This window comes from Zootoca vivipara, chromosome 11 (genome assembly GCF_963506605.1).
Source record: "Zootoca vivipara chromosome 11, rZooViv1.1, whole genome shotgun sequence".
Classification (NCBI taxonomy): Eukaryota; Metazoa; Chordata; class Lepidosauria; order Squamata; family Lacertidae; genus Zootoca; species Zootoca vivipara.
In genome coordinates, this window is record NC_083286.1 from 38,390,773 (window position 1) to 38,643,403 (window position 252,631).

General features: G+C 41.6%; 3 protein-coding genes across 5 annotated transcripts; 1 reads left to right on the plus strand and 2 right to left on the minus strand.

Annotated features, from left to right (window-relative positions):
- Nucleotides 1-18,929: 18,929 nt before the first annotated feature.
- Nucleotides 18,930-139,882, minus strand: CWC27 (CWC27 spliceosome associated cyclophilin). Of its 2 annotated transcripts, none has more exons than XM_035100352.2 (14): nucleotides 139,705-139,882; nucleotides 135,697-135,793; nucleotides 133,496-133,608; nucleotides 132,397-132,540; nucleotides 131,542-131,640; nucleotides 129,700-129,803; nucleotides 129,376-129,445; nucleotides 127,828-127,907; nucleotides 127,483-127,516; nucleotides 125,725-125,879; nucleotides 59,247-59,350; nucleotides 49,008-49,117; nucleotides 47,205-47,308; nucleotides 18,930-19,325 (listed from the first exon to the last, which is right to left on the minus strand). In XM_035100352.2, exons 1-14 carry the CDS (start codon nucleotides 139,744-139,746, stop codon nucleotides 19,163-19,165), a joined length of 1,419 nt encoding a protein of 472 aa, XP_034956243.2. In that variant the 5' UTR covers nucleotides 139,747-139,882; the 3' UTR covers nucleotides 18,930-19,162. The 2 variants fall into 2 exon arrangements, with proteins under 2 accessions (XP_034956243.2, XP_060136250.1); XM_060280267.1 differs by lacking the exon at nucleotides 139,705-139,882 and adding an exon at nucleotides 136,215-139,656.
- Nucleotides 139,883-140,162: 280 nt separating this feature from the next.
- Nucleotides 140,163-150,610, plus strand: SREK1IP1 (SREK1 interacting protein 1). Its single transcript, XM_035100354.2, has 5 exons — nucleotides 140,163-140,664; nucleotides 145,588-145,635; nucleotides 147,390-147,530; nucleotides 148,384-148,462; nucleotides 150,290-150,610. The coding sequence occupies exons 1-5, from the start codon at nucleotides 140,652-140,654 to the stop codon at nucleotides 150,477-150,479; spliced, it is 471 nt and encodes a 156-aa protein (XP_034956245.2). The 5' UTR covers nucleotides 140,163-140,651; the 3' UTR covers nucleotides 150,480-150,610.
- A 6,983-nt stretch (nucleotides 150,611-157,593) lies between these two features.
- On the minus strand, nucleotides 157,594-210,057 carry RGS7BP (regulator of G protein signaling 7 binding protein). 2 transcript variants are annotated; one of them, XM_035100795.2, is made up of 6 exons: nucleotides 209,218-210,057; nucleotides 205,748-205,914; nucleotides 171,637-171,767; nucleotides 164,141-164,288; nucleotides 163,655-163,725; nucleotides 157,594-159,154 (listed from the first exon to the last, which is right to left on the minus strand). In XM_035100795.2, the coding sequence occupies exons 1-6, from the start codon at nucleotides 209,377-209,379 to the stop codon at nucleotides 159,057-159,059; spliced, it is 777 nt and encodes a 258-aa protein (XP_034956686.1). In that variant the 5' UTR covers nucleotides 209,380-210,057; the 3' UTR covers nucleotides 157,594-159,056. The 2 variants fall into 2 exon arrangements, with proteins under 2 accessions (XP_034956686.1, XP_034956687.1); XM_035100796.2 differs by lacking the exons at nucleotides 205,748-205,914; nucleotides 209,218-210,057 and adding an exon at nucleotides 171,891-175,809.
- Between the last annotated feature and the right edge of the window lie 42,574 nt (nucleotides 210,058-252,631).

Sequence of the window (252,631 nt, forward strand, 5' to 3'; positions counted from 1 at the left end):
TTGGAAGGGACCACGAGGGTCATCTACGGTAGTTCAACCCCCAGCAATGCAGGAATCTTTTGCCCAATACATGGCTGGAACCCATGATTTGAGATTAAGAGACCCATGCTCCACTGACTGAGCTATCCCAGGATTAACAGGGATCAGTCTGGGAACTGAAACCTTCTTCATTTGGATTGTAGGTGCAATATAGGGTTGATCTGAAATGACCCTCCTCACTTAATTACTTCATTCACAGACTATTAGCAACCCTTTTTAAAGGCAATATTCGGAGGTGGTGGCTACGAATAAGGTGAAGTGTTCAGCCCACTCACTATAGCAGTGCTCATGCTCCTTTGTGTGCCATTTTTTTAAAAAAATAATAATAATTGAAAGCCGTAGTGAAGTTAGGCAGCATTGCCATCACTCTTGGCTTCATGGTGAGATTTTGCTATGTGGTAATATCTGAGGGAGCTAAAACAGAGCAAGGACAAAGTTTTTAAAGGTTTGAAGATGACGCCCAGCAGTCGTGGGGAGAGCAATCACTGCTGTCATCAAAATCACAAACAAGTAGTCAAAGGCAATGAAAAAGCTGTGCTGTGGTACATGTTGCAAAGACCTTTTGCCCCTCATAATAGCACCTGCCCTCGAACTGAAAAATTTTACTAGTGAACTTTCATCTCAGCCATCTGTCACTCTGCTCATAATTATGCTATAATTATAGGATTGCTATGAGTGACAGATGTATTAAATCAGTGACTGTGAGCAAAAGCTATCCCAGGGATGCACCTTTATTCTTTTGGTTGATCAGTTCACAGAGAAGAAGCATCTTCATCTTTAAAACCCTTTCAGCGTTTTAAGATTGTTGTTGTTTAGTTGTGTCTGACTCTTCGTGACCCCATGGACCAGAGCACGCCTGGCACTCCTGTCTTCCACTGCCTCCCACAGTTTGGCCAAACTCAGTTTTAGGATCAGAGAGCACCTATTCAGCACCACCATGTTGAGCAGGAAGAAATCAAACTTTTCAAAGTGAAAACTGCGAACTTAAACTGGAGGCCAGGGCAGGATGAAGCTTTTCAGAAGTTTTTCATATATGTAATGTTTTAGCTATTTGGTTGATTGCGATTTCTGTCTGAACTGAGGTTTTTCCAGATTCTTTAAGGACATAATGCTGCTCATTCTTTTATGTACTAAATACTTTCATTTAATGACTAATGCTTTGAAAAAGCAACCCTATTAGGTGATTTGTGAATGTATCTTTGATGGCTGTGAAGAACACATCTGCAGTGTTTCTCCGAAAATAAGACACCGTCTTATATTTATTTTTTCCTTCCAAAAACACACTATGGCTCATTTTCGGGGGATGTCTTATTTTTTTCCTCCTACTCCTGCTGCAGCCGGCATTGCTGCTGCGCCTATCACGATGTCTTATTTTTGGGGTATGGCTTATATTCCTTGAATGCTTAAAAATCCTGCTATGGCTTATTTTATGACTTCGTCTTAAAATAGGGGAAACAGGGGTAGCTGGTACCATTTCAGCAAGGCACATGTCCCTGTTTTCATTAGGGAAAACAGCACTGACTTCTTTTAACAGTATATTTATGTTCACTTCATTTGTGTCAGCTTAGATAGGGGCAGAAAATAAAGAATGCAGATCTGTTTTCTGTACAGATCTCAAGAGAACTCTGTGGCTTAGACGAGGGTCACAATAATAGGAAAACAGGAAGTTGATTTCTGCTGAGTCAGACCAGTGAGCCATCTAGATCTGTATCGTGGATGCAGATCCACCCTGGACATACCAAGGATTGAACTCTGGGCTATTTGCTTGTAAAGCATGTACTCCACAATTGAGCTGTAGCTCTTCCCAATTCATTGGGAAGTTCTTCTGCATAAGGTCCCGTTGAATCATACAAATGGGGCCTGCAGCAAAATGTATGGAGAGCTTCTGCTCAGGATTCTTGCCATTTCATTCCATCTTCTCTCTGCCCTGGTTTTCTGCCCCCACCCCAAAGTCAGCAAGCATTGCCGCTTACTGAGCAGACCCTGACCTTATTGACCAACCCTATTCTACCCTAAAGATCTGTTGTTCTTCTGTAAGTCTTGGGATGCCCCTAAGCCTGATGGCACTGCTGTCTTGTAGATGGGTGGTAATGTTTTGACCCCATAAGCAAAAGCACTTAGCACATGAGCATGAAAAATAGAGGGACGCATGTCCAGCTTTCCTACTAGGTTACATTTTAGATTGTTTATAACCTCTCAGAGGTTTCAATTACAATTAGGTAGTACAGTGGTACCTCGGTTTATGAACACAATTGGTTCCGGAAGTCTATTCATAAACTGAAGCGTTCATAAACTGAAGCGAACTTTCCCATTGAAAGTAATGGAAAGTGGATTAATCCGTTCCAGACGGTCCACGGAGTACTTAAACTGAAGCGTTCATAAACTGAAGCGAACTTTCCCATTGATAGTAATGGAAAGTGGATTAATCCGTTCCAGACGGGTCCGCGGAGTACTCAACCTGAAGCGTACTTAACCCGAAGCATGGGTGTAATTGGTTCCGGAAGTCTGTTCATAAACAGAAGCGTTCATAAACTAAAGCAAACTTTCCCATTGAAAGTAATGGAAAGTGAATTAATCCGTTCCAGATGGGTCTGCAGCGTTCGTAAACCGAAAATTCGTAAACCGAGGTGTTCATAAACCGAGGTTCCACTGTATATGAATTTTGTTAAATAAATGATTGTATTGATTGATTGTAATTCCTAGCTGCCTGGCAAATTCCAGTGTACATTTTCTAACATCTGCATTGGATTGCTCATCAATGTTTTTGCTTCATTGTGTATTACTGATTGATAGGTCATTCTCTTGATTTTAGAATTCCTTGCATATTATTAAGTCAGTTTTTGATTAGTGGGTTTGGCAAGATCCATTCTATTTTTTTTTGAAGAACGAAATGATATATTTCCATGAAAAGCTGCATTTGTGAATAGAAAGAGTAGACGTACTTGTTCCAGTCCAGCAAGAGAGATTCAGATGCTCTTGCTTCAGATGCTCAGCTTCCTACAAATGTTCTCAACAGAGCTGCGCACCTGAATGCACTGCAAGCCTCATCTGAGCTTTGTTGACCTGCTTGAATGAGAAGATGTTGTGAATGGGGATGTGCGCCTCCAATGTGCAGTCCTTGGTTGCTGTGCATAACTAATAAACTGTGAATAAAGGTGGGCTGAGTATTAGGGTTGGCTCTTTTACATTTGCCCCTTTTCTTCACCTATGCTTCCTTATAGACAGTGGAGTATTAAGGGAAGTGACTATATTAAACCTAGCTAGGCACAGGGAATAAAAATGATTCGGTTCACATTTAAAGACAAACTTTAAAAAATTGCACTTTATGAAGCAACATGTGAATTGAAACACAGCAATTCCAAAACTCGCACTTCTCTGAAGTTTGCAGTGCAGTTCCTCAGCCAAATAATGCGTACACAAGTGCATGTAGTAAGGTAAAGTGTGCATAAAAAATTATATATTAGTGAACATTAAAATGCATTATAATTGGGGGGGGGCTTGCAAAAATGTGTATATTAGTCAACACTCTATACAGAAAATTGTTTATTATGAGACATTTGCATGAAAATGTTGATGAATTTCATGAGTACTTCAAAAATAAATTGCAAGTTGAATTTAAGATTGGAAAAATTAGAAGGTTGGAGGGCTGAAATTGACAGTTGAATATTTGTTATTATTATTTCTATTTATTAAATTTGTATAGCCACAGGTCTCAGGGAGGTTACAACATAAAATCACAATATAAAAACACAAAATACGTAATCAAAATAAAAACAAAAACAAAAACAACTCAGTAACCCTCCCCCTCCAACACATTTTTAAAAGGCATTGGATGTCAATCAGCCAAAGGCCTGCTTAAAGAGGGATGTTTTTGCCTGGTGCCTAAATGTGTATAATGGAGGCTCCAGACAAAAACCTGAGCTTCACAGTCATAGACTGAGCTTCAAAGTCATTCTCCAAGTCACAGACTTCTCCCTATTTCACCCAATTAAATAGTACGTACTATTTCACAATCCAAGAAAATGGCCTACTCCTTGACTAACAGGCAATCTTATATGTGCCAATGCAAAAATAAGCCCCATTCTATGGTCACTTAGCTGACTGTAAGACCCATTGAATAGGGCATACTTATGAGCAGACATGTACAGGAGAACTCAGTCAAGGAGTAGAGCCTTTTCTGGGATTGTGAAATGGTACATTTACAGGAGTGAGCCAGCGGACTGTCTCTCCAGAGTGGTGCATGCTCTGGTTATCTCTTGCTTGGATTAATGCAATGTGCTCTATGTGGGGCTACCTTTGAAGGTGACCCGGAAACTACAACTAATCCAGAATGCGGCAGCTAGACTGGTGACTGGGAGCGGCCGCTGAGACCACATAACACCAGTCTTGAAAGAGCTACATTGGCTCCCAGTACGTTTCCGAGCACAATTCAAAGTGTTGGTGCTGACCTTTAAAGCCCTAAACGGCCACGGTCCAGTATACCTGAAGGAGCATCTCCACCCCCATTGTTCTGCCCGGACACTGAGGTCCAGCGCCGAGGGCCTTCTGGCGGTTCCCTCACTGTGAGAAGCAAAGCTACAGGAAACCAGGCAGAGGGCCTTCTCGGTAGTGGCACCCGCCCTGTGGAACGTCCTCCCATCAGAGGTCAGAGAGATAAACAACTACCTGAAATTTAGGAAATACCTAAAGGCAGCCCTGTTTAGGGAAGTTTTTAATCTGTGATATTTGATGTATTTTAATGTTTGTTGGAAGCCGCCCAGAGTGGCAGGGGAAGCCCAGCCAGATGGGCGGAGTATAAATAATTTATTATTATTATTATTTATTTATTTATTTATTTATTTATTTATTTTATTTTATTATAATATAGCAGTCATTCACACCAAGCAACCTGAAGTTAACTCTTCATTAGCAAAACAGGATCATTTGTATAGGAGTGTCAGGCCAAATGAGCACAGCAACTCAGGTTGAAGCAGTTGCCAAGACTGGAGGTTCCTACCTCTGATTCTCGACTCTCTCTGCCACAGGCTTTCCCTGCTCCCTAAGCCCTGTTACCTCTTCAGCTTCCTCCTCCTCCTCCTCCTCCTCCTCCTCCTCCTCCTCCTCCTCCTCCTCCTCCTCCTCCTCCTCCTCCCAGTCTTCTCCCTCTGACCACTTCCTGTTGTCCCACCACCAATCTCTGGATTCTGAGCCATCTTCCCTTGGGGGTTCCCCAGCTGGGTCCTCTAACCATTTCTGTATTCCATGGCATACATGCTATATATATATTTAAAAGGGTGACAGAAGAGAAAAACAAAACTTATGGCCAAATGTAGTGGAATCCCATACATTTTTCTTGTTCCCACTGTTCGAGTGGCAGGTATGGCCGTCCCTGCAAAACATTCCCATGTCATTTCATTTTTTTTTCTTTCCCAGAAAAAAAGTTTAGTCAGTGGCACCTCATTTAAGATATACATATGCCAGTTATATAGTTCTGTGTTGTAAATTTAAAATGAAGCAGTCTGCAGATGTTCCTGGTTAGTTTAACTTTCTACACAGTGATAAGAAAGTTAAAGAAGCATTAAAAAAAACAACCCATAGGCTCAGGTCAGGGAACATGGTCTTTGGTTTGAAGGGACTTTTTCTGTGCTGTAACATTTCCCCAGCAAGGGAGTATATAAATAAACTGACACTGGATAGCCAGTTTATCCCTTTCAGTCACGTAAAGGTAAAGGTAAAGGGACCCCTGACCATTAGGTCCAGTCGTGACCGACTCTGGGGTTGCGCGCTCATCTCGCATTATTGGCCGAGGGAGCCGGCCTATAGCTTCCAGGTCATGTGGCCAGCATGACAAAGCCGCTTCTGGCAAACCAGAGCAGCACATGGAAACGCCGTTTACCTTCCCGCTGTAGCGGTTCCTATTTATCTACTTGCATTTTGACGTGCTTTCGAACTGCTAGGTGGGCAGGAGCTGGGACCGAGCAACGGGAGCTCACCCCGTCACAGGGATTCGAACCGCCGACCTTCTGATCAGCAAGCCCTAGGCTCAGTGGTTTAACCACAGCGCCACCTGGGTACAACAATGCATTTTTGACTGCTGAATACTACGTGTGTTTATGTATGTGCAGGAATATACACACGTAGGCATGGAGGAAGAAACTAGGCCAAGGGTAGCCAATTTGTTGCCCTCCACATGTTGTCTCATTAGCCCCAGCAAACACAGTCAATAATCAGGAATGATGGGACTTGGAGTCCAACAACACCTGCAGGGCACCACTAGGTGTCTGCATTCCCTTATGCCTTCTGGTATGTTCTGAAGGTACCTGCCACTTTGGTGAAGCTAAACTAGTCTGGATCTGGTCAGTGTCATCCGACTGGCTTGGAATTACATGGGTGTGCATTGTATGTTGCATGAAGGAAAAACAATCAACTTAAAAGGGCAGAAACTACTGGACTCTTGCATATTGTGAACACCTGAAGACCTCTAAGCCAACTCAATTTATCCACACACTAACACTTTTATATCAATTGCACCCTGATGCAAAAAATAAATAAATCTCAAGATGGTAGGATAACAAAGATTTGTGGCACACTCAGTCTTCCCCAACCTGGTGCCTTCCAGATGTTTTCTACTATAACTCCATCAGCCCCATTGAGTACGTTAACCCTTCCAGGATTTGGACTGTGTACAAGAAGTCGAGTGATTCCATGCCAGGCCTTCATCCCATTTTCTGGAACTCAATCCTATCCTTACCCTGGGAAATATGAACCTTGAGCATCACATTCTTCAGATTGCATGTGTGTAAGTGAATACCAGTGGTGTGTGGTGAAATTTTTCATAGGGGGAATAGTTAGGGCCCGAGGCACCAGCTTGCAAGGGCAATGGGGGGGGGCGACGTTGGTGTGTGAGCTTCACGTCTTCCCCTTAAGCCGGGCAGAAGCTTACCTTCCTGAGCTTTGGAAAGGCAGCACCAAGGGAACATTTAGGAGACTTACCTAGTCCTCCTAGTCAACTGACAGCACGCTACTGATGAATATGTATGTATACCATTTGGAATGTATGTCTAGATTAGCCTTCATCAACCTGGTGACTAGACTATAGCTCCCTTTATCGCTGTTGGCAACGCTGGCTAGGGCTGATGGGCCCTGGAGTCCATCAGTACTCAGAGGGCAGCCGCACCTTTGAACAGAGAATATTTCAAAGACACAAGAGTATGACAGAAAGAGTGATGGCTGTTACACTAGTCTCCTAAGAAACAACTGTCTGGAAAGTTGAGGCAAGATAGATAGTGATTCTGGCTATAAAGATGATTTCCTTTTCAAATTGCTTATCACGGAGGTCCCTCAGTAAAGCAAACCATGACTTTCACATTATTCTTTATTCATTTGGTGCCAAATTGTCTGGAGCTTCTACTTTTTATTTTCTCCCTCAAAAACCTGCAGTATATTAAGATAATGAGAACTTTTACTACAGGATTGTCAGACTCGTTTCAAAGGTCACAAATATTCTAGCATGCTGCCAAAATCCAGGGCCATTGAGCAGAGGAGAAACAATGGGCAATCATTTTTATCACTTAAGTCTTGGGGCGTGCAACTCTCCTGCCAGACTATAACATATTTCTGGTGATTCAGACAGTAGTAAGTAGCACCAATATACATTATGAATGGTAAAAGGAAGCAAAAATTTAAAAGTCTTGCTCTTCCTCCCTCCCGTTCCAGAACAGCAGTGGATTGCCAAGCTGTCTGGAAAAACATCTTTCTTTCTATAAACGTACCGAGAATTTAGCCCACAAACTTCTCTATTTTATTTTTTCATCTTGTACCGAACTATTCTGGCCATAATTACAGACCACATTTTAGGCTTCTAGTGTGATCCTAAAACTGATGCAGTAAATGTACATTATACCCGAAGTCCCAATAAACAATATTTATTTGTCAGATGTAATAGAAGAATCCCTTTAACTGTGCTTCTGTTAGACTGCTTTTTGGAATAGCTCATTCCACACTTAGTAAGGAATCGGGCAGGACGCCAGGTCCCTTGAGCTGTGCTTCTCTGGAACGTTAAAGATTTTGGTGCTGAGTGCCACCATCTGAAATTCTGTATGTGTATTTGATAGTCTGAACAAGGTAATCTTCATAGGATGCAGTTTTCCAGTGAATATAAGGAACCACTTTACTAGGGTTGCCATATTTCAAAAAATGAAAATCCAGACACACAAGTTGTAGGGTTTTTAGTTTTGCCCAAAGTTGTTGAGTTTGAGCTATTTTTTTATATGAAATTCACCAAAATCTACACTTCTGACATGGGCTGACATACACCCAGATTTTCCAGGACATTTGACCAATTTTCACCCTGATGCTGTTTACAAGGGCCAAATACCGGCTATGTCTGGAAAATTCCAGACGTATGGCAACGCTACCTTACCCTGCCATGCATCTGTCCACTCTCACAGGGACCATCTCTCCAGGATCTTAAGCAAACATGTTTCTCAGTCCTGTTACCAGCTATACTTTAATCAGAAATTCCACAGGCCACACACAGTGTGTTCTGTATGTAAACCCATGTGTATGTGAGCCCCTTTACTTTATCCAAGTGAACAACAAGGGATGGCTTCGCTTTTATGACCCAGTTGCAAACTCCCCATGTGTGGCGATCACACAGGGTCCCCGGACGTTTTAACGGTCAATTGATCCCTGTGGCACCACAGTACTCGCTGCCACCAACAGGTACTCCCTGACTCCCTGGACTGAGTCCAGTCAGGGTTTAGAATGTGAACACAAAACTCCAATTTACTTCTCACAGATTACAAGCTTATGGTTACTCAGGTGTATTCTGTCAATATCTTATCTTTAGTTCCTATACCTTCCTATACCATCCTATACCTTCCACCCTCAAGTTCACAATCCAACCAACCTCCTCCCAGTTTCCAACCAAACTGTCTAGGTTCTCATCTGATTCTCTCAGACTCTGACTATCTCTGACTCAGACTCACTTTCTCTCTCACGGACTAAACCAACCCACACTCCCCTCTTAGAACTCCCGACTCTCAACCCTCCACTCTCAGCTCTCAACTCAACTAACAACAACTAAAACTCCCCCAGTGCTTTTATTATACCCTAGCTGACTCCGCCCCCAGGTTCTCATTGGGCAGACATTTAACTTTTTCACTCTCATACTGGGATTACATCACTAGCATCATAGGGCAAATGCCACACCATGGTATCCAGCTGAAAAGAGGACAGTGGATTAAACTAGGAAGTTTGTGTTCTTATAACATGGTTCCCACAGACTACTCACCAAAATCTAGTTACAGCTTCACTTCCTGTTCGTTTGGGCAGGCGGGCTGCAAGCATGAAGCTTCTGTCGTCTCCCCAAATTGGCTTGTGACATTGTGAAGTTGTCAGCTCTGATTGGTTATATAGTGAAGTCAGGTTTACGTGTTCCCTAAACGGCTGCGATCAGTCAAGGGGAAGGAAGGCATCTGGCGCAGATTGGGGACACTAGCATTGTGACAAATAGGAGGAGGGGAGAAACTTGAGAAAGGAAAATCAAGTATTTGGGAAACATTTTGGGCTCTACAAACCTACCCTCACTTTTTATCTTGAAAAATTCCATTGGTAAATATTTGGCCCAACTCTCATGGGTGAACTGGCATCTTCATTTTACCACACTCATCTGCTGATACATGCTACTGTTTCTTAGCATCCCACGTGATGATGAGTTTGGCTTCAGTAACACATAGTTGAATGCTCAGTTGGTTAGAGCATGGTGATGACAGCATCGAGGTTGCAGGTTTGATCCCCGTAAGGGACAGCTGCATATTCCTGTGTTATGAGAATTATAAGGTCTAAGATATAAAATAAATGTTCATAAATGAACCAGGCAAACAGTCCTGAAACCATTTTGACCCTCCCAAATTGATCTCAAATGTTTCTCTGCAAGGAGGAAGGAAATGGGAAACACCCCCCTCCATTGTCTCTTTGCTCACAAATCCTGTCTTAAGGGTGTATGTGTGTATGACTAGCCTGTGACCTGGACTCAGGAATTAAGTATTTATCGTCACAAAAGAATGGCCGGGCTCTCTAGGTATGCCCATTAACAGGTTTCCTGCCAGACAGAAAATCTTCTGTAGACCACCCCTTCTGTGATCTATGATGCATTGGGGGGTGGTCTTGAGCTACAGGGTGGCAATTTCAAAAGTCTATATAAGGGCTTGCACACCTTAGTTCTGCGTTCCTCCTCTCTCGTACGTGGGGGTGTGAGCAACCTGTTGCAACAGTTAAATAAAGATCAGGCTTACGGTACTAGCTGCTTTGCTTCTCAGTATTCTCTGCTGACCTGTTATTTTCTCCTACCGATAGAGAACCAACATATGGGATTTGGGTACCCCATAAGGGAAAAGGAGCAGTTTTTTCCTTATAACACCTGCATTGCAGGCAGTTGGACTAGATGATCCTTGGGGTGGTGTCCCTCCACCTCTCTGATTCTATGAGACATGTCCATTCTGGGCTTATTAACTCTCAGCATTGCTTCCTCACATAAGAAGTTGGTCCAGGTCACAATCAAGAATTAAGTGTCCTCATTTCAAATAAAAAGTCAATGTACTATGCCCACAATAAACTTTAAGGTACTACACTTCAGCTACTTTTATCAAATTTCCCAGAATGATGAGGCGACAGTGAAATTCATCTTGTGGATAGACATGATCTGTGAACTTTCCTTGCTTTAATGTTTCAAGGCATGGTCCAGAACAAGGTTGCAACCATTTTCAAATATTATTTATTTATTTTAAGCATTTACATACAATTTTTTTAAATACAAGTTCCAAGCAGTGTTCAGTAACAGGAGAGAGAATTAAACAAAAAAACGTATAAATTTAATCAGGAAACACAAGGCAAAATAATAAAAACAAAAAGTATGAGTCAGTCAGTCAACATAATAAACCATCTAAAAAGAGACACCCCCAAGCCATATGGAAAAAAAGAGGAATGATTTACAATCCTTCTGCAATAAAGACGAACAATTGTTCATCTTCAAAGGGAAAGAATTTCAGTCTTGGTGCAGGCATACATATAGCACGGGGGCAGCTTTAACTAACAAAAATGGCAGGAGGTTTGGTGGGCTGATAAAATTAAAGACTCTGGAAAAATAAATAAATTTTAAAAAGTCTCACAAAACACATATAACAAATAACCCTCATATACTCTGCACCCCCAAGAAACATTCCATGCATATACAATATAAATGCTGCAAACATTAGTACAATAGTTTAGTTTATTATAACAGTTAAGGATCTTCTACTCCACGGGTGTCAAACACAAGGCCCGGGGGCCAAATCCGGCCCGCCAGACCTCGTCATGTGGCCCGCCGAGCGCCCCAGCCAGCGGGACCCAGCAGCGGGACCTTGCTGCTGAAGCGCCGCGCCGACAAACAGCTGGAGCCGGGGGGGGGGGTAGAAAGGCGGCCGGAGCAGCGCTGCATGGAGCGCCCCGAGCCACAGCAGGAGGAGGAGGAGGCAGCTTGCCGGGTCAGCGCCCGGCAGCGCCGCACGGAGAGTCCCAAGCCTCTGCGACACAGCAGTGCTCTGTAGCACTTTGAATCCTCCTCCTCCTGCCACGGCTCGGTGCCTGGAAACGGCTGCTGCTGCTACTGAAGCACAGACAAAGCACCCAGCAGCGCCGCGTGGAGGAGGAGGAGGAGGATTCAAAGTGCTACAGAGCACTGCTGCGTCCCAGAGGCTCGGGACTCTCCGCCACCTCCTCCTCCTCTTGCCTCACCTCCTCCTCCTCCTCCTGCCGCGGCTCAGCCTCATGAACGTGAGCTCAGCAGCGGCTCAGCCTCACGAACGTGCAACTCTGAGGCTTTACGCACTTCTCCTAAAACGGACACCCGCTGCCTCACGCTGCACGGGAAATGCTTTTTGCCCCTGGGTCCCTTCGCGCTCTTTTCTGGCGCTGAATCAAGGCGGCGACCCCCCCTTCCCTTTCTTTCTTCCTCTCTCTCATTCTTATTCTTTCTTTCCCTCTCCTTCCTTCCTTCTTTATCTCTGTCTTCTCTCCCTCTTTCTTTTTCTTTCCTTCTTTATTCCTTCTTTCCTACTCTTCTTTCTCTCACCTCTTTCTTTCCTTCCTCTCTCCCTCCTGCTCCCTCTTTTCTTTCTTTCTTTCTTTCTTTCTTTCTTTCTTTCTTTCTTTCTTTCTTTCTTTCTTTCTTTCTTCCTTCCGTCCTTCCGTCCTTCCCATCTTTCTTCCTCTCCCTCATTCTTATTCTTTCTTTCCCTCTGATTCCTTCCTTCTTTCTCCCTTTCCGTCTTCACTCCCTCTTTCTTTTTCTTTCCTTCTTTATTCCCTTCCTTATTTCCTACTCTTCTCTCTCTCCCCTAATTCCTTACTTCCTCTCTCCCTCCCACTCTCTCTCCCTCTCCTCAGAAACATAGGATGCTGCTTTATACTTCTGGCCCTAAACCCTGGAACCAGGAGAGCAGCTCCAGTGAGTCAACCTCAGCCAGTCCCTTTGGTGAAGGGTGGTGGCTCACTGGTAGAACATCTGTCCTGCATGCAGAAGGACCCCAGCATCTCCAGGTACTAGTAGCTCTACAAAGGTCCTGCATGAAACCCTAGCGAGCCTCCACCACCCAGTGCAGTTACCAAAAATCATTTTTCAATAAATTGTACAATAATTGTACATTTGAATATCTACTTGCCATTATTCTATGTTTCTGCTTTCAGAGCTAGTTATTACTTACATTATTACAAAAAAGCAGTAATAATTGAATGCAGTGACAATAATTTATGATAATAAAGAGTGGACACATAGTCCTTCAGATACAACCAGCCCTTTGATGGTGACCAAACTGCTGATGCGGCCCCCGATGAATTTGAGTTTGACACCCCTGTTCTACTCTGTCTTAACAGATTGTCCCAAGGGAGCCATGGGTAGTTGGTGGTGAGGGGAAAAACATTGTACTTTTGGGTGTACTGAATAAACCTTCCTTGGAGGTTTTTAAGCAGAGGTTGGATGGCCATCTGTCATGGATGCTTTGGCTGAGATTCCTGCATTGCAGGGGGTTGGACTAAATGACCCTTGGCGTCCCTTCAAACTCTTCAATTCTATGATTCTACGTACCATACAGTTTCAAAATTGTCTTTGATCTTTGTGTTCCTAAGCACTCTAAGATGCTTTGTTAGTTTATCCATAGGGGCTTTATTCCATATTCTATCCTTAACTGAAGTTAAGTTGTTGTTTTCCAGTATTGTGTAATTGTATTTTTAGTTTATATTTATTTTAAATGATTCATGTTAACTGATTAAATAATAATCTGTGATTGTAACCTTTATCAGAAGGCGGAGTGCAAGTTTCCACACACTCTGAAATGAATATACAATAATTGGCATGGTTCCAGTTAGCTTAATCAAGATAAATAAACAAAACCAAAACCCAAGATAAACTAACTGAATGGGCAAGCCCCATTGAAAGCAGTGAGGTCTGTGCAAGAGCACAGCAGCAGAACTTTTCACTGGATTGGGACCCTGATCAGTAGGAAGCATGAGGAAGAACACCTGTTCTGTATAATGCTTGTTTAGTGCAGCCTTTCCCAGGCTGGTGCCCGCCAGATGTTTTGGACTGCACTTCCCATCATCCTGGGAGTTTTGTATAGTCACTATACAAAAACACATCAATCACTAAACAGACTCTATTCAAGTGATTTCTTTGGTTCACAGGTTGCAGTTTCCCATTTGGCGGGGAGGATGTTATAGGAGGAAAAAGTAGTGCTTTAATCCCGATATGCCCAAGGTCAACGAAGTTAGGAGCAAGAGACTTTGCAAAAGCATTGCAAAAGCAGGATGCACGGCAACTTCCTTGAAGAGTAAAACTTGAAAGTTTGTTCCAGCTTAATTAGCTGTGAAGGCTGAGCTATACAGTTCAGAGGTGCAGCTAATGTAATTACTTCCTTTATCTTTCCTTTTTTCCCTGGGGGAGGGGGGGGAAATGGATGTAAGAGGGAGAAAGTCAAATTGAAGGGGATTAAGATATAATCTCGACTTTTAAGAACATCAAAAATCCAAGACACCCAGTCATACCTGTAGTATAATAGAAATGCAGGGTGTTGCATTTTTTAAAAAAAGGTTTTAAAAGGCAATTAGTTATATAGACTTGGATCCTGGGAAGTGTTGGTGGAGTTGACTTACCCACCTTCTCCTTTCCATGAGAGCCTCTCAAAAAGCCTCAGGGGACTGAATGGGGGCAGACTCTGACATTGGGGCGCTGAAATGGATACCTGTGCCCACATAATTTAGGAGAGTCTCCTAACCATTTGGAGCAGCTTTTCCTGCAAAGTGGGGGTGGGGAGAAAATCACCTTTTGGCGAACCCTCTGCCACAGATGCTTCTCATAATTCAAACAATTATATTCAGGCACTTTCACAGATTCCTTATATTCAGACATAGATGTTCTCCTGAATATAGAAATTACCCTTCCAATAAGTGAAAATATACAAAATTATGCTACAGGCTTTTTCATCTGCTGTTCTGCTGTTCAGGCAACAGTTGTTTCCATTTTGGGCTGTGTGTTGCCCATGAAGATCTTGGTTCTGATAAATGTGACATTTACTAGACTTCTTTATAGACCAGCACGGTCAATTTATGAACTTCTTCCTTTCCTTCAGGGTGACTCTCTACTCAGTGCACATGGTTTTAGTAAAGGCTGGTCGATGTCAACTAGGGCTGTCCATGTTTTTTATAAGTGGGTCTGCTGCTGAAATGGGTCTTCCTCCTTCTACTCCTTGCAAGATGTGAAGTTGTCTGCAGTAGTTACAAGTCCTGGTATGACAGTTGACAAAGCGGTATGTCCCGCAGAGGACCCTAAGGTCCATGAATAAAGGTCCCGGGCCCTAAGGAAGCCTATCCTCCACCAGGTCCAGGGCTGTTTCAGTGATGGCTCTGACCTGGTGGAATGCTCTGTCCCACGAGACTACAGCCCTGCAGGACTTGATCTCCTTCCGCAGGGCCTGTAAGACAGAGCTAGTCTGCCTGGCCTTCAATTTGAATTAGCCTGATCCTCTATTCCCCTTTCCCTTTCCTCTTCTATGAAGAAACCCTTTCTGGGACCCCACATTTAAATTCTTCCCTGGTCTCCTTGCTGGCCCTAGGACCAACTTGGACAGTTAGCCCTGGTGATCATTTGATGTCTACTGACCAGACCCGCCCCCCCCCAAAAAATGACCCCTGAATTTTTGAATTTTATTGATATTGATGCTGCATTTTATGTTGTATTTTATGCTGTTTTTAAGTCACATTTTAATTAATGTTTTATATTTGCTGTTAGCCGCCCTGAGCCCGGTTTTTAAACCGGGAAGGGTGGGGTATAAATAATGATGATGATTGATGATAATAATAATAATAATAATAATAATAATAATAATAATAATAATCTCATGAGGTTTTTTTGGCCCAGTGGAGCCTTTAAAAGCTTCCAACAGTTCTTAGTTTAAACACACACTTTTAGGAGGGGTGTGTGTGACTGTTTCCCTGGTAACATAGGAGCCAACTCCTAGGGGCTGAGGTCCCTTTGGCCCCCTCAGTAAAATATTTGAGGGGTCAAGCCCTCCCAAAGTCAATGGGCATTGCCATTCAAATGGTGCGTGTGTTGCATCTTGTGAGCAATGATCCCCATATTTTATCAAGTCAGCACACCTGCCTGGTAGTAAGCAGAACTCAAGTGCCCTGCAGACATACCGGTACCTGGAATACCTGCAAGACCCCACCCTATTCAGTTTTTTTAAAAAAACAAACAAACTATAATAGTGAATTTTATATTTGCTGGTGAATGACAATGTAATGATGATGACAGTGTCAGGGAAGGGCTGTAACTTAGTGGTTGCACATCTGCTTTGGTGCAGAAGCTCCCAGGTTCAATCCCTGATGCCTCTGGGTAGGGCTGGGAAAACTCCCTACCTGAAACCCTGGAGAGACGCATCCAGCTAGTGCAGCATCCTATGTCATCGGACTGCCACATCATTCACTGTTACTTGTAAATAATTGTTTCTGGCCATAGCTCATAAATACAGCAATGGCTAGTATTGAGGTCTTCTTCAGGATAATTGGTGAAATTTTCTATCTACAAAGAGGAAAATACACAAGAAGGGTGCCAGTCTGTGGAGGGAAAGTTGTTGTCAACTGTTAGTTCTAAACACTAAATTAGAACATTAGTTTTAACTAATTGCATAATAATAATAATAATAATAATAATAATAATAATAATAATAGAAGAATGCATCTTCTGTTAACTCCACACATGAAATGGGGACAGTGACAAGCTCTTACAAGGACTCTCTTCACACCTCCATTTCTCTTTCTTGTTATCTTAGAGAGATTACATAGCACATTTAAACAATATTCGGCACTAAACTGAACCACACCACTTGGAACCCTATTAACACGATGAGACAGTTTTATGTATATCACACGTCAGACCCTATCAAGAAACGTAGTTATCGTGGCTTGATAAAAGATACTATACCTTGTTGAATTCATTCTAAAAACACCACCAGTGAAGTTGTACTTCAGCTTTTAAAATGACCTTGACTGATGCATCTTAATAAAGACCATTGGACTTCATGCATGCGTGCTTTATGTTGGGCTCAATCCACCAAATTACTTTCTTGTAAAAGCCCCATTAAAAACGAAGAGGGGAAAGAAAGCACAAGCGCTCTTGTAACATACTAGTTATTGTTGTGTTGCACCTCACTGTATATCCTCTGATGCGGAGTATTACGCATAGAAATATTTTGCTTAGTGCAGGCATGGCCAAATTTGGCCCTCCAGATGTTTTGGGACTACAACTCCCATCATCTCTAGCTAACAGGCCCAGTGGTCAGGGATTATGGGAATTGTAGCCCCAAAACTTCTGGAGGGCCAAGTTTGGCCATGCCTGGCTTAGTGCAAGGTACTGTTGGTTTCTAGGCATGTAAACATATCTGAAACAGGAGTAGGGCATAGTGCCTAATGATATTGGGAGTGTTTAATCCCTAAAGCAGGAGAAAGTGATAATATCCCTCTGTGCTGTTTGAAGAAGAGGGCCTTGTGGGGTGGCTCTCTGCTAGATGAAGGGTTAATGCTGGCTGAGTGATGGGAGTTGTAGACCAAAACATCTGCAGGGCAGCAGGTTGGTGAAAGCTGGGTTAAAGGTTTGCCAAGCACAGTCCTGCCAGAACTGACAAACTATTTCAGAAGAACATTAACAGGCAAATGTATAGGGCACTCTTGTCAGTGTGATTAAGAACACAGGATGGCGGACCTGAAAAGTCTTCAAGAACAAAAATAAATCAAGATTGTAACAAGCATTCTTGAAAGCAGAATGTGGAAACCTAATGGTAAAACAACACAAACATTTTTTTTTTGAGAAAAATAGATCATGCTATTATGAGCTTGGCTATGATGAGAAAAACTGGGATAAAGAGGGGAGACAAAACATTCTGCAAAAAGTATGAAAATGAATTTGGCTACATATTCCACAATGGACTATGTGCACAAATCTAAAAGGAAGGCAATATAATTTAATATTTTGCTGGTATTTAACACCTGCATGCATTTGTCACATATTGTGGTGCAGCTAATATATGTACGGAAATGTGGAACATGGAATGCTTCATAATTTTTGGTCCTGCTCCAAAATAATGACATTTTGGTGGACTATAATAAATGAGATCAAACTTATGACATGGTATAGTTTTCCGATAAGCTCATTAATTATACTATTTAGATATGTCAAGGATCTAGTTTTCCTAGTGGACATGAAATTGGTAACAAATTTGCGAACGGCCAGATGCTCATGTAGCAATATGGTATTACTGGAGAAAATATGTTTAGACTTACAATTGAAAACTGGACGGTAACAATATGGAAAGTTGTATCTATAGTAAAATTCACTAATATTGTGTGAGGGAAGGCAGACAACTTGATCATCGGTCCCAGCTCCTGCCCACCTAGCAGTTCGAAAGCATGTCAAAGTACAAGTAGATAAATAGGTACCGCTCTGGCAGGAAGGTAAGCGGCGTTTCTGTGTGCTGCTCTGGTTCGCCATAAGCGGCTTAGTCATGCTGGCCATGTGACCTGGAAGCTGTACGCTGGCTCCCTTGGCCTATACAGCGAGATGAGCACGCTACCCCAGAGTCGTCTGCGACTAGACCTAACGGTCAGGGGTACCTTTACCTTTACCGCAGCTTTGTCATGTATTGGTATAATAAGTCAAGAGAATATTTGACCATAAGTATTATTGGAAACTATTTAAATAATAAATGGTACATTTATTGTTTTGTGTGTGTGTGAATGCTGCTAATTCTGTTTCTTATGTATTTTTATGTGGTGAAAATATTTTTCTCAAAGATTTAAACATTATAAATATTAAAAGTGTTTGATAAAATGTTGCCTTCTATTCCAAACAGGAATGCTTCCGTTCCAGGTTCCAGCCAACCATGCCCCTATTCCAAATACTGTAGAAGCCAAGAGAAGCTGAAGTCAGTCAAGTAAGTCACTCCCTCTCTTTGTCTTTTACAACTGAGTGTCAACCATCTGCAGCTGCAGAGCATGGTCAATTCTCAATGGACTTTTTCTGGGGCTGAGCGTAGATTATGGTTTGCACATTTTTATTTAAATATTTGTTGTATTTCTTCAAACTTCAGTTCCCCTCAGCATTCCATTGCCCCCTCCCTTTTCTCAGTGGCCCTGTTTTGGCTCTGATTCTGTTGGCACTCACCACCTAAGTTTGCTATTAGAGGGAGCGATAACAACATTATCCCCATTTAGTACTGGCAAAACCTTTCGTTCCATATTCTGAAAAGATACTTTTCAGTATTCTAGAGAGATTGCAAATGCAGAACCCTCTACTTTAAGAATGCAACTACATAAACAGAAACTGAGAATGGAAAAGGAATTATTTATTCACAATAATTGCTAAGAATGATTTCAGGGAGCTTTTTTTTTTTACATAAGAATTCACAAAACAAAGCAGATAGCACTGTTTCCAAATTAGACACCAGATTCCTTTTCACACCTTGTAAGTGATATATTTTGGGACACCAGCTACTACAGAGCCAGAACAGTTGTGCAGTCATTTTCCAAGCTGGCTCTGGCAAACTTTACATTCATTTCATCTCCTTGCCTTTTTCTCTCTCAGAATCTTTTTGCTTTCTTCCCTTCGTCTCTTATTAACTGGGTTCCGAGGATCATAAATTTCAAAAGTATCTTCATCTTGCACACTTGCGTCTTTCACCTTTCTGGTTTTATCTTCAAAATGGAGCACATGTGACATCCTGTTAAGAAAAAAAGATACGCATTCATTTTGTTGGCCAGGCTAAACTTAAATGTTTTGTAACCTGCTTTTTGATAGAATAAACAAACATAGGAAAAATCTTATAATAAGAAGCAGTAAACAATTTGCACATTTTTACCTTAGATATAATGAAACTGTTAATTCCACGTGTAAAAACAGCATGATTTTACAAATAAGTGGGCTTGTAGGGGGGATGGACATTCCTAGCAATGACAAAGATAATTGGCTAATGTTAACAAGCATTAGCAGAGATGTTGCCTTAGAGATACTCAATTTAATTTTTTTTTGTGCCCCAGGGAAGTTTCCATCAAAATAATAAGCTGGGTATTTTATCATTTTATACTTTTTATTTTGATACTTTCTCCTGTATTTTGCCCAATAAGCAGCCATAGTACAAAACAAAACCCATTTTTATTGTTGCATATTAACATAGTAGATGATAAAAGAAATTCACATTGAAGTCATGACTAACCTAATTGATTTGCAATGTGTCTATTTTAAGCATGACTAAGTCTGGGATGCGGGTGGTGTTGTGGTCTAAACCACTGAACCTCTTGGGCTTGCCAATCAGAAGGTCGGCGGTTCGAATCCCCACAACAGGGTGAGCTCCCGTTGCTCTGTCCCAGCTCCTGCCAACCTAGCAGTTTGAAAGCACGCAAAAAAAGATAAATATGGACCGCTCTGGTGGAAAGGTTAAAGGCGTTTCCGTGCGCTGCTCTGGTTTCAGTATTCCATTGCACCAGAAGCGGATTAGAAAAACTGTCTGTGGACAAACACCAGCTCCCTCGGCCTGAAAAGCGAGATGAGCGCCGCAACCCCAGAGTCATCTGTGACTGGACTTAACTCTCAGGGGTCCTTTACCTTTTTTTTTTAGAAAGCAAAGCAAAAATATCAAGAATAGTGACATCCTTTTTATCAGCTTGGAATGTATCAACTTTCCTATTAATCACATTGTACTTTCCTAAGAATTATGTGTTCGGTATGGGTGGTGCAATAAAAAAGGATGAACTCTAGGAGCCTTTTATAATCAGGCTGACTGCATAAGCCAAGTTTGTTCCAAAAATGCATTTCATTCTATGATTAAGCACCAACATTGTTTCTTCAGACAATTCTTTCTTTCTTGCATTATTTACCTGTCTTTACCAAGTTTGTATTAACTCCAGTTAATTAAATTTCCAATGATAATGGAGACTATCAACATGGGTGGGAGTCTTAACTATCGTGTTTGGCTCCAAATGGCAGGACAGTCTGGAATGGCTCAACCTATCAACTCTGAACTTGTTAGTAGGTGAAACTCCCATGTTGAGCAGAATGTTCCATTCTGTTACCCCACTGAAGAGGATACTCCTCCCCATCCACTTTCTTGCTAATGACAGATTTAAGAATGGTAGGGTTCCCCTCACACCTATTGAGAAATCAAAGACTTTCCCACATCACAACATGTTGAACTGAATGTAGCTTTGTTGTTGTTGTTTAGTCGTTTAGTCATGTCCAACTCTTTGTGACCCCATGGACCATAGCACACCAGGCACTCCTGTCTTGCACTGCCTCCCGCAGTTTGGTCAAACTCATGTTCATAGCTTCGAGAATGTAGCTTTACTTAATGCCTTTTTGGCTTAGCGTTTTAGTGTTTCCCCACTGTGTTTTTTGTTTGTTTGGAATGCTGTGGAAAAGCAGGGTACAAATGCTTGAAATAAATAAAATTAAAACCCTGTAGATCCTTAGGACTAGAATTTTACAAACAGACTGATGTCAACTAGCCCAGCCTTTCCCCCAAACTACAACTCCTATCACCCCAGTCAGTACATTAGCCTTTCCAGGATTTGGACTCTTCTAGTGGACAAGAAGTTGAGTGGCACCTAACCTAGAGGGCACCAGCTTGGAGAAGGCTTCACTAGAATATGCTTTTGACTGAGAAATAATTTGTGATGCTGAAGGGGGTGTGTGAAGCCTCTTGCCCCCCAGCTGAGGGAGCACGGATGTGAGCCAGTGGCGGGTTGGAGGCTCCATAAAAGGCAAGGGTAGCTGCATGCCCCTCAGCCAAGCAGTTTAAAAAAGAGGAGGGAGGAACAAGCTGTTTCTCCATCTGTGCTAGTATGAGGGCAGAATGGGATGGCGGCTTCACTCAGCGGTATATCGTTGGTGGAACTGCTGCCACTCCAGAATCCCTCTGCTACCAGAGCCCACCGGAGGGAGTCAAGCGGTGGCAGTTTCACCCGCAATATAGCGCCGCGTGAAGCCGCCATCGCGGTCTGCCCCTCATACTGGTCCTGGGCTCTACATTACAGAGGCCTATCGGATAGCAATGCTTCCTCCTGCATTCTTAACCAAAAATAACGGAACCATCAGCTACAATAATAGGTGAAACATCCAAATACACGTCACACAAAATCTGATCCCCTTCCCTGATTTGTTGCTCTAACTTCTGTAGTCTACTCACCTGCTGCCTCTATATGATTTTCTAATGACTATTAATGACTGTTTTTAATGCTTTTAGTATTCTGTTGTAAGCCACTCTGAGTGCCTTTTTTTAGGCAGGAAAAAAGCCTACAGATTTGGACACTTTTTCCTTCCTAAAAAGGAAGGGGAAATGTTTGTGCGTCTTATGAAGCAAAGCTTGCAAGAGGAGGCTTGGTAGCCGCCGTTGGGAGAGGTGCAGCACAGCACAGCACCTCTCCCAACCACGGCTACCAGGCATTCCCCTGCCAGAGCCGGCGGCAGCATCGGCGCTCCTTTTGGGGCTCTGATGCTACCGCCGGCTCTCCTAAAAGCGGGGGGCAGCCGTGCTTGCCCCTGCCAGGACTGGCAGCAGCAGCAGCAGCTCTGATGCTACCGCCGGCTCTCCTAATATTGGGGGGCAGCCGCCGTTGCCCCTGCCAGAGCCCGCGGCAGCATCAGCGTGCTCCTTTCGGGGTGCTGATGCTGCCGCCGGCTCTCCTAAGAGCGGGAGGCAGCTGTAGTTGCCCGCGGCAGCTCTCTCTCTCTCTCTCACACACCCCCCCCTTCCTGCCTTCTCTCTCTCTCTTTCCCTCTCTCACCCCTTCCTTCTGAGCCAGTGAAGCTCACTAGAAAAGAATCCCCCCCCCTGTTTTCCTACTCTAAAAACTAGGTGTGCCTGGTCAGGTGCACCTTATGGAGCAAAAAATACGGTAATTTTCAAAGACATATTCAGAGCTTTGCAGTCAGCGGAAAGTCCTTCTTTGAGCAATGAGACTTTCTCCCAAGCAGCCTATGTGTTAGTAGATAAGGCAATAAGGAGGAACATGCAATAGGTAATGGAACAATTAACATATATGACAGCTCTGTGATCACATGCATCTCTTGTTTTATCTGAAAAGAAGGGTTTTTTGCACCAAGAACTCTGGCCAGCAATTTCAATGTTAGGAATAAATCCTACTCACGAGTTAGTCTTACCAGAATACATACCTTATTTGACTAACAGTCTTGAACAGAACAAATGAATACAAACAAGAAATGAGCTTCAGGTTCACTAGAGTATATATAGTTTAAAGTGTTACAACTTAGACAATAATAGTACAGTCATACCTCGACATCCGAACGCTTAGACTTCCGAAGGTTTCGACTTCCGAAGTCGACAACCCCGGAAGTCTTTTCGCTGCGTGTGCCCGGTGTGTGCGTTCTGCGCAGAGCAGCGCACATGGGCCGAAGCAGTGCTTCGACATCCGAAAACCTCGACTTACGAAGACGGCTGCGGAATGGATCGTCTTCGTAAGTCGAGGTACCACTGTACATCAAAAATATCAAATAATAACAAATAATACATAGATTACATAAAAATTCTCAATTGGCATGGCTTAAGTTTTATAGTATCACATAGCATTATATAGCATTTGGTTCCTTACATTTAATAATTAACAACTTTTATTTAGACTTAAAACATGCATTTTTGTTATTTTCAGACACTATATTTGAAAAACAGAATTCTATTTCACAAGTCAACACGACCTCATAAATTAGGTAAGGAACTGCTATATAATGCTATGTGATACTATAAAACGTAAGCCATGCCAATTGAGAATTTTTGATATTTTTGATATTACCAGCTGACGAAGACGTCCATATCGAAACAGGGCCCCGTCCTGGGTTCTTTTACTGATTCGACTCGACAATCCGGCTCTAAAACGACCCTTTTGATCACTTTTGGAATTGGACTGATATTTCGGTGTATCTACACTCCAATTTATTTATTGTTTTATCTGAAAGCAAAAGTACACTACAAATGATTACAAAAAATAGTTCCATCTGTTTTCCTTACATCCTTCTTGAAAGGAAGGAGCGGGAAGGGATTTGAGCAACTGACCAGTTGTGATTCCCAGCACAAATTCCTGCGCCGTGTGCCTCCATAAATCACTAATTGTAGTGAACTGAAAGCATGCTGAAATTTTACAATCTCCTATGAGAATACATATCCAGACTTGTTATAGAGTTGTTTCCAGTATATAATGCCCTGATATTTTAAAATATTGATTGTTGTTGGAGGAACAATTTTAGCACTATGTGTTGATTTATTGCTTCTAGCTATTTTAGGCAACTTTGCATTTTTAACTTGTAACTTAAAGATACTTTGATGTTGTAAAAACTGATAAGTTAAACAAATAAATGAATGAACAAACATACCAGTATCCTAAGCATTTGTTTCATCAATCAATCACATCCAGCATTCAGCACTATTTCTTTTCTTACACTGTGTTTGGTCTAGTGTAGCTATCACATAACAAAAACACTGGTTGTCAAATACGTTTCTGGTCCCAGGGGGTGCAATGTCACAAGGAACAAAATTATTTAACTGAGGGAGGACTTGGCTACCTCTCTCGCCTTTGGTTATAATATGGGGGAAAGTTCCACATTCTGCCTCCTAACCTAATCCTGGGGCCTCCACAACAAATCCAGGGGCTAGAGAGATGGAAATGTACATACCTTCTGTAGCAGATGCCTGGGCTTCATGTTTTGGGATTCTTGCCTTAAATTAAACTGATCTAATACATTCTGAAAGCAGGCTTCTAAAACTGATTTAATTATCTGTGACCACATGGGGGAAGATAAGATGCCATCATTAGACTACTTTAAGTTTTTTAAATGGACTATTTAAAGTAAAAACAGTCATAAAAGCCTTTCTGAATAATAAAAAAAATGTTTTCACCACCCACTGAAAAGTAGGTTTGCAGACCTTCCTAGGTGCCACCAGTGAAAAGGCTATGCTCTTTGCAACTGCCAACTGGATAGTTGCTAATGACAGGTCAGGGAGCAGTGCCCCTTATATCAGTCCTAAGACATGTGGTCTTAAGATAGTGCTGGACCATTTAGGCTCCAAATGCTTATGAAGGAGAACTGAAACAGGTAGTTTACCTGACAGTTAAAAAGATCGATCAGAATCACAGAGGCAGAAGGAGCAGACAATGGGAGGGAGCAGACATAATAGGGAAGGAAAGCAACACTTTCTTCCAGTGGTTCAGAGAAATCAGCATAAGTGATGAAACCCCATGCTGTCTACATTGACTGGAGGTGGATGGTTCTCAACTTACTATCCAAAACACAATGAGAGCAGACAGGATGTGCATACCTTAATGGTTGTCAATTAATTTTGTAACCAATTCTGCCTTATACTTTGAGAATGACTGTTGTAAACTATCCCTTCCTTTTGCTTATTACAATAGAGACTGGTTGTTGAAGGCTTCAGAGGAATTGGTGATGGATATAACTACCAAATGCTTTCGCTCTGGTCACCCTCAGCATATTCATGACCTCAGCTTGCACTCTCATGCTAATTTTCTTCTGGGCTCTGGCTGAACATTAAACATACATGGATGACAGTACAGAATCCAGTGCAGTCTTGCATATCCGAGGCCTTGCAGCAGACCTGACCTTTTTAAGGGGCGTTAATTAGATGCCCTCCATCCTCCAATTTTGAAATACTTTAGAAAAGACATCAACAAAGCCCTGAAATTTCAGAAGAACCCTGTTTCCAGTCACCCAGACAAGCTAGTCTGAGCATTTGAGAGAAATGGGTGCTAACACAATCATATTGCCAGGAGGAGGCAGAACCTTAGCCAACAGATTGCTCTAATGAAACTACAAAGGGTGTCTACAACTGAAGAACAAAAGTTTTGACCATTCTATTTTGTATGTCCCCAAAGTGTATTGAAGTTGAAGGCACAACCACAAGTGTTGCCTTAACAAACGGATGCATGCACAAAGCAAAGGCTGGTTAGAAATATACCCCTTGTACAATGCCAGGATAAACATCATAGGCTGAAGAGATAGTGAAGAAAACCTACAAATCACTTCCATATTTAAAATCAAATTAGTTTAGAATGATTAATCATATTGCAAAGCACACCAAAGACATGACTGTTGTAAATAATCACCACTGTATTTTATATGGTATGTCGGGTTCACCCTTTTAGTATAGCTGAAAGAGGAAACAGCTGGCTTTTTAAACTTTCTGACAGCTGTTGCAGTGACTTCCAAAAATACATTAAAAGAATTTCCAAGCTTTGACTTTCAAAGCTTTATTTGTAAGGTAGAGCTTAACTATGTCACAGAGACCTTTATTTGTTTCGCTGCTAATGTTCCATCTCTACAATGTGTATTGTTAAGTAATGCGTTACTTTCATTAAAAACTCCGAACATTACACCCCAATTCTACACATCTTGGAACCAAGTCCCCGTGATTTCAAAGAAATCTGTTTCCCAGCTTGCAAAGGGTGGCTATCTAGAACCCTAAGTCTAGGAAGGGAACTTATTACAAACGATACATAAATTGAAGTGTGTCTGTTTCCTATGCCCAAGACAGTTTTAAAAACCTGGATGAATTTAAAGCTGGTTGGCATATCTGCTGCATGTGATATGCATTATGAACCAGGCAACATTCCTTCCTGCAGCACTAGCAGGGCTAACTGGTCAGCGGAGGGAACTTCAGACCAGCCTTTCCCAGCTTGGTGCTCTTCAGATGTTTTGAACTACAAATCCCAGCAGCCCCAGTCAGTATGGCCAATGGGCAGGAATGATGGGAAATGTTAGTCCAAAACTTCTGCAGGACACCAGGTTGGGGAAGGTTGCTCCATGCGCTTGCCCTCCCTTGACCAAGTCATTGTGTTTGGCATTGTGGCATGTGTGAGGGAGCAACAGAAATGTGCTCTTTGCTTTATAGTGCTCTCAATCTGCCATCTCAAAAGGGGCAATAAAAGCCCGAAAAGTATGCCTTTAAACCTTAGAACATTCCAGAAAAGGCTGTGAATCACTGTATTTGAAAAGTCAGGACCGCAAAAACCGACAGAGAGAAAATGTTGCAACACTTCTCCCCCATTTGCCCTAGAACTGCAGTGCACAAAGCAGGCAGGCAGACAAAACAGATGAGTGAATCCGCCGATCAAAGCAACAAAGGTCTCCTTCCCCAGGAAAAGAAGTGTTAGCTGTTCTGGAAGAATGAACTCACTGGCACTCTTTTCATTTCCAGCAGAGTAGCGGGTGGCACAGGAAGAGGAGAGACAGATGAGAAACAGAGGAGACCAAGAAGACAAATAAATTGCAGAAGAAGTATAAAGAAAGCTCTGCAATACAGGACTTGGTGGATTGCAACTGTAATCTCCAAGTGCAAGCCCTGCAAATCTTAAAGTGTACTTTAAAAGCCTAGTGGGAGTATTTAATCAATCACAAGAGAGGGAGACTTTGGTACGAAACCAAAACTGTGATAAAACGGCTAATTAGTAGATGCAATGGAAGAAAGATGGATGTACTGTCTCTAAATTCCAAACAATAAAACTAATTACTGGAGAGAATGCATAAACAATCTCTCAGGGTCTAAATGAGGTCCCCCCACAAGGTAACAAATCTCCTTAACTCTGAAGCAATGGAAGTGGATAAAAACAATGGAAGTGGATAAAAACAAATGTACTCAAATACTGCATTGTATACTAAACTGCCAACCTAGCAGTTCAAAAGCACATCAAAGTGCAAGTAGATAAATAGGTGCTGCTACAGTGGGAAGGTAAACAGCGTTTCCGTGTGCTGCTCTGGTTCACAAGAAGCGGCTTTTTCATGCTGGCCACATGACCTGGAAGCTGTACGCCGGCTCCCTCGGCCAATAACGCGAGATGAGTGCCGCAACCCCAGAGTCGTCCGCGGCTGGACCTAATGGTCAGGGGTCCCTTTACCTTTACCTTTGTGCTAAAATTGTTAGTTTTAAAGTACTATTTATCAATTGTGCCTGATATCCTATATAATAATGTCCATGTTGTCCCTGCGTCCAGATGTCCCGTGTGTCCCTGGGTCACTGCGCATGTGCCCCAGGGATACAGGGATTGGACAGCAGAGACTGCGCGCGCGCACTCTCCCCCCACTCTGCCTCCTCCAACCGCCGCTCCCGCCGGGGTGGAGGCCGGCGAAGGCCTCCTCACAACCCTCCCTGGCCGTGAGGAGCGGCGGTTGGAGGAGGCGGGGGGGGGGAGAGTGCGCGCGTCCTTCCTGTCGGCGGCTGGGGGAGAGGAAGGAAGGAGGAGAAAGCGCCGCTTTCTCCTCCTCCGTTCCTGTCCCCCTGCCGCCGACAGTAAGGACGGGTCCCAGGGTTCGGAGAAGCGCTGCGCAAGCGCTTCTCCGAACCCCGGGATGTCTGCTTCCTGTCGGCGGCTGGGAGAGAGGAACGGAGGAGGAGAAAGCAGCGCTTTCTCCTCCTCCGTTCCTGTCCCCCTGCCGCCGACAGTAAGGACGGGTCCCAGGGTTCGGAGAAGCGCTGCGCAAGCGCTTCTCCGAACCCCGGGATGTCTGCTTCCTGTCGGCGGCTGGGAGAGAGGAACGGAGGAGGAGAAAGCAGCGCTTTCTCCTCCTCCGTTCCTGTCCAAGGGCGTACCCACCACGGGGCAAGTTAGGGCAGCTGCCCTACTCTAGAAGCCAGCTGCCCCCCCCCCCCAAGCTAAAAAGAAAGAAGAAATCTCAATGCAAAAAGCGGGGCGCGCGGCCCCAGCCAGAAAGAAACAGACCAGCCCTCCCCCCTTTCCCCTTTCCATAACCCATCACACTTTCTCCTCTCCCCCTCCCACTATCGAGCTGCAAAAGCGGTGGGGTGTAAACGTAAGAGACTATGCAGAGCAGCTGCAGGGGCAGCTCAGCCAGGGACAGTGGCTGCGGAGCCAGCCCAGGAGGCACAGTGGGGAGCCGGGTGGGAAGCAGAGGAAGAGGAGGCTGAGCCGTCTGCGCTCGGGGCAGAAACAGCGCACCCGGGGGATGGGGCGAGCTGCCCAGAGGGGCGACCAGTGCTGTGGGCAGGGGGGCAGGAGGGGGCAATTGCCCCCCCTAGAAGCAAAAGGCTAAGGGGCGCAGCGTGGCAACCCCAGGCTCCGGCTCCCAGCGCAAAGCTCCAGAGGCGCGAGGGGAGCGTAAGCGGAGGAGCGCTAAGCGGGAGCGGGGAGTGTAAGTGGAGGAGGCAGCCCCAGGCTTGCGTTCCCCGTGCGCCTCTGGAGCTTCGCGCCGGGAACAAGAGCCTGGGGCTGCCTCCTCAGAAGAGCTGGGAGGACGCAAGCCACGTAGCCCCGCCCACATTCCCACTGTGGCCCCTCCCCTCCCGCCCCTTGCCCCCGCCCCTTGCCCCCCCTAATTTTGATCCTGGGTACGCCCCTGCTCCTGTCCCCCTGCCGCCGACAGTAAGGACAGGTCCCAGGGTTCGGAGAAGCGCTGCGCAAGCGCTTCTCCAAACCCCAGGATGTCTCCTTGCTGTCGGCGGCTGGGAGAGAGGAACGGAGGAGGAGAAAGCAGCGCTTTCTCCTCCTCCGTTCCTGTCCCCCTGCCGCCGACAGCAAGGACAGGTCCCAGGGTTCGGAGAAGCGCTGCACAAGCGCTTCTCCAAACCCCAGGATGTCTCCTTGCTGTCGGCGGCTGGGAGAGAGGAACGGAGGAGGAGAAAGCAGCGCTTTCTCCTCCTCCGTTCCTGTCCCCCTGCCGCCGACAGTAAGGACAGGTCCCAGGGTTCGGAGAAGCGCTGCGCAAGCGCTTCTCCAAACCCCAGGATGTCTCCTTGCTGTCGGCGGCTGGGAGAGAGGAACGGAGGAGGAGAAAGCAGCGCTTTCTCCTCCTCCGTTCCTGTCCCCCTGCCGCCGACAGCAAGGACAGGTCCCAGGGTTCGGAGAAGCGCTGCGCAAGCGCTTCTCCGAACCCCGGGATGTCTGCTTCCTGTCGGCGGCTGGGAGAGAGGAACGGAGGAGGAGAAAGCAGCGCTTTCTCCTCCTCCGTTCCTGTCCCCCTGCCGCCGACAGTAAGGACAGGTCCCAGGGTTCGGAGAAGCGCTGCGCAAGCGCTTCTCCAAACCCCAGGATGTCTCCTTGCTGTCGGCGGCTGGGAGAGAGGAACGGAGGAGGAGAAAGCAGCGCTTTCTCCTCCTCCGTTCCTGTCCCCCTGCCGCCGACAGCAAGGACAGGTCCCAGGGTTCGGAGAAGCGCTGCACAAGCGCTTCTCCAAACCCCAGGATGTCTCCTTGCTGTCGGCGGCTGGGAGAGAGGAACGGAGGAGGAGAAAGCAGCGCTTTCTCCTCCTCCGTTCCTGTCCCCCTGCCGCCGACAGTAAGGACAGGTCCCAGGGTTCGGAGAAGCGCTGCGCAAGCGCTTCTCCAAACCCCAGGATGTCTCCTTGCTGTCGGCGGCTGGGAGAGAGGAACGGAGGAGGAGAAAGCAGCGCTTTCTCCTCCTCCGTTCCTGTCCCCCTGCCGCCGACAGCAAGGACAGGTCCCAGGGTTCGGAGAAGCGCTGCACAAGCGCTTCTCCAAACCCCAGGATGTCTCCTTGCTGTCGGCGGCTGGGAGAGAGGAACGGAGGAGGAGAAAGCAGCGCTTTCTCCTCCTCCGTTCCTGTCCCCCTGCCGCCGACAGTAAGGACAGGTCCCAGGGTTCGGAGAAGCGCTGCGCAAGCGCTTCTCCAAACCCCAGGATGTTCTAGCGCCCGTTATTGAACGGGCTGAAATACACTAGTACTAAATATTGTCCCTTTACCTTTATTGCCTGATATACTAAATATTGTCCCTGTATCACAGCCTCTGGACAGAACAACCTCTTCATTGTCACCTGGCAGACGACATCAAAGGAGATGCAAGATTTCATTGCTGGAAGGAAGAACTACCAGTAACAACTCACCACTGGTTCTTGTTTGGTGGTTTGTTTAGCTAGGTTCTAGAGCACTCTTGTCACTCTTGTTATTTTAATAGATTTCTTACATGTCACAATGTAAAAAAATGCAGTATTACAGTAAGTTTTAAATTTAAGAATTCACCACTGGAAAAATAGGGTGGGTCCTAATGTCTGTCTGTCTGTTTGTCAATTTCAGGTGTCAAAGGCCCAGGTAAAGTGACATGTCTATACAATGAAGATTCCAGATACCCCTTCTGTGGGAAGGGAATTCCACAGCTTATAGGGCTGCCACTGGGAAGGAGGAAGGAAGTATTTCACAAATCTGTGCCTAAAACGCTTAAAATATAAACACTAATGTGAACACCCTGAACTCGGTGGGCTAGGAAATGAACCAGCAACTAGTGTAGCTGTTATAAAGTAGGAGTTATGTAAGTTAAAAATGGAAGCCCAGCCAGGAGTCAGCATGTAAGCTGAGTGTGGGGAAATTCAAGCTTGCCTGGAAGGTTTCCGCATCCTTAAAAAAGTGTCTCACATAAGCCAGCACCAGTAAGCAAGGATTGCCAGCTGACCTTTCCTGAAGAGCACCAGAGGATCATCTTTAGAGTGTTAATGCGAGAGGGGAAGCAAATCAACAAAGGTTGCCAACCAAGTAGAGTGACCACACTGGGTGCTTAACATGAGGCTCAACACAAACAACCAGGTATTTTGCACACTTACATTGCCCAGTTAACTAGTGACCACTTGGTCACTTATTCCCTTTGAGCAAACATTTCAAGCCTCTGGAACACGGAACAGAAGTTCAGTGGTTACACTTTCCTGCCTTCTTCCTGTTTGGCCAGGGCACCCAAGTTAATAATAATAATAATCTTATTATTTATGCGCCACCCATCTGGTTGGGTTTCCAGTAACACACACACACACACACACACACACACACACACACACACACACAGAATTCTACAGATAAGGGCCAAAGTGTAGTGTTCCTGCTTTCAGATCTGCTCTCATTATTATATGGGATCTTTACGTTTAATTCTAGTAGGTTAGTTTCTATAGGAAACTAAAAGTAACACATACATAAAAGGTAAAGTTACTCCTGACCGTTAGGTCCAGTCGTGGACGACTCTGGGGTTGTGGCGCTCATCTCGCTCTATAGGCCGAGGGAGCCGGCGTTTGTCTGCAGACAACTTCCAGGTCTTGTGGCCAGCATGATTAAGCCGCTTCTGGCGAACCAGAGCAGCGCACGGAAACGCCGTTTACCCTCCCGCCAGAGGGTATTTACTGTATCTACTTTTACTTTGATGTGTTTTCGAACTGCTAGATGGGCAGGAGCTGGGACCGAGCAATGGGAGCTCACCCCATCGCGGGGATTTGAATCACCGACCTTCTGATCGGCAAGCCCTAGGTTTAGACCACAGCACCATCCGCGTCCCAAAGACAGAACACATACATAGTCTGTCTATAAAGCACAAATGAACATCTTAACCAGAAAGGTGTGGTCGATGGAATTCACAGAAGGCCTTCTTCAACCTCTACTACAGGGGAACAGAACCACCAATTAAGTTGATCAAAGCCTTTCTTGACAGGAAGGGCCACTTTGAGAGGTGAATAAAGCTTTGAAGATTACATTTCTATAAGAAGGATGGGGGGTTAGATGCATTTTGGAGAACTTGACTTGTAATTTGCATGATACAATTACCACTTTGCAATTTAATGAACTAGCTTGCTCAATTAGAATAGAATGGAATGTACTTACAGTGAAACCCCATAGATACAGGTCTACTATTACAAGGCTCATTTCTGGTACAGTAACTGACCTTAATTCTGTGTCTGACCAGAGCAAAGGAACAGGCCAGACCTGGCAGCAGAATATGTGCTCTTACTACAGTGGTTCTTTTCCCTCTTGGCCACAATTTCAGGGGGGGGGGGGAATTGCTTGCGCCACACCAAATTTTTAATTGATAAGAAATACACTGCAAAACAAAAAGAAATAACTCCTAGCAGTACTTGATTTATAGAACACAACTACTTTATAATATGATCATGGAACATCCAGAAAATATAACACAATGCAACTACGTAAGAACATGAGTCATTCCCATAATTTAATTATAAATGAGCATCTTGCATACGTACCTTAATTATGTGTACAATCTCAATGAGAGGCGTGAGTTTGTTTTTGCTGGGTAATCTCATTTATATTAGGTCTAATTTGAGACAAAAAACCTCTCACCTCCTCATTAACACAAATAAGCCTTTCTGTTTTATGAACTTTCTTATTTGTCAGAGTTGAAAATCCCTGTTCACAACAATATGTCATGGAGAACTATAGAAGAATAGCCAATGCTCTTCAAGAGAGTCGTGGATATTGTTTCTGGTTGTATATCCTATATATATATTACGATACGATACGATACTATACTCCTGAAATGTTTAAATAGTTTTTTGATTGTCCTTGAATCTTCCTGCCACGCTTGCCATCCTCCCCTGCCACACCAGCGTGGCATGCCACACCCTTTGAGAACCACTCTCTTACTACACAGCAACAGCACCATCCCTTTCTGAAAGGGATGTGAAGGAGTAACAGAATTACAGGAATGAATAAAGCTGGTTTATGCTGAGCCAGACCTTTGGTCCATCCAACCTGGTGTTGTCTACAATAATTGGCAGTGGCATAGGCTTTCCCAGACCTACCTGGAGATGCTGGGGATTGAACCTGGGACCTTCTGCGTGCAAAGCAGATGCTCTACCACTAAGCTATGACCCTTCCCTTTTAAATAATGTTGAGATGCTCTTGCAGTGTTCAGCTGAGTTGGGCTGAGGAGCAAGCATCAGAGTGCAGCCTGGCTCATGCTGCTTGTGATGCCTGTTCTGATGTAAACACTTGCATCTATGCACACTGCTTCATTGTTACACCCAGTCACAGGCCAAAGGGCATTTAAGCAACTAAACCCCCATCCTCCCCAACATCTCCAAGCAGAAATCAGGTTGATAACTTTTTTGCTTTGTAAAGGAGCGTCCACATATTTATCTCTCCCCCACCCCAGTCTTTTAAGAGGCCCAATGTGGTCGTTTTGCTCTTAAAACATTCTGAACGACTTGTCTAGTGGGATATTAATGTGTCTATGAAAAGCCAAGCTACCAGAACTCACAGCACTGACATACTGCTACTTGGAAAGGGGGGGGGGGGAAACGGGACGCCGACTGGGTTTTGCAATAGCATCAGAAACACAGACATATAAAACCGTTATGATTTATGCTTCCAGTATTTCCACTGTGCAAGGCACAGACACGATGCCTTTGTTCTATTGTTTACAGGAACAGTTCACACATACACTGTATTTAAAACATTTCCCAAAACTGCTGAAGAAACATACTTCAAATGTTTTGATAAAAGAAGATTGACCAAGTGTTTCAAAAAGAGAACATACCAGTACTGCAAATGGGTAGGAGACATGATAATGTGAAGGCCAGATGTCATCCCAGACAGCACAATGATGTACACAATGTTACAAAGCAGGTCTTATAAGATACAGGAACCTCCTTACTAGATCAGATCAATCATTCAATTAGTCTACAATCCTAGTTGTGGCTCACATTCTTAAGGTATTCCGCTGACCCCAGACCGCGTTTACACACTAGGTAAGCACACTGAGGATCAGAGTAGCTGGAAAATAACCTAAATGGTACCAGAAGTATAACAGAGGAATGACTGAAAGCCTCTTCTCAAACAGACAATTATGAAGAGAGACCAAGTCCTTCAATCAAAATTTTATCTAGTGTAGTCAGCTCTGGCTTTTATGTCTGGGCTGGAAAAATCCTAGATGTCTGGGCAGGAGGTGCCTACATATGGGATGCTGGGGCCTAACGTTTGAAATTATCTCCCAAAGGATTTCTTAGAGAACACGTACATAACCCATGGGGATCGAGTCACATTTCTTGGGCATCACAGAATTGATCCGGCACAAAGGCATGTTGTACCTGACAAGAGCTCAAACACTTGAGGGTGCATTTTGACAAGCACTGCATTTTCCCCCAGCCCCCATCTACTCCCCATGGAAGAAACAGAAATACTTGGTATCCCCCCCCCTCCTAGAGGTATTTTCTAGCCACTCAGTGGAGACTGGAAGCACCATAGCAGTGGCCCATTAAGAGGAAGTGCTCTATGGGATAATATGGCTGATAGGAACTGGTGCAGCTATGGCAAGGGCTGTGCAGTCGACACGTGGAGGGTGGGGAACCTCTGGCCCTCCACATGCTGTTGTTCTTCTACTCTCATCAGCCCCAACCAGCATGACTTAATGGATAGCAATGATGGGAGCTGCAGTTCGGCAACATCCAGCACACCATGGATTCCTCATCCTAAAGGTAAAGGGGCCCCTGACCATTAGCTCCAGTCGTGACCGACTCTGGGGTTGCGGCACTCATCTCGCTTTACTGGCCGAGGGAGCCAGCGTACAGCTTCCAGGTCATGTGGCCAGCATGACTAAGCTGCTTCTGGCGAACCAGAGCAGCGCACGGAAATGCCGTTTACCTTCCCGCCGGAGCGGTACCTATTTATCTACTTGCACTTTGTGCTTTCGAACTGCTAGGTTGGCAGGAGCTGGGACCAAGCAACGGGAGCTCACCCCGTCGCGGGGATTCGAACTGCTGCGCTTCTGATCGGCAAGCCCTAGGCTCTGTGGTTTAACCCACAGTGCTACCCTAGGTCTGTACAATTAACATTCTGAAATATGCAGGTGCATATGTAAAACAACAATGATAACTGCATATTTCCCCACAATCCCACTCTGACCATTTCTGCACACAGCTAGGAAGTTCATCTTGAGGTATAAAGCCAACAAATATTTCATGATTACTTCAAAAGCATTAATATTTCTAGTTTGTTCACAAACTGCTACACACCTCTTATCTCAATGGGGTTTCATCTTTGCAAGTGCTAAGCAGGCAAGCTGCAGAACCCAAATGGCCAGATGCCTGGCTCAAACAAACACACACTAAAAAATATGTAAGAGAAAATGTCATTTCTTCTGAAACATGAAACTTCTCAACAGTAAAAATTACAACTTTGGCAGAAGAAGCTATTGGACATTATGCAACATCTCCCCCTCCCCCCGGGGGGGACTGGAATTAATCAATCAAGGCTTTGACCACTGTGCACAAATGTGATTAAGAAAGTTGCTTAATGAATACTTTTAATCAACTTGAGTTGAGAACATGCAAGGGGAGAGTTAATTAGAAAAAATGACCACACTAGTGAAGCTTATCAGCTACTTATGATTTATCAGAATAACTTTCAGTAAATGGTGTGATGTACTGTACAAGAATTGTGTTCAAATCCAGTTTAACTCTTTGATAAAATATATTTGGACATGAAGACCTGGGTTCAAATCCCACGTCAGATATGAATGCATTAGGTGGACTTGGGAAATCCTCATCTATTTGGCCTTTAAAAAAATGTGAATAACACTGGTTATTCCGCAGATAAAACACTGCATGTTTCCATGTCTATAGATTATTGTTATTGCCATTTTATCCATCTTTTATATAAGGTAACGTAGAGGGAACCCCTAGGTTGAACCTCTATTGGAAGGAGCACTTACTCCTATTTCAGTCTGCCTGTTCTTCAAGATTTTCTTCTGAGGACCTCCATGAACCTCTTCCATCAGAGATAGAAAAATCATCTAAACATTGGTCTTCAGCAAATGGGTTGAGGTGCACTTCGATCTAACATGGGACACATCCGGAGCCCAGCCACCATAAAAAGACAAGGCTATTATATATATATATATATATATATATATATATATATATATATATGTGTGTGTGTGTGGAATGACCTCTCCAAACAAAATGCCTGCTATCACTTAGGTATCAGGGGAAAAAAACATTTTTATTTAACTGAGAACTCCCAGAAGTGCAAGCTGGATTTCGAAGGGGCAGAGGAACCAGAGACCAAATAGCAAACATGCGCTGGATTATGGAGAAAGCTAGAGAGTTCCAGAAAAACATCTACTTCTGCTTCATTGACTATGCAAAAGCCTTTGACTGTGTCGACCACAGCAAACTATGGCAAGTTCTTAATGGAATGAGAGTGCCTGATCACCTCATCTGTCTCCTGAGAAATCTCTATGTGGGACAAGAAGCTACAGTTAGAACTGGATGTGGAACAACTGACTGGTTCAAAATTGGGAAAGGAGTACAACAAGGTTGTATATTGTCTCCCTGCTTATTTAACTTATATGCAGAATTCATCATGTGAAAGGCTGGACTAGATGAATCCCAAGCCGGAATTAAGATTGCCGGAAGAAATATCAACAACCTCAGATATGCAGATGACACAACCTTGATGGCAGAAAGTGAGGAGGAATTAAAGAACCTTTTAATGAGGGTGAAAGAGGAGAGTGCAAAATATGGTCTGAAGCTCAACATCAAAAAAACCAAGATCATGGCCACTGGTTCCATCACCTCCTGGCAAATTGAAGGGGAAGAAATGGAGGCAGTGAGAGATTTTACTTTCTTGGGCTCCTTGATCACTGCAGATGGTGACAGCAGTCACGAAATTAAAAGACGCCTGCTTCTTGGGAGAAAAGCAATGAGAAACCTAGACAGCATCTTAAAAAGCAGAGACATCACCTTGCCGACAAAGATCCGTATAGTTAAAGCTATGATTTGCCCAGTAGCGAAGTATGGAAGTGAGAGCTGGATCAAAAAGAAGGCTGATCACTGAAGAATTGATGCTTTTGAATTATGGTGCTGGAGGAGACTCTTGAGAGTCCCATGGACTGCAAGAAGATCAAACCTATCCATTCTTAAGGAAATCAGCCCTGAGTGCTCACCGGAAGGACAGATCCTGAAGCTGAGGCTCCAATACTTTGGCCACCTCATGAGAAGAGAAGACTCCCTGGAAAAGACCCTGATGTTGGGAAAGATTGAGGGCACTAGGAGAAGGGGACAACAGAGGATGAGATGGTTGAACAGTGTTCTCGAAGCTACGAACATGAGTTTCACCAAACTGCGGGAGGCAGTGGAAGACAGGAGTGCCTGGCGTGCTCTGGTCCATGGGGTCACGAAGAGTCGGACACGACTAAACGACTAGACAACAACAACAATAATTTAACTGAGGCATTTTACTATATGTTATTAATTTAACTGAGCAAGAGTTAGTCTTACTTGCTGTTTTCTTGTTTTAACACATTTAACACATTTTTATTTGTTTTATGCTGTACCTGACCCAGACATCAGAAGGGTGGTATAAAAAATATTTCAAATCAACCAAATAATAATGAAAATCATGCCTGGACAGAGCAAATAATAATAAATATGAATGAAGCAGTTAGACTGTTCTGACTTATCAGCAAGTCCAGGCTTTAGGAATAGTGCTTTTAGTGGATGATTGACAATCTGGAAAAATGTTCAGAAAGCAACTAAGAAGGCAAAAAAAAATTGAATGCCAGACTTATGAGGCAAGGATGAAGAAACTGGCTATGTTTAGTCTATAGGAAAGAAGGGGAAAGGGGGGGAGCTTAATTATACTAGTAAATAATGGTTAGATTTTTTATCCATGATGAAATTCAAATAAAGTGTATTAATCAGTTTCATCAATCACTAATGTGTGCACATGGAAATGTAACTTTGTAGAAAAATTACTGGCAGAGCAGTTTGATTTATACCTAGCTTTGCCTCTTACTCTATACTCTCTAAGAAACGCCAATTGCATAGACTGGAAAAATGGCCTTCAGAGCTGGGCTAAAATACAGAAATCAGAATCAACCCTGTTCTACAGATAAGCATGTTGCAAACACCTTGGAGGGTCTCAAGAGGCGGTAAAGTTTTCCTTAATGATAAAATGTGAGGTCAAGGTGCTCAAGGGACAGTTTGTTCACCATTACAGATCTCTTGCTATGGTAACTGCAAGGGCAAAAGGGAGCCCTGCAGTTTGCCCACTGCATGCTGTTCTGGCAGTTCTTCAGACCTGCTCACCCCCCCCCCCCAAGCAACCAATTTGTGAAGGGCAAGGGAGAAGAGGTGCGAAAGACACATTGCACTAGTGGGACTCAACGTGCTGGCTCCCTCTAGCGCACATACTCGCTTGAATCTGGCCCAAGTTACCATGTTAGCAATTACATAGCGCCTTTTGAGAGTGCATTGGGATTTCCATATATCATTCCAGCAATCCTTACAACCACTCTATGAGGAAGGTCAGCACCATTATCCTCATATTTAGATAATGCTACGGCATAATCCAGTTGAACAGGACCATTAGGTGCCAGCTCCAACCTTCCATACCTTCCAAGGACCCCAGAAAAAGTGGGACATCCTGTTTTCTTGTGCAAGATCTTGGCAGCCATTTTGTGCTCTTGTTCCGAAAAAGCACTTTTTCAGGGCCGCATGAGATCTCGCCCCCTAAAAGCACTTTTTCGGGGAAAGAGTGAGGCGCAGGTCAAGTAACTCACCTGAGAGCATCCTGAAAGATGTGCATCCCAGTTTTGTGTTGGAAAAAGTTGGAAGGTACAGTGGTACCTCGGTTTAAGTACACAATTAGTTCCAGAAGTCTGTACTTAACCTGAAGCGTACTTAACCTGAAGCGAACTTTCCCATTGAAAGTAATGCAAGTGGATTAATCCGTTCCAGACGGTCCGCGGAGTACTTAAACTGAAAATACTCAAACCGAGGCGTACTTAAACCGAGGTATGACTGCATGTCCTTCCGGTATCATCCATAGGTTGCTGCTCAGCCAACTAGCCACAGGAGGATTAAAACTGGAATGGAGAACTTGTAGCCCTCCATATGTTGTTGCACTATGACTCCCACCAGCCCCTGAGCAGAGGCTGAGGAGATTTGGAATCTCACAGCATCTGGAGGGCTGCTGGTTCTCCATGTCTGGACCAAGGAAAAGACAAAATATGCAAAAATTGTGGGACCTCAGTCACAACAGTGACCCAAGGCAATTGCATTTGTGAGCCGTATAACAAAGGGTCTTCTTCTTAATGTTGGGTGACAGGGTAAAGACATCTCTTCGGGCTACCAAACTCTCAAGGACCCAAATGCTTGCATGCTTGTGATAAACTCTTGGTATCCTATGACTCATTGTAACTTGTTATGCTTATGTCCTGTTCTTCCAAGGAATTCAGCTCAGTATGCATGGGGTCTGTTTTATTATTTGCTCATGTAATGGAGCCATCTATTTTGTTGCACTGTTTATGACTCATGTTTTGATGCCTTAGTGGGGAATTAAGACCTTAGGTTGTCACCCCATCTCCAAGATTTTGTCAGAGCTGGAAATAAATTCTTAATCTGACTTTTCATACAAAGTTTAACTTGTAATTATTGTAACATTTATGAGCCCTTGGAAATTTTTATTCAAGCCAGAAGAAAGGTCCTTAGCATGTAAATGCTTTAGGAAGCTCTCAAAACTCAAGCACATCTAAGTTTGGAATGCAGACATTGAACAGCCTGATGCTACATACTCAAAGACCAGCCAGGGAATGCATTTAACTATCTTGCTTCAAATATTAACTCAGGTTGTGCATGCTTTTGAAATGGCTGGAGTAATCACTTCCAGAGTGGAATATGTTTATATAACAGTCACCCAAACCAACGTATTCTGGATTTAAACAGAAAATTAAGGCCCACCATCAAAAATATTTAACCACCTAGCAGACAAGAACTAAGTTCATTGCATTAAATTGTCTAATTGGGGCACGACTGTGCTGGATGAAAGCTATACTCTCTCCTCAAAATGGAGAAAGAAGGAAAGTTGATATTCACAAACGGTGTGCATTATATTGCATTATATATATATTTCTTTACAAGAAGTCAAGAAGGATGTATTGAAACACCTTAGGAAACTCTCAGCCCTCCTTATGCAATGGATCCTAGATGGATAGAGTAGCGTGTTTTTGTTCAATGCACATTATGAGGCATTATTTTCCATGTGTCATTTGCAGAACTAGATTTTTCACCCTATGCCTACATAGATAATCACTGTTAAGATTATTGTCTCTGGTCTAGAGTTTGCTATGTCTGAATTTTTATACTCTAGGTGGCATTAGAATTTCCAGTTTCTTTCTATTTATTCATCTAGGCTAAACATATGCAACACTGTTAGTAACACGCTACCAGTGAGATTATAGAACTGTAACGTTCGAAGGGACCCAACGCCAATCTAGTCCGACCCCTTGCAATGCAGGAACCACAGCTGTCATTATGACTGGTGGCATGTTTGCATGGAGAATGAGAGAGATCTGTGGGAGTAGAGGAGAGACACAATGGTTTGAGTGGTGGTGACATATGACAGAGTCTTCTCTGTAGTGGCCACCAGGTTGTGGGATGACCTCCCCTCTGAGGTGCAGCTGGCACCATCAAGATGCACCTCTTCAAGCTTTTGCTTGAATTGTCTTTCCTCCTTCTGCACTGCTGTGCATTACTGCTCTGCTCTTCTATTACTCTGATACTGGTTGTTTTTGTGATTTTTAAATTTTATTTTAGTAACCCTATTGTACATTGTACTTAATTTAACTGTGATCTTTCTATAATCCACACTGGGACCATTTGGTGAAGGGTGGGCTGTAAGTCCAAACAATAGGGAAATTAAAATGTTTCTTTAAGTCTTTGTGATAGATAGGACATCCCTATTGATGGAGGCAGAGTCACTTGATAGCAAGGATGGATGGATTATAACACTGTCCCCAACTGCAGTATAGTACTTTCCCCAACATGAATGGGTAGAATGTGTGCTTGTAGACACTACTGGGATGGAGGCTAAATCTGTGCTTCTGTGCATGGTGACTCCAGTATTTGGGATGAAGAATAGGACAAATGCATCCTGGATTCCATCTTCCTTGCTTTGTTCTACAGAACTCAATGAGGGGCTCTGAACACTGAGCCAGATTCTAGCTGCATAAATTCAATCACCCTGGGTTGGACAGAATTCAGAGGGCTGGCGTATGGATACATGCATGACTATGCCAAGGCAGAGGGTTTCAGAAATCACAGAAAGCTTTTCCTAGTGAAGAAATAAATGAGTCTCATCCTTCCAAGTGGTTGGAAAAAGCAATGACGAATTGAAAGGCAGGCGTTTGCTCTTGCACTCTCTCTGTCTGCCATCACCACCACGACCTACGAAACGTATGTGGGCCTGCAATGCTTTTCGATCTGCATTTATTCATCAAACTCATGAAACACGCTGTTCAGGAGCCAATGAAACTGAATCTTGTGGGCACCCCCATTGGAAGCTCTTTGGGAAACTGAGCGACTGTCCTTACTTTATCCCCTGGGATGTGTTAAAAAAAAGAAAAGAAAAAAAGATAGAAGCTTTGAAAGAAAAATCCAAAGGCAAGTCAAAAGCACCTCGTTAATAATGGTCATGAAAATAGTTGGTGTCAAATTTATCAGCACTGAACACCTCAACTTCAGCAGCTGCCAAGAAAAGATGAGTAAAAGCGGCAACTGCGATTTCCATGCCAATACTAGGTTTGTCCTGCAGAAGGGGTCTCTGAAGCTTTGCACGAGGCTCCATCGACAGCCCTGCAAATGCCCTGTCAGCATTTACGACCTGCGCTTTATATGCACTTTACGTTCTACATCCCTGGTTGGTGGAGGGAAGAGAATGATCGGTGCAGAGCTGCTGCTGCTGAGCTTCAGACGAGAGAGATATGTCCCAACCAGAGTTTCTGAACTTTAGAACAAAACTCTATACTATCAAGCATGCCTTAGATCTTTTAACAACACTTCCCCAAATGCCTTGTAAAACAGTAAAGTCTGGTTGTAATTATCAAGCACCATACACACACTGTTTACAGTAGAGTTGTAATTTTTTAAAAATGTTTTTGCACAGAGAAGTAAAATACTTCTGAAAAGTACCCAAACGTCTACTGTGTTCCATGCCAACAGGGCAATTCAGCCAAAAATGCAGAGAGGGAGAAGAGATTGCCAAATAAAAGAAAATATAACAAATTGGTAATGGCTTCTATCTTGACAGAAAATGAAAATTATACCTCAATGTGTGGCCACTCATGTGGACACATAAGAATGTCTTACAGGCAATCATTTTACTTCAGATAACACACCCTGACAGTGGTGCACGGCATACTGGCTGGCTTTCACTTTCCATAAAAGCAGCAACCGTAACCTATAAAATGGTCTAGGAATCATATAATTTATGCATATCCCACATGCATGCACACTCACACAATATTTATAATAAATCATCTCAAGCACACTGCTGTATTATGAGGGGTGGGTTGGAAGTCAGCACTAAAAATTCCTTCAAAGTTGCCACAATTGGATCCAGCCACCCAATCTACTTAAAGGCACTGAAAAGGGTGGGGTGGGGGAGAAGGATCCAAGTCCAATATATATATATATATATTATCCTCCAAACTAATCCCCCAACCATGAGATTCTTTGCACTTTTTATAGTCTTAAGTTTATTGAGATTCTGAATGTCAAAATCTACAAGCCGCCTACTCCAAAGTAGTCAAGCATGAAGCTGAAGAATGGTTTCTGCTGTTGCAATTTATATATATTATTGTTGTGGTTTATGTCTGGCTATGGGCTGATACAAGCTACCACTGACTTGGTGCTACACGAATGAGCCTTCATCCGCCCTACCCCTCTGACCGTGATTGAATCCCTTCCTTTCCTGGTCTGCCGAAACTATGGATGTGCTTGACCTGCAAACCAGGATAGGATATCTTAGTTGATCTAACAATTAGTTTCCTGGTTTGGACATAGAGAAGGAATTGCTGTACATGAGTGGAGAAGTGTGTGTGTTAGGAACCCTCAAAATCTAACGTCAAAACTTTCATCTTATGGAAGAAGACAGCAAGCGCAGAGGGAACATGTGGGTCCTCTAGTCTAGAGTAAGATGTACGGCAACTGATCCAGAGACGTTATGGATCATTATATCCACACTACACCGTGGAAACCAACAGAGCTTTTTTTCAGCTGGAACTCGCCCTCAGTTGGGTGCCATTGCCATTATATGAGAACAAGGGAGGCATTCAATGTGAGTTCTGGCACCTCTTTTTCTAGAAAAATAGCACTGGAAATCAACACTGAATTCCTGGTATCTAAGTATCATATGAAGAGGTCCTAAAATATTACAAATGTTCTAGGGTTATATTCTTGAAAAATAACCATGGTCTTTACACATTAACTGCCCTGGCCCAGCCTGAAGATACAACTTTATAGTTAAGGCAGGATGTCCAAGAAAAAAACCCACTATTCCTGTTTCCAGAATAGTTTATAACTCAGGATTGTAATTCTAACTGTTAATCAAAAGTTTAGCTAACTAGCCATGCTGCTGTTCTAGGTATCTCCAGAAAAAAACAGCAGCAGCCATGTGCAGTATTTTACTGGGGAAACAAAGTCTGCCTTCAGTGCCTGTAACTTAACAAGTGATGTGTATAGTGAATGGCAGAGGTTCAAAAGGGAAGAACAAAAGGTCCGTGGTTCAAATGCAGCATACCGTGTTTCTCCTTTTTTAAGACGTAGGCATAATATAAGACATAGCAGGATTTCTAAGCAATTGTGCGATATAAGCCATAACCCGAAAATAAGACATAGTGATAGACCCTTCCCCCCTCCCGCCAGCAAACTCCCCCCCCTAAAAATCTCTCCCCATTTTGCTGTCGCTCCAAAGACACGTATTTCTTTTAAAAGCTTGTAAAAATGCACCGAAGAGCCATAGCTGCTGGTTGCTGCAGACTCGTGATTTCCCCTCCCGTTCGATTTTTTTTTTTTTAGCTAGGCTGTGTGAGTGAAGAGGAGAAAAGTGGCATTTGCGGTGGGGAGGAGATGAAACAGGAGGAAGAAAAGAGGGGCGATTGAAGACGCTGCCTTCCCCTTTAGGGAGAGACTCTGTGTGCGCGTCTCTCTCTCTCTCTCTCTCTCTCCCCTGCGTGTCTCTCTCTCTCTCTCTCTCACACACACACACACACACACACACACACACACACACAGAGCCCACCTCTCGCTTCCCCCCACCTTCCCCCCTTTTAAAAACCTTTTAAAAAGTGAGGATTCTTTTTCTTTCTATTGCTTGTCTGTAGAGCTGCCCCTTTAAGGATTTTTACTGGTACCGGGATCGCTGCCGGTGGCTTCTCGCTGTTTAGGAGCTGCTAAAAGTTAACATTTTGTGGGTAAGAGAAGCAGTTAGGACCAGCAGATTATCTCACCCCGCTTTCCTGCTGGCTCAATTGCTACAATTGCTACCATTTACCATTTTAATTGCTGCTCAACTGCCTTGTTTTCTACAGTATCTCTTATCAGCCGGTAGCCTCTTTGCTATCAGTGCTACAAAGTGCTACATTGTTGGAACTTTCGCTCTTAAGTCTTGGGCTGGCTGGTAGAGATCCTTATTTGCTATACGTACTGCATCACACAGATAGATTCCATTATACTGTACTGGTTTAAATTTAAGAAGCTCCAGTGTAGCAGATTGCTATTAAGTGAGTCCCCACCTGGGAGGAGAGAGAGAGAGAGAGCAGCCCTTCGGAGGAGCTCCCTCCCTCCCTCCCTCACGAACATCCCAGGGCCGGGGAGAGAGGGCTGGGCCAGGGACGCACACACTTCCCTTCCCTCAGACTCCCTCTCACGGAGTTTGGTGGTGGCTGTTGCCCGTCCTTTTCTTTCAGTCAAGAATCCTGCCCCGCAGGGAGCCAGGGAGCAAGAGGGGCACTGCTCCTGACGTAATAAAAACAAGACATTCCCTGAAAATAAGCCACCCAGTGTTTTTTTGAGGGAAAAAAGTTATAAGACGGTGTCTTAAAATGTGAGAAACACGGTAGGTGTGCAAACATTATCTGTTCATATAATGACTGCTGACGAATTTTCCCTTCCCTCAAATTTCCTGCTTGTTACATTCATTTTAAGCATTTGAAAACCTCATTTGTAAAAAAAAGGGATATTAAAAACTTGAGATCACCGCAAATCAAACTTGATTGTACAATTTGATGCAAAAAAAAAGTTGGTTCAGCAACAAGCAACTAGGTGATTTCCCCTTCCCTCATCATCATCACAAAATAAATACAGAACATGAGATTAAGTCTGCTATATGACCCAGGATCCTTAAGAGCAGAAAACGCAAACACAGGGAAGATTTCCACCAGGCACCCCCAAACTGCGGCCCTCCAGATGTTTTGGCCTACAACTCCCATGATCCCTAGCTAACAGGACCAGTGGTCGGGGAAGATGGGAATTGTAGTCCAAAACATCTGGAGGGCCGAAGTTTGGGGATGCCTGATTTCCACAGTAGCTGCAAGCAGTTTATCCAAAGGCCTCTCCTCCTTACTGCCATCTCAAAAATATGCTATAACTCAAGCATTTAGCATAAATAGATACAGTACAAGTTGCTCAGAACATCGAGTTCCATACCTATTTACATTAAGTTTTCTCATTTCTCCACTTGCCAGCAACAAATGTAGGCATCCTTTGGCAAGCAACGTCTTTAGAACTTGGAGGAAGTCTGTGTCCTTTACACATGAAGTGTATGGAGAAGCAAGACTTGTTATTCTTAATGTGTCAGCTCAAGGCCTTATGTCTCCAGCATCACCTACATGTTTCATCTTCTAATAAATATTTAGCACTATTTTCTTTTGACTTTTAAATAGGATTGGGGGGAATCCTGTTAGCACAAATTGCAGCCTATTAAACTAGCAAACAGACATTTCGAATGTTACAGTACATTATGATGAATAAGTTATTAGTTACATACTCAGTCTTTTAATTTTAGCTTTTATGAAACAAGGAGTCATGACTTTCCAATGGTAGGAACAGCTCTCTTGCTTGGTTCACATGTAACACCAACTCAGTTTGATCATCACAGTTGTGACATTATTATTATTATTATTATTATTATTATTATTATTATTATTATTATATACCACCTTTTATCACAAGATCTCAGGGCAGTGTACAACACTAGAAGCACATTACAAAACACCAATGATAAAACATAATAAAAACAGCCTAATGGTAGCATAAGCATAGTAACAGTCATCTCCCCCACACTTTCACAAGCATAGTTTATTTAATAGCCAATAGGCCTTGGTAAAGAGGAATGTTTTTGCCTGGTCATTGCATTTTGCACCAGCTGAAGTTTCTGAATCGTCTTCAGAGGTAACCCCCACCCGAAGGTTGCAGTAATCCAACCTAGAGGCTACCAGAATATAGGCCACATAAGTTAGGCTATCCCTGTCCAGATAGGGGTGTATCTGGACCACCCACCAAAGCTGGCAGGAGGCACTCTTTGGAACACCCCCAAGCTATGTACGTGCTCCTCTAAGAGGGAGTATAAACCCCTCAAGAGCAGGAAATCTTCCACCCATCTAGCCTAGGGAACCACCCACTAAGAGTGCCTCTGTCTTATCTGGATTGAGCTTCAGTTTACTGGCTCTCATCCACTCCATTACCGAGGGAATGTACTCTCTACCTTGTTTGCACATGTAAACTCCCTCCCTCAATTCCTGGTTCAGGCTAACCAGAATTTGCTGTGACACTGGAATTAGAAGAGCAGCTTGTCTCCATGCCAGAACTGAAAACCCACTTCAAACAGTAAGGGGAGGGATCATAGTTCAGCAATCAAGCACATGTAGGTTCCAGTTCAATCCTTGGCATCTACAGTTAGCAGGTGATTTGAGACCCTGGAGACCCACTGGTGTTAGAGTAACCAATTTTATTACATTTTCCCCTAAGCAAACATTTCAAGTCAAAAAGGTTTCTTACCATCCTTCATCATCCTCCACTTCAGGTTCCGACACTTCATTTTCAGGAGTCTCTGCTATTGCTTGGTTCAGTTTTGATTTGAATCTGTCCAGCAATGCCAGCGTCTGGAATGAAAACAAGACTGCTGAAAACTCGCTCAGTTCACCACACCTTTAAGTCCTAATAACACTAGTGAGCAAGCATCCAATTGGTGTGGTGACTTGCATTGTGAAATGAGCTGAGCAAATGCACTGTGTGTGCAGTATTTACTTACGCATGTAATGAACTACTAACAATATATATCTAGTTTTTGTAAGACACTAAGTATGCCCACTCGTATGCCCACTCGTATGCCGCACTTCAATTCCATGTGCCCCAGTTCGTGCGGCTTCAGTGAACCTGCCAGTACTCCAATAGGAATACAGATCTCTGTGCAAGCAGAACTCCCTTGTTATCTTCTGTGCTGGGAAAGGTTTCTCATTCCCAGTGAATGGAGTGGAGCAGCTCATCGTCTTGCAAATGTCTGTGCAAATCAGATATCTGCAGTACTTTATAACTGCATCCATTATGCATCTGTTGTTAAGTTACAAATAAATTTAACAAAATATATGCTATCATGCTCACCATCATCATCATCATCTAAGACTTAATTGTTTATCTCTGCCTTTCCATAATTTTAAATGTTTTAGTTAGGCTGCTTTTATTGCAGTGCTGCTTTATTTTGTGATCTCTGATCTTAATGGACTGAGTGCTGCTTTAAGATTATTGCTGGCTGAGGCTACTTCATTTTATTGTGATCTGGTGTGTTTTAATTTAAACCATCAGATTCTTATAGTGTTATAAATTTGCTTAACTTAGGTTATATATGTCATGAGATATTAACTTATTAAATAAAAACAGATAAGCACCATTATTAGTGGTTTAGATGCACACTGGTAGTGAAACAACATCTAGGAACCCAAGGTTGAGAAAGGGTGGTCGAGGGGGAAGCTTACTTGGCCTTAAGACAGGTTGCTCACCTGTAAGCTCTGGATTCCTAAAGTTGAGAAAGCTCTCAGTGTTGCTCTGCACAGCTGCAGAACCTCTATGCGGGACTGCACAGAATCCCAGCTCTCCACCCCCAAACCATTTGAAGACTACTGATTTATTGGAAGATTGTAAAATTCAGCTAAGTTTTCAGACCGCAATCCAACATTAACAAAATTAAAGTCTAAGTCCTACCTTTATATTTTATTATTCATCTTTCTCGTCGAGTTTAATGGAGAGACAAATAGGGAAGTTCAAGAATTAAGATTATTATAGAATTTAGCCCTAGTTGTCAAGATCAGAGGGCTAAAAAGTATGAATATATTTTTTCTTATTGTTATTGTTGTAATAAGTTATATTCGCAAAGAATGAATTTGGATGAAATGGATATATTTTGATATGTATATTGCAATGCAATGTAATCTAGGCGTTTGTGTGCTGGTTAAGTGTTTTGCATGTTTGTATGTAAATCTGTAGTGTGATTTTTATGTTGGCGGATGTTTGAATTTAAATAAATAAATATTAAAATTAAAAATAAATAAAGAGAAACTTTGAGAACAGAAGGAAAGTCCTGCTGGATGAAGCCCAAGACCCACCTGGCCCAGCATCCTGTTCTCACAGTGGGTAACCAGATTCCTAGCAAATAGTATTGAGAGACACACTGTCTCAGATAATGAAAGGTGAACATAGTCACTACGTATAGCCTTTGTCCCTAGTAGCCATTGATACTTCAACTTTCTGGGTAACTGAATTAGTTTTAAAAACATCATGCTGGTTCCATCATCTTCGATTATTTACCTGAACTTCACGGGAAGGTCCTTTCTTCGGCTGCTGCTGTTTCAGTTGTTCATATTTCTTTTTTTCTTCCATATATTCTGCAACAATGCTGTTTGGGACAGCTTTGCCATCTGCATTTAGAAACCAATGAAAACATGCACTGAGCCAAGGATGACTATGATGCCATCACTGGGAGAGAGAGAGAAATAAGACTATATAAATCACCTCTAGTGCTGAATGCTGTCTGGTTAGCTACTTGACATATGAACTCATTAGAAAACACAATTTGCCGAGAAAACTGACTGACTACATGTCTAGTCAGAAATAAAACCAATTTAGTTCAATGAGTTTTGTACACTAAGTGAGTACTGGATTGCTGTTTTAGTTTGGCAGATTAAAAACGATTTGAAGTCAAAGGGTTGGTGAATTATGGTCTCCTCTGAGTATGCTAACACTATATATCACTCTATATCAGCTTTTCATGTCACAGAAAAATTGGGAATAGATTTGAGAATAGTACTTTGCACTTGGATCTGGAATAATATAGTTTGTTTGTTTGTTTTATATACTGCTCTGCATCACAAGATCTCAGGGTGGTTCACAATAATATCTCCCCCCCCCCCCAATGAAAGAATTCAGCATCATTCTAAGGCTAGCCTTTTGTCTTCCTAGATAGAACTATCCCCCACTATCTCCCCCTGCACACTGTTCTGGGGATTCTCCTACCCTTCCCATTAGCCAATTTTGGGGTGGGGTGGGGTAAAAGTCCCATTGCACAAGCAGACTTGTTAGTTAAATCCCACACAAAATTGATAATAATAAAAGGAAAAAAATGCAATTTGTGAAAAATACAATTTCAGTGTCGCCTGATCAGAACAAGACACATGTTAAGATTTAAACAGGTCCTGGCGCTACACTGGAGTTCACGCAAACTGCTTACAATCTGAGGTGTGAATATGTGGGAAAGGCAAAGCAAATCGTCCTTCGCTTCAGGCAACAAAATGTCTCAGATGTGAACAACAGGTGTACATCATGCAGCAAAGGGTTTAATCTAATCTTAATTATGCTTAGAGTAGTAGGTCCATTGATTCCAAAGAGTCTACTCTAAGCATGACTAATTCTGGATTTAACTCAATGCATTTTCTATGTGTTTTGTGTTGAGGTTGCCTTTGCCTCCCCACCAGCCCTTTATGACTGTCCCTGGTGGTGAAGTCTGGGACTATGGTGGGGGAGTAGGGGAAGGAAGTCCTGAAAGCATGGTCTGAACTCGCTGCCACTGCACAGGATATGCATCTGTTTTGGAAAGGTTTTCTTGTTTGTTTTTGCTATGCATTTGGGCATCTGTTAACCAAATTCTGCATGATAGTTCCTGAGTTCAAGGAGCAGTTTTTTTATCTAAGTTTGGGTACAACTGAACGCCATTTTGAATCAAGATGGCTGACTGAATATTTCAAAAATGCACTGATTTTAACTACTGTTTCAAAACTGAATTTATTATTATTATTGGTTTCTCAGAATTCCTATGCAATGCCAGGTACAAGCCTGCTACATAACAGATAATATTAGCTTTCCAGAGCTTCAAGTAAACCACAATGGTCTATTTCCCTTTTATCCTATGCCACTGTACCGGTAGTACTGTCATACATAAAGGATGAACATTAGAAAAAATGGACTGTTGGGCCAACTTTGTTCATCTATCCTTGTTATGTTGCATCTCTGCAACTCTACGGAATATTCTTTGCTTCTGACATTTATTCGATTTGGAATAGTGATTACATGGAAAGTAGTATGCTATCCATGTTCTTTTTGGGTTTTGGCTGAGTTTACAAACTGGTGCTTAAGTATTCCACTTTATAATATTAAAGTTTTATGCCCCATTGTATAGTACAAAAAATATGAAAGGTTGCAAAAATATAGGGTTTGGATCCAGTTTTTACTGTCTTCTGTATTAGTTTTGTTTTGCAGCAAGGCACTGCCAAAAACAACACCATTATCTAAAATAATTTTCTCAGGTTATAATTGTTAACATAATCCTGTTCTATAAAGAATTGAACACCAATAATCCAATAAAATGTATTTAAGGACTACCATTATTTATTTGAAGATAGATTTTGTTCAAATTTGGGTTTCTGATTCATGTTTAACAAACTTGAATATTCATATTTAACAATTTAGTGTATTCATGTAGATAAATACAGAACCCCATTCATGAAATTGTTGGTGAAACTCCTTAAAAGTGCAGTTATGGTCCCAAATCAGGAAACAAAATGATTCCTAAAACCCCTACCCTGCTATGTGAAATTTGATGAAAACATATTAAAAGCAGTAGAATTTATCAATTTTTAAGATGGCTGTACCTTCAGTTTTTGGAACATTCTAGAAACAGTACTCACTAAAGTTGAAAACCTACCAGCCACTTCATACACAGGTGTTTTCTTTAAAAATTCTTGACATAACTATTTGTAGATTTGTGTGAGTAGAATATTTGTGAACAGAATTGTATGCAACAAAGTTAGGGTTTTCTTCTTCCAGGAATTGGAATTACTGACTAGGAAATAGGAGTTGCTAACTAACAAAACAAAATGTTTGGTTTTCTGGTGAAGTTTTTATAGTGATACAACTAACACTACTTAGTATATTAACATTTGGTGCAGACCCCAATCTGAATGTTGAAAGAGAGTCTGGAGGTGATTAATATATTCTTTTCATCTGCTTGTTTGTGCGTTTAAGAGCTCATAGAAGTGGACTACACTACAACGCTTTGTGAGTAAGGCACTGATGGACTCCCCTATGTATGGAAGGTGAATTAGGGAACTGTGCAAACCCTTTCATCTGTTATTAACACTACTCATTCTAGGAAGAGATGGTTTAAATGCAAAGTAAGTGCCTGAAAAGAACATGGGGAATTGGCCTTTAGCTGCTTTGATTTTATCTCAGAAAGGCAAGTTATAAATGCCAAAAATCAATTAAGCCAACTTTCTTTCTTGCAAACATGCAGTCATCTATCAACTTTAGGGGAAGACCCAAAGCTCAGTGGCAGAGCACCTGCTTTTACATACAGAAGGCACCTGGCATCTCTAGGTAGGGCTAGGCCCCAAATCTTTGAGAGCCACTGCCAGTCAGGATAGATAAATCCGAGCTTGATAGACCAATTGTCTGACTTGGTATAAGGCAGCTTCCTATATGTCTAACTTTAGCCTAGTTCTATAGTCCTCATGGCTTCAGTTTGGCTAGCAAACTCCTCACTATAACTCCCTTCTTCTCTGTCCTCTCTCCCCCAAACCCAGCCTAATGTTAGTACAACAAATTTAAATTTCAAATGATTTATTTAGCCAATACCACTACCACTCCGAAGATATATGCTTATCAAGGGTATACGGTCATACCTTGGTTCTCGAACACCTTGGTAGTCGTACGTTTTGGCTCCTGAACGCCGAAAACCCGGAAGTAAGTGTTCTGGTTTTTGAATGTTCTTTGGAAGCCGAACATCCGACGTGGCTTCCACGGCTTCTGATTGAGTGCAGGAAGCTCCTGCAGCCAATTGGAAGCCGTGCCTTGGTTTTCGAACGGTTCTGGCAGTCGAACGGACTCCCGGAACGGAGTAAGTTCGACAACCAAGGTACCACTGTAAAGGAAATGTGTGAAGAAAGCAGTTTGAGGGCCTGTATGCTCAATTATTTGAATGAATGATCATAGGAAAGAAATGCAAATTTAGGAAAAAATGCAAATTTAATGAACTAGTGCAATGCATTCATCAAAGCTGAAAAGTAATTTAAATGAATTAGGCTTGAGATCATTTGGTTCAGACTAGCACAAGATCAAAAGATTATACAAACGACTGGTGAGAAGATAAGAGACAAACGTCTCCTTCACTGGCAAGACTGGATTCAGGTTTCCAGCAGCTTTCAGCAATCCTTTGTCTTAATCTATTTTACTCTTTTATTTAGTGCCCAAGACTAGCTCTACAGGATGTTGAATGATGCTGCCCCAGGCACAGCCTCTCCAGCTGTTAGAACTAGCTGCTGCTCTTATGTTTAATGGGAACTATTGACAGCTTTCTTGTTTTGTCCTGTCTTTTTGGCTGAGGAAACCACAAATCACTGCAACAAGGAACAGCACATTTCTTTTTTTTAAAAAAAACCAACAACCTGTTAACCGATTTCATCATGCTAATAAGAAAAAAACAAACATGAATAACAGAATATGGAAAAGGCAAGTTATTTAAGTATTTGTTGTAGCAGTGCATCAGAGTTGTTGGTGGAGTTGTTCACTCACTCGGTTGTTTTGGATGAAAATCATTGCAGTCATATTAGGAATGGCAGGCCAAATGAAAATATTTTTTTAACATTATTTAAATGTCATCAGGAAATCTCCAGGAAAGCTGGATGTACAAGGGGAGAAAAGAAGGGGCAGAGGAAGCAGAGAGTGTGCTTACATACGACTCATTACCAACCCAATAAGCCATGGTTTGTTATGTCTATACCAGCATTTATTGTACAAAGACAACCCTAGGAAGGCATGTGTTTTTGTGATGGGGGCATCACTAAATACACACCACAAGCTTGAATTATTGTTTAATCAGAGCGCTATTATACTGAGCAATAAATGTAATAATTAGTTGTTTTTTCAGTTTTGCCCTCCCCTAAACTACCTTTACAATGAAACTAATTATTCTGAAAAAGAAGACATACAATGTTGCAACCAGAATGATACTTCAGGCATGGTTTTTAAACAATTATGGGGCACAGAAACTTGAGGAACAAAATGACACTAGCAGAAGATCAAACGACAGATAATTATAGGGGGGAAAGCAATGCACTAGGTTGCAGATTAGTAAATCTATACTGAACCCAGATGTCAATTTTTTAAAATGGATGGCACAAGACCTAAGGCTGACAGGTCTTTGGAGAGAAGGCTCCAAACAGAAAAGGGAAATAAAAACACACAGAGAGCTCTGTTTCATATTTACAGTCTCAACTGACAGACCTTTTGCCCTTAGGGCAGCAAGAGGTGGGGGAATCTCAACTGAGAATCTACAAAAAGAGCGATAAAAATTAAGACACTTTACACTGCACTGAAAACCCCCCAAGGGTTTCTCATATAATATAACCCAACAGATATTTAAAGGTAATGAGCATGAACTAATTTTCAGACAAAGGGGAGAAGCCCTTTCTGTTTGCATATGGAAAATATCCCTCACTACTTTTTTTTGGTGAAAAATTCACACTGAAATTATTTGCCAAAATCCACATGTAATATCCCCTCAAAACTCTTTTTAAAAAGAGCAGGTGATGTTCAATCCATACTTGCCTAAATACTATGAAGTATCAGGGCCAGAAAGGATTGGACACTGAAAAAAGGAAACAGAAGCAACTGATGCTAACTGTATATTAAGTACCTCATTTCTAGTAAACATAGCTGCAACATGTTTTGAGGATCTCTATTCCTTGAGGAGTAATCTAAAACAACTGCTTCATATGCCATTAAAGTGGATGCAAGTGTTATTTAATGAACATCGTCCAGCCTTCCTGTAAATTATGTTGCAAACCTATGGTCTAACCATGCTGGCTGGAGCATTTCACCATTTTATGCAATCAGAGTTAGGCAAACCTCAAAGGCAAACTAGTCCAGCCCCAGCCAATATGTGAAACCCACAACTACAGCATCCCTGACAGGTAGTCATCTAGCTTCTGCTTAAAAACATGTAATAAAGAAGAGTCCACCGCATTCTGAGGCAGCCCATCCCATGGTTCAACAGTTCATACTGTCATAAAACTCTTCATAATATTTAGATGAAATAACTTTTTAAATTTTTAGCCTGTTCTTCCAGGTTCTACACTCTATGTAATAGCACTTCAAATGTCTTAAGATGGCTCTCATATCATTTCTTAATTGTCTGTTCTCCAAGGTAAACAGACCAAACTCCTTCCACCTTCTGTCATAGATTTTGATATTCACCATTTCTGTTGCCTCCCCCCTCATGCTAAATCAGAACTGTTTACAAAATATAAGTCAAACAAATACTGTATGTTAGAGCCAAACTCCTTAGACTTAGGACAGCAGAAATTTTTCTTGTTCAAGCTTGTCTGGAGAGCCACATCATTGGCAATATCAAACTAATTTGATCTTTAGGTCTAAATCCCTCTGCAATTGTCCTTCAGGTGTCCCCAGTCTCCAGATGCTACATATATCCTGGTCCAAATTAAAGCTTCTCATTAAAATCAGAGAAGAATAGGACAGTCCATCACAATCAAAACAAACACCAGGAACAGATCTCACAATTAACCAAAAGACTGTCTAACCAAAAATTTCTAAGTAACTTACAAGGAGTGGTGGTGAGTGGTCAGTTCTCCTTAGGCAGAGGGAACTACCACTAAGATGGCTCTATCTAAACTCAGAAGTTTTCCAAGGTCCTAGCCCAACACTCTAACCACTATACCACACTGGTGTGGTGGTTTATGTTCCTAGGGACCAAGAGGGGAACCAGGTTCTGTGCAACACACATGCGCTTTATGGGAAGATCTTTGTTGGTGGGATTAAGGTGGGTCAAGTATGACAACAAAGTAGTGGCATCAACATGAATGCTGGCACCAAATAAGGAATAATGATTCTGATCAGCCCCATAGCATTTGGTTCTGTAGTAATCTGATGGGACAGCGTTGACAAATCTTGAAACATTGCCAGTCCCTTTATACAAGGAGTATGTGAAATTATTATTGCCCCCTGGGCTATTTTCTTTCTTTCAAAAGAGGAAGAGATGTAACATAATGCGCAAAACGGTTGCTGGAAAAACCACCACCATAGGTACTTTCAAGGTAAACGTCAGAGGTGTTGATTTCAGGTGACTGACATAAAACTCAAAATAAAGCTTTAGAAGGTGTAGAATAATATACAGTCATAAAGCACCAAAGGGCTGGAAAGACTGAGGCAGCTGACGGGGATGAGCTTGAAGATTTGGATTTTTGCAAATTCTGGAGTGAAAGTGACCTGGTCCACACTTCCTAGACTAATGTGTGAATCAGTATACTTCTCCTTCACACTTCAGTTCTGTAATACACTTCCCAGCTCAACCCCTCCCCTTAATTAACAATGTGTATTCAATATAGAAATACATATATTGAAATAAAATATGTAGTTAAATATGAATTTTAATGTGATATATTTGTGTGTGTATTAAGACTGATATGGAAATGGAGCAGATTTCTGAATGAAGACGTGTGTAATACGATCATGAGGAATTCGTCTGTTTCCAAACTTGTGTCAATCTGTACATGCCTAACCTCTGATTATATTAAAAAAAAATAATCTAGATGGTCATGACTTTCACAGGTACTGCTGGGAGTCAAAGGTGCTGCTGCGAGTTGGAGTCTAACAACATTTGGAGGGCACCATATTGGTTACCCCTGCTCTAACTACTACACCACATTTTCTTAATCTCTGCCTCCACCCACTTGGAAATAAGCAGGAACTGGAATTACACCCAGTCCCACAATATATATCAATGTTACCTGACGCAGGAATGGATTTACTCATCTCAGGTCTTACACACACACACACACACACACACACACACACACACACACACACACACCCTACCTGAGGTAGGTAGTGGTCAAATAGGACAGAGAAGTAAGTTACTGCTCAACTGTATAAAGGCATATCATATTGCTCAAAACTATTCTTAGCTTGATGCCCTTGAAAGTACCTGAGTGCATATTACCCATAACAGATGTGATAGGACATCTTTTAAGGCTTAAGATCAACATTTTCTAATAAAAATAATGTGTTTTAAAAACACCAAGCTCCGTTTAAAAACACAAATACGGGTGCAGGCATCTCAGTTTCTACATGCACAGCTCTGTTATTGATTTCATCCAATCTTAAGATGGCTCTTAGAAACTTCTAAATGATTGAATTGCCTGGGGTGTATCTCAAATAACCACTGGTTTTAATCCCCTCTTTATTTTCAAAGCTCAGGTTGCCTTTTCTAGTCTAAATGTTGTCAGTTCACAACTGAGGCATTGTTTTGATAATGCACCAGAAAGGAACTTACACCTTACCTTTCTGAAAGCAGATTAGATAATTTGCCTAAACCTACATCTGTATGGGGCTCAGCTTTATTGGCTGCCAATCTGAATAAAGCACAAAAAACCTCAAAGACACAAGAGGGGGGATTTAGAAATATAATTTAGCCAAGAGGACATAAGAAAAACAAAAATAAAAGGACCAGCCTACTGAATGCTGGATAAGTGAGATGCGAAGGGAGGCTCAGGATAATTTATGGCAAACCTTTACAGAAAAAATGGTATCCCACCACTACTGTTCTTTAATGGTAAAAAAAAAAAGGGTGAGATGCGGAATGTCAGATTGTATCATTTTGTATCTTCTTAGATATGCATGAATGAGGCTGAAAATATTTCATCTCAGAAGCCAAAAATATCTAAGACAGTGCCATCCACAAACTCTGGGGCTTTCCTCTTCTATCTTGCCTGGCCTTGTACGGTAGTTAGATAGGCCTCAACATGGCCTGATGCTTCACCAGACAGCTATCTCACATTGGGATCCCCAAGCGTTCTACTTTAGTTTCTGAGTTCAGTCATGAATGTGTGTCTGCCCGTGTCCATTCAATTTCACCTTCACTGGACTTGGTGATCACCAGAGTCTCCGCCTATATATGAGGGAATCCTTTGGGAGTTGTCTCTTCTTTGACTCCCTATAGTACCGGGGGGGGGGGGGTAACAGTGGCCCACCAGCTCCCATGATTTCATCTTATTAATATAAAACCGTAAAATAGTTAAAAACAGACACCAATCAACCTTTATGGAACGGATGTGTTCTTAACTGCCTGTATAGGCCTGGCGGAATAGAAATTTCCCAGCAGGCACTTGAAAGTTGGCACAGGAGGCTCCTTTTGAATCTTAGCTGGTAGGATATTCCAAAGGACTAGGCTGATGACACTAAGGACTCATTATTCTTGCTGTTGTCAAATGAGCCTCACCAACTCAGGGAACGACTATGCAGAGGATCTCAGAGGATGAGCTGGGTTTAAGGGGACCCAAATTGGACCTAAATTGCTGAAGGCTTTGCAAATTAATACAAGAACCTTGAACCCGGTTCAGTAGTAGATGGGCAGTCCGTGTGGCTGTTTTATCAATGGTATAAACGTTCTTGACCAGTAATCTCCTTCAGCAGTCTGGCCGCCTTATTCTGCATCAGCTGGAGCTTCCAAACCAGACCCAAGGGCAGCCCCACATTGAGCGCATTACAGTAATCCAGCCTCAAGGTTACCAATGCACCATCTTTGACTACTGGTCATACTGCCTAATGCTGATGGAAGTTGGAGTCCAACAACATGTGGAGGGCCATCCCTGCTAAAGTTCTCCAATCTTTCTTCACCGCTTTCCCATCAACAACACATTAGGCAGGGTGTTAGCTCTGCTATGGCAAGAATATCCTTTTTCTCCTTAAACTAAGTATTACCAAAACAGCTGACAAAGGACGTTCTGGCCCAGAAAAGCTTATGACACAATATGTTTGTTCATCTTTAACGTGCCACAAGGCTCTTTGTTGTTTTTATTTCAGATGGCGTAACATCAGCAATAACCCCACTGTTTAAATTAGGTTTATGAAGTCTGACTCTTGCACACATTCTGTACCTTACAGTCAGAGGTATTTTAATGCATTTTTAAACCCTAGGCTGTTTTGGCAGCGAGATTACAAAAGAAAGATTGAAAGGGGGATAACTATTGTATTTTGGTGGCATTTGCTGCTTCAGCAGCAGAAGATGCTGGCACGGAGCATAGGAATTAACACAGTGGGGTCAGATGACGTAAATTATAAGGAATAAATAAAGAATAAATAAGTTGTCATGGAAGTGCTACAGTTCTGCAAGGAAAGGCGGAACAGAGATGCAATGAAAATAAATAGAATAAAAATAAATAAAATATAAAGGGTTAGAAGAGATCAGGACACAAGAGTTTATTTAAGATCTTGTACCCTGACAACATTTCAATAAATACTTCTGTAAAAAGTATGGCTGGGAGAGACACTCTAAATCAACAGACTAGCAAAGGAAGGTTAAATATGGGATAATAACTGGCTGGGGTTTCGGCACTGAAAAAAATTGTATTTTTTTGAACACAGGATGAACAAGGTATTTGGATCTCTTGAGGATACTTGGCACCATGTCCTCCTGAGAAAGTTATTCCATTGCATTGGTATACAAGTGTAAACATGTGTTGCCTTTATTATATCTCTTACCTTCAATTTTATTCTCCTCTAGTTTGGAGGCATTTTCTTCTTTCTTTTGCTTTGCTGCTAACAGTTCACGCTTCAACTGGCGCACTTCCTTCCGTAGGTCCTCACTGCAGAGAACAATGTTGAGATAAATTCAATTTTCTTAGAAAGTAAAGCCACCCAGAAGAGACAAAGATAAGACCCAGTAAAACTGTGATAAAACATATGGAGTACAGCAATTCATTTGTGCCAGATTTGGCCTATCAGGTTCATTTTAACATTTTATATCCTGTTAAATTTCAAAACTCTGGAGTGTAGGGGGAAGAGAACTTTCTGTAGTGTAAGGAAAATTCATTGTACTGATAATTTGTTAACCTTAGTACTACACTGAATGCAACTCTATGTTTTGGGCTGTGCACCCATTAGTTCCCTCTTCTTCAGCAGAATTTCCCTTTTCCTTCCCTTGTTGACTCCTAACCATGGTCTAGTGTGACATCTGCACCAAATGCTAAGTAATGTTGATGCTAATAAAGTTCTCTCTTTGTTACCAGACCTGCTGCAGCACCACTGCACACATTCAAATGAACATGTACAGTGGTGCCTCGCTTAACGAATGCCCTGCTTAACGAAATTTTCGCTTAACGAAAGGATTTTTCGAGCAGAGCTTGCCTCGCTAGACGAATGCATTTTACGAAAAATTCGTCTAGTGAATCGCGGTTTCCCATAGGAATGCATTGAAATTCAATTAATGCGTTCCTATGGGCAATTTTTTAAAAAAAAAAAAATTCAATGCATTCCTATGGGATTCGCTAGATGAATTTTTCGCTATAAGAAAGGACCCGTGGAACGAATTAATTTCATCTAGCGAGGCACCATTGTATCTTACAGGTGGAGAATTGGCTATATTACTCTTGGGATCTTTACTAGAGACAATTGCGAACACAAACAGAATTGCTTGCGACTTGCATGTGCTGGGATCAGTGCTAATTCATGCAACAGAGGCTTTCTCTGGGGACCACCATGATGCTCTTACAGCTCAGGGTAAAGCTGAATTACGCATGCAGACACTCTAAGGGAATGTACAGATCCAGATGAACCAAGCTTTTTAGCAATACAGGCAACTTGCAACTTATGTACTTTTAGCTTGTTTATTTTACCTTGTTTATTTTCAACTGTACATACTTGATGCATGGAAGGCAGAGAGCTTAAAAGCTCTTTTTGCACAGGGTTTTTCCTGGTGTGGAAAGAGCTTTTAAGCTCTGCGCCTTGCTTACTGGGCTACGGAAGGTTCTTTTGACATCTTATGAGATCGTGGGTGGTCCCGTGAGATCTTGTAAGCTTTTCAGTGCACCAGATCCGGAAGGTAATTTGCTCACATGGGCACAATTCCAAGGCTGGAAGCCGCCCAGAGTGGTGGGGGAAACCCAGCCAGATGGGCAGGGTATAAATAATAAATAAGGCGTTATTTTGACTATACAGTGGCACCTCGCAAGATGAATGTCTTGCGCAACGAAAAACCCACAGGACGAAAGCGTTTGGCCGTGCTTCGCAGGACAAATTTTTTTGCGGCGGCAAACCGCGCTTCGCAAAACGAAATTATCGCAAGACGAAGCGACTCGCGGAACGAATTAATTTCGTCTTGCGAGGCACCACAGTATAACCCTCTGTTATAAGTTACCTGTATCTCATATTCCAATTGTGATATAAACTGATTTGGTTAGTTGTAAGATCGAGTGAAATGATGCCATCAATCTGTCCAGAGTAACCCTATTTGGTTCACTCTGTGCTTTGCCAACTGAGGGCAGGATGTCCTGATTCTGTGGAGGCCGGAGACAAGGAGAGATCTACTTTAGGTAGGCCTCCTCTGCCGAAACATGCTCCCGGTGGTGAAAGAGCAGATTCCATGGAGAAAGGGGGAGGAAAAAGAGCCAGAGTGTTGGATTAGGGAGACAAGTCCCAATGTTCACTCAGCTTGTCGAGTGGACTTGGGTCCCCTATCTCTCAGCCTAACCAAAGGATAAAAGGGGAAGGGGGCCTGCATGAACTACTTGAAGCAAACCAGGATATGTGAATTAATGAAGATAATGATACTAATAAAACTGAAACAGGGACTAATACATACAACACATGACAATGGAACTTCTGTTATCATGTAAACAGCACTTTGTCACAGAAAAGCAGCCTGTTTCTCTTTGCAAAGCTTTGGCAACCTCTGGTTACTCTTTCCAGTAGACATGAAGGATTATGCAAGCAGAGTGGGAAAGCTTTCCTGTCAACCCCAAGTTATTTTGTGGGATAGCATGGTGAGGTTTCAGTACTGCTGCCTACTCAGTACCTGTGCATTATATGGATAAAGCAATGACTTCATATTCCAGGATTATCAGTCTGGCACTTTTCATAAGTACCCCATTCACAGTTCACCACCACAGAGTTAAAGATCATCACTCAAGAGCAAGCAGCCAAGTCCAGAATAATGGATGAATTAAAGGGCATTGACAGAGCTGTGGGGTGAAGCTTACACTGCACATTCCTACATTACGTCCAACTGTAGCTGTTTTCTCCAACCTTTCATAACAGTAATTCAGCATCGTGTTAACCCACAGAAACTAGGATGACAAAATGAGATTTAAGCAAAAAATCCTTATTTCTTTTCTTCCACTTGCAAAGGAATGACTTCTTATTTCTTGTAATGGGCCAACTGGTTTATATTATTCCTATGTGACATTTGCAACATATTGTATTAATGGTAAAAAAGACAAAGGAATAATTTCATTACAGGTAGGTAGCCATGTTGGTCTGAGTTGAAACAAAATAAAAAAATTCCTTCAGTAGCACCTTAAAGACCAACTAAGTTTTTATTTTGGTATGAGCTTTCATGTGCATGCACACTTCCTCAGATACACATAAAAATAAATCGTGACACATAAAAATAAATCACTGAACAGTGGATTTAGAATTACAGGAATTAGAAGAATTACAGGAGAACATTCTAAGGCTGAAACATGTGGGAATTACCCTGTTTCTCCAAAAATAAGACGTAGCCATAAAATAAGCCATAGTGTTTTGTTTTTATTTGAGGAAAAATAAATATAAGACGGTGTCTTTATTTTCGGAGAAACACGGTAGCTCCATTGAATTCAGTGGCATTCACTCAGAACAAGCACACAATTGCACGTACAGTCGTACATTGGATGTCGAACGGAATCCATTCTGGAAGTCCATCTGGCTTCCAAAATGTTTGAAAACCAAATTGTGGCTTCTGATTGACTGCAGAAGCTCCTGCAGCCAATCAGAAGTCAGACGTTCGACTTCCAAAAGAACATTCGAAAACCGGAACACTCACTTCCAGGTTTCCATCATTCGGGAGCTGATTTGTTCAGGAGACAAGGCAATCGCGATCCAAGGTATGACTGTAATGCTTATTTCTTTGCCTGGGCATGAAAAAGCATTCAAGATCCATCTAAACGGACCTTAAACCATCATTCTATCTCCCAAGGAAATCACAAAAACTTTGTGTGATAAGGCACTGCCACATTCTCACCCAACTAAAAAACCCTAAGATTCTTTCAGGAAAGCTAAGATAGTTACATGGATATAAAATCCACAAGTTAGATATACTATTAACAAATACATTTGCTTTAATTGTATGTAACAGATATGAGCCAATATTTATCAGCCAATGACCCACCCCAACCTGAGCTTATCCAAAGTACGGCTAAGCAGAGCTGGGCAGAAAGTAGACACTGTCTAATTTTCAGTAGCCATGGTTACAGGTAGGTAGCCGTGTTGGTCTGGATCGAAGTAAAATAAAAAAAATTCCTTCAGTAGCACCTTAAAGACCAACTAAGTTTTTATTTTGGTATGAGCTTTCGTGTGCATGCACACTTCTTCAGATACAGTGAAATGGAAGTTTCCAGGCACTTATGTAGAGAAGGGGTGGGGAGGGGTGGGGATGGGGAGGGGGGATCACTCAGAAGGGTGGTGGAAATGGGTGATTGACTGACTGACCATTTGCAGTCGTTTGCGGTCATCAACAGCTATCAGTCAGTCAATCACCCATTTCCACCACCCTTCTGAGTGATCCCCCCTCCCCATCCCCACCCCTCCCCACCCCTTCTCTACATAAGTGCCTGGAAACTTCCATTTCACTGTATCTGAAGAAGTGTGCATGCACACGAAAGCTCATACCAAAATAAAAACTTAGTTGGTCTTTAAGGTGCTACTGAAGGAATTTTTTTTATTTTATTTCAGTAGCCATGTTAACAGTTGTTGGGATTTATTAGGTAGACCTTAATCTGATCAAGTAAGACAGTCAAGAGTGTGTACTCAAGGTAAGTTAGAACAGTTTAATTATTCCTTAAGATAGGGATCGAGAAGCTGTTACTCTCCGATGTAGGACTGCAACCCTCAGCATCCCTGACTATTGGAAACACTGCCCGGGGCTGATGGAGTTGGAGTTGGCAGTCAAAGAGCATCTGGAAGGCCACAAGTTCCCCATCCCTTAAGAGATGATCCTTGAACAAACTTTAAACGGCATGTGCTCTTCACTGTTAAAATGCATTGGTAGCCTCTGGCAATTCTACAAAAAGAAAACAAATTCGGCCAAACAAAACTCATTATTAACCCACCCCATGTTTAAGTTAGTTGCCTTTGGCTCCAAATAAGTTGCTCCCCTCCCCTCCAGATACCAGTTCTTTTCTTTCAGCTCCTCTGCACTTTAGCTATATTTACCAAGACTGGTAAACAATCCCTTATATGCCTGGGAGACGGCTGTGGTCTGCAAGAAGAGCTTCTCTTGCAAGCTCCAACAATCTCAGAAGCCTGCTCCATAGTATCTTGTAGCAGGGCCTTTAGTGTGGCTGCCCCCATTCTATGGAATAGCAGTCCTGATGAGATATGAGAGAAGCTTGCACTTTCTGGAAACAATGAAAGACCTTTCATTTTGCAGCTGGATAAGTGGAGTCAGTTTTGTTTTAAATATATTTACTTCTTTGTGTTTTTAACTGTTTTTGTTTGTATTGTGTAACATCTTAAGACAGCTGTAGAGAAGGTGATTAATAAACTGATGATGATAACAACAATTCAGCAATCACTGGATGCATTAGGAGACAAACACATTAAGTCCTCCTTTTTCCAGCATGGCTGCTGTGTAGAAGTACCCCAAAGTGTATTTGAATTGTGCATATTTCCCAGAGAATTCTTGCTTCTCTAAGGGGGCACTGCAGCTCAGTGGCAAAACACATGCTTCGTGTACAAAGGGTCCCAGGTTCAATCCTAGCATCTCCAGGTAGGGACTCTAGTCTTGAACCTTGGAAAGCTTCTGACTGTCAGTGTTGGCAATATTCAGCTAGCTGCTAGGTGGCTCAGCAGTACGGTTTGTTTATAAGGCTGCTTCCTATGTCCCGGTTTATCAGGATCCCTCCCTCCTTCCCTTTTCTACTATGAAACACATGGCAAGGCCAAACCTGTTCAGTTTTCCTGATCCTACCTCCCATGCAGAAACTGTTGCAGCATGGTACTATGTAATCTGATTGTGTCAGGGATAAAATAGCTACTTATCTCTTAATACAGGAAACTGTTTAAACAAGTTGTGATTAGAAGAAACACTTTGCTTTGTCAAAACAAATGATGACATCAAGCCATTCTTTACACCTTGTGTGGAAAAGAAACAATCTGGTGTACGTAAAAGAAAGTCTCATGGACAACTGGATGCCACTGACACACTTGGAAATATGGCGGAAGCCATCCTGAAGGAAGCACAGAATTAAATGGCTTGGCATCTCCACATACCATTCATGATCTGTTGATCTATGTGCATGGACACAGAAAAGTATTAAGATTTGGAGACTGATATGGTTTAAGAGAAGACTCCCTGGAAAGCCCTGAGTGCTTACTAGAAGGACAGATCCTGAAGCTGAGGCTCCAATACTTTGGCCACCTCATGAGAAGAGAAGACTCCCTGGAAAAGACCCTGATGTTGGGAAAGATTGAGGGCACAAGGAGAAGGGGACGACAGAGGACGAGATGGTTGGACAGTGTTCTCGAACCTACCAATATGAGTTTGACCAAACTGCAGGAGGCAGTGGAAGACAGGAGTGCCTGGCGTGCTCTGGTCCATGGGGTCACGAAGAGTCGGACACGACTAAATGACTAAACAAACAAACAAACAAACAAACAACATGGTTTCTCTCTTTATGGTCCTGGGAAAAGCCAGAATATGGAAATGATCTCAGCCTTGGAAAGAGATACTCAGAAGGGCAGGGCCCTTCATTGTCCTCTGCTACTCTGAAATGAGCAAGTTAATGATTTTGAATGACACACAAAAAGAGCTTTAACAGGTCAGTGAACATAGGACTTCTATAAAGTCTGAGCATTAGCTTCATCTAGCTTAGCATTGTCCACAGAGACTGGGAGTGGCTCTCCAGCGTTTCAGGCAGAGGTCTATGTCAACCCTACCTGGAGATGCCAGGAACTGAAAATTGGACCTTCTGCATGCAAGCCGATGCTCTAGCATGGACCTATGGCCCTTCCCTATGTGACTCAGAAAGTGACCACATTCTGGGGACAAGCCACTTCACTTCACACTGAATTATTCTGGGGCTGGTGTGGGGAGGAGAGCAAAGCCTGGGGCAACCAAAGCCTACAGTCATAAATTTAGACAATCCTGCACCACAGGAGCACAGGAGGCTTTCGGCACAACCAAAACATGACAGAGATATAGATGTGCTATACCTGCATGTGTAATATGTTAAATGTACACTGTACTGTACTTAAAATAAAGTTGGCAATGGGGCTCTGCATTGGGGTTGGCCTCAGCAAGCAGAGGCAGGAAACCTCTCCATGACCCAACCCTCCCCACATTCATAATTTCCGTCTATATCACCTCTACCAGCTGCACACTGACAGAATGTCTTACTCAACAGGTCTCATCGCTGACTAGTTTAGATTCATTTGGCAGGCTAAGGAAGATGAGTTACTTACAACCTGGAGCAAGGCCAAGCCTTTGCTCTTTGTCAAGTACTTAATATTTATTTTTTACTTATCGTCAAGTGCTTTACAAATATTAACTAAGACTCATAGCAACCCTTGGAGGCAGACATTCTTCCTACTGAAGTTAGGAAACTGATGCAAAGAAAAAGTTAAATTACTTCTACAAATATTGCCTATGAGAGCGTAGATTTAAAGGTGTCGTCTGTGTTCTGGTAATTTTATGGATCTTTGCCACAATATTAAGCTCAAGGAACAGCTATTTTGAAAATGCATCTGTCCAGTTTATTAAGCAGGAACTTCTGCCTCTAGATGTGGATTGCTTGCAGGCAGGGAAGATATATTGTTCTAGAGACTTGCATCTGCTTATTGATATGAGAGCACTCAATATGAGAAACATAAATTATCAGGATAAAAAATAAACTATTACCAGTAACTGACCAACTTTTCCCACACTCCTTTTGAGAGAAATTTTATCTAAATTTGCACCAAACATTTTTTCCCTTAAAATATAAATGAGAAACATATAATTTACGCCCAAACTGAAAGGCTACCAAACGTTATTCTCTGCATTCAGGGCAGAGTTGCCATGGAAAGTCATTTCACCTTACCGCATCTACCGGTAAGTGTTCCCATTCATAAATAAGATGTTTTCTGTCTGGATTGGTTAATATTAGGGCTCTCAATATGTTAAAACACTTTTTAGTATTAATAGCTTAGGGTGGATCAGCCACTAGACACTGTAGCTTACATGCTGTATTTTGCACTGAAGTCACTTCCACTTAGGATAAAAAGATTCCTTGTTAGGATCCTGAGCTCGCGCGCGCACGCACACACACAAATATTCAAAAGGAAGCTTCACCAGCCTAGTAGGAAATAACATATTAATAGCTCATGACATATTGGACGTGCATTTGTGAAAGTCTTAACCAGTCTCATGAACATCAAGTTCTGGAGTGAAGTTGTTGAAAAGCATGGTTTTCAGCACTTACAACATGTAGAAAGTAATGAAATGCTACACTACACCTTAGTGAATGCTGGAGATAGTAGCTTATTATTATGTTTTTCTCTGCAGCTCTTTTATGTCCTAGAAATGCAACACTATTACTATCGTGCTTTTATTAATGAAGCATCTGTAAAATAAAATATTGTGTTTTCAGAAAATATAAAATAGTAAAGTAAGGGTGTGCCAGTATTTTCCAATTAACAGAGGTGAAGTGCTGTAAATAGTCTATATATGTGCCTAGTGATCTCTTATGCTGTTCACCCCGCAGTCCAAACCTGAGATCATCATACATTTAATTCAGTTTAGAACTGTGTTTTTCTCTAATGATACCTTTGTTTCCCATTTTTTAGGACCACTTTACACTTGCAATGCAGCTAGTTTCTTCCAAGATTTCTCCAGTGAACTGGGCTGTACACAGACAGGCATTTCCGTAAGTGGCTCACAGAGACGTTTCCCCCATGCAATCCCACACACGGAAGGGATTAAATGAAGACACTGGTGCAGTTAGGTAATTTTAGACTCTTGACTTAATGGTCTTTAAAGGCCCACCCCCACCCCTTTAGATTGTAATGTGCATTACTTCACATTCTTCTGCATTTGGTAAGCTAGCCTTGCTGTGATTAGAGAGCTTTGCTGCTAATTCTGCTGAATTAGTCCTACCCTGGCAGCAACACTACATAGAGGAAAAAGTTGCCAGTTCTTAGAACTGATATCTGCGGTTGCCAGCAGAGAGGCCTACTTTAGAGACAAGAGAAGGCATGAAGGCTGTTTCACACCTGCTTGAAGCATCCCTGATGCTCCAAATGTCCAGCCACAAAAATGTGCTAAATCTAACCACGCACAGACTAAAGGAGCTGCAGAGATGCAGTGAAGACAAGAAGAGCAGAAGCATCACTTACAATCTATCTAGAATCACTCTGGCCAGGCTTGGCAAGCGCAGGCAATCAGCTAGTTGTCTGAGCTTGCCAAGCGCTGTGCCTTTGCTGACACAGTTCAAGTTCAAGCCATGCAGGCAAAAATGGATCACTCAACATAATTTTGACCTCAGGTGATTGACGGGAGAGTTCCCAACCCACCAGTCATACCTGCTGGCCTGCGGGGAATGGGGGAAAATAAAAATCTGGGCCACTGGCCAGATTCACTTCCCTACCTGTGATGCGGTGGGTGCTGTTTTATAATGAATTGTAGTTTTATGGTACTTCTGGTTTCTTTTGTTTGTGTGTACTGCCTTGTGTATAACAGGTAGAATTGTTGTTGTTTAGTCGTTTAGTCGTGTCCGACTCTTCGTGACCCCATGGACCAGAGCACGCCAGGCACTCTTGTCTTCCACTGCCTCCCGCAGTTTGGTCAGACTCATGTTCATAGCTTCGAGAACACTGTCCAACCATCTCGTCCTCTGTCGTCCCCTTCTCCTTGTGCCCTCCATCTTTCCCAACATCAGGGTCTTTTCCAGGGAGTCTTCTCTTCTCATGAGGTGGCCGAAGTATTGGAGCCTCAGCTTCATGATTTGTCCTTCTAGTAAGCACTCAGGGCTGATTTCCTTCAGAATGGATAGGTTTGATCTTCTTGTAGTCCATGGGACTCTCAAGAGCAGGGGTCTCCAAACTAAGGCCCGGGGGCCGGATGCGGCCCAATTGCCTTCTAAATCCGGCCTGCGGACAGTCCGGGAATCAGCATGTTTTTACATGAGTAGAATGTGTCCTTTTATTTAAAATGCATCTCTGGGTTATTTGTGGGACATAGGAATTCGTTCATATTTTTTTCCAAAATATAGTCGGGCCCCCCACAAGGTCTGAGGGACAGTGGACCGCCCCCCTGCTGAAAAAGTTTGCTGACCCCTGCTCAAGAGTCTCCTCCAGCACCATAATTTAAAAGCATTCATTCTTCGGCTGTCAGCCTTCTTTATGGTCCAGCTCTCACTTCCATACATCACTACTGGGAAAACCATAGCTTTAACTATACGGACCTTTGTAGGCAAGGTGATGGCTCTGCTTTTTAAGATGCTGTGTAGGTTTGTCATTGCTTTTCTCCCAAGAAGAAGGGATCTTTTAATTTCGTGACTGCTGTCACCATCTGCAGTGACCATGGAATCCAAGAAAGTTCACTGCCTCCATTTCTTGCCCTTCTATTTGCCAGGAGGTGATGATCTTAGTGTTTTTGATGTTGAGCGTCAGACCAACATCAGGTGGAATACACATATTTAAATAAGTAAATCTCAGCTTTAATTTGACAACATGTTTTTGAACCCAGGTTAAGAGGTTAGTGTTAGCCACAGGTGGTACTAATGCTTTCTAAACCATGGTTAAGGGTAAGGAGGGGCAACCTGCACCAAGGATGTACCAAGGACGGGGAGGGAACAGGTCAGCTTATGTAGATGTTTTCCAATTTATAAATATTCTGTTGCCTTTATTGTTGTTATTTACCCTTAGTGAAAGGCAGGATAGAAATGTTTCAAACAAACAAACAGACAGACAAACATGCAAGCACGCTGCAGTAACAATAGCAGTTCTATAGTGACCATGTAGGTAAGAATTTAGACTCACAAACGTTGGAAAATCAAATTGCCTGGGTGAAATAGAAAAATGTTACTATACTACTATTAGCTTATAAAAAGCTGGACCATACAGAAATGGCTGGAACAACGTCTTGAAAACAAGATCTCTGAAAATAAGGTCGTAAATGGCTTATTCATAAAAGTCTTAAGAGTGAAGTACAGTATAAATGGAAGTAGGTGGCACAAGCAAAATGGAAACCTAGCCTTTTGAGTGATGGCAACAGACATAATAACCACAAGAGTATCCTTCCTGTCTGTTTCCACCCTCTTCAACAGATTTGCTATGCAGTATGCTGTGCTTCTGAAAGCAAAGTTATTTCTACCGTGGCAACTCAAACCTTCCCCCCTCAGAGCTCTAAACAAATATAAATCAACAAGGGAGCTTAAGCATCTTTGTAAACTCATGAAAGAAAGACCTCCATTCATTGTGCTGCTGCTGCTGCAGCAGCAGCAGCAGCAGCAAATAAAGACAACTGATTAGGATGTAAATAACAGAATGGGAAATAATAATAATGGCTGCATGAATTCCTTGGTACTCAAGGTGCCCAATTACTAGGTTCCGAGGATGTGGAAGCAAAATCTATCTGTAGTATAGAAACTTCTTGATCTCAGGATAGAATTCCTAGAATAGGGATCAGCAAACGTTGGCCAAACCAGACACCTAAGGAGCACATCTGGTCCCACAGTTGCCAGTGAAAATAGATACATTCAACAAATTGTTTGAAAAACTATATCCTTGGGCACAGGCAGGGAATGACAGTTCAAATCTCCAGTATGTATGGTGAATAACAGTTATGATTGCCAAATGTATTTCAAACTCATGGTCTTCTCCAGTGATACAGATGTTAAAAATAGTAAATTAGTTACTCCAGAGTTTGATTAGGCAATTCAGACTTGCAGTGATTAAGTCATGGTGTTCATATACAAACATTACATTTCCGTTGCTTATTCAGAGTACCCCAGCTTTTCTCAGGATGTATCCCATGGAGGATGGAGGAGAGAACTGATGCGAGCACATTTTGATATGCACATGTACCAACAACTCATCAGCAACACTACAAAAGACTTGACGCTTGCTTACACAAGTGGTTGGCGTGAGAGCTTGTAGTTTGGATGTCACAGGAAACTACGGTTAGCTTAAAACTGAATGTTGATACTTCAAATTACCTTCTATGGGTTCAGTGTCCCTGGGGAAGAGGGCACACTCATGCAAATGATGTTACATCTACACTGGCTCACATTATCAATAATCAACACTGTATTATGCAGTAAAAACACTGCATCATTACAAAACTGAATAATATAATATACAGAATAATGTTAAAATCATTACAAACTAGAAAAGAAGAGCAGTTTATTCCCCACATTCAAAATATATTTTGGTGAATAAAATAGAATAAAATATACATATTTCAAACATAAACTCTTAAGTAACAATTTTATAATAGAACAATAAAAACTCTGACTTTTAAAATATCTTTACTTAGTGTTATTACCCCCCACAATGCAGACAATGGGGCAGGGGGGAAAACAGAGAGATAATGTCAGAAATGATATTTCAGCTGGGAGTTCACAGCTTAACCTTTAAAGCCCTAAACGGCCTCAGTCCAGTATACCTGAAGGAGCGTCTCCACCCCCATCGTTCTGCCCGGACACTGAGGTCCAGTGCCAAGGGCCTTCTGGCGGTTCCCTTGCTGAGAGAAGCCAAGTTACAGGGAACCAGGCAAAGGGCCTTCTCGGTAGTGGCACCCGCCCTGTGGAATGCCCTCCCACCAGATGTCAAAGAGAAAAACAACTGCCAGACTTTTAGAGAACATCTGAAGGCAGCCCTGTTTAGGGAGGCTTTTAATGTTTAATAAATTATTGTATTTTAATATTTCTGCTGGAAGCCGCCCAGAGTGGCTGGAGAAACCCAGCCAGATGGGCGGGGTATAAATAATAAATTATTATTATTATTAACCTCTTCACCACACTGCACTAGGTCTTGTACCGTAGGTAAGGAACTGGTTCACCAGATAGTGAGACATTATGGGTAAAACCCGATTACTGTGCCAGCAGATGTAATGGGACTTCCCCTCCCCTTCCTATCCCTTTTAGCTACATGTGCCCTCCGATTTGCTCCAGGGGGTCCCCTAACCCTCCAGAGCTTGGGGCTCACGTGCACCTCATCACCATGTAGCCAGTAGGAGGAGTTCATTTTTAAAATGTCTGTTTTAAACTAGCCACAGTTCTCCGAACCTTTACAAACTGCAGTTAACCTACGGTTAGTTAAAACAATCCAACAAGTCATAAAAACTGTCTTTTAATCACTGTGGCAACTTGTTTCAGCTCACCATAATGTATATTAACCACTGTTTAGGGTAGGGGCACAATGCTAAACTGTGGTTAACTGAAATCAGAAACAGAAGCTTCCACTTTTCTTTTTGAGGCTGTAGCAGAGGAGCACATGAGTTCACGACTTGTGCACTTATCAACAAACCATTGTTTATTGTTATATCTAAACTCAGCCAATGTGAATGGGCAAAGTGTCACCACGAGTTTAGGATTTCATGGGGTGCTTTTCTTCTGAAACTCATTGTGCATGCTGATTCTCAATCATTGTTTTGAAATCAAACACTACTTGTGCAGTAAGCATGGCTAAACCCCACTCCACTTGTCTTTAAAGGGTGTGTTCCTACCAATCAGCTTGAGTCTATGCTTATTTTAGTACCAATCTCCTGAAAGTAGGAGACAGTAGCCACCTGGTACTTAAATCTTGATAAACAAACACAGATCTTCCTTTTCTGGGATCACTCCTCCTTTCTTTAATTACTTTAATTACTGTTAGTGCCTAGTCCTTTGAAGCAGGATCCTCACCCCTCCCTTTAGGTGCCCTGAGTGGCCCTCCATTTTTTTCTTTGGAGGGCAGCTCCACACCCACACAGCAACGTTGCAAGCTGCTTTTCAAAATTTCTCAGAATTTCAAAAATGGCTTGCTGCGAGCCATCGCAGGAAGCTGCTGTTCGGCAAGACGTAAGCACAAGGCCTTGCTAGATGCACAGTTAGCTCTCCAGACTGCAGCCCAAATAAATGAGCACACCGAAAAACAACAAACTACATTAACTCAATTAACAGCAGAATATAAGCCTATGCAACAAATAATGTCTCCTTGGAACATGGATACAACCACTTGCCATTAGCGTTTGCCTGCTGTTTTCCCAACATCTGACAAGAATTTGCAACAGATGGAAGTGATTCCACACTGAACAGCACACCCTTCATGTTCACCAGTCTGCTGACTTAATCACAAACATACTGAATTTGCTGAAACAATAGCCTTGGAAAGGGTATAGGCTCAGCCTTTTCGTGGCCCTGAAATACTGGAAAAGACACTGCATCCTCACTACCAGCATGAACATCTTGGTTTAATGTCAAGCCACATTACAGTCTCGTTCCAGATATTCTGCGCACCGGGGGACAAAAAGGGGGCAAGACACCCGTCTCTCCCCTGCTTTATCCAGCTCAAAGTCCTACTCTGGAAGTTTCTTTTGTATAACTCCTATGTTTTACAGTATTAGTCAGCTGCTTTTTTCAGACTTAGCTGTGGTTTTTAGCTGGTCCTATTGTTTAAATGGGTTCTATATTAATTGTTGTAGGTTTATGTAATTACATTTTCCTACTTACTGGGATCTACTGCGAAGAAGGGCAGGCTGTATGTAATAGTTGTAGCGGTAGTAATAATACCAATACTATCATCATCAGGGATTTTACAAAAATAAAAATAAATGTACAGTATTAAGAGAAACCTACGATGTACAAGGTAAGATAAATTGTTTTTCATATTGTGTTTTAAATGCTGTAATCTGCCCCGGGGATCTCAGAGTGAAGGGTGGGTAATAAATAAATAATCCTAATAATTGCAATAAAGTAGAAGTTCAGCAGACACAATTATTGAAAAACCACCGCAGCAGTTATACCATCTATACAACTTCATACACCCACGCGTCACACACACTGAAAGCAACAGGAATGTGGTGTTTTCACAACGAAGTTCAAATTCCAGCTCAACAACAAAGTTCACCAGATGGCCTTGGGCTAGTCGCTATTCCTCAGACTAACAGATCTCACCAAGCTGTTGGGAGGATCAAATGTGATGACCAAACTCCCAGAGGAAAAGGCAAGATAAAATTCTGCTTTTAAAAAATGAATCAACCCCCCGACTTCTGATCTGACACTTTAAAATATAATTTGTCTCAACATTCATACAATGAAATCTGGAAGCCACCTCCCATCAAACTTAATGGAAAAAAACTAATTGGAACTATTCTGCATCTGTTGACATTGGGTAGTCACTCGAGTATGTTTAGCCTATGTCTTGCTTATCTCAGCTTACTCTTTAAACCGTCAGGACTTGGTTTGTTCACAAATAAAAGAGCAAGACTTGCCATACATTTTCAAACCTGTGGTCATTTAGAGGAAGCGCCTAGATAAAGTGCAAATGCTATGCTTAAATATTTTCTTTTGGTTGCAATACGCGTATATCACCACTGAGTTTTGTTACACTGAGGACAAAACAATCAGAGGCCTACCTAGGTGCTGGCGAAACTGGCCCATGCCAGGAGCGTATGCCCAGGGGGAGAGGCAAAAATCACCCATGGTATCTATGGAGTATGGAGCGCATTATGTATATGTGTACAATGACATGCCACCACAGTTGTGGTCTAGATCAAAAGTGGGAGAAGCTTCCCGTTCTTCACGCACCATGGCACAAAGGTGTGCAGTAAAGTGTTGCTGTTTTCCTGGGGAGAGTGCCAATACAGCTTCTTGCCAATGGCACAAGGGACCTTAGGTACACCTCTGCATACAGCAAAGCCAAAAGCAACACAGATTACATCACCAAATATGTCAGTACCAAAAAATGTAATCAGATCCATTCCCTAGTTAGACCATTTCCTATCCTATTATAATAACTACAACACGCTTACCTTTATCTTGTTATGAAAAATGTACCCCAAAATGCGTTGCCTTTTAAGAAGGACAGACGCGGGTCGGAAGCTCCAAAATTTGCACTAAGTTCAGCTCCGCCGGGAAAATGACAGAGACCACACGATGCTGTCAGGAAAAACAAACTGATCCCTTTATTGCAGAATGCAAAGCTACAGCTGTAGGGTCCCTGCCTCTGGAAAGAAGGAAGGAACCCCGGGAAATGGTGAAGTCCCCCTATATACCCTCCTGTTCATGCATGGAAATCTCTGGACTAGGAGGGAGGGGGAGACAAGGGCGACGGGGTGCGGAGATGACTCTTCCTTTCAGATGGAGAGATGTCAATCTCTCTTCTCCTGTCGTTGATGGTGCTCCCTGTTGTTTGGCAGGAAGGGCAATCAGTCAAGATGGGTGCAGAGGTGGGGCAGTTCCTGGCGATTTCCATGGGGTGGAAGTCCGCCCGGCAGTGTTTTCCTCCAGGCCATGGAAGGGTGGGCTACGTTGAGGATGGCAATTTATTTGAATAAAGTTGTCAAGCTAATCTTTCTATTGTCCGTGTCTTCCTTCGTTGGGTATGGGACGGTGATGGGGAGGTTTCAGGGGGGCTTGGGGTCAGAGAAGGGTTGCACAGAAAATAAGTATGGAAAACATTTCTAATACATCCTGACGTATACAGTTCTAAAATATAAAACAGTGGTTTTCTAATACAAAGAGATACTAACAAACCTATTTTCTAATACAGAGGAACACTAGTCTAATTAATCAAGAGTAATACTGAGGTTGTGGTTAGGTTCTTAGGCATATAGGGAGGGACGCCTTTCAAGGGATATAAGGGGTTTCTCACATTTAAGGCACATAAGGCCAGCAGACATATAATCACAAGAAGCAAGCATATAATCACGAGAAGGTAAAAGTTCATAGCAAGTTTGTATAAGGTTTGTATAAAATGGTAAGGCTGTATAAAAATGGGCTGCGTTACTTGGTGGAGTTTATGATAATTGTCTGTGATAATTGTCTAGGCGAGGGTTGCATATGCTTGTCCTTAGGCGAAGGGGAAATGCAGATGTCTAGGCAAGGGTTGCATATGCTTGTCCTTAGGCGAAGGGGAAATGCAGAGTTTATGTTGGATTTTAGGAGGTGTTTGAATATGTTAATCCCTGCGGAGGGGGTGCGGGTCTGTGGAGGGAAGGAGAGCCAAGCTGTGGCGGCGAAATGGTGGTGCGAAGGACTCTGGGTAGCCGTAGCTGTCAAGCTGTGGTTACCCCTCTCTGTTCATTAATAATGGTGTCCTGCAACCCCCCCAATATGATTTTATAACAGTGTCCCCTCTCTGAGGCAATATTGTTGTGTAACAACCAATCATTGCCTCATATAATCGACAGTGACGCATTCTCCATTTCACTGTATGCAGCAGTATTCTAGCACTTATGGGAAAAACAAGTGGTCTATGCTTTACATTTACCAGAAGATCCACCAATATTGACTGGAAAGCGTAGTTTGTTTGTTTGTTTTTACCTTTTTGTGTGTTGTCAGGTGTCAAAGCTAGCTCTCCTCTGGTCTCACACCTCCATCATGGCACAGCAGCAACAATCCCTGGTGAATCCCCTTAGGGCTTTCATATCGACCATGTCACCTGGCACTCACCATAGCTGCCACAGGTTTGGACATGTCATGAGAGAGATGCCTTTGCCTTGGGCTTTCTATGGGATTTTTTTATTATAGGCTCTGGTCTTGCACTGTAGTAGGGAGTTGCTCAGTTACTCTTAAAGGGAGAAAGCTACTTGCACCTTGGATTCACTTGCCCAATTAGAACTGACCCAATTATAATTTATACAGCCCCATAAAAACCATTCTGAAAAGGGCACATGTCCAAATTGGTCAATTTAATTCTATAAGGAATCATTCCAGGTAAATCAAGGCATATACACCTTCTTGTATCTGCTGGTTTCATGAATCCTGAAACTGCTTCTTGGTAAAAAGAAGGCTGGCACACTACAAAGTGCCAGGTGAGATAAGGAAATGTGGTCATAAATTGATCTAAATCTCAACAATGGACTATGCAATAGCCTGATCTTTTAGAAAACATGAGTCCTCCATTGGGCGAGTCCTCCATTGGGCGTATAAGGAATAATACCACCATTGGGTGCATAAGGAATGTTACACTATACAATAACTAACTATACATAAAACATGAAAGCAATTACACACAAAAATGCCCCCCCCTTTTGTGGAAATAACATATACTTGTCAGACATAGGTCAAGGTTTCTGCAGAATATCACGTAACATAAAACATAATTATATATCAGTTGCACAATCTTGAGGGCACAGTCTAAAATAAAAAAAGAAATATCCTTGTAACTCATTCCCCCCCCCTTGTCCGTCCCATTTGACACATTTCAGCATTCCTACATAATAACACATAATGCATAAAACCTTCACATTGTTAAGTCTACACCATTTGTATATCTTGAGGCAATTGGGTGAACTTGAGATAATTCTTGCTGCTTTTGCATGTATTTCCAACCTTGGGCACAAGGGCTTTTCTTGTCTGCCTTTGAGTCACTGGGAGGAAGTTAACAGCACTTCTAAACCTTGCTGAAACATTATAGCTAAGAGATAAAATGCCCTTCATAATTCAATTACTTAGTTTCTCAAGTCTTTTATGGGAATAAATTGTTGCGGCCACTGTGATGCATTGGCAGGTTGGTAAGGTGGTGAGGGGATGGTATTAGCATTTGATTTCCTGTAAAACATCCTTTTGAAAATAGGCCTGTAGGGGGTTGGGGCCTGAAGATATAATTAGTTAAATAATAATAATAATAAAGGGGAAAATATTCTATAAAGTTCTTCTTGGGAAGCTGCAAATAATATGTGATCATAGTTAAGCATTTTATTCATTTAAATATTATTATTATCATTCATATTTAATTACTGCTGTTATTGTCTACTCAGTCTGTTTAATTTACTTCACCTAGTTTGGCTGTGGAGGACAACAATTTTGTTAATTAGGACACAATTGATAAGTTATTAACATTTTCCATGTGTGGTTCTGAATTCTCTTGGAGGTTCGCGTATCCTGTTTGAAAGGGATTATTATTACTATTATTATTTACAGGAAAGAATGACTTAGATGCTACATTCGTATGTACAGGAAGAAAAAGTAGAAATAGAAAAAATGCATAAATAAAAACAAAATGATATTTAGATTACCACTCAAACAACAATTTTTTTTTTTAAGAAGGACTTGACACAAAAATCTCAGATTTAAAAAAAATTATTATCAAATAATATGAAGACATTATAAAGACCATACAGGTTAATATTGGCATTCCACGTGATGGACTGATGGACATGCCCCAAAATATAACAAAACAAAACACTGACATATGAGGAACCAAAATAAATAAATAAATGCTAAAACACACAATTTCTAATAATGAGCATCTCAAATGAAAATAAAGAGTAGCAATCTAAAGTTGTACAAGTATGGTTAGATTAATTTCATAGACATAATGGAAAAACTGATTTAATAAATGGAAGCAGATTATTTGTAAGCTAAAGAGAAGCGTCAAAGCCAAAGAGAAATAATAAAAGAGGAAAAAGGAAATTACTGTTTGTATCACTTCACTCCCCCCCCCTTTTTTTTTGCTGTGGGAGAAAGGAAAAAATAAACACTTGTTACTGGAGTTTAGTCTTCTTAAAGGTTCACATATCCTTTAGAAATGTTCTTCCTGGGAAAGCTGTGAGAATAATTTTTGCATGTTAGGTTGGAACTTTGCAAGGGGGGAGGTTATGCAGGAGTTAATGCTTGGGGTGAAATGCAAATGCGAGATAAGTATCTGAAGGTGCTTCCTGAATACCCATTGGAAAGGGGGAGCAGACCCTTGGTTTGCATAGTCTGGAGTTTTTTTTCTAAGCCCTTGACTAAAATCACAATCAGTATCCTGTTGAAAGGGGAAACAAACAGCAACAAAAAGTACTCAAGCGATGAAAGTACTCAAGCGATGAACTCAAAGTGGGAGTGCTGAGATATTTACCTCTGGAAAGAATTTTGCATATTAGATTTGGAATGATGGTCCAACACTTGACCCTTTTGTTTTCTCAAGTGACCCCCTGGAGTCAAAGACACATAAGGAAATTTAAACAAATTTTCCCCTGCATGGCACAGGCACTTCAGCATTTGGTTGCTGTTTTTGTTTTGTTTTGTTTTTAACCTCCTTTTTCTCTCTATTTTTCTCTTCAAGCTGGCATAGCCTCTGTGCATGTACAAAGTTCATGATTCAGAAATCCATTGTACCACTTGAAAGTGTTGCTGGTGTTGGCTAAATTACCATTTGAATAGAGGAAGGGAAGGGTGAATAGGTTAGATTTTACACAGAAACCCAACAATTTACACTTCCACCAAACCAGCAACAAAAAGTGGTCAAATTAAATTAATTTTGGTCAGTTTAAATCCATTTCTATAGCTTTTGTGTCCTGAGATATTTCTGACACCTCTTACTTCCTGTTCCTTGCTGCTTAGGAAGCAGGCTTATAAATCTTAAACTTTAAATATATAAAACTTCAACATCCAGACAACCCAATGTTTTCACAGACAACCCAACCCAATACTTTCACAAGAAAGCTGCAATAAAAGTTTGGTCAAATTAAACTCCTTAATGAAGTCATGGCACTAATTAGCCATGTTTACTGTACTATATAAACATCTCATACCCCAGGCAAAATAAATCTTGATTTGCCCCCTTTATCTACAGGGTTCGGGGTGAATTCGTGATTGCAAATGTTTTCGTTTGTTTTTAATTAATTTATTACAGCCATGGCAGACTAAATTCTCTGCCCCCTTATCTATGGGTGATATGGCCAGAGCAGACTTAATGATATTCAACATTCTCACTCATCTCAGCCTCACCATCTTCCAGACTAATTCTTCTGGCCTTTATGTACAGGGATGGTCAAGGCTCATTCTGCTTGATTATGAATTTGTATGTGCTTGAACTGTTGGGTGGAGTTTTGCAGTTAAAAAATAGCTGACAATATGGTGGGGGGGGGGAAAAACACCAGACATTCATTTCCAATGTATGATATACCATCTCTACCTCTTTCTAAGTGGCACCTCAAACTCTTCATGCCAAACTTTAAAAATCTGTCTTTCCATCCTTCTCCACCAAAGAGTAAAGCTTGACTGAATTCAGGCCATTTCACTAAGCCACCAGAGTTTAAACTCACTTTTCAGTGCTTGAGTAATCTAGTCCACCCCTTCTGAAATATGGGGATCTCAACACTATCACCGCCCTTAGGATACACATACATTTGAGTACAGATGCCTGACTGGGAAGGAAACACGGGCTATGCCCTATCACGGAAGCACACGTGTGTACTAAGGGAAAAATAAGGAAGGGGAAGATTAAAAGTACCAACGTTATATAGAAGCCTTTAGCAAATCTTAAGATTGGATAAAGATTGGGAAATGTTCAAGACTTTCATATGTGCTTAAACTTTAAACCTTAATAGAGAAAGTGATAAAAACTTATATAATCACTCCATAACAACAATGACACTCTTGTTCCAACTCTGAAAACCAATAATCTTTCCTTGCCAGAAAGCAGAGCTGGGCTGAATTTCAACCCATCACCACATCAGACACATTGCCTTTCACATAGCTCTAAAATGGAAGTTAGAAGGGACCCTGAGGTCATTTAGTCTAACCCTCTAAGATACAGGATTCACAAGATTTGAATGAAAATACCAACTTTATACAGAACCCTTTAGCAGATGAGTTTTTTTCCTTAAGAGACTGATATCAGGAGCCCGACAATAACCCTTCTGTCCAACACAATCAAAGTTAAAACTAGACTCAGATAGACAATTCCTGGCTATGGAAGCTCTACTTTTGACAAACAAATCACCTTTATAGGAATAGCTGTTCAATTTTCCTTTAGTCAATATTCCTCTAGTCACTTGGAGAAAGACTCCCCTTTGTAGCCTCTCTCAATAACAACATTTGCACACCTCATTCTCATATTTATCATGTTTAAGATTGATTGGTTCAACATGGTTTCTTTATACTAGAAATTTAAAACAAGTTGGCAGTTTTAACTATGCACACTTAAGAAGGCAGTCTATGGATGTTGTGGCCAATCTAAACACAACCCCACAACATTTCTAAACATTGAGTACATCTCTTATCCACTTATAGCTGGAGTTTATGAAGTGAATATTTTCAAGTTTCGAAATTTTTTTCAAAGCATTGAGCAAGCATTTTCAAAGTTACAACTCTTTATTTTCTTCCATCCTGCCCCTCTTTTCTGTTGAAAAATGGGTAGGTACACACACACACACCTCTTTATACTTTTGGAGAGAGAAAAAAAACCCTTCTACAGCCTCTTTAAAACAAACCTTTACACACTACTTCCACTCTTTTTAATATTTGCCATGTTTTTGGGTTGATCAAGCCCTTACATAAAAATTATTTAAGCAAGCTTGCATTTTGTTTTGGTTTTTCCTTTTGTTTTTTTTTTTAGACCCTGAAACATTTCTTAAATACAATTGGAGGCGTTTATCAGAGTTCAGACGGGAAGTAAGCTCTCCTTGGGCTTATTTCTCCCCTGAAGCCTGCAGAGTTGTCTCTTTGGACAGGGGTGCACCCATTTTTGCCCTGGTCAGTCTCCGAAGGGGCACTTGCGCAAGTTCTAGCCCTGGGCAGTCTCCGACGGGGCTGTGGGGTCTCTCGGGGTTCTGGGGACTCCTTGGGAACGTGGGGCACGTCTAAGGAAAGTGGACAGACTCCGATAGGAAAGTGGACCGACTCCGATAGGAAAGTGGGCTTGGGAAGGTTTGCTAAAGGGCTCTCTAAGGGAAAAATGGGGTTTGGAAAGTCTCCTTAGGAAAACGTTCTAGGAAAGTGGGCACACTCCGAGGAGGACTCTTATTCCCACCCACAATTTAATAGTGCCACAGCAATCTCCCTGCCTCTTGCTCTCTAGACTCAGGTCCTACTGAACGCTTGCCTACGCAATGCCAGATCGGACCTGAGGAATGAAAAGTAGGAAAAGGGAACGGGCGCACTTGCAATCTCTGGTCATGGGTCATACCTAACAAAAGGTCGCCATGGCAGAGGGGCGTCTTCACCCGGGATAGCTAAGCGAGAGAAGGGAGAGTTGCCAAGGCTCGCTATCTGGGCAAAACTCCGACGGACAACAAGCCTTGGGGAGGAAAAGGGCAGCCGCAAAACCTTCCAGCCTGGGCAGACTCCGACGGGCTTTGGGTTTTTTTGGCTATGAAAAATAGGAAAGAGTTTGATTGCTGTGACAATTCCCACCCCGAAAAGCCAATTTCCCTATTGATACTCACGTCGCAGCGCGCTGCCTTCTTTTCCTGAAGCTTGGTCACCTCGCAACAATCAGGAGAAGAAAAATCTTGTAAAATCAACCCCCACGGCCGTCTGGATCCTGTTTGTTTTCCCTGTGTGGTCCCGCTAAGGATCCCAGTTAGGCCAGAACTCCAGGGACAGTCGGGGAAGGGGATCCCCCCTGCAAATGGCTGGGTGCGCTTGGGCTCCCCAACCACGGCGCCCCAAGAGTACGGCTAAACGGAGTCTCCTGCCCTGGCTCGCCATATTGTTATGAAAAATGTACCCCAAAATGCGTTGCCTTTTAAGAAGGACAGACGCGGGTCGGAAGCTCCAAAATTTGCACTAAGTTCAGCTCCGCCGGGAAAATGACAGAGACCACACGATGCTGTCAGGAAAAACAAACTGATCCCTTTATTGCAGAATGCAAAGCTACAGCTGTAGGGTCCCTGCCTCTGGAAAGAAGGAAGGAACCCCGGGAAATGGTGAAGTCCCCCTATATACCCTCCTGTTCATGCATGGAAATCTCTGGACTAGGAGGGAGGGGGAGACAAGGGCGACGGGGTGCGGAGATGACTCTTCCTTTCAGATGGAGAGATGTCAATCTCTCTTCTCCTGTCGTTGATGGTGCTCCCTGTTGTTTGGCAGGAAGGGCAATCAGTCAAGATGGGTGCAGAGGTGGGGCAGTTCCTGGCGATTTCCATGGGGTGGAAGTCCGCCCGGCAGTGTTTTCCTCCAGGCCATGGAAGGGTGGGCTACGTTGAGGATGGCAATTTATTTGAATAAAGTTGTCAAGCTAATCTTTCTATTGTCCGTGTCTTCCTTCGTTGGGTATGGGACGGTGATGGGGAGGTTTCAGGGGGGCTTGGGGTCAGAGAAGGGTTGCACAGAAAATAAGTATGGAAAACATTTCTAATACATCCTGACGTATACAGTTCTAAAATATAAAACAGTGGTTTTCTAATACAAAGAGATACTAACAAACCTATTTTCTAATACAGAGGAACACTAGTCTAATTAATCAAGAGTAATACTGAGGTTGTGGTTAGGTTCTTAGGCATATAGGGAGGGACGCCTTTCAAGGGATATAAGGGGTTTCTCACATTTAAGGCACATAAGGCCAGCAGACATATAATCACAAGAAGCAAGCATATAATCACGAGAAGGTAAAAGTTCATAGCAAGTTTGTATAAGGTTTGTATAAAATGGTAAGGCTGTATAAAAATGGGCTGCGTTACTTGGTGGAGTTTATGATAATTGTCTGTGATAATTGTCTAGGCGAGGGTTGCATATGCTTGTCCTTAGGCGAAGGGGAAATGCAGATGTCTAGGCAAGGGTTGCATATGCTTGTCCTTAGGCGAAGGGGAAATGCAGAGTTTATGTTGGATTTTAGGAGGTGTTTGAATATGTTAATCCCTGCGGAGGGGGTGCGGGTCTGTGGAGGGAAGGAGAGCCAAGCTGTGGCGGCGAAATGGTGGTGCGAAGGACTCTGGGTAGCCGTAGCTGTCAAGCTGTGGTTACCCCTCTCTGTTCATTAATAATGGTGTCCTGCAACCCCCCCAATATGATTTTATAACAATCTGTTATACAGTCCATTACTACCTGGGGAAAAGAATGCCATTTATGTCCACCTTGTTTTCCAATGTTTTTGTAATACCTCAAGGACTCAGCTATGTTCGTAAAGAAAAAAAAAACGATTTGAACGCAACACCAGAATGCACCAGAGAGCAGAAAATTTTAAAACACGATTTTCCATAGGTATTTTTTTTCTTTTGTTATAACGATCTAATTTCTGACTTATTTATAGTGTTTTCTTTCCAGAAAACACAACTAATATATTTTTATGGTATTAACTTTCTTCCTGATGTTGTCTGCCCCTTGACTGGGTTTCAGCTGCTTTCCCCTAAAGCAGGTGGATCACAACACTCCCTACAAACATGCACTGTGGGAAGCACAAACGCAGCACCCCGACTTAACTCTCACTTGTCCTTTTCTCACCCATTGCTAATGCTACAGAGACTACACGGCACAAGGAGGAGCAAGTGAAACCCTTGGCACTGTGGCAAAAAGGCCTGGTTCCACGGTTTTAGACCTGTGAAGGAGGGCCGGTGAGTTTCAGTTTCAGTTTGACACCCACTGGCGCATTATAAGCGCCAGGAGGAAAACTGCTGGTTTGTGATGCTCATTACAAAGATTCCATATGGCAAGTGCATTTGCAGAGACTTGTAAACACATGAACATATTTAAGATGAAAGTGTGAAAGTCACAAATTAATTGGCTGAAGGGTGGTTTTTATTAAAATGAAACAAACAAAAAACAAAAACCCCTCAGCATCACAAGGACACACATTCTGCCAGGTCACTGAGAAGGCAGATGCCACTAAAGCTGTTCTTCGTATTTATATACAGTAGCACCTTGGCTTACATTACCCTCAGGTAACGTAAACTTCAGGTTGCGAAAGCGGCAAATTTCAGTCCCAGTTAACAATCTTGCTGCCCCATTTTGGAGCAGCTTAAGCATCATCCTACCTGCCTGTAGCAAGAACCTCCTATCACCATTTGTATATTGATCTATTAGTATTACCGTTAGTAATATCATTGTGACAGTACACATGCTGAGTTAGCAGATATTTTGAGAGAGTAAGAAAAGCTTCACACTTCAGTTCTCAGGAACTATTAGATGCTTTTTTAAAAAAATAGGGTAAAAAAGAGGGGCATTAAGATAAATAAAGCAAATATACTTTCCTTAAAAGGGCTCAGAGAAGTTTGGTATTCAACACCTTCATTTCGTTCTATGGTAAATTTCTATGAAACCTTAGATACTGAATTTTTTTTGGGGGGGGAGCTGCGGAAAACCATGAAACGCCTCGAAATACTTGCAATGTTTCTATATTATGAAACTGTTATTATTTCTTACTCCAGGAACCTTGAGCCACACTATCTTCATGTATTTAATCAAAAGGTATACGTGGCTCACTTTACAGGAATGGGAATGCCAAAAAACTGTACAAAGTGACAACAAAATAGGAGGGGAGGGAACTTACCTTATCTAATTTTGTTAATTTAACATGGCTTAATCACTGCTTCTCACTTTCTAAATACATTACAACAATATTTTTATATATAGACTGACAAACTGTTTTTGTTATTGCCTGGTCATATGCTACAGGTAAGTGGCCAAGTCTCAGCCACATGCCCAGAACATTTGAAGCATCTTGCCACAAAACAATCCAGTCTTTGTTGAATGCAGCAGCCTGCTAGCAGAATTCTTTAAAATGAAATCATTGTGTCAGTTTATTGAACTTGCAGAACTGCATTGAACTTCTACAAAGTTAATTTCATTTCAGGACAGACTAAATAAGAGTTATGTAAAATGGGTTTCATTTCAGATCATGACTGAACTGTAGGATGTTGGTCAGCCACAGAAAGCCAGACAGGAGCTTTGTATCCCCAGAGGTGCTGTAAATCACGCAGCTAACCCTTTTCTGTGGTTTTGTTTTCTTCCTTGAGTGTTGCTGCACTGAACTCATCAGCACATCTTAAGAGCGCAGCCCCAAAATTTAAAGTGTCTTTAAACAGCCTGATCATTTGTGCCTTTGAGATTTTTGTGCCAGTGATACAAGTAGTAAACAAACTCCTACAGGTCTTGTACCATCCCATATTCTTCTACAGCAAGAGTGACTAACCTGGTGCCTCCAGAAGCTGCTGGACTACAATTCCCATCTTCCTTGACCAATTCACTGGTGGGCCACATCTGGTTTGCCCTTATGGACACACCCATTTAGCATCACTCATTTAAGGCAGTGTCACTTTTACAAAGAAACAGATATAAACTAATATTATACAGTCGACTTGCAACAAGTGGGGACTACATTTTAGGCATGGGCTGTATACGCAAAAACACATATACTTGAACAACCAACTTGTAACTGCCCAGACGCAAACAATCTTACCTTCTAGAGTCAGCCTCCCAAATGAGTCTAACCCCCCAAGCAAGGCAGAGAGCTTTTAAACTCCCCACCTTGCTAACTGTGCTCTGGAAGGCTCTCGCCAAGATTTCACAGTGCTGTCTGAGTTCCTGTGAGATTTCGCGAGAGCCTTCCAGTCTTGGTAAGCAAGATGAGGTCTGAAATACAGCCCACACTGATCTCAACAATATTTAGAGAACAAAATCCATACATTTTAGCCAAAATTAGCTTATCAGGGTGATTCCATTCCATAACTAAAATACGTGCTGGTATTCCTTCCCTGACTGTAGCAAGCCAGTTGAAGAAAACTGAAAGCCAGTTCTGAAATAAACCATTAATTCTCCTTAGCGAAAAGTTTGATAAAGAGCTTTGCACATTGGTCGAGTCAATGGAGAAAGAAAGATCCATCCACTGGTTGCATACAGTTATGCCAACTTCGATGTTATCTCGGATCTACAAACCCCCGGATTCGTTAGAAAATTTCCACAGAAGGGAAGATTTCTATCATGGCTACTTGCCCTGGGCAATTTGCTCAACACTTGGCAGAGTACACTAAGCATTCTGTTCTTTTTCTACTGACTGAGAGGAAGGATGACCAAGAACACAGGAGATGAAGTTTTAAGAGGGGGTGTTAATTCGCCTCTGTTTTTTATTCCAGTCCAATCTGTCATTTACTTATGGATGCCAGTGGCCTGAGGGTGGGTGGGAGGTGAAGAGAGTAGACAGCTGAAGATACTGGGAAACATATTGTCTTTTCAGTGTTATGTGGTGAGGAGAAATACAAAACACAGTGAGAGAGAAACATACCAAAATTAAAAATATGCATTTAACAAAGCAAAAATCGCTCCAAATAACATTAAAATTGCAATAGGAGTTTAATAGTCAAGAGGCATGCAACTTCAAGACCCTACTGAGTACAGTGGAACTTCGGTTTATGAACACCTCGGTTTACGAATTTTCGGTTTACGAACGCCGCGGACCCATCTGGAACGGATTAATTCACTTTCCATTACTTTCAATGGGAAAGTTCGCTTCAGTTTATGAACGCTTCAGTTTATGAACAGACTTCCAGAATCAATTACACCCATGCTTCGGGTTAAGTACACTTCAGGTTGAGTACTCCGTGGACTGTCTGGAACAGATTAATCCACTTTCCATTACTTTCAATGGGAAAGTTCGCTTCAGTTTATGAACGCTTCAGTTTATGAACAGACTTCCAGAACCAATTGTGTTCATAAACCAAGGTACCACTGTAACCTTTAAAATGAAAGTGTTTTTTGTTTTTTTAAGCAAGAGTTTATATAATCCATGCTGTATAGCAGGCACGTCCAACAGGTAGATCATGATCTACTGGTAGATCACTGGATGGCTGTGGTAGATCAATGGTAGATCACTGGCTCCCCCCAAAGAAGCTCAACAACTTTGGCGCCCCTAAAAAAAGCTCAGTTTCTTTGCCCTGCAACCCCCCCCAATGGCGTTCTCTGTCTCCCTAATAGAAGCTCAACAACAACTTTGATCTGAATGCCTTAAAAAGGGGGGTAGATCATTGCCAGTTTTTAACTCTGTAAGTAGATCACAGTCTCTTGGGAGTTGGACACCCCTGCTGTATAGGAAGTATCAGCACTCAAATGACATTTTCGTGTCATTCTTTCTATAGCTACTTATACTCTTCCAAATACTGACACTGAAATATAACCATGTCAACATTCAATGGCTGCATGTCCCATTGGCTGCAGGAGAAGGGTATCTTTTTATGATGTCATTTCCCCAACCCAAACTGATTTTTTTTTTAAAAAAAACCTTTCTGCGCGTTGAGATATTAGCTGATGACAAGAACGCATCCTCAAAAAATTCTTTCAGATTAATTTCTAAGCTTTGGATGCAGGAAGCAAATTGAGCGGATCAACAGAATACTCTTCTTACTAAATGTATTTCTAATTACATAGGATGCATTTCTAATGGCTCCTTTTGTTTCCACTCACTTTTGAGAATTTAGTCCAAGGGGTTCCGAATGTACCAAACAGAACTTCCAGCATTCTCTTCCAGATGTTTCGTAACATATGAATGCAATTATAATTAAGAAGATTATGGTATCCAGCTTCGGTTTCCTGCTTTCTTAATTTTGATCTCTTATATGATATTTAATATGTTAAGTACCATAATAAACATGTTCCCTGTAAAGGTTTTTAACAGTAAAAACTCTGGGGAATTGTCTCAAGACTCTCAAACTTTGCTGAGGCACGAGTAACGGAGCAATTGCTCCCCCCCCCAACCTTGAAGCATCAAGATGCTGCATGAGACACAACATTTGGCTGTATCTAACTTTTGGCTCAAAGTAAAGTACACTGAGCATACAAGAGATGAACAGTATAAGCAGAGCCCTGGATACACTGAGCAAAAATCAAAATTATTTCCCCCCCCTTCACCGGGACTTATACATACCTAATCTTCTTTTGGCTATGCCCACTAAATGCAATCCAGCACAGTTCAGCACGCTAAAATCCTACAAAAATCAAATCCTAGGCATAGACATGATTATGCCCATTACACCTACTGGGGTCTACAGAAAAAATAAAGATAATTCACAGGTGGACAGTTCTTCTTCCTCTCTTGCAAAGAAAAAAAAATGTGAAAAAAGAAAAAAGAAAAGAAACGGTGGTGGTGGGGAGTGTGTGTGCGTGAATCCTTTATATTCCTGAACCAAACCAAAGGCAGGAAGTATTGCAAATCACATGGGAAATATTTCAGCCCAATTTCTTGACCAAAATGTTTTGGCTAGATTTTGAACATTCATTCAAAATTAAGCATGGGACTTCTGAAGTTCATGCAAGAGAAATTGCCGTGGTGTTTTAAGAATATAAAAATAGAGCAGTCAGAACCATACACTGTATTTTGTTACTGGAAGTTTTTGTACGCAAGTTGTTCATCTGCGGCAGGATAAAATTACTGCCCTCTTTATAATAAATAAATAAAGCAGGGTAAGTTCATAAAGCCACTTGAATGAAACTGCAGCAAATGCCTCAAGGATATATATTTAACAATTCCAAAAATTAGCAGCCCAGACACGAGGCATTCAGAAACTCGGAACTCCACTTAAATTCAGATTTAACCAACAGGCAACCAATCCTGTGCACACTCCCCTGGAAGTAAGCCCCATTGTACACACATGACTTACTTCCAAGTATGCACACAGAGAACTGAGTTCAGACGGATCAGGTAAGCAAAACGAATCTAAAGCAATGCAAGCTTGTTTTGCAGTCTCATTGAATTAAATTATTAATAATAGCAACAACAACAACAACAACAACAACAACAACAAGCAATATTACTTAATGCATTTTATCCTGCCTTTCCTCTAAGGAGCTCAAAGCAACATGCAGAAATCTGTCTTCTTAAATGCATTTGATTTTCATAGTTTCAGCCATAGGCAGTTGAGGGTGAGTTGGTTGAAACTGCACAAGTCAAGTCCCAAGCAAGATGGAGAATTGCTTGCCAGGGGAATCAAGAGTTCCCATGAGATCCTGCATGTGTCCCTAATCTTCTAGAGCAAGTGTAGCAAATGAGAGCAGACCCAGTGTGAAAAGAGATTTAAATCTCTCAGACAGACCCGTTCAATGCACCAGCTGTGGGAGTACTGGGAATGTTCTCTCTCTCCCCCTCATTGGCTAGCCATGGGTCAGCTCCAGTTGTTTGCTTATATGTGATTTTCATGTATACATGTAGCCCTTGGAACTGAACCCACACGTAAGATGAGGGATTACTGTACATTCTTCTACCTCTCATTTATCCTCACAGCAACCCTGTGACCCCACCTGGAGTATTGTGTCCACTTCTGGGCACCATAGCTCAAGAAGGATATTGACAAGTTGGGATGTTTGCAGAGGGAGACAAATATGATAAAGGGCCTGGAAATCAAGTCTTATGAGGAACAGTTGAGGGAACTGGGTATGTTTTGCCTAGTAAAGAAGATACCGAGGAGATTGATAGCCATATTCAAATATCTTAAGGGCTTTCACATGGAAGATGGATTAAAGTTACAAGAAAGGAGATTTTGACTAAACATCAGGAAGAACTTTCTGACAGTAAGAGCTGTTCAACAGTGGAATGAACTTCCTCAGGAGGTGCGGGAATCTCCTTCATTGGAGGTTTTTAAGCAGAGGTTTGATGGCCACCTGTCATGGATGCTTTCGTTGAGGTTCCTGCATTCAAGGAGATTGGACTAGGTGACCCTTGGGATCCCTTCCAATTCTCCAGTTCCATGATTCTATGTAAGAATTTCAAATTTACAAAATGTAGGGCTGCTGGCTAAAATCCTTCTGTATGAGACTATAATAGCCTGAGACCTAGCAAACAATACTTTGCCTGACCTGAATCCTGCAATTCAGGTCAGGCTTTAATCAAATCTGCCCCACACATGTCAGTAGAGTATGTTGACATGTATGAGAAAAGGGACTAGTCTGTTCACTTATGTGGAAGTGACGCTCACATGGCCTTCCCACCTCTATAGCCTTTGAGGACAGTAGGACAACAAGAAGCAAGTATGTTTCCTTGCCTCGGGGGTATTCCAGATTACAGAGCCTTCCCTTCTCCACAGAAGGCAATGGGGACTTGAATATACAAATAGGAGACCACAGAAACTGTATTGGGGTGGAGGGAGGCAAACGTGCTCCCTGCAATTGCCACCCCAGATGTCTAAGCTAGTTCCTAATAAATTTCAGCTTAGAATTTATGTGAGAAAGCAAACATTGGGTTCCCCAGAAGTGAAGCAAGAAGCAGGTTTTCCTTAGGGGAATTTCTGCAACTCTATTTTAGAGCTGAATGCAAAGGAAATTGGATCTCAAAAACAGCGCAAGAGCAGCCTCCCCCAACATGGTGCTTTCCAGATGTTTTGGACTACAACTGTCACCAGCCTTATCCAGCATGGCCAATGGCTAGGGATCCTAGCGTATATAGCCCCAAACATCTGGAGGGCACCAGGTTGGAGAAGTACAGCAAAACTATTTACCTACTAGAAAGTTCCAGGGACCATCCTATTGACAGCTTGTGACTAATAAAATCCAGGATCAAACTGGTAAGGACTACAGACCCTGGACTAGGAAACAGACCAAGAATGTTTCAGACATGCAAATTGGAGCAAAACCACACAAACTCTAAAAGGTCTGTAGTATTCTCGTCCCAGGGGGCCAGGACCATGAGAGTGAACTGCCCTCTAGAGAAAAGGTTTTGGCATCAAGTCACGTCTTTAAGCTATGCGTATGTAATTTCAGAATTCATCAACAGTCCAGAGCCATAATAGAATTTGGTTTAAAATAAATACATCTGGAATAAAACACAGAAGAAAGGGAGTTATTATTGTTGGCATTTAATCTGGAGGGAAAATCCTGGTGCAGGATAAATATTACCTGAAGAAATTCTATTTTAATTCACTGTTACAAATATTTCAGCATAGGTAATGAGTGACCACTGCAAATGTTAAGTACTGCCAAAGGCTACACCCTTGCAATTTAATAAAACACTTGAGAGTACTCACAGTAGGTCTGGTAGAGTTCTTATACTAAAATTAAAACACACACACACACACACACACACACAGCCAGGCAGTACAAACCGCAAAAGTATAGGTACAAGGATTTGCAAAAGCAATAAACAACACACACACACACACACACACACACACACACACACACACACACACACACAAATAGGATATTATTGTTTATTACAGAAAAATAAGCTTCTGATTTGACCATTTGCAAGCATATTTCCGTGTGCTGCTCTGGTTCGCCAGAAGCGGCTTTGTCATGCTGGCCACATGACCTGGAAGCTGTACGCCAGCTTCCTCGGCCAGTAAAGCGAGATGAGCGCTGCAACCCCAGAGTTGGTCACGACTGGACCTAATGGTCAGAGGTACCCTTACCTTTAAGCATGTTAACTAGAATAACAACAACAAAAAAGCCAATAAAATTTGATTTTGGTGAAGGAACCAGTGACCTAAAATGTTTATGTCCCACACCAGATCTCCTTAAGGGGCCAATATATCAATCTTCTTCCATGCCTGGACTGTCTCCACATATCATTAGTTTATCTTGAAGTAATTTTTCACCTCCAAATTCCACACACACACACACACACACACACACCCTGCCCGAATCCTTTACTGTGGGCCATCATGGATCTGCTCTTCTCCTGCATGTACCTTAGAGATAAATGAAATGCCATTTTCCTCATATGGAGAAAGAATGATTGTTCTGAGCAAATCTCGATCCAGCCCATTTCCTTAAGTCAGCTTGCCTCCACATGGGCCTTCCTTTTTACTAGAGTAGACTGATCATTCATTTTCCTTACCAGCATTTGGTTCTGTGTATCAGCCACTGGGATTCACAAGTGGGAAGAGAGCTGCTGCGCTCAGCATGTGAGTTTCCTAGGGGCATCCGACTGGTCCCTGTTGGAATAGGATGCTGGACTAGATAGGCTACCGGCCTGATCCAGCAGGACTTTTCTTATGTTAGCATAGCTGCCAAGTTTTCCCTTTTCTCGCGAGGAAGCCTATTCAGCATAAGGGAAAATCCCTTAAAAAAAGGGATAACTTGGCAGCTATGTGTTAGGTCACATCAGTACTACACATTTAGAGCACTATGATAACACTTTAATACTCATGGCTTCCCTCAAAGAATCCGATGGATTGTAGTTTGTTAAAGGTGCCAAGGGTTGTTAGGAGACTCCTGTTATCTTCCCGAAACTGCATTGCCCTGAGTTTCTTGAGAAGAGGGACTGATTGTTAAACCACTCTGGGAATTGGAGCTCTGTGATTAGGAGTCTCCTAACAACTCTAGGCAGTCTTAACAAATTACAGTTCCCAGGAGTCTTTTGGGGGAACTCATGACTGTTTAAAGCGGTATTATATTGCTTTAGCTGTATAGTGAGGATGTGGCCTTAACCTTGAGCACGATTTTCATGCACAGTGGGAAAGGTGGCATCCCGCAGGACAGCCGTCTCCCTTTTTTGTACTAGCTTTTTTGCTACTCTATGTTAAAACAACCACATCAGGGAGACACCCGCTGTCTGAAGTGGTGCAGTCCAGACATAGGTTTATCACCTCATCTCCTTGTGTGAATACTAGGCCTTTTGTTTAATGGAGATTTGCTGTAAAACCTGTCTTGTGATCGCACCAGACCCACAATAAACATGGCTATGTCTACTTTGGACAAAATGCTGTCTAATGTCATAGATGTTAATATGGAATGCTTTCTGGAGCACAAACACTCTACACACACACACACACACACACACACACACACACACACACACACACACACAGTGGGTAGTGAGCCTGTTGGGCAAATGGTTTGAGCAGCCACTTCCAGGGAGTCTGAAATAGACGTCTGTGGGCTGCCATACAGGAAAACTTCTTATCCCTGTATTTTAGAGGAATGGCATAGCTGAAAGTCCTGTTATGACTAGCACTTAAAAAAAAGTAGTATTTCAGATTCCTCCCCCCCCCCTGCCCAAGAGCAGTTCAATGTGTGCAGCAGGACATAAAACAGCAGAATTAGTCAAGAGCTCTACTAAAATATAGCCACTGATCTCTCTGCCAGGCCCTTTTCTTCCTTTTCTTGAAAACTAAGCAGACATTTCGTAAGTCTCTAGTGAGAGAAAAGAATTTCTGCAATTGGGGAGGGGGAGGTGACGGGGAACCGTAGTAACTTTGGTTTAGATGGCAAATGTACCTTTTACAATGGGACACTGCAAATTATGTAAGAGATCTCAACGTCTGAGGGATGTGTGTGACGGAATGAGGGAGTTTTTAAGCAACAAAATGTGCACAAGCATTTACCAGATCAACAGCAAAATAACAGTATTTTGCTCCCCAGAGGCATAGATACTGGTACTTTTATTTTTTTAAAACACCCAATCCAAAGTTCCATGTGCATTTTGCACACTTCCCTGTTTAGGGAAGCTTTTAATGTTTGATGGACTACTGTATTTTGATATTTTGTTGGAATCCACCCAGAGTGGCTGGGGAAACCTAGCCATATGGGCAGGGTATAAATAAATAATAATAATAATAATAATAATAATAATAATAATAATAATAATTATACAGAGTTGTTGCAATATCCTATTCATTTCAAAGGAGGGAACCAATCTATGTATGTAAAATAATAATACAGTCAACCTACTTTCCCAACGCAGGTGGCGCTGTGGGTTAAACCACAGAGCCTAGGGCTTGCAAATCAGAAGGTCGCCAGTTCAAATCCCCGCGACGGGGTGAGCTCCCGTTGATTCGTCCCTGCTCCTGCCAACCTAGCAGTTCGAAAGCACCTCAAAGTGCAAGTAGATAAATAGGTACTGCTACAGCGGGAAGGTAAACGGCATTTCTGTGTGCTGCTCTGGTTCGCCAGAAGCGGTTTAGTCATGCTGGCCACATGACCCGGAAGCTGTACGTCGGCTCCCTTGGCCAATAATGCGAGATGAGCACACAACCCCAGAGTCGGTCATGACTGGTCCTAATGGTCAGGGGTCCCTTTACCTTTACTTTCCCAAAAGGTGAGAAGTTCAAGGGGTACAGAGCTTATCCAAGTTTTGCTTCCCTCAAAAGGATCAATGGAAAAACTTAAGGAATTCTGTAATGTTTGCAATTATTTATCTAGTGCATTTTGACCCTGCCCTTCAGCTCCAAAGGCTCCTAGAACAGTTTACAAGATTAGAGTAAGACAGTCCCTGCCCTCGGGCTTACCATCTAAAAGGCATGACACACTAGGAAAAAGAGAAGAAGGGAAAAAGCAAGTACAGGAACCCGTTCTTGAAGTTATGGTCATTATAATGACCAGCTGGGATGGAAACAGTTTGGGTTGCCTGATGTCATGGGTGCCACTAGGTGACAATTGAGGGAAAGGCAAAGGGAGTAGAGTCTCACCCTCGCTATACATTTAAAGCAATATCATGCCACTTTACAGAGGCATGGCTTCCTACAATGAATCCTGGGAACTGTTGTGCTGAGAGGGTGCTGAGAGTCATTAGGAGACCCCCTATTCCCCTCACCAAGCTACAATTTCCCTAAAAGAGGGACTGGTTGTTGACAAAATGATGCACTGTGAAAAGACGTTTACTTAAGTAAGAAAAATATGACCTCTCTGAAACCGTTTAGAATTAAAAGTACCTTAAGCGCCTATCCAAAAAAGAGAGAAATTAATAGACTTGCCTTAAAACCCAGGGGTGGGGGGTGGGGATCTTATACTAATGTTTGGAAAAGTCTAATCAAGACTGAGGTATTTGTCTTTATGTCTAATGATACATTTGGTTTTATATTTCTGCTGCCTCAATTGGCAGAAATATTTAAACAAAATAAAAATGGAAGTGCTTTGTCATGTGCAGTAGAACATTAGCTCACATCTATTTTTCACTAAAACATTTCCTGATATCATTCAGGATAATGGACTTCCTATCAAATGGAAAAACTGAGACTTCGTTTATTTTCCTGCCTATAGAGCGTCATACCAGTCTTTAAAGATTTCAGTGATCCAATAAACTTTGGTTACAAATTAACGCAGACCAGAGAACTTTAGAAAGGCGGTCCTTTCATTCCCTGAATTTTAGGCTGAGTCTTATCCAACGTAAGCTTGTTTTAGGGGACACTGACTCCCCATGTGTGTTATACCTACTGATGTGTGTTGGCGTTGTGGTGAGGCAGGGGCAGCACTGAAACATATGATCTGGTCTTGCCCTGCTTGAGGCAGAAGTCCTTATTCATATTAACTTGGCCATAGGAAAATCTCAAAAAAATTCAGGTGTTCATGGTATCTTGAGGGACACCATAGTTGAACACTGCCCGCTTTACTGGTAGCCAAATGACTGGTCTTACAACACTAAATCAAATGGCTCCCCCAGCCGTTCATTGATTAGAGGACCTTTCTTCCTTACAGCATATTAAAGAGCTACTTTTTAATCAGGTGCAAATAGAATAAATTCTGGGACATCTGCAACTCCTACTTAGAGCTGTCTGCAGAAGTTGTATGGCATGTGGGCCATTCCTTTCTAAGTCTGTTTCTCTTCATTTGTTTTTTATTCATTCTTATTTTGAAATCTTCTTTCCTTTCTTCTTGGCTTTGATTACATGTGTCTGCTTTTCCTACTGGTATTTTGAATCGACATGTTTTGCTGCTACGTTTTGCTTTTCCATTGTTGTTCACTACATTCTTTGTATTGTTGCAGTGTGCCTTTTTTTTTAACCCAACAAACTATGCATTAAAAAATAAGTAGCCACACCTGTACCTATACATGCCACTGCATGATATAGTGTTTTGACAGCATGATATCATTGCTTAAATTAATGCTCCTTTTCCAGGAACATACTATATTCTTTTCACAAAAACACAGAAATTATGCCTCCAGGGCAGGTAATACAAACCATTTCCTCAAAATACAGTAATCAGGATGACAATTTCTCATTAATCAAATCCGGCATATATTCAATATATGATCAATAACCTGTCACCGTGTCCTTCTGATACCAGCCAGTTCATGCATTCAGCTGCAAGTCATCAGCCACTGAGTAATCAAGGGATGTGCTTGTGTGGGTGTGTACCATTACAAAGTGTTCCAATATTACGTATTGAACTAAATGCAGCACATAGCACAGCTGTGAAAGAAGCCAGGACTTTCAGTACATTCGAAATGGGATATCAAAAGGATTGGGTAGGGAAAAAGCGGGTAAAAATTGGGAATCTTTTGAATCATATATGAAAAATAAGGTAAAATAAGCGAATCTGGAGGCAGAGATATGAAGGGCAAGGAAATTAAGGGGCAGGAGGAAATTGTATTAAGCATGCATCAGAACAAAGACAGAAAATCAACATACAGGAATGACTGGAAGTCACCAGGGTGGAGGGTATGGGGAGGGTATTTAAGTTTCTCTTAACAAACTTAATGGTTAAGATGAATTGGACCAGAGTCCATAAATTAGGGGGTTGAGTATGAATGACTGTCTGAAGAGATATTTGATTTGTTTATTCATTATTTGTTTATTCATTATTTGCTTCTATTTTAAATTTTCTGTTTGATGATTAAGATTCTTACGTTAAAATTTTTGTTATAATTATGATTTGGATACTTTACAAATATTATTTGGATTCTGTTATGTCTTATTCTTACTTTGTTGAAGTGATTGTTTTCGAATATAAGGTCTTTCTTTATTTTCTTTTTTTGTATTATATTAGTTTTGTTTTTCCTTACTTTGACGTTACACGTATATGTGTGTGTTTGTGAGTGTGTGTATTTTAAACAATTCTAAATAAAGTTTATTTAAAAAAAAAAAAAAAAGGACTTTCAGTACATTCACCTAGAATAATCTTAAGAGTTGCAGCTCAGCACAATTCATCAGAAAATAAAGTATTTTAAGAGGTTTTTCTATAAATAATCTATTATACAATAATCAAAGCTTCCCCCGGTGATTGCTGTAGCAACTAATTCCCTAGCAAATGAGAGGCATAAATGGGGAACTTGTGGCACTCCAGATATTGTTGGACCATCTCTCGCCATTTCCAATAGTGGATAGCACTGATGGGAGCTGTAGTCCAACAACATTGGGAAAGCCACAGGTTCCCCATCTCTGACATATAGAGCACTTTATGTATTCTTTGCAGCAGGGGCACAGATGTTGTTGGATTCCAGCTTCCATCAACCCAAGGCCAATGGTCAATGATGATAGTAGTTATAGTCCAACAACATCTGGAGGGCCACACATTGCCCATTCCGCTCTATAGGCAACTACCATAGCAGTTTTCCTGGGCAAGGTGATCGAGAGAGTAGTGTCGGACCAACTGCAAGTGGTCTTGGATGATACAGATTACATGGACTGCTTTCAGTCTGGTTTCATGGCTAGATACGGAATTGAAACTGCTCTGATCACCCTTTTCCAGGAAAGAGATAATATTGCCTCCTAGCTATGCTCATTCAGATCGTAACTTTAAAGCCTATTTGTTCCAGCAAGCCTTTAGAGCATAACAGGAGTGTTAGGAGAATTATAAGGTCTAAAATATAAAATAAATGTTCAAAAATGTACCAAGCAAACACATACATAAATATATAAACCACATGTCTGAAATCCTGTCTTAAGGGCATATCTGTGTTGGAACAGGGTGAGCCTGTGACCTGGACTCAGGAATTGAATGGCCAGGCTCTCCAGGTAAACCCAACTGGTTTCCTGCCAGACAGGATTCTGCTGTAGACCGCCCCTTCTGTGATGTATGTACAGTATGATGTATTGGGGGATGGTCTTGGGCTCCAGGGTGGGCAATTTCAACAGTCTATATAACGGCTTGCACACCTTTGTTCTGGGTTCCTCCTCCCTCCGGCATGTGGTGAGTGAGGACACTGTTGCAACAGTTTAATAAAGATCAGGCTTACTAGCTGCTTTGCTTCTCAATATTCTCTGGCTGGCCTCTGTTATTTTCTCCTACAAAAGAGAAGCTACAAAAGGATTCTATATGGGCTCTTGGGTACCCCATAAGGGAAAAGGAGCAGTTCCCCCCCCCCCCTTATAACAGGAGTGATACCATTTGTATAATCAGTGCTATTTTCTTTAGAAAAAGAGGTGCTGGAACTCACCATGAACACCTCTCTTGTTCTCTAATAATAGCAATGGTGCCCACCTGAGAGATGCTGGAACTGCGTTCGGGTGAGTTCCAGCTGAAAAGAATCCCTGTGTATAATGAAATGCTGATTATTTTTGCATGCTATATTTAATTTTTTTATCATTTACTATCCTCTTAAAAGTGTAATAAAGCTAAAATAGAATACTCTGTGTATATATATACACACATGTGTATGTGTCTATTTTTTAAAATAAAAAATTAAATAAGATTTTTATTTATTGTAGCTTCATTTACCACATAACCCACACAACCTAATTCCAAAGCAACTGAAAACTGCTTTTTCAACAGTTCTAAGTAGCAAATTGCCACACATGGAAATATATAAGCTGTTCCTAGGAAGCATGTAACTAAATTCAGATGAAAGCTGAACTAGCAATCCCTCTGACTTGTCTTTTGGTCCTTTATTCATCCGAGGCCAAAGGACCTTTAAGAACCCTTAGAAGATAACAGCAGCACTTAGCCAGTGTCACAGATGGGGCATGAAGTTTAAACTTCCGTATCTCACCCTGAACAAACAGTTAATATCAACAATGACAAATGTATGCACTGTTCTTAAAAGCTATACAATATCAGAGCCAGACATTTTAAATATGAAGGTAGAGTTCACAGTCTGTCCGGAACACCAGGGTTAAGTGACTGACAGATCTTATTTCTGAATATACTTTAATTACCGCATTCTATAGTATATATTACGTTACAAGAAAGTCATTTTTGAGAGTCAAGAGTCGCATACAGGCTTTCCCCAGCCTGGCAGCCAAATCCCATCAGCCCCAGTCAGCATGGAAAAATGGGAGTCACAGAGGCTCTGTCTCAAGCAAACAGGATTCTAAGGTGAGGTATGTAAATGGAAAACTAAACAAGAAAGAAAAACCACATATCCTTCCAGGCTAGGGATCACATGGACCGAAAACAAAACTGCCAGTATTATTGAACAAATCTATGGTGTGACTGCACTTGGAATCCTGTGCACAAGTCTGCTAAGCTCCTCTTGAGAAGGGCATTGTGGATCCAGAAAGGGTCAAGGAAACAGCAATCACATTGTCAAGGAGCTGGAGCAATTCCCCTATGAAGAATAGTTAAAGCATTTGGATCTTCTTAGTTTAGACAAAAGGTGAGAAATGGGAGTAATGAGAGAGGTGTAGAACATTGTGCATGGTGGGGAGAAAGTGGAAACAGTGGAACCTCGGTTTTCGAGCGTCTCGGAAGCCAAACGATTCGGAACCCAAACGCTGAAAACCCAGAAGCGAATGCTTCCATTTTTGAACGCACCTCAGAAGTTGAACAGCTTCCAAGGCGCGTTTCTCCATTTTCTCAATGGAATTTGTTGACTGCCCATTGCGCCTCGGTTGTTGAACGTTTCGGAATTTGAACGGTCTTCCAGAATGGATTATGTTCGACAACCGAGGTACCACTGTAATTTTTTTCTGCCGTGTTCAGAACCAGGGGCTATTCACTGAAGATGAGTGTTGGAAGATATACCGTAGGAAAGACCATTGAAAAAATATATACCCCCCCAACACAGTGCACAATTAAACTGTGAAATTCACTCCCACAAGATGCAATATTGGCCACCGAACTGGCTCTAAAGAAAGGATCAGACAAATTCATGGAGGATAGGGCTATGAAAGGCTGTGCTGTACCTCCACTGTTGGAGGAAGAGTGCCTCTGTTTATCGGTTGCTGGGATTCACAAGTGGGGAGAGTGCGGCTTGCAGAATTCCCAGAGGCATCTGGTTGGCCACTGTGAGAACATGATGCTGGACTAGATGGGCTAATGATATGATCTTAGCTTAGTTCTTAGCAGACCTCTGCTGCTCTTTGCAGAAAAGGAGAGAAAGAGGAAAATAGGTTGGGCCAAACAAGACATGTTGTGGGATAGATCTTGCAACATTTTTCTTTGATAAGATGCAGCTGTATATGTGTGTGGCAGGGGATTTGGGTTGGGGCCATAGCATTGTGGGAGAGATGCTGCAACCTCCCCCCCTTCTTCCCCCTCCCCCATATTAGCTTCCGCAGGTATAAATTGAAGCTCCTTATTCAGCTTTAGGCAGCTGTTTAAGAACATTTATGTTCTGCCAAGTCTCTTGTATTTAGTGCATAATTGCTGTTCCATTGTCTCTTGCTGCAATATTTATATTGATGTTTAGATGTTTGGCAGGGAAAGGCAAACTCACAGTTGGATTTAGGCTTTTAAAATTGTCTGCCATATCTCGTTTTATACTGTTAAAAGTACCATTGTTGTTGCTTTTATTTTATATTGATTCATGCACAGATCTCTTATGAAAAGTGGTAAAGTAAAAAAAGAAAAAGAAAACTTCTTGTACTGCTGAATGTCTTTGAAATATCCCAAACCTAGCATTTGACTCTTTCTTTCCATTACTTACAGTACATACTTGGAAGTACTTGAATACTTATAATTAAAACTGTAGAAGTTAACTTAATTTGAGTGTTGTCGTTTTTTTAAAAAAAATATAAAGTCGTAAGCTTGCATAAAAAGGTCAGGAAATTCTGGCTGCCTTTAAAAGTACAAATCCACCAACCAAGTTATGAATGTCGAGAATTCTATTTATGTACTTAACATGAAAAATAAGGGAATATAATTTGCTGATCACAGACTGATTAGAATGAATTAGTTGTCATAAAAATATTCACGAACTACACACTCCATCTTTTAAATTTTACAACTTCAGAATAAGGGGAAACATTAATTATTCCCTGTTGAAAAAAGTAGTCTGCTGAGACTTGGAAACCTGGTCCTGATTTTCAATTAAGTACATTTACTGAATCCAGGCAGCTCTGGCATGACAACTCTGAAATTTCTGCAAAAAAAATTGTTTGAACCATTTCGTATCATATCTACCATTCCTTTAAAAGACATCTGAATTATTTGATGATCACACAGATGATTCCGTTTGACTTCCAAGGAACGACTGTACTAGCAAACCAGAGGTTAAACTAACCATTTCCAGCTCCAGGAGCAGTGCTGGGAGCATTCGTGTGACACACCGACACACTGCGGCCGGCACACTAATGTGTTGCAACACACACTGGAAAGCTCCGCTATATCCTATACAACCCTATGGAGAAAGAACCCTGCCTGTAGTGAAGGCATGAAATGAAAAGCACATTTTTTTCAGTGGCAAAGGCAATCAATCAGGTAAAGGTAAAGGTAGCCTTGACCATTAGGTCCAGTCGCGGATGACTCTGGGGTTGCGGTGCTCATCTCGCTTTATTGGCCGAGGGAGCCGGCGTACAGCTTCGGGGTCATGTGGCTAGCATGAGTAAGCCGCTTCTGGCGAACCAGAGCAGCACACGGAAACGCTGTTTACCTTCCCGCCGGAGCGGAACCTATTTATCTACTTGCACTTCGTGCTTTTGAACTGCTAGCAGGAGCTGGGACCGAGCAACGGGAGCTCACCCTGTTGCGGGGATTTGAACCACCGACCTTCTGATCGGCAAGCCCTAGGCTCTGTGGTTTAAGCCACAGCACCACCCGCGTCCCTAATCAATCAGGTAGGGTAGATAAAATTTGTTTCTGAATTCACTGCCAAATATGGTGGCTTATCTTAGCAACAGTGTTTGAAAAAAGAGAGAAGTATGACCCAAAATGCCCTCACATTTTACAACAGTTGTGAATAAGAAAGTGTAGCTGTGACAAGTTCTCCCTTTTTTAAAGGGAAATTCCATTATGCTGAATAGGCTTCCTCATGAGAAAAGGGGAAACTTGACAGCTATGATCTGTGACTCACTCACAAATATATATATATATACCCTGTTTCTCATATTTTAAGACATACCCATAAAATAAGCCATAGCAGGATTTTTAAGCATTCAAGGAATATAAGCCATACCCCGAAAATAAGACATAGTGATAGGCGTAGCAGCAATGCCGGCCACGGCAGAAGGAGGAGGAAAAAAATAGGACATCCCTTGAAAATAAGCCATAGTGTGTTTTTTTGAGGAAAAAATAAATATAAGACATGTCTTATAATATGAGAAACACGGTATATATATATATATATATATATATATATATATATATATATATATATATATATATATATATATATATATATGTTGAGAAATCAATAGAACTTGCACCTGTAAATCTATATCAACACATAATTTTAGATAACCTTTTCTCCAGCTATTGAAAATGACATCAATATCCCAAGGGTGGTTTATGTTCCTTCTGTTTAGAGTGAAATGCCTTATCTTTATCTGATTAAAGATAACAATCACATACACCATGTTCTTTAAAAACAAACATATAGACAATTTAGAGGTCTAATTACAAACTTAGTTGAATTAAGTTTCAGAAACATAGTTGATGTCAGAACTTGAGTAGAATAATTTTAACTAAATAACTAAAAATATATGAATGATGTTTTTTCCCTTCAAACATAGGATATATTTCCTCTTTCACACTTTTTTTCTCCACATCTCTCCACATACAACATTTAGCCCCCTGTGATCTGTGTTCATGGCCACAGCAGGACGTTTTAAAGACAAAGGTTAAGGACAAAAGGACATGTTTGGTCTTGCTTGTATGGCTGGAAACCAACAATGTTTGCTTTGTGACAATTTGATGACTTAGCACAATAAAATAAGGAGAAGAGGGACTCTGTTCTGCCCTCTTTTCAGCATCATAGCAGTTAGTTCATACATATGTCAAACCTAGGTCCCCAGGAAATATGTCAACTCTTTTTACTGAACGACAAAAGTCTGGCGTGTACATTTATGTATTAGTTGATGAAACAATTAGCATATGTGTAAAGCTCTTTTTAAGCCACAGGACCACAAAGCTATGGTGCAAATATGCTTATTTACGTCTTCAAGAACTCAAGAGTGAGTAAATTAACTTTGTAGGGCAATCTAGGAAATGCCTATTGGATAACAAACATAAGGTATGATATGAACTCAGAAGAATAAATCCTTAAGCAGAAACACCTACTTCTGATTTTGAAACAACATATATTGATTAATGTACCAATGTACCTGTAAATGTTATTTCCCATATTAGCTCTACGCTGTGCAGTATTTAAACTCAGAAAATGAGGAATCTTGGCCACACAGACTATTAAGTGATTCTTTCTTTAGGCAACAATCATACTTTAACCATGACAACAATAACAAGCAACACAACGAATGCAGCACTGGATTACGATATAGTTGAGGGCGGAACTACCATGTGTCATAATAGCCTGGCTAGGCTTGAGGGTAAAGAGAACATGATTTCCTGTGGGGGGAAAAGTAGTAGGCACTTAACCCTTCTCCAAGAATATTTTCATACTAAGGACACCCTAGCAGGGTCATTTTCACTCAGAGGAAATTCCATTATGAGGCTGCTGAGTTTTCAAAAGCTACACTGCACATGTTCCTTACAGAAAGTTCTTAGATGGCAGACCAGGAGACACACAGATGATTTCTCTTGGTTCAGTACAAATTAGATTTCTTCACTGACTTATCCTGCCCCAATTCTTAGACGTTTCTTGCACACCAAAGGGCCATTTAACATCTTATAGGAAAGACACATTATTGCTGTGTCCAGGTGAGCCCGTGTACAGTCATACTTTGGCTCCTGAATGCCTTGGAAGTCGAACATTTCAGCTCCCGAACGACTGAAAACCGGAAGTGAGTGTTCTGGTTTTCGAATGTCCTTTCTAAGGAATAACACTGCTCTCCCACTCATCCCATTTTATCCTCACAACAAACCTGTAAGATAGGCTAGGCTGAGATAGTGACTGGTCCAAGATCACCCACTGCATTTCATGGCTGAGTATGGATTTAAACCTGTGTCCCCCCAATCCTAGATTTACTTTCTAACTATTACACTGCAGATCCCCCCCAAAAAGAAATTACTCAATTACCCCCACCCCCCGAGCTGCCAAATGGTTTCCTAAGCAAGAAATCCCAGAGTTGCATGACATTCGGCTGTTCCATCAAGACTTTATCCATGCCACCTTTATTTCATGTCTTTGAAAGCTGTCTAGATATATAAACAGAGTTTAGCTGCTTTGTTGAATAATGGTGACTTTCAAGTTAGCAGCAGAATGTCTTGGAAGAATGAATTCTAGAAATCTCCTGCCTCTACGTCAGGGACATCCAACTCACAGAATGAAAAACTGGCAGTGATCTACCCATGGTGAGGGCAGGTTGAAGTTGTTGAGCTTTTGGGGGGCAGTGAAAAAAATAGATACACAATAAGTCATTCCGCTCTTGGAATCGTGCGTGGATAAAGAGGGAGGGGACGGGAACGAATGCTCCTTTTCACCAGCGGATGGAAATGAGCCCACGATGGACTGATAACAACCGGGCGGGGGGGGGGGGTTCGACCTGTCAATTGCAGTCAACCTGTTGGGACATTCCTGTTCCTGGTTAATCGGATGCAAAGACTTTCCTCTTTTGCGATACATGCTGCTCATCATGTTTAACAAAGGGCAATGAGAATATAATGCATAGAGTATTTAGAATCAGTGGCATTTGTGAGAAGTTTTTAAGGGAAGCGTGAAGCCACTTTATGCTTTTAGATGTGGAATTCACAAAGGATAACATAACATGGTTCCCCCGCCCGGCTTTTCTTATAATTTAGCAGCAAGCTATTCCCATAATCAGGAGACAACATTGACACTTTGTCTTAGCAGGCAATCTTGCTGATTCTGTAGCTAGAGGGGTGCAGCACTGAGAGAACAATAGCCACCATTCAAAATTGTTCTTCTCTGCCAACAGACAGGAACTATCATTTCAGCAATTGTTGAAGAAAAAGCAATTCAGTGAGCCAAAGGGATTGGAACAGTGAATCTGTAAATAAATACCCTGAATGAGCACAGTGACACAGAGAAACAAATGTTTGCCAATACATTTATTAATTACAGTCACATCAAATCAGCTACTTAGCCTTCAGAACTCTGCAGGGGGGAAAACAGTAGTTGCAACTTCAAAAGCTCCCTTAGTCCAATCCTATCTTTCATTGTCTGAGTATTAGAGCCTCCTGCATGATAGTAATTCTGCATTTATATAAATCCTGCATTTATCATGTGAAGCTTTCCCAAAGGATTCTCAGCAGTTTAGGATTATAACACACAAAATAAAATCAAGCTATCACACACAAGACTAGAAACAATAATCTATCACGTAAACAAAATCAAATCAGGCCTAGAGCCTTGGCTGCAATGTTAAATTGATTACTGAACCGATTAAAGATTTCTGGCTTGATTCATTATTTATTAGACTTGTTAGTAGCTTGTTACTCAAAGGCTTCCAAGAGACTTGCAACACATTTAAAAGCAAGAATATGCACTATACCATAACCGATTGCTATTTGACTTTTGATTTTGATGCAAAAGTGTCAGCTGCTTACCTGAACTAAAGATCTATCAATCCTAGTGGACCTCTACAGGGAGAAAATTCAATAATGGTGATGCCACCACTAAAAAGATCCTGTCCTAGATTGCTATCATACTCACTCTGACAATGAAGGCATACACATTTTAAAAAGCAGGCATGGTTCATAAAAGAGCAAGCACATGAGATAGGACAGCTGAAGGGCAGAGTTTGGGGATGCCTGGTCCAGACCATCCCCAGCTTTAAATGGCAGAACTTTTGCTAGTAAACATTCTTCGGCATCCAGGAAAGGGAGAGCATGCCAGTTGTTAAGTATTAGCAAATCAGTAGCAAAGAGAAATAAATATAAAATAAACAGATGGCATTAAAACAGTAAAGGACCTTATAACATAATCTCATAATACTGTTAAAGGTAAAGGACCCCTGACAGTTAAGTCCAGTCGCTAACGACTCTGGGGTTGTGGTGCTCATCTCGCTTTACTGGCCGAGGGAGCCGGCGTTTGTCCGCAGACAGTTTTTCCGGGTCATGAGGCGAACATGACTAAGAGCAGCACACGAAAACGCTGTTTACCTTTCTGCCGCAGCGGAACCTATTTATCTACTTGCACTTTGATGTGCTTTCGAACTGCTAGGTGGGCAGGAACTGGGACCGAACAACGGAAGCTCACCCCTTATGTCCCTTATAATGATGTTAGGTGCCCACTAGAAGAGTCATTCACTGGTTTTATGCTGAGGACCAACCCTGTTTCCCTGCCTTCAAAATAATTAAAATCAAAATTTTAAAAAGAGAGAAAAATTAACATTTAAAATGTAAAGTGTAAGAGTACTAAATAAACTGTGAAGGGGGGAACCAATATTAACTAACTTAACCTTTATTATTTGCAATGCCTTTCTATGGGAATCAGACATTATGATTTAAGAATTACAGTTTGAACCTAACAAGCACAACGGGCAGCCAAGCTAGAACATCTAATAATTTTCCCTCAGTAAACTGAGCTCTTTCCTGATCCTTCTGACCTTTCAACAAGTGGTTTAGAGACTATTGGATTATGGCAGTTAGCAAATGACAGGTGCAGTCAATTAACCAAGCAATGACGTAACTACGACTTCCAGTCTTTAACAAGTTTTCTTCCGAAAATGATGCTTTTCCATTCATGAGCTCAGTATGGCTGCTTATCAGTTCAATCCTAAGAAGAACTTCAAAAGCTCTGTACTGCTGATATACTTCTCATTAAAAAGTGATTTTGTTGTAAAATTATCCAGCTGTGACTGCGGAATGCTTTGCTATTCTTTAATTTGGAAAGTTGTCAAAACAGTGTGATTTAACTCATTTGGTACCAGGGCATCTAAATCAAAAACAGCAAGTGCCTACAAATTTGCCCTGCAAAGCAAGCCTGGGGAATAAAATGGCAAAGGGGCAATAGTAATCCTTAGAAAGAGTATTTGCACTCGGAAATGGTGGAGAAGAATAACTGTTCTTCCAAACTTGTCATGAAACTATCCTGTTGCATGGACAGTGATAACGTTTGACAGAGTCAAGGGCCAGGTTGATGAATCCATAGGAATCTATCCAAGCGCTAAGATTGAGGTTGGAGAACCTGTTCTCTAGCCCATCTTGCTGTGAACCAGAAATGAGGCCTTCTCTCTCATGCCACCATGACTGTGGCTGGGTAATCTGCCAAGACCAGTTTCTTCCTTTTGGGCTTTGAAATCCTTTTTATTCCAGCATAATTTTGAAGACTGATTTTATTCTTCTTACATTTTATGCTTATGTGTTGCATAGTACAGTCGTACCTTGGAAGTTGAATGGAATCCGTTCCGGAAGTCCATTTGACTTCCAAAATGTTCAGAAACCAAAGAGCGGCTTCTGATTGGCTGCAGGAAGCTCCTGCAGCCAATCGGAAGCTGCGGAAGCCCCGTCAGACGTTCGGGTTCCAAAAATAGTTCGCAAACTGGAACACTCACTTCCGGGTTTGCATGGTTCAGGAGCCAAAACGTTCAATAACTGCACTGTTCAAAAACCAAGGTATGACTGTATTATAAGGATGAGCCTTGGGCTGAGGTACTTCTTGTGCACCTATCCTCCTCTGGTGCAGACTTGAACACCTTATTGTGACATCAGAAGTTTCTATTAACTGTGGTTTTTTGAGCTGGAGGTGCATCGGGGTGCTCCCCTTTTACATGTATTTTACATGTGTTAGAATGTAACCCCCATATAATTGGGGAATCACCTGCATGTGAGTTGTGCGCCTGAGCTTGTATGCAGGCTAGGTAATGTTCTTGAAGGTTGCCTGAACATTCCATCCGCCAGTCAATTTGCAAATATTAATGTCAGATTGTGGCAAATTACACAGGATCATAGCTCAGTGGCAGACTGCATCCTCTGCATGCAGAACACCCCAAATTTAAACCATTATTAAAAAAAAAAAACCTTGGGAGATGCCAGAATAAGCAGGAAGCTGCTGTCATCCATTGTAGAGAGCATTAATCTAGATAAGCTTTTCTCAACCTTATTGTCCCCAGATGTTCTTGAACTCAAACTCCAGCTCCCATCATCCCTGACAAATGGCCATGCTTGCTAGGAATGATGGGAGTTGTAGTCCAACAAAATCCAGGGACCTGAAGTTGAGAAAGGCTGTTCTAGATGTACAAATAGTGTGACCTGGTGTTAAGGCAAGGTGATGGGCTTAGCTTAGTTTTACTTACAACTTTTATCTCTAGTTACAGGTAGGTAGCCGTGTTGGTCTGAGTCGAAGCAAAATAAAAAAATTCCTTCAGTAGCACCTTAAAGACCAACTAAGTTTATATTTTGGTATGAGCTTTCGTGTGCATGCACACTTCTTCAGATACACTTTTATCTCTTTCACTCACATGAAAGCTGGCTTAAACCAGAAATTTGTCTTTGTACAGCATTTGGCTGTGGTCGATTGCCTAGTGCCAAGTCTAACTTGCACTCTTTGGAACACTTGCACCTAATGGTTATTTCCTGTTCTCAAAATAATAACTGAAGTTGCCCTGTTACATGGGTTTCCTTTGGGCTATTTGGCTGAGCAATTCCCATTCAAAGCTATTTCAACCTGGCAGCGACTCAGAGTCTGAGAGCAGCTAGAAACACTTGGTCACTTTCAAGCTTCCTGGATCAAGAAAGGGGTGGGGGTGGGGAGTATTTAAAAAATTACCAGCCTAGGCAGAGAGGAAAAGCAGTACACAGGGGGGGGGGGACAGAATTCCATAAGGTTCCACATACTTAGGGCTTAGTTACAATCTAGGTTGTGCCGAAAGCTTCATGGGAAAGGTGCGAATGGAAGAAAATTAAGAGGTAGAAAGGAAGAAAGGAAGAAAGGAAGAAAGGAAGAAAGGAAGAAAGGAAGAGAGAAAGAAAGAAAGAAAGAAAGAAAGAAAGAATGAATTCCTGATCAAATGCTGGTGAGCAAGCTCAGCTCCTGCTTGCCTGTTCTTTCAAATATGGGCCAGAGGCTTTGACCATTTGCTATACTGAGTTCTTTTGATGTGTGTGCCTTTAGCAGCCACATTCCAACCACATTTCACCTTGCTGACATCTAGTTCAGGGGGTGGGAGAAGCACTGGTGTGCAGACACAATTTCCCCTATCACTAAAACATATATGGAGCCACTGCTGCACTACCTTGGTGCAATATCTAACTACTGGCCCAACTCTGACCTTGAGCCAGAGATCCCACTCCTGTACTCCAACCAGCACCTCTTAAATCAGGGATGATCAACCATGGGCCTACAGATGATGTTGGACTTCAATTCCCATAATCCCTGACCGTTGGGCCACTGTCAGAGACTAGCTAGATGATGAGGAGTGGTGGGAGGTACCAGCTCAGCTGGGGGACCCCCAAGGGAAGCCACAGAGGAGGAAGGCTCAGAGTCCAGGGATTCTTGGTGGGACACTGAGGAGAGGTCAGAGGGAGAAGGGGGGAGGCGGGAGGAATGGTTGGATGCTGAAGAAGCAATGGGCTTTAGTGAGCAAGTTCATCCTGTGACAGGGAGCAGCTCAGACTCGGAGGCTGAAGAAGAGGGATGAGTGGGCAAGACTACAGGAGAATCCCAAGAGTTTGCATCAAGTTCCCCTCCCCCCTTGACTTCTAGGACACGCAGGGTGATGCATACGGCAGAACAGATATTATAGGTGCCCTGATTTGGGAAACATCCAGGAGAGAAGGAGACCTAGAGGAAGTAGAGGGCAAGGACTGTCCTGGCAACTGCTCTATAGGGGCAAGTCCTGTTGGAAAGTATTGCTGAGCTGTATGCCGTTTTCTTGAAAAAAGAATTAACCACACCGCCAAATTCTGCATATTGTGTACTTATCTGCATCTGAACCAGCCCTGACAACCATGCTGGTTGGGCTGTTGAAAGTTGGAGCAACAATATATGGAGAAACACTGACCGATGCCCACTGTTGGATTGCAGCCAATACCACCTTCCTTATATTTTCAGCTAGAGCTGGCCACTAGTTCTGCTGAGTCCTAAATTTCACCCTGTTTAAATTTATGTGCCTGACTAGGAACTGATATAACCCCCCTCAAACAACGGTGCTGACAACCAGAGCACAAATATATTTAGGTTATTTATCATACTAAATCTGCTGTGGATTCAAAAAGCATAAGAGCAAAACTAAGAGACAGAGGCAACTCATTAGAACAGTCATATGCTTCTGATGGTTTGAATGAATATACAGCGCTTTGCATCTTAGCACAGATACAAAGATTAACCAAATAAAGAAGCTCTCTCCACATTTCTGCGCTTCTACCCATAGCTAAAGGTGCAAAAAAAACCTTAAAGTGCATACTTCCCATGTTAACTCGACTCCACTGAAACAGAAGCGAGTAGGAGGATAAAAGTTTGGCACTTAGAAATTCATGCAAGGACCCCTTTACTAAATCCTTCCAGATATACTACAGAAACTGAATGTACAGCTAAACAATCAAGAGCATTGTAGTGCTTTGAAATGATATATTATCCCACCATATGGCATTAACAATCTACTGCATAATAAGGATTACACATTCTCACTTTCTACCATACTAGCTGTATTTTCACGGGTAAGCTAAGTATCCTTTTTTTCCAGGTGACTAGACAAGTGCACGCACAAATTTCACTTTAAAAGTGCACTGGCTTTTGCCAAGTAGCAGCAGGATGAAATATACCACTGTAACAATCAAGCCTTTGTCTCAGGCCAAGACTATACCTATTAACATGCTTTGAAGCTGAGCCAATAAAAATCTCAATGCTGGGATACAGTTTTTGCACCTAAACAATCTGTGCTTGTGTTTAATATACTATAGTCTCTTTTCAAGGTCCTGTCAATCATGCACTCTACATGAAGAGCATGGCTGAGATTCCCCACTGCCCAATAACGGGGGGGGGGGGAGAGGGAGAGGGAGAGGGAGAGGGAGAGGGGGAGAGAGAGAGAGAGAGAGAGAGAGAGAGAGAGAGAGAGAGAGAGAGAGAGAGAGAGAGAAATGTACAGTTCTGTGAAAGAATAAATCATGCAATTAAGTTAATATTCATGTACAAAGTATAGTCATGTAGTTTAGCAAGCAGCTAAATGGGAGCCAGGAGGAGATATTTCTTCAAAACTTGTACAGTATGTTTTTGAAATAAAGGATTCCTGGAACAATGTGATATTTCAAAGGGAACTGACTCAGCAGATGAAAAGGTATAGCATGTCTAAAGAGCAACTTTGACCATCGGAAGTCAACTCTCTTCTGCCGCCTCCCCGGTCACTCCTACTCTCGCAGATGTTCAGGAACATAAGGCACTCAAGTTAATGTGTAGCAGACCCTAGAGCCGTAACAAGGGGAAGTGGATGAGTTTTGGAGGGTAAAGCAAACATCAGAACTGTTCCCTTTTCGTAATGAAGTATGCTTCACCACGCAGTAAAACACAGGTGTTCCTTCCGCACACCATAATCAAACCAAAACTGCTAACAAAAATGTGAGCTTAATGGCAGCATCATTACGACATGCTAGAAAAGGTCCTGGAACAAGTAAAGCAGGGGGAAATAAGCTTGCAGGAAAGCAGTTAGATGGCTAAATATTTGTAATGCAGTACAGATACTTCCTTTATTGAATCCGCTTGTACCCTGCTCTTCCTTTAAAGAGCACAGAATGACCTACATGTGGTTTTCACGTTGTCTCTCCTCTAGGCAATGCTCAGAGCCTGACTCATTCAACTTCAGTAGCAGAACGGCACCATGTGCCTTGAGGTCAACCGCAATGGTAATCCCCAAGTTTTTACCTGTTTCTACTTATGAGTCAGACACAAACATTCTGAGCTACTTTCAGCCTGACAGAATACTGATGTCTATTTCTCCAATGAACAGATGCAAAATATTTCCAACCTAATGATGAAAAGAGTGATGTGAGCAAACATATGACCCTTGTTTTTGTTTACGCCATCAATTTTTACCCCATGTTTTGGCAGGCCTCAGGTGCCTTATAACATTAAAAACAAGAGAATCAAAACTGTAGTTCCTATAAACCAACATAATAAAAACCTAACCACATCACCTTAGTTGGTCTCAAAAGCTTTGATCAAGAGAAAGACTTCTCCAGGTCATGCTATAGTCTTGAGACAACAACCAAAAAACTACTCATCTTTGGCTCAATCCAAACATTTGATGGTTTTCGAAAAAAACTACCATCAGCACACCCAATGAAGATTTGTTTACTTTTTCTGAGGGACTATTAGAAAGCAAGCTGAAAATAAAACTATGCTACATTGTCCTTAGAGAAAATATGATGTGGCCAGATTTGTAAAACTGGATGGTATGCAACTAAGTTTTACTCAATAGTAGGCCCATTGAAATTAATGGACATAACAAGGTTTTTAGGTCCGTCGAGTTCAATGGGTTCTACTCTAAATAAAACTTATTTGACTACCACCCATTGGGTACATTTCTTGTTGCCCCATCTACAGCTCCATAAGATGTAGAAAAGGGAAGCCAGAATGATCAGGAAACTAGAAGTATTTGGAGAAAGTGGATAGAGAAGAGGAAGCACTTCTTCACAAAACATGTACTTTATTTCACTGTCATAAGAGGAAGCAATGGATACCAGCTTAGACAGTCTTAAAAGGATATGATATTATGAAAATTCATAGAAACTAAGGCTACCAGTGGTACCTAGTGTAAAGTCCTAACTCCAGAGAGGTTAGTGTTGGCTTCACTCTGCATACGGAGGCCAATGGCAGGGCTGGGCACCCAATTCACTGCCACCCTAAACAGTGCAAAGAGTGGTTGGAATGCTCTATCATTCATGATGGCTATACGGAACATTTATTGGGAAGCAATAGCAGGAAAGTACTTCTGCTTTAAGGCTCCGTTTGTGGACTTCCTAGTGGCATCCAGTCAGTTTCCTTAGGAAACAAGATGCCAGATTTTGGGTCTGATCCAGTAGGGCTCATTCTTTGTATATCAAACTTTTTTGAGAACTGTCATGAGTTTCAAAATTGGCTTGCCATGTGGCAGGAAGCGCTACTATTTAAGAAGCAGAATTTCAAAGCTGCCACCCCCCACCTCCTAGAACTAGTTGCGTAGCTTAATAAGGTGCTTTATTTGCTGCCCACCCAGCAGTTCGAAAGCACATCAAAAAAGTGCAAGTAGATAAATAGGGACCGCTCCGGCGGGAACGTAAACGGCGTCTCCGTGCGCTGCTCTGGTTCGCCAGAAGCAGCTTTGTCATGCTGGCCACATAACCCGGAAGCTGTCTGTAGACAAACACCGGCTCCCTAGGCCTATAGAGCGAGATGAGCGCCGCAACCGCAGAGTCAAACACGACTGGACCTGATGGTCAGGGGCCCCTTTACCTTTACCTATTTGCTGCTTAATAAGGTAAGTGATGTGGGTGGTGACCAAAAGAATACAACTAAAACGACAACAAAAGCAGAGCTTGTTATTTGCCCAGGCCTTATAGATGCATTGCTGTTTAAATGTACAAGTAGCAAATTCAGAAAGCTCTTTTTATGGTTTTACATCTAAAACGTTCCCCAAGAATTCTGATATGTCATTAGCCTTTCTGAGAGCTCTGGGCTGCAATTATCAAAATAAATTACATGGACACTGAAATAATGAAAGTAAAGGGTTAAACTGAAAGGGTAGGGGAAGAGCCAACGAGAATCTGGAACTCAAATAACCCAGCATCCCCTCTTTTTATTTACTCTAGTTGTATGTTAATCTTTTCCCCTTTCTCCTTTTATCTATCTTATTTGTCAGTGCTTTAGGCCGGGGATTATCCTCCTGTCCTGTATTTGTACAGTGGCTAGCAAAACAATGTGCCTTTCAGCCCCTTGGTGCCATCACAATACGATAATGAATACTGCATCTAATTGATTCTGGAGGACAACACAGGAAGCACGGCCCAGAGCAAAGCCGGATTCTCCCTCACAACGCACCACAGTATAAATAACAAGCCACCGGTTAATGCAGAGTACCACAATCTCAATCTTCTCAGGCAACTAATTCAGAGTTTAAAGATCAGTTAAATCTCGCCTTCAACACCAAACAAAGAGAGTTAACTTACATATTACCCCGCAGTGTAAATGCACAACGCAGTACTTTATAGGTAATAAAACAAAATTTTTATGAGCAATGAAACACAGAGGATCCTAAGCAATCTAGAAACACTGAAGAGAAAAACTACTTAGAGCTACAAAATAGACAATTTTGCCATGGACCATGAGTGAGACTGGCCTACTGAACTCATGTGGACCTTCCATAGATATGTGGCCACTGAGATAATAGAAAACTGCTTTGATCTAGCAAGGCTCCTCCAGTGTTACAATAATAACAACATACATTTCTGGAGAGAATTTCAATGCAGAATACGCAAAACATCCTGCATTTAAAATACAGCAATCCCACAACTTATGTTATGTTCTGGGGATCATGCCTAAAGCCAAAATGGTGGATGCAATTGCCAAAGTCATTTTTTCCCAGAACCCCTTTTTCTTTTTTTTTACTTTGGCCATGCGCATAAAGCTGAATGCGCACAAGTTAAATGTGCATAAGTTGCCGGAGCGGTACCTATTTATCTACTTGCACTTTGACATGCTTTTGAACTGCTAGGTTGGCAGGAGAGTTTATGCTTAACATAGCTATAATTCCCAGCACCCTTAACAACCCAAAGTTCCCAGAATTGTTTGTGGGAAGCTATGTGCTTCAAAAGTACAATGTGAATGTGACCTAAATCTAATTACTCTAGTCCTAGATGACTTGTTTTCAAAGGAGTACATATCTTCAGGAATAGGGTAAGTGAAACAATGGGGTTTCCAGCCTCAGATACTGTACAACAAAAGTGAAACTCTGATGTAGTAACAGTACTATATGCGTTTGCCTGGAAGTAAGCTCTACTGAACACAGTGGGGTTTATTTCTGAGTAAATATGTACAGGATTACACTGCACAATTCCTTTTTAAATGTTGTTGCTTCATTAGTGAGGTTGCTGTGTCTCATTTGGATGTTACCACATGGATAAACAAAAGTCTAAAATGGATCTAAACGCAAACAAAACTGGTCTTTTAGCATTTGCAAAAATATAATTTGAAGAAGTCAGCCAGTTAAACAAACAAACAAAAAGAAGACAACAAACCATTTTTTTAAAAAAAAAAAGATTATTTGGTGAGCTAAATGGACCCAGCCCTGACTCAGTGTAAGGCAGCTACCCAGTGCTTTTTTTTCTGGGCGGATGCAGGGGTACACATACCCCTAAACATTTTGTGAATCTAAGTTTGGCCAGTATTTAAATATGAGTAGGAAAATTAGAGTACGCATAAACATTTTTAGGGGGGGGGGGAAGCACTGCAGCTACCTATAATTATTTCTCAGGCACTTTGAAGAAACACTGTTCCTTGAGGGGAAAGATTCTGGACACCAAAGTGCCCCTATCTTCCAGGGGTGTCCCTGATTTAGAGAAGCTGTTCTGGTTTCTGATTTGATCCCGGAATGTCCCACTTTTCCTTAGGATGTCCCTATGTGGGAGGGTATGGAGTTATCCGACCCCTGAGCCAAGGAGATAAGTAACTATACAACCTTCAGAAGACATCTGAAGGCAGGGGAGTTATTTTAATGTTTAAGGTGTAATTATGTTTTTATATATGTTGGAAGCCGCCCAGAGTGGCTGGGGCAACCCAGTAAGTTGTGTGGGGTATAAATAGTAAAATTATCATTATGGAATGGGACGTCCCTATTTTCATCGGAGAAATGTTGGAGAGTATGAGATTCATATGTGATCAAGTAGTCACAGGGAACACTAATGAACAAAATGTATTGTTGGAACAAAGGTACCGGTAGGATTCACTCTGCTCCATCTCCACAAAAACAGGGTATAGGCCTCCCTGAGTGTATGAACCGGGATATCATCTTTATGCCACAGCTGCCTAACAATTCAGAACCACCCATTAAGAAAAGACTCAAATTGCTGACCAATTAGCCCGCTGAGCTTCCAGAAAGGGAAGGTTACACATGACAACAGCAAATACCACATACAGATGCAGTAATGGCCACGTTTCAAATTTTGAAAGAAATTGAAATAATAAACATTTTGAAAGCACAGCTAGTGACTTCACACAGAGTAAACTGGGGGAAACACTGTCATATTTTATAAATATAATCAGCCCACCAACATGAGTGAGGTAAAATACAAATTGGGTTATGCAGGATAATCCCTGCTAACAAGATTAAATATGCTAGTCCCATCATTTTTCCGTCTATGTTCATGCTTTATCAAACGTAGAAGGGGAAAAATGTATTCATTCATTAATGACTACTGGAAATTAATAGTGCAGAAGAGCAGAACATGGGAACTTTTTCTTTTTTAAAAAACAGAACCCAGACGCTTCATTGATGGTGATTTGTTGACATAGCCTCCCTTGATGCTGTTCAGATATTATACTTCCCTTCCCATCGGCAGCTTAGCTCGAGTGGTGCAACCCATATCCCACAACTGGGCGCAAGATTGGCCCCAGCTGTTGGTGTTAAACAAACGGTATAATGTTCATTGTGCAATTTATTGTGTATGTATTGCAATAGTTTATGAATATCATGATTACCAATAAAAATAAGACTGTCCTGTAAACTGCATTTTTTGTTTGATCAAATAGTAATGGGAGGAAGCGCACAAGATACGGTTTGCAGATGATATAGTTATGGTTCCTTATGGCATTGCTCCCCCACCACTCACTACCCTTTCTTCATGATGGTGAGATCAAGAACTAGTTGGTACATTTTACTACCGAGAGATCCTGTAGGTATTTGAACATAGGAACTTCCCCAAATGTACACACTCAACCTACTTTCTCTAAGAATTTTCTAGCAACCTGATATTTACAATATTTTAAACAGGCATTGGAGTATTTAGCGGAAAAAAAATGTATTTCTCCCCATTATCCAAAGGAATAATCAATTCACTGCAAATTTACTATTTAGCAATAACAGATGGAAAAGCAGTATGCATTCCAATAGGCTTCAAGTATATGCCATGTTTTGACTTCCAACAACTCACTTTGTGTGTCTGTTTGAATCAGACTGTTCCAGTGAGCAAGTGCTCCTTAGAACTCTTTGAAAGCAGTTGCAGGGGAAGAAACAGGGTGATGTGGAAGCACACAGAATTTCACCATTATCAACTTCACCTTTACCAACAGTGAATTTCTAAAACTTGGGAGATCAGACTGGCAAGAACCCCATGGCTGGCCTTTTGAAGCAGAGATTCCACATTTGTGGAAATCTGCTGTGCTATGTCCTTTTTTCTCTGCATTTTTTTTAAAAAGGCATCAAAGACTTTACTCTTTCAAAGGCTTTAAAATAATAATTTCTCCTTTAACGTAAGTCATAGTAGTTGGCTTTCTACTATCCTGCAACACCAGCACTGGCTTATGAATATACAGACCAATTTTCCTGGGATAAGTATATAACCTCATAAACGAACTAGACAATAAGCAAGCTAAAGTGCAATGTGCATAACCAAGCCTGGAGATAATCGTAAACGTAGAATGTCCTAGTTCAAAACCATGAATGTGGGAGCGGTTGCCAGGTTTCCCAACAAGCTTCATCAGTCAATAATAATAATCACTCAATACGAACTGTATTATTGACTGATGAAGCTTGTTGCGAAACCTGGATAATATCCGGAGAACAGGTCTCATCAATTTGGCTTCAATTGATGATTTGGCTTAGCGCTTCCAGCTAACAACTACTTGAAGAACGCTTTCTAGCAACTGCTCCCACATTCATGGTTTTGTGCTTCCAGTGTGCGACTATTTGAAGAACGTTTCATTTGTTCTAGCTGTGCTATGGCATACTTATTGCATGCATAACCAGTACAGCACCAAGAGAGACACTAGGACAGGCATAGGCAACCTTGGCTCTCCAGATGTTTTGGAACTACAACTCCCCTGACCACTGGTCCTGTTAGCTAGGGATCATGGGAGTTGTAGTTCCAAAACATCTGGAGAGCCAAGGTTGCCTATGCCTGCAGTAGGACATTCTATGTTTACGATTATCTCCAGGCTTGGTTATGCACATTGCACTTTAGTTTGCTTATTGTCTAGTTGGCTTATGAGATTATATACTTTTTCCAGTAAAATTGGTCTGTATATTCATAAGCCAGTTCTGGTGTTGTTGGTTTGTTGTTTAATAATTGGTATAACACCTGATACTTTTTGTGTACACTTTCTACTATCCTGAACAACGACAAAAGTCTGGTTAACTTGTGTCACTATACTGGAATGTTTGTGTTATCTATTCTGCTTACATAGTTTTGGAACCACAATTAGATATACAATTGTATGAAAATAAATAATAATACCAACAGCAACAGCAGCTCAGAATCAAAATGATGTTACCTTTTATGGGAAGATTTTTACAAGAGACTCTACCTATAATAATTTGGGTTCTCTAAAAGCAGTATGTGTTAGCACCGCAAGACATAGTTGTATTGAAACAGTGAAATGATACTGGGGGGGGAATTCTCTCTCCCCCACATCTGAATCATTTGTTTACTGTGATTCATGCTTTCAGTTTCCAAAAAACTCCTCCATGAACCAATTAAAGAATGCAGTTTTAAAGGTCGTCTTATAGAAGCGCTAAGATCACCCATATAATTTCATTAGTCACCGAATCAGATATCCATTCATTTCTTAGACAAGATTGAAATGTGAATTAAATGGTGTTCACTACGGAGATATTATATATAAATATATAGGCTATGCACTTAGAATTGCAACATTTTCCAGTTTCTAGATCTAGAACCTGAATTCATTAATTCTTTAAATCCCATTCCTACACTGGAGAAAAACACAGGTTTAAAGTATGGGGCTATTTGTGTAAACTCTATGGGCAAGTGGCTTTTGACCTTAAAATCTGCTTGTCTTTCAGCCCTGAGAATGGCTGAGAGAGACAGAAAAATCTAGCCCTTTTGACTGCAACCCTGTACACATTTACAGAGGAATAAGAAATCACTGAACTCAGTGGTCCTTACTTATGAGTGGACATACTGGTATATTGGATTGTACTGTGCATGCACAGTTCTCTCCATGTGCGGACTTGGCTCTGAATAAAGATTTCCAAAGAAAAACTTGTTTGGAAAGATAAATTTCCATTGAACTTGGCAGATGTTGGAGGGGGTCAGAAGAACATCATATTCACCAGCTGCTGCCACTGAACAGCGGTAGAGGGGGGACAGAACAACATTCATTTATTTTTCAGCCAGAGTGTGTTGCCTAGAAGCAACAGAGGGGCAAGGGATATTGAATGTATCCCACTGAAGACACAACTGCTCCCATGCTGCTTTTTAATTAATTTTAACAAAATATAAATAAATGATCATTTCACTAAACCTTTCAGAGATGCTGAAGTGTGTAAAATAACAAAAGCTAAGCAGACAGTCACTGCTTTAAAAAGAAATCTATTTTTATTTTTATTTCTTAATGCATTGCTCAAACCAAACTAGCCTAAAAACAAACAAAAACTCATTTAAAATGAGTGAGGCCTTTTAAGAAAACTGGTCCCTGCCTATTAATGGACCAATTAAAATGTTGCAACCCTACTTTACAAACCTTTGAAGAAACACAATATTCTGTAGGCTGGCCACAGACTTACAAAGTATTGTCATAAACTGTAAAGCCTTTATTTTATCATCTGTTGTTAGCAATCACCACTTCCCTCCTCTTACATACTTCAACTGAGCTTAGGGACTGCCATATCAACAAACAGCAGGAGAATCAAGCCAGGGTCTATCCATAAATTTGTGGCATGTGAGCTCCACCTACAGGGCAAAGGCTTGAATGAAACTTTTAATGATTGATTTAAAAAAAGGAGAGTGTGGGATTTGCTTTAATGGCCCCTGGAAAGACTTTTGTTGAAATGCACTGGCAAACATTACAAGATTGATGACTACATTCTAGCACCAACTTGAGGCTTATGTCTTCCTTTACTTGGCAGGGGTTTTCCACCCTGCCCTTTTATCATCACAATATCCCAATGTGGTAGGTTTTGCTGAGCGGTGGCAACTGTTCCAAGGTCACCCAGCAAGCTTCATGGCTGAGTAGTTACAAACATAGATTTTCCCAATTCCAATCCAACACTCGGTAACTATTGTACTCAAGACTCTTTACAAAGGCCACACTTGGGCGCAATGCTAAGCCACAAACCATGGTTAAGAAAATTGAGTCTGTGCATGAACTATGTGCTTCTGCATGCAGCTTCAGTGCTCCCCCCCCCACCAGTTCCTCATTTCCTCCAATGCAAAAACAAACCATGGAGGGGCTAGTTTAGCAGCACATCTGAACCAGCACTTGTGGTTTATTTCTCTCAAACACATGCAACTGGGAACAAACCATAGCTTCTGATCAGTGCTGGATTTACGTACAAGCTAAACAAGCTATAGCTTAGGCCCCCACTCTCTTGGGGGCCCCAAAAAATTAAAGGAAAAAAATCTGGATGTACATTTCCAAAATATAAGATAAAAAAACAAATAAAATGGCTCTAGATACCTATTAGGTCCATAAATTACCATATAACATATTGCTGTTGTTGTTTAGTCGTTTAGTCGTGTCCGACTCTTCATGACCCCATGGACCAGAGCACGCCAGGCACTCCTGTCTTGCACTGCCTCCCGCAGTTTGCTCAAACTCATGTTCGTAGCTTCGAGAACACTGTCCAACCATCTTGTCCTCTGTCGTCCCCTTCTCCTAGTGCCCTCAATCTTTACCAACATCAGGGTCTTTTCCAAGGATTCTTCTCTTCTCATGAGGTGGCCAAAGTATTGGAGCCTCAGCTTCACGATCTGTCCTTCCAGTGAGCACTCAGGGCTGATTTCCTTCAGAATGGATAGGTTTGATCTTCTTGCAGTCCATGGGACTCTCAAGAGTCTCCTCCAGCACCATAATTCAAAAGCATCAATTCTTCGGCGATCAGCCTTCTTTTATGGTCCAGCTCTCACTTCCATACATCACTACTGGGAAAACCATAGCTTTAACTATACGGACCTTTGTAGGCAAGGTGATGTCTCTGCTTTTTAAGATGCTGTCTAGGTTTGTCATTGCTCTTCTCACAAGAAGCAGGCATCTTTTAATTTTGTGACTGCATTTGGAGGCAGTGAGAGACCATATAACATATATTCAACACAAAAACAGTGACAATTTGTTGTTGACAAAGGACAGCTGGACATATAAAGGGCCCCATTACTTTCAGTAGCTTAGGGCCTCACCAAACCTAAATCTGGCCCTGCTTCTGATTCTGCCTTGACTGAAGTGCTTATTCAGACATAAACGCTGGAAAAATGTCTGGAAAACTTTACGATTTGTTTCCCTGCTGGAAGAATGGAAGAGGAGGAAAGTAGGGCAACTTGCATTGCATACCGCAACACATAGGCGGGTACATTTGCTGATCCACGGAAGGGGGCTTAGCACTGTGCCCAAACAATCCCCAAAACTCCAGTGCTGACACATCAAAGTTAGGGTGGCTTCTCGGGTTAAATTTTGTACTTGGAGTTCATAACCAAGAACAAAATAGATTTGTGTACTAGGCTGGGTGGCAAACCGAAGCACAAGTGTCCCAAGAAGATCGCACTGAAGTGAGTGTCCAATTCTTGATGTTTGCTGCTTCCAAGGTGCTTCAAACTGAAAAGAAATAGTTCAACTACTCATGAAACCTTCAACATAAGACATGGAGTATGTATGTCTTTTCTGTGCAAGACCAAAACAAGCAGTTGCCCTTAGACTCACGATTCTTAGCAGTGTAGAACGGCTCTCTCATGAACAGTCAGAAGCAAAAAGCGGTTGTTTTATTTTGTGCATTTGATTTGCACAGGGTCTGACCATTGCACCAGACTAGCTGTTAAGTGCCATCTTAAATATAAGCTGCTATTCCAAATAAAGTACTTAACATTTCAACACTTGCTGATCTAACTTTCAGATGAAATGAAAAATTTGATAGCTATCAGATGTTTGACAAAACATTCCCTGAACCTCCCACTGAAGTCATACACCATGGATTCCATTCTGTGGCTGTTGACACCCCAGACCCATGATTCACTGCATGCTTTTGATCAATGCATGCTTGAGTCAGCATCCTTGAAACTCTCTCTGGGGAATGTGCTGTATCGCCAGCTTCCAGCACATCTGTATAAAGCAAGAGTCATCTTGAAATGAGATGACATGAAGTTCAGTTTCCAATTACTAAATGAAGTCTGTAGTATGCTGTGACAGGCTTTTCCAAGCATAACAGATACTTCAGTGGCTTGCATAATTAATTTTATAAGCTGATAACTATGGCTTATTTGACTAACCCACAATATTTGACGAAGGCACTGCGGAAAGGAGGGCACATTAATAAATTAGATACAAATAAGTGAAATGTTTTAGAGGAAGATTTGAGTGCTGCCTACTTTAAAACCAGGTCCTATGCAGCCAGAAGTAGATTCTTCAAAGATTATTCATTTGATTTAAAGAATGGTCAAACTGCTTGGCAAAACACATTAAATTATTGCTTTGGTGGAATCAACAGATCCCAGTTGAATTCATAACTCCCTGCCTCTGAGCCTAGTGAAAGCTCAGAGGCAGAAATTCTGCTGAAACTAATAAGGAGGTGGGGACGGGACGGGACGGGACATGATCATCTTATTGAATGGAAGACCATTGTGAATGCCGTGTTAGAACAGGAGAATACAGAAATATTAAAATGTATATTTCTTCTATTTTAAAAGTTTGTCTGCTGATGAACCATGCCCAGGAAAAAAGTGACTTAAAAATAATTAAAAGGAAATTTAGAAGGAGTGGATAAATATTTTGACTCTCCGCCTACGTCAATGTGATTTTACTTTTAGTAGAAAAGCTACTGCTTCCCTGTAAATTATGACTACTTTGATTTTTATATTTTTGATTCCATATACGTAATTCCAGTGTATATGCTTCTACCACTCATAAAGGTATCACATCATACTTTTGAGATCAGAAACATTTATTTTCAAAAGATTTAAAGAAGTGGTATTTAGGTTGTAGCATACCAAATGCTGAAATTAAACTCCTAGGAAGAACTATACTAAATTTAATTAACAACAACAACAGGCTAGGTAAACTTAGAAAGAGAAAATGATTGAGGTACAATACAATGTATCTTAATAAACTGTGTGGCCATGCTTAAGTATTAAAGCCAAACTGGAACCGAGAGCACATATAATAGATCACATATGGTCTAAAAGAACTAGCAGATGTCAGAATAGTGTTTAAAAAACAAAAACAAAATTGCTCTTAGGGCAAAACTACACATGACATTCCAGTCACATGTACTTGGACTTTTTTTTTTTTTACCCAAACTCCACTGCATATTTTTCCTAGTCCAAAATTTTCCTAGCCTGCCCCAGCCTGGCCCTGGGCTCACGTGTATTGTTTCAGATGGCTGTTAAAACCATGGCACTTAAAAAAGGTTTTTTGGCTGATCATTTTTCTGGTATATTGCTGATGTTCTTGTTTTAGTAGCCCTTTAGGAAGTAATTATTGTAATTGATACTGTATAGGGTTGTGCTAATCATGGGTTTTCTGACTGGGTCACATATAGGGATTGTGTGGTTTGGGATCTGTTAGCCACTTTGAATTTCTTTTTAAAATTAGGTAAGCTGTAAGTTCTTTTTTTAAAATAAAAACACTCACCAAAAAACAAAAGTTAGAAACAGAGCACTGACTCAAATGGTGGATGTGCCAAGCACATTGCATCTGTGATTACTACGGAAATGTAGTATTTATTGTCTGGTCAATAGCTAGAGGCTGTGGCCTGGGTTCACCAGAACAACATGATAGATCTTAGCAAAGCTGGAACAAACAAAAAGAAAACACTGTGATATTCTGTGTGTAAGAGAGGCATTGAATCAACAACTCATAACGATTCAAAGATGCCAAAAAAGGGTGTTACCTGCCCTTCACAAAATTTTGCAAAGAGAAATCAGTACTAGGAAATGTCATAAGTAACATTTTGATTATTCGGTGAACTGTGCTAAGTGTTATGGTCATGCGAGAAGAGCTTGGGCCTGTGCATGCTGTACATTTCTGCTTACTATATGCTTTTAACGTTGGGAAGGTTTCTCAGCAGAGAGAGATATGAACAGACTTCTCCAAACACTCCTCTGGCTTCCAGGGCATGGTAAATGGATTACATCCATAAGCACCCAAGTACAACAGGTTAGTATTACCACATGCCAGGCATGGACTCTTGCACTGACCCACCCAGAACTGGGTCCCAGGTGGGCCCATTCAATCTGTCCAAAAGCTTTGCACACTAAGCACACGAAGATAGTAACCATGACTAATTAAAAAGCACCACCCTAACCTGCTCTACCAACACGGCAAATGGTACATCCAAGGTATATCCTGGGAGTTTCTTTGCTGTGGCGCTAACCCATGGATCTGGGCCAACTTCTATAATCAGCTAATAGCTTATAAAATAGGATAAAACATAAGCCAAGCGGATGACATTATGATATTACTCTTTACACACACACACAAGGTTAATAAGCACTTTGCTACTGAAGTCAGAAACACCCAGGTTTTGCTTATTACTTCATAGTAACAACTAGAAAAATAAAAATGTATGCTTGCAAATGAGATCTGCAACCAAGTGTTGTAGCATGGCGTGCTCTCTGTTCAGAATTCCAGCCTCCCCATTTCATTTTCCCTCTCCCACTCTAGATTTCCACCCGTTCCCCACTGCAACAATCAGCATTCCACGGCCAATGAGCATGCTCAGTCCTCCTTGGGGTCATTACTGCCCCTCACGCTGGGTTGTGTTTCTTCTCCCGAGTAGTTTTTGTACTTCTACAAACTGCAGTGTTCCCACAAGCCTGCTGATATATCCTTTTTTTTTTTTTTGGTGCAGGCTTGACACTGGTTTGGCTACTTCAGCAATGTCACTCCCAGCTTGAACACTGGAAATAGGGGGAACAGTATACATATATGCTGTACCGTAGCTATCCAAAAGCTTTCTATGGTGGAGCCAGAGAGAAGAATGAAAATATGAAGGGATGCTCCTCTAAAAATGCTAACCAAAAAGATCATCTGAGGAACAAACTTAAGGTCAATTTACTCAGCATTTTATTTAAGTGTTAATGGTGGAATATTTGAAAACGTTACTTTACTACAGTCAAGCTCAAAATACGGCATTACCCACCTGCGACTACTTTTCTTCTCAGTTTCCTTCTCTTTAGTTGGTTTTTGAGCTGTTAGATCAGCATCTTTCTTTAACTTCTTCACAATGCGTTCTTTCATTTGATACTTCTCATCACTATCAATTTCTTCATCTTCCTCACCATATGCACCCTCTTCCTGCCAAGCAAAGAGGCTGGTTTGATAAAACATCCATTCACTGCTCTTCATATCACATAACAACTTCAGTTCATCACAGGAAGAGTATTTCCAAAGACAATAGACATTGGAGAACACAACTGTCTAAAACAATGAGATACATACATGAAGAAAAGAGATTTCAAATAATTTTAAGCCCTCCTCAAGAAGTAGTTAAAACTCCTGTTCTATATTATTATTATTATTAAAATTATTATTGCTCATTATTATTATTCATTACTGTTGTTGTTATTCTATCTTTTCTCCAAAGGGGCTAGAGGTAGCAAATGAGTACATGGTTTCACCATCTCCCCATTTTATTCTCCCAATAACCCTGTGAGATAGGTTAGGCTGAGAGACAGTGATTGGCTAAAGGTCCCCCAGTGCTAGCTTCATGGAGCAGTGGGGATTCGAGCCCTGGTCTCCTAGGATTTAGTAGAACCACTACACTCCAGTTTTTTTAATGTGACAGAATATGGTTTCCTCTTTAGCATACTGGAACCAATCTGAATTGGTTCAAGGCAGCATTTTTCTTTCATTTTCCACATCACTATCATCTTATTCCTCAGCACTGTGCAGATATCCAAATTACAGTATATACAAAGTTGGAGCACGGGATTGTATTCATGCACCATCCCATTCCACACCTGTAAGGTATAATTTATGCCTGTGGCCCACATGCAAAAGGGGAGCCCAATGCTCAAAGGCCAAATCCACAGGACCTATACCCCACGAGATCTAGAAGTGAAGGACCTTCATTCACAAAGGTCTTTCCAGACTCGTATTTGGTTTTTGATGGTCATTTATGTAACATGTCATTGGTGCGTTAGTAATGAATTCATAGAGAACTGTATGCACAGCATTCTGCTTTATTAGTTGTTCCCCAATGCTTCCCCAATGTTTTCACTGTCTGGAGGGGCACTCTTATGCTAAAACAAAACGAAAGCTGGACAAAGGAACACCAACAACCCCAGAACATCTGTGATATGAAAAGTTAACAGGTTTTCAGCAGGAAGCTACAGAACATCTGTATTGGATGCTTTAGTTGAGATCCCTGCATTGCAGGGGGTTGGGCTGGATGACCCTCAGGGTCCCTTCAAACTCTACAATTCTATGATTCTATGACATGCACCAACTGGAAACGAAGCTGTATGCCTGCCCTGTAACGTTTGAAGGCAAGAACAGTATTGAAAGCCCTGCTACTATCCCAAGCACAAATTAACATGAATGCACAATAAAAAGGACAACTGGAGGTCCATCTCATCAGAGTGGGTGGCAAAGCAGTAGTGGGATGGGACAGCACAGCCCCTATTCTTCACTATGTGCAAAATTTGAGCGTCTGTATATGGTTCTTCTCCAATGGGTATTTTTAGTTTAAGCCATTTTTGTGCTGTGCACTTCACGTAGACTCAAAGCAGCAAACTTCAACACAAAGTGCTTGTTTTGACCTAAAGGAATCACCCACACCCAGAACCACTGTCCTGGCGGCAACATGCATAAGCTTCAGTGTGTGACTTTCCTGAGAATATTACAACAGCATATTACAGCAAAATGGGCTCCCTATTGATGTAGAAATGCTACTCACCTCATCCGAGTTATCACTGTCATCTGCTTTTTCACTGAAAGGAAATGCAACTTATGTAAGTAGATTCTTCTCTAACGTTACTTGAATTAGCTTAATGAAATAAAAACTGAATTTAAAAGTACACGGGTAGAGATACAAACATTTCTTTAAAAAAAATCACAGAGTTCCACTCATCTACATATGTACGTTCATACAAAGCAGGGGCAGAAAAAAAGGTCTAGGTATAGCCCCCTAGATCTAAAAAGCAAGAGTTAGGCAAGTGGACAGGTAGTTGTGAGTTTACAGTACAGAGATCCAGCCTCCCTCAAGTTGAAAAAGCTGCTGATTAGCAAGTAGTATATTAACCTTTCAATGGCAGGAACTGAGCTCAGATGCGGATCGTCTTTCAGCAAGTCATGACTGCTTTTGCTTTTTCCTTTCATATTCTAAAAAAAGAAGATGAAGATGAGATGCAGAACAATGAGTAGGAAAAAAAAGGGGTTGGGGAGGGGGAATCACTGTTTTAACCTCACACAAACTAACTGAATTTTTTTAGCATCACTCTCCTGTAAAACACATTTGTTCTTATCCTAAGAGGGCTTATAACAATAAAAATCGTACCGTAACCAAACTACAAAAGACTACACATCAAAAGAGAATGCCTGCAGTTAAATAAATTCCCAATATTTCTCATTGCAAATGTGCCCTGAGAGGAAACAATTGTGATGTGCTGCTTAAAAAACTGCTGTAAACTAGCAATGTAAACTCCCTCCCTCTGCTGGGGAGCAAGTTCCACAGTCTTGGTGCCACCACCAAGAAGGTCTTACCACACTGATGTCACCACCTCAGACAGAGAGGGGGACATAAAACAAAGTTTCCCTACATGAGCTAAGGCAGAGATGAACAACCTTGTAGCCTTACAGATGCAGATAGACACCAGCTCCTATCAACCCCAGTCAGTACAGCCAATAGTCAGGGGTGATGGGAATTGGGGCTGCAACAACACCTAGAGCACCACAAATATCCCATCCCTGAACTAAATATATAAATGTGATCATGTAGAAAAAAAACAGGTTTGTAGGTATCAGGTACTAGACCATGCAGTGCTTACGGGGGTCATATTCAATATAATCAGCACTTTGCATTGTGGCAGAAAACCAATCAGGAGCCAATTGTGAAGGACCAATTCTCTAGCAGCAAAGTATTACAATAATACATTTATAAGGATGCATGGTAAGCACATCCATCTCTATATTCATGTTTTATCTGAACTTGGCAGTGTCTTGTTCACAAAGCTCTACAAAAGGGGTGGGGAACCTTCAGCTTGCAGTCCAAACTTGGCCTGCCAGGGGTTCAAAGTAGGCCTGAGAGGCAGTTTTCCCCGAACCACCCCACCTGCCCCACACTTGATGTCATATGTAACATTAGATATGGGGCAGGTAGAGATGTGGCAGGCAATGCATCTTAAAGTGCGCTCCCCATGGGGCAAGGGAAGCAGGCTTTGGCTCAACTGCTCATCATCCACAGGGGAACTTGCACATGGAGCTGATGCCCGCAAGAAAGAAGGCTAGACCCAAAGCATCCTGAACTGGTTGTGTGTGGAGGAATTGTAAGAAGGAGGCTTTGAGTGATGGGCAGTAATCTGCAAGCCCTGCATGGCGCTCTGAAGTCCCAACGCCTGGACTTCAAAGCACCCAATACCTGATGTCATGGTCATGTCAGGTGAACTGTCATGTGGACAGCCTTGCCCACCTGTCAAATCTGGCCCACAAGACTGGGTTTGATAAGTATTTGGCCTACAGAGGCAAAAAGATTCCCCACCCCCCGCTCTGTAAGGTGAAGGTTCCGAGAGGAAAGAAAGTTATTCACAAATATAAAGCGTCACAAAAATATATCGTTAGCCTGTATCTATACCTGGCTAACTCTGTTGACTTCTACTTCTTCCTCTTCAGCTTCTTCTCCAAATGAAAGCAAGCTAAAATTCCTTAAAAACAAAAAAGGAGTGGGGGGAACAGTATTATCTTATATACTGTAGATTGTTTTCCTGGAAATGACATTTCAGAATACTTTTGAACAAAATATCCCATTCAAAGGACTAAAATGTATAGAGCTTTATTGCTTTAACTTCACAGGGTATTAATAAGGGTTCGATCATTCAGTGGCGATATAAAAATAGGTCTTAGTTTTTGTTCACCATGTTAATATTGAGTTTGTGGAGCCACCATAGGCTATAATTACTTTGTGCCCTTGGATTTTGCTTTCTTCGCTTCTTCAGCTGGTTTCTCATTCGTCAGCTTTTTACCGGTTCTTGGAATTATGTCATCAAAAGGATTAAATAAAACCTAGAAGAAAAATATTTCAGAAACCTTCTTTTAGGACCTCCCATTGTGAAAAGCAATCCTGATTTTAAAACCATCCAATTGCTGCAGTAAAACAGACAGCAAAGAATTACAACTCCAAGAGTTACAATGTACAAAACCACCACGCACCAAGACCCAGTTTGCACCATGGTTTAGCGTAACACGCATGAGCTGGAATGAGCCTAAGGAAATCTCACACTGGAACAGATGCAGAACGCTGTGCCGTGAGGGAGAGGAGAATGCATGTTCCCAGCTCTGCTGCTGCAACTGCATTTGCTGCCTGCAAGCTTAACGTCCAAACGCTTCACAGCCTAGGACCAGGATAACACAGGAACTTCTGTTCTCCACATGAACCCACTACATGGCCATCATCAGTTCAGGTCCTGCTCTGTAGAACCTTTACTAATTGTTCCACAATTCTTACATGACTCCCTGAACGAGGTCGGAAATTACCGTACTTTTCCGTGTATAAGACTACTTTTTTTACTCTAAAATAATGTTTAAAATATGGGCTCATCTTATACAAGGATAGTATCTCACACTATTTTCTTTAATAATAATAATAATAATAATAATAATAATAATAATAATAATAATAATAATATTTAAACCACACCCATCTGACTGGGTCTCCCCAGCCACTCTGGGTGGCTTCCAACAGAAATATTAAAATACAATACTTTATTAAACATTAGAAGCTTCCCTAAACAGGGCTACCTTCAGATGTCCTCTAAAAGTCTGGTAGTTGTTTTTCTCTGTGACATCTGGTGGGAGGGCGTTCCACAGGGCGGGTGCCACTACCGAGAAGGCCCTCTGCCTAGTTCCCTATAACTTGGCTTCTCGCAGCAAGGGAACCGCCAGAAGGCGCTCGGCCCTGGACCTCAGTGTTGGGCAGAATGATGGAGGTGGAGACGCTCCTTCAGGTATACTGGACTGAGGCCGTTTAGGGCTTTAAAGGTCAGCACCAACACTTTGAATTGTGCTCGGAAACGTACGGGGAGCCAGTGTAGGTCTTTCAAGACCGGTGTTATGTGGTCTCGGTGACTGCTCCCAGTCACCTGTCCAGCTGCCGCATTCTGGATTAATTGTAGTTTCCGGGTCACCTTCAAGGGTAGCCCCACAGAGAGCGCATTGCAGTAGTCCAAGTGAGAGATAACTAGATAAATCGGAGTCCCCCAAAATAGGGGGCGTCTTATAGACGGGAAAACGGCAAATCCATCTGATGGCATTCAGAGGGTTTCATCTGTTCTGTATTGCCTTTGGCAGTAAAAATGAGTCATAAGGCCATGGGCTGCATCAGCAGCCTATAGGATTTTTGTGGAATTGTGCTGAAATTGATGTCTTAATTATTGCCTTTTACCCAGATGTTTCAGACTACAATTACCATCATCCCTAGCTAACAGGACCAGTGGTCTGGGATGATGGGAATTGTAGTCCCAAACATCTGGAGGGCCAGAGTTTGCTTATGCCTGGTCTACTCTAATTAAAACATAGCTGAACACCCCACATAGTCAATTCCAAAACTGCAGGTATTAAATATATGGCTTTTAAAATGATATTACAAATGGCAGGCACAGATGCGTATTAACAGGCTAAAAAAACTGTATAAAGTACTCATTCTGATCACTGCTTTGAGATAAACAAAGATACGAATAATTCTAATGGTTTGAAGGCAATGAAAATGTACATTTTAATCCATTTCAGACAACATTAAACCTACCTCAGTACTTTTTATTTTATGTGGGTTAAGTGGTCTTTCATCTGCATCTGTTTCAACCTCTGTAAGTCGTAACATGTTATATATGGTATCTCCAGTAATCTGTCAAATTAGAAGAGGGTTTTTTAAAGCTTAAATTATTTTCAAAGTACATTCTGGATAGTTTGAGAAAGCCTGTACATTTTCTGTTAAAAATTCATTATCAGTTTGACAGCATATAAAATGAATTTATACTTTAGATCAATGTAGCCTTTTTGCACTGTGAGAAATACCATCGGAAAAGGTGCAGAGTTTACAAACATACGAGGATCCCAACACCTGACATAAGAGATATATATGCTAGGGCTAATCCAAAACAAATGCATTTAACAGGAGGATCTGTTCCCTGCCTTGCAGGCCTTTTTCCACATGGCCTGGGAGGGCGGGGGCCCTGACTGACTCCAGCTACAAAAGCTGTGGCTGCTGAACACTCTTGGGTTGGGATATTGTTTGCAGGGGTTTGTTGCTGTTGTTGATATTCATTTTTAGTATCTTTATTTTTAGATCGTATGATTTATGTGGACATTGTTCAATCTGGATGTGTATCTTTTAGATGTGTTTTATTTATTGCTTATGACTGCTTTTGTTATGTAAATCTTTTCATGCTGTCAGCTGCCTTGAACATAGCTTTAACTATGGAAGCAAAGCATACAAATAAAATTATTGTGATGGCGGTATCCAAACACCTAGCCCTTCACTCATCAGAGACTACATTTGATGCATTTTGACAGCTCTTGGTGGATTTTCTTCGCCAAGGTTGCCCCCACAAGCAAATTCAGGCAGACAAATAACGGGGCTTGGGATAGAAGTCTTTCAGACCTTTCCAAAGATGGTGTGCTTGTTGTTAAGTTCATCTGCCCGAGCCAAAGTAAAGAAGAACTGGCTGCCATTATCGTGAGGCCCGGCGTTTGCCATGGCAACCAGACCCCGCCGAATAAAGCGCAACCGTGAGTGGAATTCATCCTGCAAATTAAAGAGGAAGAGCAATTAGTGCACAAGTTTAAACTGCTCTTGTTCATTCCACAGCTTGTCCATTGATGCACCTCTGGAATACAACATCAAAAACACTTTTCACAGCCAAATCCCAAAGCAATACCGTAATTACTTTCATTATCGACACCAGATTATCTTCCATGGAAAAACTAGAAATCATTAATTAACACAATAAAAAAATTGTCCCAATTTTAAGGAGTTGTGATATAGATAAAAGTGGTGTCTTTAGGAAGAATGCAAATACTGAAAGTTACATCAGAAGTAACAAATTCAAGAGGGTTTATCCTAGTTAGCAAGTAGGAGGAGCAGTTCTTAATTCTAGAAGCACAACAAAATTATTTGTATATTTTAGAAAAGGAACTACTTTTTTAAAGCTTTCTCATAGTTATTTGTACTTATAGACAGGAAATCTTGAAAGATCAGGATCTGTTCTTCCTTCCAGGCTTGGCAATGAAGTCCCATCCTCTCTATGAACAGCCTACATTTCACTACAATTGTTTAGAATGCCATTTTATATGTAGAGTTCTAAAAATGGACAGGAGTAATAATAATAATAATAATAATAATAATAATAATAATAATAATGTTGCTTTCCTCACAAAGGTGACCCTAAATGACCCCAAACTTTGACCCAGATCTAGCCACAGGTTAATCATTTTAGTCCTGCCAGTTTCAATAGGACTCAAACCTCATGTGCTCAAATTATCTCACAAAGAAATAAAGGGAATTAAAAGTGATTAACTATGCAATCCTATGCACTTTTAGACATCCCACCAAGTGCAATGGGGCCTACTGCAAGCTATGTGTGCATGGGGTTGGCAGCTAACTGTAGCAGGGACATTTATTGAATCTTAATCCATTTTAACCAATGTTCTACAGAGGTAGAGTAAGTGGAAAATAAAACCCAATGAAAACAGAGGTTTACCTTGAAAGGGGCCCCATAAATAGATTCTCCTCCTGACCCAGTACCAGTTGGATCTCCTCCTTGCACTATAAACTCAGGTACAACCCTATGAAATATTGTGTTGTTGTAATAATCTGAAAAGAAAACTGGCATTAGAGTAGCTAGCATGGACTGTATACCTTTAATTATACTGTACTGTAAACATAATTTTGGTTTCTTGCCATTTTGGTTTCTTCCTTCAAAATATCTCTCCTCTTAAAATTAGCTGCATATGCTAATTCTGAAGAAGCTAAAACCCAAACTACCAAAACCACTTAGTTCAGTTATGAAATTTAAAAGATTATCTTTAATATTGTTAATAAATTCTGTTGTCCACAAATACAGTGGTACTCGGTTTACGAACTTAATCCATTCCTGAAGTCTGTTCTTAAACCAAATCCATTCTTAACCGAGGCACACTTTCCCTAATGAGGCCTCCCATCCCTGGTGCCCTTCCACTGTTCGGCTTCCATTTGTAGACCGAGGTAAAGTTCGCAAACTGGGACACCACTCCCGGTTTTGCGGAGTTCGTGAACCGAATAGTCCGTTAACAGGACTGTTCGTAAACCTAGGTACAGTGGTATTGGCTTGGTTTACTAGCCAGCCTGTTTTAGTCCTCACTACCAGCTCTCCCCACTTTCTCTAGCACATGCACACAGGACTTTGGAAAGAGGCTGAGGATAGTTCATACTGAAGCAGAAAGGAGAGAAGGAAGGAAAGTGCAGGAAGAAGAAGAGGAGGAGGAGGAGGAGGAGGAGTTTGGATTCAATATCCCGTTTTATCACTACCCTAAGGAGTCTCCTTTCTCTTCCTCTCCCACAACAAACACTCTGTGAGCTGAGTGGGGCAGAGAGACTTCAAAGAAGTGTGACTAGCCCAAGGTCACCCAGTAGCTGCATGTGGAGGACCGGAGATGTGAACCCGGTTCACCAGATTACGAGACTACCGCTCTTAACCACTACACCACACTGGCTCTCACTCGACTGCTGCTTTACCCCTTCTCCAAACTGCACCCCAAGTGAGGGAAACCCCAACCTACCCACAAGCCCTCTGCTAATCTCAAAAGACTTGAGGGAGAGGCAGAGCCTTGCCTCAGCTGCATGGAAGTTAGGATAAGAAACAACAGAGGTGATTCCTGGGGTTCGCTTATCCTCCTTAAAACTAAAAAGAATCCTCGCTAAACCCCCTGAGCTTATCAGGTGTCTTAAGGGAAAATTGAGGTTGTCTTTCACTTGCATGTAATTTTGGAGATCAAAGAAACATTAAGAGTTTCTCCCGTTGTTTATCCAAACCTCCTTCATGCAAGAGAAATAGGCCCAATTCTATTAAGTGGTGTTACAAGTGCAGAGTGCTTAGATGAAAGATGGATTTTCATTTCACTTGTAACGCAGTTTGGAGGAGCAAATGGTAGGAGAAATGCCAAACAGCCACAAGGTTTGTCAGAAGTTGCCAGGAGTCATCCTTTTCCATAGCTGCCAAGTTTTCCCTTTTCTCGCGAGGAAGCCTATTCAGCATAAGGGAAAATCCCTGTAAAAAAGGGATAACTTGGCAGCTATGTCCTTTTCATGAGGCAGAGACACTCGACTCTGGGGAGTGACACTGCAGATGCCTGTGCTGTTATCTTAAAATACTGTTTTTGTCTGTTTTTCTAACTATGACTCTTGGCTACCAATCAATATGACAGTGGCTGCATTTAGGCATCACGATAAACTGTGGTTTATTGTGCTAGGAATGAGCCCAGCCTGTCCCCTCCACTTTGCATGCTCACCATTCACATTGCCTCTTCCACAAGGAGATTGGAAGTTTTTGCTTCTGATTTCAATTAACCACAGTGTGTTGTTACACTCAAAACCTAAACTGTGGTTTACATCAACTATGCTTTGTTGAAACAATCAGCATCAAACAAAGCACAGTTAACAGAAGACTCTTGGGTTCTGATGATCTGGCAAGCTGTTGTTAATTAAAGTCCTTCTCATGGTCACGCCATAGGAGAAGCTTGCAAGCCAAAGGAAGCCCTAGACTAGTTCTCATCATGATCGTGGAAAACTGCAATAGACTACAAATAGGTTATTTAATGGTCCACACACACACACACCACTTTAAGGACTAGGCGTTCTTGTGGATGCTTGGTGCCTAAAAATGCATGCAAAGCATAATTAGGTATTTTCAGTCTTAATCATTACCTTCCATGCAAAGCTGAATGAAGTTCCGACATGCTTTGGGGGCTTCCTTTGACCATAGCTCAATATCAATATCTCCAGCTGTCGTTTTCAATAAAACCTGTAGAATAATAATAATAATAATTTATTATTTATACCCCATCCATCTGGCTGGGCTTCCCCTGCCACTCTGGGCGGCTTCCAACAGAAACATTAAAATACATCAAATATCACAGATTAAAAACTTCCCTAAACAGGGCTGCCTTTAGGTATTTTCTAAATGTCAGGTAGTTGTTTATCTCTCTGACCTCTGATGGGAGGTTGTTCCACAGGGCGGGTGCCACTACTGAGAAGGCCCTCTGCCTGGTTCCCTGCAACTTGGCTTCTCGCAGTGAGGGAACCGTCAGAAGGCCCTCGGCGCTGGACCTCAGTGTCCGGGCAGAACAATGGGGTTGGAGATGCTCCTTCAGGTATACTGGACCGAGGCCGTTTAGGGCTTTAAAGGTCAAAACCAACACTTTGAATTCTGCTCAGAAACGTACTGGGAGCCAATGTAGGTCTTTCAAGTCCGGTGTTATGTGGTCTCGGCGGCCGCTCCCAGTCACCAGTCTAGCTGCCGCATTCTGGATGAGTTGTAGTTTCCGGGTCACCTTCACATAGAGCGCATTGCATTAATCTGAGCAGGAGATAACCAGAGCATGCACCACTCTGGCGAGGCAGTCCACAGGCAGGTAGGGTCTCAGCCTGCGTACCAGATGGAGCTGATATGTCTGTTTTACAAATATATATGTACTCTTAGAAAGTATTGTTTCCTGGCTCCCACTAGAAATACATCTTGCCTCATCAAGTACTGTCTTAAAAACAAGTCCTGTGTACAGGTATAGGATTCTATTACAAGGAGTGGCAACAGTGCCCTTTCGGTAGTGGTGGCACTGTATTCACAGGAATAGGGAGAGGTGTGGTCAGGCAAGCTCTGGGCTGGTGAAACTGACACCACACAGATGAGAGCACACATACAAATGCCGTCCCTAGCAACTTGGAGCTCTTCCACCCTTACCCTCCCCTCAACCAACCCTATTCCAGTATTTAAAAAAACAAAGTGGTAATATATTGGGTATGTTAGGATGCAACACTAATCAACTTCCTCTGGCAAGTATCCATGCATAGGCCTATATAGTAAATATAGTAAGGAAGTGCTGTGTAGCCATAGACAAGACTGAACTGTAAGTGTGCTTTATTGATTTTCCCACACCATATCAAACATTTCAGTTCAAATTATTATGGCTTAGAGGAGAAAAAAAGAGGTATTAATATAGCACATTAACAAGGCATGCTTTTAAAAAAAATCTGTTGACCAAATATAAGTGTAACATGCTAAACTAGATCCTTGTTGATTAAGGAGAACATTTCCATGCAACATTATCTAGAAAAAGGTTTTCCTATTCAAAGTAACCCCCTCCCAAACTCCACACTAATGGTTCTATTTTTTTAAAAAAAATATATTTTTATTAATTTTCCAATTAAAACCAATTATATCACATTCATTATTTCAAATTATACACATATATATATCAATCAATCAAACCGAATGTTATGCCAAATCGTCTAGAGAATTTTTTATTTGGGTTCCCATGCTTCAAGAAATTGGGGATTCCTCGCAACCGTCCACTGCCGTCTTTTTTCTAAAGTTCAAATCGTCCTCCAAGTTCATAATAATCCAGATCTTCCCCTTACAGTCACATAGATGTTTTCCACTTTCAACCGATTGTTGAAAGCTGCTGAGATAAATATCAAACAAGGTTTCACAAATGTTCTTTCTCCTGTGTGGGTTAATCAGTCCAGCCTCCCCATAAATCTTCTTAGTCTGGAGCTCCCTGTTGCGTCGAAGCAGCGCCATCTTAAAAAGCTCAAATCACTTTCGTTTTCTCTCATAGCCATGAAGATTAACGATCTGTATAAAATTTACAGCTTTTCCAGGCAGAAGACCCAAACATCAAACCATAAACTCTTGGTAAATTAATGGATCTCCTTGCCCTATAGCTGAACTTAGCTTCAGGTCGCTGCTCCAATTCAAAGTGCGTCACAGCTCATAAATCCTCCGAACGCGTCCAGGACTCCTTCCGTCCGACTAGGGGGGGGGGCTTTTCTCATCGGCAACTCCACATCTTTAAAAAATATGCTCAGTAACAACAGTTTATAAAGTTCAACTCACACAGTCTTTTGCTTCTCTTTCACTCCAAACAAGCCAGGACATCGCGTCTGGGAAGGTACGAAGTAACTCATATGAAGAAAAATAAAAAAAACTCAATTCCCTTATCGCTCCGTCCCCATCAATCCTTCTTCCAGATGATATACAGCCTTTGACTCCTCTCCCTCAGCAGCATAAATTTCTCAGCAGTAAACAGCGCTTCTTCCCCTCCTTCTGAAGTATGTCCATAGTTTTAAGCCTAATTATCTTCTTTAACCATGGAAATCCCCGCCATGCAGATTAGCGTCCGGGAGTCCTGGCCCTCGTAAGTGCTTTTCAGCCCAAGCTCCCCCCACTCCATAAACAGTCGGAGTGGGTCTGGGGGCATCGCGGGCCAGCGGCCCCTCTCCGTAACCCCCGGAGAGGGTAGGGGGTTGCCATTTACTCCCCTAGCAACCGCCAAATTCCTTACGAAGGTCAGAGGGATGGAAAACAGGTCCGCCATTCCTGCCGGCGGAAACCGGAACCTAAACTCCACACTAATGGTTCTAAACACACATATGCTGCTCAGTTTTCTTTATAAACTATATAAATCCATGTCAAGTTTGCTGAGCAGTGTACACAGGAGCAATGGACTATTCCAAACGATGGTTGCCCACCATTGCTCAACTTCTTCCACTAATAAACAGTCCCTCATAGCAAAAGTGCACCTGATCTTTTAATTTTCTCCAGCTGCTACAATGTCAGCAGCCAGACATTAATTATCTCCCATCTTGAGGCTACCTTCACCACCAGAAGACCCTTTCCAAGGACAGCAGCTGCTCAGCTTTGGGGCTGAGCTGGCCTAGTGTTTGGAGTGGCAACCACAGGCAGTCCCTAATTCCCAAAGCTACATTTTGGTCAGAGGTTGGAAACAGAGTATATCTTCACTTTCAGCTCTATTAATGATCCAGACAAGCCGGGATTCCTTGATAAACAACATTTAAAAAGGAGGGTAGTGTCTGAGTCCTTTAAGCCCACCAAGCACAGGACAGAGCCCATTTTCACTTCTCCAATTTCTCAGAGAAACTCCCCTTAATACGGAACACTGGGAAATGTGTGCACTGAGGACAATCTGGACCACATTAATTTATCCTCACAGGTTGCATCCAAGTAGTTATAATTTACCAAAATCTCAGTATCAGAGAATGATTGCCTGTGTTACATAAACTGTAAATGTTTATTCAAGTATAACATAACATACGGCTGCAATGCATCAGGATTTTCTAAAGTCAGTGCTTTGTCCTGGATGTCAGGCAAATCAATCGAAAAATTGTGGGTTTTTTGCAGGAAAAAAACTCAACAACTTTCAGTGTCCTGGTTTTTAATTTTTGAAATATTGCAACCCTACATAACGCACATTCACATGTGCAGTTAGCAGAAGCAGCAACAAAGAACTAGCTAGAAGGAATAATATGATCCGCCAACTACTCACACAGGAACACACACACACAAAATGAGTAGAATGGAGAACAGTTACACCTGTTTTAAATAATTGATATAAGAGGATATCAGAGCAAAACACTATTTATTCCTTGGTTGTATTTCAGGGCAACAGGCTTGCAAGAGAGATTTAAAAATAACCAAAGGTTTCTTGCGCTATGTTTGAAACAAGAGGAAGAACAAGCAAGTACCGTAGTAGGTCCCTTGCGTGGACAAGATGGAGAAATGCCATTTGCCTTCTGTCTTCACCCAAACTGATGATAACAGAAGAAACGACGTAAGGAGGGACCTGCAGCCCGATAGAGGAAAAGCGGTGGAAAGGGAACATTTTAACTACGGTCACAAGCAACCCCCTCCCTAACCTTGCCATTCGTCGGCGGTTCCTGGATGTAGATGTTACTCATGGTGTGGGCTTGGGCGCAGCTGGTTCACTGCGCGGCGGTCCCTGGACCCGGGAGAAGGCAGACGCACGGAACTCTGTTAAACGGGAATCCAGGGCGAACCTCCCGCCATGTTGGAAGTCGGGAATTACCACTTCTACCGGGGGGGGGAGACACACCAGAGCTGAAAAGAAGGCAAGCTTCCAATCCGCACCCTGGAAGGCCAAACAAAAATGTTCCCACCCATGCAAACCTATTTCAAGAGCCTCTGAGCTAAAGCATCCGCTCCACGAATGGAACTGTGCTGTTTCCTCTCATCGCAGGGGAGGGGTATCCCCCCGCAGATCTGGGATACTGGTACAACCCGCTGTGTCCGGTACAAAATCTTCCGGCCGGGTAGCGGCACCGCAACTTTTTCTATCCGCCCTAGAACGGTGGAGATGGAAAAACTCAACAGTATGCGTGGAAATAAAGAAGGGTCCTTTACGTAGTCCCCCCCCCCTCATTTTCTTCTTTAGCTACTGGGCTACTTTTATTCCGATTGACAAGGACCAGAAGCGCTGCCAATCAACTAGGCAGCCCGCCTCCTTTGGCTAGGAGCGGCTTATAGGAAGGGGACTATCGCACTATTGCAGGGTTTCTGTGACAGTTGCGTGGCCTGGGACACCTTCGTCCGGGGATCAGCGAAGGGCCTCCCCTGTCAACCTTAAAGCTCTTTCTCCGGGAATCAGAAATGGATTCCCTATCTGCAGTTCCTTCACTTGTCTCCCTGGCAATATCGTCCCTCTTCCTCCTTCCTCCACCCCTCTTCTCTGCCTGATGGTACTCGCCCTTCGTGCTCGGGTCAAAGTTTTCCGGCGGGGAAGCGCTGCCATTGCTACTTCGTCCGGCCAAGAGCGGGGCATCGTGGCGTCTCGGTCGGGGGCTGCATGGCGTTGCCAGGTGAGCGGTTCAAACGGGGTGGGGCGCGGAAGGGCCACGCGCGAGATCGTGGCAGTGTGGAAAGTCACCGCTGCTGCATCTCCTGTCGCTCAAACCGAGGACGAGGGGAAGAGCAGCCCAACGTGCTCTCGAGTTGAAGGGAGTCCCGGGGAGCACCTGCAGTCCCGTGCGTGCCTACTCAGAAGTAGACCCTGCTGAATTCTGGGGGAATTGCTCTGAAGTGATCGGGATTGCAGTTTGGGGATTAAAATGCTGCCGAACTCAGTGGAGTTTGGAACTTCCAAACTTGGAACCATGGAGAGACCTGGCCTGAACAAAGACATTGCATGATAAAGCTAGCTTTAGCCATCTCGCCCCTTGCTTTTTCCTGTAAGACAAATTGCAGTCGTTAACAGTCGTCAACGAGTTTCCACACCTATCAGTCAAACACCCATTCCCACCACCCTCCTGAGAATACCCCTCCCCACCCTCACACTACTGTATATATAAGGGTCTGGAGACTTCTGTTTCAGTGTATCTGAAGAAGTGTGCATGCACACGAAAGCTCATACCAATGACAAACGTAGTTGGTCTCTAAGGTGCTACTGGAAGGATTTTTTTAAATTTGTTATGGAAGGTTTCAGTTGTGTTTCTTAGATAAAAGAAATAATAATAGGAATTGGATTACGGTATCTGTATACTTCTTGCGGTTGTGATGTTTGTTTGTTTTTTAATGTGTAGTTTCACAGTGCCTGTTGTTCACCAAAAATCTAATCTGATCTCCAAGTGTTAAGAGGTACGAGCAGTGTTCTGCTGCTATTATTGTAAAAAACAAACAAACCACAAAAAACTTAGGTGACAGTATTCATATCACGATACCGGTAACTTGTAAAATGTTTCTCCCATTACTTCCCTGTTTCTGCATGCCTCCCCTTTTCTACTGAATTTGTGATTCATTTAAAAAAGGGGGGGAATACAGTATGACTTAAAAGACTTGTTTTGGAAGATAATAATTTCATTAAGAGGTGGGGGGGTGGATTCCTACAGTTGTAATATGGAGATTCAGGAGAGCCTTTGCCAGTCAACAATACCAGGCAAGAAGATGGAGAAATAAACTGAAAGGATATGGCAGCTTCCTATTGCTGTATACAGCAGGCCCCTCCTGCTGAACCACTCTGGCCATGTAAAGTTGCGCCATATGAGAGGAAAGAGGCAAATGCCTGCTCCTAGACTAGCTGAACTTCTCTGATGCTACTGTGTCCAGGAAAGATCAAGTGTCCTGTGTCCTGCTGGATCAGGCTAGTGGCTCATCTAGGCCAGCATCCTGTTCTCACAGTGGCCTGCCTATGGGAAGGCCACAAGCAGGACATGAGTTCAAGAGCACTTACCCCTGCTGTGGTTTCCAGCACCTGGTCGACAGGAGAAGGGGCAGGTGACCCCTTGAATTAGTTGAGAGTTGATTTTAAGAACACACATGCAAAAGAAACTGACTTCAAATGATTTTTGAGCTGTCAGCAAATACATTCAGACAGTCCTAGTAACTTTCTAGGACTAGCTAGGAGGAAAAAGCAAAAGTTTTTACTGAAGCCCTTTGAGGCAAACTTGTGCAAATATCTTTTTCCTTTATTTGACCCACACATAACTGAGAAATCACTCTTTGGCACTCCCCTGACTTAGACAAGGAAGAATGAATATTACTACCACCTGTATTTATTTACTTTGAGCATTCAGGTGCATGTAGATAAGAAAGTTAGAAAGAGGGGTCATGCTTGGGGGTTAGTAGTTGTTGGAATATGTCTGCTATTATTGACCCATTGGTTCTTGTCTCTGCCCCCCCCCCAGCTTTTCTCCAAGCTGGGCTTGCTTTTGGTGTTAGGGTCCAATCAGGAGGGGTTGGGGAGTGACATCAAGGAAGAAGCTGGTGGGGGAGGCACCTGTGGACAGAGAAGTATGAACTACTCACATGCCTTTTTGCTTTAAACATATGTGATGGGGGCAGACCCAGTTTTAAATAAGTAGGTCTGCAGCTGTTGCATCAAATTTGTACCATAATTGTCTGGAACCCAAGAGAGGACAGCATGTCAATCCACTTCTTGTCAGAAGTGCTAATGGGTTGCATGTTTCCCCCCCTGGTGGCACTGTTTAACAAAAAGGCACCATAACAATATAATGATGATTTTGATAATAGCATATTATCAAAGCATAATTAGTTTCTTCTTATTAAGTGGGTGGAGTACTTGAATAAAGAGTGACATAATGGATTTTAGAACTGTGCAAGGTTTTTAAAAGGGGGGCTGCAGAAATCCTTGCTACTTGTACAGATTCTGAAATCAGTAATGCTTTCCAAAGGCTATGTGAAATGTAGATTTAAAAAACGTATTTGATGATAGAACTTCCTTTAGGAAAGGAAGAACATTTAGTCCCCTTTTCTAGAATTTATAGTTGAGATGGAAAATCTATTTTTTTAAAAAACCAGAAGTAGGAACTAGTGCCTTCAGGGATGATGGGAGTTGTAGTCAAACAACATCTGGAGGTCCACAGGTTCCTCACACTTGGTTTAGACTTTTTATTGATATTTCCCCACCAAAAATATACAAACAAGAAAACAGAGGAGAATAAAAGCCAAGTTGACAAACCCAAAATACAGTTGATGTTACAATGCTGTGTAAAAATACAATACAAATAATTGTTATGTCAAAACTTTGTGGGATATATCAAGTAAAGCTGAGTGGTCCCTCTGCCAGAATTACATACTAGGCATAGCTGCCAAGTTTTCCCTTTTCTCACGAGGAAGCCTATTCAGCATAAGGGGAAATCCCTTTAAAAAAGGGATAACTTGGCAGCTATGACTAGGTTAAGTTTGAAAAGTTCTATTTATTTTATTCCTTAGAAATTCTTATGGGCATGACAGTTGTGAATTGAGAAAGTCCCATATTTATGCCAGGATTTGATAGTAGATTTGTTTTGACATTTCCACTGTTTTAGTTTCTTTGCTTCGGAAATGTTGTACATACTAAACTAAGCAAAAGTGTATAATATAACAACAAAGCAATATTATTTGAGCGTGGAGTATGATGTACAGTGGAACCTCGGTTTATGAACACCTCCGTTTACAAATTTTCGGTTTACGAACACCGCAGACCCATCTGGAACGGATTAATTCACTTTCCATTACTTTCAATGGGAAAGTTCGCTTCAGTTTATCAACGCTTCAGTTTATGAACAGACTTCCGCAACCAATTGTGTTCATAAACCGAGGTACCACTGTAACAAACTGTTGTCCCAAGTTCGAAGTTCATATTAATAGCCTACAGTTTGGCTTAAGTTGATCTAAATAAGTTCAACAACCACTATAAATATTATCTCACAAGGGACCAACATGGAGCCTCTAGATCAGGCATCCCCAAACTTCGGCCTTCCAGATGTTTTGGACTACAATTCCCATCTTCCCCGACCACTGGTCCTGTTAGCTAGGGATCATGGGAGTTGTAGGCCAAAACATCTGGAGGGCCGCAGTTTGGGGATGCCTGCTCTAGATGTTGTTCAACTCCAACTCTGATCAGCATAGCCAGTGACTAGGGATGATGCAAGCTAGAGTTCAGTAACACCTGGAGGTTGCTATAGGCTACCCCTGTATTGTATGTATGTATGTATTTAGTTAGTTGCGAGATTCATAGCCTGCTTTGGGGGAAAATCCTCCACGAAGCAGCTTACAGTATGAATCCTATGCAATGCCTTCTCCTTCCAATAGAATAAGATCTTCTGTTTTTTCCTATAAGTGATACAATAGGATAATTAGAGATAATGGACATTTGATCCATTTTTATCCCAGGTAAAAATCCATTTACTATATAAAGATTATTAATAATAATTCCAAGGTGAAAGTTTACTTTTAAATCTACCTTTTCTGTTGCATGCAGTAATAATTGAATAGTATGGATAAGCTGAGTGGAGTTGCTAAACTTCAGAATCTAGTTTGCACAGTAATTAGATTTTTAAATAAAATAAATAAATATCCCAGTAGATGTTTTCTTTTGCTATTGCAATGGTTATTCAAAATGATCTGCAAAACCTTAATCAGCTCATTAGATATAAACATGGGGAGAGTTTTGAATTGAATTATCTTTTAAGTAATGGGCTATTTATGTACCTACCACCATCAGTACAATTCTGTTAATTTTATTTTGGCCCCTGCAGTTTCTATGGAAATGAATTCAGTCAGCGGAGCTTTTTCATGCAAACTAGAGTGTTGCTTAGTTTGTATGTTAATTAGCTTATGTTCACCATTATATTATTTTGAGCTGCTGCCCTCTGGTTAACCTCCACAATATTACTAATCTTTAAAAGTGAAAACAAAAAGGAATATGAAATCCTGATATAGTCCAAACAATCCCCCCCCCATAATTAGAATAATTGTGTGCTAATACAGCCTTTGCAACCTAAGGGACAGCAATTTCAGGCAGGGGTAGACAGAGGCTTAGCCGTTAACTTTATCTCAGGTTTCCTTGAATCTTATGGCAGTTCTTGGTCAACCAGAACCCACCAGGTTCACCAGCCTCATATATGGCTGCCATTAGTCCATCTATGTCAGGAAATGATAATGTATTTAAACACGATCATATTCCCACTGAAGGTAGCACTGATAGCTTGTAAGCTATAAGGGGGAAATGGCATCTTAATTTGGCTAAGCATCCAGCCTTGCAAAACTGGAATGGCAGTTTTTGATGCAAAAGGCATGGCTGCTATCATAATGCCTTTATCACACTTTGGGAACTTCTCTGGCTGTAAGATACATTTTGTTAATAGTATGTGGCTAATACAATTATTGATATTCTGTATATGAGAACATTGTCAATACTGATGTATATGGCAGATCAGTTGTTATCCTTTATATTCCACATTTATCTTTCTCAAACTAATATGAAATATATTTGGCCTTTTCAGGTGGAAATAAAGATAACATCAGAGCAGGGTGCAAGAAATGTGGCTATCGTAAGTATCTACAAAAATGAAGATATAATTATTTCCTAATATTTACCACAAACATCACTAGTTTGTTGTACTCAGGCAATGCCATTATCAGTGTATAGTATTTGAGTAGGAGCATATTTAATGTACAGCAAAAGACACTGATTCGGATCCTGAGAACTGTGAACAGAAGGAAGGAACACACACACAGTGAATTGTTACATAAATTGCTGAAAGGAATATCGAAATAGGGGAGGGCAGAGGCTGTTAAAATGTCTCGGATTCATCTTAGGGTGATATTTTTTCATGGTTTTCGTGTGCTTTCATATTAAAGCTGTACTTGTGTATCTTTTGGTTAAACAACTCTTCTTCAACCAGTGTTAACCCCACCATCAGTCTGCCTGCCAGAAAACCTATCTTATGAAAAGATCCATTTCATGAAAGAAACCCATTTTTCCTCAGAAATGGGATCTATTACCAACCATTGCAAGTATTTGTTAGTAATAATGTGGTCCTGCCTGGAACTACAATTGGCCTATGCTCTTAAATGATTTGTTACTGCTGGGTGTATTATGGGTTTGGTTTCTGTTTTTGTTTTACACTAAGTTCACCTGAGGGGGCTATGCCCAAAAATATGAATTCATGCACATGCATACATAACACATAAAGATGACTATGCCCAGAGGCTTTCCTCATGAAATTTTTAGAACCGAGTGGTGGAATGCTATCTTTATGTGCACATTATAACATGCATTGTATGCATACACACTTCACTGCTTAGAGTCACATTTCGTGACAGTCGAAAGCCCACACCAGGTGGGAGAAAATCCATAGACTGGGGGATTTGATAGTGCTAATAAAAGAGAGGGGAAAATGTTTTAAGCATGCAAGGCATTTTGTTCACTGCTGATCAGACTTCTACTGTAGTATTTTTAAACACAGTTATTGTTAATAATTTTAACTCTAAACTACACAGTTTTAGGTTTGTTTGTTTGGGGAAATGCGGCACAGAGCTGCATAGTTTTGCAGAAGCAGCACTAAGGAAGGAGGAGAGATTAGCCCTTTCCTTCTGGGAGTTTTTGCAATTAAAATCCACCCACCCACAAAAGCCCCCGTTTCTCTTCTCCTGACCCCATTAAGGCATTAATCATTCCACCCCCAGGCACAGCTGCAATAGTCAACTTCACACACATCCCAGATATATTTTCCAAACCCCTGCACACACACACACACCCCAAAAATTCTCAGCCCCTCTCAGCAATATGGGTATAACAGCATTGGGCTATGATGCAGGATTTATACAACCCTTGCACTTTCAGCCACAAAACCACCCTTCATCCCACCAGTATTGGTATAATAGCACTAACATTTGTATTGGAAGAATTGGGTGGTGCCAGCAAGTGTGGGGAGAGTTCCATTAAGCCTGTGCAGAGGTCATTCTGTTGGATACAACCCTTGCTTTTTCTTTTAAATGAAAGCTGAGAATCTGGATCAGTAAATGGTGCAAACAGACATTGCATAGCATGGCAAGAATCCGAGTAAAATATGGCTGACCAAGCAATATGTCCCCCCAGCCTAGAATGCTGATGGGTCAGGACCTTAGCCAGGCTATGTTTCTGACAAAAGTCATTGGAACAACATTATCATTCACATTGCTTTTTAAGAATAAAATGTTTGTTACACATAGTGGCAGGAAGAATATAATACAATCCCAGAAACCTCTTGCTAATTATTTTGTTGGCTCTCCCCCCCCCCCCATATTGCTTAATTATATGCAGCTGGTCACCTGACATTTGAATGCCGAAACTTTCTTCGGGTGGACCCTAAAAGAGACATAGTTTTAGATGTCAGCAGCACAAGCAGTGAGGAGAGCGAAGAAGAGGAGCTGGGAAAGCTGCAGGCCATTCCAGAAAAAAAGGGTAAGGTGCTTTTTAAAAAACAGTGTGTCCGTGTGTAATATATCTATATCTCCTGTCTTCCTTCTCTTAGAACAGTCTTCCACCCCACCTAAGTATCTGGTTGCTTATGTGTTATAGAATAGCAACCAAGCAAAAGAATGATCCTTTTTAAATTTTACAGTCATGCAGAACTAAAAGCTGCCCAGTTCTAGGTGTAAATAATAATGTTTTGAGATCTTCTGGGAAGGCTCCCCTTAGAGCTCCATCCTTGGTGATGCAAGAGAGGACCTTCTCTGTAGTGGTGCCCCATTTATGGAATGCCCTTGCCTCTAAGATTCTCCTAGTGGCAACCTTCTTTTCATCGTGACTTCAGGTTGGAGTTATTTAACGCAAGGTTTTAGTAATTGTTAATCTCACTGCTTAATTTGCAATGGCCATTTACTGCGTTTTAAGATTACTTACTGTTTTATCACCCATTCCTGATTGTACATGGATTTGTTAGTTTTAACTATCCTGAAAGCTTTGCCTGGATTATCTTTGCTTACATAAGTGGACATGTTCCTGGGTAATAAGGTGCTCAGTGAGTACTAGCAACAATACCTATGTTCTTCCTCCACAGCTGGAGGCAGTAATGCTTCTGAACACCAGTTGCTAGAAACCACAGGAGGGGAGAGTGCTTTGTGCTTGATTATTGCTTGCGGGTTTCCCACAGGCATCTGGCTAACCACTGTGAGAACAGGCTGCTGGACTAGATGGCCATTAGCCTGATCCAGCAGACGATTCTTATGTTCTTACCTCTTAAAGGGTTGAAACAATTAAAGTAATGTATTATCTCTTTTTTTGAGGGGTAACATCTTACTTTGTTAACTCACAGGGACTTCTGCGGAAGAAGAAAAGAAAAAGACCAAAAAGAAAGGCAAAGAAAAATCAAAATTAAAGAAAGCAAGGAAAAGGTATAATTTTGAAAGCTTTGTCTCTGCATAACAGGGAGAAGTGTGAAACATATTCTGCTCAGATTGTCTTCAAATCTGAACCTCTGCATGTAATGACACCATTTAAAGATGGGTGGGAAACCATTTGGGCTTTTTTCTAATCCAAGATTTTGTATGTTCAAAAAGTTTTTATATAATAGAAACAGAAATTTAATTTCTTTTCAATGATGAATTGCTGTTGCTACTAAATCCTGCACGAATCTCTGCAAGTAGAAGCATGTATTGGGTGGAGTGAGGATGCAATCGAGGCAGCAAAGTAGGCCTTCTTTGCTGCCTTCACTGCCACTAGTTAGGTATGATGATGATGAGCATTCTACTGGAGTTCTCCTCTACTCGTGTTTGAGCTGTCTTCCAGTTTGTTTCCCCGCCTTAAGCTCTAGAGCACACCAGGGAGTCAAACAGGTTCTGCAAAACATGAGAGAGCACTTGGGGTTATTGTGTCAGTGGCCTGAGCCATTCGGATGTTCCAGAGTTCAGCTGGAGTGGTGATGCTGGACCTGCTTCTATTGGTTGATGGTTGTGGAATGCTTTGCCAGGCAGATCCACCCAGAAGAGGCACCTTCCATTCCTTTGCTCATTGAAACCTTGCTTCATGCAGTGTAGACGGACCCTTTTCTTACTGGTTTTCACTGGTCATTGGAGGAGTATCTCCGGAAAAACCTTTTATGCTCTCCCAAGGTTTTCCCACAGGTTTCCTCTCACGGAGGCCTGGGCGACATATCAATATATTGCCTAGGACCAGTATGAGAGGCAGGCTGCAAAGACAGCTTCACTCAGCGGTATATCGCTGGTGAAACCACCAACACTCCTGAGTCCCACTGCCTCCAGGGAAAAACAAGCTGCAGTTGCGAGATGGAGGCAGAGGAACTCGGGAACAGTGGCGGTTTCACCAGCGATATACCGCTGAGTGAAACTGCCATCGCTCTCTGCTCTCTGCTGCATGTCCCTCAATGGAGAAGTTTAAAGGAGCCCCCACCTCACCTCCGGCTTGGGCAAGCCGGCAGCCGGGTGTGGGCTCTGGGTGGAGGCAGGTTTGTTTGGCTACTGCCTGGCTGCATCTTTCCAGAGGAAAGGTGGAGCCCACCCTCCTGGTCCAAGGTAGCCAGATAGTGCAGGGGCTCTGTGATGCTTTTGCCGGGCCCAGCAGCCTCAGGAAGCCCCGCTTCGCGAGGCACCTTGTGGACTTTGTCGGGGGGTGGGTGGGCTGCGTCTTTCCTCCTGGGGTGAACGACCACTCCACAAGGAAAGAGATCAAAAGCCTGACAAGCTCTGTGCGCTTGCCTACCGCTGCCTGGTCTATCTTCTGGGAGTGGGGGGCGAGGTAGCTTGCTCACCCCCTGCTCCTGTGAAGGGAGCCTCGCAAAGGCGCCCCGAGGTCCCTCTAACCAGCAGGGACATTGGGGCTCGCTCAGCTGGGTTCAGGAGCCTTTCCGCCCCCCGGCCAAGCACCCCAAGGTGCTAGGATGAAAGCACCTCAGCTCCCACAATGAGAGCTGCAGCAGTTTCACCTGGCATCTCGCCGGCTGGGGCAGCTTCTTTCAGCATCACGGTTTATTGCCAAACCGTGATGTTTGGCTGGTGATACATTGTAAGGTTGAGAACCCAATATTGCCTAGCTCTAGTGTTCAGGGTCCTCCGGTGTTTAGAACAATAGAGCTTAGGAGAAAAGTCCCTCTTTGGTGTATTTAGCCAAGTTAATTCTTTTTAGCTAAAGATCTATCAGATTTCAATATTTCACTATGGGGCATTGGTGTACAACTGAACAAATTGATGTTCTTGTGTTTAAAGGTCTTGTTCCTCAAGTGCCACAGAAGAGGATGAGCCTAAATCGAAAAAGCAGAAATCCCACAAAAAGGAAAAGAAGGAGAAAAAGAGTAAATCCAAGAAAAGAAAACATCACAAAAAGGGGAAAAAGAAGAGAAAAAAGGAGAAAGATTCTTCATCTTCTGATAGCTCAGACTCTTCCAGCAGTGACTGAGGACCAAGCCAGGGATGTAGTTCAGTCCTGATTAGGAGTATAATGATGCCCAGTTAAAATATGTATATTTTTATTGAAAAAGTCTGTTGTTTATAAATATTTCACCTTACATTAAAGTATTTTTTTTGAAATTCAGAGAGACTTATTTCCCCCTAAGCATTACAGCTGTTTTATCTGAACATCATATTGGAGAAGGAACTAGTTTTACTTCCTTATTGTTCAATGTCTTTATAATCGATTGAAAATATTTGAGCTGATCTATGGGACATTATGGTTAGTTCTGAAAGTTTTGTAACATTCATCAATGCCCTTAAACTTCTGCAAGAACCTGTAAGGAAACTAAAGCATTCTTATGAATGTTATAAACATTTCAAATTAGCCACAATTCATTAGCAATATAGGATTGTCATTCCTGAACTGCAACCCTCTCCACATAATGTAGAAATGCACCTAGAAGAATCAGCATAAATGGAGGAATTTTTTGTCAAAGCCTCTTGTACATTGTACCCTGTGTTTTAGGAGAGCTCAAGTGTGCATATAAATTGTGGGTGCATCTTTGGCATAGCTGCCAAGTTTTCCCTTTTCTCGTGAGGAATCCTATTTAGCATAAGGGAAAATTCCTTAAAAAAAGGGATAACTTGGCAGCTATGATCTTTGGATCAAGACCTATGTTTGTGTAGTAATACAGGAATCACTCATGAATGGAATTACATGAGATAAAATTTAAAAGCCATGCTCTCCATTCCTATTAGAAGGTATGCTTTTAAGTACATACCAGTGGGGTTTTTTTTTCTAATGCAGGGGTAGTGAATGTGGTGCCCCCCAGATGTTGGATTACAGCTCCATCATTCCTGACCACTGGTTTGGGCTGCTGGGAGTTAGTCCAATAACGTATGGAGCCGGGGGGGGGCACCACATTGGATACCACACCCAATGCATCTGAACTGGGATAAAAGTTATATGATTCTGTGAGGTTGATTTGTCCTTTTCCATATTGCAGCCAATCAATAGTACACATGAAAAAGTAGCTTGTGGGTCATTAAGAACAACTGTTTTTAATGAATACTCTGCAGCACTTGTTGCAGTAAAAACACAACAAGTTCAAAGCTAATTTCTCAAAGGCTTTCTCTTAGTTTTTTTAATCTTTACTCGGTCATGAGTGCACTTATTAATGTATTTATTAACCAGCAAACAAACATCATATAGCACAGTTTCTGGTTAGCAGAACTTTGGTCCGGAATACAGTATGGGGATTATTGCTACATGAGTACCAACTTGTCATTAAAGGAACCAGCTTCTGTGATTACTAATATGGCATTAAACATGAATGGTACAGTAAGCCAATAGTGATTCTATGATAAGGAAATAGCAGTCAGAGCCACACTTAGTCATTCATGGAATGTTTAAATTTATAGAACTTGCGTTAGTCGTGGCTAGCAAGCCCCATGGATTTCAGTGGGCCTACTCTGCATGATTATATCTGAATCCAATCCAAGCCTGAGTCAGGCTCCACTGAATAAATTACAAGTCATACTCATGAAGGAAGAAGCATTTCACCATTTTTCTAATTTAGTTCAGCTCAAAACAGGATGGTGTTCCAACCTAATGCAGAACTTTAATGTACACTGAAGTCCTAGAGAGTCAGCCCAATATAAGATGCCCAACAAATTAAAAGTTTCTAAGAACTTTAGGGGTAGTGATGGTTATCTATACTATTAGATCAATAAAAGGATTCAAGGGTATAACAATATGACCAGTTATATAAAAGCAGAGAACATGGTCAAGTTAATATTAAGTCCCACTGATTTCAACAGGAAGATGTGAAAGACTGAAAGTGAAAATGCTGAGCTTTGTTAGGATCATGCCCACAAACACAAAACTTAACATTTTTAATGCTTTAGGGAGCAACTGAAAAACAATTTAGTTGTCAAACTGTTGACAAGGAATCTGGTGATGGTGTTAAGTGTAGATAGAAGGCAGGTGCCAAATCATATTTCAGAGTAAGTTTCCAGCATGATGCATTTGTATTAAGTGCAAATGTAAGCAACATTTATGGGCTACTGAACTGTTAACTCATTCTCTACAAAGGCGCTTCATCAGCATGATATTGTCTTGCATGTCAGTCAAACAAAGGCTGAAACAACCTCAAGCAACTTTCAAACAGTTGCACATCCAATGTGGAAAATCTCTATGCTTCCTCTGGGTAACACTGCTTGATCATTGTCCTTATTTCTCATAGAATCATAGAGTTGGAAGGGACCTTAAGGAAAATGCAGCTGTCCCTTACGGGGATCGAACCTGCAACCTTGAGTATTGTCAGCACCACGCTCTAGCCAATGGAGCTATGCATATATTTTATATCCCACCTATTTCCCATTGTAGGACCCAAGGTGACTCACATCATGAAATACTACCCTCTCTTAGAAGACCCTGTCGCAACAGCCAGTTGGTGGATAAAGGTCTCTTTGAACAAAAAAGTACTCGCTTGCCAGTGAAAGGCAAAAAGGTTGGGGCTGAAATCCTAAATACTAGAAAGTAAGTTCATTGGAACTGAGTATCATTTATTTCTACATTTAGCATAGTACTGCACATGTATTCCCTATCAAAACCACAGTTGTCCTTAGTTTTAATATATTAGCTTTTAAACAATTCAATGTTAACCTTCCGTAAAGGAAATCGAGGAAGTGGGAAGATTATTTACAGTTTAATAATAAAAAGGTGAAACACTGTTAGACAGAAAAGCCATCTTTAAATTTTGATTCCCTCCTCCATGTTCAATTATAGGAATGCAGAACAACCAAAATGCCTTCAAAAAATCAGCTAGGGTCCCTTCAATTTCAGCCTTGGTGATTAAAATTTGCCCCCCTGATAAATCAACTAAAACCTTCTTGAGTTTTTGATTAAGCTGATGTCAACTTGTAGCTCTGTTTAAGACTAAGTATTGTGCAGTACCATTTTATGCATGTTTGCTCTGAACTAAATCCGCATAATTTCAATAGGGATTTCTGCCAGGTAAGCATAAACAGGATTGCCTTAGATTCATATATTCAACAGTTTAGTTCTACAGAATTGAATAATGATGGTAGTCCATATTGCCAGTTAATTCAACAATGTAAATTGCTACTGGGAGAAGTTTTATACATAAACTGATTGTGCTTCAATAGTAGTGAATGGGTGATAAAAAAAATTAAAGCCAGCTACTATGGCCATGTTATAAATACAATACATATGAATATACTGTACAACCAATAACACACATACTGTAATGAAGAATTTTATGGCATTGCTTGGAGATTCTAATCTGTGGAGGTTTACAGCACAATATATTTAAGGTACTACAATGTTCTCTTGTTTTAGTTACAGTAGCAGATACCTCTCTGGAAAATAAATTCCACAGTATCTTGATTATGCTACTTATAAAAGTCATTTGATTGTTACATCTCAACAAGATTGGCTTGTCTGGATCCCTGAAACCTTTCCTGAATTAATTCTTCAGGTTAGATATATTTTTGTTCAGCTGAATTCCAAGCTAAATTTGAGCAGTTGGTCCCCCCCCCCTTGATGGCATTGTCTAAATTGGAAGAAGATATAGAGAGGAAATTAAAACTTTTTTGAGGCGGAGGATGGGGGGGACACTTAGCAAAAAAGTGATTTTAGCAGGAAATAAAACACAAGGGTGAGAATAGTTTCAAACTTTAACAGGAATTTGGACTCAAAGTGTTCACATATTTGATTTCTATAATTTGCATTAAAGTGATAATGGCTATGTTTGGCTTTCATACTTCCTCTATACTTTGTTTTAGTTTAACTACAGTTTAGTGCTTTGCGTAAACCGTTTACTGTGCTTAGTGAAAACAAGATAGCTCCACAGCTTTGGTTTAGTTGACTTGTTTCTGAAGTGTAGGTGGGCTCCCACAAGGCACGACGTAGCGATAACAGCAAGAAAGAACCTTTATTAAACTACGTAACTGGGAAACTGCTTACAGTATATACATTCCTGAAAGCCTGGGCCACTCCCACTCCCAACGTGATTGGCTGTCTAAACTTCCAAGCTACGAATCACGACTCAGAGTTCAAGAGCCAATGGCAGAGGCCCAAATCCTGAAATGTTCTGTGATTGGACATCATGTATTGAATCAGAACGCAGGAGCTCAGATTCCTTAGTCCAGACTCAAGCTCAGAAAAACACAAAGCACTGAATACATAAGTTTCCATTAATCATAGGCTGCATAGACACCATACATTTTAAGCACATTATTTCCTACAAAGAAGCCTGGATGCTCTTATTGTTTGAAGAGCTACTGCTTCTAGCAGCCTAAAAAAACCTACCGTTCCCAGGATGCTTTGGGGAAAATAATGTGCTTTGAATGAGCTTTAATTGTGTGTTGCATATGCAGCCAGATTTAAGATTGACTGCAGTTCATCTGGATTCTGAAAACAAAACACCACAAACCACTGTTAGAAAATGGAAACAGGCTTCCAAACAGCTATTTGCAGCTATGCCAGATGAGGAAGGGGAGGCCCTGTTTTGTTCTTGGAGGGCTGAACTAGGATTTAAAAGTGCATTTAAGATATTGATTCTGCTTCAATAGTAGTGAACGTGTATGATATATTTGAAGCCAGTGAAAGAAGACATTGTACTGAAAGCTTAGAAAATTAGACTGGGCCTAATCTTGGCTTAACTAATATATTTGATTTTGACATGTCTAAAATGCATTGTTTAGTTCCTAATCTTTTGTTCTGTTTTCTGACATATGCTAGGATAAGATGTCCTTTTTCTGCACTGTATCTGCCAAAGCCATTTGATGCATTATTATTGCCTTTGTATTTTCTACCAACTAAGAAAGATTAATGGCTTGAGTCTAAAAGTGAGGAAAAGGCCAAGAAAAAGAAATTGTTTCTGTGGGAGCAGAATGTATTTTTTATTTAACATTTCATGCCTCTAGCAGTTGTAGTGTGAGCTATGAGCCAGAAAGTTCTGGTTTAGACTGCACCTCAACCATTAATAAACTAGGTGGCCTGAGGTGTGCTTTTATAGCTCATCCTCAGCACTTTTCCATGATATGGATGTAGTGGCTGGACTATGAAAATTGGTTCAAATCCACACGTGGTCATGAAGCTTAGTGGATGACCTTGAGCCAGTCACATACAACCTAATCTACTTGTTTAGTGTGAAGATAAAAGGAGGAGCTCATTGGAGAAAGGGTAGGATAAAAATACTGTATTTTCCTGTGTATAAGACTACTTTTAAACCCAGGAAAATCTTCTCAAAAGTTGGTGGTCGTCTTATACGCCGGGTCGTCTTATTTATACGGCGAGTATATCCCAAACTCTGTATTTTAACTGGAAAAGTTGGGGGTTGTCTTATACGCCCAGTCGTCTTATACGTTGGAAAATACGGTAAATGCCAGTCTATTTTGCAGGATTGTTGTAAGCAGGATAATGTATGCGAGATGCAACAAAAGCTCTAAAGTGCTATACAAGTACTACCGGTATAAAGCTTTTGTTACAAGAGTTTGGCCACACAGATATTGTTCCACCTTGTCTAGCACAAATGGTTTCTGAGTTTAACATGAGAAAACAGCATTCTGTGTTTGTATCAGACTACAAGTAAAAAGCTACCAAAATGAGTCTGACTAAACTGCAGGAGGCAGTGGAAGACAGGAGTGCCTGGCATGCTCTGGTCCATGGGGTCACGAAGAGTCGAGCACGACTAAACAAACAACAACAAGTAAAAATAAGCAGTGTGAAATGTTCTGTCTTTAAGTAAACAGTCACATACACTTCTGCAAGATATAATTAATTTTCACTCCAACTAAACATTCTGTGTCCTTTATAATTACGGAACTGTTAGAAGTTATTTGTAATGTCAAGAGGGCTCAATGCCTACATTCTTCAGCAGAAAGAATCTACAGATGTTGCAATTTTAGACCAGTATCTAATCTCCTTGGCTTTGCATAAAGAAACAAATATAGAAGAACACAAAGACATTAATGATGAAGGCAAGGAAAACCAGCGCATCCCCAGTCTAATCAATGTTCCCCAAACTGAAATACAAAATAATAATTTATATTCATGTTAAATGACAAAAAGCACAAATACTGACTATACAGTGACATTAAATGGTGTGGAATCAATATAAAATATTTTTTTCTTCACACCATGAGATACTCTAGTTAATAAAATTAGCTACCAGTGTCCTACTGTCTTATGACACATAATGAGCATTTCCTCAATTTGCAGTCTATAAGCCGTTTCTGCACTTCCAAAACAGCAATGTCCTAAAGGAACAATGTGACCCAAATATGATTATGATAATATTTATTGCAGTTATATTCCACTCTTTCTCCAGGCAGCTCAAAATTTTTAAATCCTAAATAAAACAAACATTTTGGCTCGAGTTGTTTATTTTCACAAAGTATGTTTTTGTGAAAATACAATAATCCACAAATTATTTCATATTTCCTTATATTTTGTCCTACAAAACCAATTTTCTCATTAAAAGTCTTTCCTAGGCCTATTTTTTCTGTACTTACTTCCTGCTTCTAGTGAAACCCCCCTTTCTTGCATCACTCTCATTGATCCGCATATTGTATAAAGTTTCTTTAACAGAATTGGCAAGAGCTGCCTTTTTCGCCGCAGGAGTAGAGCAGCATGTGCCACCATGTGCCTGTTCCAAATTTCACATGTAGTACACTTCACCCATACAGTATACCTGTGTGTATTTTTTCATATAGCCTCAATACAGAACTTTGCTCCCCCCCCCCCGTCCCGGTTGATTTCATTTCAACCCAGTTTCCCATTTATCAAGCCCATTCTTCTTCTTCTTCTTCTTCTTCTTCTTCTTCTTCTTCTTCTTCTTCTTCTTCTTCTTCTTCTTCTTCTTCTTCTCCTTCTCCTTCTCCTTCTCCTTCTCCTTCTCCTTCTTCCATCTAGTCCAACCCTCTGCAATGCAGGGATCTCAACTACAGGCCAGACCGTGTGCGGATTTGCAGATAATATGGAAACGTGGTTTCGCACTACTTACCATGAGCTACAACACTCCCACCTCCTCCATCTTGGCCAGGAGAAGGACTTCTGCCACACTTTTTTCAGTTTCTATGAATCCTGATTTATTCATGCTCCAGAGATGGTCATTTTTAAACAAACTGAGAAACCAGCTTCATAATCCATGGGTTGAATTTGCTACTTTTGAAACTTAGAAGAGTTTATTTTAGACCACAAACACACGCCAGTTTGTACATAACAATAGGACAGGATTTATGGAAATTGAAAGTAAACATGGCAGAAATCCTTACCCCAGACGTGTGGGAACATGGAATTTGCAAGTCCGAGGCTTTGGTCAGACTCATTCTAACTTGTGCCGTAGTGGTAACCCATGGTTTAGTATTACACGTGAATGAGACCAATGTTTCAAATTCTTCTAAACAGAGCAGGCAAGATGGGTAGAGGCAACCATACATGGTATTTAGCCGTACAATTATTACCCAAAAGACATGTTTTAGTTTAACTAAAAAATATTTATTAACAATGTAAAATGTTTAATATTTTACAGTTAGAGCTACTTCTGGCATGCCCTAAAAGCAGTAACACTAAATTGATGTTCAGACACCATGCTTCAACCTTTAATGGAGACAAAATAGGATAATTTGCTTTACATCTGTGGATTTTATAGTTTCCTACACCATCTTTTAAATTTTTAGCCTTTCTTCCCAAAGCTGAAATAGATACATTTGTGGGGGGTTTAAAAAGTAAATTAGCTATTTCTATGCATTGTACATATGTAGATATAACTATCTCATATTTACAGGATCAACATATAGATGTTATGTTGCTTGTGTAATAGAAATTAAGATATTGTATTATGAAGATCTTCATTAAGTTGAGATATAGAGTGGAAGACTAAATATGAATGAGAGCATAAAAAGCAATAGGAGAGTTTGTGCAAGTTCTCTTATGATATTGGCTCTTTTTATTTTAGCTTTTTAGAACTTAAGCACAGTTTTGCTGTTCTAAATAGTTTTCTATGGATTAGGATTGCTTAATAGAATATGTTCAAATAGTTTAACATCATACTAGCAAGAGCTACAGTCCTACTATTGTACTGTACACAATTGGCTGTGGTGGTTTGTACACGAAATAAAAAATCTGAATGTTTTATTTCATAATTATAATATTTGCATCTAATCATAGAATGGTTTAAATCAGGCATGCAGTATGCCATTAAAAAAAGTTAAAAATATTCTTCATAATGTTAAATCGGTTTCCTGATTTGGTTCTTATCAGCAACAAATTGTAAAACTCTTGAAAAGGAGGGAAGAAATAATTAGTCGTGTAGAAAACACACACTACCACTTAGAGCGGGCATAGGCAACCTTGGCTCTCCAGATGTTTTGGAACTACAACTCCCATGATCCCTGACCACTGGCCCTGTTAGCTAGGGATCATGGGAGTTGTAGATCCAAAACATCCGGAGAGCCAAGGTTGCCTATGCCTGACTTAGAGCATTAAGGTTTATCCTGCTAAAGGTCAAATTGTATTGGCTGTGGTCATCTGTGCATATCTGTACTGGATCATCTAGCTCGAGACAAGACAGCACAATCCGAAGAACCTCCGCTTCCGTCTTCGCACTAATGGATAAGGAGTTGAAGTCAAGTTTAGGAGGCTGCTGTCATCTGCGATAAAAAACAAAAAACAAAAGATAGAATTAAGCTGAGCAGCAGCAAAGCATATATTCTGAATGATGTGTTTTCTGTGTGTTACTTCAGAGTTTTGCAACCTGTGGGTCACAATCTGCAAGGGGGTGGGTAGGCTTTATAAAGAAACCCTAGATAATTGTTTTTCATGAGGAACTGGCATGATGAATACCTCTTACCACTTTTTGATTTGTTGGCTTATTATAACATCATGTTGACACTTGTAACGAAATATCAGAAAAGCTTGAGTCTTATGTCTTAGCACTTGAGAACTGCTCTGATTGCTGCGGCAGATCTGGTGACACTTCACCACAAGGCGTTTATACTGGAAGTTGCTTTGAGTACTGTCAGGGTTTGTTGTGACTACTCTTGAGTAACGACCGTCCACATGCTTGTCTTTCAGACGTTTTTATTGGTGCACATTATTTACAGTGTAACGGATTGCTCATTCCATGTCTACCCGCTCAAGTCAGATTCCTGCACTAAACTCTTTCGCGTTTTCGACCAGCATAAAAGCCTCGGAACTGAGAAGTGCCTCCCTTTCCTCCTTTTCCTCAGTTCCGTCGAGGGACGGGTCTTCTGTCTGCCCTATTCCTGTCCACTCTTTCCGCCTCCCTCTCTTCCTGCCTATGCAGCAGGGGCTCTTTTGTGTTGCCAGAGCCCTGGCACTCCCTCTCCGTTTCCTGACTCACCCCTTCAGACCCCTCACTCTCATGACTGCTTGGAGACGGGCTGCTTCTGATTGGGGGAGTTCTCTGTAATCCCTCCCCCTTACAAGTGCCTATTATCAGCTCGCCTCTAATGCACCAGCACATGGCATCTTTCATCAAATTCCATATTAGTGGGGGGGTTATGTAAATTTTGGCTTGAATGCCTCAAGTAACAGTCATAAAACAGGCAAACCTGGAGTTAAAATGCATGGAGCCAATAGCTGCCGAAGATGTAATATCCAAAATTCATGTGACAATAAACTGATGGGTCACCATACCAAGTAAATGTGGACTTCTGAGTTACCATGCCCACTGCTTTACTTTACAATGAGGTAAGGTGAGGCAGCTGCTTCAAATGATGGATCCTGGTTGTCAGTAGGACTGGTAGAGTAGGATTCAAACAGATAGAAAACATGAGGCTCAATCCTCTGCGAAGTTCTCCTGCACAAGTTTCATTGAAAAGAATGGAAGCTATGCAGGAATTTTAATGGCTCTGCATGGGAGAACCTCCTGCTGAACTGTAATAAAAAAAAAATCTCCCTCTCTTATAATGCTAGAACTCAGATACACCACATGAAGCTGAACATTGGAAGATTCAAAAGAAAAATGCAGTGGTACCTTGGAAGTAGAACGGAAGCTCCTGCAACCAATTGGAAGCCCCATTGGACGTTCGGGTTCCAAAGAACGTTTGCAAACCGGAACACTCACTTCCGGGTTTGCGGCGTTCGGGAGCCGAAACGTTCATCTCGCAAGGCGTTCGACTTCCGAGGTACGACTGTACGTCTTTTAAGGAACACCCGGTGAAACTATAGAATTCACTTCCACAAGAAGCAGCAATGGCCACTAACTTGAATAGCTTTTAAACGAGGATAAGATAAATTCACGGAGGATAAGGCTGCAGATGGTGACAGCAGTCACGAAATTAAAAGATGCCTGCTTCTTGGGAGAAAAGCAATGACAAACCTAGACAGCATCTTAAAAAGCAGAGACATCACCTTGCCGACAAAGGTCCGTATAGTTAAAGCTATGGTTTTCCCAGTAGTGATGTATGGAAGTGAGAGCTGGACCATAAAGAAGGCTGACAGCCGAAGAATGGATGCTTTTGAATTATGGTGCTGGAGGAGACTCTTGAGAGTCCCATGGACTGCAAGAAGATCAAACCTATCCATTCTTAAGGAAATCAGCCCTGAGTGCTCACTGGAAGGACAGATCCTGAAGCTGAGGCTCCAATACTCTGGCCACCTCATGAGAAGAGAAGACTTCCTGGAAAAGACGCTATGTTGGGAAAGATGGAAGGGTACAAGGAGAAGGGGACGACAGAGGACGAGATGGTTGGACAGTGTTCTCGAAGCTACCAACATGAGTCTGACCAAACTGCGGGAGGCAGTGGAAGACAAGAGTGCCTGGCGTGCTCTGGTCCATGGGGTCATGAAGAGTCGGACACAACTAAACGACTAAACAACACATGGCTATCAATGGCTACTAGCCATGATGGCTGTGTTCCTGCTCCATGGTCGGAGGTGTTATGTCTCTGAATACAGTTGCTAGGAATCACAGGTAGGGAAAGCCCTATTGCTTTTAGGTCCTGCTTGTGGGCATCCAATAGGTAACTGGTTGAATAACAGGATGCTAGATTAGATGGGCCATTGGCCTGATCCAGCAGGCTCTTATGTTCTTAACCACTGCTAAATGGCGGGAGACAGGAACCCTGTTTAGGGGTTTTGCCTCTGGCACTGCCATGTCTTGTGCCAGCCCTGCACATACACGAGTTTAAACAGCTCACTGCAAGTATTCCTCCAGGAAGGAAAATGTATAATTTGAAATTGGCTCAGGGAGGGAAAATCTTCAAATTTATTCTGAAACCAGTGCTTAAATTCATTTTGTAAGGTGTGAAAAAGGACCCAGATGAATGGGAGATTAAATCTAATTACTGAGTGGCAGATAGCAATGAGGGCTATCATAGTGAACTTTAATGTGAGTTTTGTTGGCCACCTCCATTTAAACTCCACAGAAATATTTGAATTTGTTCTCCATCATTTTTATTATGTTTTAGTAGAGAAGTAACTCATCTAGGCACAGCTAGTTGAACATTATGCCCCTTCATAATTCAGCATTGTCCAGCTCTTATAAATACATGAAACGAAAATAAATCCAACCATCATCTATACAGGAGAAGCAGTCCCTAAGATAACCCAGGTCCAATTAGGATATTAGAGCCCAAAACTACCACTTTGAATTAGGATTTTAGAGACCAAAACTACCATTTTGACATAAGACCAGAGTTGTATGTTCTGATCTATGGGTACCAGGCAAGTTCTGGCTGCCACGTCACTAACAATATTATTCATATAGTGCCATCAAGTTTACAAACTAACATGAGAGAGAAAAAATAGCAGGTTTGAGAAGCATGCAATTTAAACTTCTTTTTTATTTTTGTGTGGTTTATTTACCCATATTATACAACCTGAACCTGCTATGGAGAAGTTCAGAGCATGAGTTTTCCAAGAGGGCTTCTGCTTCTCCCATAGGTACAGAAACATTCTTGCCCTTCAGCTTGCCTTGCTCCCTCAGGTCACACCACAGTTTCTTCTAACCTTGCTAACCTAAACCTTGCCCTTTTTCTTTTTCATTTTTTTTCATTTATTTATTGAATTTATATACTGCCATATACACAGAGGTCTCAGGGCGGTTTATTAATTTTATTTATAGATTTTTAACAACAACAACAAACAACAACAACAACAACATTTTGGGTTTTACAATAAATCAGTCAACCTAGGACTTTTCCTCCCTCCCTCCATGGTTCCCCAAAAATATCAATTTGTGTTGCATATTGGATGTGAGGGACAGGGGATATCAGGAGGTCCCTCCCATCTTGAGCTCCAGCCCATCTCCGAGCGCTGGGAAAAGCAGGGAGAGTTCCGACTCAAGTGGAGAAGCAGGAAGTGGTGTCCGAGGCTCAGGCAAGGTAGCAGAGCCACTGCCCAAGGTGGGACAGGAAGGGGGGAGCAAGGGGGGAAGGCCAATCCCACCGACTCCGGAATCGCGCAAGAAACGTCGTGGGAAGAGGCTGGGTCTCCCCAAGCTTTTATGCTGGAAGGGAACGCGCCAACCTTCATTCGGAGGTACTGAAGAAGACTGGTAAGATGTGTCAATCTCTGTAAATAGCACTGCCTTTAGCACTGTAAATACACAGCACCAATAAAAGAATAAAATGCAGAGCTGTGTGGAGTCGTTACTCTGAAGTAGCCCACCCAGGCCACTGTGACATTATAGTTACTCCATGTTGCATATTATAGTTACTCCATGCCTTTGCTTCTACAAAAAAACAACAAGCAAGCAAGCAAGCAAGCAACAACAACAAAATTCCACTGTCGTTTCCACTGCTGCTCTCAGTCAAATCCTATTTGCATCTTAACATGTTTACACTGAGTTTTTAAACAATCCACAAACACTTTCCAATCTTCCTTGCATGCAATTTAAATTTCAACAGTAGGGAGACCATAGAGGGAAGGTATGAATGGAAAGAAAGAGGCAAGAATAAAGGGATGTATATGAGCACAAACTTTATTTCAACTGGGGTAAAGGCTAAGAAGCTAAGCCACGCTTCTATCAAAAAATGTTTAAAAATTTAGAGGAACGTTACATGTGTCAAACCCTTTCTGCATCATCATATTTAGAATATTAGGAGTTTGTTTAACATTACCAGAAGAAACCAAGTCTGATCACTTAACTATCCAATTATCAGATGCAGAAAAGAAAGGCTTACCTTGATTTTTCAGTGGCAAAGGCATAGTCTCCCTGAGTTTGCTTAAAAGGTTTTTCATTTCTCTCATATCCCTGTAGAAATGAAGCACAGAACTGTTCAAATAGAACAGACATTGCTTAAGCTTAGATAAAAGCTACTTCTGCTTTTCAGGATTCCAAGAATAGTACTATGTCTGAACAAAAAGGATAAAAATAAAATAAAAATCAGAATGTTGGACTGAATAGTTTTTGCAAATGTCTAATGGACAAGTGATGGAGTTATAATAAAAAAGACCACTGTAAGTTTCCAATTTTATTCAAGTATGTTCTTCCATTGTGATCAGTAATAAAGATTAAGGAGGAGAATGGCTGCTCCATTCAGAGGCAATTTTTATTCCAGCAAGCTTTTTGTGAAGTTCCATTAAGGGAAGTGGAGACAAAGGTCTACTTCCACACATGCCTCAGTGTTTAATGGGATCAAATTAGGAATAATAAACAGAAAACATACCTTTCAGTATTTTCAATATCTGTGGAAACCTGCCATAAATGTTGTTGGATGTCTGTTAGTGAAGATGATTTGTCTTCTAAAATAGGGACTTCTGAACTCTCCTCTACTTTACTGTCTATGATCTTGGGTGCTGCACAAGTCTCTATCCCTTTCAAATGGTCAAAAACAAAACAAAATATAATTACAAAAAGCCTCATAACCATATTTCCCCACACCCGGCATCTCTCATTGCTGGACTTGAGTGCTATGTATACTATGAACTAACAAAATAAAGTACAGTAAATAAATAAAAATTCTGTACTACCGGTATAGAAAGTTCAATTCTCTGTGACCTATATAAATAATGAAATTTTGCGTGGGTTTACATATTCTGCATAGTTCACTCCCCTTCTATTAAAAGTAGAGGAAAGTAAACAACTGCTAGTGAGCTACGCAGCCTGATACCTCCTGGCAACTTTATTATTTCTTATTTATTAAATTTCTATTCTGTTACTCTTCCCAAAGAAGTCCAGCTTCCCTTCAGCCACCCCTCTTGTTTCTATGGTTCCACCACCTATTGTTATGCACACATTTCCAAGGCTATCTTTGCTTATGAACTCTATTTATAGCATGAAATTATTTGTCAATGATGCCTCTTCCGTCATGCAGCCCCATTCTTATCACAAAACATTTTGTAATGATCTCCTTAACTAATTTGTCTGTCAGGCATAATTAAATGCAATTGCTGTACAGCACTCTACAAACTTTTTGAGTCATTATTGATATTTCTGCTATGAAATCTCTCTCTCTCTCTCTCTCTCTCTCTCTCTCTCTCTCTCTATATATATATATATATATATATATGATTTCTAGACTACCGTTCATCACACAGTGAACATGGGGTAGTTTCCAGCATAAAATAAAATATAGTACATAATAATAATAAAAATAAAATAATAACCCACTCTGGGCGGTCTCCAACAGAAGTAGTAAAATACAATAATTTATTAAACATTAAAAGCTTCCCTAAACAGGGCTGCCTTCAGAAGTCCTCTAAAAGTCTGGTAGTTGTTTTTCTCTTTGACATCTGGTGAGAGGGCAGTCCACAGAGTGGGTGCCACTACTGAGAAGGCCCTCTGCCTAGTTCCTTGGCTTCTCGCAGCAAGGGAAGCGCCAGAAGGCCCTCGGCGCTGGACCTCAGTGTCTGGGAGAACAATGGAGGTGGAGATGCTCCTTCAGGTATATTGGACCGAACCAATAATTAAATAAAACACAGCAGTGCAGAATAAACCTGGAGCATCAGGCAACATCTACACCAATTTTAGTCACCACAACATTAAAAGTCATTTTCAGGGTCCATGTTTCTCTCTATGAAAACAGGTGAGTACATTTCAACATCTCCACAGCACATCTAAAGATCCCGCTTCCCACTTGATTTTTGTTTCTTATAGCACTGAAATTAAGAGTGAGGGAACCAGAACACATTATTTAACCAATTTATTCCTTTTATGCTTACTTAGCTCAAAATTAGACAAGAAACACACCCTGGTTTAATATTTTAACCCTGGAAAGTTAAAATATTAACCATCAAAAACTGTTATGTTATAAGATGTTTCATTATATGTTACACAAAAAATGCTAAACAACAAATGTGCAATTAGTTTAAGTTTGTGAGATTTCTGAACTTGGTCTGGCAAATAGCAGTGTAGCACTGATTTTATTTTGGCGTGTCCTCAGTGCACCATTTCGATATCATTTTGAATTTCCATCAGGGAAGCACTGTAGCAGAGTCACAGATGTTTCATTTTTTAAACTACCTGTTTGATTATATGAATTCCTTAGAGCATGTCTCACATTGATTTTTTTGGCCTCGTTTAGGTAAAATGCCATGCTTTGGAAATAATTCATTTAACACACAAGGTAACTCACTCAGGCTCACACAAGTGGTCTGAGTCAAAGGGGTAAGGTGGAAAGTGATGGGCCAGCTTCACAAAGGTAAAAAAATAAAGCAAAAGGGAGCCTTTAATAGTTTAGAGGGTCCTTGCTCAGGATCTCTTCTAATTGAATTAAATCAAAATTTTGTTTGAATATAAGAGACAACTGAGTGCACTGTTGCAAAATAATGAATTCTTTTAGACAGCACAAGTGCCAGTTGCACACTCACAATGAGGACAAAGTAAAAAACTCTGGCGTTCAGCAATTTCCACATGAGAAGCACTTGATTGCCTCCAGGCTGTCGTTCCACATTTTCCAGTGCAGCAGCTCAGCCCCAGACAAAGGGTGACTCTGAAGTGGCATCTGTGCACAGAAGGCCAACACCTTGTAAATTCCCAAATTTGTCATGAGGCATAGCTAACAATAAGCTGCCAGACAGTTCCCAAGATTTTCCTGGTCACTGGTTCACCTGTTGATGGTTAGGATTAATTTTCACATTAGTCTCTGCTTCTTTTTATGAAGTACACACAGGGAAGACGTTTCAGGATGTGGCAGTAGTCAGACTTGTATCTAACTGTTTGGCCAACCAATTTTTTCAAGAATTGTGTAAGACTTGTCTAAGGACTTATCTAGACAATGCTGTCCCACAAAGCATTAAGTCAGATATTATTTTGCCAAATGTGGCTATAGATTTTGCAAATATTCATATACCTTTATAATATTATTATTGTTAATGTAATGTAATGCAATGTAATCAATTACATTGTGATCAAGAATTTATTGTAGGGATGAGATGAATTACCAATGCTTAGAATGTGAGGATGCCACAGAGAAAAAACAGATTGCTGATGGCTATAAGCAGGACATTGTTTACTGAAAGCAGCCCTTTGAAGAAGAGCGTAATGTTTCAGGACAGCTATGCCCTTTTGCCCTCTAGAGGTCAGAGATTATGACCTTAGGTCACGTATTGAGAGAACTCATTGCAATTCCAAAGATACAGTATCTGCATTCAACACATCAGTTCACCAGTCAAGTAGCAACAGATTAAGCACCATATAGGAAATTTGGGCCCAGAGCCACTTTTGGTTGAAGACCTCTGCAGCACCCCAAACAGCATATGAACCTTACATTGGTAAGCTGAGACCTCCAGATATATAAATTCTAATTCTAATAATAATAATAATAGGCACCCACTTCATACATCTCTCTGTGCTACTAGACTGGGCATCTAGTTAGACAGAGCAAATATATTGGTAACTGTATCACTGCAGAGCATGCGTGAATGTGTTGCATGACTGACAGCTCTTGAAGAAATGAAATTATTCTGTATTTTGATAACTGGTAGCATTGCCTAGGTTTCTGTGCACTCCTCCTCCAATCCTGGGCTGCATTCCTGACAATAGCCCAATCCATTTTAGGCTTTGCAAGACAGGTCACTACATTTATTGAATGTGTATACTGGCATTACCCTTGGTACAGAGAAATAGTCCCACTGAGAGGAGGCTGTTTTTGGATTTTAAACTACAGGTATGTTATTCCTGAACTGAATTGCCATTTAATGCATGTCATCCTGAATTTTGATAGGCATTTTGAATTTGTGGCACTGTTTTGATGTACATTTGGTATAACTGTTGAATTATTTTTAATTTATTGCTCAAACCACTGTTACATTGACTGTTCTGACATTGTTGCACTGACCTGTCCCCCAACCCCCCCGCCTTGCCTGCTGTTGGTTTCCTTTGAGAAATAAAAGTAGATAATAAATATTAAAGGGAGGCCTGCTGTCAGCTCCTAAAAGGGCCAGTTAAATGACCTGAGAAAACTCTTATGACATGCTTGTTTTGGTATTTTAAAATCTGTAAATCACCTTGGTATCTTGGGAAAGGTGATATATAAATACAACAAATTCATACATGGAAATAAAATAGTTTTAGATGTATTTGAAATAAAATAGATAACCAAAGATAGTGTGCTTAGCACTGGAGTGTAAGGGTATAACAAAAGTGGATCCTGTGAGTCTTTATGACTGCAAAGAGACTTACAGTTCAAGGCTGAAAGGACAAACACCCACCATCCGTTACTCAGTGGTTTGATGTTCTTACTGCCCTTTCTACATTTGAATGTCTATTTTATAACTGTCAATCTTGCTTGGATTCATATTAGAACATATGGACTGTTTCATATTAGAACATATGGACTGTTTATATTAGTGTTATCTATTTAAATTAGGATTGCTGAGATTATTGTGATCTTTCTCAATGGATTATTTTAAAATTAATGGGAGTTTACATTGTTTCTTTCCTCACCCACTTTTTGTGTTATGTTTGCAATAAAAAAAATGAAGAAAATAAGAGTACATAGCCTGTGAATAGCAGTGGGTGACAAAAAGGGAAGCCTTAAGAGTTATTCTTGATGTTTTGACAATTCTAAGGGTCTCTCTCCATGCTTCACAGCTAATATTAGTGGGGAAAGTGCTCGGCTCTAAAAAGAAGTACTGTAGATAAAATGGCAGGCTGGAAGGAGGGTATGGACTTGAGATTTTACATGCACCATCCAATAGATGCACTCAACACTTCTGCAATCACATTTGTGTGCTACTCAGCAACTAACTTAAAAAGTAAATTAGTTATATAAATACCGGTATTTAGCCTAAGTGACAAAATATTTGAATAACGACTTTTCCTAGCCAAATTTCAATTAAAAAACCCTTTCCATATATTAGGTTGCTGCCTAAAAGGGAGCAAGGAAGAATTCCTGAAAATATAGAACCCTGTGGCTGTGCTTTATTAGGATTCAATCACCCTGGCTAGATGTCCATGGGGGAAGCCATTTTTTCTCCACAAGAATGTTCCAGAGAGCAATGCTACGTCATAACGTTGCATCATTCCCAGGGATGTTCTGTCCCCATGCATACTACTGGATGGCTGTGGTGAATCAAGCTGCACCTTGAAACAGCTAAAAGGGAAAGGAACCACCCTCAGCTACCTGTTATTTGAAGGGTGAGACTTCCCCATGAAATAATTTTACCTGCTCCTCAAAGACTGAATCAACACTGGAAGGGGTGTTTTGCTTCAGCCCTTAAGAATACTGGGAAAAGCTAGACCAAATATTTCATTCCAGCTTTAGTTAGAAACCACTTTAGGGGATGCTCTGTTGTGGCGACAGTAGTGAATACTTCGCCACCATCATAGCAACTGTACAATGTTGGCCAGTGAATCTAATTTGAGGGGTGAGGGCCTCTTTCACATGGGCCCAGGTGATGAACGGATGAAGCCTGCGGAGATCAATTTGCACCACATTTTCCAAATAAAGACCACTCACCTCTATTCCTACTTGGAGGCTAAAGTTAACCCAAAGTCAGGGATGGATGCAGTTGAGACAATGTCTTGGTATGTCATTTTGGATACTTTTCAGCCTAACAGCGCTGGGCTAGAAGGAAAAACCATCTGACCTGGTGTAGGCTACCTTCCTTTGTTCCTTATGAATATTTTCTAATAGAAGTTGCAGTTATGTAACACTTTTTCCTGACTGTGCCAAACACTTCACATGTATCCTTAGTAATCCTGACAACAATGCTGTAAACTATATCTCTGTTGCCATGCTACAGATTGGGGAGAGGGTAGAAGAAAGCTGAGGAAATGCTGCCTTGCCTAAAGCTACCTAGCAAGTTCATGGTTGAAGGAAATATTTGAACCAGATGGGGCTTCCCAACTTACATTACACTGCGGCAGCCCACCAAATTATGACCGGACATTTAGAGCAGCGAGCTACTACAGATATGAGGGCTTATTGTGAAAATATTATAAAAACCCAACAGCATTTGTGCATTAAAAGCGTTCACCGCTCATATAAATGCGCTTTACAAATAATGACGGCTGTAAGAATAGGTCCTACTGATGGAAAGTCCCCACATTTCCTAGTATTGTTTATTGGCATGAATTAACAGGGAACAGATGAGCGGAGGTGCATTTGTTATATGGCTCCACAGTAGAAGCGCCCAGCACAAGGCATGCTAACGTTGTCTTCTGCCCAATTAGTGTGTGGGAGGAAAGCATCGTGTTTGCAAGAGAAGGGCACATCTGGATTAGAAACAGCTCAATGTATTTCTGTGGAGCAGCTATTTTTGTTCTTGAGATTCCCCCCCCCCCACTATACAAGCAGCCTACTTTTCCTCCTGTAGGTCAGCTCCCTCCAGGAGTAGTCTGAACTTGGGTAACTAGCTGAACTTTACAAAAGATATAAAAAGCAACAAAGAGCCCCAGGCTTTGATTCTGCAGAGTTGTTCTATACCCATGAGGAAGATGAAGTTAGCAAAAGTGCTGAACAGCACAACCTGCTTTTGCTAAACACCTATAAGAACAGTCTTCCCCCCTCCCCTCCTCCAGCACAGAACAGACTCGGGCCATACTTATTCACAAATGCTAACATTTGTTCAGCCCTTTCTGGTTCTCAGGAAAACTTCCATGAGAAATCTAACACGCATCAACGTATAAGGCCAGCTCAGTACACTTTTCCTTGGGAAACTGTACACAAAGCCAATTTGGCTATATGGCCACGCATTCAGAGCTACACCAAAAGCAGCAGTACTAGGCATAGAAAATGCAGCAGCTGTGAAATATATTGATGAAAGGCAACCAGCTAGATATGTTGTAACATACCACACTCTATGCCAGGTAGACATATGAAAGCTCAGTGTGCAGCCCACTGATAAGTATGAAAGAATTGAAGAGGACGAAGGGACTAGGGGCATTAGGGCTCATCCATAGGCATGATTGTCCCATGCCTAAAAAGCATGGGCATGAGAGGTTTTCCCCTTGCCCCACTCTTTTTCTAGGGAAAACCCACCCTATAAATCAAGGCAAACATCAATCCGGAGAAAATAACCTCTATCATTCCTAACCACTGGCCATGTGTGCTGGAGCTGATGGGAGCTGGAATCCAACAAGAGGACCATAGGTTCCCAATCAATTCACCCGAGGCCTATTTAGGTGGAAAAACCAAAGAGGAACTACAGTTCTAAAAGGAAGCCATTGCATCTCTTTTAATGATTATGGGCCAATGGAAATAGTGTTGTTCTTGGATATGGAATTTTTGGTTCTGAATTCCTGCAAAACTATAAATTTTAACTATGCGTATGGAGGAGATAAGGAAGAAGGGGTGATCATGACCTTGAGCTCTTTGGATGAAAGGCAGGATCTAAATGTAACAAGCAAACAAATATTTAATAAACATGGAAGATTGTTTTTATAACAACTTATTTTGCTACTTATCTAAATTTTATCTTGTAATGACTTATGGCTATGATCAATATATTGATTCTTTCTATTTCAATGGAAGCAACCAATCCATGTGCATATTCCACTGAAATCAACAGTGTAGGCTAAGTATTCAATATTCTAGATGCATGTTGGCATGGACACAGTAGTCCAGGATGAGGCATAAAAGCGCTCTAACATCCTATGGGCAGGCTGGTTGGAAGCTAACAGATGAAGATGCGTGGCAAAAATCCTGTTTCACACATAGCCAATGACAACTGAAGTGAATGAAGCAAGATCAAGAGGAATTATGATGTAGGTGAATACCTTTTCGATGAAGTTGAAGTGATCCTAGTAGGCATATGGATTTTAGCATCTCTGTCGTATACATTTCTAAGCAACACTGCAACTGGATAAATAGTCTACAGATCTCAGGATGAATCTCCCCATCTTCTGGGCTGCAACAATATATAAAAAATCAAACAGAAAATGTTATCATTTCCATAATTATCTGTCTCCACAGTTTAGACATTCCAGAGAGTTTTTAAAAATGGTTTATTTTTGAAAAATTATATACAAACCTTGTAATTCTATAGACATCTTTTAAGGTGTATGATTTAACAATAAAGAGAATATTGTTGTTGTTGTTGTTGTTGTTGTTGTTGTTGTTGTTGTTGTTGTTGTTATTTATGTATTTATACCTTGCCTTTTTCTCTGACAGGACTCAAGGCGGCTTACAGATAAATACAAGAACTGCTAAAATGTAGAGAAATCCATCATTGAAATACAATTAAACATTGATAGAATTAAAACTATATACATATACACAATCTGTTTAAAACATACCAATAATTTTGTAATACTGATCTGAAATAAAAATTGCAAACAGGACCAGCTCAGCTTGTAGCCCTAAGTATACCATGAAAGAAGCATGCAGAGTGGTGGGGGGTAGGGAGAAGAAGAGGCATGGTGCGAATTTCCCCACAAGATTTAGGTTCTGTCCCTAAGTCTAAAAAGAGTCAATCACCCCTGGGTGAGCAATGAATTCTGAGGGACTTGTAAAACGAACGTGTGAATAAAATGTCATTTTTCCTGATGTTTTATTTAACCTGGTCAAATACCTTAAAATGTTTTCAAACCGCATGCAGTACTGCACAGAGATAAAAACTGGACTAAAAAGAGGAAAGATTTAACTTAAGTACTATAATTTCTGATTGCTGTCAAAAGTAATTCCACCCTTGGATTAAACACTATTTATAGCAGCAGATGCCACACAAGTTCAGAGTAATTACTGATTTTAAAGATCACAATTTCTCCTTTGGCTCTACCCTCTCACCCTTTTACTCCAACCAACAACCCTAGAGACACGATCAGATGCTGACTAGCTGCTCTAATGCTGCAATGCCCAGTTATGTGCTATTTTTGTAACCCTTCTTCTTAGATTACAGCTGACTTCCGTTCTCAAATGCACGGCTGTTATCTTCATTGATTTCTTTTGAAATCACACTCATGAGGGCAAAATATCCTGCTTGGAGTATAACTTGTACAAAGATGTTCTTCCTCATCCCTGGTGGTTGTAAAGATTCATTCCTTGTACGATGTTTCAGAACTCTCTTTTTAATGCCAGCAGAATCCTCTCAGAGGTGTTCTTATGCCAAGTTTGCAGTTAGAGTGGACCAGGAGGTCAAGAGAAGCAGGTCTTTTGTTTTCTCTTTTAAAAGTGCTGGACTGGGGCCTTTTACCCAAAAAGAATGATAGGTACAGAATATATTTTATTACACACTAGGAATTTATGAGAAATGTTGAAAAATTAAGGCCTAGAGAAATAAACTTTTTCTGTAAATGTTTTCAATAATTTTCAGTTTGCACTGGGGAATTCCATGGAGCAAGGGTAGTGAATGGGGTGCCCTTCAGGTGTTGTTGGACTACAAGTCCCATTACCCGCATCCATTATGGTCAATGGTCAGGGATGATGGGAGTTGTAGTCCAACAAAACATCTGGAGGGCACCACATTGGTTACCTCTGTGCTAGAGTGATCTAATTTAGCATGTTGATTTTTCTTATATTTAGTATAATAATAATAAGCTGAAATGATCAAGCTTGGTATTTATTGTTACTAATGAACTTATGGCACAGAAAACTTCCTGTTTTTTTAAAAAAGATTTCCAACAGTAATCATTTATTATACCTCATATGAATGACCTTTTTTTTTACAGTACAGTATTGATTTTTACATCTGACTGTCATTGTGACAAGACACTACAGTAATTACTAGCAACAGGAATCCTAAGTACAGTAATGCTTAGTAGAATTGACCAATTTGTTGTTGCTGTTGTTTAGTTGTTTAGTCGTGTCCGACTCCATGGACCAGAGCACACCAGGCACTCCTGTCTTCCACTGCCTCCCGCAGTTTGGTCAGACTCATGTTGATGGCTTCGAGAACACTATCCAACCATCTTGTCCTCTGTCACCCCCTTCTCCTTGTGCCCTCAATCTTTCCCTACATCAGGGTCTTTTCCAGGGAGTCTTCTCTTCTCATGAGGTGGCCAAAGTTGGAGCCTTAGCTTCAGGATCTGTCCTTCCAGTGAGCACTTGGGGCTGATTTCCTTCAGAATGGATAGGTTTGATCTTCTCTAAAGATGTCTATCACTGATAGCAATGTTTTATCCTATATAAAGTGGAGCTCTAATGCTTCTGTGTTACTTTTCTAGATGAAGAAATGTGGTAAAAAATAATCAAAACAGTAAGTATGCAGCAAAGCTCTGAATATTAAACAATTCGGTATCAAAAATCACAGGTGTTTGAGAAGATCCCGAGAGCAAATAAGAGGTTAAATCACTATCTTTTGTGTGTGTAAAAGATCCACCCTTCACAAGCACCAAGCCAGATAATAGTGTTAAGAATTCACTCACGTGTCTGTTCCTATGTGACACAGGGTAATTCCAATTACTTAGGTTTGAAATATAGTGCTTCAGAGCGAGCCCATAGCTGCCAAGTTATCCCTTTTTTACAGGGATTTTCCCTTATGCTGAATAGGCTTCCTCGCGAGAAAAGTGAAAACTTGGCAGCTATGGAGTGAGCCGGAGTTATTATTGCTTAAGATTTTTAGAAACATCACTTATAAATGGTCTCAGGTGTGGCTGGTGCTGTTTCCAACCTAGGGTTCCCTAGTTAAGTTACCAGAAGTCCAGACGCCAATAGAAGCCATGGGGCTAATATGTTTGGCTCCAATATCCTGATGTAGCCACCCTCAAGTAGCCAGAATCTGAATGCCCATTTGCACATATTCATTTCTAGGGTTGGAAGGATCTGTTTCTCATTTTTCCATTCTTAAATTCAGTTCTCCACATTTCTGCATTTCTGCAGTGGTTTGTCGATTTCATTATAAAAAACCCTCATGGAAATTCTTCAGTATTTTAGTGTGAATTTCTCATAGTAAACACATTTTTGTCTGCAGGTCTGACCAATGCACACATTTATGCAAGCAAGCTCTCCTAATATTTTTGTAAACATGGTTGGAGAACTGCATCACAGAATTCGGGTAAGTGAGAATTTTGAAAGATGGCTGTGTTTCGGTTCTCACATTGCTTTGGAAAGTGTCTAATTGATAAATTCAACTTTAAATGTGTAATGAATCAAATTTCACCCCTATTCCTATTCATTTCCTCTAAGGTCCCCTACCCATTTTGGCTCAGTCAGCAACCCATAGTTAGTGCATGTTACTACATAAACAACTTCTCCATTGGCTACCCTTTTAAAGCTACATATCCTTAAATTTTCCTACTTGGATACACCTTAAAGTGAAAGTCCAAAATCACAAAATAAATCTCTTACAATTAGTACTATGAAAGTCAACCTGTGTTGCATGCTATCAAAGTTATCAATTTAACATACTTCATTAGCGTTAAGAAACTCAGTTATCTTTCTTCGGATTTGCACTACTTTTAAGACATTCAGAATTAATGACACTAGCTAATAATAACCAGAATAGCAAATATTAATATCTAGAACACATCTACATTGATAAACAAGCTACTAAGCAATTACATATAAACCCCACAGAGGGAGCTCTAATACCAATCATTACCTTTTCAGCATTGTTATTTGACCACCAACCAGTTTAACCCATAAAACAGAAAGGAATATACAGTCACTGGATTCTATCCCTGGAAATAAAATATTTATTTATTTCATAAAATTTATATACTGCTCGATTGTAGAAAAATCTCACATCACTGGAGCTGTTACCAACCAGCGAATATATTATTTCTAAAATACTATATATTACATAGTTGCTTTATAAGTAACTAATTTAACCTATCATTATATTGTTTGTAGACAGATTGGGATTAAAACTGGAAAACCAAGCTGTGTGAGTTTTTTAAATTTTTGCATCAGGTCACTATAATACTAATACTAATACTAATACTAATAACAGTTACAGGTAGGTAGCCGTGTTGGTCTGGCGTAATTGAAACAAAATAATAATAATAAAAATTTCTTCCAGTAGCACCTTAGAGACCAACTAAGTTTGTCACTGGTATGAGCTATCGTGTGCATGCACACTTCTTCAGATAATAATAATAATAATTTATTATTTATACCACGCCCATCTGACTGGGTTTGCCCAGCCACTCTGGGCGGCTTCCAACAGAATATTAAAATACAATAATCTATTAAACATTAAAAGCTTCCCTAAACAGAGCTGCCTTCAGATGTCTTCTAAAAGTCTGGTAGTTGTTTTTCTCTTTGACATCTGATGGGAGGGCATTCCACAGGGCGGGCGCCACTACCGAGAATAATAATAATAATAATAATAATAATAATAATAATGTTTTGATTTGGGTGTGTGCAATTTGAATTCAGGAGTACTGAAGCAAAGGTCCATAGAGAAATGGAATGGAATTGGTTTCAATCTATGGCTCATAAACAGCCTCTCTGTTTCCGGTTGCAATGGAGAACAGAGATTTTTTTTTTTGGCCTGGACCTCTAGATTCTGAACTGAGGGGAAAGACAGAGAAATGGTTGCTATTGTGACTAGGCCTTGTCCACGCTATACCACAATAGTGTCATGACAATGTAAAGAAGGTATGAAGTTGCCTACTTCTAGTGGTTCTGGACCCAGAGTGAACCCCAATAAGACCCTAGGATTTCATCAGTTGCCCCAACACTAAGGGAAGCTATTTCTCGGACAGTAAATAAAAGTGGAGCAATTAACCTTTCCCTTTCTGACATGTTGGTTATCAATACAGAACCAAATTTTAGTTCTAAACAAAGGGGGATTAAAGGAACCAATCACTGAGCAGAAAAAAAAGATGACGGGGAAGAGGAGTAAGCCTCAGGTTTTGCTGCAGGACTTATTACTACCACCACCATAATTTTTTTTAATTAAAAACAATACTTATAATTGCAGGGGGTTTTTTTATTTAAAAAAATTAAGTTTAAATAGAATACATGCAAAAATATAATTACAAGATGACTGCATTGCACTTGCATTATATTTATAGTGTAAATAGTAAAAGTGAAAAAAGGAGGAAAAAAGAGACAAAAATCTATATCATAACCTTTTGAGAACAGATTAGAAAATAATTTAACCATCATCTTGAAACCGGATTTCAAAACATTGTAAGACCACAATATAGTGATTATGCCCAAATCTTTGTTATATTCCATAAACAGCTGTCAAATTGTTGCAAATTTATCTTGTCTTTTTCCTTTCTCTTTAAATCTGCTCAATTCAATGTGGCCATCGAGGCAGTCTCCATCATTTTAAATCTCCTGTACATTAACAGTTGCCAAACTCCTTCACCCCCCAAACAAAATTCTTCCTGACAACACTATTTAAAAAGCCAATTCCTTAAGTTCCTGTCTGATGAAACCACCTCCATACTCTAAAGAAAAAGCAATGGGTCCAATGGTATCTTATACACAAACATATCTGAAGTCTGAATCTTGACTAATTTTCAGGATTTTTTTTTTAAAAAATCAGTGCATATTTCCACCACTAGCATAATTTCTTTTTCATGCAAACAGGTTTCCCCACTTTGATGTATTCCTGTACCTCAACTTTTCTTTTTTTGGGGGGGAGAGAATGAGAGAGAATAAATCTTTGCTTTTAATTTTTGCTGCTTGTACCACTGGCTTAGGTTTTTCTGAGCTATTTACTCTCTCTTTAATATTTGTACTGATTCATCGTCATGCTGTGACATTTTGAGCCACTAGGGGAACAAGAGGCACACAGGATAAGCCAAACTTTGAAGGCCAGGAATCTCAGAGACTGAATGATTCACCTCAGAAGGAGTAGCCTACAGGAGATGCTGCCATGTCTTGGCAAAATTGGGTCAATAACGTTAAAGTGTATTTGACCCAAGATACATACAGATCTCATATTTATTAACAGTATATCCAAAACAGTTTCACATACTATAGAAAGAAAAGCAGGAATACAACTGGAAAGAATTTTTAAAATCCCAGGATGATAAGCACAATATTTAATTTAATTATTTTTATTTCTCCCCCTTACTCGGAAAACTACAGGACTTTGTTTGCAATACCGGTATGCTCAGTACATTGACGAGCTATATAATTAATGGGCCAAAATTAATTTTAACCATGTATTCAGATTTCTTAAGGGAACTGAATGCAAAAACTTTTCAGGAGATTGGTCACTCAACTCTACCCTCATGCAAGACAACCTGTTCCCTTGACAACCTGCAAGTTTCACCCCCTTAATCGTACTGCTTTGAAAATGTTCTTAATTTCTGGCTTTCTACCCAATTAATCCATTCACATTATCCCCACCGAAGAATTCCGCCACATGGATGGCCAGTTCCAAAATGGCAGAGCCATCCTTTGAAACTGGTACAACTAGCATGCTATAAGAACAGAAAGGGAGCGTGCAGGAAGTAGATGGTATAGTGTTGTGCTGCTGCCCTGCCAACAGTGGTGTGTCTCCTGGGATGGTGTGGGGCACAGGAAAGGCCAGGACCGTATAGGTGCACTGGCAGGGTCTCACATGTCCCATTGGTTCTCTCTGTTGCACCAGGTTTCAGTTACGCCTACCAGATCAATGCCATCCTCTAAGACCAATAAGAATCAGACCAAGATCTCAGGCCAACATACCATTCAATAATGAGAATAATCCCTATTAACAAACCAATTGTGAACATAGCAAACAAAATTACATGCAACCCTACAATTTTTGTAATAAACTTAATGTTTAAATAATATTCGCAAACTGAAAATTTCTCAGTTCAATGGTATCTAATTGAATAATTCAGGTTCTAGTTCCATTAAAGAGTCTTTTGACGCAAAATATCAATACGGCGTTTGGTGTAGAAGTACTTTATAGTCAGATAGAGACCACAATAATCTGAAGTCAGAATATATTGATACCTTGTTTGATGGAGGAGTCTTCTAAAATAAGGTAGCATCCACAATAATCCAAAGTCAGAAGCCAGGACAGGGCCCTGTTTCAGTGTCTTAACCTTCGTCAGCTGAAAGGATTGAATTTTACATAATAACTAAGTTTAGGGAGGTCAACGCGTACCCAATTGTTCTCTGTATGTCCTTAGAATTGATTCACAAATCTTGTCTCGGGGGCTTCTAGCATTAGCATATTGACACTTGTGTATAGTCTCTTTCTTCACGTTTCTTTTCTTTTCACTTGCATTTTTGACCTGCAGTGCATTGCCTTCTCTGAGTCAGGTAATGAACTCATAATAAAAGTTGATATCTATTCCCAGAAGTTAGGCTCTCCATGCTAATGCTTACTTATGCATACAACGATCCCTTAGTGATGAAACATGATTAAGTAGGATATGACAGCACAGTATGGCAATTGACAATAGCAAGCCGGAGAGCAGATATAGTTACATTCAATAAATATGAGACCATAAATGGAAGTGTTAATTTAAATTATTTGTCGCATGTGGCTGGGATATTCGCTTGTTAAATCACATTCCTTTTCTGAAGTTGCTTAAAATGCTAGAAAACCCCAATAATCTTACCAGTGTTCACTAATTCACAAAAAAAGTCTTCCATTTTTTAGGCACCGGGAAGCATATGCCATGAATGCCAGTCTTTAAAGTACAATGGAACCTCGGTTTACAACTACCTCTGTTTATGAACGCCTCCGTTTACGAACGCTGCGGACCCGGAAGTCTTTACATCCGGGTTCTACGGCGCCGGATGCGCAGCGCGTGTGTGCGCAGAAGTGCTCTATCAGTGCTTCGCGCACACGCAAAACCGTGCCTTCGGGGGGAGCGAATGCCTCCGTTTACGAACGCCTCCGTGGAACGGATTGCGTTTGTAAACCGAGGTTCCACTGTATAAGATTTTCACACTTGCTTCTATATGTTAAACTTTCCGTTTCAGATGGCTAGTCGTAATCTGGTCACTATAAATCTGAAGTTGAACAGGCTTATGCTAGGGGAAATCCAGATAATTCCCCCCCTAATATTCTAATTTAAAGTCAATATTAGGAGGACTAGTGGGTGATAGTTTGGGGGAAGGCCCTGGTGCAGTTATTCCCCAACCCTCAACCCCAATAACCCTTCATGGAAAGTACCATCACCCAAATATGAGCAAAGACCAGGGCTGGATCCCAAATCCATTCAAAGCTCCAATGCTCTAGTTACCTTTTCTAATGTCTCTGAAAAGCAAGCAGCCCCAGATCCTGAAAGGAAGTGGTGGATTGCTGTGAACAGCTTTATGATGGTATTTTTCTCGTTGGGGTAAGATAACCCAGTCAGTTGTTTTAGGAGACAGTTTGGCCACACTGGATGTCCAAAATCACTGCTCCAGAATCTGGATGAACCCAAACAGCTCTAATTTTAAGAGATTAGATAGCAGCATATGTTTTTAGGCAGGATGTTTTAGCTTTCAGAGGTTCTTCTTCCACTTCCCATATTCTGGTACATACCATGCTGTCTACACAGATGTCTTCAGGGCAGTGGGGGCTGATCCAAAGAGCAAATGGGACACTGTCCCACCAACCTCAACTGCCCAGCATGCTTTGCTCCTTCCTTAAACCTTGTATCACTGAAGCTTTCTCCACAGAAGTCACCAGTTCTTATCTACTGCACAGCAATGCTTCATTTATGAATCTACCTTAGTTCAGTAACGAATAGATACCAAAGCATTTTAAGGGTATTTAGAAGGATGTAAGGTGAAGGAGGTTCTGACCAAAAAGAAAAAGGTGTTTTGGTATGGTCTGCTCAGCCTAAGCAGGAACACATTCTACTCTTATATAATTTGTGAACATGCTGTCCCTGACATTGACTGTCATTTAATCGTTTAATATACATATATACTTAATGTGTCTTCTTTCTCATTTTCCCAACTGCACATTATCAGCTTTCCAACTTCATAATTTCCTCCCAACTCTACATTTTGTGTTTAGCTGCACACTAAAAAACACCCTTTGAAAAACTTCCATCTTTTGGTCATATTTCCTACAATGATGCATGATAACACTGCTAAAGAGTGCGATAAAACATCCTATATGGACAAGGAAGCCTTGTTCTGAAGCAATCATCAGTAAATAAAATAATAGCAGTAACTCTTCCCATGAGATCACATTTTCACCATTAACCATCTCTCCCCCCCCCCCCCGCCCGCCCCCAACACATTGATGTTCGGCAAGAACTAAGTATGTCCCACAAAGAATGCTCAAGAAGATTCCATCTGAGGTCAATAATACTATTTGTGATATCTCTGTACTGGGAGTTGTACAAAAGAGGAAAAAACCCAAAGCCCTGCATATGGGCCTCAAGCTAAAATACACAGCATATTACCAGTAGCTTGTTCAGCCTGTATTTTATTTTAAATTATCTGTGATAGATGTGCAATTTTGCTTTTTGAAATCACTTTAGCCAGGATCTAAAAGAATTTGTGTGAAAACTGCATGCAAAGGAATCATTGCGTTTTCTTTTTAATGAGGCATTTCCAACCTCCGAAGATGAAAAGCTACTATTCAGATTTTTAAAAGGCTTGTGTCTCTGGTAGTGAGAACTGCTGCAACAAAAAAACCAACAGGAAAAAAAGAAAAGAAAAGCTCCACACAGTTCTTCCTTCATGCGTCTTTGGAACTTGGCCTTTAGCTATTAACTGTCATGAAAGTAAGCTTTCTGTAATACCATTGCGTATAAATGCCAAAGTCTCAAGTAATGGCTATATAAGGGAGCAAGCATTTTGGAACTAGGTGAAGCTATATAACTATCAACAGCACAGTTTTACTGCCTAGGGGCAAACTTGGGGCAAGTTGTAGCCTGCCTTTGTAAAGTTTATTTCTAGAAGGAACTTACAATAAGTAAGTTATGCTTTTCATGCAAGTTTCCCTTAAAAAAGAGCTCTCATTTTGTAGCATTAATACGTAATAAGAAAAACTCCCTTCATTATTATCTGATCAGGGGAAGAAAAATGGCAATATATATTCATCCCTATCTAGCATGGGAGAGCAACATATAGAAATGGACTTCTGTAGAACTGGGCAGTGCAGATGCCAATTTACTTCTGAAGACACTTCCAAATTCACATTGGTATAGATAGCTGACTCCAGAGAGCTGAATGGATACCAATGGAGACATTTATTTCCCGTTCATTGTTGCACATGATTAGTTGTACATGGCTAGATATGGCCAGAGACTAATGTTCTTAAACAAAAGCAAGAATTGCCTCCTAATCTTGCATCTGCCTACATTGCTGGGTATGCTCTTGGTCCAGAGACTATTTAAGGGGACACCTGATAACTGTGCTCAAATAGCAAAAGATGGTGCAGATTTGTTCTCTGTTGTTCCAGAGGACAGAACTAGAAGCAATGGGTGGAAATTTCAAGAAAGCAAATTTCAGGTATCATCATCATCATCCACATCAACTTTGTTGGACTGGTCATGTTGTGCGGATGCCTGATGATCGTCTTCCAAAGCAACTACTCTATTCCGAACTTAAAAATGGAAAGTGTAATGCTGGTGGTCAACAAAAGAGGTTTAAAGACTGTCTCAAGGCAAATCTTTAAAAAATGTAGTATAAACACTGACAACTGGGAAACACTGGCCTGCGGGCGCTCCAGTTGGAGAACAGCCTTTACCAAAGGCGTCATGGGCTTTGAAGAAACTCCATCTCAGGACGCAAGGGAGAAACGTGCTAAGCGGAAGGCACGCTTGGCAAATCCATACTGTGATCAACTCCCGCCTGGAAACCAATGTCCCCACTGTGGAAGGACATGTGGATCCAGAATTGGCCTCCACAGTCACTTACAGACCCATTGTTAAAATCGTGTTTATGGAAGACAATCTTACTCGGTCAAGAGTGATCACCGAAGAAGACATCATCATCATCTACCACCCTTCATCTGAGGATCACAGGGCTGTTTACAACATAAAAACACAAAATACATAACACAATAACAAACAAAAACAATACCCCCTGCAAGTTTAAAAGGCTATAGATTGTTTAATTAGCCAAAGGCCTGGGAGAAGTGGAATGTTTTTGCCTCGAAGGCGAGAGAATTCCACAAGTGTGGAACAACCACAGAAAATATAAATGTTAGGGGAAGCTTCCTAATGGCACAAGCTGTTGCAGACAGAGTTGATTCAGCTGCAGCTACCAAGAGATGCTATACTGTAGTTACAAAATTCATTCATTAAGCCAGGAGTTGGCCTAAATGACTTCTAATGACCTTTCCAGCTCTAATATTCTATGACCCTCTAGTTTTCCGTATGAAGGGTGTTTCACAAATGATGCACATATTAGAACCCATTTATTACATCAGTCCCTGGCTCCTACTAAAGGGAAGACAGAAATTTGATTCTGGCACAAAGTGGGGCATGACATTTGGTTCATGTCTGCTGGTTTTATTTTCTGTTTTTCATTTGTTTGAGTTTTATCTGCTGTTCAGTAGATCTGCTGTTTTTGTTTGTGTTGTTTTAATCTTTGGATTGTTGTTCAGTTTTTATTTATTGCTGTATTTTGACATTTTAAATGTAACTCTGGAAACTGGCTAAGTTGAAAAGTGGGGTGTACTTTTTGCAAATAAACTTGAAAAATGAATATTCAATTGTGCGCTCAGCAGGCAGCTGTGTATGTTATGATTATTCCTAATAAACTGATTGATGATGCTTGTCAATTTTACTCCCCCCCCCAAATTATTGGTTTTACATAAATTTACACACAATAACTATAATGCTTCCAAAACATAAAAATAAAAAGGTTCTTTTGAACCTTCGGACCTCCTCCCCTCCCTCCATGGGTTCCATTTCCCCAAAAATGATCTTTTCCTTTTTTTTCCTGCATCCTTGACCGTTATCCACCTATTAAAAAATCATAGCTACCAAAATTCATTTCACATTACAAGTGTCATTGTATCCCTACCCATGATTTTAACTGTCTACAGTGTTCTTTTAAGATATTAAGATGTTATTCAAATCTTTCAGGAATACTTGGTCTCCCTGGTTTCTGATCTTTCCTGTCAGTCTTGCCATTTCTGCATATTCCATTAGCTTGGTCTACCATTCCTCTTTGGTCGGTACTTCTTTCCTTCCATCTCTGGGCTAAGAGCATCCTCGCTGCCGTGATGCTTGTCAATTTTAAATGGTATTCCAGTTGTCAGGATATCAGGTGGGACAGATAGGTAGTACGAGGTAAACAGTACTCAAAGCTCAATTCAGAACTGGGCAGCAATTACAAGCATCCTCTCTGACCAATTTTGGCCCCTTCCACGTTTCCTAGCGCCCTCATAACCCCTGTTGCTTAGGTAGGTTCCCCCAAACTTCCAAGGAGTCTTTTAAAAGTGACAAGGGGATAACAGGAGAGGAACCACCCACAAGCTTCCCTCTTTTCAGAGTTCTCAGAATCCAACACATAAAAAGGTGACAGGGAAACAAGGGACAAAGACTGCACACTTTGGGTGACTCCAGCCTGCCAGGCTTCAAACAATATGGCCATATAACATCTTTTAATTTTGATCTAATCACCTAAGTCCAATTAAAAGCTGCCTTAGTTCGTTCTCCTTTGATGGTAACTTCAAGCAAGAGTCCTTTTAACAGTAGAACAAAATCTAAGCTCACCACCAGAAGTGGCCTGTACTAGGATAGTGGTTGCCTGTGCTTGCATGAACCTGAGAGTACGAAATTTTCTGTCGCCTACAGAAAAATCTGAACTCTTTTTCTTCTGCTAACGTAAGGTGCTTTTTTCAACCACCTTGAACACATCGCTTAACACGAAATGGCAAAGTCTGAAGTCTTGCTTGCATGCTTGCTTGCTGGAAAATATTGCTCAACCAGAAAAGTTGTTCAAGATAAGAATAGCAGAGAGAGAGGGGGAGAGGGGGAGAGGGGGGGAGAGAGAGAGAGAGAGCGCAAAAAAAAAGGCTACAGAGAATTTAAGGGCAAATCCTGCGGTATATAGGTACTGTAGCGCTACTGCAAAGCTGGTCCATCATGGCCAAGCAGCACCATTTAGTCTCTCTAATGCTTCAAGACTCCCCCAGTGCAAAAATAAAAACTGACGAGTCAATGTTAACTTGAAAAAAATCCTTTTTTCATGTATAACTACTTAGACCTTGAGAGTATCCTCAAAGGCCCTTAATCCTCCAAGTGCCTTGAAGAAGTGGGGTGCAGACTGTGAATACTGGGGTGAGGACCTTTCTGATTGTGTGGGATGCTGTCCCAGTGCCTTCTTTGTGCTCTGTTTGGGGCCAGACAGACATTTTTTGGGGGCCAGACAGACATTTTTTGAAGATACAATTTTTCTTTGACTTTTAGTAGACATTTAGAAGACATCTGAAGGCAGCCCTGTATAGGGAAGCTTTTAATGTTACATATTTACTGTGTTTGATGTTTTGATTTGTTGGAAAGTACCCAGAGCTGGGACAACCCAGTCAGATGAATCTTCTACCATCATCATCATCATCATCATTAAAGGTAAAGGGACCCCTGACCATTAGGTCCAGTCGTGACCAACTCTGGGGTTGCGGCGCTCATCTTGCGTTATTGGCCGAGGGAGCCGGCGTATAGTTTCCAGGTCATGTGGCCTGCAAGAAAAAGCTGCTTCTGGCGAACCAGAGCAGCACACGGAAACACTGTTTACCTTCCCACTGTAGCGGTACCTATTTATCTACTTGCACTTTGACGTGCTTTTGAACTGCTAGGTTGGCATTCTCTATTGCTAAGTTGTATGCTGTGTTAGAAATTTTCTTGTTCTTAAGGCTTATAACAGCATTTTAATGTTTTTATTATTATTATAAGCTTGCCAGAAAACTTTGTTACTGGACTATATAAATACTGTTAATAAAAATAAAAATAAATTTAAAAATCACCAATGAAGAGTTGACATTCTACAAAACCCATTTTAATTTTTGCATGAAGGGTCATTCCATGTCATGTCAACACAGTCATGTCATCCACTGTCTCAGATTTTGATGAAACTTGGGGTACACCCATCCCTTATGGATGAAAGAAACCCCCTTAATTCCCCCCATCTCAAATGGTTTTAATTTTATAGCACTTCAAAGTTTCGTGAAATCTGCATTGTCTGTAACTCTTGAGACCCTTGGCACGTGTACATTTTATTTTTTTCCTCCATAACCAATGATCAGATCTCTTTGAAATTTTACACAGAGTTCAATAAGAGGATGTGGATTTCAGGGGGGGAAATATACCAGCACTCAAAAGATTTTATAAATGCCTATTTTTAAAAAATAAATGTACTTTTTTGGGTGGAAAACCTAGGTTTAGAAAACCTCAATTTTCAGCATGTGGTCATGATGCAACCAAAAGTTTTTGATATTGAAAATTATTGCAAAGACATGTTCTTTCTCGACAAAGAATGAAATTTATGTTTTTTTATTCCTTGTAACGAAAAGTTTATGTTTTTTGGACATAGTGGGGAAAAAGTGGCTACTGGGTACAACTTTCCTACAATCCATAGGAAGGTTTTGTATATCATATTCACATCATGCTTTAAATCATCAGAAACAATGCAATGGGATGAGATAATCTTCTCTTCATCAGGACTTTTATAATGCACTTCTTAGGCATTTATAAAATCTTTTGAGTGCTGGTGTATTTTTTCCTGAAATCCTCATCCTCTTATTGAGCTTTGTGTAAAATTTCAAAGAAAACTGATCATTGGTTATGGAGAAAATAAATAAATGTACACGCCTGGGTGGATGGGGATATCCTGGAAACTTTTTATATGCTGCATTGAGTTCCACAGAAAAGAAAGATGGTATATAAAGTATGCACAAAGTGACTGAACAAATGGTTGAATTTCTACTTCCAATATCTGCAACATGTGTTTCAATATTCTTCTTTAGGGGGCTGCATCGCATCCCATAATAAAATGACACATTAATAATAATAATAATAATAATAATAATAATAATAAAGAAAATCCACCATTGCTTACTGACTGAAGATGAAATATGGGCTGTTACTGTAAAAGGAAAATGCCTTTAAAGACCTGGGCTAACAGCCAAAACCTACTTATTCTCAAACACTCCCAATAATTTCAATGGACCTACGATGGAATAAGTGGTTTGTGGACTGCAGCCAGAATCCAAGGGTTTCAATTTGGACGTCTTTTTAAAACCTTGTTGAGCAGGATTTGTGAATGCGTCAATCTCTGGAGCTTGACAGAAACAAAAACAAAAAAGAGTGAAATAATATTTCTATTGCCGTATGTCAAACATGCACAATGCGGGAAACACCAGGCCAACTGGCAGCACACGAACCTGTCTGCTTCCGGACGACCCTAATTTTTTCCAGCCCTTGGTAGCAGAAACAGAAGGTATAATGAGCTCCCCGTTCGGTGCCACACATGGCTTGTGAACTGTGTGAGGATTTGGCCCACCCTACATTGTTCTAACTTGTTCTGTTCTTTTAGGAGGGGACATAGATACTGACAGATATAATTGTGTATATGCAGGGTGAATCTTTTAAAAAGAGGCCCCGTGGAACATGTGTACTCTGTATCCACGGGGCCTCTTTTAAAGGACTCACCCTGTACAGCATAATGGATTTCTTTCCCTTTTTACTTTGGTCCTTAAAAAGGATGCATGTAAAAGACAAATTTCATATATTGCAGAGTCACATGTAAATCACATGCACTCAAGTCCTCTCACATACATTCGTAGTAGATCTGGATCAAGAATGCTAGCAAACGTGGCACACTTAAACTCCACAGTACAAATAGGTCACATGCATCTTGCATCACTATACATTATCAGATGGAGAGAATGCGATGGAGGGGCTGCTGTTTTCAGTGTCATCTGTTCATGTGCCATAACATTGACTTAAACTTTATGTTGGCCATTCTTCAAGCATTCTGCCCACCTCCTTTCTATCAATACAATTTTGAACCAAAGGGTCGCATCTAAACTTAAAAGAAATATACCAGTGAAGACTGGGAGCAAGATAGGCTCACCATGGAGAGAATTGATTTCCATCACTTAATGAGGGAACCTTGCATTTGTTGAGGAAGAATGCAAATAATGTCTCTCCTCCTCCTCATACCCCCCCCTTTTGTGGGAGTAGAAATCCTGGATGGGCAACAGATTGAAATGTGAAGTAAGAGATTGGAAAATGCAAGGAAAATCTCATTTCTTGGGATGCAGTTTGTGCATGTGGGTGGCAGTGTCAAAATACAGGAAGACTGATGGAGCTAAAACCTCTTGCTTTTCCTTGCCTTTTGAGTGCAGCTTGTATGTGAAGTGGGTGAGAGAAGTGCAGTAAGAACTTTTGCTTTTGTTTGTATGCAGAGTGTAGTGTATTTCCTTGACTAGAATATGCCACTGAAATGTGATCAACAATGACTCTTGCTTGCCTGGACAGAGTGATGGGTAGAAACCTCTGGTTTTTGCATGGCTGGAATGTAGCCCACCATGTTGGCAGGGGGCAGAACGGAGCTGGTACCTGGGATGTGATTGGCCAGTTTGCTAAGTATTCTTATTTATTGACTTGGTTTAGGGGCACAGCTGCCCCCCTTGCCCATGCCCATGTTCCACTCACTTTCCTTCTGGTCGCCACCCACCCTAGAAGGCTGTTCATAATGAAATGTGGACCTTGACTTGAAAAGGATTCCCCACCCTTGAGCAAAAGCCTAAGAGAATGTACCTTAAAGGATGAACAAGATCAGAGTGAGTGAACAGGCTTCTTGCTTCTCTAAAATTGCAGGGTGTTGTTTTTTAAAAAATCCCTGAGGATTCAAAGAAACAAAGCCTGCTAATTTCCACCTCTGAAAAATACTACAGCTAGAAAAGGAGCCAAGATTGAGCTGAGAAGCTTGAAAGCTTTGGAAATGTATGTTCGTATGAACATTAAGGACCTCAGTGTTTTGCTAGTAAACAAACATTATTTCTGTCGGAGTTCATTTTCCATTACACTGCTCTGGAATGATAAAAGTCAGTGCAAACTGAAGTTAAAAGTCTATTAAAAAACACACACGGCCCAAACTCACAATGTGCTAATGACTACTCTGATAGGCTGACAGGCCTTCCAGCCCACAGTTGTAAACAGAGCTGGCTTTTGGGAATTATATCATCTTGTCCTTGCCTGAGGGTGGCACAAAATAGAAATGCCAAAAATGTACTGTGTCCTAAGTTTAAAAGTAGATTTGTATTCTGTAAAATGCAGCTGCCTCCAGTCATTCTACCTCTTAGCTGGAAAAGAACCATTTGCACAAAAAAACAACAACCCAACAACATCCAATGTTTCTTTTCAGTTCTGATTCCTTATTGCAGGGGAAAGCAATGCAATGCTCTTCTGTTGCTGTTGGACTATAACTCCCATCATCCCTGATCACTGGCTATGGTGGCTTTGGTTGAAGGGAGTTGTAGTCCAACATAATCTTCTGCCCTCTCCTGGTCTACAGTACCTTGCTAGGGGCTCAATAAACCTCCTTTTATTGCTGCCTGCCAATAGTTGTTTTCTGGCCACTGAATGTAGCTAGTAGGCTTGCTGGCTTGTTGTGTCACAATGCTAAGGGCTACATTCCATCTTCTGCAACATTTCAGGGGCCACATCTCAGAGGGGTGGGGATGGACAAGGCCAGAAGGAAAAGTGTGTGCTGCCATGGATAGGACTCTTGGCATTGTACAGAAAGCCTGCAATCTGATTCTGAACCCCACTTATGCAGGAGAAAGCCCAACTGTGTAGATAGGATTAGCGTTTCACTGTGTAAAATGCAGGCTAGGACCTGCACCAATGGATTCAAGTTACAAGAAAGGAGATTCCAACTAAACCAGGATTTAATTTTCTGACATTAAGAGCTGTTCAACAATGGAACAGACTCCCTCTGAAAGTGATGGACTCTCCTTCCTTGGAGGTTTTCAAGTAGAGGTTGGGTGGTCATCTGTCATGTATGATCTACAGTAGTTGATATTCTTGTGTTGGTGGTGGTTGGCCTAAAAAACCCTTGGGATCCCTTCCAACTCTACAATTCTATTATTCACACAATGACAAATCCCCCAGAAACATTCAGATAACCTGAGAATACAAACAAAGAAAGAAAACTGGCTTTACTGTATCTACTTATATTTATAGGATTCTAGACCGTAGTTTTGTCAATTACCGGTATATACTTCACGACACAAGATGGAAGATCAATGCTACAAAAAGACTTTCTGTGAAACACTGAACCGCTCTGAAGTTGGGATGAGACTGAAAGCTCATTCTTTTACACCTACACCCTGTTTAACATGACATTGAATTGATACATCCCACTTGCCTCTTTAGGGATAATATTATCATAAAAAGGACAACTTTGCTGGTCCTATCTAGGAACAATCAGGATAATAAAAGTGTGCCACTTAGCAGTTAATTGTGTCTTCCCTCCACAGCTTGAAATGTGTTTTACAGTATTAAGTAATTCTCACAATACCTCTGGGTGGGATGTAAGTATTATTACATTTTTAATAGACAATTACTTGTAACAGACAGAGTGCAAGGAAGAGATGGAGAGAGACCTGTTCATCGATGTTTTCAAACTTTCAAAATAATGAAAACAGCCATTGTAGAAAATAATGAACTCCATACTGAATGTTTAGAAGTGATTTATGGCTAATTTATTAAGAATTTGTTTAAGATATGTAGATATGTTATGCAAATTTGATTTCTTCTCTTTTCTCTCTCTCTGTACAGATTAATACACATATTCATATTAGGATTAAGTTATGGCTGTAACAGGGTTTAAAAAAATAATAATTAAGGCACCTGAAAAACTTGTAAATGAAACACTGGGCCACACATGGGCGGAACAGGTTTCTTTACATGAACTCTACTGTTGGAAATAAGCCTGTGCCAAATTTAATGGGGTCCTCTCCAGTGTTGCAGAGCCCAAATGGCTCCTTGGTATTCTGGAGAGCTATGGCCTATGAAGCAAGCCACAGGCTAGCACGCAGGTGGTGCAAATATTGAATAGAATAGAATAGAAAGAATAAAATAGAATTTATTGGCCAAGTATCAACCATACCTGGAATTTTGCTTCGACTGCATTGCAATGTAAAGAAAAGAAAAGAAAAGAAAAGAAAAGTAAACCGAGCAAAGGTTAATACACACAGTCTTGCCTACAACCTGCATTGAATCCTCTAGTAGTTGGCCAGGCCAGCAGAGCTGGTCTCGACTCTAGAGGTTGCTGGCTCCCGTTGCAAGGAAAGGTCAACAATACACAAGAGGCTCCATCCATATTGCACATAATTCTTCTATGGTGGAGAACTACCGGTATGTCAGTTGCTGGTTCATGCTTTGTGAGTAAACACAAACTCTGCCCCCTACAGGTGCATCTCCACCTCAGAATTCAATAAGTGGGGCCTTTGTTAATAGTGTTTTATACACTGTAATTGTTTAACTGGTTGTTAGTTATTTTATATGATTTATGCTTTATTTGCGGTGTTCTATAATGTTTTATCATGTTATTGTTATTAACTGTTTGTAACCTGATTTGAGATTCATTTGAATGAAAAGCAGCATAGAAATACAGTAAATGAAATCAAATTTGTCTGGTTTTTTAATTGCTCCATTTCTGTTGACACCACCCTCTTGAGTTTGCCGTTTAGAACAACTTGCTATTGGGCAATAGTCAATACAAGCACAGGGCTAGTTTTCTCAGCAAGGATGCGGATGGAGGCATCGGACTTGACAGAAATGTGGCCCCCAACTCTTGCCTCAGGCATTGCTAAGTTGCTAGTTTTCAGCCTAACTTCCTACATCTCTAAAATAGGAACAGTAGCAATTCACTTCATGTGGTTTTTGCAAAGAGAAATAGCTGTGGAGAAAATTGCTGCCTGACACGAAGCACTAGGAATAGCGTGGGACATAAATATAAATGGAGGAAATCAGAACAGCCAACTCTTTTCGCCTGGGGGTTGAGATTCTCCCCAGCCAAACTGCTTGCTAGGCTGCCCTCTGCCACTGACCCCGAGAGGTCTGCTCCCTGCCTGACTCCTGGGTGAATAAACTGGTAGTCTGAACACCCAGAAATCAAGGTAAGGACTGCCAACTGGCCTGCACTTCATTTAACCAAAGTAATGCTTCATCTTTGGACAGCACACCAGGGAATAAAATTAAAATGCAACAAAGCCCCTAACAAACAATTATTGACAAAGTGCCACCCACCCACCACACGTCCAATCATCCCTTACCACCCCCAAGTTTGAAACTTGTGGAAATTCTTATTCTCACTCCCTGGCTGAATCCTAAACTGAGGCCACATCTGCACTGTACATTTAAAGCTGTAACACAGCACTTTAAATAATCATGGTTCCCCTCTAAAGAATCCTGGGAACTGTAGTTTGTTAAGGGTGCTGAGAATTGTTTGGGGACCTCTATTCTCCTCCTGGAGCTACAATTCTCAGAGTTCTGTAGGGAAATGGTTGACTCTGGGAACTGTAGCTCTGTGACGGGTACAGGAGTCCCCTAACTACTCACAACACGCTAAACAAACTACAGTTTGCAGGATTCTGCAGGTTTAAAGTGGCATAATACTGTTTTAAATGTGGAGGTGCAGCCATAGCTGAACCACTCAAGCTAGATGGTGTCTGTATAATGCTAGCACTGTCAGTAATATCAGAGATTGGAATCATCATGAGGTGTCCCTGTGCAGTCCACCTGAAGAAAGATGGGGATATTCTAACTATTTTTGGAAGGGCAGCCATGTTGCAGGAATAACTACAAAGAATCCTGCAGCACCTTAAAAATACTAGCAAATGGATTATGTCATAAACTACAGTCTATTTCATCAGGTGCATGAAGGTATTATCCTGAGTTACAAGTATAACACCTAAGTATATAGCTGCGGTTGAGGGTGAAATGGTAAGAAGAGGGCAACCAAAATGGTCAAAGGCCTGGAAACCATGCCTTATGAGGAACGGCTTAGGGTATGTTTAGCCTGGAGAAGAGAAGGTTAAGGGGTGATATGATAGCCATGTTCAAATATATGAAAGGATGTCATATGGAGAAGGGAGAAAGATTGTTTTCTGCTGCTCCAGAGAAGCGGACACGGAGCAATGGATTCAAACTTCAAGAAAGAAGATTCCACCTAAACATTAGGAAGAACTTCCTGACAGTAAGAGCTGTTCGGCAGTGGAATTTGCTACCAAGGAGTGTGGTGGAGTCTCCTTCTTTGGAGGTCTTTAAGCAGAGGCTTGACGGGCATATGTCAAGAATGCTTTGATGGTGTTTCCTGCTCGGCAGGGGGTTGGACTGGATGGCCCTTGTGATCTCTTCCAACTCTATGATTCTATGATTCTAAGAAGTTAGGTCAGAGGAAAAGGAAATGCAGAGTGTGCAAAGAATAATGCAATGACATGGTTTTCTCCCTCTCCTTCTTTAAGGAACATTTGTGTTTGCTTTTAACATGGTCACTGTAGCCCAACCTCCACTCTCTAGTCCAAAGCAATTCAACAGCATTTCCAAATAAACACTGCTCATGTAGATTAAGCCCCATTCATCTGCTGCAATCTCTCTCTCTCTCTCTCTCTCTCTCTCTCTCTCTCTCTCTCTCTCTCTCTCACACACACACACACACACACACACGTTTTAATCTCCATTCCAGTCATTAACCAAGTCTTATTTTGCTAAAACAAGCCTAGAGAGTATCGTTTGCCTAGGAAGAAATTTGTAGGATAAGTGGTCTTGTTTTTAAACTCAGTCACTTCAGTCCCTGTTAAGTTTCACTCTAAGGTCCCAGGGTGGGTTACCATACAACATAACATTACAACAGAATACTAAAAGCAGTTTAGAACAACTTACATAAATAAGACGGGCCCTAAAAATATATGTTACTGCCTTGTTCTACACATGCCTCTACAACAACCAGAATGCCTGTGAGAAGCAGGAAGAGCAAAGGAACAGGCTCCAACTTGTTCAGGAAAAAAAGATCTATTTTTAAAAAAGGAAGCACCAGCGCTTTCTACCTTTGCACTGCAACTTTCGAGCAAGTCCCTCAAGAGATGCAGTGGATTGAGAGTTGAAAGTGAATCCACGGAGCATATATATTTTGAGAACAAGTTATAGGTAAGTGACCTTGTTTTCTACTTCATTAATTGCTTCCCCAGATTTGAGACTTGGAGAGACTCTTAAAAGTGTCTGAAACCACAGATGGCTATTTTTGGGTTGTTTTCTTTTCCTCCTGCAACTTAAGACTGGCCAAGCAAAACTCTTTTCATATTTCAGCTCTCAACATCTGATAGGGATCCTACAAGTCAAGGTTTAGGTCCAATTTTGGACTGATTGACAAAAATACGTCTGAATGGTGACTGATATTGTCAGGTGGCAAAAAAAGTCACTTGCTGTCGTGCATAAAAAAGCCCATGCTCATATTTTCAGCAAAGATGCACTTGCAATATGCTAGATTGCCAATTTACAGCAAACTGAAACTGGTATTTGTATACAAAGCATGGCAAAAATTATATACTCCAAAACCTACAACGAAAGAACTGATTGATACACAGCAATTAAGAAGGCATGCGAGAAACCTTAAAAGAATCCTAATTTTTACAGTCTTAGAGTCACAAGGTAAACAAAGCAATATACACAGACATAAGCAGCATCCTACATGTAGCAAAGAGAAAGGTGAGCTCTCCTTTGTTAAATTATTAGAACCAGCTAACTATTATTTCTCTTTCAAGTATGAGTTATATGTCAAGACAGTTTACTCCCTGAGGGCCATTAAGATGGCAAGCAAGTAGGCCCATCAGAATCCTGCCTCCTCACTTACATTTCTCGCACTTAAGTACTTTCTGTTGCTTTGCAGCACTTACTGCTTTTATATAACTGACAGAGCAAGTCAGTGTCTCTTCATGTTCAGACCTTTTACAGGGGCATAAGAGGCTGCCTTAGGTCTGGCATTATTCATCTAGCCAAGTACTACTGGTACGGTCCCTGCTTGCAAGCTTCCCATAAGCATCTGGCTGGTCCCTCTGAGGAGCAGGAGGCTGGGCTAGGCTGGGCTCTGGCCTATCCTACTGGGCTCTTATGCTCTCATGCCAAATCAACCGCTATCAGCTCCTTTTTAAACTAAATATGCCAGAGGTCAAAGCTTTGGTCTTCTGTGTCTGCGCTTCTGCTCCAAAACTCAGCTAGGCTTTCTGGGATCAAGAACTGTTGAGAGTCAGAGTGTTGTGTGTGAGCACAGGTAGAGATATGGCTGAGTTAGGTGAGGAATCCTATGGATTCTGAGGGGTTTTGTTGACTTATACACTGAATTTTCTTAAAATAAACTAGTTTGTGATATTTTCTGTTGAAAAGCAGAATATAAATACAATCATACTTTGGAAGTCGAACGGAATCCGTTCCGGAAGTCCGTTTGACTTCCAAAGCGTCCAAAAACCAAATCACGGTTTCTGATTGGCTGCAGGAAGCTCCTGCAGCCAATCAGAAGCCGCGGAAGCCCAGTTGAACGTTCCGGTTCCAAAAGAACGTTCGCAAACCGGAACATTCACTTCCGGGTTTGTAGCGTTTGGGAGCCAAAACATCCGAGTTCCAGGGCGCTTGGGATCCAAGGTAAGACTGTACTTGAAGTAAATAAAAATAATAATACAAAGCAAGAACACAAGGAAGCAGCAGAACATTATAGTAAGAACTATAAAAAAAACCAGCATAGTTTCATCATGCCATTACTGTATATTGTTTGTTCCAGAAGCCAAGTAGTACACGTCATTTCTCAACAGGCTGGTCAGATCAGATTTAATGTGCAGTCCACTGCTCTTCCTTGCCTTAAAGCACCATTTACTGCATTTTCATAGAATCCTAGAATTGTACAGTTGGAAGAGACCCCAAGGGTCATCTGGTCCTACCCCCGGTAATGCAGGAATCCCAACGAAAGCATCACTGAAGCATTCATTTGGGGGGGGGGCGCTAACGAAAGCATTCATTTTACAGATATGGAGGTTCCTACCCATAGCCAAGTATGCTGACATTTGCCTTTGTTTATTGCAATCATCTTGTGTACCCTGAAGCCCTTTAGCATTTATGTAGAATAAAAAAAAATGGAGATATATTTATTTTTGGCAGCAAAACCAGTCCCAGTGGAAACATTACCTGAGTATTTCAGAGCCTTGTAAGACAATCCCAAGGTAAACTTATCTTCTTTGAGCAAGCTGCAAATGTAGGAAAGAGATTCAGGGAGATCTGTTTGTCCTTGTGCCTGCAATACATCCTGGGGTCTGCTAGGATTATATGCCAACTGTCTCTGTAGCCAGCTGGCCAGTGAGGTCACTTAACATTCTGCCAAGGTCACCCAACATGTCAATAGCACTCTTGGATTCTGCTACTTGTCCATCTTCCTTCATGTCCTATTCAACTTGTAGAAAGCAAGGTGTTGGTTGTAGCAACTCCCCAGCTGCTTTAAGGCCACAGCTGGCCTGTAAAACCCCAATTTACATTTGCAATCACCTTTCCTTTCACCCAACTCTTGAGTGAGGATCTCCAAGAGATTCAGCCTGTAAGGGGGGCAACAAGGAGCTATCTCTGCAGTCACCATTGAGTAAGTTCCATCTGTTTTCCTCCCTACCTCCACTTGATCTAAGTATTTAGGCTAGAAATGCGGTCAGGCACACAACAAAAATCCTTCTGTTGTCTAAAGTATACAGCAAAATCCAACCTTCTAAATTAAAAAAGCCATTTTATTAACTTTCACCTTATCTCTTGTATCTCTGCCCATCATCTTAATAAAACTACTGTTTGTCAGCTTGGATTTCTGTACCAAAGGATCCTTGAAAGATTCTTCCTTAAAGAGTAAACAACCAGAAAAAAAGAGTCTCAAAGTTACTCATGAAGAAGACTCACACATGATTTTCAGCAATTAATTTTTTCCATAGGAAATAAAGTCCCATTTTTTAAAAGTCTGCGCCATCAAGAGTTGGGTTGACAAGAGAGAGGACCCTTCCATTCAGGTATGGCCACGTGGGCTTATGGGCCACTGGCAACTTCCAAGAACCCAAGAAGGTAGAAGTAAAAGGTGGGAAATGGAGAGATTTCCAATCTACTCTTGACAGAACAGGTCCATTGGAGGTCAATAGCAATTTGTGGACATGGGTGGGACTTGATATACGACAAATAGATTGCTATGTAATAGGCCAGGCCATTGTGTCAGAAACCAGTTTCTTTAAAAATCCAACTCTCTTGCTTTTGTTCACAGTGGTCTCTTCTGATTTCTGGTGCACATTATTGTGACACTTTTTCCACTGAAGTAATGGACACATGTGTTCCAGGCACAGCTTGAAAAGGCACCTTAGCAGGAGAGATGCATTTAGCTAGAACTGTTAGGGGCATGTTCAGCTTGATTGTGTGAGCCAGGTCATATGAGGACAACAGTTTATACTTGTATTCTGTGCCATGATTCCAGAGATGGATCCAGCATCCTTCACTATCACTGTAATTCTGCTACTTTGGTAAAACTTGGATTCAGAAACTATTGGAGCCAGGGGTCAAAGAATTATGAATTTCCCCAATAGTTCCCCCAGTAGCACATGGGAGTGACATTTTCTATACCAGAAACGCCATCAACACAATATTTAAAGAAAGGTTGTCAAAATTCCTTAGCGGTAATCCTGCATACTTCAACTACGTGACATGCAATAATTCCACCATTTAAGTAGGACAAGCAAAGTTTTCCAGTACAGCTTAGTTTTAAGCATATGTATTCAATTTAAGGCCAATCCCATTTGAAAGACTGCAGGGAGATAATATTATCGTAAACATACATAATCCACCAGTTCAGTGGAACAGATGAAGCTTTTACAGATATGAGAATTTGGCCATCATGCACATTATCATATTTCTGTTTAGTATAAACAGCAAAAACAATCAGAACCTTGCAACAAAATCCTAAACATAATAAAATCCACTGGTTTCAACAGTCCTTAATCCCAAGATAGCATACTTAGATTTTCAAGTTAAAACTCTGCAATATGCTCAGACCAGGGCTCTGGAGAATCTGTACTGGAACAGTTCTGCAGTTGTTTTTCCTAAAGACTCCAATGAGGTCTATATATATATATATATATATATATATATATATATATATATATAGTGTTTATTATTATCCAATAGTACAAAAGAGTACTTTTTAAAGATGGCAAAAGAATGTAAAAAGGAATTCTAAAATAGCTTAGCTGATCTAATAACCATCTAAGTGGTTATTACACTTAATGAATATTAAGTGTGATATATTATTATGTTGGGGGAAAATCTGTTACTTTGACTTGTAAAAATCTCCAGTTTAATGCTATTTTCTTTAAATATATAGGGCTGTATCCAATACTCTTGCACTAGTAGACAGGGGAGTGATAATGTTGTGCAACAAAGGAATCCAACACTCCAGGTGCATTAGCAGAAACTCACTGTGCAACAGATTGTGCAACCGATTGTACAACCAAGTAATCCACAACAATGCATTCTCTTGCACAGCATTGTGTTGGCACAGAACATTTCACCAATGCAGCAAGTATACTGCTGACTGACTTTAACTTAGCACTATGCTGGATACAGCCTTTAAGCTATAAGTGTACTTTTCTACATTTTAATACAGTGGTAGCCTCAACAACCGAACGACTCGACTTCCAAAGGTTTTGACTTCCGAAGTCGACAACCCCGAAAGTCTTTTCGCCGTGCGCACATTCTGCACCTGCGCAGAAGCGGCGCGCGGGCGGTCGACTCATGCGCAGAATGGGCACTTCGAGAACCGAAGACTTCGACTTACGAAGATGGCCGCGGAACGGACTGTCTTCGTAAGTCGAGGTACCACTGTATATGTTCTCTTGTACAAGCTAATCTCAAATGAAAACTGGGTGCATTTCACCTATTCATATTATATCCAATCTGTAGTATTTATTTATTGCTTCTGAAGCTGCTGTATTCTTGCAGACAGGGGTGGAGTGAGAGAAGCAGCGAAAAGGATTCTGAACACAGTTTATTAAACTAGATTACCTATACATTAAATAGATGGAGAGCATAAAATCCTTGAATATAGCGGAAGCATAATTATAAAGAAACCTGACTGTATTTCCTGCACACAATGTCCTCTGGGAATAAGATGCAGTAAAATATAATAATAATAATAATAATAATAATAATAATAATAATAATAATAATTGCAAGGATACAAAAATATATGTGACAAAACTCGGAATTTATGTTTTGAGAATTTCCTTTGCACTCCTGGAAAGATTCAAAATGGGATGAAATGTGTTCAGAAAGTATGTGTGAGAAGGCAATAGTGCCAGGGCAGTGCAGGGTCAAATGTACCCAAAGTTTATTCCTTCATTTGAGCATTAATGCATATCCAGAGTTGAACATTTGCCCAAATGTGCCTCTTTTAACAGTTTCTCAGGTACATAGGAAGTATATACCTCTCTTACCTACTTGGATGGTGGCCTAAGCTCCCCTGTGCCTTAAAAACACTGCGATACGCAAAAAATCAGCAGGGGAAACTTTTTACAGCACTGAGGAAAAAATTATCACTTGGTCACATCTGTACATCAAGCTTCTTTGGCTAGCTGAAAACATTTTAAGTAATGGATACATCCATTTACTTTTATTATTAAAACCCCTTTTGGTCAGTTATTAATTCATCAAAAGCACATTAGTTTACATTACTCCCATTTGTTTTCCAGTGCTTACAATGCATATAATGTGCCTGTTCTTCATTGGCCTTACTTACATGTTTCCCATGTAATCACCATCCACCTAATTTCATACATATAGTATAAATGGCTCCCATTTTATAGAATGTGAAGGGACACATTCACACAGACTAAATGCTTTGATGAATAAATACTATGTCAAGCACATTGTCTAATCTCACTGATATATGTATCTAAACTACCAATAGCTACCCAAGAACAAGGGAACAGACAAGGTGGGAAAACAATGTGGAATTCACTGACAATGCATAAGGGAATGGTAAGAGATGACTGTATGGCAACTGATTTTCACTAGACATGCACCAGACGATCAGAGCAATCTGAAAATGATCGGGGTTTAAGAACAAAGAATTCACAGGCAAAAAAAAGGCTTCATCTCCATCTTTTATACGCTTCCACAAATCCCTCTCCTTGTCATTGTGACTGGGGGGTTCAGTGTGGCAAAAAGACACACCTTCACGGCGGAGAGGACTATCGAGGGCTCCCAGTAATGATGGCTATGCTCTGCATCCTGTTGGAGGCAGCAATGCTTCTGAATGCCAGTTTTTGGAAACCACAGAAGAGTACTCCTGTGTTCGAATCCTGCTTGCACGTTTCCCACAGGCATCTCGTTGGTCACTGTGATAACAGGATGTTGGACTAGGTGGGCCATTGGCCTGATCCACTACTACGCTGTTCTATACTGCACCTCTGGCATTTGTTTCTTCATGAATGAAATATATTGTTCTCATTTATTTCAATACTTCATCCATTACAAAAGGAATGCAAACCCTACAAGACGAAAAACCACTATAACTGCCCCAAAACCAGGAAAGGAAACAAGGCATCCAATTTCTAAATCTTTTTCTAGGGAAAATTCCTGAGTTCAAAGGAACTATGCATGCTTGGTGGCAGAGCAAGCATGCCTTACATGCAAAAGGTCCTAGATTCAATCTCTGGGATTTATCTCCAGGTAGGGTAAGAATGCCCTCTGCTGAAACCTTGGATAGGCAGCCACTGTAGAAAACACCAAGCAAGATGGACTGATGGTTTGACTCAGTGCAAGACAGCTTCCTATGTTCCTATCTGAAAGACAGAGTGCAAATGGTGTCGCTGTTTTATGATGAGAATATCTTCCAGGACAGTCACGTTAATTCAGTCACTTCAGGATCAGCTAGTGCAGTGTGGCACATTAAATAAAAGCAAGTGACAGAGGAAGCGCAACACAATGACTCTTCCTTTTTGCTCCTTCTGTGTAACTCCCAATGATGGACAGGCACATCTCATCCACAGCAAAATGAATGTGCGCAGTAGAAATCCAAGACACTTAACCTCCCTGCTTGTACATAATGTATGAAGCTGACCTTGGTTGTCTCCAGCTTCTGGTGTCTTAACAGACACTGCTGCAAGATTGCGAGTCTGTGGAGTGCACCTGTGTTTGCAAGGGAAGAAGAGAGGAACTAAGCTGGAGTGGGATCCACTGGGTATTGAACTGGCTTTGCTGCTGCCATATGACAGCATGGGGCCTGAACACTAGGCCAGCTCCAGGCTGGTGTAGCAGGGTTTTGCCTCCTGCTCGTCTTCCACCCCAGCTGGAATGAGAAGCAGGGCTGCATATGTGCTAGTTGCTAGACCTCGCTGTCATGCTTCATTGTTGCTCAGCCAGGACTGCAATTGCTTTGCCCAAGGCATTGGGCGACCCATACAGCAAACTGATGAGAACTATACAGAAATGTCAATTACTACTACAGAAATAAATAATAAAAACCAGCACTGTGGTCAAACTACACAGGAAGACCCCACTTATTCCAATAATTATTGTTTTTTCTCCTTTCTTCAAGGTGAGCCTAAGCATTTCAGAAACAGGACTTCCCATTGAATATACTTTTGTGAGTAAACACTCATAACGAAAGTGCAAAACACTCTAAATTCCAGATCAAGCTAGTGTAATAATTTAATTAAGACTTGTGTGTCAGAACCCCATGTGTTAGAATCGATTAGAATCGACTTCTGCGTATTAAGTTGTATGTCAGACACCTCTTTAATTCTAGGGAATCAACAAGTTTGAACAGCTAATTAGGTCAGGCTAATTTCTTTTTGAGGTAATAGCCTGTGTGAATGGGCCATTAAGAGTACACAGGATCAAAGGACTACCATAGGTGTGAGATGCAAATGAATGGGCCCGCCCCCTCTCAACAGATAAAACCCAAAAGCTTAGAGTAGGGTGTTAGGAGCAATGCAACAGAGATAAGATAGAAAGAGGGTTGGAGAGTGTCAGAGAGCAACGTTTAAGAGTGATGGTTGGGGTCTGCTTAAGTCCATGGCTGCTATGTCTATGGGAGAAGCCAGAACCACTTGGAGTGTCAATGCTGTGAACCCCTCCATCATAGGCTCAGATTGTATATATGTGAATATGAACCATATATCATAAAGACACCACAGTCTCCACTGTGCCTTATTTTCCAAAAGGAAACACGGACCCTGGTAAAGCGCACCTGGAATCTCGCACTGCTCAGACGTTGGTGTGGCATGTAACAATACACTGGTGTTAATCCAAAGTGCAATGTGTGGGTCATGGATTAGGTAGTTTCAAGCCCCTCTCACTACCGGGAGCATGATGCCCATGTGACACAATGGGATGCACTCAGGTGAGCTGCCAAAACACATATCCCAGACCCACCGTGGGCAAGCCAAAGCACTCTCCTTTTGGTCACAGTGTGGAGCCTGGACAATGTGGCACACTTTATAATTTACCCATAAATTAGAACATTCAAAAATGCCTTGTCAAAGTTCTGAGCACAATCACGAGTACCCATGCAGCTCTTAAACATTTTGAGTGATGACTCAAAAGACATTTTCTTGCCTGAAACAAATGATGGACATTCTGAGACTTAACTGCATGGGGTGTTCAATGGGCCACAATCCACCACAGAGGTTTGCATGCGTAAGGTTGCAACCCTAAATCTAATTACTACGGAGTAAGTCCTACTGAACTCACTCCCTTCTGAGTAAACATGCTTAGGACTGGAACTGCAAGTCCTGTTAAAACCAAAGGAGCTTAAGCACACATATATGAAAGGAACCCAAGCAAAGCGGCAAAGGACACACGCCACTTGCAGAAGGTCGTAAATTCTATCCCTGGTGTCTCCAGTTAAGATTATGGGTAGAACATTCTGGGAAAGAGCTCTGCTGGAGACCCCGGAGGGCCACTGGCAGTCTAGATGGATAAATAGTCTGAAGGCAGTATAAGGCAGTTTCCGATGTTCCTATATTATACATACCCGGTACTATGGGCTATTGTCAGTGTTTACTCATGATTTCTGTGGCTTTGCTTTTCCTTTGCCACAAAATGCCTGGCTATATATATATTTTTAATCTACGTTTTTGAAGGAAGGTTGTTGTTGTTTTTGCATCTTTTTATTGCTGCTTACTGAATTGACTGCAAATGCCTCCAGTGAATGCTCACTGAAGCAAATGGAATTGTTGCCTGTGTGTGATGATAATAATGTTTGTTTGATGATAACAGTGTATGCTTCTGCCTCCTTGGTGCTAAAACTATGAAAACGTCACCCAAACATTATGGCTATGAAGAAATATAGCATAACAGGGGTGCTGAAAATTACTCGGGCAACCTAGCGACAGGCAGAGGTTGAGAATCGGGAGATGGGGGGGGGGGGACAGGGCAAGAACCGAGCAGGAGCTAAAGCTGCCATGGTTGGTCCATGTGTAGCACTATCCAGAGTATTGCACGATGCAACTACATTGCATAGGCTGATCAGTTTGCTTTGGGTCACTCCTTCAGGGCATGTGTTTGTAATGAGAGCATGAATGCAGCTAATGAGTATGCAAGGTAATAGTGGGAAAGAGTGCTTCTCAGTATATTCAGAGTGCTTGCTCCCAGGCACCTGAGACTGCAGGGCAAGGCTTCTAGGACAGATAACATGTTTTGTAGACGGTTGCAAGTTCTGAAATTTCCCACATTAGAAATTAATTCCTTTTTCTGAATGTCCCCACCGTCTGGGAAAATACTGGTTTTCTGAATTGCATTTTCTGAATTTCTTTTTATAGTTGAGAGAAACAGCAGAGACATGAAAAGATTAATTCAATAAGAGAAAAATTGCAGTTAATTTTCCAAATAGCTAATATATCTAGATATCAAATCAGGCTTCCTCAACCTTCCATATGTTTTTGACGGCAACTCCCATCAATCCCAGTCAGCCTGGCCAATGGCCAGTGATGATCGGAGTTGCAGTCTGGAGGGCGCCAGGTTGGGCAAGTCTGTATTAAAGACATCTGGAAGCTATTTTCCTATATGAGTTATTATATAAACCACTGCAATTGCCCATTGCTTATGCCTAATTAGCTACAGATTCTTCTTAAAGTCTAATTTGCAGTTCCTACAGTAATGTTAACCAGTGTGGCTAACAGTTCTAAAGGGGGGTTCTTCCCCTCATCTATCCAATGGTCCCTCATACATTAAAGAGCTAATACAAACACCAAATTAGTGCAGAAGAGGAAAGACATTTGCCCATGGTCTTATTGGAGAAAATATACAAACACAATAAAATTAATACAAATCATGCTTCTCTGAATGGTTGTGGTAGATCTTTCAATTACGATAAGTTCACAGTGGTTTGCATTTCACCTAATCTTCTTTCCTCATAGTTGATGTTAAGAACTAGTGTACATGATATCTGAATGGCAACTACTATGCATTTCCTGTAACTGTCACAATAATAAAACAGTGGCATAATTGGACCTGCAAATATTTCGCTTCTAGCCATTTTGTGGGCATTTGGCACTGCAAATTAGAAACTTTGTGCCCTCATTCCAAAATATATCACAGCAGTTGCACTGATTCCTCTCTACTTCTGGAATGTGACAAGATGGGGTATGTTCAGCCTCCTTCATGCCAAGCTAAAGCACGTAGAACAATTTAGTTATTAGTACCTGTGCAAATTGGGAGTGATTTCAACATGTTTTTCAGAAAGACCCTAATGGGCATCAAACTCTATGTATCTAGTGTACAAACTGAGTTTTCACTACTTACCTGGTATAAGCTTTCAAAATGATAGATTTTTTAGCCTCCTTTTTGCAGGTGCAATTAGTACCTGTATGTTTTGATACATAAAAACGAACAGGCAAGGTAAATGAAATGTGTTCCAAATTCTGCTTGCACCTCAGATATAAAAGGTGGGCATGTAAACAAAAGCAAAGATTTTACAGATGCAAACTGTACCTGCAAGAGGGAAATGGCGTTTTCAACACGGTATTGCTTATTGAATTTCTTTGGTATGAGTTGCTGTCTCAGCTGCAATTACTTTTCTTTCTTTCTTTCGTTCTTTGTAAAGACACACAAAGGTCCAGCTACCCGGCAGCAAATTATATTAGCTGAGATGCCACTGTCTGGTTAGCAAAGGCTTATGAGACATGCATAGTTGTGGTCTAGTAACTTTCTTCTATGGCTTCTTTTTTTTACAAAATCTGATCTGGAATGGCTAAAATGCGGCCACCCAGCTGTTGCTGGACTCCCAACCTGCATCAGCCTCAATCAGCAGGCCCAGTGGTCAGGACTGAAGGGAGTTGCAGGTTCTTGCTATAGGTTAGCTACTACTGATCTAGCACCACTCTTTGTAGCATGTCTCTCATTCATCAATTCACAGTTTAATAGTCTCAGTGAATTAGCACTTCCACCTACTACGGTAGTTACATGATAGAGATGATAAAAGATCAGATAGATAGATAGATAGATAGATAGATAGATAGATAGATAGATATAGATAGACAGACAGACATGCATTTTAAACCAGGATAGCCCCACCCCAGGCTATCCCCCACCCAGTCCTGAGAACCACACTTTGTTGTACTTAGAATTCCGTTGAAGATTTTTCAGTATCTCCTCAAAAAACACAACATCTAGAGTTTCTATGGGAGAAGGAGTATGTTAAAAGTAGGTTAAACCCCGGCCACATTCTTTGCCACTCTCTCGTTTGGAGCCATATTGGAAGTATGGGGAGACCAGTCATCATCAAGGCATAAAAAAATCATTGTAACACTCTTAAACATTGCTGTAGTCCTTTACCACTGTAGAGACTACCACACATTCATCTGATCCCAGGGGGAAACTAAGGCCAAGCAGTAGATAAGCTGAGTGTGTTCAGGGTGAGTCAAAAGAGGAATTAAGAAGTATTCTGTGCCACCTAAATGCACCACATCCCTCTATCATCTCTTCTGAGACTTGCACAGGATTATCAGCCATCCAGAAGCTTCTACATGTATAGACACTGGAACGGGAAGAAATGGAAGAAGCCTCCTACCCAGAAATTGCTGATAGCTTTTGGTGGGCCTGGTAGGCGATCTCACATCCTTTGGTTCGGTTTTTTTGCATTTCGGCACGCAGAGATGGACAACTGACCGAGACGTCCCCAATGGAAATGACCAGCTCACGGTACAGAGCCACCTGGGTGTTGAAATCCTGGACAAGCTGAAAAATAAAAATAAAAATTATACGCCTATTTACTAATGCAAGGTGCTTCAGAGATAAGAAATTGTGTGTGTGTGTGTGTGGTTTCCCCAGCAGGAGCCTGCAGTCTTGGATACTAAACAGGACCAGGCTGAGCCTCAATGATGTCATAAACAGCTAAGGATATTGTGGGATCTGCCCTCTTGTACACTCAAGAGTATACATTTCCAGTGGGAAAAAATATCCTGCAAGCTCAAAATATTTGAAAGTGTTATTTTAAATCTTGTAGCAAGCATAAATAACAGCTTCTCTTCTCTCAGAACCGAGGGATTATTTTATCATGAAAGAAGATAATGTTGCCAGAAATAGTTGCCTCCTTTCCCCCCACTGATTTGCAATTTACTGCCCAACTAGGGAGTGGAATGTGCCATTCATTTCTGTACTGGAGATTGCTAACTTATTGTTAAATTATTTTCCTCCTGGCTCCAGCACAGTTTTCACTAGATTCAAGAATCTGAACTTGCTGACTAATAAGATCTATTAGAAAAGGCCCTTTAGTATTCCTGCAAGCTCTTTGGACTATGCAAAACAAACAAGATGGAAAAACAGATCCCTCCCCCACCTGAAATACTTCAAACCAGCATTAAACTAGCGAATTCATATTTATGCTTCTGGAAAATCATTACAAGCTGAGCACTATCAAGACTATTATTTTGTTCAAGTGCTAATTTACTTTGGATTAAGCTCCTTCATTTTATTTTGTGGTCATAAAATGCATTTGTTTATGATGTGAAACAAGGGAAAGCATGAACAGCTTTTTCCAAAATGTCTCCTTGGGAGAGAAATAACAATATTGATCCTCCCAGGTTTGCCCAGCTTTTAACCTTAATTCTCAAACTTACCATGAAACAGGGGGAAACTGCATCCCTACCAAATGCATGATGGTAACATGGATCCTAATTTCATCACAAACCTAGATCTCAAAGCCAAATGTTGGGTCATAATCTCAAATTGCATTATCAAGACAGTTTTTCTCCTATTGCACAAATCATTGCTGCTATTAGCACATAACTAAAAGACAGCTCATATTATCTAGTAGTAATGTTGGCTTTTTACATTTTTTTACAAGGAATTACTATAAAGAGGGATAATCCACCCAGTATGTTCAGGCTCCAAGGTATTATTGTGCAGAAGCGTTGTGGAGTGAAAGTTAATCTTCCATGTCTTTTTTTCCAGCCTAAAAATCCACTGGACTGTCAAAAATATGTATTTGACAGATTGCCCAAGCTAGGATTCGGCAATGCTATCCTCTAAAGCTCTTCTGTGAAGCACTCAGGGCCTTGGTAAAGTCCTGTGAATTCCAGCTTTTATTTTTAATAAAGTTTAAGTTACCAGCCCTCATTGTTGCATAAATAAGTTTGCAAAGTGCAAGGATTAAGCAATCTGCTAGACTGAAACAAGGATGCTGCTAAAAGTAGGTTCAAATTAATTTCTTTTCAGAGCTCAATCCATCAACTGAAAAGTCAATGATCAATTCAAGTTTTTCATGATGGAGTGTAAAAAAAAAAAGGAATACGATCGCAAAACAATCTGGGAGTAAGCCCTACTGAATTTAATGGCACTTACTCTTAGTAAACATGCAAAGGATTAGTGTAAGAATGCTTCAATGTAAATTCAACTGTCCCACCAACTGACACCAGGCTAGATCTTGAAAAGTGTATGCAAATTGTACTAATTACATATATCTCATGTATCTATCTACATTAGCTTAAATTAGGCCTCTTAGACCTTTGCGCTGAACAGAGGTGCTCATAATAATAATAATAACTACAGGCCCAGTGAATATCTGAACTGGACATTTTCAACAGAGCTACCAGGAATTTTCATTAAGTACTCTAAACAGAAGATAGATGTGCTTCCTACTCAGCTACATAAGATATCTGGTACCCAACACAGTCCACATCTGACACAAAAGAGGTCTATTAATGTGTCCAGGCTATTTGGGCCACCTGTCAAGTTAAGAGCTCCCGAATTCCCATTGCTCATCTGCCAAAAAGCAAGCCTTCTCTAACTCTATTTCAACTTCCGTGACTTGTTACAAGTTCAAGGTTTAAGAGAAACTAAAGGCTTACAGTGTAAGCCTACACAGTTACTCAAAAGCAAGTCCTGCTGTTTTCAACAGAACTTATTGCCAGGAAACATGTATATAGGATTACAGCCTCACAACCACTTATGAAAGGCATCTAGTTGATGTCAGTGTCTGCTTTGACACACTTGCATTGTCGAAATTATTCTCCTTACAAGCAGTAAAAACAGGAGAAAGAAGACCCCCCCCCAAGTGGCATGGTACAAGACAGCTATATAAAAGGGGGTAGTTAAAAACCTAGGGCATTCCCCCTCATCAGTAACATAAGGTCTAGTGCACTGAGGTTTAGTATGCACTGAGGTTTAGGCTGTGCATACACAAAACACTTTCCTTTTTAAAAAAACAGCAGCAGCTTTGCCCTACCCAGTCGAGGGGGGCAATTCTGATGTGCTCAAAAGGAAACTAGTTTATGAGATTGCAGTAGTCAGCAGCTGTTTATCCAGTTGCGGGGAGTTTTCAGAGCAGACTGAGTTCATTAGCGTTGAGATTTTGGCGACAGCATACTTATGGCCAGATTCACTTCGGGCTGGTCTTGGGAGGCTTGCAAACAGAATTCAGCAGACCTCTAAATATTTGTGTCAGATCAGTTAGCACAGTTGCGGCGGGATACAAGGAAGCATATTTTTTTCGCCGGTGCACACACGAATACACGCTTCCTGTGTAGCTCCTACAACACGCAGCTAGCTCCTGGGGTGGGATTTTGCCTGCGCTTGAGTTACAGGTGCTTAGTCCGGATTTTTGCAGCCTCGGGTGCACTGAATGCACGGAGTCCACAATATTACCTCCACATCACAGGAAATTGTTTCTTCCGACGATCCAACTCCGGCTCCTAACCCCATTCTCCCTCCTCCTTCCCTTCCCGCCAGGCATCAACAGAAACGTTTGCCCGAGCACCAGCAAGATCCCAGTATGCATCCCCTCTTTCTCCATATCGTCTGTACGTCGCCTGTCTTTAAGCGACGACTTCACCGGGGGGGGGGGGAGAGGAAAGGGTGTCAACTTCAATACGTACTGCAGTTTTTACAAATAGTGCAACTGCACGTGATCAGAATAGACAAGGCGAAAAAGGAAAAAAAAAAAGTGGCGGGGGGGGGGGAGGAGTGGTCCCTACCACAAACAAGCCAAATGCATTCAAAAAGAAACGGGGGTGGGGGAGAGAGCCGTTGCGTTTTACCCACCATCTTGCAGTCATCCAGGGCTAGTCTCTGGGTCTTGGGGGCGCCCTCCGAGGCGCTGCCTCTGCGCTCACCGTCCCTGCTGTGCAGCGGCGTTTTGCTGATCTGGAAGATAGAGCCCGCGGACCTGGGGCGCTTTTTGCGCCCATTCGGTGCAGAACTCATTCATACACATCCACTAAGCTGCTGCTGCTACGCGGATCCCAGCCGGGGCGAGCACAGGCTTTCCAGCACGCCGGCCCACAAGCGCCGCTGGCGGCGGCGGCGCGTCGTCGACGATGAGCCCGACGAGGGACCCAGAACCGCTCGGGCTCTTCTGGTTCCCCCTCCGCTGCCGCCGCTTCACAGGCGCGAGGGCTGCTGCGGGTCCTGGGCGCCTTCCGCTTGCAGGGGAGCAGCCGAGTACGCGGTCGCCGCGCCTCGTTGCAGCATCGCTCTCCTCCGGCTACAGCAGCGAGGTCAGCGCGGGGGATGCTAAGCAACTTCTTCCCTTCGGCAGCAGCATTTCAATCCCTGGAGCAATCGCGGAGCCTGCCTGCCTCCTTCCTGGTTTTCTGCGCCGCCGCCGCCACCTCCTCCTCCTCTTCCCCGCCGCGATTTCCAGGCAGAGTAATAAATCCGAGGGCGCTTCTTTGCGCAAGCGGCGCTTCCATTCAGGAGGGAGCGAAGCGCAGCAACCTCTCTCCCGTCTTGTCCCTAAGCCCTGCGCCGCTGCCCGCGAGTCGCTTCTTTGTGTACTCCGCGCCGAGCTTCTGGCTCGCCGACTCCCTCCCTCCGCGCCGCGACAGCCGCGCCAGAGCAGAGACGGAGCGGGTGCGTGTGTATAGGAGCCGGAGTTGGGCGCGCGCAGGCGCACGCCGAGAGGTGGGCCGCTTCGTTTTCCCTTGGCTCGAATTGCTCGGCTCTAATCGCTTGCCTTAAACCCGTCTCCGGAAGAAGGCTCCCTTGGCCAACGATCCCCAGGGCGAAACCCTGCGGGAGGGTTTGCAGGGAGAGGATTGGGCTGGCTCCCTAGATTATTTTGTGCCTGGTTTGGCGCTACTGAGACGCAGGCGGAACTCCCCCCTCCTCTCCCCAGCGCCATCCCCAAACGGTCCTTCGTAACCCTGGGAATCAAAACAGGAGCGGCCTGGGAAAAGGTTTGAAAATGGGCCCTTGCAAATTTGGTATCAGTTTTGGGACTGCGCTGCATGGCAGGACATCACAAAAAGCCACTTCTGGGAGTACGCAAGGCGCTGTGACCCATTATTTCACATTCTCTCCCCCCCCCCTCGCCTCCTCCATTCTGCCTGCTATGGCAAAGACTTAGATTTAGGTCAACCTGTGTGCCATCTGGATCATGGGGTGCCACGGGCAAAAGGACAGGTGCTTTGCAGAAAGACATGTTGACCGCAGATTGGTCAAGATTAATCATGCAAAGGAGTCAGCCCCACTCACTCCAAGGAATGGATGCAGGAACCAGACCCATTCATGCTGGATCCGAAACCAGCCATAATACAAAGTATGGCAAGCACTTTTGGGCAGGGCGAGTTACTGGTTGGGGTGGCCTTACACACATGGGTGTCACAGCAGGTGAAAAATTTAAATTATACCACTTTTCGTTTCACTGTGTATGCATACCTTTTCGGTAAAGGTAAAAGTACCCCTGACCATTAGGTCCAGTCACGGACGACTCTGGGGTTGCGGCGCTCATCTTGCTCTATAGGCCTAGGGAGCTGGCGTTTGTCCACAGACAGCTTCCGGGTCATGTGGCCAGCATGACTAAGCCGTTTCTGGCAAACCAAAGCAGCGCACGGAAACGCCGTTTAGCTTCCCGCCGAAGTGGTACCTTTTTATCTACTTTCACTTTGACGTTCTTTTGAACTGCTAGATGGGCAGGAGCTGGGACCGAGCAATGGGAGCTCACCCCGTTGCGGGGATTCGAACCGCCAACCTTCTGATTGGCAAGCCCTATGATAGAATTTTTGTTCTATCAACACAAAATCATTACATCTGTAATGCACCAGTTATCACCTGGGAAATGCTGACTTTTAAAAAACATTTTCAAAAATCTTTTGAAAAATGGAGGCTTGCCCTTAAGGACCACCTGTGACACATCTAACATGCCTAAAAACATTACACTAATTCAGAGTCACCCAATGAAACTGGCTGGCTGCAGGTTCAGGAAGGTTGTGTTGTGTTCAACACTTAATTCAACGTACTTAATTCACAATCACAAATTTGGTTTCACTATCACTAGTTTAGATGATCTTTTTTTAAAAAGTAGAGAACTTCATGGGGAATAATTACAACAATTACGGTAGCTATCCCAGCTTCCATGAGCACAGGAAGGTACAGCCAACAAATGAAGCGTTTTGGTGTCATACCCTGCTTGTGAGCACCTCTTTGCATCTGGCTGGCTATTGCTATAAGGAAAATGGTGGACCTGGTTTGATCCAGAAAGTCGCTACTTAGGTTTCTTTGACTAATAGCCATACAACATGGACTAGGGTTGCTATTTTAATCAATTTGTGTTTGAGACAGCCTGGGTACTTTTGAAGATGGGCAGGATATAACAGCTATAAAACATAAAACAGTTAAATATTAAAACAAAATAAACCATTCAGTATAGTTAAATAAAACTTCAACCATCTGTCAGTATATCACTATGCAGGCCAGTTCCTTAGTGTTTGAGAGGCCTGAGGAAAATTGCTAGTCTTCAGCTGGCACTGAAAAATTGGCAATAGCTGATTCTTTGGGGGAAGTGTACTCCATAACCCGGGTGCTATTGTTGAGAAGGCTTTCTGATGAGTCACATACTAAGCGTTGGAACTAGCAGAAGGGCCTCCCCAACAGATCTCAGATCATAGGAAGAGGTGTTCCTTCATGAATTAGGCATTAAGCTGTGTATTATTATTATTATTATTATTATTATTAATTTCATTTCTATACTGCTTTATGTTTTTAAGAAGACATCTCAAAGCAGGTTACAATATCTTAAAATATCTGCTGTCGTTGCCTCCAGTCCTGCTAGTGGTGTTTCATGGCAGGCAGCAGCTACAAAAGCTCAGTGTCCTGGGTCTACACTAAGAGACAGCCAATCAGGACTGCAGCCTCCCAGGCCAGGTGGGAAAAGGTCTGCAAAGCAGAGGCAGGTTGCAGGTCTTCCAGAGCTCACAGCCAAGTTGAATTTGTCTTAGTAGCAAATAAGCAGCCAGTGGTGCCTGTTTAAGCATTGGTGTCATAAAGTTTTGTACCATTAGGCCCATCAAAACTCTGGCAGCTGCATTTTGCAGTAGCTGCATTTTCCAAACTGCTTTCAAAGGAAGTCCCACATACTTTCATTGAAGCAAGACATGGGGAGCAGTCAGTTCTTTAGGGCCAGCAGCGGAACAGAGGTGCTCTCACCCATAAGGAAATGGCAGCTGAACCTCATGCCTGAAATGTGTTAATGTGTAGCGCATCTGAATTGCCTTCTTTTCTAAATTGAAAAGGTTTTGTAAGAAAGGCATCTACGTGTATTGCATTGATTGGTTCCCAGCAAGAAGCTAGGCCTTGGGAGCACCAACAGGAATAACCCTACTATGACTGGAAAATCTCTATAATCTGAATTCCTGCCCTTTCCTGATGCCAGGGGAAAAACTAGGCTTTCTTTCAACCAGATCAAAGATGCAGTTTGGCACCCCCACATACATATTTGCGCGCGCACACACACACACACACACACACACAGGCTGACACCCCTCTAGAGGCCCTATGTGGGCTAAAAAAAACCCAGCTACCCCCCACCCTGCATAGCTTACAGCTCTGCCCAATGCATACCTGTCAGGCAGAATAGGCTCGAATATACACCGTAGTATACCTTAATCCTTCATCTCTACTATGAATGAATGAAGATGGTATTCTGATCTGTATATGGCAGAATCCTTCCACACCACTCAAAATGAAGCAATGAAACCAAATTGGCATGCTGTGCTAACCACGGCATAGAAGGGACCATATTTTGGAAGGCAAAGGAGCTGTAATTAATGCAGAAAGGTGAGCTGATTGATGATAAGGATTTAACTATGCCAGTGCTATAGCTTATGTTTCCTTGGAAGAAAGGCTGCAAGTTAGTGTTAGAGGAGATGTTTTGCATGCATAAGTTTCCAAGTTTAATCTAGGTTGAGGTAGGGCTAGGAAAGACTCCTGGGAAGCCACTGCCAATCAGTATAAGTAGTTGCTGAGCCAGATGGACCAATGGTCCAACGCTGTACAAGGGAGCTTCCTTTATTCTTGCAGTGCTTTCTTGTTGTCATGCATATTACGGATTACAGCAATCATTGTGTTCATTGGAATAAATAACACTAGTGGTGTTCAAGTATACTTGTGTTATGTGGTTACACAGATGGATAAAAACATGATCCTTGGCCAGTTCACTGAGGGAAGCGGCTTTGACTGGCTTGGACTCATATTATTAGAAAACAATTTCCAGAATCAAATGCTGTGCGCAGAGAACATTCTGCTACCTGCACTTGATGGGCACATTTGTTTTTGCACTGCAGACAATCCTAGTACAGTATATAGAACCACCCAGGCTAGCATTTTGAAAATCCCAGAAGTTGTCTGTTTTTCTCCCCTTACTTGATTTCTTACCCCGTAACAGTTTCATAGCATGCATAAAAACTGAGCAGTTAAACTTTTGTTGCCAGCATAGAAGTGATGTGATAGGGAAAGCTTCACCTACTGAATTTCTTCCTGTCTGTTAAAGGCATGGGAGCCCAGCTTGAAAACCCTTGAAGCAAGTAGGACAGTGATACATGTATTTTGGAGCATTGTGTCCCGTTCTAGGCACTACGTTTTAAGAATGACATTGTAGAACAAGGAGACAAGGATAGGAAGAGGCCCAGAAAAAAAATCATAGGAGGAACGATTGAAAGAGCTGGAGAACATTAAGGAAGAGACAAGATAGCCATTGTCAAATTTCATTTTTGAGGGTGTGGGCGGGCAGAGAAGGAAGCAAGACAGTTAAGGGTAGCATAATATTTTCCCCCAGACCCAGGGTTTACACAGCAAATAAATGACAACAGGTGGAGCTTTTGAGAGCTGTCTTGTGCTAGCCTCACCCAAATACATCCTCTTCATATATTGCCCTTCTTGGTATTCCCATACCTGAAAGCAATTGTGCAGCTGCTGCCAGATTTATTTACTGTATTATTACATTCATATCCTACCTTCCCCCCCGCCAAGGAGCTCAAGGTGGCACACACACTTTTCATCTTCTCCATTTTATCCCTTCCACAATCCTGTGAAGTAGGTTAGGCAGAGAGATAGTGACTGATCCAAGATGGGTTTCATGACTGAGCGGGGCAACTCTGGTCATCCAGGTCTCCTGAAGCTCCTGAAGTCATGCAACCAGCATGGTATAGTAGTTATCTTCAAATTGATGAAGAGCTTTCATGCCAAAGATGGAACAGACTTGTTCTCTGTTACTGCAGAGGACAGCATGAAAACCAGTGGGTGGAAATTACAAGGAAGTGAATTTCTACTCAGTGTTAGGAGAAACTAATAGTAAGAACTGCTCAACAGTGGAACAGTTTGCTTAGGTGCAGGACTCCCCTTTGCTGGAGGTATAAGCAGCAGCTAGATGGCCATTTGTCAGAGAAGCTGCACTTTCATTCTGCACTGCAAATACTTCATTGATCAGATGGTTAGGCTAGACTACCTCTGAGGCCCTTTCCAGCTAAGTGGTTCTTTATTAAAGATTTTCATGCTGGCTTTCTCTGCTATTTCATTCATGGTCTATTTACATCAGCAGTGGCACACTACTCATATAGACTTAGAGTCTGTTACAAATGTCCAGATCACATGGGGTTGGATTGGTGAGGTTCTCCTTCCAAAACAAATCCTCTGAATGTCTGCCCACAGATGGAGAAAATGAAGCCATCTGGAATTTCAGAAATATCACATCGAAGAGAAAGCACATCAGAACTGCAAGATTTTGCTTTGTATTATGAGTATTCCTTATAATAATAATATTGGCAATAGAAACAACAAAATTCACACGGGGACAGCAGTCTTTCAAACACCACAGATATGTATCAATGCAGAAGCAGGTCATCATGGTCACTAATTATTATGATCAATTCATACATGGCCATGTAACCTCTCTGGTAACCACATATATTTTGGCCTTGGAATCTTTAGCAGATCATGAGCTTTCCATATTATATGGATTGATGCTCTTAGAGACAGTAATAGAGCCAGAGGTTTGTGAACATCACTGGTTTCTGCAGGAGATTCTTTTGAACAATGACTCCTCAATTTTTCTTTTATAATGTAATTCAACAAGAAAAAAAAGGTAGGGCACCATGAGATTTTGGAATGGGGTAAACTGAAGCTATACTAAAATGAAGTAATTAAATGTAAAGCCACTAAGGGTTTTCAAAATCCGTTGTAGATTGGAAGGGTACTAGCTTTCCACTTGAGGTGATTGCATCAGACCTTTGTTAATGAGTGTGAACAAAGGCCTACACTTGAGAAATTATCAAGCCTAAAACATAACATGCAAATACTTTCTTTAGGGATATAAAGTACTGTGTGTAGAACTTAGCCTTTAATTACTACCCATTAGAGTTGCTGCTGTTACGTTGGCTTCCAAGCCAACAGCAAAGTTATGTCAGCAGCAGGTATCACAGGTCCCAATTTCTCAGCCTGAGAAACAATTACTGGGTTGCTGCTTGTGTACCACCATGGTAACTAGATGCCAAGGGAACTGCATGATAGGGGTTGAAGGGTAAGGCTTTTTTAAGGTCACCTAAGTTAATAGACTCTTATCTCCCGTTAGTCCCAGCCAACATGGCCAATGGTCAGGGATGGTAGCAGCTACAGTGCAACAATATTTCTAGGGCACTGCATTGGCTATCCCTGCTCTAGGACTTAGAGAGACATGTAACCTTTGGCCCTCCAGATATTGGGACTCTTAACTCAATCAGTCCTAGACAGTATAGCCAATGGTCATTTAAAATATTTTTAGGCTCTCTTTCTGGGCAATGCTCATCCAGTGATTCTGCAAGACCTTGTTGTTTTATTAGGTTATGCAATTCATTATGGAGCAGAAAAGATTTGTAGGTAGAAGCTGTCAAGGTTTTTCTTTATTAAAAAAACAAGTTATATAGTGGCTGAATCAAGTATGGACAGTTCTGAAACTAACCTATTTGCTGATCCCTAGCAAATTTTTCCAGTTCTTTTTTAATTAACTGGAACATGCTTCCAAGTAAAATAGCAATGAGAAATATGGCTAACCAGCCTGATTACAGTGACAGCCTCCACAGTACTCATTACAACTCTGCTTCTGTGCTACAGGTGCGGCAAGACCCCTGGGGCTTTGGGGCATGAAGTGATAGTATGGTGCCAGAGACTCTGAAACCACTGTTGTGAGTGATCCCCAGCTGTTCATATTGCCTACACACTCCATTACATTCACCATCACCTCTGTTGCTTCCTTTTGGAGCTCTGTTTTTTTGTGGCGGTAGTGTGTAAAAGGGTGTGTAAAGGATTGGACATTGGTGGTTCCTCCTAAATAAATTTGAACTTTTGTGATTCACATTTTAAAAATGTTGCTGTTGTTTAGAGTGTAGCATTAATTTATAAATGGAAGAAAAAACTGTCAGATTGGTTTTCATAGCATTGATGACACCCATGCCCTTCCTAGCTTCGCAGCGCTACAAAACACAGATATTTATAGCTAAAATGAGTTGCATAAAAGAAAATTCCTTGTGAAAATTTATGTATTCATATCTGCCATCAGATTTGCTAGAAAGACCCACAGTCAATAAAATGATGAGCAGCCCACAGGACATAAAACAAGGGTGCAGTCTGAAAATAAAAGGACTCCTGAAAGCTGCTGAGAGTAAACTACAATATTTGATCAGCTGTCCAGGTGGAGTTGTCCAAAACATCACAGGTATTTAAGAGTTATCCATAAGACTGTGAACATGAACTCGGCAGAAAGCCTCTAAGAGAAGTTTCTGGCAATGTTTCAAGTGGCGTTTTGACAGATGAGCTGCCAGAAATAATATTGTATTGGATGTGATATTTGTATAGATATATTGAAAACTATTGTGTACAGTTTGTACCTTCAACAAAAGATGGAGATAGAACTTTTAAATGCTTTTGTGTTTATAGAGCACTGCCACTGTACATTGGCAAAAAAAGACAGGTCCCTGCCCCAAGGACCTTACAGTTTAAATGGATATTAGGAAAGCAACAGGGCGGGAGGAGAAAAAGTACTGAAGAATGAATGTGCACGCATTTGCTTTATGTTAACATTTCAATCTATTTGTCAATAAAAAGAGAGTTCACAATAATTTTGGGGCTTGGTGGGCCTCTACATGGAAACGGGCCTAATATATTATGTAACCAATTATCCATAAATCCCTTCCTCTTGAAATGTGCCAGCTCCTGCAATTTTAAGCTTTTGCCAAATTTGCTCTCTCTTTTTGATATGCTCTTTTTCATGTTACAGATTTTTCTCCATTTTTGCACACCAATTGGATAGCTTGATGTTTAGTGGCATAAACATTTTGATAAATGTGTAAACAAAGAACAATTAATTAAGTAACAATAAATGCAATTGCTTATATAAGTGGAGTCTTGCTGGATTTCATTCATATATATATATATATATATATATATATATATATATATATATACTTTTTTCTTTTTGCCCCACCTTATTAAACCTTATTAATGTGTATGCATTAGTCAAGACAGCTTGCTAGTCCTGCTGGTCCCATTTCCCACCATGGCAAAGCCCACACAAGCCAAGCAAGAAGGCCATAGCTGTTCCCCAGCAGCTGGTAATCGGCAACACACTGTCTCTCAGGCTACAGATTGCATGTGGCCATTATGAATAGTAGCCTTATCCTCCCTGAATCTAATGCACATTTAAAGCCATGTTGTGAATTGGCCACATTTTGTGAAGAAGGTGCTTTCTATCACCTGCCTTGGATTTCCTACCAACCAAGTTGCATTGGATGATGTTGTGTGAGAAAGACTTTCTTTTTTTAAAAATAATTTTTATTAATTTTTAGAAAAAGAAAACACATACAAAGTATACAACATAAACTCTGTCCCTTCATTTTCCCTCCACCCACAAGCCCACCTCTGCCACCAGTGAGCCCCATGGGTATTGGGGAACAAAGGGGTCCATTTTAAGCTGGGTTTGACCTCCCCCCTCCTTCCTCCCCCCTCATCCCCCCCCTGCCACTGAGAGGACAAAGGCGGAGGATCTCTGGGGATTGGCTTATCCCCCAGCTATTTCTTCACTGTACTGGAAAAAAGAAAAACAAGGGAAAAAAGGGGGGGGGGAAGCAAAAATATAAAAAGGGGGAAAAAAAGGAAAGAAGAAAAGAAAAAAAAAGAAAAAAGGAAAAATATTAATGGCTTCCACGACTCTCCTCCTCCTGGATTTCCCAACCTCTTTACATAGTTATGGCGGGTTTTCTAATCCAATTCAGAATCTTATTCTTATAATATTAACACAATCCTCCTCCTTCTTCATGCTGTCCTCCTCTGAGCCCCACCCCCCTGCCACTGGGGTAGCCCGAGGAGTCCAGCAGTCAAAAGGTTCCATTTTTGTGTCTGGGTTTCCCTCCACCCCTCCCTCTCCCCTCAAGGCACCCCCTGCCACTGGGTACCAAGAGTAAGAAGGGGGAGACAGGCAGTTTTCCACCCAAACACCTCCTGATCACCAAAATTATTCAAAAACAAACTCTAAGCATATTTCCTCAGCCATTCTTTTTACTCCCTCCAGAAAGCTCTTAACCTTAAACTATAAAAATCTCTCCTCCCCCCCCCCAATGTCCCTCCTCCCAATTGGATCAGCATATCCTTTAACAGGCCAAGATTCCGACACCGTTGTTCATAAACCAAAAAAAAGTACCTTAAACTAAAAATTTTACCCCACACCAATTCTTTCCCACATCCACTTCCAGACCTCTGCTCCTCCCTCTCTCTGCCTTTCCCTCCCTTCACTAACACCATTCAACATTTCAGTCTCTCCAGGATTTTCACTTCCATCAATCTTCTCTTCACTTTGCTTCTCCAATTCACAGGAATAAAATCGTCTTTCTTAGTCCTTTAACAATTTGACAGCTTTTGACAGCTGTCAAAGCGTCCTCCCCCTTGTTGCTGCTGAGCCTCAAGGGGCAACGACACCGGGGGGCCGGGGAGGTTTGGAAAAATCTTTCTTTCTCTCGGGTCCGCAATCTTGAAAGAAGTTTTCCCTTTTCGGCTTGGGAATATTTACTGCGCCTCCCGATTGTCCATTTGGAAGAGATCGGCTTCCGTTACTTTAGAATCTCTTCCTATCTTCAAATTTAAAATTTTTAAGATCCGAATGGAGATTTGACTTACTTTGAAGAAGTCTTTTATTTCCTTGGAAGAATCCGCCGCTTGCAGGCTGAGGACTCGGAGCTTCACTTCAAGGAGGTAAGATGAAACCCAAAAATGGCTCCCGCGACTCCACTCCGCTGGCTCTCGATTGCTCTACTGAGCTCTCGGGCAGCAGAGGATTCGCGTCCGGAGCAAACAGCTGGGCACTATGTCACCGGGACTCTCTACCCGGTGTTTTTTCGGGGAGTCCGCTCGCTCTGCGGACTTCCCCCCCCTCCACGAAGCCAGGGACTTCGGAGCACGAAGTCCCTGCGTCCAACTTCACCAGCGCGACGAATCGGAAGCCCGAGAAAGACTTTCTCCATCCTGGGCAGCATCATTTTATAAATCTCTGAAATGTTCCTCTTTAATCATCTTTCTTTTAATTAAAGAGCCCCAGATCCTGTAGCCTTTCCTCATAGTAAAGTTACTCTGGCTTCATGGTAATTTTGGTTGACCGTAAAAGCTCGGTTACCGTTGTGAAAGAGGATTAAGAGAGAGAAAATGTGGTTATAATGAGGGACGGGACCTGAAGGGAGAGAAATGGTTCCACAAGATGTTCATCGGTTGTCCAGCCATTTACAGGATTTGGCAATTGCAATCAAAGTGAAGATGGTGTTTTCTCTTTACATTTTCTTTTCTTTCTTTCTTTTTGTAACTTGCATTTATACTATTTCAGAGATCCTTCCAGTAATAGTCATAGGCGATAAACCAGTTTGGCTGGTGGGTGTTCTGGCCTCAAACACATGTGTCTGTCCAGTTCACTAAACTGACATCCAATCCACACTGTCAGATACTGAGCTGTAGAAGAAATATTACTGGGTGGTTGAATACGACTGAGATAAAACAGATTGTATGGATGAAGTGAAAAGACAATGTAAGGTCTGATGCTCCATTTGCAATTCAGAGTGGCAGAGGAAGGTTTTTCTTCTCGTCTAAATAGGGTTAGATTTACTAAATAGGAACGATCTGTTTATGATGATGCTGTATATATAGCAACGCTTTATCAGTTGCTAGCAAATCACAAAGGGAAAATTAAAGCAGTTCTAAATGCAGAGACGGGCGCTGTACATACCTAAAGCAATTTGAAGCACATTATTTCCCTCAAAGAATTCTGGGTCCTGCAGTTTACCCCTCACAAAGTTACAACTCCCAGCAACCCAGCAACCCTTTTAACAAAGGGGAGGGGGATGTGGTTTGAATGTGTTTTAAGGGTACAGTGCACACACAGCCTATGTGGCAATATAACAAATAACAATGCCTGCTTGACACAGTAACGTGAGAGCAGCAAAATAGTTGCTCGTGGCACTAGTATCTGTGAGCATAAGCAATAGCTTGTGCACAGACACATGCAGATACAAATGGAGTAAGGTTTCATGTGATTGCTCTCTGCGTTCTTTGCCCTTCTGTGTCACACCTTTTTGCAAACTTGGTGCAGCAGACATACAGAGAGAAGCCTGTTGTGTGGCGATGTCCCTCCCTCCCCCGGAAATAAAGCACAGGACACAGTGAATTAAGTTTAAGTGGGTGTAAAGGCCACAACTTTATTGGTTAAGGATGTTGAGCGGTATTGGCTTAGGCATTGGACCCTAACCGACTATATCCGACTGTAACCCGTGTGTTACAGTCTGGGAGAAATTAACCACCAGAAAGGAGCCCAGTGATATGTATCTACTGAGACACCTCCTGTGGCCACCGTTGGGGGGTGCTCTAAGGCCCTGACCTCCGTAGGCCCCGGACAAAGCTACCGCCCCCGGAACCCCTTTAACGGGATTAAATCTCCAAATTTGGGCAGAGGATGACGCAATCTGCCCCTCCATTCTTTATCTATGCAGCTTTCCAATGCCTAACCGCCAAAAACCAAGTTGTGACGACATGCTATGAGGTAGGCGAAAAAACCAGATTGGCTAATCCAAGTGGAAAAAATCCTACCCGGCCCCACGGCCAACCGAGGCGACCGACTAATTCCATAGCAGCGCCGGCCTGCCTATCAAACTGCCAAGCCTAGAGGGCGGGAGGGTGGGTGATCCGAACGCTTGCGATGCTGGGGCGAAGAGAGGCAGAATTCCCGCCTCCGTCTTGATTTAAACGCCGACGAAGGCCCGCCTCCCGGCCGGCCCTATTGGTCGGCCGGGGTATGACGGAGGCGGGAACTCAGATCTCGCGAGAGGCCTGAGCTACAGCCCTCTCGCGAGGGTCGGGCCGGGCCACGCCCACAACACCACCTCCGAGAAATGCGGAAGTGGTTTTGTGTGGCGATGTCCCTCCCTCCCCCGGAAATAAAGCACAGGACACAGTGAATTAAGTTTAAGTGGGTGTAAAGGCCACAACTTTATTGGTTAAGGATGTTGAGCGGTATTGGCTTAGGCATTGGACCCTAACCGACTATATCCGACTGTAACCCGTGTGTTACAGTCTGGGAGAAATTAACCACCAGAAAGGAGCCCAGTGATATGTATCTACTGAGACACCTCCTGTGGCCACCGTTGGGGGGTGCTCTAAGGCCCTGACCTCCGTAGGCCCCGGACAAAGCTACCGCCCCCGGAACCCCTTTAACGGGATTAAATCTCCAAATTTGGGCAGAGGATGACGCAATCTGCCCCTCCATTCTTTATCTATGCAGCTTTCCAATGCCTAACCGCCAAAAACCAAGTTGTGACGACATGCTATGAGGTAGGCGAAAAAACCAGATTGGCTAATCCAAGTGGAAAAAATCCTACCCGGCCCCACGGCCAACCGAGGCGACCGACTAATTCCATAGCAGCGCCGGCCTGCCTATCAAACTGCCAAGCCTAGAGGGCGGGAGGGTGGGTGATCCGAACGCTTGCGATGCTGGGGCGAAGAGAGGCAGAATTCCCGCCTCCGTCTTGATTTAAACGCCGACGAAGGCCCGCCTCCCGGCCGGCCCTATTGGTCGGCCGGGGTATGACGGAGGCGGGAACTCAGATCTCGCGAGAGGCCTGAGCTACAGCCCTCTCGCGAGGGTCGGGCCGGGCCACGCCCACAACACCACCTCCGAGAAATGCGGAAGTGGTTTTGTGTGGCGATGTCCCTCCCTCCCCCGGAAATAAAGCACAGGACACAGTGAATTAAGTTTAAGTGGGTGTAAAGGCCACAACTTTATTGGTTAAGGATGTTGAGCGGTATTGGCTTAGGCATTGGACCCTAACCGACTATATCCGACTGTAACCCGTGTGTTACAGTCTGGGAGAAATTAACCACCAGAAAGGAGCCCAGTGATATGTATCTACTGAGACACCTCCTGTGGCCACCGTTGGGGGGTGCTCTAAGGCCCTGACCTCCGTAGGCCCCGGACAAAGCTACCGCCCCCGGAACCCCTTTAACGGGATTAAATCTCCAAATTTGGGCAGAGGATGACGCAATCTGCCCCTCCATTCTTTATCTATGCAGCTTTCCAATGCCTAACCGCCAATCGAGCCCCAAAGGCTCGCCGCCAATACCCTCACACCCTCAACCAATGCTCTAACTCCCTAATTATGTCGGCCAACCAAATGTCGTTCCCCCGGGGTGAAAGGTGTATTCCGTCGTTACGATAAAGGGCTGCTTCAGTGCGTACTATCTCAGGGTGGGAAATTATCTGCCCCTTCAAACCCAGAACCTTGCGCAATACAAATGAATTCAATAGCCTTCTGGTTCTATTCAATGCCTTCGGGCAGAGTCCTTCACGCCACACGCGCCTCTGCAACAAGGCAGACCACATCAGCGTCATCCCCGGAAAAGAAGCAAGTAGCTTATCAAAGTCCTCAAAGATATTCCATTTCAGTTCCACTGCATTTCGATACGCCAAATCATTCTCCCCCAGCTGTATGACCAGCGCATGAGGGGGCCCAACTGAAGCAGCCCTTTCCAAGACAGCGGGCAGGAGCTCTTTCCAGCGCATACCGCGCCTGGCAATCCACGATATTTTAACGTTCTTAGGGAGGCCGAGATCACTCCCAAGACCGGTTTCCATAGCCCTTCGTTTGGCCCAGTGCACAATGCTGTGACCCGCAATCCACACATTGATGCGGCGCCCACCTGCAAGGAAACAGTGACAAACAGGGGATCAGTTGATGTCAGACTGAGGAACGGTAATGGTTTGCGGCTACAAGGTAGGGCGCAGGTAACTTCTATAAGCATTCGACTTCCACCTTCCTATTTCTTGAATCCTTTCCGCTGAAAGGCCCAAGTGCATTGCGGAGGTTGCTGCACCAATACGAAATGAGTGGGCGGAGAACTGGCTTGGGTCGACGCCGCACAGCGTGAGGGCCTTGCGTAAAACCCGTGTGAACTGGGAGCGCGTGAGCTTAGAGCTGTCCTGGTGGACCAAGAGAGGATCTGTGCCAGCCGGCCTCTGATATAGGAAGTGCCTGAGGTCCCTTACTGGACAAGGGCCTTGGCCACCTGCTGCAGGGAGGCGAATGGTGGCCCCTAATCCCCGCTGATCAGTTTTAGAGCGGCGGATGTGCACTACTGCCACCGAGCTAGACAACGCTACGTCCTGCATTCTGATCCCACGGGAGGACCCGTCTGGATGGTCCTCGCATACAACCTCTCCGACTCTGAGGGCCCCGAAGTACGCTAGCGAGAAGGCCGCGGAGAACAAGCTCGCCTCGTAAGGAGACCAGCAAAGGGACGTCAATTGAGTGTGGATCTTGCACAGAAGGTCAAATGTAATGGGCCTCCTAGGGTCGCCGGCTGGTGGCTGTAGCCTACGCCAACCTTCCATGGCTCTGCGCAAGTGGAAGTTATCGCAGGGGTCGATGGAGTACAGGGATTTACAGAAAAAGGAGATCGCTGCCGTATGTATGTTAAGAGTCTTGGCCGCACGGCCCAGTTCCCTCAGGTGAACCACATATCGCATAACCTCCCTCTCGGTGGGGGGGCCCAAAGGTGATGTGGAGGGACCCTTATTTCTGAATTTAGAAAATTCTGCCCAAACGCGTTTGTACGAGCTCAGAGTCGAGGGGGCAACCGATGCGAATACTCCCTTCAAGATTTCTCGCTCCCAAGGTTCCATAGGGATTCCGGGAACGGCTCTGGACACTGCTGCGCCTCCGGTGCCAGCAAGCGGAAGCGGTCCATCTGGAAACGAGACAACGCATCGGCGATATCATTATTAACCCCCGGAACGAATTTGGCAGTGAATTGTAAGTTCAGTTCAAGGCTGCGCAGGACGAATGCCCGCAGGAGGGCCGAGACTCTCCCGGAGCGGGATGATTGTCTGGACATCACGCTGACCACCGCTTGATTATCAGTCCGGAAGCAAACCCTGCAATTTCTGAACTCCCTGGCCCACAAGTGCACCGCTACCACAATTGGGAAAAACTCCAAGAAAGTTAAATCCCGTGTGACCCCAGAGGCATGCAGCAGACATACAGAGAGAAGCCTGTTTCTACAAAAAGATCACATCTACTCACTGAGGGGACCATTTGCACTTCAACAGACACAAAGGCATCATAAGCTCTTGACAAGATTTGCACACTTGCCCAGTGATTTAATAGCAGAAACCATGTGGGAATGTTCAATGCTTCAAGTGGGCAACAAACACATAGGACAAGCTGGAAAAGCCCTGCAGCTGTTCCTTGAACCAAGTATTGTAATTATTGATATTGTTCCTGTATAACTGAACTTTGATTCCTTTCAAATATTTCCAGAGAACACAGTATTCTGCCTATATATTTTATTGTGCCCTATTACCTTTCTATGGTTGACTTGAAGCTGTGAAAATTATTTTTGAAAGTCTTTATTTTTACCTCTTGCCAGTTTTCTTTCATATTTTCTCCCCCAAAGGCTAAGCTAATTGCTGCACGAATTCATGTGGAAAAACAAATTACTTTGATGCAAGCATGAACAAACCCCTCACTAACTTTCATGTGTTCAGAGTAGTTTAAGCTGCAATTCATATTTATATAACAATGCAATCAACACAGATCATGGATGTACTTAGACTTTTCCAGAATCTGAAATGGTGGAACACTTTATTTTACTGTACATGCTGTAGATACCTGGTTCAAATATGAGGCACAATTCCACACTAGGAAGGACAGAAATCAGTTATTGAAGTGCCAATCACTATGTAGTCAAATTGTGATAGCAGTTTTCTATGTCTTCCATTTTAAACTGAGGCCTTTGGTTTTTCTTACCCAGAGATGTTACTTTAATTTCTGTTTACTGTATAGCCCTAGAATCCTGGTTTCATTAGCAATCCCATCTATTTCAGAGGTTGTATCCACATTCCTTTGCGCCAAAAGCTTAGCTTGGAGAGGTCCACTCCACTGTAAGACGATGCTTCAGTTTTTGTTAACAGAGCTGTCATTTTAATCCTAAACTCTGAAAACTCAGACTTCTAGACTTTAGGTGACAGGAAAGACTCCTCTTTGTTGTCCTATTTCAGATGCTGGAATTGCTTCTTTAGTCCAAAAATATGTATCCATGGTCCATTCTTTTTTTGCAAAACTGTGACCCCCACCCCCACTTCTCAGCAAATTGATATTCTGATGCTTGGCTATGGACATATTTAATTTGAATATATTTAAATTTATGAACACATGCAACAAACAGCAGCAGTTCTGTGAAAGCAGTTCTTTAAGTACATTTTTAAAAATTTTTAAAATGTTTTCTGGATCCAAATGGGCAGGGAGCTATTTATTTCCGCAAACTGCAGAACTGTTGCCTTTCTTGTGAATATAGAGCTGCCATCCTCAGTGGTGGCATGTCCTGTGAGGAAAAGCTGTGTCTGAAATCTCAGTGAGTGGAATACTTGGATTTTCAAAATGAGACACACCACCATCAAGAGATAAAAAATCATGTTGTGGGATAGAGGCGTGGCCTGCTCTTTCCTTGTGGTTGCAGCCATGATGAAGTTGTGATGGTCTGTGGTTTCTTGTTGCCATGGTTTCTGAAGTAATAATGTTGCACTGAGCTGTTACATTTAGGGCCCTGTGTGTGGCTTATCATTGGGGAACTATCAAAAACATGATTTGCCTGGAGGAATAGAAGCAAGGCCCTTTTCCGGTGGGAAGTTCTTTATGAAGAATTTATCTGAGAGAAAAACAGGATTTATGACCATCTATATGATAGGATAGGAAGGCGTGTTGAGAATTAACTTTTGCACGTTCCCTCAGAAAATAAACACACGTTTCCTTTCTCAGGAAGCATCAAATCCCCCCAGAGTTAATTTCTTCTGCCACCACCCGCTCATCTCCCTCAGATCATGTGACTCCAAATGTCTTTCTTGTCTCACTCCTGATAACAGGAGCCATTTTGGTCTAGCTCACAAAGAATACAGTAATGGAAAAATCTGCCTTCTGAGGAGCAAGGCTGCTCTTCTTTTCCTTCAGACACCGGAGACAGGGCTAGTAAAACTGATAACACCAGTCTTAGTCCAGAGTCACCAGATGAGAGCCAGATTGACCTAGTTATTCTTCACTTCAGTGATGTTTATGAGGTGGAGTCTAGGAAAGAGGAACCTGTAGGAGGTGCTTCTAAGTATAAATAGATAGGTCCTTTCAACTTGGGAAATGGGGGTTGAGGAAAGGGGGAAAATATTTTTTACGAGACAGATTAGGGCATAGAGCTTTCTCTCTGTTCCTCCCTTCCCTCAGATTCTGAGAAGGCATTCCTTCTGTGGTATCTTTGGCATTGCTTTCATCCAGGAAACTTTCTTGTTTATTGTGTTACATGCCATGCTTTTCTCAGATGAAGTTTTAAAAGCGGCTTACTTTTTAAAAAACAACAAATTAACAACAAGAACATATGATGTAAAAAGGACGCTGCAAATGAAAAACACCACCACACGAGCAATAGAAACAGCAGACTCAGGAGGCAATCCTATGACTAATCCCTAGCTCAGGGGTCTGAGGTGACAAGCAAGTCTTTCTGCCTCCCTGCAGACCCCTTTCAAATTTGCTGGTGGCGGCAGCAAAAAAGAAAATGTAATGTAGATATGGGGTTGGTGTGAGTGGAGAGGTTTAAACGATTCCACCTAGTATAAAACATAGAGACAGAAATTGCTTCCTCCTCAGTAATCAGACTGATAGTTTGATGGGTAGGGAGGGTGTTATTTTCTGTGCTGTTAGACACAAAATACAGAGGAGTAAAATATTTGCGCATAAAACTGATAATACGGAGTTTGAAATGAGACATTTTAGGAGTATGTGTTCATTAAGCAGTTAAATGACAGGCAATGTCAGAGTGAGCATGTACACAAATTATATAAGGGAAGAATACTTAAAATGTCCAAACCACAGTAAAACACCCCCCCTTTTTTTTGGCTCGAATGGCTTCTTCACCTTCATCTTTGGGCAGGTAATGCATTGCCACATCCTTGTAAACACAAAGCACTCCTGTTTCTGCACCAGTTAGTTACTGTACTAAGATGGATTCATAAATGTGTAGTCACTGTATAAGAAGTATGAGAGAAACAGTCACTGATATAGGGTATAAGCAAGGTGTAAACCACACTTTGTGTTTGTTCTGCTTTTATTTATTTAGTTAATTATTTTTACTGTAGAGTTGGGAAAACTGCTTAAAAACAACGGTGAATAGCGACTCTCCTCAGTTGATCTCCACAGATGAAATGAGAAGGGGTTGTGTGCCCCTCTGTGTGCTTGCATATGAGTAGCCACCCCAGAGCACTGGCCAAGGGTGAATGTGGCTCTCAAGCCAAAAAACGTTAGCCACTTGCTATACATACTTACCTGGGGGGACGCCCCATTCAAATAGTAGACAGGTATAAGCTTGCACCCTTAGTCATAAAATCCATTCTGATATATATATTTCAAATGCTGTCTCAAAATGGAATAAGTGGGATCCTGTCAGTCATTGCATAACCAACCAACCATGGAGATGTGGGTGAAAATAAGTATTGGTTCGTGCCAGAGCTTAATTTTAGCTGGGGTTCACTATAGCTTAGCCTCAGCACATTATTTCATTGTCAGAACTCAGCATGATGGTGATATGGGAAGGAAGAACAGATGATTTGAGCACGAGTAGAATGTCTTTTGTTCGCCTCCAAGTATTCACACCAACCCCAACATATCCAGGATTTGGGGAAGGGGGTGAGGGGTGAGGCACAGTCAGGCCTGGGATGACCCACACTGACTACCCCTGAACTGAAGTTTGGATTCTTCTATCTGCTTGTCATATTGTCTGTGAAAAATGCAGCATTGCTTCCATTCCAAGCCTCTTACTGTGAACAGGGTTTTTCCTCCCCTGTCCCCACTTTATGGCAAGGGAAGAGACAAACATAAACTTTGAGAGCAAGGAACAGCATGCTTGATTTGAGCTATATGAATACCCTCCAACTATGCAGAGAGAGCGAGAATGATAGGCCCCAAGAGGCCCACTTACCCTGTCTTCCAAAGAGCACTGAGCTACTATAACTCACAGCACCAGTAGATGTTGTCTAGGAATAAGTTATTTGGAAATTCCCTGTTCCATCGAGCATTCTCCCTATTCTTTTAGCCCTGTGTTATGTGCATATTCATGTTAGACTTTTTATGTACTGCTGCTGTTTTAGGACAGCATGTATTGCTCATATGCAAATGAGCCTGAACCAACAAAAGTCAGACCAAAAACTAATAGAACAATGCAAGTAATCACAGATGACAGCCATTGAGTAAAATGGGAACTATGTGTATTAAAATTGACTTTATAATATGTGTGCATTTGCGGTGCCATAGGTTTGGAACCACACCTGCAGTTCTGGGAATGGAAGGTGGGGAGGCAATTTTCATTGATTCCTCCTGTTCCCTTAATTCCCCCAGCACTACTTCCCATGCTGTTTTGGAGGATTGCCCAACGCCTTAGATAGAGCAAATTGAGAGCAGGGGCACAAGGGACTGCATGGAGAAGGAGAAATCAGCAAAAATCACCCCACCTCTTTTCACTTGCAGGAGCATCCGGTTCATTGAGATCTGCTCAGCACAATTTATAATTTATAATGTTTTGTTATCTGTTTCCATTTACCAAGAGTATTTGCCTTGTTATTTGCCTCTGTATATGCTTGGCAAGAAGTAAACCTTTTTAAAACATAATTTTGTGTTTTATAATCCTAGAATTATTTTATTTTATTATTATATGGGGTGTAATCATATAATTGTAGAGTTGGAAGGGATCAGCACCATGCTGTAAGCAACTGAGCTAAAACTTCTATGATATTTGAATATGTACATTGACAATTCAAAAAGTATTAGAGATCAGCCTTATGAGAGAAAACAATTAAATCTAAAATTATTACTTATTTCTGTGGAATATTTGTTGACCTCCCAATCAACAAATTCCTTTGGACAGCTCATGTGGAGTTCAAAAAATCTGCAGTGTGTGTTTGGCTTCCATGTCCAAGAAAATAGTCAACTGCCTGTCATGGATGGGGTTGTGCTCCACTGAAACATACAGGTACATAGTCTGGGGGCTCTTCTGGATCCAACTCTTGCATTGTTGGCCCAGGTAACCTCTGCAGCTAGAAGCACCTTTTACCCTCTGCAACTGGTGTGACAGCTATTCCTGAACTTGGGAGAGCTTGGCCACAGTAGTTTAGGCACTACTGACTTCAATATCAGATTACTGCAATGCACTGTATTTGAGGCTCAGGGGGGTGGAGTAAGGTGGGTGCGGTCTGCCCTGGGTGTCACCTCCGAGGGGGTGTGTGACAAAATGCTGTGCAGCACTCAACATCTGTAAAAGATGCTGAGGCTTTGGCACGCGCAGGCTTCCCGCTGTCGAAACGGTCCACCCGGCGGCTCCCCCTCAGCTGTAGGGCGGCAGGCAGACTCCTCGCCGCAAGGCACTCAATCTCTGCAAAAAGCTGAACAACTCTTGCTCCCCATTTTTTGCAGGCAAATAAAAATAAATAAATAAATGTGGGGGGGGGATGACAAGAAATTTTCCACACCGGGTACCACCTGACCTTGCTACGCCACTGTTGAGGCTTCCCTTGTACGTGATCAGAAAGCTACAGTTAGTGCAGAATGACACTCTGCTCAGAGATTTGCACTGGATGCCCAGTTGCTACCATACCAGGCCAAGTTCAAGGTGTTTACTTATGGGTTTGCGTTACCCTATGTTTGATCTGTGGAACTGGCACTGTTCTGCACATGTATGAAATCAATCCTTTAGTGTAGCAGCACCTACACTTTAGAACTTCCTGCCTATTGATAGCTGCCTCTGCTGTACTCTTCAGCACCTACTTGTAATATCTTTTTAAGGCAAACCTATCCAGACATGCAGAAGATGCATGTGTTTTATTTCTTTTTAGCTTTTGTTGATTTTGTATTTTTGTAATCTTAGCAGAGTCTTTTTCTTTAACAATTAAGTGGTATATATATATACATTTTGTTAAATAAAGAAAATAAATAAATCCAAACATTATATTTAAACATGAATGGATACATTTTAAACAATAAAAATTGATCATTCAGTTACCTGCGAAAAACAAGCACAAGCAGTGTAACAGCATTTAAAATCCAGAAGAAAATAATTTGTTTCAAGGGAAAGAAACTTTGTTCATAAATACCTATAGTTCTATAAGTTTATAAAATTTAGCAGGATTCTAGTAATACCGGTATAATCTAGTGCACAATGATGCACATGTAAATTCATTGTGCTCAGTGAGCTTTAAGTTTGTATAACTGCTGGATTGACGCCTACAAATGTGTCTTAAAGTTAAGAGGGCAGTGGGCAGAATTCGAGTAAATTTCCTCCTGCTGTGATGAATAAATTACACAAGAATGTAACAGCTTGCTAGCAAATATTATTGGACTCAATTAAGTGATACATCTACTGTAGCTAAAGTACTTCTCCATCTGTGTTGCCCAGCTATCACCCACATGAGTTGTGGGCTATAGACTCAAGTAGCAAAGAAAAAGGAGTATACTAAATTGAAATGTTATTCAAATACACTGCAAAGTACACTACAAAGTACATAGGAAAGAAATATATCTCTTATCACCACCACTACTTTATTTATGCAGTCTCATACCCAAAGTTCTCAAGTACTGTAGCTTTACATAAAGTAAAGGTAAAGGGACCCCTGACCATTAGGTCCAGTCGTGACCAACTCTGGGGTTGCGCGCTCATCTTGCATTATTGGCCGAATGAGCCGGCGTATAGCTTCCAGGTCATGTGGCCAGCATGACAAAGCCACTTCTGGCAAACCAGAGCAGCACATGGAAACGCCGTTTACCTTCCCGCTGTAGCGGTTCCTATTTATCTACTTGCATTTTGATGTGCTTTCGAACTGCTAGTTTGGCAGGAGCTGGGACCAAGCAACGGGAGCTCACCCCGTCACAGGGATTCGAACCGCCGACCTTCTGATCAGCAAGCCCTAGGCTCAGTGGTTTAACCACAGCGCCACCTGGGTCCCTATAGCTTTACATAGTAAGCAAGTAAATTTTAAAATGTACCAACAATAATAACTAAAAGTGGTCACACTAAACACCCCCCAAGTACACACTTCCTTCCATAAAATTACCATAAGTAATCAGCATAAAATAGCAGGCAGCTGAAAATCATTCAGTGAGTTAGTTATAATGTAGAGTAGTCCACTTTGTAAGACGCAACAGCCATGATCTAGAACTCTGAGCCTTGATTGTGACAATAAATAACTTATGTGAATGGCACTTTAGTCATATATCCATGTAAAGTGCATTGTACTAGTTAACTATTGAGAATAGTAAATAAAATATGAGTGCTCCTGTCATAAGAAAAAAATGATATTTATTTAATCAGTTATAATGGCCCCAGCGTCATAGCTGTCAACTTTCGGATTTGAAAATAAGGGATCAGCAGCCTCACCTGTCCCGGGGACAGTCTACGGTATATCTAACAGTCCAGGATAGCAGCGGGAAACGGCACTGGAATAAGGGAATTTCCAGCAAAAAAAATGGAAAGTTGACAGCTGTGGCTTGGAATAAGGGAGTTTCCCGCAAAAAGGGAGGGTTGACAGCTCTGCCCAGCGTGTGGTCTGAAGGAACATGGATTGCTACCACCTTGCATCCGGGTGGAGACCGGGAATTCTGCCTTGGGTTTCATGAAGGAAGGAAGATAAAATATATATGTAAGAAAATAAATAAACAGCTTGTAAAAGCAACCTTGCTGCCAACTGGGTAGTCAGAAGCAAAGCTGAATCTGAGGCCATGACCAGCTGTGCAGCTTCTCAACCATTGGAGGGAACTTCTTTCAATCATTTGCAAATTCACTTCCTTAGGATTCCAGAGAACCATAAGTACCATCACTACTATAACAAGTCTGGATTAATTGTTTAATCTTATTCATCTGAGAACTGTCTCCGAACTAAAACCTAAACAATTTTTTTGTAGGTGTGATTGGAAAAAAAAGAATAGAAGTGAGTGTCATGTCAGACACTGTAAAATATCTTCGTGAATGTGTATATATAAAATTATAAATTGCTTAATAATAAAAAAATGGAGCAGTGTACAAAATACAACAATACATAGAGAAAATTGTAAACAAGTATATATAACTAAATTATGTGTCTGCATAGACATGCTGAAATACTAAAACAATGTTGCAAGGGTGCCTGTGTAATATTAATCAGCAGGAAGTGTGCACTGCAGCAATCCAGTTTTCAAGTTACCAATACCAGGACTAATGTACTCAAGCTATCCTGATCAAGGAATGGCTGGCACTATCATACCAGACCAACCTGGTAAAAAGGCACTCCTAGCCACCAAGACCACCTGGTCCTCCAGTGGATACAGGAGCACCTACTAGACAGTATATCTCTTCCTTCAGGGCAGGCTATTGGCCAGTTTCTCAGACGCAGGAACCACTAACCCACAGAACCTCTGTCTTGTTGGGATACAAGCTCAATTTATTTCCCATCATCCAGCCCACCATTGCATCCAGGCACTGGTCCAGGGCCTGCACAGCCTCTCCTCATTCATATATTATGGAGAAATAGATCTGAGTGTCATCAACATCCTGGACTTTTATAAATGGACTTTATACAGTTCTGGGAATCAAGGCACAATGATGAATCAAGATGGTTCTTTTCATAAATATTGGATCAGCTTTGCATACTTAGGAATAATTTATGATGACATTCATTCTGTTTATGATCTCTGATGATATATAGGAAGTTCCCACTCTTGAACAGCTCCCCACTGTACTGAAAAATAATCAATTTTTGTCCATATCTATTTCTATCAATTTTTTAAAAAACAATATAATACTGAAAGTATAACATTGAAAATTGGCAACTGTGAAAACAGGATGCTGGGGAAGTGTAAGGCAACCATTCAAACACATTCCCCCGAAAGGCAAAGGAATTAACAGGCTGATAACCTGATTTACCTTATGAAAACATTTTCTTTATATACTGTATTTTAATAGCACCAGTTGAAAACTAAGAAAATGTTTACATTTTTGCTACAGCTATCAAAAAGTTCAGTTTACTGAATCCACTTCTAATATTTAGTGGGGACTGTTTAAATCCATCAGCTTTAAGTGCAATAACAAAAGGAAAACATGGTTCCAATTTTAAATGCATTTGGAGTACACTTTGCAGTGTTTGGTAAGTACTGTACATTTTTGAAAGCTATGTCATCACTAGGCCTCATTAAGATACCACATGGATAAGAATAAGGATGGATGATATTGTCAATCTTGGTTTAAGCAAGATTATCAGTGTGGGTTTGCTCCTTACTTCAGCAATGAAGTCTACAGCATATCAGAACTGCATAAAAACTGGGTAATAGGCACAATCTTTGAGGAGACTCCTCTCTCTCTCTCTCTCTCTCTCTCTCTCTCTCTCTCTCTCTCTCTCTCTCTCTCTCTCTCTCTCTCTCTCATAAAGCAGAAAAATGTTTCTTTGAATATTGTCCATGGTCCAATGCATGCAGATATCATTTACAAAAAAAAAAATCTTTCCCATCATAACTAATGTTTATGTAGGCTCCCACTAGATTTAGAACCCTGAACTCCCATCGTTCCAAGCGACAGAGGGAGTCTACATGAACAGAGCAGGTGGCCTACCTGGAGAAGCCTATTCTCCAATACACGTATCACATCCACACCATACATTTAAAGGGCATGACTGCTCCCCAAAGAATCCTCAGAACTTTAGATTGTTAAGGGCGCAGAGAGCTGTAGTTCTCTGATGGGTAAGCTGCTATTCTCAGAACTTTTGAGGGAAAGCCATGCACTTTAAATGTACAGTGCAGATACGACTGGCTGTGGAATGGCAACAGTGACACAGGGAAGGGGGCCAAGTCAAGGAATGTGCCCTTTTCCTCACCCTTGCACATGGAGGGAGAAGACTGCCTGAATTCTCCTATACTGTATATTCCCAGACTAATATTACATACAGTGCTTTGGAATTTGCTGCAAATTTTGCTTCTAATGAACTGCTTCAACCTTTCTCTTCTTGTAGAATCTTTTAAAGGAAGTTCTCTGTCCAATTGATGTTGATTTAGATGGTTGTGTCAAAACTGTTGCAGAATGGAGAGCATTTTGGGAAACCTGGTAGCTAATGCAATGCTGGAAGCTACTCATGCAGATGTAGCATTGCTTAATTCAGGTGGCCTTTTAATTTTTTCATCAATTGATTCATATCATTTCTATACTGCTTTATATATTTTTTAAATAAACCCTCAAAGCATGCATACAATCTAAGTTAAAGCATGTAATAAAAATTACAAAATATCAAAACACTGCAGAGGAAGATCTCATATAAAAGACACATTTAAAGCAGCATAATTAATGGGAAAATAAACATAAGTCAGATAAAATTCCAATGCAATACTACAATAAACTCCACAAAAAAGCATCATTAGTAACTAAACCTAATTGAATTATTAACACAGTAACCTTTCCCAAATACATCTCTTCATAGCTGCCAAGTTATCCCTTTTTTTAAGGGATTTCCCCTTATGCTGAATAGGCTTCCTCGCGAGAAAAGGGACAACTTGGCAGCTATGCATCTCTTGCTTAAAAAGCAAGCAAGCTGGAGGCCAGACTCCAAGACTATGGCAAATACTGTAGCCTGCTATCTCAAATTTTCAAAATATAGTAATAAAGTTAGAAAGGCAAAGGTATTCAGTGGTGGCTTTACACTGTTGAAAAGCATTACTGTTTATTCAAGGCATGATACTTTATTTTCACCAATCCCACCCCCATGTAGCCTCCTGTGCCCTGACTTTAATTGTTTATCTGTTCAGTTTCACAAAACAGTGTTGCAATTTTGATTGGTGATTTCATTTTGTTTTTTATAGGAACCTTCACTCAAATTGAATACACCCAGCAGGAGACTTTACAATGCATGACCTTTTGAATATTTTTTTCCTTTATTGATGCCCTTCTCGTCATCAAAGTGACAGGCAAACAACTGCTGGAAGCTCTTGAAAATGGAGTTTATACCGTAGATACCCGGCTCTTGATGGAAGGTATGAAGTGTGTGCATATATATATATAGTGCCTCTTCCTCCAACTCCTGAACTCCTCTGAAAATGGATTTTGAATGTTGTAACAGTCAGCATTTATCTATCAATTTCCATATTGTATGCAAATTATACTATTCTTACTGTCTGAATTCATGTCACACTAAACTATGGTTTAGTGCTGTGCACATTAGCTGGAATGAGCTGAAGTGAAGGCCTGGACTTGCATGCTTCCCCTCCCCTCCTCCTCTGTTGCCAGGAGAAGGACTTTGCCAGTATTTAGTTTCACTTTCACAGAATCTTGGCGTCTAATATAGGAATAGGGGAGAAACTGGATCCTATTTGCATTTAAAGGTGAACCTACCAAGTTTACTTTCTGAAACAATTGAAATACAGCTATATTTTGAAATATGATCTTCTGATAATTTTGTGATGTAGTTCCCCAATCAAGTACAATTGTACCTCAGAAGTCGAACGGAATCTGTTCCAGAAGTATGTTTGACTTCTGAAATGTTTGCAAACCAAGGCGTGGCTTCCGATTGTGCAGGTGCACCGGAAACAACAGCGGAAGCCACGCCAGATGTTGGGCTTCCAAAAAAAGTTTGAAAAAAGGAACACTCACTTCCGGTTTTTGATTGGGAGCTGGAAAGTCCTGTAAGGTGTATAAAGGTACGCCTGTAAGGTGTATAAAAGTGCATACACTGCAGTAAACTGTGCATAAGAATGCATATATTCATGAGAAAATTATACTGAAATGTTTTATATTAAGGAAAATTGCTTTGCACAAATTTGTATATTAGGCATACAAAATGTATACATTAGGAGAAATTAATACTAAAATGTTTATGAAATTTCATGAGAACTTTAAAAACGTTTTGCAAACTGATACAGAAATGTGGAGAATTGAACTTAAGAATGGAAAAAATGAGAAACTTGACAGATTTGTCCATCCGTATATGTGATTGCATATGAACCAACTCTTGAATCAAAACTATCAACAGCTTGGGGAGGAGGGACATAGCTCAGTGGTAGAGCATATGCTTTGCCTACAATAATGAGAGTTAGAAACCTCCTCGTGGAGATGAGAATGCCAGAGGCTGCACTAAACATTATGTTTTGCACCTATGTGGCAAATCACTTTTTTACGGAAGACAACTAGCCAGTTGCACTTTAATGCAAAAGGGAGTGAGACAAGGCTTTGGTTGTGCCTCCCTTTTGGAGCACAGCTCCCATGCCAGCTCTGTATGAAGCCAATGCAGATTTGTTCTGAAACCCAATGCAGCTGTGTGCAATATTCTTTCAGTCTCACACTTGCTTTAATCGGCTCCTGCCTGTGTACATTCCAAACATCTGTGCTCTGTGCTGTATTTCATATTTGGAAACTAGAGTGTCTTGCTAAATTTAATTGGTCAAGGCAGGCTGCTTGGATAGTGCACTAGGGGTAGCTGGGATTAGAGGAAGGCTGGAGAAAGAGCTCACAGAGGTGGAGCAAGAACTGTTATCCGCATGGCATTATTAATCAGTGTGTGTTAAATTTTAGCACATGGAGGAATAGATTGTACTGATTTTGAAAGAGGGCTGAAATGTGAAGAATATTAATGAGTGAGTTTATTCATCATAATATAAAATATAAACCGTTTTTATTAACATTTAGGTTTCCTCAAGTAGCAGGAATATAATTTGGATTTGATCCAAATGCAGAACCAGGGCACCACATTTTGAAAGACTCTAAAAATTCAAGGATGGCATTTAAAGCAAAATCAGACCTATCAACTTGCTATTAAGGAATACTTAGCTAATGTAAGCACTTCTTTTAATATGCTATTTTGAACTATAGTGATGCTTATTTCATTTGACAAAACTATTTCTTATGACCATACCACGTTGGAAGGAAATAACAACTGGTGGACAAGCGAGGCAATGGAAGACATTTATTATAGGAATTGCAAAAACGTCTTACCTGAAAATTGTTAAGGTGACATCAGTGACAATCTTTCATGAATGGTTTAAGTAATAGTCTGACCTGGGATAAGGTAGCTTCCTATCCTGGACTTTATAGTGAAATGCAAGTTGTAGCTAATATAGTATGTGTACAACGTGGTACATTTTTAAATGTTCCACATTCTTCAACCATTTCTATTTTCACTTACGTTTTGTATCCCATCATAGTCTTCATCATTTATACAAAAACGTAAGAAGGTACCCACCTGCTAATCTAGCTGATTATTATTGTTATCAATAATAATTGTTAATGTTTATTAGACTCAACTGGTTATTAAACAAAATAAATAAATACTCTACTCTGTTTATTAGACTTGTTAGTTGCCTGTTACCCGAAAGTCTCCAAGCAAATTACAAGACATTTGAAAACATTAATAAGAATACATCATGCCTGTGTTTCCCATTTTTTAAATCCTACAGACCAGTTAAAAATTTCTGAGGGTCATGGCAGACCACTTAATGCAACTTTAATGCACTGTGCCAGATGCTGTATTATTTTTAACTGTATTTTTTTCAGACGTGTGGACCACCTGATGAACCCCGTGGAGCACTAATGGTCCATGGACAACAGTTAGGGAACCCTTGCATTATACCATCGAAATGAAACACCACCCATAACAGCCATCAGAAGCTTTGGCAGGTAGATTTCTGTTGCAGCAGAGAGGTTGGCACAATGCAAACACACTTGCAGGACCACTGGATTCACTTCACAATTGTGTTTGCACTGCATCGACATCCCTGCCCCTTGCCCCGTTTCTCCAAGTAAGCAACAGCAACTGACCATGCACCACTCTGGCGAGACAGTCCGCGGGCAGGTAGGGTTTCAGCCTGCGTACCAGATGGAGCTGATAAACAGCTGCCCTGGATACAGAATTGACCTGCGCCTCCATGGACAGCTGTGAGTCCAAAATGACTCCCAGGCTGCACACATGTAGTGCCAAGCAGGAAGCACTGCCTTATTTGCCAGGGTGACACTGTCTCTTTGGTGGCAGGGATGCCTTCCTACATTCTTGTGAGAATGGACGCAACTGCAGAAAGGAGCAGAAAACAGAATCTGTGCAACTTGGACACCATTTGTTTTCAATTAATATGTCAATGTTTCACTAACTGATTTTTTGTTTATGTAGAATTTTATTTTTAATATTGAATACTCAATTCAAAGCAATAATTGTGTAACATAATTTAAGATGAAAACAACAGAAAATCGAAAACTATAACCTAATAAAGATTCTTGATCAAAGCCAGCTCATGCACTTTATTCAAGGAAGTAGACTTCCCCATTTATATCCCCATCTGTTTGGGGAAGCATGTGCCCAACTGGGTGCAGTATACTCAGTTTCCCACTTTAACAGATGAGGCTATGCACACAGCCCTTTCAAAGACATTAAAATGCTTCTACCCAGGGGTCAGGTGTACCACAGATGCTGCAAAGTACCCTTTTCATGAGAGTCTCTCCACATTTGCCTTATGGTGTCATATATATACCATATTCTAATTGAAGCTAAAGGAAATGTTGGAGTTAAATTTAACAAATATACTAAACAAACCTGGTAAATATCACATATGAATATTTAGATTTGGAAGCTGCACTCGAAGAGCATTGCTCTATGAGTAATGCCAAACTGAATGTTTGCATTGGATATATTTGAGTCTTCATCATTCTTAGTTTGCCAGTAAGTCTTCATATAATCATTCTTTATTATGCCCATTGTGAATACTGTATAATCAAATGCACATTTAAAATATGTATTTAGATGCCTGTATCTGAAAGAGTATGTATACTTGGGAACAAGCTTAATGTCTGTGATGATTCAGGGAAAGGATGGCTACATGATGTTTCAGAATTGCTCCAGGTTATTTGATACAGAAACTGTGCAGACTCTTTCCGCAGTAGTTATTAATCACTTTGACTCCATCAAGATTGTACGTGGAATCAAGCAATGCTTCTCTGGTCACCGAATGAGTTTAATTACAAAATCCACACCATCTTCATTAATAGGTAAATAGATAATGACATGTTACAAATAAGTAAGTAACTTTGCCCAAAGGAGTGTTGTCCTAAAATAAACCATTGTGTATTCCTCCATATATGCTGTGTTAATTATTTTCTCTACTGGAAATATGTTGGGTTACCACTGCTTTTTCACCTAGCTAAGAGAAAAGAAGTTTATGTCAGGTTGTTTCTCCTTTTAAGTCGAAAGGCAGGGTTTAAAGCTGGTCATCTGACATCTCAGGAAGGAAATCCCTCCTTTCCAACCTCCTAATCCTACTCTCTGTCAGGATGCGGGGTGGTACGGGTGCCCAGTGAGCTTGATAAGATGAAAGGCAAGGAGACCAATAGAGGGTGGAGCTGAAGCCAATGACAAGCAGAGTCAACTAATTCTGCTTTTTGTCCCCCATCTTCCTCCATGCTAAGTTCTAAAAGGCATCACGGAAACCAAGCAGGAGGAATCTGATAGATAGGGCCACCCCCTTGGGTTGGTTGTAAGAAAGAAGGCAGGCAGGTGGGGGCTGGCTGAGGGCAGGTGGAGGCAGTGCCCCATTTGCCCTGATGAAGTAGCTTCCACTGATGTTGGTGGGGGGACTCAACTCTTCATTAGCTCTGATGCTCCTTGGGTTGCTTAGTTATAGGTGGGTCCTTGTGGGATTACAGAGTCCCCTCAGCCTGATGGACCTTCCCTAGGTGCTTATAGTAGGTGTGTCACGGTCCGGTCGGCGGGCGTCAGGACCAGAGGCAAGATGGTGGTGAAGAAGCAGGGTCGAAGGCAGAGGCGAAGGTCCCCGGGGCACGAAGCAAGGCGAAGGCAAAGTGAGGGTCGAGGAACAAGAAGCAAGGCAAAGGTCCACGGGGCAAGAGCAAGGCAAAGGCGAAGCAAGGGTCCAAGGAGCAAGGCGAAGGATCCAGGAACAAGAAGCAAGGCGAAGGTCCACGGGGCAGGAGCAAGGCGAAGGCGAGGCAGGGGTCCAAGAAGCACGGCAGCAACAAGGCAAGGGTCCAAGGAACAGGAGGCCAGATGCAACCAGGCAGGGATAGCGTTGCTGTGGCAAAGAGCTGAAGGGAAATGCTGGGCTTTTATCCCTCCCAGCTCCTGCCACCAGGTGCAGTGAGATCTCAAGTGGCCTCACCTGGGTGATTACTCCTTGCCTCTCCAGCACAAGCTGAGGACTTCACCTGTGTGGCCACGCCTTGCTTCTCCAGCACAAGTTGAGGCATGCTCCAGTCCTGCAAAGCACTACAGGCCCCAGAGCCTGACTCCTGCCCATACTCCTGACAAGGTGGCTCATCCAAGTACTCCTTCCCCCAGTCCAGCCGTCTCACCCACTGCTGCCTTGCCAAGCTTACTGTTCTCTTCAGCTCTTTACCACCTGCTGCTTTTGCTGCCCAGAGGCTTATGTGGGAAATGGAACACACACTGCAACATTTGCACACCTACAATGAGAACCCTTCCACTTCCAGTCCAGCTTTGTTTCCCTCTTAGAGGGCTGGTTAAGGTTCAGAGCCGCTGGAAGGTGGATGGCTGACATTGTGGCTAGGAAATGAGTGGAATTCTGCTACCTTTGTTGTTACCAGAATTAATGCAATTGCTATGACTAATGAAGTATGGACTATTAATTGTTCTGTGTGTCACTGAATTAGAAATGCACATTTCAAATCTAGAGTTCTTGTTATTTGGCATCACATCCTCATGCAGGCAGCATTGATACATCTGGGACTATTGCCAGTGTTTCCTCTCTCTTACACTTAGTTCTTTTTCAGTGAAGGCATAGTCTCCTTTAAAAAAGAAATAAGTTACAAAAAAAACTTCCACCACTGAGTCAATAGTATGGGGAAGGAAGGGATTTGAGCTGATCTAATTTGAGTTTATTAAAACCATAAAAAGCTCAGCTCACACTTCTATTTCTCCAAGTGATGCTGAGAAGTCTTTATCTGCATTGGGCTAGAAATTGTATTTATATATCTTCTTATTGCTGATCTTTTTACAGTATTGTTGATAGCTTTCATAGCTGCCAAGTTTTCCCTTTTCTCACGAGGAAGCCTATTCAGCATAAGGGAAAATCCCTTTAAAAAAGGGATAACTTGGCAGCTATGATAGCTTTGTGGTGTTTCATGGGAAGTGATTCATAAATGAACAGAAAGGTAACATAGCTGCCAAGTTCTCCCTGTTTTTAAGGGAAATTCCCTTATGCTGAATAGGCTTCCTCGTGAGAAAAGGGAAAACTTGGCAGCTATGAAAGTTAAGCCACCCTTTAAACCCAGCACTACAAAGAGCCAGCTCATCAATGTAATGTAATGTAATGTAATGTAATGTAATGTAATGTAATGTAATGTAATGTAATGTAATGTAATGTAATGTATCCTGGATGACAATGCGAACTAAGCTGTAGTGGGTGCAGCCTCAGCAATACTTGTGAACTTGACAGCTGGAAAAATTACTACAAATTCTTGCTACACAGAGTCCAAATTTCCAAATGGTAATGAATAGATATGGAAGATTCACAAAGAAAGTAATGTCTTGTGTGTAAACTGCCCTGGTAGCGTCACCCACATAATTCAATATGCCATCTTCAGATAGCCAGAAGTGAGCAAAAAGCAAACACAGTTAGGTGTTGGCTGTTCACTTAGTTGTTTCTGGGTGGTGCTTGTCTGCAAAAGCTACTATTGCTGTTGTGTGGGCTGCTCATCATTCCTCCAGTTTATCCACTTTAAAAGCATTTTGGATTGTGAGGACAAGCTGGCTTTAAACCATTCTCATTGACTTAAACTATCAAAGTCTTAATGCAAGAATGTATACTCTTGTGATTTATCTCTCAAAAACTTATTTAATTTGATAGAAAGCTAGAGAATTGGCCCAAGTATGCTGCCTGCAATGATGTCAAACTAATTTGTAACCTGCAATCCAGAAAGGATTTGGGAAATGACATAATATATAAAGAAAATAAGGGAAGAGCAGTTTAAGGACCAAGAACTTCATGTTTGATTTTTTTTTAAACCAACCCTTTGCACCAATACAATACCTTTCTTTTTCTCTAACAACAACAACAACAACAACAACAACAACAACAACAACAACAACAACAACAACAACAACTGCTGAATAGATTTGCTAGACTTCTCCTAAACCTAAGGGGTCAAACTACATATAGTGTGAGAGATCCACAAACATAATCTCCTGCTGATTTTTTTTTTAAAATAGTATTTTTTAAAGAAAGCAGTCTGGGGGAGGGCACTGGAGGAAAGTGTTTTAATGCTTTCCCCAGGTTTATTTTCCCAACTGAAATGGATCTTCATCAAAGCTGCTCCATGGGGCAAAACATAGTTAGTATTTGAGTATCTTCAAAGGATAATCTGGATCACTGCTCTGGAGCAAAAGAAACTGATGAAAAAACTAAGGACAGAATCATGTACTGTGTGCTATGATGAAATATAACATTTCTGTAGCAAATGAAAAATGGCACAAGATCACTGGAAAATCCCAGGCTCAATCTGCAGCATGTCCAAGTAGGGCTGGAGAGCTGTTGCCAGCCAATGTAGACAATACTGAGCTTAGAATAATAGAATTGCAGAGTTGGAAGGGACCCCAAGGGTCATCTAGCTCAACCCTCTGCAATGCAGGAATCTTTTGCCCAACATGGGGCTTGAACCCAAGATGGACCAATAACGTGACTCAGTATAAAGCAGCTTCCCATGTTTCTCTGACTAAACTAAAAATAACTTGTCACCACGGGTTCACCATCAGTGGTTCTTACTGGTTTATATGCATTCTTTGTCTGAACTGGTTTGTAGACCGCAACTGAAGTATCCCTGAAAGTGTTGTTAAAACAGTGAAAGACTTTAAGCATAAGAGTACAAGACAGCTTTTAATAAGCCAGTGACTAATATCTCATTATTTAATTTCAAGCCTTTGAAACACAAACAGAGGAAAACGAAGTGATAATTGCTGTGCCTGATATAGAAGGAAGGAGCTGCCACATTTCAAAGAACATGAAGGAACACTTGCGATAGCTTCGAATACTTTCCATGCATTTTCTCCACTTCCTAGCAACTATTGTGATAAATCAGATTCGTATTCAGATTACCCAAACAATCTCATGGCAAGTCAGATCGTTGGGGCAATGGTACCTTAGTGGTGTAGTGACACTGCACTGATATTATTTGTGTTAGAATGTTTTGATTCTGGTTTTCATTTTATTTTACATATTCTCTTCAGATTCTTTGCAATCTCATTATCCTCTTTTAGTGCATTTTCAACACCCATGCCATTCAAGGGTCCAACCGCCTCTCTAAACAGTCTCCTGTTATTAGCACATTTTAAAAGTATAAATTTTATGGCCTTGAATATTTTAGCAATGTTCTCCTCAAATTCTTTTTAGTATCGTTTGCTGTCAGCTTGCATTTATTTTGCCTAGTGTTCCATTTTAATTTGGTCTGAAAACATTAATTGATCCTTAATCACAGGCTATAACCTGGGCAAAGATATTTACTGCTAGTGCCAGTGTTAAAAATGTATAATTGGGGGAAAGGGGGTCCTGTTATGTTTGCCCAGTGAAATTACCTCCTTATTTAAGTATGGTTAAATAGGTTCCAGATGTCACCCATTTCAACATACTTACTATAGTTTTTAATGTTTTAATTGATCGGTTAATTGACTAAACTGGTCAATCTCTATTTGGAGAAAAGACCAGACAACCTGTTTCTGAATTAAACCAATGCACAGCTCATGAAAATATTACTTTATGCTAGTTAAAGCCACTGAAATGAAAAACCATTTTTATGTGCTTCAAATTCATTTGAAAATCTTTACACAAAAAGAAGTAGAAAGGTCAGCAAAAAGCTTTCCTTCAAAATTCTGCATGGCTGGAGTCAGATAGCCCTGTAAGCCTGATTATAAAAACAGCTCTGAGCAGGCTATATTCAAACTGCTTGGATAGTCTAAAAACGGGTATACTGTACCACTGTATTATCCCAAGTTGTACTCACAATGGGACAACTCAACATATGTAAAATCAGTCAGAAGTATGTAGAGAGTTCCTATCAGGGTTCTGCACTTGTTTTCAAATAATTTCCTTTGCTCCTGATGTGGGTTCTATTTTTGTAGCCAGAAGATGACAACACCCATGCATAAGAGGGAATTATTAGCAGGCTTGGGGAAACCCTGAGGTTTGCAGAAGTATAACAAATCATTTAGAGAGGAAAAGTGGAGGGATCCTCAAAACAAACCAATCGGGTTGTGATAATAAACTGACTGGCTGTTGCTGAATAAAATGCAACTTGGTAGAATTGCTAAGAACCTCTATGGATGCCTACATCATCATTGTCATCATCATCATCATTTCTATTTCCTTATTTATAGGCCACATCTGCAGCTTAAAGGTAAAAGTAGAGGGACCCCTGACCATTAGGTCCAGTCGTGACCAACTCTGGGGTTGCGGCGCTCATCTTGCTTTATTGGCTGAGGGAGCCGGCGTACAGCTTCTAGGTCATGTGGCCAGCATGCCTAAGCCGCTTCTGGTCAACCAGAGCAGCGCACTGAAACGCTGTTTACCTTCCCGCCGGAGCAGTACCTATTTATCTACTTGCACTTTGATGTGCTTTCGAACTGCTAGGTTGGCAGGAGCAGGGACCAAGCAATGGGAGCTCATTCGAACCGCCGACCTTCTGATCGGCAAGCCCTAGGCTCTGTGGTTTAACCCACAGCGCCACCCGCATCCCTATCTGCAGCTTATATAATCATAAATAAAATGCATTTAAAAGCAAGAACATGTAACATAACAAAGCAGTAGTAAGGTTCTACACTTAGGCAGGAATAACCAGCTGCGCAAATATAAGATTTGGGGGGGGGGGCACCTGGCTTCCCAATAGTACACGTGAAAAGGATCTAAGAGTCTTAGTAGACCACAAGCTTAACATGAATCAACAGTGTGATGCAGCAGCAAAAAAAACCTAATGCTATTCTAGGCTGCTTCAACAGAAGTATAGTGTTCAGATCAAGGGAAGTGATAGCATTGCCCTATTCTGCCTTGGAATACTATTCCCACCTGGAATACTGTGTCCAGTTCTGGCCACCATAATTTAAGAAGGATATTAACAAGCTGGAAAATGTGCAGAGGAGAGCGACCAAGATGATCAAGAGTCTGGAAACTAAGGACTTGGGTATGTTGGGTATGTTTAGCCTAGAGGAGACTGAGAGGAGACTCCTAGACATTTTGGCTGGTCCAAGACAAAATGGTGTCCCACTCAGCCAGGGAAGAAGGGATGCATGAAGATCTACAGTAGGATCAAGAGGATGAGTGAAGATCTACATCAGGAACAAGGGAGGGGAATCAGATCAACCTTACCTGACGGTTGAAGGGAGAATTAAAGGCTGTCACGGGGGGTGAAAACGGGCCCACTCTGAATCATGGTGGCCAGGTGCAGACACCACCATTTCCTCCTATGGGGTGGGGGGAGAGACCAGCAGCACATCCTATTCACCAAGAGGCCACAGTAGAGGCAGCATTTTAGGGACTGATGCTGAGGCAGCGGATCTGGCCTCCAAGGAGTTCTCCACAGCCATTGCTGATAATGCAATAGTAGCAGCAGCAGTGGGCAAGGCATTCCTTGGAGGCCAGATCCTTTGCCCCCATGGATCCTGCTGCCTGAAGCAGTTGCCTCACCTTGTGTCATAGGTCATAGGTCAGCTAGCCCTGCTGTGAGAGGTGATAAGATAGCCATGTTCAAATATCTGAAGGGTTGTCACATGGAAGACGGGGGAACAAGCTTGTTTTATGCTGCCGCAGATGGGAGGACCTGACCCAATGGGCTAAAATTACAACACAGGAGATTCCAACTAAACATTGGAAGATTTGGAACCCAATTTCCCCCAATTTACTAGATTATCCCCATATCAGGTAAAGCAGAATTTTCAGGGGGAAAACATCAAGGCTGGTGTTGTTTGAGGGGAGTGTCACGTGGAGTACACAAATGAAATGGGAATGAAAACAGCTGTAAACACTCAGTAAACAGGTGTGAACAAGGCCTCAGTGTGAGGTGAGTGTGAAACATAAAAACTGTTTGCATTATGAGCTATGCTGAACACAGTGTTGGCATTAGATGTAAACTTTGGGAGCTTTTCTGTGTGGGGCAGAGGAATATAAAAACCCCAGTATTTTTTTTTAAAAAAACTTGTCATATTGGCTCAGCTTGCCTGGGTCAAACAGTTTTGTAGACTGAAGATAGGAGGGATAAACATCCCTCCCTTAGGTTGTGAGTCAAACAAACAGTATTTAAAGGTAGCTACACTATATACAAAGCTGAGATTCCCATAGCATTATTATTGTAGGCAGGGTGAGATAATAAAAGGTATTTAATGCTCTATTATTTTCATTTCCTCATTTAATGAACACGGTAATGTAATAGACTATTATGTCAGAAAACTAAACCCCTTTCTTTTCTAGAATTAATTAGTGCCAAATATAGCTCTGTTGACTCTTAAGTTCCATTAATTCCAATCCATGTTCCCACATGAATATGTTTTTATGAGACAGCAAGCATATTTTTTTATGTTTGTACACACCAGTTTGTCCTTTGGTCACACTTTGTTTCCAGCGTGATAGCCTTCCTGTCCTATGGAAATGCACTGTAGCAGAAGTCACGTGTGAGAAGAAGTATGATGTGGTAAAATGGGGGAAGCCCTGACCCCCCTTACAGTGTTGACATATGTTGGTATTATTCTTATTATTTCAATTTATTACCCTTCTTTCACACTCAGATCCCAATATGGGTTACAACAATTTAAAATAAAACATTAAAAACAGTTTTTAAAACTGACAAAAAAGAAGCACTGGATGCCTCCTACTGGCAACTCCTGCAGCCAATAATACATGTCAATATATTGCTCTGCTTTCTTTTGGACCACATCAGCAAGGCCAAGAGCACATCAGCAAGGCCAAGTCTTGTCATCTGGGCAGCCTAGGGCATCCATACACACCACTCAGGCTTGCACCCCGGGGAGGTTACTTTGGTGCAGCTAATGCAGCAGTTTCACTTCACCCCTTATCTTTCAGAACAGATGGATGTCAACAACAACAACATGCAATCACAAAACATAAAGTGGGTCCTTGGGAGTGGAGTCATCAAGATCAGCCCCTCCGCTAATCTTAGCACCCAAGACAGTCTATGAGGAAGGAAGCGATCTTTCAGATATTTGCGGTCTTTGTTTAGGGCTTTAAACACTAATGCAAGTACTTTGAATGCAACCCTCCAATAGAAAATTAGAAGCCTTCTTCTTCTTCTTCTTCTTCTTCTTCTTCTTCTTCTTCTTCTTCTTCTTCTTCTTCTTCTTCTTCTTCCTCTTCCTCTTCCTCTTCCTCCTCCTCAATTCCCTACCTTTTCACCAAGGATCTCACATCATTCTTTCCCTCTCAGTAGGTTAGGTTCAGAGACGGTGACTGGACCAAGGTCTCTTGGTAAGCTTTGTGGCTGAGTTGGGCTTTGAACCCTGGTTTCCCAGGTCCTAGTCCAACACTCTAATCACTGAAAAATAAATCCATCCTACTTTCTTCTCAAATAACTGCTAGTATGCCCTGTTAAAGCCCAAACTACTTTGGATCCAGTTACCTGAAGAACCCCTCACTCTCATATCTGCCATCTGGTGGTTTCAGATTCCCTTTTCTGAATGCATCTTCCTTTCAGAGGTGAGATAAAACAAACTTTTGAGAAAGTTTTTTTTTATTATTACTCTGGAACCGCAGTCATGGAACAGTCATGGTGTCATTATGTTTAGATTCACAGGTGCAGTACTTTCCAACGGGGGAAGTATGCTTTATATATCAGAAGTATGGAAAACTGTGCTGCAGTGGATTGGCACTACACTACTGGGCCACTCCAGAACACTCTTGCCACCCCCTCCCCACCAAACAAGGACCAACAAGAATAGCCCATCTTTCCATAGAAATACCACTGCATTAGACTTTTTTCATTATATAAATCACATTTCTTTGAAGGTTGTGCATCCTACCTTTCCACTAATGTATATCAATAAACTTCTACATATCCCATAACATCTGATTGGGGATGCATTCAGGCACCCATCCTCGTGGGTCCTCTTCTGGGATTTTTTTTACAGCACACCATCTTGCTCTGACATATAAGCAATCTTTCCCTGCCTCTGCGTATCCATAAGGTTCTTATCTGTCCTCCTTTCCACCCATTGCTAGCTCCGAATTAGATGAGGTTATCCCTTTGCCTGTGCTCTGAATTCCCCATCCTTTGAAACTTGCATATTCGTGCAGTTACACTGCTATTATGGTGACGTTGGGATCGTATTGCAGCCAGATATGCTAGATCAATTTTCAAACTAAAGCTCTTCAAGATGTTTTAGGTTATCATGGAGGGAACACAGACCAATACTTTTACAATAAGTGGAGAGTGGTGTCTATTGCTTTCAAGTACATAGGGAATTAAAGCAGAGACATAAAACTGAATTGCAAATAATATTCCAATTAAATTGTTCCAAAGATAAGCTAATATTTAAAATGGGTGCCAAATATATATATATATACATATACTGTAAGCCCCATAATAAACATGATAGGTGGACTATGTATCCTATAATAATATAATGGCTCATAGAAATAAAACAGGTCACAGAAGGATTACTTAGAATAAGGAAGACAACACAGCAGGTTCATCTGTTTATTTAGCAAAGCTGAGGACAACCTTTGACCTCCTAATGTTGCCCATCATGCTCAGGAAGTATGGTGAATGGTCAGGAATGATGGGAGTTTAGTTCAGCAACATATGGAGGGCCAATGGCTCCCTATGCCTGGTTTACCAGAACAGGATGGAGCCCAAACATTTCAACAAGTTTTACTTATAAGGAGGCAATGAGTTAAAGAGAAAAAAACCCACTTTCTACATTAATTCCCATCTGTATTCCCAAACCTTTGGGCTTTCCCCAAATTGGACCTTGCATTCCCACTTATTCAATAAAGTAAATTTGAATTCCAGAGTCCTTCATTTCCATTAACTAATGAATTTGTTACATTAGTCATGATTACAGATCCGTTCCTATAGGTTCCTGAACCAGCAAAACAGTCAGTATTGATTTAGTGGTGCCTGGATCCAGTCCTGTTCTGAAAGCTAGGGCTGGTAAGGCGGAGACATTCATAATATGTCCCATTTGCTTAATGCCATCGCCTACACAGACAGAAGTTTCCTTTGAAATATGCTCTGGCTAAGGCTTTCTGAGAAGAACTTTCTCTAACTGATCAACAGCTGCCAAGAATGACAGTTCAATTTGGTATCAACTGCAACCATAATCTTCAACAACTTCAATATTTTCAAGGTTTGAAGGACAATTCCAGGTCCAACTTTTAGGGCTAGATGAGATTTTAAGAGTGCAATCCTATATACAGTATTGTTAAGAATGGCTTACTCTCAGCTATGCAGGCGATGAAAGCCTAAATCTCAACAGAAAGTGATCTGACCATGACAAGGGTCTGATGTCAATATCTTCACTTTCAGATCACCCTCATCCTTGTAGTTACAGAGCGCAGATATGGAGCACAACAAGGTGACAGATCATATAGAGTGCAGGAGGTTTTAATTCCTTTTCCCCACACACTTATTCTCACCAGCCTTACTTCATATTTGAATGGGCCAAACACATGTTTAACATGCACTGTTGGAGTCCAGCCTGGCCATGACTCTTGGGGGACTTCATCTGAGGAAGAAGAATGGGACTTTACCAAGACCTCCAGTGCCACCAGGGTGCTTGAAGAGCCCAATGCCATAGCTGAACAGTCTGACCAAGTCCCAAAGACACTTCGCCTGGACCCCCTGATCATCATCAGCACCTGGACCCGTCTTAATCCCAGGCTCTTCTTCTACATTCTCACCCCCCAGGAGTTGATAAGACATCAGGTTCAGAAATTCAGATGACAGAGGAGTGCTTCGAGGGCCATCAGTGGGTCTACTTTAGAGGAGGGAAAAACTAGAGAAGGTTCAGGTGTGCATTGAGACCCAGCAGATGTCAGGAAGAGAGAAAGAGAGAGGGGAGCTGACTGCAAGGATATAAATCTCTCAGCCTTTCTTGGGCCTTTGCTGGGATAACATTGCTCAATTGAATATTAATAGGATGTGACAATGGACTTCTGTTCCAGGGTTTGAAAGGCTAATGAAAGACACAAATGCAGTTACCCTGTACATCCAGTTTGGGCCTTAATGAGCATAGGCTTCTGAACTTTTTCAGTAACTGATGCACCTGTTTCCTTTTATGACTACCACACTGAGCAGTGTATCAGACTCTAATTTTGACTTAGATGAAGAGGTGCTGGACAGATAACTCAGATGAACCAGCAATACCAGAGGTTCATCTGGAATATCAACCCAGATTTCAACATCAGTTGGGTCCTCCATAGACACCATGTCCTGAACCTGCAACCCCATCTGAGAATGTAGTCCTTGGCATATGAGTACCTCCAACCCTAGAAACTTCATGCTTGCCCATCAGTGCAGGTAACAAAGAAAGAAATTGACAGAGAGAAGATGGAGTGATATTCTCCCATATGGATAGTCATCCATATGGATATATAAGCTTAAACTTCTGATGTGCAGTAGTAACCAATAGGAAATATGAGGATGGACTAGTCCTAAATATTATGTTAAGTTGGTGCTGGTGTACTAGATTATTAATGTAAGTACACAAGATATACCAGATTACTTATATTTTATAGTTTTGAATAGATTTGGATATAATGTTTATTAATGATATTTATTTTTAAAGCACCATAATTACATTCTTACAAATGATTTACATTTTCAAATCTTTTGGTTTTAGAGAATGACATTAAAAAAACCAGTCAGGTCAAGAAAAACAATAACTTTATCATTTCTTCAGAACTACCCCCCTTTGTTGTTGTTAAAGCTCCAAAGTACAAAACACATTTTGGCTGAAAATGTACTTCATTCTTCATCATGGTGAGCCAGGAACAACTGAGTCATAGACTTATGACAAATAAGCACCAAACAACCTAAATCCTTTGGTGAGGGAAACTGCATGTCAGATCTATGAATAAAACCTTGAAGTTTATATTTTCATTCTTAAACAGCCCCACAGTATTGCTATATTGAACATACAGTGATAAAAGATATCCATAGTTCTATAATGGATTGCATAGAAGAAGCAACAACTGCCTAGCTTTAGCACAGCTGCAGTATCAGGTGTTCCCCGGGCTTTCAGCTGGTCTGTATTTTGCCTTTGAGATAATACAGATTACCGTAGATTTTTCTGGCCCAAGCTAAATACAAAAGAGGGAGCCAAAAAGATTGGATAAAAGAGTTAATGAATTAAAATAGAAATCTTTACAGATTGACTGTACAAAGTATGTCAGAAATGGGGCACAGACAGAAGGAAGCTGCCAGATATAGATTTAAAGGATGGCTGGTTACCTGGGACTGCAGTGAAGCATGCTATGCGGCCTGGCGTGGCCCAGTCCCAGGGCTATTGCATCATGACACAACTCAAGTGGTTACCTTGTAAGGTGTAAAAGCCCATTTGAATAGACCAATCAGAGTGATGAAGGAGCGTGGCTATGGCAACAGACCTGGCTCCATTGAAGTCCGCCCAAATAATTTA

What these genes read in the sequence shown, in the direction of transcription:
- CWC27 (XM_035100352.2), bottom strand. Translation starts at nt 139,746, where the DNA reads ATGAGTAACATCTACATCCAGGAACCGCCGACGAATGGCAAG. An exon ending in AAGTCAACAGAGTTAGCCAG is followed by an intron (nt 127,908 to 129,375) that starts GTATAGATACAG and finishes TTCTTTTTTTAG; the next exon opens with AATATGAAAGGAAAAAGCAA. An exon ending in TCAGTTCCTGCCATTGAAAG is followed by an intron (nt 127,517 to 127,827) that starts GTTAATATACTA and finishes ATTTCCTTTCAG; the next exon opens with TGAAAAAGCAGATGACAGTG.
- SREK1IP1 (XM_035100354.2), top strand. An exon ending in GGCCATTCCAGAAAAAAAGG is followed by an intron (nt 147,531 to 148,383) that starts GTAAGGTGCTTT and finishes GTTAACTCACAG; the next exon opens with GGACTTCTGCGGAAGAAGAA. An exon ending in TTAAAGAAAGCAAGGAAAAG is followed by an intron (nt 148,463 to 150,289) that starts GTATAATTTTGA and finishes TTGTGTTTAAAG; the next exon opens with GTCTTGTTCCTCAAGTGCCA.
- RGS7BP (XM_035100795.2), bottom strand. Translation starts at nt 209,379, where the DNA reads ATGAGTTCTGCACCGAATGGGCGCAAAAAGCGCCCCAGGTCCGCGGGC. An exon ending in GATATTGAAAATACTGAAAG is followed by an intron (nt 163,726 to 164,140) that starts GTATGTTTTCTG and finishes TCATTTCTACAG; the next exon opens with GGATATGAGAGAAATGAAAA. An exon ending in TTTGCCACTGAAAAATCAAG is followed by an intron (nt 159,155 to 163,654) that starts GTAAGCCTTTCT and finishes TTTTTATCGCAG; the next exon opens with ATGACAGCAGCCTCCTAAAC.